Source organism: Rattus norvegicus, chromosome 8, assembly GCF_021556685.1.
Source record: "Rattus norvegicus strain SHRSP/BbbUtx chromosome 8, alternate assembly SHRSP_T2T, whole genome shotgun sequence".
NCBI classification, from domain to species: Eukaryota; Metazoa; Chordata; class Mammalia; order Rodentia; family Muridae; genus Rattus; species Rattus norvegicus.
Genome location: NC_141541.1, coordinates 37,339,486 through 37,627,843, shown reverse-complemented (window position 1 = coordinate 37,627,843; position 288,358 = coordinate 37,339,486). Strand labels below are relative to the sequence as shown.

The following is a 288,358-nucleotide window of genomic DNA, read 5'->3' as shown; positions in this document are numbered from 1 at the left end:
AAATGTAAATAAGAAATACTCAAGTTAATAAAAAAAAATTTTTTTAAAAAAGATCATAGGTGTATCATAAATTTTTTTTCTCTTACTTTTTCTTGGATCCAGTCCATTTGAGAGAAGCCGTCCTCCATGTATTGGGGCTGCCTTGTGGACAGTGTGAGAAAAAGACTGCCAGCAGTCACTATACAATTTTGGAATTGAATCCTCCCTAAGTCGAGACTTAAAGGGATGGTAATCACAGCTCCCACTTTGAGCAGAGCCTTTGACAGTCCCTACCTCTGCATGTCTAACCTGTTGAAACCCATAGAAAAGTGGTATGTGTTGTTTTCCTCAATAAAGTTGGGAGTAATTTGACACACAGTTGTCCACAAGTAATATGTCATGCCAGTGATATTTTTTTTTGAAAACCCATATTCTAGACCTTGGAAAATTGTCAATACTTGTTATATGATATGTCCCTTCAAATTGCAATATTCCCATGAAATGAAAACATTTTACACAGGACCTGGGGAGGCCTAGTGGGTCTCAGATAATACACAGGGGTAAACAGATGTCACATATCCAGGAAAAAAAAACCTTGGGAGATGCTTGAGGGTCCCTATGAGTAGTATAGAGGGAGTGTCCAGTTTCTGAGGACAGAGACTGCCCAGGCAGACTGCAAAAGAAACATGTTGGACTGGAGAGCCACATGCATGCTTCCTAGGAATCTCCAGCGTTGCAGGTTTAGGGACTCATCGCCCATATTTGTGCTGCTTTCTGGTGATGCAGTTGCTTTTAAGTTACTCCTGCTTCTTGGAAGTAACCTCTCATCCACTTGTATGTTAGTAACCCCAAATTAAAAGAGAGCCCAATGGGTCACCAAAATTCTGTTCTAGTCCAATACTAACTTTGATGTATCCTGGGCCGCCTTTCTGTGGTCAGTAGTTGTGTGTGTTCTGTCTCCCCAGAAAAGTTCACCACATGACAATAATAAAAAATGTAGGAAAAGGCGGGCCTCGGGAAATTTACAAAACCGGATAACGATAAGTACAGATGTATCCATCTAGAAACATACTTACAATCATTCGATTGTAATTCATCAATGAGTGAGCTGTCAGGGCCCCTCCTGTTAATCACGTGGCTGAGAGAAACCAAATTAAGAACACCTCGCCTCCTAGGATGTATGGTTACAAACTCCCTCAAAGGATCAACTGCCTCAAAGGGTTACCCAGGAGGTCATCTGAGGCTCTGGCTCAATCTCTCTTCATTTTATTTCCACTTTTAAACTTGCATGAATACTTCTGATGATAATTACCAAATGTTGATATGTATGGAAAATCAGCGTTCTACAAATAACCGACTTGGACAGCTTTCATACACGTGTGGCTCTTTGAAATTCAGCACATTCTGTTAGAATCACATGTTTGCTTAGAAAAATATTAGCAAAAAAATGTGTGCCGTGAACACATACACAAATACACACAGAAGTACAGATGTAGAAAAGATGAACTCTTGAGTTGAACATGTGAGAACTAAAAATGCAAGGTTGGACCTTAAGTTGTCCATCTCTGCTACTCTCTGGCCATGGCGCTCTATTGGTCACTCATTGTACAATGCCTGTGTATGGTCCTATATTAATGGGATAACGATACAGTCATCAATTTCAGTGCTCTCACTACCTACATTTTTTAGATATTGTATGGAAAATACATATTTACTTGTCAGAATGCCATTTTGCCTACTGTAAAGTAATCATATTTAACTCCCAATAGCTGCCTTCTTGAGACTATGTGGTATCCTCTCCTGCCGTGAAGAATAGAAGCCTGCCGTTTTCATAATCATTACAATGTCTTGTGTGAGGGGGTTCCTGGGAGAAGAGAAAGAGCTGACATTGAGTTGTAAAGGGAGTAAATATATTTGATGATGATGATGATGATGGTGGTGGTGGTGGTGGTGGTGGTGATGGTGATGATGATGATGATGATGATGATGATGATGATGATGGTGATGATGATATGAAAGGCAATTCATCTCCCAGCAAGGACAAGGAGACACCTTGTAGTTGGTATTATTCTTATATCAGTCAAGGCAGAGCAGATGCAAGTACTTTGTTCCCTCTAGCTTGATGCCTGGCTTGGTGGCCAAAGCTGGTTTAAGCCTAGAACACATAAATCCAATCCCAGCAGCATGATGCAAGCGGAGGAAGACAGACAGAAGCCTGTGGACCACCATGCCACAGACCTGTCCTGTTCACAGCACAGGTGGACCATAGACACCAAGCTTGCTGAGGAAGGCCACCCAGGGGCCCCACTAGCTATGTGGCCATCCTGCAACAGGAGCCACCACAATGTGTGACCATGTAGTGGATAGATGGTACAGAAAGAGAAGAGGAACCACTTGAGCATTGTGAAGAGGGAATGGCCAGCCCTGATACCCGGGGCCATGGTAGGGTCCCAGCCCTAGATGCCACTGAGGGCTATATCTGGGTCTGTGGCTACACAGTGGCATCTAGGGGTCAGTGTCTACGTTTGTGGCTCATATTACCACTTGAGAACATGGAGATATTCCTGGTTGGGGCAGCGGCCAGGGACCACGTGGATGTCCAGGGGCTGTGCAGAACTGGCCCTTCCCCTCACTGGCTGTGGCACTGGAGAGCTGGCCCCAACACAGTAACACTCAGGAGACTGATCCTTGCACTTCGCCTGGACAGCAGAGAGGACCTGGCCCTTGTGGCGATGGTGTGGGTGAGCTAGCCCTGGGGGTGTGAGTGTGGGCGGAAGAGCTGACCCTGCCACTCAGCTGCCATGGGAAGGCATGGGTTCAGAGGTGATGCACTCCCATATCCTCCCAGCCCTCTTCACAGGAATCCTGCCCCTCACCCAGGCAGCACAGTGGAGCTGGCCCTGGTGCAGGGATGTTGGTGGCCTGGACCAGAGGGCAGGAGTATGTTAGTATGGCACTGGTCTGCCACGGGGTGGCACTGGCTCAGAGATAATGCCCCAATCACCAGCTTCAGCAATCTAGAAAGCTGGCCCTAGTGAAAGGGTGTTGATGAGCTGACTCCAAGCGGGAAAGCATGGGAAAGTTGGTCCTCCCACTCATCAGACGTGAAGTGGTGTGTGTGTGTGTGTGTGTGTGTGTGTGTGTGTGTGTGTGTGTGTGTGTGTTGGTTGGGGGAATGCCCTCAAACCCATTGCTTCTCCCTTCCCTAGGTAGTCAAGAGAGCTGGCCCTACCTACCTCCTGCTGTGGATGACTTTGGATGGTCTACCTGGAGTGGTGCTGGAGAACTCACCCTGGAGATGTGCATATGGGAGAGTTAAGACAGGCTGACCAGCTCAGCTACCTCCTAGGCCCAGACACAAGGCTCGACACTGGCTCTATATCATCTGCAAATGGCTGGGATGCATGAAATGGCCAGTCCTGCTGATCCAAAGCTACAGCCTCTCCAAGACACAAGGCAACAACATGATAACTGGGTAGAGCCCCGATGAGGATCCAATATTGATGGTGTCACCGAAACCAGAAGTCTCAAGCCCGACCAATGACTCGCTGAAATGAACGTTTGCAAATGAAGACGCGTGGACAGAGGGATACAGTGTGGGACACACTGACATGAATACAGCTTCCATGATGATGTGTTTGTTTGTTTGTTTTTTTATTTGGGGGAAGGTTACAGGGTGAAAGGTGGGGTTATGAGGGGACAGGAGATGAGCAGAACTGGGGTGCATGATGGGAAACTCACAAAGAACCGATGACAACTTTTTTTAAAAAAGACAGAAAAGAAAGAAAAAAAACAATTCAGTTCCTTGCCATTTCAGCTCAATAATTTTGTCTCCTCCTCAACTAATGCCCTGCCCTGCCCTCACCTATGAGAGCCTCCTGTATATTGAACAAGGAAGGCATTTGCCACCAATACTGCAACCTGACATCTAGAGTCTTAAAGCCTCACAGGCTTTCTTCACACTTAAAACGATCTTCAAAACCACTGTTCAGGGTCTTCAATCGAACACAGCATGCACTTGTTTTTTGTTTGTTTGTTTGTTTGTTTGTTTGTTCTGTTTTTCTTGGGTCTGGAGACTGAGCATGGATCCTGAATATGTAAGACAGGCACTTTATACACTGCGCCATCTTCTGAGCCCAACACCCATGCCTTTGTTTTCCATGGTAGCAAAGGCAAAGAAACCGATACATTCTGGAAAATCTACCTTAGTGGATTAAATCATCGTTTGATGTTTACAGGCTCAGTGTGAGTATGTTAAGGGTGGTGGGAGCATTCCAGTCTGCCCACCAGGGGCTGCTAGACATCAGATAAGTTCTAAAGAGAATGATGTGAAAATGGTAAATGGGAGCTGAGAGAAAGGCAGTCAAAGAAGAGGCTGTTGCCCTGGAAAGGCAAGTAGCCCTTCAGCAAAAGAACTCATAATGAACCATTGTGAGCTTAGCTGCAGTGTTTGTGAATGGAATGCTTTCTGTTGAATGAATGGCTGCTGTTCTATAATTCACAAAGTCTGACTCAAAACAGGCCGGGAGGTACGAGCATGTCTTAAGTGTGCACTGCACACGTTTCCCGTCCTGTCACCCACAGTCGCTTGGGTTTACTCTGTAGCTCAGACGTTAGTAAGCCACAGCCAGGTTATAGGAGAAATCCAGCCATCTATAACCTAACCAGATAATTGTCTGCCACCTCTTTTCCACGCTGATAAACGTTCCAACTGGAGGACTGAGCTCTCCTGGCCAATGAAGATTCCTTCAATTAGAGCTTCCTTTCCATCGGGAAATCGCACGGCACTCAGTTTTAGAATCCTCACATTCAGAGACCTAGAAAAGTTCATTTAGTTTTTTCTTCTGTTTCCTTCGTGAAGAAGGCTCATCAAATTCATAGGGAAATACGATAAAACAACCAATGATTTCAACTTTCAAAGACAGACACACTGCTTTGTGCTTCTAGTCCTATGTGCCTGTGTCCCTTACATTTATGAAGTCTCATGCTGCCTTGCCACTGCACCCACAAGCCCCTCCTCTTAATCTGTCCTCTCCAAAAGCAGCAGTACGGCTGACCCTAATTCTGTGACGAGGTGCACAGTACACAGTGTTCCCTAACAGCGCGCATGCAGATTCTCTTCAGGGAATAGACTTTATGTAAACAGAGATATCCAGAAGTTACATTATAGCCTCATTCTTGAGATAAACTTCTGCTTAATCACTGATCCTTCCAGGAATAAGAAAAAAGATGCAAATAAATCGCTCTGCTATTCGTAAATTTAATATTTAATCTTCATTTTCTTCTCGTGCTGGGAAGTCTGTCACAAAAGAGAGAATGGAGAGCAGAGGAGGAACTAGGAACAAAACAAAGAAAAATACTTTGTGTCCCCGTTCCCCACAAGTCTCCTAAGCCTGGCTTTAGACTTGTCTTCCTAATCGAGACGCTAGAGGGAGTCAAACCCAGGAATCTGCAGACGATCCCCCAGCTGAACAGCAAGGGCTGCTGTTACACCTTTCTCTTTAAACAACTGCTCCTTAGCTTGCTTGGCCCAGAAAAACGCCCAATCTGGAGTGCCGTGCCTTTCTTACTCTGAGGTTACTATTTCTAAAAATAGTTTTCTGAAAAATCTCTCTAGTGGGCTGGGAAGCACGCAAGTAGAGTGTGGGGTCCGGAAGTGCACGGTTCTGCTTCAGCAGAACCCTGCAGGCTGGGGGTAGGACAAGAACTGTAGCCAAGAGCACCAAAAGGGGTCGTGCCCTAGATTGAGAGTGTGCCTTTGGGGTTCAAACAGGCTATTCTCACTGGCCCTTGAGGAAGCAAAATGTTGGCTGTGAGCTTGGAGCCCCGAGGTGAACGCCATGCAGCTCCTAGACCTGACTTCCCCACCACACACAAACCACACAGAGCACAATGGTGCTGCACAGGACCCCGGTGAGTGTCACCTCTAAATGATACAGTGGCACATGAAGGAGGTTTTTACGCACCTCTGCTGGTCTTCCAACCACTCAGTGTTTCGAGAGTGGCATGGGCGTTAGAGAGAATTCCAGATACGGTCCAAGATGGGAGGAGACAAAGCCAGGTTGGGGATTCCACCCATTTTCTCTCTTCTGGTTTTGTCTCTGGTCACATTTCCAATTCCTAGGAGAATAGTACCACTAAGTTTGGAGCCCTTTTGGTTTTGTTTGGATTTGCCCTAAAAATCCCCCAAAGGCCAAAAGTAGAGAACTCCTCTAGTGTTCTGGCCCTTTGGGGTGTGTATGGGGTGGGGAATACTTTGGGCATTCTTATTTTGGATGTCTCCAAACCGTACAAAGCAGAGACCCAGCCTTGCCTCCCGTTTTCTTCTGTTACCAGATTTGGCGGATGTTAAAGAGTTAAATTTAGCGTCCTTCAATGTCTTGAGGAGGCCTCTAGGAGCATGTGTGTGTCAGGCTTCAGCATTTAAGTCTTGGGTACACAGCGGTCACACAAAGCTGAAGGAGTTCAACTACCTGCCTGAAACAGACTCCAGGTCAGGCCCAGAGCTATTCCAGTCTCCAGCCATCCTCCCAAGAAAGACACTACAGGACAGGGCTGGTCTATTTCCCCGATGAATTCATGAGAGACTTTCTTTGGTCTGTAAAGGTTCTGGGAAAGTCCACTGTCTGAACTTTCAGAATTCTTGCTAAAGTGAATGCATCCCGACCGAGCCTTTCTGATAGGAATATCAGTCTTGACATTATAAAACTGCTGAGGTTCGATACCAGCTCAGTTCATATGTAACTGACTGCAAACCAAGGATCAAACTTCTCCAATCACAATCACCACCACCACCACCACCACCACCACCACCACCACCACCACCACCACCATCAAACAGGACTTTCGGGGGAAATAATCTGCTAGGTTTTTTTTTCTGGTTTAAAAGTTCCATGATTTCTGTCTCTTTCTAGAAAAAAAAATGTGAAATGTTCTATCTGCTGGCCTAAAAGTCAAAAGAGAGAAGCCTAAGTTATATGCAGACAAGCCTGGGGTGCCTAGCTGTACCGTGTAGGAGGAAGACACTTTAGAAGGAAACACATTTCATTTTTTCTGCCTGATATGGTTATCTCTAAGGCTGGCACCCATGCAAACAAGATGAGGGTGCAGAGGAAGGGGAGGGGGGGACACGTTTCCAAATGTCAAATGTTGAGCGAGGGCTTTGAGCTCTGACAATTGAGGCTTCCGGTAACTTTGGTCTCCACCTTTGTGGAGAGAGAGAGAGACAAGGAGGGGTAAGAAGGAGAAAGTTGAACATGTTCCTAACAATGAGACAATTATCATGTAGGTCTGAGGCAAAGATCAGGCCCATGATACCTGACTTACTTGCAAGTAATCTGGGACTCTCCCCTTACTATGTCTTTAAGAAAATCCCTGGTTAGAACTCTGAAGTGAACCTGAACTTTAGACCATGTGATTCTCCCGTGTGGCTCTTACATAAAGTTGGCACACCTAACGGGAATTCTGCCAACACAGGATGAGAGCATTTGGAAGCTTCTATCTTCAGGGACCGTATACCTGTTTGAAGGACGTAAGACACCTGAAGGAAATAACAATATGATTTGATTATTTAAAAAAAAAGATGTAGGGTAAATGGTTCATGCAGGCCATGGCAAAATTGTATGAAGGTCAATCAGATAGAAAATGCATCTGTAAACTATGGTGTAGGAAGGATCATCACTGGGGTAGAAATGAATGTTAAGTTCATGAGTTTACACACACACACACACACACACACACACACACACACACAATCTATGTACAAGTTTTGAAGAAGAAAATAAGTTTTTAAAAAAATCACAATTGCTTCTTACCTACCCTTTTTTTTCTACATGTGTCACTAAACAAGTACATAACACAGACTATCTGTCCTACATCTCCACAGTACAAACCAGTATAAGGCCCTCCAAGTTCTTTCCAGTATGAAGTCTAACCACTGAATACAGGAAATCAGCAAGATGGCAACTCCATTGTAAATGAGGGCTCCCTGCTTTGTGAGCCTGGGCATGTCAACTAGTACTTGAAGCAGACAAGTGAATGTAATTTTTCTGTTAAACCTAGCACCACATGTCCTTTGGCAGGGTCAAGAGCACCATGCCCAGAGAACTTTTAATCCTGCAGTCACAGCCTGAAGTTGTCTGGAACTTCTCCATCAAGTGAGCAAACTCAGAGGGTTGTGACTATGTCAGAGAAGAAAAGCCAGCACTCACAGGGGACAGGGATGTCACGAAGGCAGGGAAGCACATTGCACCACAGAAGAAAAGCTTGCTGGGAATTGAGCTACTGAAGGAATTTGGGGAGGAAGGGCTGCAGTTGAGAGCAGCACGGGCTGTTTATAAGTGTTTTGGTCTGTGACACCAGGATTCGAGGAAACTGACTCTGCCAAACTCTGAGAGGGAAAAAGAAGATTCCCAAGCATTTCCCTTGGAAATCACCTCTGAGTGAGCACCAGGCTCTTCTAGAATCTGCACTGCCACTCATGTACACTGCAGAGGTAAGAGGTGAAGTGTGGCTCTGATGGAAAATACAGAAGAGACCACCTATGACTATTCTTCAGCCTGCGCTAATCAGCCAACTGGACTACACCCAGTGTCCCATCCTGTACATTTACAAAGACATCCCCTTCCCCTAGACAGGAACAGAAACCACTAGTGAATGCTGGAAATGGGGCTTTCCTATGTACTTCACAGCCCCTAATATATGCCTCGAACAGGCAAGTGTAGAAACTACAGAAAAACCTACCTCTGCTCTGGCTGGGCTGCTGGTGGGGCATCAAATAATGACAGACACTTGGTTCTTCAGGTCTATCCTGTTCTCTGTCCTACCTTATAACCTCCCAACTCCAGACAAAAAGATAGACAGACAGACAGATGTCTGTGGCAAATGGAGAACAGATTTACTCTCTAGAGGGAGAATGTACCAAGATGGGGGTAGAGTGGGGGTTCTCCAGATCCTACAACTCTGTTCAGAGAGGTAGAATCACCTGGGGACCATGGCATCTTGGAACATCCAGAAATGAGTTCTCTAACTAAGGGGCAATAGAAGCCATTCCTGGGTACTCCATATGTCCTCCCCCAGGGGTGGGGGTGGGGCACATGCTAGTCACACTAAACTTATCTTGCTCCTTTGTCTCCTACCTCATGCCCACCCTGCCTGCCCCCAGCTGTCCTCGTCCTCAGGAGCCAGCTGCAGCGTGTAGGAGAACCAGGCCCTGTCACGGCTGTCTCTAGTGTGTTATTGTTAGTGTTACGTTACAAATCCTGTTTCCATGCCAGGGTCCCTCGGGGGTCATAACCAGAAGAGGCCGTGACCCTGTCAATAAACAGTACCCCAATCCTTAATGTAACCAGCTTGCTTTCACTGCATCTTTTCCACGGCTTTATGGTTGCTCTCCTAGGTTGAATCACTTCAGCAAGGGCTCTTGGAAGCATAAGAAAGTTTAGATGCTGATCATTGTGGCAGGAGGGAGTCAAAATGGGGGATGTCTTGTGTCTCTTCAAAGTTACCCACTGAACAGAACAGGGTTTCTTAGAACAATTAGTTCAGTCAGGTTGCTTTGTGTGCCTCCTGGCCAAGGTTCTAGTTTCCTTGGAAGATTACCCTCTACAGAGGTCTGAGCTGGTGTGTCAGACAGTGTGTGAGGTGTGTGTGTAGGAATGGAACAAATACGAAAAGGAGTGTGGTATACCATGGCCTAAACCACAGCTCTGGGATATGTGCTTTACTGCAGCCCACTCACAATCATTTTCTACAATTTTTCTTCTCAGAGCAGAGGCAGGTGATAGATAATGGGTGTGAAAAAGAACAGAGAAGACAGCCTGGTCTATCTTATGCCAGAAAAGCAGATCCTACTGACACACAGGTGCCAGAGAAGAGAAAGAACACAGGGCAGTCTGATTGGAACCATGCATGGAAGAACAGTTTTCTTTCCTCTGCCTTACATCTCTCAGCCATACACCTCAGAAGTCCCAACACCCATCTCTGGACCTCTGGTGCTGCCACTTGTCATACACAGATCTCTTGGCTAGACCTAAAAATCAAAACATTCTCAAGTATATACCATTGGGACCGTAGAACTGACAGATGGGAGAAATAGTTGTAGGCTCTTTGATACAGTTTCAGAGTTAGCCCCTCTGGACTTGGGTGTATGGTGGAGATGAGAGCATATGAGGCAACTGAGGTACATGGGCCATATTCTTTCCACAGAGTTCACTAGAGCAATTACAGAGCGGAAAGGAGACTTCCTGATGGAGACTTCAAGCTCTCTATGTAAGGAAATGAGGAGGTGGAGAGATGGCCATTGGTTAGGTGTTCTTGTAGCTCTTCCAGAGGATCCAAGTTCAGTTCTCAGCACCTACATTAGGTAACCCAGAACTGCTTTTAGGAATGTTGCATGAGCTCATGCATGCACACACACACAAACACACACACACACACACAGAGAGAGAGAGAGAAATGAATGAATGAATGAATGAATGAATGAATCTTTAAAATAAATAGTAAATAGGAAACAGACATGGATGAGAAAAGTGTTTGTCTACGGTCACAAACTCATCTCTTGGTCCTGTAAAAAAATGTGTCATAGACTAGAGAAAAGGGTCACCAACAGAAAGGACAACAGAGCTAAAAGAGGAGACAGGAAGCTTGGGGTTTGAGTTGGCCCAGTTCGTAAGAGCACTTGTTGCTCCCATAGTAGAGCCAGGTTGAATTCCTAGTACCCATCGACACCCATGGCTCACAACCATCTTTAACGCCAGTTCCATGGGACCCAAGACCCTCTTCTGACTTCTGCAGACACCAGGAAAACACGTGATCCATCCACGTAGGCAAAACTCCCCATGCACAGAAGATTAAATAAATAAATCTAAATCAAGGAAAAGTTTAACAGGAAAGAGAATGCCCAAAGGAGAATTTCCATCTCCATTCTGAGTCTTCCTAAAACACTTAGGATCATAGCAGAAGGAGCAACTTTGATTAAGTGAGATCCATGATCTTGGGCCTGCGGCTACCAGAAGGAAGACCTGGGACATGCACATGTGTTGCCTGACATATTCTCAGGATGCACATCACTACTTCCCTAGCATAATGACTCAATATCTCTTTATGGAGTAAGCAGAGAGGCCTGGCTGGTCTACCCTGGCCAAGGCCTAAGATGACAATGGAGTAAGGTGGGTGGAGTCTTTTTAAAAGGCCTCCAGCCCCAGTCACAGATTGTCCTGCTCATAAGGTTTGGCCTTACACAAATTGCATTTTATAGACTCCTTTGAAAGAAGAGACTTTTGCCCAAAGTCACTCCGTTCTTTGATAATGGAGCTGGGATCAAATTCCAGTCACCTCTGTCCTTGTCTACAGACACGACATTCTCAAGTCTCGTTCCCCAACACTTTGCTTGGGTCAGAACAACTAGCTCAAGTTTTGTGAAATAGTGGCACTTCTCACAACGTAAACCCTGTCCCAGGTTCATACCCTTTACGGGTATTATCACTGGTCTTACATCCAGTCAGTGAGGTAGTGCCGGCATTATGTCAGCTCACTGGTAACCACTGAGACAGAATGGAGAGGCAGCCTTTGTTTGTGCCTGTCACCTGTTATAGCTTTCCTCGGCCCCACTTCACAGCAATCTGAAGCTAGAAAGGTGTAGTTAGTAGGCCAGAGACTTCTAAGAATTCGCCTGGGCGCCCCAAAAAGGGAACGTGATCAGGGAGAAAACAAAGATCCACACAGAGCAAGAGGCTCCTGCTCCAGCCTCAAGAGTCAGGAGAGGCTGAGCTCAGCCTCAGATACAGCCTCTCCCTGTGCTTTGCCTTTCTGCAGGGGGAGAGAGAGGAGGGGTGCCTTTCTTGTCCCTGGGTGTGCAGAAGGCTTGCGTGTGTTTGTTTAGAGCAAAGCCTATACTTAACTGCTGCAAGTGAAACAAGATTTTATAAATAGATGTGAGCATGAATGGTTTTTATGATTAGCTTGTTTTCAGTCTCTATGCTTGACCGGTGTCTGTGTTCAGCTAAGTAAATATTTCTATGGTGATCGTGTACACAATACAATGGCCATTATTTAATGTTAATACAAGTACCATATGGGAGGTCTTATCGTGCTAGAGCCCCAAAGCATAATAAAAGCAGATAACACTTGATAGGCAAGGGTGGGCCTTGTTGTGCAGTTAGCTTGATAAGACATCTGCTCTTGCAAATGTTGGCTATGCAAGGATTGAGGCGGGCAGGGATGAGTCTCCTGGGGGAACTTTGTGACCAGATCAGATGGCCATTTTATTCACTTGGTGACCTTGGATAAGTCTCTAGACTGATTGTTTAAACATCTACGCATCCCTTTCCCAATCCCTGGGCTGCTGCATGCCTCTCAGGAGACTAATGGAGATTAATTAACACCTGGCAGCAGCTCCAAGCGCTATCTTTAGAACAAAGCATCAAGGAAGGGTGGGGCCGAAAAGCCTGCCTCGTGCATTGAAGCACGCCAGCAAACAGAAGGGAGGGAGTCCAGCACGATATTTCTTTTTCATTTGTAACTGGAAATTTGAGAAAATTGGAGGTTTCCTGAGATTAGTAAAAACAAACTTGTCAGAGAACAAAGGCTCTTAGGAATCCGTTAGGTTGCAAACCTGGCCAGCGTCTTTTCACTCAGGCGGTTGTGGGGGACAGCTGTGATTGTACACGGCCTGAAGCTGGAATCAGCCTTCTCTGCTGAGGAGCAGTTGAGGATGGCAGAGCTTTCGACACTGTGGACAGAGAGAGTTTCTCTTCTCCAACCCGCCTCAGTCCTCCACTTTGCCTTTGCATCTTAACCTAAAGACACTGCAGGACTCAGGGTGCTAAGCTGCCCACATTCTGTTTATCTATCGCCTGGCGTCGTGTTAAGATGAAAATGTCCCATTCTAGACCTTACTCCTTTGTGGTAAGGTGTTGTAATGAAAGACTATCGGCAACCAAAATCTTAGTAACTGCTTTACGTGTTCTGTAGATAAAATGTTTCCACACTCAGGATCCCCGTGGCCTCATTGACACGGTAGGAGGGGATTTCGGCATCTCCAGTTTAAGGATGAGCAGACAGTCGTGAAGAGGTTCTTGACCATGTGAGGAGATGGTGCGGAGCAAGAATCCAATCCCGTGTCTTGAAGCCCAGTGCTGATGGAGACTGTCTTTATTAAAGAAAAATGGAGACATAGCCCAGATCAAGGAACTTTTCTGGCTTGCTCCAATGAACTCTAGATTAAGTTAAAGTTCCTATGCATTGTTTCTTTTCCTTCTGGAAATGGTGTTATTCTAGGAGCCCCCCCACTTCATCTCCCTCACCCATCTGGCATTTATTGGCATGAAAACAGACTCTTACCTTGTCTCCTTTATAACTGGGGAGGAAGCTCAGCAGAGGAGAGAAAATCACAATGACTGGCAAAGGCTGATAAGGGAGATTTGAACTCCCAACTGTGTTATCCAACACAACAGGGTTATTTCCATGTTACTTACTAGTGTCACTGTCCATGCTGGGACAGTATGTTTTTTCAGGATATTTGGAATGGCCACTAGGCAACTATTGGTTAATGTGAGTTGAAAAGGGAATTACATGAATGGAGGTGGGTAGATGACTAAGTTGACCCATTGTTCTATCTCATAGTGTGGCTTTAAAGACCAAGTTTGCATGTTCCAGGCAATGTCACAGGCTAGTCTGTGCCCTAAAAGGCATCCCTCCTCATCCAGAGCCGAGAATCAGGGAAAGCACTTTGTCTGATGCAAGGGACCAGCTTTAACTGCCCCGGAGCATGGGGTGAGGGGTGGGAGCTCTAGGTGTAGTGAATACACATGTGTTTGTATGCTTGTGGTCTACTCTTTAGCCTCCAAGAGAGGATGAGGGGGGTGCTAAAGCAGGGTATTCACAGAACAGGCTGAATAGTGAGAACTCTGTTGCTGATTCCAGCTCAGTTCTTTTTCAGCCCAACTGCCATGCATGTTTCTTATTACTCTGTGGATTTGTGTTGTATCGATGGGTGGGAAAAGGCTGGTGGGGGAATAATCATGTAAGTGAAAGCAATGAGTCTCTGGTGTCCTCTACCAATTTCCCAGAGTCTTTGCTAATGCCTCAGGGCCTCCGGGGCTTAGAATTACAGCTTTCAGTAAATACTTCTGAAGTTATTCTCAGAGTGAAGCAGCCCCTAGTCCTTCACGGAGCCATATAGCCAAACAAGGCTCAGAATAAGGAATTAACTACAGTGGGAGATGTGTGTGCTGAACGAAGGCTAGCAGAGTTCCCATCAATTGCAAGCATTCACTGACTTCCAACTCATGGCTCTGCTAGGAGCCACTTTTGACAAAGAAGGAAACAGAACCTAGGCGACTCAGGAACTTCCAAGGTCACACAGTTCATCCAGAGGGGAGTTGGGACGAGACCTAGGCAGCAAGAGCTTCACCCAGCTAAGTGTTGCCTCTTTAGGAAGCCAGGAGTGGAAAGAGGGTTTTGACAGTGTCCAGGAATGTAACAGGAGCATGGAGATGATGGGAGTTGGTATGAGGATATTTGGGGACATATAAAAGCAGAGGGAAAGGTAGCCAGAGAGGCCAGTGGAGAGCCAGAAGCCACTGCTTGAAAAGGGTTTTGTATTTTGTTATTTTTACCAAGATATTTCAGTCCGTTTTTCTTAAAAATAATATATTCCTTTGAGGCTATTTTTCCTCTTTATGAGCTATAATGTTTACTTAAATCTTTAGGATGTAAATATGCCTTGGGGTGATACTGCTCTGACCTGATTCTAAACATTATGCAAAATGACTGTCATCGTGTTAACCAAGTTTAAAGATCTAATCAATTACTTCCTCTAAGTCGTCTTTCTTGTTTTTCATTAGTGACAGTTCTGAAATAACTAGGTAGATATCATTTCTTAAACTTCAGCCACATTTCATAGTAAACTAAAAGAAGAAAGAGGTTCATATACGTAGATAGACTGCGGATAGAGAATTCCATGAACTTTTCCAAGGGCAATATTAAGAGAATTCTAACAAGGATATGCAAGGAAAGTTCAAACATATGGAAAGAAGGAAGGAAAGAGAAGGGGAGGGAGGGAGGAAGACAGGGGGAAAGGAGGAGGAAGAAGAAGAAAGAAAGGACAGAAGGAAGGAAGGAAGGAAGGAAGGAAGGAAGGAAGGAAGGAAGGAAGGAAGGAAGGAAGGAAAGGAGGGAGGGAGGGAGGGAGGGAGGGAGGGAGGGAGGGAGGGAGGGAGGGAGGGAGGGAGGGAGGGAGGGAGGTAGACTGAAGAGATGGCTCAGCAGTTAAGAGGGCTTAAGGATTTTTCAGAGTCTTTCGGTTGGGTTCTCAGCACCAAATCAAACAGCTCACAACAGACTATAACTTGATGAACAGCACGCAACCGTGTACACAGACAATATATGCATATATATGTATAAGGCATACATATATAATCTTGCCATGAATAATATCAAATATTTAAATAACATACACAAATACTGGGCTACACTTCCACTGAATTACCAAGTTACAGAACAGCACCAGACAATGTGAGCTCATCCTTTAAAACAAGATAGATGTCTATGTGTGCAAGTAGTGTGTTCAATGACTAGTGAAGAAAATCACAGACCGACGGGCTGCGGAGAGAATGTGGGCTCCTGAAACACTACTTGACCAGATGGCTAAGATGCTTACTGTATCTTCACTTGCATATACTGTGTACATGTTTAAGAATAAAATAGGAAACCAGTCTTAAAGATTGATATTTCAGAGATTGGCATTGGGGTGTCTCCACAGTTGAATGGAAGTTGGGCCTGCTTTACCGTTACAACTGATTCTTCAGGTTCAATTCTCACTGGACTTCCTCCAATGCTCTTGCAGATCAGGACTTTTGAGAAGATCACTCTTGCTGGGCAACTTTAGTCTTTGTTTTCCTGTTTCTGTTCATAACTTAACCTTAGAAATCTATGCTATTATTGACATGTGTACTCGCCTTCCTTTTTGAAGGTGCTTCATGTTGTGGATTATCTTCCTGTTGCTCTGTGATATCAGTTCAATGCCGTGACTTAGAAAGGTACCTTTCCAGGGTGACTCACTCCAACAATTCTATCCTGACTATGAGCACCTCAGGAGGTGCTGTTAGGTCTACAGAAATCTAAAAGCTGGAGAGCAGGCAGTCCAGGTCACACTTCTGTCCCATACTGTTGCCAATTTCTTATAAAAAGCCTATTTGCTTTACTCTTAACAAAGTGTAACAAGCTAGGAGAGAGAGAGAGAGAGAGAGAGAGAGAGAGAGAGAGAGAGAGAGAGGCAGAAATGGTATTGGATATAGGTAGAATTATAACCTAGATCAATACCAGATATATGGAAAAAATGCTCAGAAAGCAGGGTGTGGCTGTGTTTGCACATAATCATAATTTCACAACTAAAAATCAACCCACATAAGTCTGTTAAAATCTATATGGAGCTGTGGATTTCCTGTTTTAGGAAGGAGTGAGTTCCAGATGCTCCAGGGATTGTTTTAAGTACAGGACGACTTCATTTCTCTCTCCTCTTCTCCTCTCTCTCTCTCTCTCTCTCTCTCTCTCTCTCTCTCTCTCTCTCTCTCTCTCTCTCTCTCATAGTCACATATAGGGTTGCAGACTTCATGTGGGATGGGACCTCCTGAACCCTTTCAGACAGGGCCGGCGCCACCTGCTGTGACAATTTTTGAGAAGACTAGAAAACCAGGTTAGTGTTTTCCACCAGTGTCTCTGTCTCTTACATACATGATGATGATCAGTATCTTGTTGCCCTAGAGACTGTCAGGCCTGGCATCTCTGTTTATCTGCAGAATGTTCTCAGTGGTTTCTAAAAACAGGTGTGGCCTGGTTAAACAGAGCACAGCCACAAAAAAAAAAAATTTTTTTTGAAGTTGATTTGACACTGGTGGCTTTTACCAACTTTCCAAATGTCACTCAATCTCCCTCAGGGTCTATTTGCCAAAGAGGCTGGTAAATGACTTACCTGGTTGTTTTGTTCTATGTTTTAAGAGATGCAATACTAGATAGACAAAAAGCTTTGTAAGCCCCAAACTGCAGGGCATGGTGATAAGTGACTTGTGTTGTATATTGACAACAAGTTCTGGTTCCCTCGCTGGTGGTGTGGCTTCTGAGGTAAACTACAGGAAGAAAACCAGGTCTCATTGGGTGGTAAGCTACAGAGCCAGCCAAGGGTGCTGATAGCATCAGGTGACTGGCAGACAAAGGTTTTCTGGCCCAAAATTCATGGGCCACGACAGCATCACAGGCCCCTTCACATTGGGGTAAATTAAGCAGCAAAAGTAAGACACACCCTATCATACTCCAAACATCTCCCCAAAATTCAGGGAAGACAAGTGCCCTCTGAAGAAAATCCTGAAAACCAGTGGATATGAAAGCCATAAAGAAACTGGTTATTTTGCTAAGGATGAACTAATTTAAAGCGGTCGAAGACCTGACTGCAAATGCTGAGAGAATGTGAATGAACAAGGAACTACAGTCGTCAGAGTTCCAGAGTGCAGATCCAGGTCAGCTAGATGGACTGGCAGCAAAGGATTTGGTACCTTGAAGGCAAGTCCTTTAGAGGGGAGCTGTAATTGCTTCATCCAGACCATTCAAATCCCAGAGCAGGAGCCCAAGCCAGAGCACTGCTTGTCAACCCTGCTGTGAAAGGGTTTCTGTACCAGGAGGGATACAGGGTATGAGATCTCTGAGGTCCCTCCCAAACGTAAGATGCTATCTGTCTAATTAATTGCCAGTCACACTCTGGTACTGTCATGGGCTCTCATCTAGACATCAATGAAATTGGGATTCCTTTCTCCCTGTTAGATCATTGAGACACTTTCCGTCTTGATGTCAGCAAAAACTGTGATGGTGGACAGAGAACTCCTGTATCTCCATTCTGATGAATTAGTGTCCCGGACAGATCCTTAGTTTAGGAGACAAGAGGCCTATTGGAATTGAATGTTACTTAATACCTTGTGAAATTGATCAGGTGCCCATTTATGCCTGTTTCCTTGAAAAAAAATAATTTTCATTTTTTTCCTGAGTAGTTGAATTTTTTGTTTGTTTGTTTTGGTGTGGGGAGTTGGTTTTATGTTTATCGTGAAATTTCAAATAGATCTTGGAAAACAAATTAACCCTTTCTAAAAAAAGATTTACTTTTATTTTAGGCGTATGTGTGAGTGTCTACATATACGTATGGACATCACATGTATCCCTTAGTGCCCTCAGAAGATGAAGAGGGGGTCAAATCCCTGGAAATACAAATGGTTGTGGCCTACCACATGGGGGCTGACAATAGAACCCAGGTCTTCTGCAAAAGAATAAGTGCTCTTAGCCACTGAACCATGTCATAGGTCCCTTGGTTAGCCAACATTCCTTGGGTCTGTCTTGTTCGTAAGAATTAAAACTATACCATTTGGTTTGAGAGCTCAATGGTAGGTGTTTGTCTATCATTGTAAGTAAGAAAATGTTCGTTCTCCACCCATTAGATGAGACTTTGCCTCAGGACCAGAATTCCTTGCTCTCCCAGCAGTGCTGCAGAAAGATCAATGGTGGAGGAGAAGGCCTTTTCGACTCTACACCTACAACTGAAGACAAAGCACAGGGAAAGCAGAGGAAAAACTCCCAGCTCAAGGTTGGCATAAGATGACCAACTACGCAAGCAGCGAGGGTAAGAACACAGGCATGGGTCAGAACATTCTCATGGTCATGCTCTCAAGTGCCACACTTGTATTATTTATGCTGATTAACTTTAATGACTTGGCTTTTCCCTAAAAAAAAAAAATGTTCATAGAGTCTCTCCAACACCAAGCAACACAAAGTGACTCCCCTAGAACAAGACACAGAAGTTTACAGACTGAGGAACAGTGGCGCTTCTAACACCTTTGTGACAAATAAAACTCATGACCACAGTACGCTTGATACTTCACTGTTAGGCTAGGGCATTTCTTCACAGTGTTTGAGGCTCTGTGTTCTGTTTTCCCTAAGCAGAATCAAAGAAGGTAGAGGCAGCCACAGAACTGCGCTCTATTTTCAAAGGTGCAGTGAAAATGTTACACTTCTAAACTGTGGCAACAAGACACACCCTGAAGAAAGAGAGCTTCGCTTCTTCACAAGAAAACAGAAACCGAGATAGCTTGTGATAATCTCCTACATATCAAGAAAAATGTGGCCCGACCTTTAAAAGCCATGCCGAGGTGAGCAGGACTGCTACTTAACACAGCATGGAGTTCTACTAAAGGGTCCTCCCACTGTCATCTGCCCTTGATACTTCCAGCTTCAAGAGAATTCTTGTGGCCATTGTCTTAAGACCCAGTTCTTTAGAAATTACAAGTCATTTGAGTCCATTACTGTTAACCCCAATGTTCAGGTCAAATATCAGCTTTGTGTGCAGGACGAGAGTCACTGGAGACCCAGCCTTTGTGGAAAGCAGTGTTTTCTTTCACTACAGAGGTTTCTCACACAGTGGCCGGGTGACATAGAGGAGTAGGAGCTGCTGACAAAATGCTGGGGAAGTCGCATCATGTGGGAAGCTGCCCGGGTCACCCATGTGTGGATGCAATATGGTAGGAAAATAGAACCCTTTACAATTTTGAGACTTCCTTACAGGGTGGTGCACTCATAGGGTGAGGGGAGAGCTGTCGTGCTGACACTGTCAAGCCTGTTTCTAGATTAGAGTAGAAATGGAAGGCTGCATGATCATGGCTCTGCAAAGCGATCTTGAGCAGGGTATCTGGACTTGCAATGACTTTAAACACCATTTCTCCACACACACAGGCTCCTCACCTCTCTTCTCCCCTCTACTCCTCTCCTCTCCCTTCCTCTCCTCTCCCCTCCCCTCTGCTCCTTCCCTTCTCTCCTGTCTTCACTCCTTCCCTTCTCTCCCCTCCCCACCTCTTTCCCCCCTTCCTCTCCTTTCCCTTCCTTTCTTCTCCTCTCCTATCTTCACCTCTTCCTTCTCCTTCTCGCCTCTCCCCTCTCCTCCCCTCCTCTCCTCTTTCCTCCTTTCCTCTCCTCTCCATCTTCACCTTTCCCCTCCTTTCCTCTCCTCTCCTGTTTCCTCCTCTTTCCTTCCTCCCCTCTTCCCGTTCTCTAGTCTTCCAGTCTTCCTTTTCTTTGCTTTTCTCTTTCCATCTCTCATTCTTATATTCTCTCTCCCCTTTCTTTCTTTCTTTCTTTCTTTCTTTCATTCATTCTTTCATTCTCCTCCTTCTGCTCCTCCTCCTTATCCTCCTCCTCCTGCTTCTCTTCCTCCTCCTCCTCCTTCTCCCCCCTTTCTCCTTCATATGAGCTAAATAGCAAAAGCACACAGCTTGGGGCCTTGCTGCCAAATCAAAGTCATTCTGGCGGGCATGGCATCTAACAGTTATCTATTTAGTACCATGCTTGCCAGTGTCTTTCTGTCAACATTCCTGTAGCAAGATACATACAGGACACTGTAAGGAAACCGTACAATTCTTGTGTATGGCACAGTGTTGGTCACACTGTAAATCGCACAGATTGCCACTTCTTTCCCCGCTGGCCTATCAACTCATGGATAAGAAAGACATACGTATTAAGTTCCTGTTGCTCTGCCCAGTGCTCTGCGGTATGCAGAAAACGTAGTGGTGACTAAGACAGATGCTCTGGTATGGTCAAGTGACAGCATCAAATAAGACAAATATCAAGAAATGAGTCATAGACACATCAGATATTTGGTATACACTGACAAACAGACTACCAGAGTGCACAATAACATCATGCAAGAAAGAAAGAAAGAAAGAAAGAAAGAAAGAAAGAAAGAAAGAAAGAAAGGAAGGAAGACAGACAGACAGACAGAAAGAAAGAAAGGAAGGAAGGAAGGAAGGAAGGAAGGAAGGAAGAAAGAAAGAAAGAAAGAAAGAAAGAAAGAAAGAAAGAAAGAAAGAAAGAGAGGTTAGAATTAGAATTTGGCTTCATACTGAAGCTCAACAGCACCAGTTACCAAGGGATAATTGATAAGGATTGAGAAAAAGCTCATATTCAGGGAATTCTCTATGTAACTGGGCAGACAGAGTGCTATACAGAAAACAACATGGCAGCAGCTAAACTAGTCATAAATACACCATGGCAGGAGCAAAGTGAGAAAGAGAAGAACTGTCTGGCATGGTGAAGGAGCAATGAGCCACTCTGTGAATGCCTTGGCTGGCATAGAAAGAGGCTTGGAGACACAGGTAGAAGAAACAAAGGAAGGTTTTGGGTTTTCAACCAAGAGATTTCATTGTCTAGGAAAGACTGCTGTTAGTCATCAAAAAATGGCTTTCATTTTGCAAATTGCATCAACACAGATGTTGACAAGTTTTGATCAAATGTACTATCTAGACGCGGGGGGGGGGCTTCAAACTTTAAGCCCCTGAAAGAATGTTTTATTCAGCACTTCCGGGGAACTGGGGGTGGAGGGTGCTTACAAGCACAGAATCACAATCAAGTGCCTGTGCATCAGATGGACAAATGGGGAAGTAAAGAGACTGGGGCTCTCGGCAAGGAGGTTTATGAAAGTGGTTAGACATGGGCCAGTTTAGACATGGGTGGCACCCCTGACAGTCAATACTAAATAATCCAAAGCCACCAGCCTTTGCTTTGCTTGCAAGCTAAAGAAAGGAAGGCGAGGTAGTGTGAGTTGTAGATTAGAGTCACATCTTATGCCTAAAGCCCTGCGCAGGGGATGAAGCTGGGGCCTTTTCTGACCAAAGGCTAAAACTGCTCTTCTGGGCTTGGCTTATGGACCTATGGAAGTATGGATGTCCTAGTAGTACAAGACCACTCTTGTATTCCCACCACCCCTCACGAATTTTTCAGATGGTCTATTTACTCTGCTACTCTTGTAGGATAAACACTCCCCATCTCCCCTCAGACAGCTGCCCCCAGAAGTACTGGAGGCCACAAAGCCTACAAACACTTACAAAGTGGCATGCCTTAGTCCCAAGGAAGTCTCCAAGTGGCTAATCACCTGCCTCTTTCCCCTTCCTTTACTTTGCCTCAACAGACCTGTCAGTAGCTTACTGCTGCCAAGAGGGCCTGGAAACAGTGCTCTCTGCTCTTTTTCCTTAAAACTTGAAATATTTTTGCCCTTCATCGTTATCAACTGGGGCTGTGTGTGTGTGTGTGTGTGTGTGTGTGTGTGTGTGTGTGTGTGTGTCTGTGTGTATGTGTGTGAAGTAAGTTATATGACACTGCTTCCAAAGAACCTGTGACATACTAGAGATGGGTCTAGAAATGGGAGAGAGGTGAAGTAAAGAAGCCAGAAGAATCTGGAGTCTTTTTGCCTCAGCTGTACCCTGGGCATTGGCCCCTGGGTTCTTTGGCAACTCTATACCACTTTCATCCAAGACACCAGCATGGCCCTTCACTACCCCAGAGCAATTCCCACCAAGGCATGAGGAAAGGAAGCACAAGTGAAGTGGAGGTTTGGCAGAGACTGTCTGTCTCAGCAATATCACCATAGTAGGTGTGAATATGGATGTGACCTCCCGCTTGCTGGGGCTGAAGCTCTCTTCTTCCCTTCCTCTTATCACTGGCCAAGGAGAGTCGATGTGTGCAACTCTGAGGGAGACTGTGTTGGGACACAACTGTCACATACTGCTGAGTGTAATCTCAAGCTGCAAAGCCTCTCCTCCAGAAGGGATGGACACGCTCTTCTCATCGTAGGCAGTGGCAGAAAACAATGGGAGAAGCACCCCAAATGATGGAAAGGGGAACAAACTGAGTCCTCCTGGGAACACAGAGGATATCCAAGGACATCCTATGGGAAAGGAGAGAGCTCAGGCAAACATTTGCTTAACCTCCCTGTCTCCAGAGGGACAGATGGATGGTTAACTGAATGACTGTTTAATGACTGTTTACAAGAAGATGATAGCAGAAAACAGCTCCTCAACCCTTGCCTCAGAACAAGCACTTCACTGCAGCCTTGGGACAACTGCACTTTCATGGGCACGCTATGGTTTGGCTCAGTCCAGGCTATCTAAGGAGGTCAGATGTCCCTCCCTTTGCTTAGATCTCATTGGTTCCCAGCATCTTCCATCAGGATGTTAGCTAATGGGGCTTTGTCTTGGCCTATCTCCTTTCAGGAATTCTTCCTACAAGTCTTAAGCACATTTAACTAAAATACATCTGTTTTCTTTGACTTAATCTTCCTCTCCCCCAGAAGGGTTCATGAGCCTCTACTTTCTGTGGGTATCTCTCTGCCCTGACTTCTTTTTAAGTAATCTGCTCTGGTTGGCCAGATCCAGTATTTGCATTCCCATCACTACATGGCCCTAAGGGATTCACTTCTAAGTCTTCCTTTGGGTATCCTGGGATGAACATTCCATGAGCTAGCTTGAGTTCTCACAAAAAGTAGGCAGCCTGGAATCATTGTGGTTAAAAGATAGTTGAACTAGAGACACATATGGTATCTATTCAACTTATAAAAATTAGCAAGAAGACAAGAAGAAGAAGAAGAAGAAGAAGAAGAAGAAGAAGAAGAAGAAGAAGAAGAAGAAGAAGAAGAAGAAGAAGAAGAAGAAGTTGTGAAAAATGTTCGTCTTTATTTACTACTATCTGGGTATGCTCTGAAGATGTGCTCAGCCACTTGCACTCAGTAGGAGCTATTTGCATAGTAGGGTTTAGAAAATGATGCCAACAAGATGACCAGTGATCAAGAAATGTGCTGTGGTAATTCCTGTGGCCCTCAGTCGAAGAACAATTGGGAAGTGAAAAAGCTAGGAAACACAACCATTGTTCCATAAACAAAAGGAACATATATCATCTCTTAGCAAAGACATTCACCATGGGCCACATGGGGTACCTCCCCATGCAGTAGGGGAGAAGAGCAGCAATCTAACAGGAAAAGGGCCAGCACCTGAGCCTTAGTGTCACACTGCCAAGGCTTGAGCCAAAACCCAGGCTTGCAGTGCCCTGATTTGAAGCAAGTCATTGGAGAGTTCTGTGTCTTAGCTGACTTCTTTACATAATAATAATATTAATGGTACTTGTGTCATGGGGTGGTTGTGAGGGTTATATAGGATGACATATTTAGAATAGAGTTGCACAATAGTTATAATTCAATAAATTTTGGCCATCATGCTTACATTAAGCTGACCAACAAGATTTCTTATTTAAGAGGAATTCTCTATAATGAAATCTACAGCTCAAGGACATTATTATCTGCTTTAACTTTAATCAAATTAAAACTTCAAAGGAAATCTTAATATAAAAGTCTTTTAACTCCCTGTCCTTTATTCTGCTAGGTTCTGAAGAAGGAACCTAGATAATTCCTTTCCAAGTTTCTCAGATTAGGTTAGATTAAATGTGACCTACACAGACACAAATTAAAAGCCCTGTGACTGAACAACTTCTAAAGAACCCTAAGCAGCTGATGAGTGGTTTTGAGGCAGGGGCACAGTGGAACCATTTGTCAGTGAGAGTACTGACTGATAACTGCCCCTTGTCCTCTATTCACTTTCAAACAGAATATAAGATGTTGTAACAAATAGAATGGAAGCCACAGAGCAGTATGGATTCTAAATAGTCAGGAGCAATATAAACCTAGGCAGCTAACTCTCCCCTCAACGTCTTCTGCGATGCTTTCTCCTGGTCCTTCTTTGTCTTGTTAGCATTTGTGTTTGCACACCACCTGGCTATACAAGTCTTCCAAGGGCCTCTTTTCTTAGGCCTTGACATGAGATGAACATTCAGTCCCTCCACTCGAGAGTCCCAAAGCCTAGATGGACCTGTATTTCTCATTATGAAGAATCTTTAGCCTGAGATCCTGGTATATACATCATGACTTTGAACTGAAATTTCCAAAACAAGACCACACTATCTCACCCATAACACTATATGATCTAAGCAAACCTTGCTGTCTCAGTGGGAAGATAATTATTTACCACACCTTTAATATCCTCTGTTCTCCTTCACCTCTCAATATTTTTTATTTAGCACTTATCACTATTTAATGTAGACACTATGAAATGTGTTTGCCTAGGTTATTGTCTGTCTCCCATAAAAGAATAATAGGTCCATGAAGGAAGACAAAAATGACTATTCTGTTCACAACTCAAAACAAAGTCTTACCGAACTACCTTCTGCCAAGTGTTAATGGAAAAACAAACAACCAATTTCAATAGATCCCCATTGATCTTAGGATAAAAAGCAAACTTGTGAGCATGGCTTACAAGTACCCATGGCTCCCATGCTAAATATCAACATGGTTTAGTGGAACCATGTCCACTCACACCAGACAGATACACTTAAATTCACTACATGGACCATCTGCAGATGAAACCTTCACACAAATAGAGAAGTTCTCTGCCTTACGGGACATTCTTCTACTGCCTCCTTCAATGTTGATGGGAAAACAGACACAGCACCTCAGACCTAACCAGGCTAATTTAATGCATTCATAATATATGATATGTCTTATGTGTTATATGTTATGTGTTGCATATTGTATATTGTGTTATGTGTTATGTGTTATATGTTATGTATCATGTATTATATATTATATACTATATATGCTGCTTATTCTCCTATGATGCTCATATGTCACTAAGAGGGATAGATCCCAAATAGTTATAAAATATACTGGCAAATCAAGATGTTATGGAGTCATAGAATACACAATTATATTGGACCTCATATGTGCACTCTCTCACCAACCACACTATCATTGCGCACCACATCACTGTGTATGTTTATCCTGCAAATATGTAATCAGTGCCCACCCTGTAGATACAAAGCCCCAGGAGCAAAGAAACTGTGAGGGCTTCACTCATCTTTGCACTCACAACCCTTAGCCCTTGGTTCGCCTAATATCTTAAAAGAAGAGATAACTTTATGCGGCCATTACCTTTTCTTACTTCAAGTCAACAGCACCCAAGACCATGATTTTCATAGAATTTTATCAATAGGAGGAGGAGTCTCTAACCAAGCTTCAGGGAGAAGTAAAATGGCAGCGATTTCTAAAACAAGAAATTATTTTTAGAAGTGGAGTTCCTGCCTTGACATCTATTTCACTTCCTAAGATTTTGATTTAGCCCTCCTCATAATTTACAAGTACACTGGTCAATGTGTCTGTCAACATTAGTGGTTCTCAACCTCCCTAAGGCTGCAACACTTTAATACAGCTCCTCACGCAGTGACCCTATAACCATGAAATTATTTTCCTCGCTACTTAATAACTTTAACTTAGCTACTATTAGGAATTTTAGTGTAAATATCATTAGAATTCGAGGTTTGCCAAAAGGGTCATGATCCACAGGTTGAGAAACACTGGTCTACATTCTCTCTCTCTCTCTCTCTCTCTCTCTCTCTCTCTCTCTCTCTCTCTCTCTCTCTGTAGTTTCATGGGGGAGAACATATGGGATTTTTGTTCACAACTTAAAATCACAGTGCTTAGAACAGCTCAGAGCAGTGGGAATTTAGTGGGCATTTGTTATTAAATAGGATCGCTAAACTCAGCCCTAGTAGGCACATCAAACTGAGATGAGATTATCTTTTGAGCAAAACCATATGAAAAATCAAGAACTTTTTCTGATGTTATTCGTTTTCTGAACCCGTAACTGGCCACATGCAGTTATTAAACACTAAACTGTGGCTAGCACAAAAATGTACACTACATACCAAATACACGCTGGGTTTCAAAGAATTAGAATAAAAAAGAATATACGATATTTTATGAAGATTTTATAGTGGTTTCATACTGAAATGATAATATTCTATATGTTCTAGGTTAGATATGATCAATTATTATAATTTATAATTAAATATTTCCTTCTTAATGAAACCTTTTCCTGAGACTACTAGGAACTTTTAAAAGTTCTATTCATAGCTTACATTTCTACTGGAGACAGTTCTGAAATATAATTTTCTAATGCTTCAAACCATTTCTTTAAGAAAATGTTAGGCTGCAGATCAAAACCCAAATACCTTTATGTTTAATCATCTTTGAAAGAATTCCTACTATTTGTATATAAGGATGAGATTTTTAAAAATAAATCTTCTTAGGCATAAAATAAATGTTGACGGAACACACGGAACCCTAAGCTCAGATGGTAATAAAAGACTTCATACTTCTTTATTCTGTAGCATAGAGGTTTGCTTGGATTTTCTCAATTTTGAACTCAGTGACTAGACTCACCTGGTTTTGTCTTCAGCTTGGCATTATTCTTTATGCTTAAAGTTATATCCCTCCCAAAATAATACATATAACCATGCTTTTGCCTTTTTTTATTCTTTTCCCATGGTATTAGAGATCAAGTCTAGGGCTTTGTGAATGGTAGATAAGCATTTTATCATTGAGACACCTTCCCAGCCATCTCGTAACATTTTGTTTGGAGATGAGGTCTCATTGTGTTGCTGAAGCAGGTGTTGGGTTCACTTTGTAGCCTAAGCAAGCCTTGCACTTGCTATCCTCCTGCTCCAGCCTCCAGATTGGCTAGAACAGCAGGCCTGTTCCACCAACTCTGGCTACCATGTGGCTTCTTTAGAGGAGCAATTTCCACTTTACAGTCTGAGAGTAAAAAATATTTTCTAATGGGTTTAATCACTTTTAAAATACGGATCAAATTAAAAAATTCCATCTGAACAAATGTATCCATGGCCTAGTGAGCACCCATGAATTTAGTTTGGAGGTATTATACATAACCCTTCAGTGGGATCTCAAGAAGATTGCATACTGAACCTTATCTTTGAGGAGAAGGCATGTAGCTGTTGATTTCAACATCATATGATAAGTTCAAATTATCTGATAAAGAGATGTAATGGGTGCAATTGATAAACCAAGGAAAGGAAGCAGATCTAGCTCTCTCGCTCTCTCTCTCTCTCTCTCTCTCTCTCTCTCTCTCTCTCTCTCTCTCTGTCTGCATGTGTGTGTGTGCGTGTGTGCATGCGTGTGTGTGTGTGCATTTGTGTGTGTGTGCGTGCGTGTTGCGTGAGCGTGTGTGCATGCGTGTGTGTGTATGTGTGTGTGTTTGTGTGTGTGTGTATTTGTGTGTGTGTGTGTGCACGCGCACGCACGCTTAGGTGAAGCAATGGGAGAGATAATCAGGAGGAACTGTTGTAGTATCTTTAAGGGCAGCGCTATTGGTTGCTTAATAATTAGATCTTTATGTCTCATCACCATCTACAACAGAAACACTGAGTTTGAAAGTGTTCACTTCTCCCTTATCTGGACTTTCACTATAACAGTCCCCACTCTGATCGTGCTAGTAAGGTATAATGACATCATAAAGATAAAAAACCATATTGAAGATTTTCTGTGTTCCTCTCCTTTCTAAAAAACCTGTCACTCAGAACTAAAAACATTAAAATTTAAAAAAAGCCCCTGAAGACCCTCTCCTTGACTAAAATGACATGACTGATCCTGTCAGGCAATGGTCTTTCTCTCTTCGTTGAATTACCAGAAGAGCTGAATGGTTTCCTGAGATGGTCTCCAGGCTCCCTGCAGCATTCTATTGGGATTCACCCTTACAGGAGATGGAAGGCCTTTTAGTAAAGCAAAAAGAGAGGCCAGGCTTTTTTAAATAACACGACAAACTTCCAATTTTATCATATATGTATTTGGTATTAAATGTTTGTAGAAATTTCTTCAACCAGGAAGCAGTTTCTGGGTTCTGCACAGATTAGAACCAAAAGTTAAAATTCACCTTCCTCTGTAAGGTGGAGATAAACGGGAGAAAGAATAACAGCTATGCTAACCTTGATGGTTTTTATCAAGCAGATGATTAGGAAGCAACCGTGTTAAGTGTGGAGCTTATATTCTTGGCTTGGATTCAGTACTTGATGTAGCAAAAACTAATAAATAAGGACTGATGAGTTGACTCAATGGATAAAGGCATCTGTCCCCATGCCTGACAAGCCATGTGGTGGGAAGATAGAACGGACTCCACGAGTTGTCCTTTGATCTCCACATGTGCACCTGGGTATGCCCGCACATGTGTGCACACACACCATTGAAATAAAATGCAGTAAAATATTTTAAAATGTAACTGTTGCATATTTGAATAAATTTACATGATATTAAAATATCGTTTCATGTTTACAAACATTATTGAATAACTCATTCGATCTTAAAATTACCTCCTTGACTAAAGAATAAATTCATAAAATTCATTTATAACTTGGAATAGCAAAAGAGATAAGAAGACAAGTTCTTAATCTGATGAATGAACTGTAGATAACCCCTCAGATTCCTGTAATTACCTTGACTGCTCAGAAACCCAGGCAATGCGAATGCTCAAGCTAACTTCACCAACGTCTGCGCCTGTGTCTTAGAGGTGTGTTCTACAGATTTCAGAGAATTTTCCTACTGGCTGCTTATTGAGAATGCTTCTAGCCTATTGACAATTCTAAGGTACCAAACAAGAAACTCTTGTATTCATTTTGCCCAACTTTTCCTAAATGTAGGCATCCACAGAACCTACCTCTGCCTGATAACTTTTATCCCAGAGCACATGAAGTCAAAACATGAGTAACGCTCAGTTATGGTTGGTTTCTTTCTTCTCCTTGTCAAGGTTATTTTTGCTTTTCTTCTTTATATATCTACTTATGATGCATAAATTACAACACAAACAACAAACTGCATATAAGTCTGTGGGGGTGTGTGTGTGTATGTGTGTGTGTATGTGTGTGTGTGTGTGTGTGTGTGTGTGTGTGTGTGTGTGTGTGTGTGCGTGCGCGCGTGTCTCCACACACAGAGGGGATCGGAGAGAGAAGGGGTCAGTTTTTCCTCTGCAGCTCTTTTCTTGTCCCAGTGGCTATCTTTGTGTATTGTTCTGTGTGCATATTTGTTAAAAGTCGGGTCACCGTTTCAGTTAGCCTGCCCCACTATGGGTCCCCAGTTGTTCCTGGCAGAACTGTACATGAGCAAGAGCCTTCTAGGGAAAACCCAAAGTCTTTCAGGAAGTGGTCTGTGATGGCGAGCTATAGTAACTGATGAGTTTCCCTCTGAGTCAGGGATACCACAAGGGGGTCCCCAGGAGTTGACATCTCTCAGAGAAGATAAAAAGAGCTTCTGAGACTGAGGTCATGACTGCCTCTCCTGTAGCTAGGGAACCTGAAGATTAATAGAATACCAACCTCATTCGAGTCCTGATCCTCTGCTCTCTGAACACCGACCGAGCAGCTCCTCACTGCTGCATGTGTCTGGAGCACCTTTGGTCTTGGTCTTTGGTTCCACTCCTTTAACATGAACAACAGGCCCTCAGATGGCATCTCCTTATCATGGAGGTACTCCTTGGACACATTTTATATCCTGTGAAAATACTGAGCTAAAAATATTTTGCAGAGCATCATCTGCCTGGAGCAACAGTAGCCAACCCTTCTCCCATATCAGAAGACCCTTAGTTTCCTCTTCCACTGTCTTCAGGCATACACTCCTCTAAGATACCCGTGATGCCTTACAGGAAATTAATATGGCTGTGTTGAGGCTAGACCTCATGATTTCTGTCAAACTCATGAACAAAATAATTATAAAATGAAATAGGTGTGCTTATGCCTGGCATTTCTCCTATAAGTGGTGTATATCTAAAGTAAGAATCTAGTGACGGCCATGTCCATCTTCATGGTCTAGTAAAGCCTAGGAAATGTGTGGTCCTTAATAAAAAAAATGAGTTAAGTTAATAACGAAGTAAAATTCACAGCAGCCTCTTGAGAAACTACGGAGATTGGTGTGTTACTTGGGCAAGAAAAAAAAATCCAGGACGTTAACTAATTGGGTCACCCACTGCCACCCAAAGAAATGCTTCCTCAAGAGAAATACACATCTTGCCCAGAAAAGCCAAAGTGTGAATCTTCTGACCTGCACTAACGGCAGTACACAGTAGAGACCACCTGAATGAGCAGGTCCTAGGGTCTGGAACTCTAAAGGGACTTGCTAAGTGACATAAGCCATATCCCAAAGGACAAATATTGTAATAATCTACCTAGATAAGGTACTCAGATGAGTAATTCAATGTGTACAGGAAGAGAAGAGAATGGCTGTTAGTTACCAAGCACTGTGTAGATGGGTAGACTTGGGAGTTGGTATTTCATGAACACAGAGTTGTTTTAGTGTGGGGATGTGAATAGTTCCGCAGATGATGATGTTGGTGGCTGCACACTATCATGCATTAGTGCCACTGACTAAGATCCTGTAAAAGGGTAAGGTAGTAAATTTAATTTCATGTGTAATTTAAAACTTACAGAAAGAGGACTGCAAAGAAGGCCTTAGAGAGTGCATGATGCTGCACAATACTGAGTACCAGCATTTAATCCCTGACAAGAAGGTGACAAACAAAGGTCCCAGCATTAACCCCAAAGGTTCTGACACTCTCATCTGACATCTGAATGTGCATGCATATGCACCCACATCCACCGGTGCACAGGCACTCACACCAATACTAATAAATGACTAAATGTCCTTTTAAAATTTGAGATAAATAGTTAAGGGTCAAGTTTAAATACCATATTCTAAATCTAGTATTTGCAATTTCTTTACAAATATAAATTTATTTCCCCCTAATAGCAGGATTTAACACAGCACACACACACACACACACACACACACACACACACACACACACATACACACACACACCAGAGAGACAGAGACAGACATACAGACACACAGAGAGAACAAGAAAAACACATTCCTGGATTTCACACTAAACTTTTGGGATCTGGGACACTGGCAAGTGACCAAGATGCCACATTTTAAGATATGTAAAATTTAAGAACTACTAGGTTTAAATCATGCCTAATGATTGGTTATTTTTAATTACTGTCTTCCTGTTTTGACAAATGGTTGAATAAAGGCTAAGTAAAAATTCTCAGAACCATCTTTTAATGCAGAATCTGCCTGATCACCATGCCCGCTCTGATCAGATTTCTGATCCCAACATGGGCCACTAGCATTGTATCTAACTCCAGAATGAATGGTGTTGAGGTAACCATTTTTCCTAACTCTCACCTCTACTCCCATCCCCTTGCACCTCTCTGTTGTGTAAAAAGGCTCTAACCCTTGGAAATTGAGTGCACTGACTGGGTCATGACCAGGCTTATTTTTCTCTCTTTCTCTGTCACTTCCAGTGACCCCTCTAGCAAGGGTCACAGCCAGATTTGAAACTAAATACAAGAACAAGAAGCAGGAAAGGGTGACAAGGGCATCAGGCTATAAACCCTTCTTGTCCCAATGCTACACACAATAAAAAGAAAGGGCAGGCCTGCATCCCACATCATGGAAGCCTAGGGACTTGGCGGTCAGCAAGCCTTGATCACCTGGGAGCCCAAAGCACTTTGGCTCCCATGCTTCCATTCTCCGTTTGCAAAGTGTGATAAATGGAAGAGAAGCATTCTTAGGGCTTCCCTGCCCTTGGCAGTCTGCAATCCCACAGGGTAAAGCCATCATCCCACCCCAAAATGATCTCTGTAGTCAGCATCATCTGAATTATAGTTCCGTTAGCAAAAGATTTGAAAATAAAGGATCTGGCAAAAGGTTGACTCAAGCAATGTTTCTGCAATCAAGAGAGGTCATCAACTCTTCCAAACCTCCAAGACAAAGGGATGTTGAGTGGGAAAAGGCATCAGTGTATATGAGAGCCTGCCAAGGGACATGTGTTGAGCATTCTGCAGTGTGTATACAAATGTTCTGTCCCCTGTCATGTAAGGTACATTAAGGAAAAGGAAATTATGCTAAAGTTAGGTATTCAGAGAAGATACCCGAGAGCATGATTGTGGCCCCGGGGTCTCTTCTCCCTTTTTCTCCTGAACAGTAATTATTCACACGTGGGTCAAGAAAAATGTTCCACTAGAAAACATGAATCAGTTGGTCCAATCTCTATTTTAAAACTCAAGGCCACAGAGTTTGGGGGTGGGGAGCAAACATTCATGCTGCTCAAACCTGGAAGAATGAACAATGAATAAGTCTTGAAAGTATTCATCCAACAGTGTTAATGAGGTCCAGCACAGAATCAGCATCTTTAACTGAACAAGAAAAATGGCCAACTGAGAGCTAACCCATAGAGGTCAAGGGAGCACACAGGAAACGAAAGCAGTGGAAACGTTTCAGGGTGAGGGATTCCTTTTTGCCAGGATGCTCTTTGGAATGGACCCCTAGAGTTAGTGGTATCCTTAAAGTTCAAGTTCCCACTGCCTGGAAGCCATGAGCCAACTCAGATGTTGCTAGTCCTCCTGCTGCCTTACTCCCCTTTTGGAATTGGATGATCACTCTGCTAGTTTTGTGGAAACTAAATGTCATATCCATTTCTGTGATGACTGCTGGATTTGTCTGTAATGTCAGTGAGGGCCAGGGAGTATTTAAACAGCTAATCACAGGGTACTCTCAGGTATACCATATTTCTCTCATTCTAAGAACCAAAGTCATTTTTAAAAGCTCATATAGAAGCAACTACCTGTGGCTAAAAATAGAAAGGCCAAGGCTGGTGAGAGATTGGTAGCTGGAGGATGTGAGTCCTTAGCACTTTCTGAGAAAGCAATGGCTATGACCTCCCAGTCTGAGCAGGCTCTGAGAGGAGAGAGTTCAACTCACAGTCTGAGAACATGGACAACAAAAACCCTGAGGTGGGAAATGAGCTTTAGAATTACCCAGCAAACACCTCTGAACTTTGCTTTTCAGATAAGATGAGGCAGCGTGGACCAATACATCACAGCTGGCCACCATCCCACACCAGCTCTGCTCCTTTGCTGCCCAGTGAATCTGGGAAAGCAACTTAAAGCCTTCAGTTCTCCATCTAAAATATGAAACTTAGCAATAACTCCTTAACCTAGTTAAAAGAACTAGTTGGGATGACGCAAGTATTCCATAAAACCATTTCTATATACCTTCTTCTGCTTGCCTATGACAATTTCTGTTTCTCAATATCTTTCTGTAAACAAAATGAACAGCTTCTGGGTATGAATAGATGTCTTTCAGAGAGTTCAAGAAAAAATAACAACCCCCCCCCCATCATGGCACCTTTCTTTCTCATGGTCACATTGTTGACTTTGGTGAGTGTCCTTGATCCAAGTAATTTTCTCTTTCTCAACTCTATTTCATACTTTGTTGAAGAACTTCTCAGATCATCTGAGATTCTAGAAAGGGGTCCATAAACCTGTGGCATTGACTGTTGATTGGGTGTGTCAGTTGAATTTACTGACTATTATTCTGGTGATGAAGATTAGACTCAGATAATCCCTGCACACAAATCAGTTACTAAATCCTCCCATCAATGGTTGCTTGCTTTCTTTGAGTCACAAGGAATCATTGGGTGATGAACAGATAGTGGAAAAGCCTATCAGACATACTGTCCCACTACCTGGGCTGTTAGTTTGGAAGGTAACCTTGTATGACCCTGCTCCAATGAACTGAGGCGCAATGATGGCACAATTGTCAGAGCAGAGAAATGACCAGAGAATATATGGGTCAGAGCCTTGGAACAAAAAAATTGGGTGTGAATTCTCATTCTTATAAAGTTAGGACTGGGGAATCATCAGGTTACAGGGTACAGTGGTAAGATTCTGGAAAGCAAGATTTTCTAGGTCTGTGTCTATTTCTGAAAACTCAACAGGACCACTCCCCATTCAGGTCAGCCCTCCTTGGAAGTAGGGTATAGGAAAGGATGGCAGCTCCAGTGAACCCCTGTAGCAGAAGGATGTCAAGATAGTCTTCTGCCCAGCACCAGAGCGGAGTATGTCAGACCACTTGCAGCTCTACTGTTTGATCTTATCACGCTGCTGCAGAGGTGAAGTGTGGATGGAAGGAGTTCGTGTCTGTTCATCGTTGTGGTTGCCCCCAAGCGGAGCCAACAAAGTAACACTTGAAGCCATTTTTGCAGAGAACTGCAAAAACAAGCAGAGGCTTGGAGCTAGTCAGTGGTTCCACTGCAGTTCAAGAAAACACCCACAGAGCGGTAGAGGCAGCTGCAGAATCACCACAGAACTAAGCAACACACCAAAGGCAAAAGCACACACCCCCACAACAGCTTAAACAAACGGGCTGGAGCAAGGGCTCCCATGTCAGAAAAAAGGCAGCAAATTCTTTCATTGTGTGAACATGAATTCCTTTAAGAGGTTTGCCTTCTACAAAGAATCATCAGTTATCTGCCACCTAACAGAAGATCGAAGGCCAATAGGGATGTTGCAGGTGGAACAACTCTCTACTTCTTTGAGGAGGGCACTTTTGAAATGAGAAAAGGGAAAAAAATTCTAGCGCTCAGAGCTTGAAACTGAGAGTTTCTACTTCAGAGAAGTACAAATGATTTCTCTCTAAAGAGGCAACAGAAGTCCGAATTGGGGTTCTGTTGGAGTCCATAGACACTTTTAAATAGGCAAGAATTGTTAGTAGTCAGGATCATTTTTGTGTGCAAGCAAAACATTTCTCTTCCCCTTCAAGGTGGGATGGCAAGTCTTGGGTTGATCACACAAACATTCAAACACCTAAACAGAGGTATGTCACAGTCTCTCGGTGCAGCCAGCTATTGGACAGGAGCTCATGGGTGCAAATACATTGCTCCTAGGCTTTAATACTAAGCACAGGGAATCAACATTAAAGAAATGGTCACTGAAAGATGAACTATGACTGGTGTTCAGAAGAGACAGTGTATGGTGAGCCAGGCGTCCAGCCAGATTTCTAGTCAGCAGAACATGTCTATCTCACCTATACAATTTAATCGTTTCAGTAAACACCTTGCCTGAAATATTGTAGAACTGTGTACATCCAGTTGAAATATGATTCTTTTTAGAGGGTAAAACTTTTAAAGGAGCTTAAGGCTGTTAACACGTCCATCGTAAGTAGAAGTAAAAGATTTATCAGGAGATTATTTTAATAGCTACATTCTCTTTTCTAAAATAGAATATTAATAGGCTTCATGCTGTCTACTTTCTTCTGTGAGATCCCCTATCATTAAGCCTGGAGACACAAAAACTCTTACCATTCATTGGATGGGACACATCCAGCTACAGCAGACGCCTCCAATGTCATTGTCCAGAAATCAAGTGAAAATTTTGCTATAGCAAACTCTGTTCACAGGGATCTGCAGCAGGACCTGAGGTCTGTCTCCTCTAAAGCTTTTCTACACAAGGAAGATGGTGGAAATCTTCGGAGCACATCGTGAGTAGCTAAGTCTTGAGGAAGCAATCAAGCTGCACATGTTTCATTCAGTCAGTACTCTTACATTCAACATAAATATTGTCACTGTCATATTGCCTTCCCTTATGACTTAATACTCCCTTTATTAAAAAAAAATGAGAAAGTAGCTTGAGAAACAAACAGTTCAGTGGTTAAGACCACTTGGTGCCTTTACTGAAGCCTAGAGTTTGTTCCCGGCACTCAGGTCAGGTGGCTTACAATTGACTCAAGTTCTGGGCAATCTGATACTCTCCTCCAGCACTCAGACAACACACACACACACACACACACACACACACACACACACACACACACACACACACACACACACTTTCATCTTTGAAAAAGTTTACATGTTGAAGATGCACAGCTTATCAGGTGACAATAAGAATCTTGAACCCCACACTGGCCTTGTCAGTGGTTTCATTGTGTTAGATGACTTATGCATACATTAACATAAGTCACAGGACAAAGAACTTTTCAACATTCTGAGGTGGTCAAGAACATTCCTAGACCAAGGTACCATTCTCTTTTCTCTTCCAACATATTGTTGTTTCCCTCAATATCCTTGCCAGGCAGCTCCTGGGCATTTTGAGCCTGTCGTTGGCTCTTCTCATATGACATTCATCACCAAAATGAAATCCAACACCAGAATTATCATTCTAGCAAGAAGATAATGAAGTCTATTTAACCTTTGCACTCTTGGCTGATAATTCCCTCTACTCCTCATAAAGTCTGTGGCTTCCCCTGAAGGGTAGACTCGTATAATACCAGTCATGCTGGGGTAATAGCTAGGCTGTCCTTTTCACTGTATGAGTTTGTTTCTAGCCTATATTCATGAACCTTTTATACAAATTGAATGTCCAAAAGTGAGTTTGAAGATAGTACCTAGACTCCCTCCATGTCAGAACATAAGGAGAATCAAAGGCAGGAATGAATGAGGCAAGAAGAATTCTGACCTCAGATACAGACCTGTATCCACTCTCAGGGCATAACTGATGTCTCCCCAGGTCAGCAAAAGGTTCATGCCATTAACACTTCGTTTTCTTTTTTATCCTGCTTGGAATTAAGTCTGTCACTTTACCTAATTCTCTCATGGTAAGAAGCTTTCAGTGCCAGCGATGTGTGATTGGCGGCCTGATTACTGGCATGTGGGAGCAGCTGCAATCCTCACTGTCCCCTGAGTGGAGTGGGGACTTCCTGAGGACATAGGCAAAAGGAGGTTGACACATAAAGAAACAGAAGCAGTAGTTCTTCATGACATCACTCCTTGACCTGACTCAGACACAAACCTTATGACTAAGAGACTAAGTCCAATGGCAGACACAGTTGTCCAGTCAGGATGTAAGTATTTTATGAGCATTTTTCTATACTCACTAAGCCATTCCACATTTCAGGAGAAAGTACTCAAAAAAAGATGAGGCTCAGTCAAGAGAGCATGTAGGAGACCTAGAATTCAAAGGGAGAGTTAGCTAAAGTCCAGATGCCTTAACGGAAGACAGTCAGGCTCTACCTGCTTCTACCCCCAGCAGGCTGTGGGGACTTGCACTCGTTTGAATTGGTTCCCAGTTTCCTGATTAGAACCTAAAAGAAATGAGTTCTTGGTGAAGCTATGATTTTAGTAATTTTGTGTGATGAAAAGCTTCCCATCTTCTGAGGAAACTGCATTTCTTCCAGTCCTTTACTTCCAGGCCATTGCTGGTTTGATAATCTCTCAACATGACACTTTTTGGAGAATGTGACATTAACTTCTCCAAAAATGCATTACGTCATTAGCAAATGCATTCTGTCTCCTTATGGGACCCAATTATGCACGTTTTACAAAATTTGGAACTAGCATGGTAACCAAGATATGGGGCGACTTTGTCTTCTCCAATTCATTTCACTCAGTATCAACTTGTCTGCTTACAGCAAACTAGCTTAAGAAACATATCATAATTAGACAGTGTGTCATTTTATTCTTACTTTAACGTGTGTGTGTGTGTGTGTGTGTGTGTGTGTGTGTGTGTGTGTGTGTACATTGTTTTTTGGGTTTTTTTGCCATTTGATTTGAGACAGGATGCCTTTGATGAGCTTGGCACTTACCAATTTGGCTAGACGTATCTGCCAGTGAGCCCAACAGATGCTTCTGACTCTGCACACACACGCCCAGACCGCTGCTGGGATTCCTGCGGTGTATGTACCCTGTGTTCTGCTTTCTTACATGGGTTCTGGTGGACGGAACTCAGGTCCTTATTTTGCACAGCAAGCACTTTACCAACTAAGTCATCTCCCCAGCCTTCATTTTTAGTTTCTAACAGCAGAGCTGTTTAATGTTTTGTCTACTCTAAATCATTGAATTTTCATAACAATACAATAATAGAAATCAGTTTCTCCAAATTACGAATAAAGAAGATAAACTGGAACTCTTTAAACTACTTTCCAAACACTGTGTTTCTCCTCTAGTGGAGGCAGTATTTGAATCCAGATGTGACTCTTAGTGTTCAGTCCTAGATATCTGCCAGGGCTTGTGTATGGAAATGTATCAATGATATCTAAATACTAGCTTCAAGAAAAGTTATGTGGAGCTTATAAAATGTTAATCTTTCAGCCTGGAGAGCAATAAACAAACATTATTGACTTCCTACAGAGAAGAATGTTCAGATCGACACCATGGGATTGAGAGATAAATGCTACAGAATGGAAACAAAGAACAGTGATGAAGTATTTGGGTGAACCCAGGCAAGACATTTCTGCAATTAAGTTATCAAAGCCAAATTCCTGTTATTCCTTTTGGAACCTGCTTATGAAGCAGATATGGACTGGAAGGCAGACTGGTCCCTATTGTTGTTCTGCCGGCTTGCTTGTGTTGGGTCAGCATGTTAGTTCCCCCTACCTCTGCAAAGGCTAAGAACCACTTTTGGAATCAGGACAGGAAGTACACCCCCATCTTAAACCCTTTACTTTCTGGAGAAGTCATGGGTGGTGAAGATGCTTCCTGCCACTCTCTCAGAAGTAAGAGTCACTTAAGCATTGTTTCATAATCAGTGGAGTAGTTGTCCTGTGAACCTCTGCCCCTTACAAGTGAAAGAGCTGTTTGAGACAGAGCTCACTAGCCTCATGCCGTCACAGTCTCAAGCAAGCAAATCTGTCACCTTCCTGTATTATCTACAAATGGTGTTTGTTTCCTTTGACGTATATTCTTACACTTGGGGAGGGAGGCATTTCTCGAAAAACAATATTGTTGAATATACCAATTCCCTGCCCCCAGTCACCCTTTCTGTTTCCTTTTCAAGGCTCCAGGAATTGCTAAATGGCATATCCTGGACAACCAACACTCTTCAGCTAAAAATACCAGAGGGTGAGCTTATCTCGAACAATGCTTCCTCTCCAGGGGGCTCATAGACATTATCTCATTTATCCTTAAAAACACCTTATGAGGTAGGACATGGTCAAAGAACTGGATCCCAGAAATGTAAGGAAGCTTTAAGACAAAAGGTCGTTGGTGGAGCTGACAGAAAGCTCAGATGCATAACTTCCAACCTGTAGAATCCATTCAGCAATGACTTGACTCTAGGAACCCAGAGACCCCTTATAAAACACATATAAAACAAGACTTCTGGCATATAGAAGAAGGTCAATCAGCGGGAATTGGAAACCCAAAGCTATTTCTTCAGGTTAAGAATGGTTCAGTTTGTATCTATAACAAACTGGAGAGCCTTGATCATCTCCTCAAATCGCCCGATCCCCCTCCTAACTTCATCTGCTAACATGGCTTCCTGTCTCACCTCTATAAACTGATATTTGACAACTGACTATTTGTCTCAGCAGAACTGAATATATATATCACTCCTGTCATATGTGTTGGTGATATATACTTCAAAAACAGATTCTGTAACCAAAAGAATGGATTATTTTTGCCATTCTGTACATTGTGCTATATTCCTTTTCTTATGACTTGGTCCCGTGCCCAAACCTGGGAGGGCTTCCTGGCCCTCTTAGATACATATGCAAATTATGTCACTGACTTAAATGTCTCCTGAGTGTGCTTCATTTTCTTCCCACCCATACTCATGCTCAAGGAGATGAAACTTGGAAGCATGAACTGATGAGCTCCCTCCTCACTGGCTGCCAGATGTTTTAGCAGGAGGTTAAGAGGAGAGAAGAGAGTATGTTGTGAGCTTTACCTTATTTCTTCCCTGTAGGGTATTTATGACTGAGTCCTGGCCATAACTCGAGTTCCACCAAACATTCCTTCAAACATGGCTCTGTCTGGGTTTTTAGTAAGCATCACTTCCTGATGGCCACCAGCCTGGAAGTTTTAAAGAATCCTGCTGCTACTGTTGCCAATTCTTCTGTAGTCCCTACTACATGTATTAAAGCCACAACACACTCTGTAAATAGTTCCTACGTTAAACTTGATGCAGCACCTAGATAGAATGGATTCCATTGGTCCTAGTTCGCTTTTCTGATCCTGCAATAAAACCATGATCGGATGCACCTCAGGGAAGAAAAGAAAGTTTATTTCATCTTACAAGTTACAGCCTGTCGTTGAGGGAAGCTCAAAGCAAGAACCTGGAAACACAAACAGGATCAGAAGCCATGGAGGAATGCTGCTTACTAGCTTGTTCTCTCGCTCTAGCTCAGCAACCTTTCTAATAGAGCCCAGAACTACCTGTCTAGGAAGGGGACTTCCCACAGTGGTGTGGGTTCTCCTACATCAACAACAATCAAGAAAATCTTACACAGATATGCCCATAGGCCAAATGGACAGAGACAAGTCTTCAATTTGGATTCCCTCTTCCCTACTGCGGCACGTTGACAAAATTAGTCTTTACACTTTGTCTGTCTACTAAGGGTGCTCAAACTAATAGAGTTCCTGATTGCTGTTGCTTTCTTGCCTTTCAGAGATTTCTTTCCTTGCATTATATGTGTACAGTTGTTTGCATATGTGTATATACGTGCACCATGTATATGCTTGGGGCCTATGGAGGTCAGAAGAAGGCTTCAGATCCTTGGGAACTAGAATTGCAGCTGTTTGTAAACCACCACATGGGTGCTGGGAACTGAACATGGATTCCCTGTAAGAGCAGCAAGTGCTCTTAACACTTAACCGTCTTCCTCCAGTTCAGATAACATTTGTATTTTAAACCCTCAGTATATGTGACCTTGATTACTAAGTTACTTCCAAATATCTCCCCCTGTAGTCACCTAGTCATTGTATACATTGTCCACATGCCCTGTCTAAAATAGAAGTGTATCAATCTTGGACAAATGCCTTCAGGTCCCCAGAGATAATGAACATATCCTTGATTGGTATGCCTTTGTCTGTCAGTCTTTTTGGATTAATCTTCCATCTCTGCTTCCAGGATATCCTCAATAAATATTTACTATATGAATGAGTATTGAATGGGACTTTTGATTTTTAAGTGAACACAACTATTTACTTACACGACTTTCCTTTTGGTTAAAGTATAGTTTGGGTTACCCTGAAAGAACTCTCCTGAAGAAACCATAGGGATGCAAACAGTTCAGTGTAGGGCGATTTAACTTGGGCACACTTGTTGTCTTCAGTCACAGTGAAAACTGAGCTCGAAAGCAGAGCCTTGCACAAATCTCAGGTTCAGTCCCTGATTTCTCAACTAGTCCCGTGACTGTGACTCTTGGGAAACTTGCTTCAGATTCTGTGTCTCAGGGTACCAATTAATAAAGTGTAGACAATAAAAATCCAAGTTATGAGTTCACTGCAAGGATTAAAAGATTTAGAACATAGAAAATACAGCTACTGATATATGACCTATGAGAGGGGATGGAGAGAGGCAGGCAGTATTTCTTAACCAAACCTAGGTTCACAGCATCCAACAAGGCTGCCTTTTTATAGTTTTCATAGTTTTATCTTTTGATCATAGGTGTCTCTCTGCAAATCTTCTAGTATCAAAAACATGACAATGTGGATCATTTGAGCCTCTGGGTCCTCACATGAAGGTTTCAATGCCTATACCCAATACCATGAAGGAACTTTATGCATTATCTTCTTTTCCCTTTAATGGTTTTTCAGAAGCCAGGATATAATAGATAGATAATAGAAAATAGAGCCATATAGATAGATGGATAGGCTATAGGTAGGTAGGTAGATAGGTAGATAGATAGATAGATAGATAGATAGATAGATAGATAGATAGATAGATAGATAGATAGCTGGGAGATTCCCATGCCTTCATGTTATCATACTTCAAATTGTTGAGTGTTTTTAGACAACTTCACTGTGCTTTTAAAAAACTTGTAAGATATAATTGTACCCCCAGATCTTTGATTTTTTTTTAAGACTCATATTTTTATTCTGAGGGAATAATAGAGAGATCTAAATTTGAAATTTCAACTTTATACTTACCAAGGTTTTAATGACCAAATTGGTTATTAAATATAGATTCTCTTAAAATTCTTGAAAAAGAAAGTCTTCTCATTTTAGAATTTAAAGAATTCTATCAAGAAAAACTACCTTTGCAAAATTAGTGAAAATTCTAATCTTTTACATTGTTTTCAATCTTTTTAAATGAACATGTATATTTACAGTTGAGAAGATATACATCCAGTTTTATGTTTTGATTTCCCATATTTTCAAAGAACAGCCACTGATACAAATTATACATTACATACATATATATGTATGTAATACTTTAAATGTATACATATAGATTATTTGTATATGTATACATATAATGCATAATTTGTAATGAAATACTTTAAAACAGTATGTGGTAGATGGTACATACAACATTCAATCTGATAGTGTACAATAACTTACACAATATATATTCACATATAACCTATGTTTTGTGATTAAAATTATTCTACTTTGTAAATACCTAGAAGGATTAAACATTGTATTTGATTTCAGTGTGATCACATATGCTCCAGGAACAAATATAAGCATATGCTTGCTTCCTTAACCCAGCTAGCATGTCGAGATAAAACATGAATATCCAATATTCCACAGACATGGGCTGCCTGGACAAAGAATAAAAAGGAAGTAGGGTCTTTTGTGGAATCTCACTGTTCCTAGAAGCTTAAGATTCCATCAGTACCTATGTGTTGAGTAGAAACTGAGTCTAAAAGATCGAGGTAGTCTATTCGTAGGAAGAATAGGGACTACATAAATATTGTAGGTTCTTTATAAAGCTGTACAAATACCTACTTGCTCATCCGCTTAACCAACATGGGATTTTACGCTGGAGAAGCAGTCAATCATCCCACCTTGATTTGTTGCCTCTTCTGTACTCTTCACAGTCTCAGCTTACTTATAAGAATACATTTATGACTTAATAATGTAGCTCCCAATAGGCAAATAAGAATGACCTCTCTTTCTGTTCGTATACATCCATTCACTAAATGGATCCAGGGAGATGACACTGGACCCTTAGCCTGATTTCTGCAGATCCTCTGTCTTGCCTTCACTGGGGTTCCAAGACAAAGAATATGGCCAAATAGCCCTTTCCCCCATGGCATGGACTAGCTTCCTCTAAGCCAGCGACATAGAGACCGTTGACACGTAGAAACCAGGGAGAGGCTCTTGAAGGAACAATAGCCCATACAGTAAACTATTTACACACCCCACCATCTTCTGTTGTGGCTACTGAGTCACATGGCAACTTGTATTGTTTAATTTGCAACCTCCCACCTCCCTCAGCTACCCTCACAGCTCCCTGCTCAGTTCTTGTCACTGATAGAATCATTCAGGTCCACTCTGCCCCCCACGCCCGCTGCCTGCCTTCATCATTTCCCCTATTGTTTGCCGGCTGGCCCTGACCCCTGTATTTATGAAGGCCACTTCCTGCTGCATCATTGTGTGCTCTGTAGCTGTCAGCTCCCCACATTTCCTGACAATGGGGTGTAGGGGGGGTTAACAACTCCAATCCAGCTCCCAACTTCCTCCATGTCCTGTTTACCACACTCTGCAAGCATCTCTCCAGCCGCTCCTCAAGCTGAATCCATCAGCTCTGATTCATTCCAGCAAGCGCTTTGGTGAGAGCCAGCAGGGTCCAGTCTAAAGGTCTGACTGCATTCAAACATCCCTGAGAACAAAGGGCCCCCATGTGATCAGTGTGTGCCTAGATTGACTGTGGATTCTATGTTAAAGCCAAAGATACTGGCTTTGAGAGTCAGAGCCCATCCTTTCTTTGGTTCTCAGTATGCAGAAAGTCTAATAATTGCAATTTCCACATCTCCCCATAGATTCACAGAGGTTGGCAAGCTGGAAGTGGGTAATGTGAGAACAACCATAAGTAAAATAAAAGCTTGCCCTAGTGGGTAAATATCTAGAAGGGCAAGCATAGCCTTCACAGAACCATAGCATTTGTGTGTCTCCTAAGAGGTCTTTCCTTTCCATCTCTGACTTGCTCTCCGTAAAAGATCACCTTCTGTGGGAGCACCGTGCCTCACTCCTGTGGGAGCACAGTACCTCAGCTCTCACACATTAGTGAACAGAGAGAAGAGTAGCTTTGTGCATCTGCTTCTGACATCTCTCATTGCTTTCAAACTTAACTTCACAGACACCCCCTTGCACATCCACATTCGAGAGGATAAGGTGAAGCTCAGGGCGATAGAAAAATTTGTTGGCAGTGGGATCCTGCTCCTAACAACGCTGGAGCTTTTAGGCTTATCATGTCTGCCTCCTTTAGCTACCAAGGTCTTTTATTCTCTCAGTCAGTACTATAATTTGCCTTGTTTCCTCATCTCTTTTCACCCATCATTCATTTTCTTAGGAACCTACTGGACTACAACTATCAAAATCATGCACCCCATTTGGAAGGAAGAGTGTATTATTAATTCCTCAAGACACACATCGGGTATGGACTCTTGGAAGGTTCAGTCTACCTGGATATGATCCCTGTGAAGTCAGGTACTAGCCCAGGGCACTGTCTGTGAGGTTCAGTTGTCTCACTACAGAATTCTAGCTGTTCTGCACTGTTTGTTATTGTGGTCAGTACTCTGTTCTGAGTGGAGAACAAAAGCAGAAGGCGGCTAGAATCACTAGCACATCTGTCAGCACTGCCCTCATGCCTTAATTTTGCTTTGGCAAACCCATACTTTCCTCTAGCATCTGGATATCAATGGCCAGGCACCTTGGCCACTCTCTCTGTCCCTGTCCTTGGGCTCAAAGACTGAGTACACTATGTGTTTGGCCTGAGTTACATGTTCCTCCCAGTGCGACAGTCCCCACCCTTGCCCTCTCACCCAGCAAGCATCCTGTTTCATTCTGTTGCTGCTCCAGACTGCAGAGTTCCCAGCAGGTGATGGGCCAGACTCAGGACCAGTGACAGGGTGAGTAATGCACAGGGCAGTCAGTAGGTCAAAGGGCAGCTGTTCCTAGGATTGCATCTCTTTAGATGAGGAGGCCCAGGAACTGTGATCACCCTGTGGAATTAGTCCCCAGAGCTGATGGGCAAGATAAAGCACATTAGCAAGACGTGCCCTCTTTGATTTTATGCTACGGGGCAAAAGCTTGCCCAGAGGACCTAAATTCTCTCTCTTAAGGCTGCCCCATGCGAAACAATCAGCCTTATCAGCATCACAGTCATCAAGTAACTCTAGAATGTACCTAAGGGGGACCAGGAAAACTTTCCTTTTATGAATGAGCAAACAGTGACACATCTTCCATTATCTACCACAGTGGTTGGCATTTAAAATGCCTTCGCATATGTTCCTAATAGAGATAGAATTGTAATAATGAAAAAACTTGAAGGGTGTATGCTAAGAATTGAGCAGATATTATAGACAGAGGTAATAACCTGTCAAAGGGCCAAGAAGAAGACAATCTTACATGTGCATAAGACTGTATGCTAGGCAGCACACAAGAAACATATTTTTGGGTAAAATCTAGATCAATGTGGGCTGGAGAGTTATGCTACAGAGCAAAGCCCTCATCCAGATGATACTGAATCTGTTAAAGGGTCCATAAAAACTGATAAAGGCACTAATGAGGTGACACAATAAAGAAGTACTCTGGATCCCAGTGAGAAGAGAATTGAAGGGAGACGAAGATGGCAATGGAAGTTTGAAGCCTCCTATGCTTTCATTGATTGATGCTTCCTTCCATCATTGTGCGTCCAACAGGCATCAGAAACTGAATCTGGCACCGTGTCCACCTGCAGTTATGGCTATTACTATATTATTATTGTTATATTATGGCTGCAGATGAGTAGCTGCTGGTCTCGGCCATTCTTCTATTCCACAGTCACAGTGGTCTACAAGGCTGCCACAGGTCCCAGCAATTCAATGGGTATTATTCCTACAGAGTAAGACAAATGGTAAAATGCATCAGACAATTTCATGGACTGATAAACAATACTACAGGCTATTTCCCGACATTGATTAACCAGGATTCCATGGAAAGTAAAGGAAGGACCCAAGACTTGATTTCAGAACTGCATCCTCAGCATGGTGCAGTCTCCATGCACTTTAGGGTAGAACCGAGCCTGAACTGAGATATCTCAGTAAAGAAGTGTTGAAGAAAACAGAAGACTGGATTCAAGAGAATCGTGATGTTAGAATCTACAAAACATGTTTAATATTCTATCACTGCTGTGGACCATAAGCTGTAGATGCATAAGAAGACGATGACTCTTACAGACATCTTAGGGGCTTTGAGACTTGAATTCCCTGTTATGTATGCATCTATTGCCCTCTCGACTTACATCCCCTAAGTATTCACTTTGCCTTGCGTAGGCAGTACATTTTCCTGAATGAAAATAAACACATAGCTCCTACATTTAGTTTAGTCACAGAAAAGTGAAGAGATAAACAAACAAAAGAAAAACTAAAGTGTCCCTTTTGAGTGTCTACCTACGTCAGCCGTGTACTTCAGTGCAATGTGACAGCAAATAGCAAATACCACAATGTTCCCATTTGCAGCTAGATTTGGCAGAGAATGACAACAGCATGTGTGAGTCTGAAGAGGCTTCAGATTATGTTGAGACACAAGAATGAGAAGGCCTATGAGACCTGGGGGCTGCAGACATTTATACTCTATAAAAACACATGTCGGAGTGGGGTGGGTGGTGTAAGCCTTTAAACCCAGCAGAAGCAGAGGCAAGGGGAGCTCTGTCACTTTGACCCATTTAAGGCCATCCAATGATACATGGTGAACCCCTGATTTAAACAAAAAAAAAATGCCAGAGGTTTTATATTACTTATGAAAAATGCTCGGGGCCAAAGTTACTATTTGCTTGTATATAGTGAGATACCTGGGGCTACAATGTCATATAATTATGTACACATAGCCCAGATGAAATTGTATTCAGAATTCTAGTGTACTTGCTTGTTTTTCTATTTATGTGGGGACCCTGAGGATTGAACTTGAGGCCATGAATATGCTAAGCATACACTCTACCACAAACCCGGATACCCAGCCCTCAGAGCACTTATGTGTTGATAGGAACCTACTACAGGAGATCATACGCAGATTTTTGTGTCTGTGGCATCTTAGAGAGACAAAGAGTTTTTTTAATTTTGGAGCCTTACTCATTCATGGGTTTTGGATGCCATGTGTAACTGTACCTGAAATTCAAATGTCGTTCTTGGGTAAAGAGAAAGGCAATTGATCTTACTGATCTGATTTTCTGCTTTTTAGGGGGAAAAAAAACAGCTAAGTATAGGATTCATCAGGAGAGCTCACAAGCTAATCATTAGAATTGTCCTTAAAGTAGATTGTCCCCACCCTTCTTAGTGGAGGTGAATTTTTATTCTTTCAGGAATGCATTTAACTCTGGGAGACAGCCTAAACCTCAGAAAAAGCCAAAGAGCACGCTCAATGGATAACGGTCATGGAAATTTTCTTATGGATAGGTATTGAACAAAATGACTTTTCTTCTTTAAAAGTTATATATGGCAAAATATTTTTGTTACTGCTTTCTCATGGGGAGGTGAAATTCTGAGAGGTAAGGGGATTTTTCCACTACGTCATATGAAGATTCTGAAATAAAGCTTAGAACAGAATCTAGGATCTTTTCTCAACCACTTTATAGTTCTCTTCCTTTCCAAGACTGTAAAATGCAGTTCGTACTTCAAACCAGTGGCAGTGCCTTTTTTAAATTCTTCTCATGGTATAGATACCCTATATGGTTCACAGAAAAACTTTGCAAATTCTTAGTCACTGAGAATAAGCAAAGGCATTTAACTTCACTAATCATTAGGAGACATAATACTAAAACACAGTGAAATACCATCTCCCTTTAAAATGGCTAATATAATAGACACCAGAGACGTAAGGCATGACAAGTATTGCTGAGGATACACAGAAGTCTGTACACAGCTGGAGGGAATGCAGTCTGGTGTAGACACTGTAAAAGACAATATGAACTTTTCCTTAAAGATTAAATAAAGAACTGTGTGCTACCCATTAATCTCATCTCTGGGTACACATCTAAAGGAAACCAAGTCTGAATCTCAAGGAGACATCTGCATGCCTATGTTCACTTCATAATGTTCATAATAACAAGAAAGATAAACAACCCAATTGCCTAAGAAAATTTAGAAACACTTGATTGGATAAATACATAATCTTATGTACTTGGGTACTTATATGAACACTGTGCTTTCAAAAGCATTTGGTCTCAGATAACAAATTATGGTCCTAGCTAACTTGAGGGACTAATGCAGGAGGACCACTTGAGCCCAGGAAATCAAGACTAGACTAGAGAACATAGCAAGACTCAACTTTAAGAACAAAATTGTTATGTACACACACAAACACACACACACACACACACACACACACACACACACACACACACTGCACAGTAGTAGGAATGACAGTCAAATTTAGCCATGTATAAAAGAAAACCTCTCATCATCAACAACCCGAGAAACAAGGGTGTCATGGTTAGAGACAGAGAAATGCTGTATGATTTCACTTACTTGTAAAATAGAACTTTATAATTCAGTATATGGAATTCTAAATTCCTAAATTCCTAGCGAATGTATTTGATGAGTCTTTTAGGCCTTGGCTGTGTTGCCTGCAACCAGGCCCAACTCTTTCCTTTAGCTAGTTGGTTAATATAAAACCACCCAACTTCAAAACCAGTCCGAGTCTACCTACAATATTGAATTATTCATGGTGGGCCCAGGCAGTATATACAACTCACATTTCCTTTTGAAGACTTCTACATTTTATCCCCATATGGATTTTTGGAAGCATGTGAACCCTTATCAAGAATTCATTTATTTTGCTTTTGAAAACAAAGAGATTGTCCCCCGCCAGAGCACTGGGAAGAATGTGAGATGGGAAATCAACTGCTGGAAAGAAACAAAACTCCAGACAGGGGAGAAAATGGCGGAAGTGGGAAGGGCCACCAGCTAAATTCTGCTCCCTTTCAGCCTGAGACTGCCTCCCTACTCCAAGGCTATATGTCCTCCAGCAGGGATCAATGGGCACATTTCCATATCAAAGACGCGAACTGCAGAGGTTCCCAGGGAGAGATCTAAGCAACCAAAGTCCAGAGCCTTGGCACATGTTTAGCAAAAAAATCTTTAAGATCTTCTGGCAGGCTAGACCTCATTTTTCTCATCCCCAGTCATCTACCGGCCTGCTCACTAACCACTCCTGTAGTGTATTTCATTCTTTCCCTGTAAGAGGCTTGCCCATCCCTGTGCATGCTCAGGGCATGGGTGGTAGGACATGGACATGGTGATCATACACGGTGGTAGTTTTGTAAGCTCACAGTACAAATGTGCGCATGTGAAAAGCACCAGGGAAGGCATTTTTGTTCCATCCTTCAGATCCCCCAAAGAAACCCCCTGAACTTATGACCCTTCCAAAAGCTTTCCTTCTTCCAACCTCATCCAGGCATCACAAAAGCTGGAGGGCCCGGCAGGAACCCCAGCATGTGACAAGCAAAGCAGAGATGTTCTGAGGGTTCAGGTGTGAGCTGAGTGAGGCTTGGCCCAACAAATGGCTTAGCCTTGTGGAAGACATAACAATGCACTTTTCAATCAAGTTGCCTGGGTGGAGCACACCACCAGCTTCAGGAAGTCCCCTGTCCAGAGCTATTCATTAGCTGGAGCTGTGCAAATAATTTGCTTTCCATGTGCCCCATAACCTCTCTAGGCTGAGAGCCCAGCCAGGGGCTGCAGGAGGGACCTTCAGAGGCACTGTGGCAGTTCAGACATTGCCATAGCAACTGAAGGCTTTATTTATTGTACTGAGAAGAACAAATCAACAACCAGCTGTCCTTTAGACAATAGGGTCACGTCACTGGAAGCCTCTGTGCCTCAGGTGACAAACCCATTCCTGGTTCTTTTCAGCTTCCCCACACAGCCTTTTGGAGAAGGTGGCCCTGCAGGTTGTCCAGGTCAGGCCTTGTGAGTGACAATGCAGGGCTGCAGCTGTCTCTGCAGATGTTTCCTGGACTGAGCCCAGCAAGGCTGGAGACACAAGGTTTGACAGTAGGAGGCCCAGAGGAACAATAAGCAGCCTGAATTCAGCTTTCGTGGCCCTCTCATAGAATGAGAGCCAGGCACACTGAAAAAGGTGCCTTGGAACACAAGTTCCTAAGATGGCTGTTATTTTGGTTTGAGAAAGAACATGGAGATTAGAAAGGACGGCGGGCATTGGAAAGCATCGTGGTGATGACTGAGGAGAAACAGAAAAACAAAACAGGACATTTTCTTCTCCGATTTACCATTCAGGACCCAAACTGCTGACCTGATGTCTTACCTTCCCAGGCTTTTCCCAGTCACTCCTGTTTATGCAAGACTCTCCTCCTTACAGTAATGTGTTACAGCCAAATCAGTGGGGTTACAAATGCTCACAGGGTCTCTACCCTAGGTCAGGCAGCATCCCAGCCATTTTATATATTAACGTAGTCACTTGGCAAAACAACTCCAAGAAGGACTTGTACAGTCTTTATTTCATGGGCAATGACAGGATATTAAGTGGCACAAGGCCTATGTTTAAACCCCCAATGTTTGGACCAGGGAGTTACTTATTATCTTATTACACTTTATCTTTCACTAATTGATTAAATGATTGATTAATTAATTAATCTTTTTTCTTAAATTGACAAACTAATCTGTTAAGTACTCGAGATATAAGAAAAATTCAAAGCCGCCTTAAGTATAGACTCTAGGTCTTTACAAGCTCCAAATGCATAAAAATGTGCCCTGTGAGGAAAACAAAGGTTTGCACTGTAACTAATGGAGGCTCTAGGAGCTCTGTCATGGACTCTGTGAGGAACTTGACACTTCACTTAGAGTTTAGGGGGAGTAAAATCAGCATAACATTGTAAACATATGCATGCTTCAACATAGCCGAACTTATTTACAGAGAGAGATTACCCAGATGGATGATTGTGACATGGGTATTCATGGAACACTAGAACATGTGAACAGAAGTGACACAGGCCAGAAAATGAAGATTATTTGGTTTGGGGTGAATCTGTAGATAAAAGGGACTTGTGAGAAGTATTCTAATAGAAGAACAATACCAGAAATCCATTTTCAATGCATGCTATGTTTACCAGGGAAGGAAGAGAAGAAATGGGGTCTGCAGGTGACAATCACAGAGCAGGTAAGAAATGTCAAGTTCAACTAGACTTCGATGTCACTGGGGTAGGGCACTCATGCAGACACACAGCAGTGCTGACACACAAAAAATTTGGACATTCTGTATGAACCCATGGAGGAAGTGGGTCAGCCAAAGGCTGGAGAGAGCAAAGACATGGTATGAAACTAGCTGGGAGAATGGAAGGTAGACTTACACAGGTAGTTCTGAGTCCGAGCCTGAGATACATGTATCTGTGTAAAAGCAGGGCCCTGAAAACCTTAGGCTAGAGCATGGGGGGTGGGTTCAAATGTCACCCAGGAGACTGAAAGCTCATCTGTCCAATGGTGGCCTTTAGAATGGGATAAGGAGGCAGAAGAGACATAAAACAAAGTGCAGTGTAGTTTTATTATAAAAGAAAAAGAGTGTGGATACAGACTTCCCTGAAGGTATCCAGTGTCTCTGACCTGCCTACAATGCCTGAGACCTCAGCCTGGTCCAGAATAGGAATATGGTAAACACTTATGGAAAGAATAAAGCCCTGTATATTCAGGGGACATTAGGAAAGTGGTGGCTTGCACAGTTGACTAAACTCTAAATCCTGCCCTTGTACAATCTATAAGGGATAAACAGTACAAATATGTTTTTCTCTCAAGAAGCATAGGAGGTACGCTAAAGTAGAATCTGAATTCCCCCACATATCATGGCACCTTTGAAATTCCTAACCATGGAAACTTCTTCCAGTCCTGGCAGAGACAGAACTGAATATTGAATGACTTCATGTATGTTTTTCTTCCCCTGGCGACTCTCAGCTCTGAAAAAGTCAACAAAAGTCCCTTGAGAAAACTCCATGGATAAGGTGCTTGCCACCCAACCATGCTACCTATGTTTACTCCCCAAACTCCTATAGCATAGGGACAGAGATGACTCCTGCAAGCTGACCTCTGAGTTGCACCTGCAGATGATTACTTACCCATTCACCCTTTCACATACATAAACTTCCATAGTAAATCATAAACACACACGTGATTTCAGTAAGCTTAAAGCAGAAATATTGACCTCTTCGTCCTGCCCACATCTTATTTATAAATTGGGACAGAAGTGTCATCTCCAACCTTTCAAGAAAACATTAAAAAAAAAAAGGCTCTCACTAGTTAGCCTTAGATGGCCTGAAACTTATAATATAGAACAAGAGTCACAAAGATCTGCTTGCCTCTGACTCCTGAGGGCTAACATAAATTTATAAAGCACACACCTCTGTGCCTGGTTCCCAGAAACATCTTTTGAGATTCTGTGGCCAGATAATATTAGATGCTGTGCTAAATGACATAATTATAAGGATAAATGCTTTATACTTTAAATTAAAATTAAACCTTTTTTAAATCTCAAGAATCATGTCGGAGAATTGCTTAGATTAACTGCAGGTTAGAGGAGGGAGGGAGTTCCCCAAGTTCTGTTCCAACTTCCCCAAGTCACTGCGACTAAGTAGGAATTCGGTGCATAGACATCTGACACAGGCTAAAATTCAGCCCTAGCCAAAAGAAGGCACTGGGCAGTGGACTAATTTCCTTTTAAGTTTTCATGTCAGTTCTGTAAGATCTATGTGGGCCAACGTGCTGAGGGTGCAGTGGTTTTGCGCTCGTGGTTCTGTGTAGATTGAAGGACGGCTGAAGAGATAAACAGAGAGACCAAGAGGGCGTCACCACAAATACCTGCATTTGCTTCTTCTCCTCGAAATTCTGCACCTCGTAGTGGCTCTTCTGATCTCTCGCTGGTCCCTTTCAAAGACTTAGACTTGCACCTTTACCCAATTCTCAAACCGGGATGCTGAAAATCCATGCCCCGCCCCCCAAAAAACAATTCATTTTGCTATTTGATTTCATCTTTGTTATCGTTTTCTGATACTGTCTTTGTGTTTCCCATTCTCCTGCTTAGTCTGTGATGAAATTGTCTCACCTCAGGCTTAGCTAATAGGGGAAATGTTGAAATGTACTGTTTTCTGGGGAATGTAGTGCTCAGATATAGATTAGCTTCTTTGGTTTTAGTTTTCAGACCCAAAGTGAGATCAAATGTCTTGAATAGGATCATGCCGCAGCTAAGGATCTGCAACAGGAAGTGTAATCTCTGACCACCACATGCTAGGATGGACTATGGGGGAAAAAGTTACCTCCTTATTCTCTTCAGCTTGGATAAGATACCGAGTCACAGGGTAAGAGGTGGCAAAGAGAAGTTTCCGAATAGGAATTAGTGTTATTTTTTGCAAATGCAGACAAGAAGGGGAAGAAGAGAATTCAGAAATGTACTCTCCAGTCCACACATCTGTTTCATGAATGGTAATCACAGGGCCTCACGTCTACTCTTCTGCACACCCTTTTTTTTTTACACTAGATGCACTAAACTCCCCAAACCAGTAATGTAGACTAATCCTGAAATCGTTTGGCCCTGGTTATTAGTCTTCACATCTAATCAATTTCATCAAAAGATTCATAATCAGCTCTAAGTCTGCTCCAGAAATCAAGCATAAACATCTCTCATATGAAAATGAGTAACACCAGATGGAAACCCTGACCCTGATGATTTTAGATATGTAATCTGTGAATACAATGGCATGATCAAAATAAGTAATCATATATTACAGCTGAAGAATCATTTTTTGTAAAGCTACCCAGCTCTATGAGTAAAGAAAGTAAAATCTGTTCTTCCAGGAGGAGACTAGAAAGTATTTTCATTTGCACCCTTGTTGGAGTCTTAGGTTCAAGCCAGACCTTAAAGTGAAGATCTCTGACCTCGCCATCACTAGCACGCTGACTGTAATCTAAGTGGCATTCACAGTTCCTCTTTATGTAAGCATCTCTTTCACACTTTCAATGACATTTTGTCAAAGGCAAGGCACCAAATGTATGGAGAACTGAGCTGCAGTGTATTTCCTGAGTGCTCCTTTCTTGCCTGGCACATGTGCTCTTCTCTGAGGTACACAGCAATGCTGTGGGTTCTAAATGAGAAGAAGACACATCCATTCCAACCTACCATTGATTATACAAGAACCTAGAGAAAATAACGTGATTTAACACACTTCTGTGATTAAAATGATGGTTGTAGTCCAGCATCTCATATGCTAACATCAGATTCATTAGTCAAAAGTGTTTTCGTGTGTGTGTGTGTGTGTGTGTGTGTGTGTGTGTGTGTGTGTGTGTGTTGTACTTTTTTTCAGGCAGGGTCTCACTATGTAACCCAAACTGATTCGTTTGTGCTTCCAATCGACTACCTTAGCTTCCCAGATGCTGGTGGCATCACAGGGATGTGCCACAAAGCCTGCCGATTCTGTTCTTTTAACTAATGGATGCCTTTCTAGACTATTCTCTCAAAACACTTACTTTGATATTCACTGGAACCCTACTGAGATTCAAGCTCAGTCAACAAACTGGGACAGAAAGTTAAGACCTGATGCTATGCTCTGGTTTTCTCAAATGCTGCCAACTAAAATCGTCATGTACTACGTGATTTTTCTTGACATTCATCTTCAAATACCTACAATAATCTTTTCCCACAGGCATTTCCACAGGGCATAAATAAATAAATAAATAAATAAATAAATAAATAAATAAATAAATAAATAAATAAATATGGTTCCACTAAGTCATGTGCATGAAGTCACATATCTAATGACCAGAGTGAAATTCAAATAGGATATTTCAGCTTGAAAAGTCCACAGGGGACAGGGAGATGCTATGAGTCTATGAGAACAACCTTGGATCCAGGTCACATCAAATATTTCAACTTCCAGAGAGAGTGACCCTGAATAATTAGCCTGAATTTGTAACACCCGGAAAAGCCTGAGAGGGTAGCATTGGGAAAGCAAACACATTCAGAAATAACTTCATCAAACACTTTGATGAGTAAGATGCCCGGCTTAGAAAATCCTATCACAGCCCTGCAGAAAGGGATGGCTATCCAGCAGGCGATGATTGGTGCTCTTTCATAAATGCACCACGCAACCTACTACCCCACCGAACTTCCCAGCAAAGTGAAACTAGCCAGTGAGTTATGGGAGAGTTCTGTGCATGAGGCTGTTATTTTCCTAACCATACTTTTCAATACAATTCAGTTTTGCTGAAGGAAGAAATAAACCCTCAGAAACACAATAGTAATACAACAAAATGCATTGGACAGTCCAAGCTTGCCTAAGGGTAGAGCCACTCCAGAACAAGTTCTCCTGTGAAGGAGAGCAGGCTCCTGTCTACTCCAGTGACCTTCTATACCAGACCTAGCCTCCAAGTTGCCAGAGCAAAGAAAGAGTGTCAAGTGAGATCTCTGTAGAACTTCAGCCTAGAAGGATATATATATCCTAGAGGATATCCTCTGTCTCCCATCAGTAAACACACATCCTCCTCAATACATGAGGCTGTAGAACTCACCAGTATCTGAAAACATAGAAGTATCTTTTTCTACACTTCTTTCTAAAGGACAATCATCTCATCATCAATACATCCTTAAAGCAAATATATGATTTTCCTTTCAGGGTCATTCTTTACCTACCAACCTAAAATATGTATTTTTGAATCCTACTCAGGAGAAGTACATGGCTCTATAGCCATACCACAGGATCACCTAAGACAGTCAACTATCACAGTATTTAAGGCCAAGAATGAGGACTGCCTCTCTCTTGCACGGCAGCTGCTTATTAATTATCAGATCCGATATGGACTACAATCCTGCCCTTTCCATAAAACATTTCCAATGCCGCCAGTTCAACTCTTGCATTTAACGGATATAACCCTAATTAGCATTTCCTTTATAATGCCTAATAATAGACTTATTTGTGTCTGCTTCTCTCTATTAGATTTAAAAGAAACCTCCAGACAAGAATTACAATTTATGTATCTGCAGATCTCCTTTGATACCTGCGCTGAATGAGTCAATGTCTACAGCACCGGGAATCATCAGTTCTTCTTGTAATCAGGAAATAGCCTCATCGTGGGGACTTAGAGAAACATGAAGACTATGATTCCATAGAAATCTAAAAGAGGGGAAGAGAAAAGTGTTTTAAAAGACCATTCTTGAAGACACAAGTGTGCATGGCTGAGAACAAATAACAAGCTCTTTCCATTTACAGAAAGAAGGCAGCACGAGCCCAAACGAAATAGCATGTACCAAATGTCAGAACTCACACATGAACATGAAGGAGTTTTCTGAGCCGGAATTAGTCAGTTAAATACTAGTAGGTGGCTTTGTGGGATGCCTCAACATCCTTTAGTATATATCGCTTAAAAATATCCTCCGTCCCACAATTAACAGCACTAATTTCTGTAATTTAATAACCAGATTTCCTGTGCTTTGTGATATGTCTTCAGATTTCATTCCTCCAGATCTCAGAGTGAACTTGCAGTTTAAGTACAGCTCTGTATTGATCAAAAGTGACCAGAAAGGCCACAGAGTAAGTACGTAGCAGTGCTACTGTCAAAGAGAAAAACAGAGAGAGGGGGGCAGAGGGAAGTAGTCAATTGCCAGTATGTGAAAACCCAAACTGGAAAGCACATTGGCCTACTGGGGGAGGGGATTCTTGAACTAGAATTAGGCAGCAAGGTAATAACTGCTATGAGGAACTGTGAGCCCATATCCAGCCTTAAATGTCCTGACCCCAAAGGGCAGGATGAGTGGGGAGAGACAGGAGTAGAGAGGGCCTCTATAGTCTCTCAAAACCCGTTCTAGTCACTGTATCACAGGAAACACAGCAATGTTTTCTTTGCAGGTCTTTTTCTCTTTGTCAAACATGTGACTCTGGCATGTGAAAACAATTGGCCATAGCCGTATTCTAGCAAATCTTAGTTTGAGAGAAAGTAGGTCTCCATTTAGCCTGCATGCTGAAGTGTGCTCTGGGAAATTCCAAGTTCTGCAAAAGAACTAGGTTTTTCTATGCCATTGGCTTTTCTTTTCTTTTCTTTCTTTTTTTTTTTTTCTTTTTCTCGGAGCTGGGAACCGAACCCAGGGCCTCGCGCTTGCTAGGCAAGCGCTCTACCACTGAGCTAAATCCCCAACCCTCATTGGCTTTTCATCGCTATGTACTATGAGAAATCTGGTGGATGGATATAGCAGAAAGCTTCAGGAGACCTGAGCTAGCTGAGAAGGGTAAAGGCCCCTCACACCTCAACCCGTTGGTCTCAGGATGGCATGCCCTGAAGGCTGACTCCTCCCCATGCTGGTCAGGTTAAGTTTGCTAACATCCACCAAAGACCCAGAGCCTTGGAGTTGAAATCGTTAAATGGAAATGGTGAGAACAAAATTTCTTTTAAAGATACCTCATTTTGCAGATGAGGAAACAGGGCCCCAGAAGAAAGAAACTTAGAATCAGGCAACTACCTAGTGCTGCGTGTCAGCTTAAACGCGTTGGTAATTTGTTTTATTATGCTCTCTTACAGTGACTGCAGTTTGGCTCTTCCTCTCCTGAGAAGCTGCTCTCCAGAGTGCCACAGCAGTGAGGCGAAGTGGATGGGACACCCTGCAACCTGGGCACAACAGGTTATCCGGACTTTTAAATCCCTAGTAGAACAGTAGAGCCAGTGTAACAATGTGACAATCGAAAGGCTTAAATCCTTGGGTTTGTTGTTGTTGTTTGTTTGTTGTTTCCTTGCCTTTGCTTAGCTTCTCATAAACATATCACCCAGCATGCATAAAACACAAACCATTCTGTTTAAGTGCACGATGGAGTACATAGGTCTTCAGAGGCTTTTATTTTCCGATTTGAAGCTTACGCTCTGTGTTTCATCCGTGATTTGAGCTACTCCACACCTTTCCTTAACTGCCGGTAAACGTAGGAAACAGAGACGAGAGAGCACAATCTCACCTCATTTCAGAAAGGATTCACTGGAGCACAGCGTTTCATATGGAGCGTTCCCATCTGCAGAAGATGGCGGGACATAGAAGCTAGACCGCACTTTCCACTTCTGGGTTAGTGTTTTGGATTTCTCAAACCAATGAACCTCCACGGGTGTGGAGGAGGCCAGACTGGAGAGTTGCCCTCCGCATGTGGGCATGAGAGAACATACTGCGGCCTGTGGGATCTTAAGAGCAATAGGAACGTGATGGAAACAGGCTGTGTTCTATTATCACCACTGCACAGGCAACTGTAGTCAATGCTGGTGATAAAATACACCTTCTGGTGGAGTCTTCTTGCCCTGACCTCTCCCACTCATGCGTACACCACTAGACCTCAGATAGATGGAGATGCTTTTTCTTTACTATTTTAGGTTAAAGTTCCACCTATTAATATTATATGCATGGAAAAAAAATCATATAATATAAACTATTCCAAATTGTTTTCCCTGTTACAATGTATTTATAGAGAGAGAAATTTCATTATTCCTTGCTTCCCATATCTTATGGGTATTCCTTAAAGCCTTTAGAGATATTTACTTGAGCAATCAACAGATACCGAAATAAAGACAGACTTAAATATATTAAACAGCAAACATTGCTAAATTCCTTTACTAGTAGGAACAGGATTGCCAGATATTCAGAAGTTCCCTAAACAGGACAACTGTCATGTCTCTTGAGATTTTATATCTACACACAGACTACAATCGAAATAGAATATGAGGGGCTGGAGAGATGGCTCAGCGGTTAAGAGCACTGATTGCTCTTCCAGAGGTCCTGAGTTCAATTCCCAGCACCCACATGGTGGCTCACAACCATCTGTAATGGGATCTGATGCCCTCTGCTGGTGTGTCTGAAGACAGCTGCAGTGTACTTAAACATAATAAATAAATAATTAAAAAAAAGAAATAGAATATGATAATATATTGGATTAACTTCTCAACTTTAAAGCTGAACTAATGAAGAAGGATTGTTTATACTCAACAGGTAGGATTAAACCAAAAGGGAACTAAACTAGCTCTGGTGGGGCAGGGCTCTCTTTCCATCTACTCAAGAAACTGAGGCAGGAGCCTCACAAACTCAAAAGCTACTAAAATTTATTAACAATGTTCCATTTCCTTGGTCTGAGAAGTCATCCTTAATTACAATTATATATTAAGTTATGATTTTAAAATGGCAGTGTTTTAAAAAGAAGAAGAAGAAAATAAAATTCCCTTCAAAGGTCATTGCAAAGGTAATAAATGTAAAGAAAACATACAATATGTTTGCTACTGGTATTAAATCAAGAGTAGTGGCTAACATCAGCCAACTCTGGGATCTATTTCAGATACAAAGCTGGACTCCATCGATGCCCCTCATCAGCTCTAGGGTCCCTACTACATGAATGAAATTGCAGACAATGAAGAACCTGGACATATAACATTTTACAGGTAAGTATCTATTTGTTATCCACAAGAAGGGATTAAAAACAATGAGTGATAATGAAGTCACACACGCATATTAATGTACTGCAACAAAAGTTATTTTAAAAATAAGAACTGTATTTTCCATTAAATGTTTTCAAGTCATGATTGATGATGGGTAACTGGAAACCCTAGACAATAAAAACTCAGACGGGGGAGCCTTTGCATGTGACCGTGAACGAGGAAGGAGGTTTCCTATTATGAGGAGACATGGACTATAAACCCTTCTCCCACTCAGTCTGCAGCTACAGTACTTCTGCTTAGTTGACATCTGAGCGACACTTATTTGGCACAGGTATCATTTTTTTCTTCATCCATAGCTCATATTTATTCCATGATTGACTTATTTGGTGTAGAAGTCATTCTAGGGACTTGATCACCTGATGACACTTCCTGTTCCCCTCATTTTTCTCAAGGGGTTTGGAGAAGTCATTCAGATCACATCCTGAGTCATGAAAAGCTAGAACAAAACATAATTTGAACCAATCTGTGGAGAGAGGTGGAAAGAAAATGTCAGGAGAAATCAGGCAGGCATTGACCTTTCTTTCCAGGCCACCCTCTTCTCTGAACTGTCACATTAAGACTTCAGTCACTGATGAATCCAGAGTAATTCTGCTACCCAATACTTTTCTACCTATATTGAATGGAGGCCAAGAAATGTTACCTTCATTCATCCAATTATATGTTGTGTTCCTAGCCCAAGGCCGCAGTTCCATTCCTTCATTTCAGCTGTTTGCTGATTCTCTTGTCTATTGATCTCCATGCCCCTCTGATAACTGCACTCCAAACCCAGCCTTATCTCCTGGCTCTGTAAGCAGATGGGGTTTATCACTTGAATTGGTCAACAACAGCCCTGTGGGCAGAGCCTAAAACTCTACCTAAGCCTATCCAGCAGAAACAGGAGGGTTATCTGAAGAGCACACAAGGTCTCTATCCATCCAAAGATTCACCCAGTCTTCCCTTCGCCCAGAAAACCAAAGTTGCAGGCCAGTTAGCTAGTTCAAAGCCCTCTCCTCAAGAACGTGTTTAATCTAGGAAGCCATGAAGCAGCCAGCTATCTGTAGCGGCAGGAATCTAGGAACATCTGGGTTGCATCCCAAGCTGCCAATCTTTCTAACTTATTAATAACAGAAAGGGCTGACCAAAAAACTGCATAAAAGGTTATCAGCTGCTCTTCTCTCCTCCCGAGCATCTTTGCAATGGCCCTGATTGATGCCAGATTGCCTGGCAAGGAACACAATGACTATTTTTAGTTTGCCTTCTATCTGAAGGACTTTTATTTCTGCTTGTGAACCTTTATAAATATTTAAAAGAGAAAAAAAGGCATGAATGGAAGAACATGTGGCCTCGTGGATACTTATCAAAGATGTCTGCAGAAATTATCAGTGTGTGTGTGTGTGCGTGTGTGTGTGTGTGTGTGTGTGTGTGTGTGTGTGTGTGTGTAGCTGGGGTGTTATCTAGAGTTACAGGGATGCATGTGCATGAATAGAGAAAACATGCAAAGCCTTGGAAAGAACTTCAAAGCCTAAGAGAAACCAAGGCTAATAAGGTACAAACTCAAACTCTATCCAAGTTCCTCACCACATTCAGCTTTTTTTTTCCCTCCACACATAGACCAGACATGCTTACCTTCTCCCTCCTGAAAAGTGGAAATATTAAGTGGAGAAGTCTTAGGTCTTCAAATGATTGATAACTCCCTTTAATCAGAATCAAGAAGGCATTGCCTCCTCTTAGAATGCCATGCATACAGCGAAGGAAGGACTAACGCCCAAAGCTACATGTGCTCTTGGGTAGACTCATTCTGAAATTCTTATGATCTTCACCCAAAGTTCTTCCTTTATTTCAGAAGAATCTGGCATGTCTTCTCTTTTGTTTTCTCATAAAGCACATTAAAAAGTCAATTCAGCAAGTGTTTCCTGAGTGTCTGCTACGCTAAATACCAATCCTGGCCCATGGGGAAGAAAGGAGATCTAGAGAGAAACAGATTCTGTGGTACACACATGGAAAATATTCTCTCTCTCTCTCTCTCTCTCTCTCTCTCTCTCTCTCTCTCTCTCTCTCTGTCTCTTGCCACTACTTCAAAAGGCTGAAGTTCCTTCCAGAGAGGAGCCTTAATGGATTTGGGTTTTAATTGAGATTTCATCCAATTTACCTGTATCCACAAAACTGCTAATTATGTGCATCTCACACAGCCAGAAAGGAAGGGGCCATCCGCAAATCTCTGTAATAATTCCCTAAATGCTATTTCTTGAGCAACCGCTAAGCTAGGTCTTGAGAATAATTCAAAAGAACCCCAGCACCCCAGCCAGGGTGCCAGCTGTTGCAGAATTTACAGTCCAGCTAGGAACTACAGGCAAAGAAAAAAATATTTGTCAACCTAATAGGCATGCCAGGGTGTGAGAGCCTGGAAGTACGAAAGAGAAATTGGAGCAAGCCAACGACTGTGTTCCCTTTCACTGATCTCAGCGTGCCTCTGCGGGAGGCTACAAATAAGACTTCTATAGGTGCCTCAAGTAGATGACAGCATCCTTAAAACATTCTCCTACCCACCATCCCCTACTACGTTCCTGTCAATCATCCTGGAGGATGTGTAGACCCAGCTTCAAATCTCAGATCCCTTTCTTCATTGCCCCAAGTCTGTAGCACGTTCCTCTAGGACACCCATTGGACAGGCATGTTCAGCTGAGGGTGCTGGTGGAACCTCATGTCCCCTGATGAATCTCACTTTCTGTCTAGACCCCCAGCCTCTCCCTCTCGGTTCTTGGCCCTTGCAAAGAAAGTCACATGAGTGATGAGTTGTGGATGTCAGCTAGACCCCAGGGGTACAAGTGGAATATGGTTTCAATGCTTCAAAGGAATCCATGTACATTGCCCTGGCTTTTGAATAAACTTCTGCTCATGTGGGCAGAATGCTACTCATTCTCTGTGAGCACTGAAGGAACACTGAAAGAGGCCTAAGTATTTGATTGTTTCCAACTCTCCCCTGAAATATATTAAACATCCTGTACCCCAGGGTATCTGTCCTGCCTTTTCTTTTTCCTCCCCCACACATAAAGCTTTCAATAAAGCTTTGAGGTTCTTCAAATTATCCTACTTCCTTATCACCCCAAATTCCAATATTTCTAACCAAATTTTCTCTTATAACACATCTTTGGGGGTTCTTCTCTAATAACCACATACCATAACAACAGATTATTGCCTAGCAAGTTTCCTCCTAGAGTGCCTGAACTTTGAGTAGCACGAATTCATTCTTTAAACAGATATTGCTGAGCACCTACCTTACTGCTGGGTCCTGAGATGGGATCTTCTCAGACCTATCCCCCAACTCATGGGAACAGTTTGATAGAAGCCATGTCTTTTGTGTTAGAAGACTGAGAACTTACCTAGTCTACCAGGTATATTTTGATACCATGCTATGAAATCATCATCATCACCACCACCACTGCCACCACCACCACCACCACCACCACCACCACCACCACCACCACTGTCATCATCATCATCATCACCACCACTGTCGTCATAGTCATCGTCGTCATAGTCATCGTCGTCGTCGTCATCATCATCATCATCAGTCATCATCATCAGTCACCATCGTCATCATCAGTCACCATCATCATCATCACCACCACCATTTTCAGTTTATTTTTTGCTTTTTGATATGAGGTCATGCACTGTAAGCTGGTCTTGAGCTCTGGATCTCCCTGCTTCTACTTTGCAAGTGTTAAAGTCATGGGCATGTGTCGCCATATTTGGCTTTGAATTACTTTAGAAACGCCTGATGGACCTAAGCTGACAGGGAGAAGACCTGAATGTAGAGAATTGGATTCTGTGAAAAGGATAGAGGTAACTTTAATTAAATGGGTCCCTTGCAGTGTTATAATTCCTTTCTAGAGTGGAAAGCTTTAGTCCTAAGGTTGAGAACAAACTCTGATGTCTAAGTTTCCCTTAGGGAGCCCAGATAAGGATGTAATCTATTCTGTGGGCCTTGCCCTCTCTCCCCCTTTGGCCCGTGATTCTTAGCATTGCAGAAATATTACTCCCTGAAATAGACTGACCTTTAAAAAAGTAACCAAAATCACACATTCCAGCTGAGGACAATGAACTCGATGTTTTTAAAAAAGTGTAAGTTTCTGTGCCAACATAATGAACTTGTTGGCTACTCCCCTGTTCTCTCAGTTTTCAGATAAACAAAAACATGACTTTCAAACATTGCTTGAATTAAAAACACTTTGTGGGGCTTTTTCTTTTCCTTTCTACCTTAGTCAAATATTAGTGAAGGTTTATGAAGTATACAGATAAGGATCACCCAAATTTCATTTTTTTTTACCTTAGAATCATGACAATGTCACCAAAGATGGTAAGTACCCTTGGTAAAACGTAACGTCTATGGGGATAAATGCAGAAATAAAAAACACAAAGTCCTTTGCTGTGAGTTAGAGTCACCAATTTCTTACAAATACCAACAGTGCCTCACTATTTACTGAATACGGTGGTTATTTTATATTAGCAGCTCAGGAAAATGGGGTGGGTATTAGTTATTATCGTTCCACTGTCTATACCACATAAATACATAATAAGAATCAGAAAAATAATAGAGTCTGAGTTACCAAAGGACAAAGATTCAGGAGAGCTACATGATCTCGCAGACACTCTCCTGGCCACCATCAGAACTTGTTTTAGTAAGCAGGCAAGCCAAGATTTAAACCATACCAGCCCTTAAAACAAAATTCAGCCAGTACACTCCAGTCATGGGTCAATATTCTAAAATCTTGGCAGGGCTAACATTATTTACTCTGCATGGGAGTCTATGATGTAAGCTCCGTCAGAGGTAAACAACCAAAGAGCATGATACACAAACATGAGAAAATTGCCTGGAATCTTAGGATAACTGAACAAAGTCCCGAGTAATTTGACACCAGAGTTTATGTTCCTACATACCGGAAGACATTTTCTCCACCCTGTTAGCTTCCGTCTCTCATCTCAACAGTCTCCTGTGGAAGACAGGTACGTGTCTACTTCACTGACTTCTTTAGAAAGTTAGAAGCAACAGCTATCTAGTTCCTAGTAAAATGTATGGTGCACAGATATGCTCCAAAATTGCTAATGTTACCAGCATGTGTGACCCCCAGGATGTGCCAGTGCAGGATCTCTTATGGACACACACGAAGGGGACAATGTGTTAGCTTCATAAAATTAGCTATCCCCTAATATAACATGCAAAGATTTCCCTGTCTCCCTGCATACATGTGAGTGTGCAGTTGTCATCTGGAACTCTTAAAAATGTTCATGTTCTTCCAATGCATCACTATTAGATCATCTTGAAAAATAATTACATGCTTTCGGAATTACTGCCAATCATAATTGCCAAAATAATCCGATTGAGAAGCAAATAGGAGGTTAGTAAAACAGGAGTCTAGGTATGTCTGTGAGGATGTTTTCAGAGACTGGATCATGAGTACTCTGGTTGAATGGATGCTTTAATCCACATATAGACTTTGGATCTAAATAGCCTGTTTCCTAATTAAGTTCACACTGGCCAACAGCGGGATCGCATAAGCCACTTTGTGCCTGGCTACATTGGACAGTCTTTTGGGATACTTTGAATCCTGGTGTCACTTGCCTTGTCTGAGTCCAGAGCTGATGCCAGGACAGTTCGCAGGAGATGGGAGGTGGGTCATAGAGGATGCTGCCGCCTCACAGAACAAGGACACAGCAAGATGGGGCTACACCTGGTACTCGAAGCGTCACACCATCGGAAGACAGCATAGGCATCTGATGTCAATTTGCACGAGGTTTGCAAGAAGTGCGGACTAGCCCAGTGCTGTTTTAAGTGAGGAGGTGGGGGTTAGGACTCAAACGGTCTTGGTGAGGAGATCTCCTAGTCGCCCAGCTGAACAGTAAACAATGATATATAAACAGCGTGAAGCTGCGTGAAGCTGTGTTCGCGGCCACCTCTGCACCTGCGTTCTCACCTTGCCTCGTCTATTTCTGCTTCTCTGCCACCTCTTCTGTCACTCCTTCAGAAAAGCAGCTGAGTTTAATACATTTGGTGAAAATAATGAGATGTCCTGACCAAAGGAAGCTAAGACATCTCCTTGAATGAAGGCTCAGTGGCCCTCAGAAGGTTGTAAGGAAGCTTTTATTCTTTTTCTTTCTCTGTCTTTTATTTCTTTCTGACTGTCTTTTATTTTTACTTTTTTTACTAGCTAATTATTTTATTTATTTACACCCCAAATGTTGCCCTTCCAGCCCCCAGCAGAGTTCTTATCCTCATGCCTCCTCCCCTTCTCCTCTGAGAGGATAGAGCCCTCTGGCATTCCCTGACCCTGAGTTCATACGCTTAGGCTCATCCTCTCCCACTGAGGCCAGACAAGGTAGTTCTCTGCTACACGTGTGCCGGGGTGCTTCAGACCAGCCCATGCATGCCTTTGGTTGGTGGCTCAGTTTCTGGGAGCTCCAAGGTGTCCCAGTTAGTGGGCACTGTTGGTCTTCTTATGGGGTTGCCATCCCCTTCAGCTCCTTCAATCCTTCCCCTAACTCTTCCATAGGGGTCCCTGACCTCTATCCAATGCTTGGCTATGATATTTGTATCTCTTTCAGTCAGCTGCTGATAAAGCCTCTCAGAGGACAGCCATGCTAGGCTCCTCTCTGCAAGAACAACATAGCATCAGCAATTGTTCCAGGGATTGGTGCTCAGCCATGGGATGGATCTTGCAAGGAAGCTCTAGAGAAATGTGCCCCTAAACTGTACTGCCATTGCACAGTTCACTCGAGCCTTTCCACTCCCATACTTAAATGGAAAATTCTGAGTGAATACATTTACGTAACTCTGTCTGCCGTGATCTCCTGGGTTATTGAAATCATCTGTAAACTCTCCAGGGAAGGACCCAGTGTTATGATTGTATTCTTAGATGGCATATAGGTTTTAATGTTTTGGGCCTCTGCTCTTACTACCTTTCTTTCTTAAGAATTTTTTTATTCATTTTATGCATGTGAGCACACTGTAGCTGTCTTCAGACACACCAAAAGAGGGCATCAGATCCCATTACAGATGGTTGTGAGCCACCATGTGGTTGCTGGGAATTGAACTCAGGACCTCTGGAAGAGCAGTCAGTGCTCTTAACCACTGAGCCATCTCTCCAGTCCCATATCTTATTATCTAATCAAGAATCTCATATATGTTCTTTACATATGATTTTCCAATTTGTTTTTTTTAATCTTATCGCAATAGATCTATCAACCTCAGTGGTAGAATTCAGAAAGACATTTGCATTCAAGTGTGTCAGGTTCACTGGCCATCTCTACCCCCAAACCATCACTTTCTCTTTCTTTCCACTCCACCAGTCCTCTTCTTCAAGATATTCCACCCTACTTTAATGTCATAGGTACACAAGTAATTTCATTTTTACATTACATATAACATATAATATAGGCTCTACATATAAAAGAAAACCTCTGATATTTGTCTTTCTGAGCCTGGCTACTTGTTTAATATGATCTCCAGTTCTAGCCATCTTCCTGTAGATAGCACAATTCCATTCTTCTTTATGGCTGCATGAAACTCTATTATGCATAATATATATGCACACATATATATGTATATGTTCTGATACACACACACACACACACACACACACACAATACACAAATGTATTGAAAGGAGCAATCAGAGCTCCTTTCAAAAACTCCTTGCCTGTGCCTCTATCTCAAAATATATTTTATATATACATTTGTGTATTGGTAGACACCTAGGCTAATTCCATAACTGAGTACTGTGAGAAATGCTACTAGAAATATTGTATGTAGGCATCTCTATAGTATACTGACTTAGATTCCTTTAGCTACAGACCTAGGTATGGTATATATGCATCTCACCGTAGTGTATATTTTTTTTGTTTTTGTTTGTTTGTTTGTTTTTGTCTGGTTTTTTTTGTTTGTTTGTTTTGTTTTGTTTTTTGAGGAACTTTTGTGGTCGTTTCCGTAGAGCTGTAGGAGAGCACATCCCCACCACAGTGAACAGGGTTCCTCTCTGCTGATAGCTTTGCCAGCATTTGCTCTCACCGCGTTTTCCTGGTTGGCAGACCTTATGACTGTGATTTGATGGACTGCTAATGCAGTTTGAGCTCACATTTCCTTGATGGCTAAGGACGGTGAATATTTTTTTTATTTTTATTGGCCATCTGTACTTCATATTGTGGGGAATTGCTGTTCGTCTCATTAGCTCATTTACTGTTTGGATGGTTGGTGGGGGTGTTGTTTGTTTAATTCTTTGTATATTCTAGATGTTACTCTTGTAGAAGATCTGTACCTAACAAATACATTTCTCACCCCCCATCCCAGGCAGTCTTCACCTGGCTGACTATTTCCTTTCCTCTGTAGAAGCTTTCATTCACTTTCTGAAATTTTATTTGTCAGCCTTCTCATTGTTTCCTGAGCAATCAGAGCTCCTTTCAAAAAGTCCTTGCCTGTGCCTCTATCTCAAAATGTTTCCCTGTGGTTTTTTTCCCAATGCTTTCAGTTTCATGTCTAACATTAAAGTATTTTGCCCATTTTTAATAGTCTTTGTTGGAAAGAGAGCTGGGGGGCCAAGTTTGAGTCTCTGACATGTGGGGCTGGAAAGATGGCTCAGCCTTTAAAGGCTAGGCTCACAACCAAATACGTAAGAGTCTCTGACATGTGACTCTCCATTTTCCCCAGCATCACTGACTGAGGTTTTCACTCCTCTGTTATATATTTTAGGCCCCTTTGCCACCTGTAGCTGTAAGGGTTCCTTTTTGGGGTCTGTTTTTCTAGGTCACTCATCCATAGGCCAGTACCCTGCTATTTTGGTAGTATTCAGTATATTTGTAAGTATAATTTAGACTTCAGCCTTGTGATACTGCCACCATTTTTACCTGTCTCCCCAGGATTTCATTGTCTAATTAGAGTCTTTTGTGCTCCTATGTGAATTTTTGGACGTTTTGTGTGAAACATTTCAATGAAGTGGGGTGTTTGCATGGTAGTTTGGTATCGGTCAGGTAGCTGAAAATTTCACAAATTTAATTCAGTCTCTTCATGAATAAGGAGAGTTTTTCTATCTTCTAGTGTTTTCCTCGGTTTTTTTTTCCTTGTGTATTTTCAGTTGTTCACGGTAGATTTCTTTTAATTCTTAGGTTAGGTTTATTCGTGTGTATTTCCTTCCTGGTGGAAGTGAGATTGTTCTCAGTTGACTTGTTATTAGTATGTAGAAAAGCTGCTGGTTCTATATCAGCTGTGTATCTTGCTGTTTTACTGAGAGGATCCATCAGGTCTGGGGATTTCTGCTTCTTGTGGATCTCTCGGCTACAAGGTCATATCACCTGTAAATCTTTTACTGATGAGTCTTACACCTCTAGCTAAGGCGTCAAGCGCCATATTCAATACGTAGAATGTTTTCAGAAGAAATGCTCTGAGTTCTCTCCATTCGCTGTGGTAGCTATAACTTTGCCATGTGTAGCCCTCAGTAAACTGTGGCATGTTCTTTCTACCCTTAGTTTCATCAGAGGTTTTATGACAAAGGGATTTTGGTCTTTACCAAAGGCCATTTCTGCATCTATTGAGATAATTATACTATGTTACATTTATTGATTTCTATGTGTTGGATAACAATCCAAACTTTAATAGTGGTGTTGAGTATTAGGGAATTGCCAGGGGAGTCAGCTAGAAAACAAGTTTGATTTTAGTATAAAACTTCACAGAAGGCTGAGGAGAGATGTTAAGTAAAAATTCCAAGCATTTCAAAGGAACGCCTACCTACTCTCTCACAGTTGTGCTGTGACCTGGCACTCAAGATGCCTAGAAAGAGTCATGGTACCTATGTCTCTAAGGGGTTAGTCCTACTGATTATCATTCCCAAAGTCTCTGCATCAAGGCTATCTTGTGACCTATTTCTCTAAAATCTCTACAGTGACAAGTTTTCTTCTCTTGAAATCCTAACTCCAAGGATCTTGCCATATCTTTCATTGTATTCTTCTGTGTTATTTATATCAGTACTGTTTTGGTCATGTTACCTTCTGCTCTTGGTCATCACAGGTGACTAAAGATATCTTCTGTCTCATTGAACCTGCCACTTGATACTTCTAATCCCTAACCCTTAGCCTGGATATTGAGAGCAACGATTTATCAAATTGAAGTCCTGCTAACTATACATCCATTACACTGCCGAGTTCAAATGTCACCTCCACCAATTACCAGAATCCTTGCATGAAGACTAAATGAGCATCTTGAAAGACCTATCTCAAGAGAAAACTGAACAAGAAATGAAGGCTTTGGGAGTAAAAAGACTGAGAATATCAAAGTTTAATGCAATGCTAACCTCTTGAATGTCCCTACAAACCAGGCACAACATGGTCTTGTGTGAGACCTCTGTGAACATAGTGAGTCTTTCACAGTGCTAAAATGAAGAAGGCTTAATAAAGAGGTCTAGATATTGGCATAGTTATCAGGATGCATCCCTGGCTATATATATATATATATATATATATATATATATATATATTTGTATTTGTGTGTGTGTATATGTATGGACCATGGTGAGTGGGAAGACAGATTGGGAAAGATCCAATTATTATCATAAAAATTATCCATGGATGAAAACCATCAGAGTAAAATGTGGTAAGACAAGATCCAGGCCCAAGCAAAAGGCATTAAAAATTATTCTCCAAACCCAGGCTTTGAACAAGAGCCTCAAAAATAAGCTTGTCCCCTCTTCACTCAACAGCCTACAAATCTCACAAAAGCTCCCCTCATCACATCCTCACGTAACTTCTATCCCCTGGTAAATCATGAATAAGATGTAGAAGCAGCTACTGTAGAGTGCAGAAAAAACTTATGCACACTGACAAACTCTCCTTTCAAGGCAACACGGTCCAGACAATAAAGATTGCTTCGCTATAACTACCTTCCCTTATCTGCCTCACTTGTTTTCTTCTTCCTCTTTCCTTCACTTTGCACCATGATTTCCCAAATTCCATTTTCATACCCTATAGCTTTATCAAAAAGCAAACTGCTAGGTACACAACCTCATACTATTTTTGGTGACTTGCAAACTCTAGCAAAACTTTTAACATAATGAAGATACATAAATGCTACAATGAGATCGTGCTCTGAATATCATGAAAGAAGTAATCGGTGTAAAGTTAAGAAATGATTTGAAGAAGCTTAGCAGAACGCCCATAATTCCAGAACGTGGGAGGATGAGACAGGGTGATTCCCATGAGTATGAGGCAAGGTTGGGTTGCGCGCTGAGTTACTGGCTAGTTAGAAAGTGAGACCCAGTTTGACCTCATGTTGACTTCTGTGCAGTCGGTATGGGCAGAATAGCTCACAATGCATTTAACATAGTATAAATGCTGGCACCATAGCAGATATATGCACAGTGTGACTTCTGATCACGACTCCAGAATGTGTGGGAACCATGAAGTTCTAAGCACCTTGGACAGTTCCTTTGCATGCCTTTCTACCCCAGGACTCTGCCCTTTGGGATACATCTCTGGAACTCCTGCCACACAGGTCTTAAGTTTCGTGTATCAGAAAATACCTCAGTTGTCACCTAGCAAAACAACTTTCTGGGTAGGTCAAAGTCTGACATCCGGGGTGAGCAACCATCCCAGACCACTTTCTACTTCAGGATAAAAATACTCAGGTCTCCTAGAGCTAGTTACGAAGATTGATGAAACTACTCTTAATAATTATTTTTAAGAGTTTGCTCCTCAGGACATAAAACAAAGTAAGAGACTTTACACACATGCATTTGCCAAGGCTATTTTCCTGTATCTCTCTTTTCACAAACATAAGCAAGAACTGTAAATGGGACACATTCCCAGTGTTCAGGTTGGGTTATAGTTATTTGTCTCTTCTTTTGTTGTTTTTCTCACACCAGGATGACAATTGTTGGTATGCAAAGATGTCAGAGAACCAATGGCTCCAACAGCAACCCCGTGTTCCAGGGGAACAAAGGAGACCACAGTTACAGTCCCCTAAAACATTAGCCTGGCAGACTCTTAGGCTAAGTCAGAGAAAATTCTGCCAACAAGCTTGTGCTTAACTTTAGGTCTTTGTGAAGAAATGGCAAATAACTCAGCTGCGATATCTTTAAAGTTTCTGTCCTTTGAACTAAAATTATTTTCGTTGACAAACATTTTTATAAAGTCAAACTCTTCGGCTAGCAGGTTCTTACTTAAACATTTTAAGGTGGTTCACAAAACACAACAGTTTAACAATTGTAAGTTGTCCCAACTCTATTCCAGTCTGGCAGGAAATATAAATACATTCCACTACAAGCGGATGGACAAGGCCCAGGGTTTGATCCTCAGGACAGAAAACAAAATAAAAATAAATACAGGATGAAAGTTTCTTCAAAAGAATCCTACCACGTGGATGACTCCAAGGAGTCCAGTGTATCTTCCAGACACAACAGAACTATGCACATATTAACTCACAGACACTGTGACGGTACTCACAAAATCTATACATAAGTTCAAGCTAGGAAAATCTCCCAAATGGAGGAGGGAAAGTGGGCACAAGGCCCATCCCTAACTGAAAAGCTATTTGCAATAGGTATCTGCGCAGAGGGGGACACTAGGTTTTTCTTCAATGGCACTGTACTGGGTTTGTCAGCTCTACTCTAGGGCAAGCATCATGCTCAGAGTAGTTGAGCAACACAAAAAGGACTCACTCTCTCTCTCTCTCTCTCTCTCTCTCTCTCTCTCTCTCTCTCTCATTATTACTTTTGTTTCGAGAAAGAGAACAAACATGAAATTGAGTGGATAGGGAATTGAGAGGATTTGGGAGAGAAAATAATATGTTGAAAATATATTTGATGAATGTTAAAATAAATTAATTTTAAATGTAATTAATAAAATAATCTCACCAAAGGTTGGCACGTTTCAAGCTTCCCGGAGTTTGGGAATAAACAGTTTCTGTTTTAGCTCCTGGTCTCCAGTGAGCGGTTGTTCTTGGTTTCTATTCCACACCAGTTCTTCTCTGCTTCAGTGGATTTTTATGACCTTTCTCCTTACAGATTCTCTTTTGTGGTGATTGTAAGTTTCTAAATTTCTAAAAGCTTAAATGTGTTAAACCATTAATCATGTAAAACTAATAGAAAATTTCCAATTGATCCTACCTAATTCCACTGAAAAGAACTTACTTAAGTAAATTTCAGAGGGCATTTAGATCAACTTATGTGAAACTGAAACATTTGCAACATTCAGTTGATGGCACAGAGCACAGATAGCCCTCCATATTTATTGCTCTTCTTATATGTAGAATCAAGTTCATTGTTTCAGCTAAACCTATTTTTAAAATTATAAATTTTGTAAGATTCTTATCAATTGGTATAGTGTGTTTGTTCAAATGAAAAAATAAATAATGAATTTGTCACCTGAGTTCCATATACATTTCTAATCTACTCATGTCTATTTATTGGGAGTTGCTTATACCATGATATATAACTGCTCATTTATATAATTATTTCAAAACATTTAATTTCGTCTCATGTGTAGAACACTTTTAACTACTTACATTATTCAAAATAAAATGAAAAAACTTCATTTCGTTTTCCACGAATGGGCTTTCAAAGCTGTACTTGATTCTGTGAATGGAGGGAAAAACTAAACATTTTTAGTGCTATTTTCATGGAATTTCCATTTAAAACATCTGAATAAGCCTCTTTCAACCAGAGTCCTCTAAAGAGAATTTAGTTCTAACACTCAAAGCCATCCATTGTATGCATTTGCGACAGATAAACTGTCTCCTCTACATCAAGAAAGGTGTTAACTGGTTGCTGTCTGTGCTAGGATTGAGAATTCTCTCTCTCTCTCTCTCTCTCTCTCTCTCTCTCTCTCTCTCTCTCTCTCTCTCTCTCTCTCTGTGTGTGTGTGTGTGTGTGTGTGTCTGTCTGTCTGTCTGTCTGTCTGTCAGTCTGTCTGTCTGTCTGTCAAGCCTTAGTGTACCAATACAAAATTAGCATGTTTTTGCGGTGAATGAATATTTTTTTCTCTAAAAGGACAGAACAAAAGCAGGCATTGTTTCAGTTCTTATTTTAAGTCCAGAAGAAAACTTGAAATGAAAAAAAATCACCCCAAAGAACAATCATTCTTAATGTCCTCAGAAAGTCATGCACCTCACAGATCCTGACTCATTGCCCTCAGGAACAAGCTCCTTCAAGTAACTGTTATTTTTCCCTGCGCTTGCTGCTGCTTCTTCGGCAGACTTGTGGGGGTTTCTATGTGACCACATGGGAGCACTGCAGTCTCCAGGGCATGTGGTCACTGTGAACAAACATTTCACTTAGGACACACACATCACCAGCTTGCTACTTAGATTTTTATTCAAGGCACTTGGACTCACTTTGAACTTATTTCTTCCAAGAGGAATTATTGCCACTCTTGAAACAATAAATAATGTCTGTGGACCTAGACTCCATAGCTAGTAACAAAATCATCAGAACATAGCATTTATAACCTCCCACTTCTTTCTCCAGCCAGGAAGATTTATCTGTTTCCCACACATCTAACAGAGCACTTTTGACACTGGTACTGCTGATTTAAGACCTGGCAGCTTGATGCATCTCTCTGGACGTGGCATGGACAAATCATGACTGATTGGTGACTCAAGTGCTTTGAAGGGCAGCAAGTCCAATGTCTTTCTAGTTCCACCTAAGACTCCAAAGGATTAATTCTTATGCTTCATATACATGAACATGCTTCTGGTCAGTGAGCATCTACCAATCTTCTCTGGGGAAGGAGTCGTTTCTTAATGAGTTTCATTTGGAAAGAGTGACTTGGGGTTGGGGATTTAGCTCAGTGGTAGAGTGCTTGCCTAGCAAGTGCAAGGCCCTGGGTTCAGTCCCCAGCCCCGAAAAAAAAAAAAGAAAAAAAAAAGAGTGACTTATCTATACATCGAGATGAAACCTCTGTTGACTACAGTTAAGACTCACATTAGAGGAGATCCCAGCAATGTCTTGTCTAGCAAACTCAATCTGACAGATAAGACTAATGGTTTAATGCAACTGTTACTATTAGAGAATGAAAATTCTGGAGCAAATACAGAGGAAGATGTACTCTATGTAATAGACAAAGTAACACTGCAATAGAACACTGCAGCATGCAAACGAGACACAATGAATAACCCACTCTAAAGCAAACATTTTGCCATACTCTTGTGTAGGACAACCCCAGACACACACACAAACTGAGGCTCACGGAACATTGTAGATAGAGGCAGAAAGACTGTAAGAGCTGGAGGATAGGGAAGAACATGAAAGGCGGTCTTCTGGGATTCATATAACTACTATAGTCACTATGGTGGTTATGGTGCAAGACCTGCACAAGATCGAGCCAGTCAAAGCTCCAATGTGAATGGAAGGGCTTATGGTGTTCCACCAATAAAGTGGGAGTATTTATTGGAGCTGATTGCTACTGAGGAGGAAGAATTATTATTCTATAAGGTTGGGGCCACTGGTAGGTTGCATATGCCTCCATGGATAGTCCCTTACTCATGCCCACATGGACAGTACTAATTGAGTTTGGTGGGGAATTGTATCTTTAAAAGAAGAAGATAACATGAAGTTTGAAGAGAGATGTGTTGTGGGGATCTTGAGGTAGTTGAGGAAGGGAGTTGATAGATATGATCATATTTCAGTATATACATGTATAAAATTCACAGAGAGGGAAGATTTTATGTGTTTAGGTTTTTACATTACGATGTTCCATAAAGACGATGGGTTTATTTACACTATCAGAAAATCTGCATCAGTAATCCTTACGTTCTGCTCCCGTCCACGATTCAGAAGTCATCACGTTGAAGCTGGGAAGTAATATGAATTTTTGGAAGAACAATAAACGTAAAACAGTAGGACTATCTACACATTTCAGAAGAAGGCTCAGGGCAGGGAGGACGGAGAGTGGTGGAAATGACAGGAAGCGCTCTGCTTTAAGTCTGTGCCTAGAATCTTAGAAAATGGATTTTTTTCCTGGAAATATTCTCAAGATGCGGATGCATGCAGAAACTGAAAGAGGAATCCAGAGGTTCATAGAGGATACCAGTAATTTGTTTGGCACTTCACAAAGTGAGAAACAGAATTGAAAACTGAATGGGACTGATTAGAGGAGAGAAGAAAGAAAAGCAAGAACAGATTCTCTGAGGAGAGCGGGCCTTGCCCTGAGGTGTACCAGTCACGCACTTAAAACTTTTTAACATCCAAACCCTGTTTAACACATGCTAACGCTCCAGCTGGATATGATTTTCAACCCTTCTCTTAATTTTTCTCAGGTGCCGAACTTGGTAGGACTCAGCTACATGAAGCACAGATTATGGTGGAGGCTGTCCCACTCCATGCTTTATGGCAACAGCGAGCTAGATAAGAAATGATCTTATTTTAATTTGGGATGGCAGGCCACATGGAGGGTTGCTGATCTTGGAGCTAAGATTCCTGACAGTCCTTTTACAAGCTGACTGTGGCAACAGAGGGATCCCTGCCCTTAGATGAAAGGGAAGCTTGGGGCAATTAAACTTGGAGGTGAAATATCTGTTTTATTTTCCTTAAACTAGAACAAGGCCAAAATCAGCAGACAGTTTCTATTTCAATACCTGTTTCCCTAGATAGCTCTCATGGAAGGAAAAAGAAGGCAGAGTCCTGGGAGTCTTTGATTAATGTGGAAGGCACTAAAACACCTATAGATGCAGGATGGGGAAGGACTGGACTCAGGAAGGGAGAGTCTGCCTGGGAACTGTGGAAAAGGAATTGTGTTTAAAAGATTTATTTTTGCTTCTTGCTGAGGTCTATGTGACTGAAACTCAGTCTTGATTCTTTTAAAAAATCCTCCTGCTGTTTTTCTGCTTGTTCAGAGCTGGGTGTTTGAGAGATATTTAGACTCTGCAAACAAAAATAAACAGAAGGGTAAAGTTTCATGTCTGGATTTTCTTTTTAAAGAAATATTTTTGGAAGTTATATATCCGAGTGACTTCAAAGCACATGGTAATCCCTCTGTTGGTATTTCATTGGGTTTTGCAATTCTGACTTAATCTAAATGAACTCCAGTTTGCTGTGTTTATGTATCTAGTTCGGTATGCTGGGAGTGAAGCATCCTCATCTGAATGAGCAGAGGAAATGCATTTCCACGGATGTCTTTCAGGATTGAGGGAAGACGGGAGGGGCTCCTCTTGCCCTGGATGTTAGTGGTTTGCTTCTTGCTAACCAGACACAACAGTGGCAGTTAATCTGTTAGTGGACAAGTTTGCTTTGATTAGAACTGAGTAACCATAAGGAGGCCTAGCCCTGCTAAAAATGAGGAGGCTGAAAGGTCAAGGGGGTGGGATTAACTAAAAGTCATACAGACAGGTGGTAACAGCACACTGCTTAGCCTAAGGAAGGTAGGTTTAGGAGTAATTACTCCCTACCTTTCCCCTTAAAGGTCCTCTCTGTAAAGCTTCTCTTTCGTTCCTATGAAGGTCAGAACGTTGAACGACATCCTTTTGTCAGCAGAATCCAGGTAGCATGCAAAAGACCACTGCCCCATTAATTCTACAACGGTCTTTTATCAACCATTTCAAACTCCAAAATGCTCTGAAGCTCAAAGACCTTTTTAATGGATAACCGAACTTCTTGACGCAGACCAATGCAAGTTTACTTAGGAGGCTTCGGTCTTCATCGCTGTTCGTTATGCGTATTAATCAAATATTGATACGTTTATCTAAAGCATATGTCTCTGGGTCCCACCAGGGCATAATATGATGCCATAAAACATACACAGTATTTTCAGATTCGCAATATTCCAAGTTACAAAAGACATCTGCCAATTTTGGATTTCGAATAAGAAAATTATGGACACATATATTAAATCAGGTGCTTTCAGAACCTTGGAAAAATTCAAAACATGGTTTGTAGTATGAAAGTACCATATCCAACTATAATTTGAGTCCTTCAGCAAGGTGGAAAGTCCACTTTGAACGGCAGTGTCTTCTATTCGTGCAGATCATGTGTTCTATGCCCTAAGAACAGCAACAGCAACAACAACAAAAACAGAGTGTTTTCTGAGGAATCTTCAGGGTCATTCTTTCCAAGAGCTGAAAAGGCCCCTGTCCTAGATCCAGAAGGAATTACTGTGCTGCCCCCACCCACGAAAACTCAAGAACAAATGGAACCCAGCAAAGACACAAAGCTAAGAATCATCCTAGTGTAAAACATCCACAGAAATCTACAAAAGGATGGGTAGCTGAGATGGGCCCGAAAATGATTGCCAAATTCTCGTATACTCTTCCCTGTTCTGGGATGGCTACCATGTTCACTGGCCTAGGAAATGTTTTGGAAAATCCTCCACAAACAGCACCAAAGGTAACAGTTTTGCTCATTTGACCATAACAACTGTTCTTTCCAGAAGCCCCTTATAACATCTTCATATTCCTTTCCATTTCCACCTAACAAGGACATTGTTTGCTAACAGGGACCAGGGCTGGCCACTCTGGGTTCTTTGTATTCTCAAGTTGGATGACAGAGAAGAAAGATCATTGAGGAAACTGGATCATGGAAGAAAGATGGCAGACAATTGAGGAAGAATGGTGTTTGGGGGCTGGAAGGAGGCAGTTTTAGGGGTTATGAGGAGGCAGTATTTGAGGCTTTCTGATGCAGTCACTTAGGAGTCTCTTCAAATGCTTAATCTGGTATCCTAAGCCATTATAGCTTGTGCTCTCTCATTGTTGTATAACTGTCACCAGTATACAGACGCAGAATATGTATCCTCCTAAGCTGACCCTCTGGTCCCTTTACACAACTCCTCCTTCTGCCCCCTTTTTGGCCTGGGAAACTACTGTTCCATTTTCCTTCTCTAGGAATCTGACTACTCCAATGGAATCGTACGGTGCTTGCTCACTAGGGACTGTCAGAGTTCACTTGACATACTGCCCTCAAAATGCATCCACAGTCTACCATGGGTCAATTTCCTTCTTTCTTAAGTTGAGTGATATTTGATTGTGTGTGAACCACATCTTACTTATTCACTCATAGTTTGATGATGGACTTCTGGGTTGCCTCCTCCACCTTTCAGCTACCCTGCGTATTGCTGTGGTTAATATGGGTGTAAATACTAGCCCTACTTTTCATTCTTCAGACCTCATACTTCAGAGCAGAGAGCTGCATGACCTAACCATTTTGTCTTTTGTTTTTTGAGTAACCACCATTTAGCCCCAGTTGTACTTTGCTACCAATAGACCGTAAGGGTTTCTACTTCTCTAAATTCACACTAACACTTGTTGCGAGTCTTTGTGTGTGTGTGTGTGTGTGTGTGTGTGTGTGTGTGTGTGTGTGTGTGTGTGTGTGGTGCATTTGTTAAAATTCTACAGAGAAATATCCATGAAAGTCTTTGCCTTGTTTTGTATTCAAACTGTCTGATTTTTGATGTTCTTGCGTTGTAAGATATAACAAATTAAGACAATTTTTTTTTCTTCCTAACTGCTCAAATGTTCCAAGTTTTCTAAGACCTAACACCCATTGAAGATCCTTATTTGCCTCTGGACCATCTGTAAAACCACTGTGCAAGCTTAAAATTAACTAGTTAATTAATTAACTAATTGATGTTTATCATCTAGCTAGGTGCATTTATTGACACACTTGGGCCTCCCCTAACTGGATTTTCAACCATTTTTTTTCAACAAATACTTATTTGGCACTGACTATGTATCTTAGTGATCTTGAGTATTAAGAGGTACATCATAATGAGCAAAGCTTTCTTTGGAATTGAGATGTGTGGAGAGATAGAAAAGGAGGGAGAAGTTGTTATTTTAGAATCACAGGGTTCTGTGAGGAAAGAATATCAGGAAGTGTTAATAGGAAGCAAAAAGACCTGAGGCAAGAGACTGCTTTGCCTCTTTGATAAGCAGAAAAGACTAGTGTGGCTGGGATCCTGCTATGGGCATTACCTGAGTAGGTGGAAACAGAGAGATAGGTATAATTTTTGTTGTTGTTGTTGTTGTTGTCGTCGTCGTTGTTGCCGTTCCAAAGAAAGAATATTAACTGTAGACAACAGAAGCATAGTCAGATTTATGTTTCTACTCAGTAGATAGGATTCCTAGTCTGGCAAAAAGTATTTAGTAGTACGCTTTCAACTACCAAATAAACATGTGACTTTTCCTGACTTTTCAAGCAGACTCTAAATTCCTTGAAATCTAAATCTACTTACCAGTCCCAAATTTCTACCACTGAGTACTGAAATGGATTTAAATACATTGAATAGATAATTAGGCTTTGCAATTTCGTGGTATGTGTAAGGTGTCATTATTTGAAAGGTGAGAAGTCTGACTAACAAGTGAGGATGTATTTATTCCACACTAACCCAGGTCTTGGTTGACACTGAGAACCGTGTCCTGAACACAGTGTTCTTGTGGATCCTGGTTTCACCACATCACTCAACAAGGTCTTGATGGGTTCTTTCCCGGTGCCAGGTGCTGGGTGAAACTCAGCCCCCACTGTGCTGTGAGTAAAACCAACAATGATTCCTCTGCTATACAACCTCATAGCTTCTGCTCTTTACCGTGTTACAATGTAACACTTTCTCTAACACCAAGTAGCTATAGTCTAGTCAGCATAAAGAGGAAGAATGTAAAGTATCTTCTCAAATGGAAGCAGATATAGCAAGCAAAATCAATGTGCTTCCTAGGAGCATATGCTCTCCTGTTTCCTGAGTCTGCCCTCTACACGTGCATGGTGCTCAGAAAGATACAATCCCAGAGAATGAGACACACCCAGAGGTCAAGGGCCTGGTGGACATCTCCAGTACAATGCTCACTATCCTTTTAATCTCTCACCCTTGAAACCTTCCTGCTAGCTTCAGGGAATTTTGCATTCCCAACCTTGAGCGCTCTTTCTTTCCTTTGGGATCCCGCCCATCTAGCAGTTCATTCTGACTACTCTGACAGAAAAACCACAGGCTGTGCTTAAACCACTAACATTCATTTTCTCATGGTTCTGAAGAATAGACCATGAACAATATGCCAGTAATGCAGTTGAAGTAGGAGCTGCCTTCACCATTGGGTAAAAGGCTAGTTTCTTTCTCATTAGTCCTCCATGACTGGAGGAAGGGAGAAAGCTATCTTGGTGTCTTTTCTCGTAAGGATGCTACTCTGGTTTGATGAATCTCTACCTTCAGGATATCAATTAGTCATAATGACTTCCTTAGGGGCCTTATCTTCAATAGTTAGTCCACCAGACTTAGGGCTTCAATATCATTACATCACATCACAACATGCCACGTCATGCCACATCACATGATCTCACATCACATCACACCACTTCACACTTTCTTGGCAAAACTGGAATTAGTCTGAAACCCCTCTAGTGAGTAAGTCTTTTTCCAGGCTCAACGATAGAGTTGTTTTCATAGCCTATGAATCTATTATGTATGAGATCTGCTTGCCAACTAAAATCAGCAGTCTGAAAGAGGGAATCAGATCTTAGATTTTTTTCATTAGAAGCGACTATGACCTGGTAGTGTGATGGACAGATGAACGCAAAACTCAGGGTCATCCAAGGAATGAAGGAATAAACTGTCACTGTCTCTCCAGCCTTCCTCCAGGGTGATACTCTATACGATAGCCTATATCCCTATGGAGTCTATAGGAAAGAACGAGAACACCTTCCTGTGAAGAAATACTCTCTAACACTATGACAGTGCAAAGCCCTCCATCCAGTACTCGTGACTGCTTTTCTGTCCTTCTGAAGAAAACATCAAAGCGAGGCAAGCCAACTGAGCACACAGGAGTCAGCTTCTCACACCCCCCTGGTGCCTCAGACAGCAAACGCCAGACTGAATCTCCCTTCTGAGCCATGCGGGTAATGTGGCCATTTATAGATAGAAGCAGGAGATTACGACTGTTGAAAGGGGAGGGTTTTACGCTCTTCGTTTGATCCCTGCCTGGCACTCTCCAGAACTGCCATGTGCCCCACACCTGATAAATACTCGTTTAGAAATGGCAAAGAAAAGAATTGAAACTCATAAATTTACCCCCCCCCAGCCTTTTTATGGATCCAAAGGATAATTAAAACCATGCTCTTGCTTTGCAAATGAAGCCTCCTCTTTCTGGCAGTCCCATTTCCAATGAACTTGAGGGCAGTGTCAGTGCAAAGGGCGGCTTGGGTTGATGTTATCCAGACTGTGAAGGAGCAGCCTCAGGCCTCAAGGATCTTGGGGTGTATGTGCACCACCCAGGGCTGCTGTCATGAACTGGGACCTCTACAGAGTTCTGCCACGTGCTTTGAACTTGGTTAATGCACCGTGCTAATGAGGCACTGGACAAGATTTAGTTCTTTCCAGAGGAAAACCCCACAACTTTTATTATGTGTCTATAATTTGTTGCCCCAAACTTAAGCAACCGCTTTTCAGTTATTCACAGAGTGATCCTGAAAAGTATATGAGTGCCGGAAATAAAGGTCCCAAATATTTTATAGCCCTTTAAATGAACAGCCATAAAGGCTGTACACTATCAGGGAGAATGCGTGAAACATAACTGTATGTGGAAAATTCATGCTGCAAAACGTGGCCACATCAGGACGACAGAAGGTAAATATGAATCATGTTTGCAGTGTCTTTCTAACTAGCAAGTGGTTTGTGTGCACGTGGTTGAGATAAGGAATAATGAAAACGCATTGAGATGAATATCCCCACCCCCTGCCCATCAAACCTCAGTCCCTGCCCTTCCCCAAAGCAAACACACTCTTTGGGGGTATTTATCAAGACATACTATGCTTTGTACTATAGCACATAATTTGTTCCTTTTATGCATTACATTTTAAAATTCTCTGTATGATGGATTAAGACTTAGGCCATATAACCTCATCCTAAACCCAGCGTCGTGGTACTAGAAACTAGGTCCTTTATTCTTAACATTTTAATAATTATGTGCTATGATTATTATTATATTTCATAGATATTGATTTTTTTCCATCAACTAAAGACAGTGCTTTTGATTCCTCAGTTGTCTATCCTGCAAGGTCAGCATAGCACCATACAGGTTTCCCTCCCCCTACCTTCTACATCCCAGCGCGGTACATAGACACTTCCACACTGTCAAAATTGATGGCAGTTACAGCTCATCCAATAATGAGCTTCTATATTTAACCTGAGTCTAGAAATTGAAAGACAACCAAGGATATCTATTATTGTACACAATGGAATTCGCCAGAATTTTCATATTATAACACTTTATATATTACCAAAATTCTTGGAAGTCATACTTTACTTTGTTTATAATGATGTGAATGATAATTTAAATAACACTACACTACTTTGATACTGTTTCAGAGTGGAAAAAGAGAAAATTTTCAGGTAACAAAAACCCTCCCCTATGTAAAACATTTAATCACTTTTTTTCCTAATTAGATCAAAACTACATATATAATCAGGGACCAGTCATATCTGGCTGCTATATACTGGTCTATGAAATTAAAAAGAAAGGCTAACTTTCACAACCACTGTTCCTAAGAATATCATATGTTAGATTCACTTTCAATGCACAAATGGCTCCTGCTACTTTAATTCATATATCCATGGTAGACGGAGTGGGACCATCTGAGGTATTTGAAACTGGAGTTAGGGAACTTGCTGTGCTCTCTCACAGCTCATGTTTCTTTGAACCAACACACCATCCTTCCTCATCAACTAATATTACCCTGCCTTGGTCTCTGCTCTCCATAGTTGGACTTTACCTCCATTTACAGCTATCTACACGTATGCATATATATGTCCTAGACTAGGATCTGGATATAAGGAGAGACAAGCGGCATTTTTCTTATATAACATTGATTTTCTCCATTTCATTCTTCTTTTTTTTTTTTTTTAGTTCTTTTTTTTTTTTCGGAGCTGGGGACCGAACCCAGGGCCTTTCGCTTTCTAGGCAAGCGCTCTACCACTAAGCCAAATCCCCAACCCCATTTCATTCTTCTTATTATAATATAAAATTTGTGCCTTAACTTGCCTTCTTTGAATTCTTATCTAGGTTTCTCCCAGACAGCCTCTCTGTCCAGCTCCGTGAGGGCTGTCCCCCCAGCAACTGTGTAGTGTCCCTTTGGGCCTCTCTCCTTTCCAGGATTGGTACCCACATGCCTCACCTGCTTTGCTACAGTGCATCTTCCCCTGTCTCTGTCACAAAGCTCTACACTTGCTGTAGCATTCAACCCATCTGCTGGTCAAGTCATAATGGTAAAGCTGTCTTTTCTGTTACTGCTAACTGGTTGAAGAAGGGGTGTATTGTCTACTCTAGACCATGAGGCATATGGGAATTTTTCCTAAAGGCTCTCTAGTGAAATCTTTAAAAAAAGAACTCATGAGAGAGATGTTCTTCACTCTTCTGATCATTATTATTATTTCTGTAGGTGACAATTTCATACAGAAGCAACTAAATAATGTAAAAATGTTAATACAAGAACCATGCATCCCACCAACCACTGACAACTTAAAACAGAGGTGATCTACCTGAGTTAACTTTACAGTTCTCCAAATCTAGATCTGTTGCTACCTGAGATAATGAGTTGAGTAAGAAGTTTCTGCATCATGTTAGAAGACATTCTATCCAATGTCTTTTAAACAGGTATTTCTTCAAGACCCTCAAATGAGTGGGAATAAAAGAAATTTTCCAAGTTCCTAAAAGTAAGGGTGGGGTTAGGGAGATTGATCAGTAGGTAAAGTACTTGCCAAACATGCATGGGGTGGGGTTAACACTGCTCATGACAGTCCTACAATCTCAGAACTCAGGAGGAGGACACAGGGGATTGCTAAAACAAGCTGGGGAGCCAGACTAGGCAAATGATTGAGTTCAGGATTTAGCCAGAGACCCGACCTCAATAAATGAACTGGAGAGAAATCAAGAAATACAGTAAATGCTACATCAGGTTTTTACATGCACCCACATGTAGCCCCCCACATATATGTGTGACACTCATGTGAAGACATATGCACAAAATAAATTTTAAAAAAAAGTCCTTTACCAAAACAATCCAGTGATAGTTCAGTTGGGTATAGAACTGCTTTAATGGTTTCTATGTTCTTTTTCATAGAGCAACTCAATCTTTCTTTCTCTCTCTCTTAAAATATGTTCCTTCCAATTAAATTTTATAGGATCTTTTTTACCATGTACTTAAGCATAACTTTTATTCCTTTATGATGCTAGAGAGTATTTCAAATGGGATCTATTATATGCTTCAGATAACTATTAATTCAATTGCTGTTTTAGTGCTTGTTGAGCATCAACAATGTACCAGGTTCCAGGCAGTCTGCTAGGAAATAGACAAATAATACACAAAATGTAAGGTCTGCTCTAAAGATCTCTTCCTAGTGAGGAATCAAGGGGGAGGGAATCCCAGCCGTAAAGTATACTATAAAGAAGAGAGTCTCAGGATAAAACTTTCAGATTTTACTCCCAGGTCTTCTTAACTACTGATTAACTCATAGTAATGTAATTTAAGCCCCATGAGTCTCAATTTTCTCAAAATTAGAGCAAAGATAAAGAATAGTGATATCTTCCTTAAAATATCACTATGGGTGTTTAATAAGACAGTTCACTCCAAAAATAAAGAAGTGAAAGGCTAATGGAAGCCGGGCTCTGTGAAGGAAGCTGAAATGGGAAAATCACTTCACCCTAAGCATCAAGACCAAACTGGACAATATAATGAGACCTCGCCTCAATCAGTAAATAATTTCTGAAGTTCTGGGCACAGTGTTACACTCTGTAGTCCCTGAATTGGGAGGCTAAAGGAGGAGGACCTTGTGTTTGAGCCCAGTTATATAGTAAGCTATATAGAAAGACTTTGTCTCAAGATTAAAATAAAGCATCCTAGTTGAACATGGGTTTTAGCAATGGTGAGACTTTCTTTCAAGGAATCCTTGCTGTAGCTAGTATTTGACTTTACTTATTTGGGTATTTATCCTTATTCTAAAGACTTAGCTTCAAAGTACAATTTCAGGTATTTATTTACTTTGGATCTTTTTCATGGACTTTACATAACTCATTGAACCTCTTTTGTATCCCACGCATGCCTGTTTTAGGAAGATCTTGGAAGTTCTGGCATCATTTATATTGCTAGACTTTCTTTTGAAATTAACTATCTATTAAATCTATTTGCCGTTTCTCTCAAATATAGAGATGTAAGCACTATTTTTTGTTCTATTGTTATTGATATATACACTGGCACACTGAAACACATATGAAAATACCCTTTTGCTAAATATCTATATGACTTCGAATATATCTACCTAGATCTTAAAACTATCTACCTACATTAACTGCCTCTATTCCAAATAATATAAGCTTTGTAAGCTAGATATGTATGGTATGTGAGTGTGTGCGTGCGTGCGTGTGTGTGTATATCAGTCTGCTGTCTGTTGTGTGGTGGGAGGGTGGTACATGGGTACAGGGGGAATGTTGTATATACAACTTACAAATTCTGACCCTCTTCTGAGTCATTCTTAACACAAATATTAGTAAGATATATTATAAATCATGTCTTCTAATATTCATATGTGGATGTCCTAACATTAGTACACCATAATGTTTGAAGATAAGATCTTTAAACAATCAATTAAATTAAAATGAAGCCACTGAGGTGGAGTCTAATCCAGTATCTTAAGAGAAGGAAATGTGAACACATGGATGGCAGATATGTGTGCAGAACAACCTTCTGAGGACAAGGCAATGAAAACACAGCCATCAAAGGCCAAGGGGACCCACCTAGATGTTCTTCCCCCACTGTCCAGGTTGGAAACCAATCTTGCAAGTATAGTGACCTTTGACTTCTATACTCTAGACATGTAAGAAAAAAATGTCTACTGTTTAGCCCACCTAATTTTGTTATTGTAACCTAGAATATAAAAATGCCAACGCATGCACACACACACACACACACACACACACACATTTACACACAAAATTGTATTCACTCTCATTCACTTTTTTTTAATTTCCCATAGGAGGGTTAGGATTTTGATAGCAAGAAAAAAAAAGTAAAAGAGAGAAAAAGAATTGGAATTCTGTGTTTGATATTCAGAAAGAAAATGGTGAGTCTTTTTAGAACAACAAACCTGAAAGCTGGGTAGGCTTTAAGAGGGTAGAAGTGGGGGTTGGGGATTTAGCTCAGTGGTAGAGCGCTTGCCTAGCAAGCTCAAGACCCTGGGTTAGGTCCTCAGCTCCAGAAAACAAAACAAAACAAAACAAAAAAGAGGGGAGAAGTGCTTCTCATCTAAAAGGTCCTGTTGGTACATCGGTGCTTGAACAACACAAATGAAGTAGAACATATACAAATTGTGTTCTAAAAAAGGTATTTAGGAAAGAAAAGAAGGCAGAAACAAAAACTAAACAATTTTAAAGCAAACAAACATAAACCAAAAACAAAAGGCAGACGTCTCACCCCCTTTCTGTTTTTAGAAAAGAAAGGGAAGGAAGATAAATCAGTTGCAATTGATCTTGGAGAGACAGATGGCTCAGCAGTTAAGAGGACTTAACTCTCTTAACACTCTTACAGTGGACCCAAGTTCAATTCCAGCACCCACCATCAGAAGGTTTATAACCATATCATTTCCAGAGATATGATGCCCTCTTCTGGCCTCCACAGGCACCTGCACTTATGTGCACATATCCCTACATAGACACACAGATACATATGCACATAATTTCAAGAAATAAAAATAATCTTAAAAGAAAAGTCAGTCCTTATTTTCAGTCATAACCTCTGAAATTGAACTTTGAACAGGACATGAGTGGCCTGGATGAAACACCTGGGTAGACAGGACAGACTCCAAAATCACAGAAGCTGCTGACCTACTTCCTATTTTCTGAGAGACTGGCAAGTTTCCCAACAAGGCTAGGCTGACAAAGATTTGCCACCACATCCAGTTCATATGTCTTCAGGCTTCCAGGCTACTCAACCTACCTCTTCACCTCCTTTGCTTCTCACTGTGTGGACCCACGAGTCCAGCACCAATGGATCTGCTGTAGGCTTGAGCCATTCTCTCCATAATATGGTACTACTCAGTAGTTAAGAAGACCTGGGAGTAAAATCTGAAAGTTTCATCCTGAGACTCTCTTCTTTATAGTGTTCTTTACGGCTGGGATTCCCTCCCCCTTAATTCCTCACTAGGAAGAGATCTTTAGAGCAGACCTTACATTTGGTGTATTGTTTGTCTATTTCCTAGTAGACTGCCTGGAACCAGGTACATTGTTGATGCTCAACAAGCACTAAAACAGCAATTGAATTAATAGTTATGTGAAGGATATAATAGATCCCATTTGTAATACTCTCTAGCATCATAAAGGAATAAAAGTTATGCTTAAGTACATGGTAAAAAAGATCCTATAAAATTTAATTGGAAGGGACATATTTTAAGAGAGAGAGAAAGAAAGATTGAGTTGCTCTATGAAAAAGAACACAGAAAACATTAAAGCAGTTCTATACCCAACTGAACTATCATTGGATTGTTTTGGTAAAGGACTTTTTTAAAATTTATTTTGTGTATATGTGTGGGACATATGTGTATGTGTTTTCACACGAGTGTCACATATATATGTGGAGGGGACTACATGTGGGTGAATGTGCATGTAAAGGCCTGAGGTTGACATTTACTGCTCCATGGTACTTACTCTGAGAAAATGAGTCTCCTTGAAAGTAGCCCAACCCTGGTGTGATGATTTGAATATGCTTGGCCCAGTTGATGGCACTGTTAGGAGGTGTGGCCTTGTTGGAATAGGTGTAGCCTTGTTGGAGAAGGTATGCCACCACTGGGGTGGGCAATGAGTCCCTCCTCCTAACAACATGAGAGCCAGTCTTCCTCTAGCAGTCTCCAGATGAAGATGTAGAACTCTCAGCTCCTTCTCCACCATGCCTGCCTGGACACTGCCATGCTCCCACCTTGGTGATACTGGTCTGATCCTTTGAACCTGTAAGCCAGACCCTATTAAATGGTGTCCTTTTAAGAGTTGCCTTGGTCATGGTGTGTCTGTTCCCAACAATAAAACCCTAAGACACCTGGTCATGGCCTCATTGTACTCTGAGTTCTGTTTCTTTGTCTAATTTCAGCCTTAATTCTAGTTTAGGACAAAGTTCAATTATAGAGGGAAGTGCAGTGTTTGATGCAATTACGTTCCTTATGCCCAATGCACAGGTATCTGCATTCCCTTCTCTCTTCTTCTTTTTTAAAGATTTTTTTTTATTTTATGTGTATGAGTGCTTGCGTATATATATGTGTGTGTGTGTGTGTGTGTGTGTGTGTGTGTGTGTGTGCGCATGCATCATGTGTGCATCTTGTGCCTGAAGAGACTAGAAGAGGGGGTAGACCCCTTGAAATTGAAATTACAGATTGTTGTGAGCTGGCATGGGTAGAATATGTCATTTCCTTACTTCTTTGTAGTTGCCTTCGAATGAAGATATTCTCCAGAAGAGCAGAGTCCAGGAACACACAGTAAACCACATATATATCCATACACATACATACATAAATTATTCTTTCCCATAGTCAGGATGTGCATACACCATAATACACAATAATACATGTACCTGGCACATAATGAACAGGAAAGTTCGTGATATAAACAAACACAGCTACAGTCTCATGAGATAATAGGTATAGTCTGGTGTTGATAATATACTATACCTCACATGGACAAATTCTCCACAGACTTTCACAAATACTAGAGCAGTCATAATAATACTGAAACCTGTCTGACCCTGTCTGCCACACTGACAGTCACACTGACTGCCACCCTGACTGTCACACTGTCTGTCACCCTGATTGCCACCCTGACTGCCATACTGACTGCCACCCTGACTGCCACACTGACTGCCACCCTGACTGCCACACTGACTGCCACGCTGACTGCCCTGCTGGCCCAGCTGCATTTGTGAACATCAGTCAGACACATATTTCCTTTCCCACTGCTCCCCCATCCCGTTTTATAGCCTTGTTTGGATTTGAGTTCTGGTGTGAATATCAGAACTGTTTAGCTTCTCCGTGAACCAGAGACCTATCTCAGTGACCCCTACTGCTTACCTGCAGTCATACCCTGCCCTTCTTATCTACAGCACTGTGTTTTTGATCTCTGTGATACTGGCCATATTTTCCCATAGGTCCCTGAATGAGAAAAACAGCTCAAACAGTGAAAAGTGATCCGAGTTCAGCACACTCTCCCTGACAGGCCCTGCTGGCTACAGCAGACAGCATGTGTGTCCACAAGCTGGATACTTTCCCTCTTTAAAGCCCTAGCCTTCATGCCTGCCTTGCCTGGCTTATGTGTCACAAACACACTCCATCCCCATTCACATCTCCCATTCACCCTTCTCTCCTACAGTGCATTAATTCATACAAAATACATATTAACCATCTGTGAGACTGGATGCTGAGGACAGAAAGGCACACACTAACAATCCTTTCATTGTTGCTGCCTGCCCAGACTGAACGCCATCCCCTCCGCACAGCCTCAAGTGTCTGTAGCAGGCACCCTTTGCTTCCCGCCTTCCGTGGCTGTATTCCTCTGTTTCATGGTTTAGCTCGTAATCATCTCCTGCACAATGTGCGTAAGGTGCGCATTACTTCTAAAATGAAAGACCGCATCCTTTATTTCTGAAATACTTCCTTAATACCCCTAATATAACCACAGAGGAGTCCCGAACCTATTCACTCAGTACTTCTTTGTCGTGAATTTTATTGTTGTTTTTCGATACAGACTTCTGGCTGGCCTTGGAGCTCACCATGCAGACCAAGACATCTGCTTCCTGTGTCTAAAGGTGAGCATCTGTATGCATTCACAGCATCTTTCTTTTCCTGTTGTTGTTGTTTAATATGAGTTATTTGGGATGAAGGTTGTTTCGGTCTCAAATAAAAGCTCTTCAGGAAAGAAGAGGAAGAAAACTGTACTCTATCTCTTTTGCTATAAACAATCCAAATTGTCCCATCAACTCCGACCCAAATGGTTGGAAGCTTGGAGAGCAGAGTTGACCATAGGGAAAATAGCAGCTGACAGTGTCCACGTCAGGAAGCTTCTTCTCTGGGCTCTGCCAATTTGAAGAGCTAATGCATCTAGCAGGTTAAGTTCTTTTACTACGCATGCGCACTAACATTCCAAGACCCGGAGGTCAGGATAAGCACACGTGAGGGGTCAACTGTCACTTGAGAATGACAAGAGCAAATCAGGCTGGTGGAAGCTGGGCAGGGGCAGGACCAGGGTATTCGGGATCTGGTCAAGCTTCAGAGAGGCCTGGAGGGGGGGTGGGCAAAAGAAAGGAGGTCTCTCTCTTCCCTGACCCAGAGTGGGAACGAGGTGAAAGGAGAGAACCCTGGGCCAAGGCAGTGACCCAGAAGACCCGAGCAGAAGTAAAAACAGATGCGAAACAGAAGCTGTCAATATCCGGGGGGACATGGGGTCTGCCCTGAAGGAGATGACCCCAAGTACGATGCACTGTTGTTGATGTGTCTTGACTGGGACTGGCACTCAACAATTAAAGCTGGACAGCCACAGGCGTGGAGAGCTGCCCAGAGCACACAAAACACTTTGTCCCTTTAAATGAACAGGGAAAAGGAGCGCACCCTGTCGAGCCTGGAGGAGTGACCCTTCCCATAACTCATCCACTTGACACACAGATACCACACTCATTACCCATGCCAAGTCTCAGAAGCTTGAGTTATGTAAGACACACTCTTTGTCCTCAGGTTGCACACTAATCAGCCACCCCAGTGCTGATCCAAGAACTCAGTCACAGGCTCCTTTATGCAGATGACAGTAAATGCTGGAGCAGGGGCCTGGTGGCTCTGCTAAGGGAACTAAAGCAACCTGACCTCAGACCCAGATGATCCCAACACTTAAATAGCATGCTCACAGGCCACTGACTCTGGGCAGTAGGAAGGCATTGGCTGACTGCTAAGAGCCAGGAGGATACCTCTGAAGCACCAGCAGCACTTCATTTTCAAATTCTCTTTCTTATACCAACCCACACCGCCATTCCTGGGCTGGCCTACTCTCAACTCAGTGTTCCTCTTTTATTTTTTCCTTAACCCAGATGTGACTATTGATTCTCAGGGTCCCCAGGAGACACCCCAACTCCCATGCCAAAAACAGCAGAGTATTCCTTGGCTGGGATTTAGAGGGATCTGAATGGGGCGCCTTATTTAAAATACGTATTTCCAAAGCACTGGCTCATAATTACTATGTTATGTCCCCCATTATAAAGAAGAGGAAATTGAGGTTAACAGAGATTAAGTAACTAAACGATCCAAAGTCACTAAACAATCAACTAACAAAGCTAATTATCAAGTGGAGGTTAGCTCTCAGGCCTCCACCTGTGGGCACACTCCATTCCCCTTAGGACTGCTTTGCTCCCTGTGGCAATCCGATACAGATAAGGTGAAATACCCACGGAAAATCACCTCTGTGGAACCTTCGTGAACTTCTTTTGCTCCGAGGAGCTATTCTTTACTGCCGAGAACCTTCCTTGTTTGTTAGACTATACTGGCGAAGTGTCTCTGAACACACCGTGTTGTCTTTTTTGTGTGACTATCCATTTCCCCATTCTAAGGTTTTTGTAAATTTTTGTCTGTATTTTTTTCTACCTTGGGATCTAGTCCCAAGTCATATACACTACAAAGGCTTAATAAATGTTTCTGGAATCCAGATTTCTTTCGCTCCAAATCTCAGGTACTTTCCACTCCAGTAGATTTCCTTCCTATTCTCTACAACTCCCCAAAATTTGAGCTAGATCAAGTAGAAAACCTTATCTATAGGACATGTATGTTGAAATCGCTACCACTCTGGGTGGTACCAAAGTCCGTATTTTCTAGCACCTCCATATTGAAAAAGTTCAATTTATAAATTGAGCATACTAACAATAATAACTAATAATAAAATAAGACAATAATATCAGTAGACTGATAGGAGTTATATAAAATATATGAACTCATTGTTTACTTCTGGAAATTTTCCATTTAATAGTTGTGGACCTTGCTTAATATAAGTAACAAAAATCAAAAAATCAAGTGTGGATAAGGAATGACTCCTGAATTGATTTTTACAGACTTCACTCATGAGACCAAAGTTACACATTCTCTCCAGAATCTCCATTAACACATGGGCCCTTAAGTAAAAATGTAATGTCATACACTGTACATCGAATATGTTCTGTATTATTTGCTTTGATGACTAGCTTTAAGGTCCAAAATGACACAAAATTCTCAGCCTCCCATGAATCCTGCAGCAGAGCAAAGAGGGGTGAGGAGAAAGTGCCTCACTTCTCCCTACTGCTACGCTGATCCTAAGTTCCGGCTCCATCTACCAGCCTACAATGTAAAGAGCAGTCCCTTGGTCATGCTTGAAGCCTATGAGCTGTATATGATTAACATCCCCCACCCCAAGGCACACACCCTAGAAAGATGCCCGGGGAAACCCTAGAAATGCACCGCTGCTCATTTGGCCAAGGAAATCCGGGATCACAAGTACCCAAAGTGCCACTTAGAAAATGTGACTGGCCTGAGTTCCCGGAAGTTCCCGGAAGTTAATCAGACCTGGTTCTGGAAAACAACACCCCGTTGCCAACGCTGGGGTGGCGCTCATTTCCCCTTCCTTTTAGTTCAAACAAAAGCCAACTTGATTTGGAAATGACCACCAGAGTATGGCTTCCATTCTTCCTTCATTTATGATGAAGCTGAATTCTTTCAACTGCCCAGTTCCTGTCGCCAAAGATGAGGCAACGCACAATCCAGCCCGCTTGTCGTGAGGGCTAAGTGAGGAGAAAGCTGGTTAGTGGTCTCTCTCCATCCTTGTTGCTGAGATAGTAGATACGAGGAGGGAGAGAGTTTCAGGTGCCAACAGCCTGGGCCAGCAGTCTGGTTTTCCACTGTTTTCCCTGATAAAAGAAAGGTGGGTGGGTGCAATGGGGAAAACCATATGTTTTTATCCTTGCCAGAGAGTTTCCATTTGATTTGGGGGCAAGAGGCAAAGAAAACACTAGGAACCTAGTCGTCCACATGGTAAAAAGCAGTTTGTGCAGGGCTCTGGGTATTCTTTGATGCTGCCTCCAAGTTTAAAAAGAAAGACCCCCCCTCTCTGACAAATTATATAAAGTTCGAGAGAGTGCTTCTTGACATAGGCTGCAAACAAGGCCAGCAGTGACAGGAGACAGCAGACACGGGGCTGGGTGTGGGCTCTGCCTCACTCTGCCTGGACTCTTGTCTAGAGCAAACAAGCCAGGTCATGGGAGAGATACATCCAAAACAAATAGGAATGAAAGCCATGAGCTGTGTGCTCCCAGAAAGCACTTGTCCCCTGAACACTCTCTCTAAACCTCAAACACACCAGGCTCCCAGTTGTGATCCCATTGTGATTCCCATTGTGTTACATTATTAGATTCACTGGTTTTTAATGTAGTTGGAGGCTTTCAGTAGTCAAACTCCTAAGGCCTTACATCTGGGAGCCACTTGGGTCAGATAGTGACTACTGGGATCTCAGAGGTTGTTTCCCTTCTCTCGTACACAGCAGCAAATAAAGGATATTTGCGGAGTGTTCCCTGTGGTCTCGGTCATATGCAAACATTCTAAGTCAGCACATAAATGTGAGAAGATTAAAACAGAAACATGAAGGATTTCATAAGATGATTGCATGGCTGTTCGGTTGTGCCTTTCTTTCCTGTGGTGGGTCCTTTGGTTCAGCATTGTTCTGGTGCGTAGTGAGTACCATTCCCATTGCTATAGCTCTCTCAGACAGAGGACATTGGCACCCACATGATAACAGCCAAGGTTCGTCATGTCCTCCTTTAACAACTGTGTGTGTGTCTTCATCTGTCTCATGGATATGTGAAGTATTAATTACACATGCTCCTGTTTCTCAGAACATGGGATTCTTTTTCCTCTAGCGGTGGACCTGATTTTCAGGAAAACTGGTCAGCGGCAGCCTTCCATTTCTGCTGAAGTTCTTGCTCTCTGGTCTTGACACAAACAGAATCTGGAGAAGATGGGAACTGGAAGAATTGATTGAAAAGTAATGGTGTCTTGGTCCCTAGACCAGGCCAGTTTGGAGTTTGGTGGCATATTTCTTAGATAAATTTTCTTCAAAACAATTTAAAATGTTAATTTCATTTACTGAGTCCTAAACTATCTTGTATCTTGTGTCTATGACATATCACAGAGAGGCGGGATCGTTCATAGTAAAGAAACTGAGATTTCGCTTTAGTCTGGAAAATATGAATTATATTTCTCCATTAGATAATAAAACTATATCCAGGAGAAATAGCTTAACCCAGAAACAGAGAGGCAGCAACATCTAATCTGTATTAAGAGGGAAAATAATTAGCTTTGTTTTTGGCCAAGCCATAGCCTATAAGAAAATATAGATATTTTTGCTCATTACGCAACCCCCCCCAACCTAACCTAAAATATTTAAAAATTGTGTTTTCTATCTCTTGTCCTTGTTTTCTGTTCCTCCTTCCAAAATGTCTTATTATGTGTGCACATGCATGTGTGTGCGTGCGTGCACACACAGACACACACACACACACCACAAACACACACACACACACAGACACTACTTGGTGGTATTTACTAGCCCTGTGTATAATGTTCTTTCGCTGTATTAAGAGATAAGTTTCCTGAGGAGAGAGGTCAGCAAGCATCTCTGATCCAACTATAAACTGCAGTCTCGGGCAGCTTCAAGCACAAGCATAAACTTAATAAATATTTGGTCTGTGGAGGGAATGAGATCAGTGGGTGGGATGTGGCATTGTATATGTAAACCTTTCCCTTGGGCATCTTAGACTTTTACTCACAACTTTATCCCCAAATATACAGAAAACATGGGAAGATGCGATGACTCCTTGTCTAAATTCAAGGGCATAGGAAGAAAAATAAGAAACATGGAGTGTCTACTGAGTACTTACAGTTTCTTTACATGCATTTCATCTTATTTACCTTCTCAGGTAAATTAGTAAAGATACTGAGCTATATTTTATTTGCCTGAAGTAGATAAGTACCGCACACTCATCAAGAAAACCTAGGTTCAGAAAGGTGTGGTTGCTTCATGAGACACACAGCTGCCATGGCTGCAGCACCTTTGCTGGCTCAGGCTCAGACCTTGCCTCTGATGTGTCCGAAGAATCTGAGTCATCTTTCATTGTACTAAAATGAAATTCCAAAAGTTCTCAGTGAAAATGAAAGGTTTGTAACTCCATTCACAAGAACAGAGAGAGAGAGAGAGAGAGAGAGAGAGAGAGAGAGAGAGAGAGAGGAGAGAGAGAAAACTTCCTCTGACCAATGGAAAAATAATCTTAAGCTCTGCTTGCTGGCAAAGGGCCCACTAGTGTGGGCCAGGCTGTGAAAGAGAAGGAGACAGATTCTCATGGAAAGCAACCTCTCCACCCACTCATATTTGTATTTCTCTGAGGTTAACCCAGGGCCCCGCCACTGCCGCCTGCACATCACTCTGGTGACTGTTCCCACCACTAGCACACAGATAGGGGAGGGCGGAGGCATTAGAATCTTATCACCCCTATTAAAAGATAAAGCCCCCAAGTCAACCCGTATCAATAGAAGCTTCATGCACACCCGTCGGAGCTTACAAGGGAAGCAGACAGCATGTTTCTGATCATGGTTCAAGTGGGATCCAGGCAGCGTTTGCCTAGCCAGCATGGCCTTGAGAGAGGTAATTAAAACCAGAGCACTCTGCTTTGTTTTGATATTAGCCAGACCTTCTTTTGAGGAAATATATGGTAATAAAATGGATGAAATGGTGGGGTAAAAAAAATGAAATTAACATCCTTTTTCAAAGTGAACCAAGCGCTTTGTGGAAATCGTTGTTTCTTCTTCATAGATGGTTTACAGCCAATTTGTGATCACAGTCCATTGTTGCTTGTCTCTCGTTCATTCACTCATTCATTCATTCACTCACTCATTCTGTGAGCAGTTTAGAATGCCTGCCAAAAATCATCCTGCATTAAACACTTAAATATAAACCCAAATTAAACACAGCCTTTTTTCCTGAGGACAGGAGAGGACAAAGGCAGCAAGGGAGAACCATTCTGGACAGAGAATAGCCAACCCCTCAAGCTTCAGCGCATACCACAGGGATCCTTTTCTGCGCGTGTGCATTTAGTTCTACAATCACCTTCTCGGCTCAGCCTTTTCTCTTGCCAACAAGTTGTATCTTCGTTTTCTGCTTCTGATAGAAGCCTCCTATTCTGCCTTCTCCTCCCATCTAGCTCTTACCCATCCTTTGAGACTCCCTGGCATCCATTAACTCAAAAGCCAACAATCATATCTTCCCCCTCTATGACTCATCTGCTACCCCATCCCAGTGATTCTCACAGTTCCAAAGATTTTATATGATGTAGCAATTTTCTGTACACTTTTCCTTCTCTTCTGCTACATCAAGAAAGCTAAGGAGGGAATGGAATGTGTTACAATTGTTTTGAAGCCTAGCACAGTACATAACCTAGTGAGTACTCAATGAATGTGAGGGAAAGGGCCTGTTTTTGTGTAAGGTATAATAGATACAGTTGAGGAGGAGGAGGAGGTCTGCTCAGAAAAAGAGGAATGGAAAAAGCTAGAGAAGCCCTCAAAGAATAGACTACTGATCTGAATCTTGAAGAATTAGCATTAAAAATTCAGTTTTCTCCAACAGAGTCTCATTGGAGAAACAAACTACTCTTAAGGGTAGGCCCTATGCCCAGAAGATGGCCAATGCAAAACAAATCCAACAGAATCTTTACGGGTATTTTTTCTCAAATATAGTGCCAAGACTTCTTTTTCCAACCTTACAGATTCTTTGAGTGTATATCAAGGTTTCCATTTTTGTATTTCCATGGGGTTCCTATGTGTGTGAACGAGTGTGTCTCTGTGTTTATGTTTCTCATGGTCTTTCTTTGGCTCCCTTTCTTCTTTTAGTTTGTTTAGTTCTAATCTGACTTGTTTGTTTTTGTTTTATCTTATTTTATTATTATTCCTTAGATGCCTGTTTGTTTTCTAAAGAGAGACAGAAAGGGTGTGGATCCAGAGGCAAGACAGGGTGGGAAAGAACTGTGGATGAGTTGGGCGATGGGCAACCATAAGCAGAATATATTGTATGGGGAATAAATCTGTTTTCAATAAAAGAAAAATAGATTGAAAAAAGTAAATTAAAAGAAGTCAGAAAGTGTTTGGATGACATTTCTGGCCATGTTCTGAGGTTAATGCTGCTATCAACCTTTATCAGAGATGCTCTGTTTCACAGGGAGCGGTGATTAATACAGAGACTCAACAATTCACAAAGCATGGAGAATCAATGGTTGTGCAACTCTTTCTCTAAATAGAGCACCTCTCTCTCCCTCTCCCACCACAAGGCTTAGAGATCAGTGTAGAAGAGGCAATCGAAAGGCTGGGAGAACCAGTGGTTAGGGAGAATTGCTACTAAACTGTCTTCAGGGCATTATACCATGGCACTCATGAACACGCTGCAACTACAGTTACCTGGAAAAGACTTGCACGTAGTTCTAGCAGTGACCATCTCACCATACATGGAGGAGGAACTTATGAGGGACCCATCAATCACTGAAGAACTTACTAAGCCACACCCCTCATTGAAGAACTTAATAGGCCCCACTCCTCATTGGAGAGTTTACTAGGCCCCACCCCTCACTCAAGAGCTATGAGTTTAAAAGAAAAGGAGAGAGCTAAATAATAGAGGGATAGTTGAGGGAAAAGGTTGCCACAGGAGAGGCAGGGAGAGAGATGGTAACTAATAAGAGCGTAAAAATGCCCCAAACTCAGTATGCACATAGATGAAATTTTCAAAGGAAAAATAAAAATGTAATACACACTATTAAATTATTTATAAGTAGTGACTTTGTATATGGCACAAATTGAAGAAGAAGGAATTTTCAGACAAAGGAACCAGCAGAGGCGATGACAAAAAGAAGATATGAGCACTCAGAGGATAGTCAGGCTAATCACATAGCTGATCTGATGTGTCAAGTTGTCTGGGTTATTTCTGGATATGCCTGTGTTATTATTTCTGTGTATGAGAGTGCTTCTGGGAAAGACTGACATATGATTCAGTAGACTGAAGAATATCCACCCTCACCAATGATCCAGGAATCATCTCACTGGGGGATTCCATAGAATGAAAGGGCAAAGGAAAGACCAATCACTCTTTCCTTTGCCACTGAAGTATTCAATTCCTCCTGTGCATGGAAATCAGAATCCCAGATGCTCCGGCCTTTGGACCTTGAGACCTGGCTAGGGACTCCTACTCTCATTTCCACCCAAAACCTCGGGACTTCAGAGTCAGATAAGTTTCACAGGTCTCTAGTTTGCACAAGGCAGATGATAGTGTGCCCACTGATCTCCACATTTCCCATTGCTTTTCTTTCTTGGGAGATGTCTGAGTCAAAGATACAAGTCATCAAACGGTTAAACATCCAAAAATGAGGATGAAGCAGACACAGGAGTTGACCAGTTGTTTTTGCTGATATATTATTTATTCAAAATGGTCTATTTCAAAGCCTTGCGAAGTGACACATCTTTCTCAGGCTTGCCTCTTGTTCTCAAACACAATCCCTTTGATAGAGGAAAAGGCCACATGAAACATACACCAAGGTCACAATCAGTAAATGTCATGAAAAATGGATATCCTTTCAAGAGAGATGTGGGTCTCTCTGCCCTGTTAGTGAAGAACCATTAGACAAACAAATCCTTGGGGAAAGGGTGGAGGTGTCTGACTAGGCACTGTCCCTTAATGTGGTGACCACTGATGGACAGCAGCCAGCTGCGAGCAGAAGCTCAGGTCTAGAGAGAACAAATGCTTACACTCAATTTGAACTCTGCAGGGACATGCAGCTCCCTGTATTGTCATAGACTCTGCTAGTCACATTTTTTCTTTTCTTTTTTTCTCCAATGGCTGGACTTTCGCTATGGGCTTTCTTTGTTCATTTCTCACTCAGTCTTCTGGTAATGAGTGCTCAACGTAATGGTGGCATTCTAGCATCTTGAAAACTAATGAGGATAAATAATCATATGTTTATAAGAGATTAGTTTCAGGAATAATCATGGAAATGGATGTAAACAAGACCATAGTGAGATACTATTTCCCTCCCACTCAGATACTGGAAAAAGAAATTTAGATACTGTGTTTTGGTGAGGGGGTAGAGAAACTGTAGCCATCATTCATCATTAATGGGAATACAAACTGGGGTAAATAATTTGGGAAAGTCTACATGTTCCTCAAAAGTGTTAGTATATTTGTAAAACAATCCAGCAATTCCACTCATAGATAAATCCCTAAGAGAAGTAAAAATCTAGAGAAGAAATTCAGAAGCCTAGTAAAGTTAAGGAGCTTACACTAAGCCTAGAGATATATAGGAAAAACTTTGGGTAATAGCAAACACACACATATATGCATGTAGGTGTGTGTTCATGTACATACACACACATATGCAGCTGAATGCACTTATACATGCACACACACATACACTCATGCAGGTGCATGCTCATGCACACGCATGCAAGTGAATGCATATGCACATGCGTGTGTGCCCACATACACACACACACACACATGCTCCTGTATATGCACACACACAAACAAAACCTACTCTCATTTCTCAGATATTTTGTTTACATTATACTACATCGATGTCATAATAAGTAGTTTTCTAGAGCCTGCATAAGGATCTGCAGTATGACAAACCACCATACAAACTATCACCAAAGCCTTAGAGTAGATATTAAAGTTGTGAGTAGCATAAGAAATTTCATTCAAAACTTTCAAATTGTTTTCTTCCAAAAGCACTATTAAAGAAATAGCTGTGTTTACCTCAGAAAAGATGGGAACTTTAAGAAATGTTTTATATGATTATCTGTGTGGCTTCAAACAATTCTGGTCTAAGTTCTATAGACGGGGAAGATAAAAATCGTTCAGCAGTCAGTGCTGATTACACTCAAATCTTGCCTCGGCACATGGACCACTGAATGAAGCACATACCTAAATTTGATTGGTTGACTCCAAATGATGTCATTTCTATGAATCAAAGCTAAGAATCCCTGAATGAACCCAGGTACAATGACACATGCCATTAATTCCAACACTAGAAAGGCAGAAGCAGGTGAATCTCCATGAGTTCAAGGCCGTCCCGGTCTACATGGTGAGTTCCAAACCAGCTAAGGATATAGAATGAGAACCTGTCTCAAAGCAAACAAGCAAACAAACAAAAAAGGATTACAAAAGACTCCAGGCAGCAAGTTCAAAGCCAGTCAAAAGAGCACTTTGAAGAACTGACTCCCTGGTATCCTAAGATCCCAGACAGCTCCCAGAGCAGCCTGCTTCCCTTAGGATGACATGTGTCTTAGATTTTCCATTGGACCTATTTATACATATTCCTGAAGAATATTTATTGTAGTGTCCTGTCTTCTAGTCAGAAGGTTTCTGCTTTGAACAGTGAGTTATAAAATGGTTATCCTAACCACATGGACTATGTCTCACATTTAGCATTGAAGACACAATGAGCAATTTTCACACATAGCCTGTGCTCAATTTTTAACAGAGAGTGTTAGGCAAACCCAGTTCCATTCTAGAAAAGGCATTGTCATCCAAGCACCAAAAATCTGGGTTACTCCAAGCTTCAGTCCAATGCAGACCCTGGATGATATTAGAAAAAATATTTAGCTTCTTTACACTATATACATATACACACTAACCAAGCAATGGAAATATTTGTTTGGGCCTCACAAGGTAATAAATAATAATCCATTAAGCCATTAGGTCAGGGTATTGAGTAGGAACTGAGTAAATAATTAAGGACTAGTAGGATGATAACAGATAAGTTGCCTCTAATTTTCACCTATTTCTCATCGTGTTTGAACTGATTCAAATGAATTGGAACTGCATGCTATACGTGTTTGTGTGTGTGTGTGTGTGTGTGTGTGTGTGTGTGTGTGTGTGTGTGTGTGTGTTTCAATGCACAAAGACTGGTTCTAATAGCACAGACCAAAGAAAAATGATTTTGTACATTGCAGCTACCACTGAGTCCATGTAAAATGCCACCATAAAAATTTACATTTAGCATAATGTATATACTTGGCTAATGTTTTATGTATACACACACAAAACACACAAATACATACATACACTTCACTGGCTATTAGGTTTTTGGTTTTGGATGTCATCGGTTGCATAACCAAATCTAGACTCAATTAACCTTTATCATATATTGTGTATATCTCAGCGTCTGGGCTGGATAAATGATTATGTCATTAAATCTTCATTACAATCCGGTGTACTGAATATTCTTATTGTCTTCATGCAGGTGAACTAATTAAATTTAGGAATAAGACAAATTACCCAATGACACAGAAATCCTAAAAAATAAAAACTCAGTCAATCAAACTCAGTCAATCTTGAACTCCAAGCCAACATTACAACATTACAAGTTCACTGTTTAACAAGCTATGCCAGCCACGCGGCTGCTGAGAACAGCAACTACAGCGATGAGCTAGCCACCAGATGGACCATGCGTCCTTTTCATATTGAAATAGTTAAACCTCTTGTAAGAATGGCCTGTAATAAAAAGATGCTTTCTTCTCCGTGTACCATTCTATTGCAGAGCTTCAGAAGTCTGAGTCTATTTTTAATTCTTTATGTTTTTCTGGTGGGTGGATTCCTGCATAATTAAAAGAAGAAAACCAGGGGGGAAAAGAAGGGAAATATTCCCTGGAATTTCTTTCATGCTCTGTTCCCAGCCCGTGTGTGTATTTCTTGGTGTTTTTAAAAGGTTGCATTGACTCAGCATCAGGCCAGCCAACTCCGTGACAGCTCATCTCTGGTTTCTATTAACTGTGATTAATGCCAGGGATTGTGTTTATGCTCTGAGTCTACACACCAGTTAGGGGCTCAGGGAATTCGGTTCCGGCTTGTATAAAAAAAGTATGGGGGTGGGATGTGTGGACCAGAAGGAGCCAAGCAGGAGAAGCCAGAGCTTTGGAACTTGTACTAGCTGTGATGGGAAGGGGGATGAGCAGCGGGAGGAGGGATACCTCAAGCCTGGATTCCCAGTGGAAACTGTATCCTTCCCTGCTCTTGATGCCTGCCAGACTCTATCCTGGACACTCTTAAAAATTGATAGAAGTATGAGCTGAAAGCTGTGCCCTTGCCAGATCAGCAGGAGGTCACCACAATCATTCAATTAATGAATAAATCCATCTGCAATCTAAGGGGTCCTTAGAATCAACACTCAGAGTGGGGGGATAGGGTGTTAGGGGATAAATGAATTGTCAAGAGACTGCTTGGAAGGCCATCAAGACTGTGATTGTTTTCTGGGGACTGGCCCAGTCCATGATTTATTTAATAATTAAATCTCGAGGTTGGCATAGACATTGAAGGTCACCTAGTCAAGCTTCCACTCCATGTTCGAGTGTGTTGTATCACATCTCACCAAAAATCATGTCTGGTTAATTACAGGCATGAAGGTCTCATTACTTCCTAAGGTATCCCAGTGAATTTTTAAAGCAGCTCTATTTGACAAACCATTACTCATGCCTTCAGTAAGTGATTATTAAAAGCTAAGTGCCCAAGCTCTGTTCTAGACCCTAAAAAAAAAAAAAAAAACCAATAAGCAGACAACAAACTCCCCTGTTCTTTAGGTGTTTCCACTCGTCACATTAAGTCCAGAATAGCTCTCACTCTCATTTATCCCCATTGAGTTGCTTATGACCTTCTGGGTTCTCTCAGTGGCTTCCTGATGCCATTCTGCTCATTATTGTATGTCTGTAATTGTGATCATTATTGTCTCATGTAAGTATCAAAGGCCATGAATGACAGGACCTTTTCTGTGCTGTCTTTTCATCTCCTCCAATCTTCCTTAGCTACCTGGTTTTGAGGTTCTTGTCTACATTGGCGTGTGTGTGTGTGTGTGTGTGTGTGTGTGTGTGTGTGTGTGTGTGTGTAAGCATACAGTCGTTTGTTGATGATGATCTTTTAATGAGACACTCAGAAACTAGTAAGATCTTCCACATGAGTTCTGCCCATCACAGAACACAGCGTAAGTTTCAGTGCCTGCTCCAATTCTCAGGTGTCCAATAGTGCAATCCCCGTTTACCGTATCATTCTGACACTGCCCATTACTATTGCCATAGGGGGCTCTCTACTTGTTTTTCAAAACCAGTAATGCTAAAATACACATACAAATCAGAAAGATTAGCTGACCATAGGCAAACCATGGTTGAGAGGGTCTTGGAAGGAAAGATTGGCAGTCACTTGAAGAGGTGAACGTTCTACCATCCTGAAGAGCACAATTGTGCGCAGAGCCCAGCAGTGTTATCCAATGAGCAAAAGGTCAAGGGTCCTCATGAAGATGTGAAGTTTGAGCTTCAGCCAATGGGTTTGGAGAAAATGAGGCAAAGGCAACTGTACCTGCCACAGAGTCTGTGATAATTAAGCTTACTGCATCTTGAGTGTCATTTGCAATCAGCCCCTCTATATCCATGGCTTCCATCTCCACTAATGGGGACGGAAAATACATCAATATGTCCATAAAAGCCTAGTTTGTACTGAACGTGTGTGGATGTTTTTATTTTCATCCTTTTTTAAACCATATCCCATAACAACTATTTACATAGCACTTATATTAGATATTTCAAGGAATCTTTAAGTGGGACAAAGCATGCAAGACAAGAGAATTGTGTAAAGCACATGCAGATACTATTGCGTTTTCCATAAGGGAATTGAGCATCCATGTATTTTGCTACCAACTGAAGACCCTGAACTAAATCTCCAGACACATCAAGGGACAACTGCACAGAACTTTATTTAATCTTCATCACCATTTGAAGGTTCTGGAATAACTTAATTTTGTGGGGTGAACAGATATAATACAAGGAGTAATGTCTTGATGTTCAGACGTATTTACAGTTAAAATAATACAGTTTTATGCAATCGAAAGCCAATGTACCTGACCACAATCATCATCTGATTTCCCATCTTCCTTAGTAAAAGCTAGTAATGTTCTTTGAGAGAAAGAGACACATATCTACACAAACAATTACTCCTCCCAAATGCTCTTGGGAAAGTTCATGGCTGAGCAAGCTTTAAAATAAGCCAAAAAGAAGGAGGGTTGCTCAAAATGTCCATTTATTCTGGAGCCACCCATCCTTCAGGTTCTGGGGAATAGCTCTGCTTTCTAGGATCCTGACATGAAAGGTCCTTCTGATTCCAATCTGTAGAATGATGATCAGATCAACCTCAGAATCAATGGAAGCTAGAAAGATGGCTCCGTGGGTGAGGGCATATGCTGTGTGTATGAGCACAAGGACCTGAGTTAGAATCCCAGCACCCATGTAAATATCTGGGTGTGGTCCACTTGCCTTAGCACTGCAACCCCAGCACTGTAGAGGGCAGACATGGCAGGAGCACTGGGGCATCGGGCCACCAGCCTAACTCCATGGGGAGATCCTATCCCAGAGGAATATGATGGAGCATGGTAGAATGGGTGTGATAGTTGGCTTTAATGTGAATGTGGAGAATGACCTGAGTAAGGAGATGTGTCTAAAGGATGCCCTAAATGGCTTTCATTGATGTGGGAGAATCCAGCATGGGTATGGATGGTGTTTTTTGGTGGGTGTGGCAAAAGAAAGGAGACTCCTCTTCTGCTCAGTCTGCTTTCCCTTCCTGCAGAGTTGACTTGCAGTGTCGCTGCCGCTACTGCTGATTCCTTTATTAATACCAGGACTAACATCTCCAGGCGTCCATCATTGGCCAAGAACAAGCAGCTCCCCTGAAACCTTTCAGGGTTTGGTACCGGATTGGAAATGTCTGTGGCTATCAGTTCGTTGCTCTCCAGTATGAGGCAGTCACTGTGGAAATACTCCACACGCTGTGGCACCCAACCCCAGGGACCAAGTATTGATGGGGTTCTCAGCATCTCAAGCATGAGACAACTTGTTACTATCTTAATGTATGATAAATTAATAAATTATATCTTATTGTTTTGTTCTTTTAAGAAACCTTGACTAATATAGCTGGACATCCAATGTCTCCCCTGACCTGTATCCTCCATGTATGTACACAGGAATGGACAACTATACACCATACTCATACATAAGCATACAGAACCCATGAATACACACAGAAACACACAAAGTCAAATGGGGTTGAGCTTGACAATGAATACTATTCTTCTGACTTCTTTTCTATTACTCACACAGCAGTTCATTGAATTCTGTCAATTGTCTGACTCTGTGACATGTTTTCTATAGTTTGTACACATGAAGAATATGGGCTACTGCCTGGGAGGCTTCTCATCCAGCTTATTCTTCATTTAGGCTCCCCAGCTTCCTTTGAGATCTCAGGGTGTTCTGTATAAGACCACATGAAAGGACTGTTCCCTGCCCAGTCACAGGAAGTCCTAAGTTGTTACCTTTGACCTTATAGAGCCCGTCACTGAAGCCTGCACACTGTGAGTCAGTACTTAAGGAAAATGAAGTTTCCCAATCTTGCACTGTAAATTGTAAATACAAAAAAACATCATCCTTCTTGCTTTCTGTGTATGGAGGGATGTTTCTTTCTCTTTCTTTATCTCGTTATTCATGAAAATTCATTTTCCCTTCATTTTTATCATATTGTTTCTGTCTCTATCCCTCCTTCCTATACTCACCGTGAATTTACATGGAAATAATTAGACCGTATAACATAAATCAGAATTATTCATTTTCTGGAAGCTATGTATGTGGTTTACCAAAATGTCCTATGACCAATTCACTGGGTGTCCCTGTATATTTTGGCTGGATATATAACACTAGGTTTTTCTAGCACTTCTAATTTTGGATCAATTTTCCACCTTTTCTCCTTTATATCTAGTTAAGTGTAACATTCAAGGACTTTTCTTAATGTGTATCCATTGAAATATATCGCCTTCAGAAAGCTAGAGTATTAAAGGGAATGTGGCTCTGAATTAAAAACATGCACCCAAAGACTTGGTACCATAGATACTGACATGTCTAGTAGTTTTATATTTGGGGGCAAAACATGAAATGGAGAATAGATCTTAAGGTGTTGATCTGTCATTGTCAAAGTTCCAAAACATAATAATAAGGTGGATTAAATACAACTCCTATAGAAGTCTGTATCCACTAACTCATAAATTTACTCATAGAATCAATGTGTCTTTCCACTTGAAATTCCTCCAACTTAGGTTTTGATTAGATGTCATAACTATCTTGAAGATAACAACTCTTGAAACCCTTGTTTTACTCCAAGAGGCAGCCCCTCACAGAGGATGAGATAGGCAAGCGGAACACACAGCAGAGCCCCAAATCTGATGATTCCTGGGAGGATCTCTCAGTCATGGCAGACCTGCGGATGATCTTAGGGCAGAAGATGGGCATCTTCCCGGTTTCATCAGAGCTCAGAATGTCTGGGAAGTACAGCCCATGGTGACAGCAGGGAAGGACAGTAATTAAATAAGTCACAGAGGTCATTACCCTGACTTTCTCCAGAACCACACCTGTGATCTACAGGACTCCAGTTTACTACAAGGGGGGAAATGGGAAGACCAAGAAGATATACTATGCTATATGAGAGATGGACAAAGGACAAGAAAATGGACTTTCAAAGCCACTTCTGGATAGATGTGACAGAGAAAGGGGGGTCTTAAAAGATCAGTGGATTTTAGAACTGTGCATAATGGAGGAGGTCAATTCATGCAGGAAGGGACTAAAGAACATGCAGTGTCTGAAGGGTTAAGGCACATGCAGAGGATTTAGAAGATGAGATGACCAAGTAAACATCATTTCATATACCACATTAACGTTTTTTAATTTTATTCAGTATGCATTTTTTAAGTACACTAATTTCATTGGCTTTCATTCTATTACTTTCTTTGTATGTGTAGGGTGTTTTGCCTGCATGCATTTCTGTGCACTACATATGTGTGTGGTGCTTTCAGAAACACAAAGAGGTGGTCAGAGTTACAGACAGCTCTGAGGCACCATTTGCATGCTGGGAATTGAACCCAGGTCCTCTGCAGGACCATACAGTGCTTTTAACTGCTTAGCCATCTCTCCGGCCCCAAAGGTATGAATTTTTAATAATCTTCCTATAAAGGAAATATACAGACTTGGAAATGTAAGTCTTATTCTTCCTTTTAGGTTGCTAGGATGGTGAGACTATGCTTCATGGTTCCATGTCTTCAGAACATCAAGGACAGAGTCTGATTTATGGAAAACCAGCAGTAAAATCCAGCAACCATGGGTCTCAGCAACTTGGAGAGAATAAAAAGGAGCGTCCAGCCTTGACAACTAGTGTGGAAGAGGCAGATACAGAGGCAAAAACAGACGTGGGGCTGGGGAGATGGTTCAGCAGTTAAGAATGCTTCAGTGTGAGAACCTGAGTGGGTCCCCAGGACCCACAAAAATGCCAAGTGAATATGTCCATCTCTCTGTAATTTCAGTCTTGGAAAGTTGAGACAGGAACCCTGGAGTAGGCTAGTTAGAGAGACTAGACATACTGAAGAACTCTGTGGAGACTCTGCCTCAATGAATACTGTGGAAAAGCTTTCAGGCATGATTCTGGAAATCAGCCTTGTGACCTATGAATGCATACAAACACTCAAACATATGGAAGCCTGTATGCATACACTGCACACCACAAAGGCACTGGACATGCGCACACACACACACACACACACACACACACAGAGAGAGAGAGAGAGAGAGAGAGAGAGAGAGAGAGAGAGAGAGAGAGAGAGAGAGAGAAGAGTTCAATGTCATTAATAAAACGATAGCATTACTCACTGGATGCTTGGAAGCATGGAGGGGCACTAAATATTTATGCTCAATAAATAGTTGTGGTCTAAGTGTGTGGGAGTGTTTGGGGCTCCAAAGCTGGCATGAGACACATAAATAAGGAGTGTGATATTGAAGAGACCACCTAGACTCACTGCATTTATGAGAGCCCTTGACCCTGCTGATGTTTAGCTGCATGATTCTAAGCTAGTAAAACTTCTCACAATGTTTTGTTTTGTTTTGTTTTACAACGTTGGGAGTTAAATGACCATACTTTCTAAGTTTAAATTTTGATGAACTTGAAGCCGAGCACTTAGTTCTTCCTCTGTTCTGTTCTTTTCCTATTGTGTCCTGGAATGTAGGGAGGGTCCTAAAAACTTCTCAGCCCTGAGTCCCTCTTTCACTGAACAGAAAGGTGAACTCAGACTGGTCACCTGCCACAGCCTCATCATCATACTCTAGCTATACAGAGACTCTGCCCTCCGGGGCGGGGGCTTCTCAAAAAGCTTGCCTAGACAGCTAAGCCACATCTCCACTCCTCCTGTTTTATAAGAGAAAGAGACTTCTGTGCTATGTCTCCTGTTATCTGGTCCGTTTTAAAAATGAGTCTAGAATAGCCAAAACCTCCCTCCAGGGGAAGCCCTCATGCACTATTTTAATTGTGTGATGGATGGAGCCCTGCTGAACTGCCCTCATAAATCAACCGAGAGTGTTTCATATTTCAGGGTAGAAGACAAATTCAGAGACAGGAGAAACATCACCTTAAAGGACAGAAAGGGAAAGGGGGAGATCAGAATGAAGAGTCAGAAAAAGAGGCTTAAGGTTTGAACTGGGAAAGAGAGAGAAAGAGAGAGAGAAAGAGAGAGAGAGAGAGAGAGAGAGAGAGAGAGAGAGAGAGAAAGAGAGAGAGAAAGAGAGAGAGAGAGAGAGAGAGAGAGAGAGAGAGAGAGAGAGAGAGAGAAGACAGACATAGAAACTTCTCTTTTTCAGAGCCTGGTTATTGTTGGCAAGCCTAGAGTTTCTGCTGGGAGGACCTCCCATGATGTCCAGCAGAAAAAAAAAAAATAAAAAGGATGAGAATATGCTGGTGTTTTCTTTTTAATTAGGGTTATTTATAGGGTTGAGATTGCTATGTTTGTGTGTGTGCTTTTTACTTCCCAGTGGTCACTGTCAGCTCTTTTGGTCTCCTCCTCACAGAAACAGAAACACAACCTCCTCACTTCTGGTGAGAGCATCCCCAGAGAAGTCAGCAGCTCCTGCTGAGTCAGGTGGACATTGAGCTGAGTCTTAAGAAGCAAAATCCTGGGACCCTTCCCACCCACCCCACTTATGACTCAGGCGAGAGTGAATTGCTGACCTGTCTTGGATGCCCCTGTGAAGGAAGTCTCTGGAGAAGGTCTGTACCGTGATCCAGGAATCTCAAGAGACGGGGCAAAGACTGCAAATGAGTCTCCCAGAGAAGCAGCAGAGTCTGGGAGCCAACGGAAACACCTGTGAGCAAAGCTACCCACAGCTGTCTCCTCTCAGGTCCTCCAGATTTAGAGGAAGGAAAGAGGAAGCCCTGGGGGTTGCAGTTGACTACCAGGAACTTAGAAGCACAGGCTGTGTCCCAACTCTGTTGTAGGGAAGGCCTAGGCAAGTTGCTGTTTTTCACCCTGCAGGCTGGTCTCTTTAGTGGTAAGATAAAGTAGCATGGACCCGTGACCATCAGGAGAACTCAGCATTCTGTGACTTGGGGAGATCTGTAAGGAGGGCACTGCCTCTAATGCTATTTCTTCCAACCATCCTCAACCCAGGCTATACATTTCCCAGAAGTCTTCTGTCCTGCAGCCTTGGGAGTGGTGCGTGCTTCTAAGCACAGGGAGAGTGGAGGTAATGGTGCATTGTGCTTCTGCTCTGCTCACAGAAACACCAAGCTGGAGGACATTGCAGAAAAGGATATGCTCTGGAACAGATACCCTGAGACACCTCTGTCCATTGGCTAACAAGTAATACTTTCTCTTGCATCAAAGAATAAGGAAAGTGAAGAAAAACCAAAACGAAACTCAAATTGTTACAATAATTGGCAGATTTTGAGGGTATGATAGACAAGGCTTAATGTTTAATGGCTTCTTCCAAATGAGAAGATTTGGTTGTTGGTCACTCCCCAGTCTCTGGCAAAATACTTTGCCACCAAACTATTAGGATAAGAATCATAAAGAAAGGAATGAGAAGGTGTGTGATTCCCACTCATGCAAGAGTCCTGGGGTCCAGATATCATAATAGCTTCTTATCCACACCACAGTCTCAATCACCTGCCCACTTAACAGCCTCTAAATGCCAAGGGGCCGTAGTGGAAAAGTAAAACCAATGGCGGATGGTCAGAGGGGAAAGGATCTTCAGAAATTCTTGAGAGGTGGAGAAAGGGGAGGGATGAAAGGAAATTCCCACAGGAAAAAATGCTCCACTTGGAATGGATGGGCCAAGTAATCTCGTGCCCTGTGGAGACCCTCACACCAAGTGACCCTTGTCACTTCCCCCTTTGCGATTCCCACCATGCCTTTCTTGTGTGGCTCTGCAGTACCTCTTAGCTTGTATACCCTCCATTCTGTTTCTGAGCAATAACTTTATAAAGCAGACTGTATATATAGTCTGTGTACTGTTCTCACTACTGTGCCAACTACGGGCAGAACTTCACTCTGTTTCCTTTGAGCTCTTCAGAAGAAAAAGGATATAATAGTGGCAGACTATGTATCCAGAGATCATGCACCAGCAGCTGAATGTTCTGGTGTGAAACGAGGCTGAGAAGAAGTTGTGGAAGGCTGAGAAGAAGCTTAGTCTGGTCATATGAACTATATGTATATCCTGTGTGAGGTAAGGATAAGCCCCTAGATTCCCCATGTTATTCCCTGGAACTTGGTCTGTGCCTATCTGCTTGCTTCGGGATCTCGATAACCTGGTTGTCATTCCCATATGCTGAGAAAGCCATTCGGGAAGTTGTTGTCCATTTCCCAGCTCGTGCAATCATCAATTTGCAAAACCAAAGCCCATCCTACCCTGCCCCACCAGATTTTATCTGACCCCAAACAATTAAGGGACCCACACTGGTCATTTGCATGGCATTTTGGATTCCCCCAAAGTAAGATGGAAATAAAATCCTTCATCTTTGAAAGATTAGCTCAAATAACCTCACAGTGATTTTTCAGCCCTGTTAGTCCATAGAATGCTTACAAATCCCTTCACTAGACACTAGACAAGGCCATTAATGATATAGCTGACAAGAAATTATTCAAAGGAATTCGGTACTAAAACTCTGGAATTTGACCCAAATTTGAACAGTGGACAGCCTGATTTCATCTAAGTCCGGCCTCATGTTTTTCTGATTCTCCTTCAGTTAGCCTGATAGGAGATATTTTTGTTTAGAGCAATGGATGGAAGAGAGTTGCTTTATTCCACAAAGCCAAGCAAGTCACTTATACATTTAGAGACCCCCGTTTCAGGAGCCCTATGACCATGGGCGTCTACATACAACACTAACAGTCCAAGCAGAGATCTAGCAGACATAGGTACAGGGACCAGATGTCTCCTTTGCCTTCCCCTATCTATGAAGAGTTCTAGAGTGTGCCCTGAGACATTTCATCCCTAAGACCCCTGTTTATATTTTCTACAGTTGACTCCACAGAAACTGGGTGTTCCAGCCACAGCTCCCTATTTCTGACGCAGACTTCTAGTAATGTACATTCTTCCTTTTTCTCTTTGCCCAGGATTTCCTATATTTCTAAATCAGCAGCTGTCCACATCTGGCATCACCAAGATTTTCTTGATTTGTCACCGCCTAGTCTTCTAGAAGATGACGGATTCTGCCAATTCTAATGATGCCCCTCATTTTTTCTATCTTCGCTTTAGAAAAAAAATGACAAATGGCTTTTGTTAACTCTACTTTAGCCAGAAAATCCATTGCACGAATTAATGTCATTCCACTGTGTCTCCATAATGCTCCAGTCTGATTTCACGTCACCAAGATGTCACTCTTTGGTCCTTAGCTTCTTTCCTTCAGAGCTACCATCTCTGTTTGATCGGTCACCTTCTGTCCATGGTTGCTTTCAGACTCCACAGAGGGGTGAGGCAAAGAATTAAATGAGTTTCCCATTAGCTTCCCATTCTCTAAACTGTCTAACTTTACCTCGCTCCCAAGAGAGACTTAAACCAAACAACCGGGCTGTGATTCAGCCTCTAACCTCATGTTTTGTGACATTATGACTGCCCGAGACACTGTACACTCATTTTTTTCTATTCTTAACATAAATACTAAACTGTTGCTTAGATCTGGGCCCGCATCCAACCATTGATAGATAAAGAAGTTACTTGAAAGATATGTGAGTCAACCTCTAGTAGAAGATGATAACATTATTTCTCAGCATGTAAGTCATATCCCCTTCCCACCAGCTACAATTATATTAATAATCTCTGGTAAGTGAGATAACTTATAACGCTCAGCTTACTTCAAGAAAAAAAAATAGTAGATATGCCTACAGTAAAATAATATGTTTTGGAGTAGCAATACCTTTGAAATTATAATGGAACATTGTCCATGGAAAGCTACAGTCATGTGAGTGAATTTCTTTAATCTTTACTTACATTTATTCCCCCTTTATGTCACCACTTGATCCCTAGGGCCACCTCACAGTGACCTACTATCACTTACAAAACCAGATATGATCTGGTATCTGTCTATATCTGCAACATCGTCTGCTGTTCTTCAGCTCTTGGTCATATTTTTAACATGGTGACTTGACCTAAAATATAAAATGCCCTTCCCTACCACAATCCCTAACAACCTTCACACATGGTCTTGCTTTCACCCAGAGGACTCTACATCCTCCTGAAATTTTAAGATATCGTTGACTCAATAAGATGCCTTATTTCTTCAAAGAAGCTCCTCTCGGACCACAGGTGGACTCACAGGTTAACGCACATCTCTAGCCTTGTCTCCCTGTACTGAACTGATTATTTCTTAAGAGACTTACCCCATCTTTTCCAGAGAAGTATCCACCCACTTTTAGATTTCATGTCTTATTTAGGTGGGGCTCTATGTGATACAGTTATTGGCATAGAGATGCTTTCATGACTCAATCATACCTTGTTTGTGAATGCTGGAATGAAGATTTCACAGTCTTTTCTTTCCACCTTAGAGATGAGACCTAAAATCTGGGTCTATCAAGTCTCCTGAAGCTTTCTGAAAATAGTGAATACCCCATAGTACAGAGCAATGATGTGGAGAAAGAGAACCCATAGCCAGACAACAGTGTGGTTCACTGCCACTGCCTGATGAGGCCAAGGACATCAACTTGTTATGGATGTAAGCGAGCAAAGGTCTCCTTTTTTAAAATTTAACTTAATGCAGTTTGGTTTTCTTCCCACTGCACAAGTCCGTGTGAGGGTCTGTATTTTCTTGCATTTGGCAAGTACCCTGGGGTAAGCATTTGTTCAATTTATGTCTTGTGCTCCAGAATGTCTCACTGACTCTCCCATTTCTAGGGCAGTGTAAACACATTGTAAAGTGTCACTGAACACTTCTGAGTAAAGGCAAGGTGAAGGGATGGGTTACTCTGAGATTCCAATAGCCAACAAATGTTTCCATTCCAACGGCCTGGCTAAGTATGAGTCTTGTTCTGCAACTTGTGGTGGATGTGATGCTCTGTCTTTGGAAGGGTTGACATTTTCAATTTTGCTGCACTCGCTCACCTCAAGATGTGTAACATATCTGGGTTTGCCTTGTTGTTGGTCCAACTCAGTCGGTTCTAAGCTAAGGCAGCTTAGAAAAAACAGGAGTACTATTGAGATCTCCCTCTGAACTGGTCTTTTCAAGGAATAAGTAAGAATTTAAATTAAGAACATTAAAAGCAACCTATAGCTGATCAGTCTTGGTGGGGTCTCAGTTGTAGGCTTAAGGCTGCAAAATTCAGCAACTCTAAATATTATAGGGTTTTGACCTTAAACTGGGGCCTGTTTTCCTATAGTTCTACGGTTGGCTTTTAACTAGCACAGGCAGCAAAAGCAGAAGGCCTTAGAGGAAAACCATATGGAGTTTTGACCTTTGTGGGCCACTGTAGTTTATGGGAGTTTTGTTCACAGGTGAATAGCTTTTCCTAGCACTCACAAACCTCAACACAATGACAGATAAAACAGGATGTGGGGTTGACTTGTTAAACATATGTGATCTGTGTTCAGTCTGACAAGGATTTGATCAAAGGAAAAAGCCAATAGTGGGCTGTAGGCACCATGGCTGTAAGGGAAGAGAAGGGGCATACAGAACAATTATTCACTGGTCCAACTGAGTTTCTAAGTGGAGAACGTAAATATAGATGTTAAACTTCAAATGTCCTTACTGACTGTGTGTGCCACAGAACATACTGTCTAGTGCCTACTTTTAGACTAGAAGTCACAGACAATCTTACATCAAACATACATAATTCTGTCCATTGTTGCTACTGTTTTGAAGGAATTTTACATCCAAGAGAAGGAAATGTGGCTGGAATAATGTTGAATTAATGTTACCTACGGATGCTAGAGTCACCAAGTCACCTTCATTAATGATGAAGTTTAGAAAAATAATTTCAGACTTTGGAGTCATAAGCTGTGCTCATGCCCTGCCCCTTTCACCCAAAAAAAGAATAGCATTTCAGGAAACAAAGAAGAAGAAAAGAACATTGAATATTAGAATGACAGAGATGAAAAAGACATGAAATTAGTGTTAAACTGGCTGCTAGAAGAGGACTTAAAATATTTGTATTACAAAATGCTTGCAGGCACCTAGAGAATGCAAGGTCAGGGAAGAGCTGACCAGTTGGTATCCCAAACTACACGGTCATCTATGAAAACATACATATAAATAACATCATTCAGACTAAGCTGGTTTCACCTAGGAATATGTGTATATATACATATATGTCATCATATACTTACACATATCCATACATATTATACATTATATATAAATTCTATGCATGCACATTTCATACATATATATTGTATACGCATACATTATGTACACATATATCATATATACACACATAACATACATCTACATATGCATTATATATTACATATATATTATGCATACTATATATACATATGCACATTCATAAAAAAGAGTTCATGCATGTGAAGGACAAGGAGAGATATATGAGAGTTCCTGGAGGGAAGAAGAGGAAGGGAGAAATGTAGTAATTATATTATAATGTCAAAAATAAAAAAGACGTTTGCTGTCTAGTAATGAAGTCTGTGTGTAAAGTCCAAGAGGACTTCAGAGAAGGGAAACATGATGTGCTTGGATCAAATAAACAGGAAAGAGCAAGGAAGTACTTCTTAATTTTTGTAAAGAGGGGAAAAAGACAAAAATGGGGTGACATTTCCTGTCACTATCATAGGAGAACATTCTTGAGAGACTCTTCCAAGGAGTCTCCAGTTTTCTTGGAGAATTCAACTTGCCTTTCACAACGCCATTAGCATGGGGACATCAGGCTGAGTTGGGTAGTTTGATCCAGTAAAAAAGATAATCCCCAAGGCAATAGCTTTGTTGTGCTGGAGGCAAAGGGTAATTCATTGTCTATTCTAATTGTTCTTTAATGCCTTGAATACATCTGGCTCCTCAAACAAGTCCCCTTTGAGCTGCTTCACCATGTAGCATGGACCTTCAATAATGAAATAACATAGATTCAAAAGGGCATCTCTGTGTATGTGAGTGGGAACCGTGCTCAAGTTCTGGAAGTTATTCCTTTATAGTTTTGGAGGTCCCATGGAGGTGCAGCATAGCTCAGCCTTACAGATTGCATAAGATGCATAAGAATGCATCTGATGGATTGTTTAAGGTCAGGAATGTATTCTCTGGGTTTCCAGAATGATTCCGAAATGTCATCTACACGTGTTATATATAAACTTCACCTGTCCTGACTTTTTTTTCCCAATTAGTTTTTTTTTTCCTTTTATTAATCCAGTGGGCCAGCTTTGGTTCTGGGTGTGCTCTGTGTATGGGGAACTGGCATTGTTATCCAATCACTTGTTGATCTCTACAGTGAAAATGCAATGGAGAACCCGATCTGTTAATTTTTGCTTTTCCCTTTATCCACAAATAAATGTGTGTTTCCTGCAGAGAGAGTCAAATCTATGAGATCTGGGTACAGTGAATAGCTGTGGACTTATTTGAATTCAGGCTAATGTTCAAGAACCAAAGTTGTATAAGTTAAAAATAAATAAAAACAAACAAGTATATGAGCTTTTTCCTTTCAACTCTTGCAGTATATTTTTAAAAATCAATAAAAATGGGACATGATTAATGGTACACTATCCAACCAAAAATACATGGGATTATGTCATTTTCAGCAACACAGATGTAACTGGACATTATGTTAAGTATTTGGGCCAGATATAAAGACAGATACACCAAGTTCTTACTTATACATGGAAGTTTAATATTTGACCTCCAAGAGAAGAATAGAATAATGCTTACCAGAGTCTTTGATTGAGAGGGACAGAGAGTAACTTTACAAGTACAGGAGTACAAGTGGATATGAGAAATAATCTTTAGTATTGTCTACACTATAAAAATAGCTGTGGCTAATTATAATTCTTTAACACAGCTAGTAGAGAGGAGTTTTGAATGTTCATGATAAATTTCTGAGCTGATGGGCCAGTTACCCTAAACTGGTTCTTATACATTTGTCTACATGTTCTGAACCATTTTATCATATTTCATAAATTGAATATTTTCACACATACATAAAATAGGTAGAGTCTTTTAAAATAAAGAAGTTTCACCGAATTGCTTTACATAAATCAAATAGTTCACAAAACTTGGAGTATTTTTCTAGGAAATTAAGACCAGAATAAATATACTCATAAGTGAATAAAGCATCCTATTTGTCAAAACTGACAGCTTGGAAGTCTGTCCACATTAAAGTTCAAGTTTACATAATTAAAGTGAATATTTAAGTAGGTCAATTTAGTCATTTTGCTTGAAGATTACCTATAAAATTCCCCTAATCGTAATAATATCAAGTATAATTCAAAGACATATCTTATTTCCACGAGACCTTAGCACTACCTGAAATTATTCTAATAGCTCACTTACTTCCAAATTAGCTAACGTTACTCCCATGGAATCACTAATCATAAAAATTATTAAATGTGGATTTGGTTAAATGCATAGGTACATTTTTAATATATTTATAATGTTTCAGGTTTTGAAACTGCCAGGATCCATACTTGACTCTGTGTGTGTGTGTGTGTGTGTGTGTGTGTGTGTGTGTGTGTGTGTGTGTGTGTGTGTATAGTGTGTGTGTATAGTGTGTGTGTGTGTGTGTGTAGTGTGTGGTGTGTAGTGTGGTGTGTGTGTTTATGTGTGTGTGTATGTGTGTGTGTGTGTGTGTAGGTGAACTTTAGTTTCATGTTAGTTTCATGTTTTTGCATGTCATGAAGTAATAATATTTCCAAGTCAGGTGAATGAACATGTTTTTTCCTATTTTCTAAGGATATAAAAGGGTCTGTGCTGTCCAATTTTATCTGACCTTGAACCAAGCTGGAGTCATCTGGGAAGGGGGAACCTCAGCTGAGAAAATACCCCTTCCTACCAGATTGGCCTGCGAACAAGCCTGTAGTACACTGTCTTGACTGATGGTTGATAGAGGAGGGCCCAGCATGGTGCTGCCCCCTGGGCTGGTGACCTTGGGTTCTCTAAGAAACCAAGTTGAGTAGGCTATGAGACCCAAGCCAATAAGCAGCATAGTCCCCCACAGACTCTGCATCAACTCCCTCCTCCAAGATCCTGTCCTTTCCTCAGTGACGCTCTGGTACCTGGGAGTATAAGATTAAATAAATGATTTTCTCCACAAGTTGCTTTATCACAGTAATAAAAACCCTCACTGAGATAATGTTGCATTCAGTTCTAGCAGGTACTGTGGTATGTGTCTCGTCCTTACAAGTCTACTGAAACACGCACTATGCATGCACAATTATCAATTAGGTCCGTTAGCCCTATGAATATCAAAGGTGGTTAATTTACTTGTAAGTTGTAGCTGCTATTGCTGATCAATACTATGCTGGCACGCACAGTGACTACTTTCTGAAGTAGACTGTGTTTATTTCAGTGTTTCACTGTCAGTGTAAATAATATACAGTTAAGCTATATGAGTGTGTAAGAGTCGTCCAAATATCAACAGGAAATGGTCTGTACAAAGAGATATTTGTTTTCTGTTTGTATTCATCATACAACATCAGAATGGACTGACTAAATAACTCTGCCGTTAAGAGTCCTTGCTCTGTCATGAAACTCAAGAGGGATGACCAAAATGCGAATGCTTCACTCCTTCTTTAAAAGGGGAACAAGAATACCCTTGGCAGGGAATAGGGAGGCACAGTTTAGAACAGAGGCAGAAGGAACACCCATTCAGAGCCTGCCCCACATGTGGCCCATACATATACAGCCATCCAATTAGACAAGATGGATGAAGCAAAGAAGGGCAGGCTGACAGGAACCGGATGTAGATCTCTCCTGAGAGACACAGCCAGAATACAGCACATACAGAGGCGAATGCCAGCAGCAAACCACTGAACTGAGATCGGGACCCCTGTTGAAGGAATCAGAGAAAGAACTAGAAGAGCTTGAAGGGGCTCAAGACCCCATATGAACAATAATGCCAACCAACCAGAGCTTCCAGGACTAAGCCACTACCCAAAGACTATACATGGACTGACCCTGGGCTCCAACCTCATAGGTAGTAATGAATAGCCTAGTAAGAGCACCAGTGGAAGGGGAAGCCCTTGGTCCTGCCAAGACTGAACCCCCAGTGAATGTGATTGTTGGGGGGAGGGCGGTAATGGGGGGAGGATGGGGAGGGGAACACTAATATAGAAGGGGAAGGGGCGGGGTTAGGGTGATGTTGGCCTGGAAACCGGGCAAGGGAATAACACTCGAAATGTAAATAAGAAAATGTAAATAAAAAAATTTAAAAAAAACATAATTTCTGGGGTCGGAATCAGAATTGTTTGGAACAACAGAATCATGGAAGCACTTTTAATAATCTCTGTTATTTCTGTTGAAGACAGAGCCTAAGCAGTACAATTGGAGCGGGATATCATCTGAAATGATAAGAAATGAAAGAAAGTGAATAACAATCGAAATGTAAATAAGAAATACTCAAGTTAATAAAGATAACAAAAAAAAGGAGTCCTTGCTCTGTAAATGTGAGGACCTGAGGTTAAATCCCCAGAACCCACATAAAAAATCTGGATGTATAGTGTGAGCATCAGAATCTTGCCTCTCCCATGGAGAGACAGAAGATAGAGACAGAAGAGTTCCTGAAAGCTTGAAGGCCTGCTAGCCCATCAGATAGATAAAAAGGATCTTTCTCTATCAATAGTAAGGACTGAATCCACAAGTTCCACAAGTAGGTCACTGCATGCAGCATGGATTCCCACACTCAAGTACATGAATGCCCATGCAAGCACATATGTGCATACACATTAGCAAAATTCATGACAATAGAACTGAGCTAAACTGAGCTCACTGGCTTTTCCAGAACATGACAGAAGCGAGTGGAAGCAAATCTCAGGTGTATAACAGGAACTGATATACTGACAACATTGTAGGATTGTGACAAATTAATTTTATGTCTTGTTTTAAATTATTATAAATTTTAATCTGAGAAAAGAATAAAATATTTTAAAACCTTAATGAAGTTTGACACTTTGCTACACAGTATGTTCATAAAGTAATTGTTATAAGAGAAAGGTATCAAATATTGGGTCCCATAAAAACTCGAATCTGGCTTTCATTGTTAAATTGTGATTGATCTTGAAGTACCTAGTTGACTCTTAGCATTGGTTAGCAAATGTTGTTAGTTAGTTAGTTAGTTAGTTAGTTAGTTAGTTAGTTAGTTAGTTAGTTAGTTAGCGTTTAACAACCTAAGCAATCTCCTCACAGAGCAGCCACTCACTTTATCAAAGCAAAATTGTTCTATGCTTTGATGTGCTGAATGTTTTCTTCCTTTTCTTTTTGACTGATAAAAATAGACAAGATAATTCGTAGACTGGTTTCTTCTGTGATTACTAATAGCTTTGCCATGATGCCAAATGATAGGCAGGCAGAATAAGGAGCACCAGAGTAGGTATACACGGAACACTTCTCGTTCCACAAGTCTCCATGTGGTCCTAGAGGTTACAGTCTCCATTCTGTAGGCTTAGCAGGCGGAGACTTGGGGGGAAACTCAGTCTTTCTCCTCAGACTTACACTGAAGGGATATGACCTTGGCTCACTGTTGTGAGCAATCTGATTTATTATTTATAAGCAGTCCTCATCCAAAAAAATACCCTCAGAGAAATGTCCAGGATTAAGCTTGACCAAATATCCAGTCAGCAGGAGCCAGACAAATTGATCTACACAGTCAGCCACTCGCTAATGTTTTCAGGCTTCAGGGGACTTGTTCTCCTCTGATGCCTTTGAATTTGTTTTCCAACATCATACGCCAAATTTGACACGAGAAAAAAAAAGTTGTACCAAAACTATCTAAGGAAATTTCCCAAAAAGTTCTATCCAATTTTGAATGTTTTTCTTTTGTGTTATTTAAAAAATATATACTGGAAGTTAATAGGTGTGTTTGTTATGGGCTGTGCTTAATTAGTCAGTGGCATTTCTAGAGCCGCGTGTGAGGTGATATGGGATAGAATGGTAATTATACATAGGACAGTGTTATCAAAATAAGTGTCAAGCTAGACATGGCAGTCCAGGTCTAAAATCCCAGCAGAGGGGAGCTTAGACAAGAGGACAAGGAGCTTAAAGCCACCTTGGCATACATAAACCAAGAAATACCCAACCAGAAACTCTTCCTTTTATGGAAGACATTCCTGGAAGTTCCCAGGTGAGCGGGACATTCTTGCCCTCAGCAGAAATTCTAACCAGACCTTCAGAGAATTGTTGCCTATTATCCCCAACAGAGACTTTTATCTCCTGTTTGATGTCACTGTTAATTCTAACAAATTAGTCACACAATCCATAGCTCATTTGATCTCATCTACAAATGTGTTCCTCTTTCCAGTGATAACTTACTAGAGGGCTGGGTTTCTTTCTTGTCCTTAACCAAGGAGAGTGACTATTTTTATGAAAGAACTGAAGCAGAGTTTATAAGTGTTGATGTGTTAAGAAGTCGACCCTCACAAACACTGGCTTCAGAGCATAGCACTCACAAAATTTAGTTGTGAGCCTACCGTGGGCCTGGGTGGAGATTTTCAGAAATTGCCTTTGTTCCAAAGCAGATGATTTCATGAGCACAGACCTTTTATCTAACAGCACGGGAAGTGATTACCTGGACAGAATGAACTGATATGAGAGATTTCCCTGTAGCTGTTTATATCATATACGACTTACCTTTTAATATTTAATATTTTGCTAGAAGTAAAAGGATCTTTTTTTTTCTCTTTGTGGGATACCTGAAAAAATTTCAGTTTAGTAAATTATGTCTCTGCAAGCTAAACTTAAACATACAAATGGCAGGAGAGTCTCAATGAGGATTCAGAAATGTCTCTAAAACGTTGAAGGCCACTTGGTCTCTGTCACAGCTTGGCCAGCTCTGATTAATGAACACACAGACTGAGTACCTCCAAGTTCAAAACAACAAAATCATAAATTCTTTGAAATCCACAATTTGAGAGAGGCTCTGACAACACCATAAATAGAAAACTGCAGGCTTTTAAATGTTGTTGAATGCACTAAGTCATTCTAAATATTGTATAAAATTATCTTGTAGTAAGTACATATGGTGTGTGTGTAGAATATAATTAATTTTGTGTTTATATTTGGTGCTCATCCCCATGACATTTAACTAAGCATATAAAAATATTCTAAATCTGAAAATTATGACATACAAAATATTTTCAATATATTAGATAGCACACTTCAAACCCGTGGCTAAGTAAATATAATAATGAGTAGTATATCAAAATGTGAAAATAAGTATAGATCATATGTCAGTGGATAACCATGGTTGTGTTTCAATAAAACTTTATTTACAAAAAGGAAGTGACAAGTCCGATTTGACCTGGTTATCCAGTTTGTCAACAACTGACCTAAATCATCCTGAAGTTTCTCTATCAATTGTCCTAGAATCTTAATTATTCCAGAAGCAAACTTGTTTCTAATTTATTCCAGGCATTCACTTTTTAAAAGTGATTTTTAAAGGCTCTTTCACAGGGTGAAACATTTCTTTTTCCTGTCTAATTGGATGTTTTATCTCCAGCAAAGACCAGCCACCCTCCATGCAAGTTAGAATTAATTAGCAGAGAAACATAGGAGTCAGACAGGTGGGATCAAAATGCCAGCGTTATTACAGATAGAATCATCTGTGGCGAGTGCAGCTGTTTGCAGTCAAGTGGGCTTGCAAATACTTCATCGTGAATTAGGCAGACCTGCTCATCCAGTCACACCCACATCTGGACACAGGCTTCACCATGTGGAGCCGTGTCTACGAAAGAAAGACAGAACGCAAAGAACAAGAATACGTTCTGCAGGACTGTCTCAGGAAAGGCGGAAGGAGGGGGATGAGTCATGGACAGCATGGCTTATTTCCCAAGTTATCAATCAGAGGAAAAGCATTCCCCTTTCCTTCGGGAGGTTTGGGTTAAGAAACGGAGAGTGTTTCTGTGTTCAAGATTTGTCCATCATGGAATAGAAACCAGGAAAAACATGAAAGGCTTATCTTCAACCTCCACAGAATTTGGTCCTACAACCTTCTGATCAAAATAGTTAGTGGTCCTTCATCCCTTTAAAGCCCCATTCTGATGTCTCAGCCTGGCATGAAGGATGCCCTATTGTCAGAATCTAGCCTGTTCCTCCCTCTGCTGATTCCTTCTCCTGGCTAAGGGAGTCATTCAGTCAGATGCTCCTCAGGTCACCACCTCCTTGTTGCTCCATGTCCCTGCTGTTACGTCCACCTGGAAGGTACCCCTCAGTTTTCTTCTTTAATTTATATCTACCATTTTGGGCTTGGCCCCATGGTGAAATCTCTAATCCCTCTGTTTCTCAAGGTCTTTGGTCTTAAACACTCAAGACATTTAGGCTCTGACCTTCTCACCAGGCGTTTAGAGTTTATGTTGCTAATAAATTTGTACAACTGTTCACTTTTAACACATTCTTATTTATTTATGTTTTATGTACATTAGTTTTTTGACTGCATGTGTGTCTGTGTGATGGTGTCCGATCCTCTGGAACAAGAATTACAGACAGTTGTGAGCTGCTATGCGGGTGCTGGGAATTGAACCCTGGTCCTCAGCCTGTGCTTTTAACAGATGAGTCATCTCTCTAGTCTGCACAATTATATCCTATCCAGAGGTTTATATTTATATCAATTTATATATAAAATATATATTATATGCTAATTTATATATTTGTTAATTCTTTGTAGTTCAGAAATATTTAATGTTATTCTCAAAGCAACTAGCACTAGGATTAATAACAGAAGTGCTCAAACATTTGCTCTCCCATAATGTTTCAAAATAAGCTATTAATTACAACACTAAGGATTTCTCAGAATCCTGCAGATCAGTGAAAGTTAACAAGAGCAGGCTCCATTCACAATCATCATCCCGGAAACTCCACGAAATCAGCTTTTGGGTGGGTTGTCCCTATCCTGTTGAATTGCAGATGTGCTGGCTTCCCCATCACATCTTCTCTGTGACAATCTCTGACCCCCAGGTTACTGACCTGCAGAAATAGTGCTGGGCTACTCAGGGGCTCTGCTTCCCATCCACGAATCTACAGAGTCTTTGGTAATAATGCCAAAGCTGTTTGGAACTTGGCAGAGAGCACAGATGACGTCAAATTGTGTGATTCCATACAATGCCACTATCAGCCACTCAGGAACACTATTATTTTTATTCTTCCTTCAGGAGTTCAGTGCAGATGTGAAGCCTCCCTGACGAAAGGCCTTTGTGAGTCTGAGAAGAACTCTGTACGGTCACATGAAGCTGGGTCTACGTTCATTTTCCTAATGGTCAAGAATGTTGAGTGCCCTACAATGCATAGGACCATTCTGGACACTGAAACATTACCTTCCTCAGCAAGTGGTTGTGCATGTTGGCCCAGACATTCCTGTGGATGGAAACTGAAATTATTTGAGCCCCATACTTAATTCCATTTACATAAAAAAACACCCAGGACATGATTTTTGTATGTTGTACAGCTTGGTGCAGTTGGAATTTTCTGTAAGTATGACTGCTGTGTAAATCGTGGGAAAGATATAATTTGTCCTGTATGGAATTTTCTAAACTGCATTAATCATTTTGAAAAATCATCCTGTCAGTGGCTACCATTTCCATACCCACTATGACACACCCATCGGCTGTGGACTTGCGACCTCAAGCATTTCTTCTGAGAAGCATGTTCAAGGAACTTCTTGAAGTGGCTTGAAGTGACTCTTCCCCCTGTACTCTGTGCAATCCTAGTCACACATCTCAGCTTCATCTACAATTTTCATTCACACACCCATGCCCCCACTTTTAAAGTGTGAACAACTTCTGAACTAGGATTATGACTTTGCCAGTTATATCTTAAGAATCTTGGGAGTCTTTTGGACAACCCTCATCAACAACTCAAAAGAGGGTTTCTTATGCCCAGTGTTGAGGTTTTTGTTAGATAGTCTATGGCTCTTGGGGGAAGCATTATGAGCCCAGATGGGAAAATGTCATGTAAATTTTAAGTTCATAAGCTTTTAACTCTACACAAAGAACTACAGGCAACTAAGGAAGGTTGAGAGTGGACGAAAAGTCTTCCCCAGAGAAGAGCACATCAACTAGCTATCCAATAACCAATGATCAGGCCTGAAAACATACATTCATGTAACCCATGGTTTTGTCAGGGGGAAAAAAAAGAGAAAAAGTTGGAGCCTTCATCTGAAAGAATGTTTTAAGCCAAGAAGGCTTAGGGTTACCAAACTCTCCCCAGGTGGTTATAATGTGCAACCAAACCAGACTGAAACTCTGTAGTCAGACAGAAGGAAAACCAAGGAAACCATTTTGCTATTGACCCCATCATAGACACTCATAGCTGAATTAGTTTGCCTGTGCATAGTGGGTAACGCAAAAATGTATGAATGGAGTGGTTGAGTGAATTCATGAAAAAAGGAGTGAATTAGTGAAAGAATGGATAAAGTATACCTCCTGTAAAGATTTAGGGTCTATGGAGAAAGCACCTGCTTTCTGATGACAGTTCTGTCACTCACTAGAGGGGTGACTGACCACATTATGTCATTGTCTCAGTGAGCCCTAGGCTCTTCATCTGCAAAGAGGAGACAACAGCACAGTCCCAGCCATGTTCTAGTAGAAAAACTGTTGTGGTAACCACCCTGGACACTTAGTGTCAGGCTGGGCAACTGAAAAGCACTCGGTCAATATCCAATGCCAGTCTCAGAGTGGGCACTGTAAGATATCCTGTACTGAGTTCTCCTTCTCCTCATTATCCCAGAAGCAAGCTCCATCCTAATCCCAGCCCTGCTCTGTGGCCAGCCCTGTGCTCATGTGGTAGCGATTAAGCCAAAGCCCAAACTGGGACCAGATATCGTTCAATCTTTCTTGGCTTGCCATCGATCCTCCTCAGGTCTGCCTGATGCTGTCATCTGGCTTCAGCTCATCTGGGGGAGGACTGGGAGAGGCCAGACAGCAGTGAATCTTGCTGTCTGCTCGCACATGTTCACAGTCTAGAGGAGATCAGGAAGAGCCCCTGTGGGGGTGGAGAATGTAGAGCTTGGTAGCAAGCAGAGTCTGATGTGCTTACACTGTCTCTCAGCAGAGAGCAAAGCCTAGGCTTGTCCAGCAGAATCCTGTGAAACTTTTAGGTAAAACCACAAATGAAACAGAGGGTGTTGGATCCTAGGACAGGGCTGCATGGGTCCTTCTAGAGAGCAAGGGAGAGCTCAGTTCTCAAGAGAGAAGTGAACTTGTAGTGTAATTGGGGGTTAGGGGCAGGGAATGCCCATTAAATTAAATAACGTATTTTAAGAATGCCTATAAAGAAGACAGACTAGAACCAATCCAGAGCAGAGACACAGCTTGTTCTTGAATGGTGAAATAAGAGCGTCATGTGGGTCAGGAGATCTCCCCGTGTTCCAAATGAATCAGTGAATTGCTTTGTGTGCTACCCTTCGATTCTGGAGAACCAACCCCAATATCTCTACTTAGAAACAGTACATACTGTATGTCCCTAAAAATGCTGCCTCAAAAGCTAGACTTGCCCTTTCCTTTAGGCAGCCTTCCTCTGGTATAAGAGATGAGTTGAATGTTAAGAAAATCACTTAGGGGTTGGGGATTTAGTCCATGGTAGAGCACTTGCCTAGCAAGCAGAAGGCCCTGGGTTCAGTCCCCAGCTCCGAAAAAAAAGAAAAAGAAAAAAAAAGAAAAAGAAAAGAAAATCACTTAGTAGGGCAGACTCAGCCATTTAGTTCAAGTTTGTCATCTGTGCAATGAAGAAGAAGGCAGGTCAGTCCTTATCGGGGTCATATTCAAAGACTAAACGTTGAGTCCCTAAAACCACAGACAGAGCTGAACCCTGTATGCAAGCCCTGTTGTACTGCCAGGGTCTGATAACCATGATGACTGTCCAGTAACGGGATGGCAGCCTATACAGCATGGATACATTGGGCAAAGGAAAAATTCATGACCCAGGGCAGGAGCTAAATCAGCAGGGGGATCCTACTTAGCACTTGATTAGCATTTAAATGTGTTTATTTCTAGAACTTTCCACCTTCTATTTCTGAATCATGGATAACTGAAACTGGGGAAGAAATAGAGGCATAAAAAGAAGGGACAAGGAATGAAATGATGAGAAAAAGGGGAAGCTGAATGATAAAAAGAACCCTGCGGGCATTTGAACTCACCTTCGTGTAATTAGCATATCAGGTCTCTGACTGAAGCCAGTAGTGGTTATGTAAGCAGCCTGCTCATCTCCCCTACCCGCAGCTGTGTGATTTGGGGCAGGCTCCCCTCTGAGAGTTTCTCATCCGTCACTGGGCAGCAATGCATGCCTTACACAGCTGGCATGCAGGTAGACACCCATCCAGAAATCATACCACACAAGCCCAAGAACAAGCGTGAGCTCCACATCCAATTCTTCCCAGGAGCCAATCAGATGCAATCTCAAGCCATTCTGTGTAAGTCAGAAGCTCCTCCCTATCCCGCAGACAAGCTCACCTGCTCTCCCTGGCCTCATCTGCACTTTGCGCCATCGTCCTCATGTGCTGGGACTTGCACAGGTACTCTTCGTCTGCCCTCAGAGGCGACACCCCAGAGGGACAGGTGGGTCAGGTGTGTTCTCTTTGCTCTGTTCACACCTGGCAAGCATCAGGCAACCCAGAGACTTGGACATGAATAAATAAAACAACAACTGGATTCTTTAATTAGTGCTCCAAAGGAAACATGGTTCTAAGGAAAGGCAAATAAATGGATGTTATAGTTAATGTGCAGAAGGAAGGTCAAAGACTGGTCTCCGTGGATCTCTCGCTGATATAACATCAGTTAATGATTTTCCCTCTGAGCTGGCTTTTCTGTGTCTAAGTGGAAAGAATATACCCTCTACCAAGTTTCCCTAAAATGCCTATTTGATGGACAGGTTTTAACCATGGAAACATATTTGCTTCCAGCGTAATAAATCACCACATAAAGAGGAAATGTTGGCATCGCTTTTTTAAATAACAGCACTTTATTACCTGCATGACACCGTGATAGGAAAAATGTCTCCTTGGTGTGGAAGAAAGCAGAACACTCTCCTGAGATCCACAGCCAAGTTCAAACTGGCTGGTTTGTCCTGCCCCTGCCCAGCAGGCCCTTTCCACTAGATTAGCACAATTCTCAGAGCTACCCAGGATACCATACGGTGTGGCTCTAACTTGCCAGTCCACCCTCTCAAGCAGGATGTCCTGGCATAACCAGCCTGGACCCAGCCCAGACCGAGTGATGAGATACAGAGCCTGTCGCCGCCGGGTGAAGCGGGTGAAGCGGCATTTGCGTCAGGAGTTGTCACTTTCTGGCAGTTGCCTGGTGACCCTCATGGAAAATGAGATGTGGCAGGCCACACCACAGAAACCACTCCCTCGGCTGGCCAGCTTGTTGGAAAGCCAAGTGCCATGGGAGAGAGGGATGCCCCAGAAGAGCTGTCCCCGAGGCACTTTTTTGTGTGGAGGTGGGTACAGAGATGGGAAGAAAGGTTTGGGGAAACGAGGGCTGCTCACGAAGGCAGGGTAGGCCCAGCTCCATAGTTAATAATTATCCCCCACTTCAATGTTAGGAAACACATGCCCACATTCCACCAGCGGATGGTAACCCACAGCTCCCAAAACACATAAAGATGTGTTCAAAGTTGTTTGAATTGCTGTCCCAGGCTGCTTCCAGTGATGGCAGTTATCACAGAAGGGAAAGGCTAGGCACACAGGGGTGAAACCATGGCCCAGTGGAAGGAGGCATTCCTGAGACAGGAAGGTTTGTGTGTGTGTGTGGGGGGGGGCAATGTGGCTGTAGAAAAGATTCCAGAAGGGGAGTGAGATGGTGATTGATTGGGAAAATAGATAGTAAGTCTTGTCAGTGGAAAAACAAGGCATGTACTTCAAAGAAACAGGGCAGTAGGCACAAGCTAAAATGTTAGATGATCAGAAGTGTGCAGAGGCCCTGTGAGCGAGACAAGCTGTTACACCTCTCCCTCCTGTCCCATTTAATCCATAGAGTGCTATAACAGTGTCTGAAGGTGTCAGTGCGCTTGATTCAGAGACAAAGACATCCATGCTCAGAGAGACTAAAGAACTTGTCTTGAGACTACACAGCGACACAAAGCCAAGACCAAATCCTAGTCCTGCGATTTCAAGTCTAAGGGCCCTTCTACTCACGTTCTTGCAGGAAGACTTGCCCACCACCATCCACACCATCTTTGGTAGTCTACTCTTTCCCTATACCACTCATGGACTTATATGGAACTGTTCAACAAAAGATGCTCCAAATGCCTACCCTTCCAGAGTCTCCATCACGGCTCCTGCCAGACTTAGAAGAAGCACAGCCTTCGTGCCATTCCTTTCTGCTCCATTCAAATGCTTGAGTATATGTCAGTAATCTCTTCAATCCCATCAATGGCTAGTGCTTGTCCAACTCAACTATGAAGTTATGAAAATTAATGATGTAACCATATGAAAATCATGTATTTGCATGAAAAACTTGGTTTTAAATATTTCAGTGGGGTTATGATCAGCACTTACATAATGACCCACGACTACCGAAGAAGGTGGAGATCACAGCCCAAGTGGATCTCATTCAGAAGAGGAGTGGGGAGCCCCTCCCAGAGCCCAGCCCTCCCCATATGCCTCCAGGACTTAGATTTGGAGCAGTCCTTGGGTTTCTGGGTGCTTCATTTCACTTGTCCTTGGCTGAAGGCAGCTTCCTGTTTCTAAGGAAAGATGGGTTGGATGTCTCAGGAGGTCCTTTGGACAGCAGATCCTGCTGGCCTCAGACCTGTCAAGAGAAGCCTGGAGTGGGGGAAGGGTAACTAGCCATCTGGGGAGGATTTGTCCTCATTAACCCTCTCCAACCCAAAGAGTTCCTGGGGCTCCCACTGCTAAGTGATTACAAATATTTGTGAGATCGGATGAAAAATGATGTTTACATCTGGACCAAATAGGCACAAGCTATTTGGAGAACATCTGGATTTGTTAAGCCTAAATAAAAGTCAGATAGGACAAGGGTCACAGAAAGGGACCCCCTGAACACTGCACAGAGACTCAGCTAGGGTTCTATGCACAGCTCTGCCTTCCTGCTTCCAGCCCTGATTCTCACCAATCATTTTTCCAGTGGTATCATGGGCTATTGCCATGGAGACAGCTGTTGTGGCAAACAGAAGTGTCCCATCTTTGCCCTATGGCTTGCAAACTGTGGCAGAATGTGGACAGAAGGCATGGCATGGCCACAGCCCTCAGAGAAACACTCTGAGGACACACTCAATGGAAATGGAAAACCCCAGAGGAGAACCGATCGGGCACTGACTTCTGAAGCAGCCAGCTCCAGCCAGCTCTCCAAGCCTAAGGCAAGGAATGGCTCCTGCCCCCCACACCCCATCCCTGCACCTTGGAAACCAGCCTCCAGCAGTGGTGGAGTCCTCTGTAGCCCTGCTCGCTGGTAAGCCACAATTACCAGCATCATTCCTTGCAGTGGTTTACAAAGGCTTTGGGTGGAAAGAAGACTGAAGTTCTATGAGCTGAGCACCAGCTTTGGAATCTCAGCTACTTGGGTTCAAATCCTAGTTCCACAGTTCATGGCATTCTGATTTTGCACCAAAGCTATGCAGACTGTAAAATACCAGTGAACTCATTAAAAACTCCCCATTAGATCACTTGTTTCATCCTCTGTAGATAGGACCTCATTTATACTCTTACCTAACTCAATATTTCTCTGCCAGTGGCCAAAGGGCTGCTTTAAGAGTAGAATTCTATCACTGCTTCTTGGTTGAAAACACCCAGTGGGTTTCTACTGGGAATAAAATCTACCCACATCATCTCTTGGCCCTAGCACCCATGGTCCACTCACAACCCCCCACCCCAACCCCACCAAGGCCCTTGTGGCCTTAGCTTTGACTCCACTTTGTCATCTCTTACAGGGGGCATTCCTTCTATGTCACAAAAGTCACCTTCTCAGAAGAGAGACACCCGTCTGAAACTTCTACCTTTCCCTCCCAATGTTCAATTCTATCCTGTACAAGATTTTCTCTGTAGTATTTACTAATTCCTAAAGTTATCTTCATTGTTTTCATATTTTTTGGCCTCTCCAGGAAGAGAGTTCCATGTTTGTTTATGGAGTTTCTCTAGCAGTCCCTAACAGATAATAGGCACTACATGACTGTGTGATATGGATGTCTGTATGTTTCTTAAGGTATTTAATTCAGTGCCTGTTAAGTAAGCATTCATTGTTATATTATTAAGTAACAGTGCACTGCATCTTTGACCATAATCATGCTCATCATCTACATTTGATTAGTCCAGTGCAATTCATGGAGCATCCTGACATGCGTCACATGAGACTTGAGTAGCTGGTGTTCAAAATGATGAGCACTGATTTGGGGGGTTGCTATTGTTGCTGTTATTCTTGTTTTGTTTGTGTGTATATGTGTGCTCGCACCCATGCTTGTATGTATGCACATTGAAGAGGGACTTATGTAGGGCCAGAGGACTATGTTGTAAGTCTTCCTCAATCCTTTTCCACCACCAATTCTGTGTTGTTTTGTTTTGTTTTTTGTTTTGTTTTTGTTTTTGTTTTATTTTGTTTTGTTTTTTTGGTTTTTTTTTTGATACAGTGTCTCTCATTAACCTGAAGTTTAGCATTTGCCAGGATGACCGGCCAGCAAGATCCATCAACCTGCCTGTCTCTGCCTCCCCAGTGCTGGAATTGCAGTGCCCAGATTTGGCATTCATAATTTTGATTAGCAGATGAGGGAATTGGCAACTTGAACTATAAACCAGGTCTTTGAAAAAGACCAAGACTCCGTATGACTCTACACTGGGGTACATGGAGTTTCTAAGCAGAAAACAGACATTCCTGTGTACTTTAGGAGTCCCTTGGAGAGTGTGGCAAGCAAGGTCCTACCCAAGTTTTGTGGCCCACAGAGGAAGCAAAGCCACTAGGTTCCTTCAGGCCTGAACTGCCTGGAGCTTTGTGCAGCACTGTTTCAGATTCCTGCCATCTCCACTGAGGTATCTTCCAGTGGGAGGCAGAGTCCCTCCACTAAGCTGCTTCCCCTCATGTATATAAGTCCCTGTCCCCTAGCCAAAATTTTGTTGGAAGTTATAGAGAAGATACGTCAATAATACCTTCCCCTAAAATTCAGAGCTTGCTACGGTGAGAGGTTTTAGAACACACCAACATGATCATTTTCCTCTCTTTCTTCCTAAGAGTCAACAAGGACTCTTCCTGCAAGTGCTAAGTGTAGCACGTGGTCCAGAAGGGCCACTTCTACAGCCCTCAGGCACACTGGGAGAAGGGATCTTTCCCTGTCCAGAGTCCACACTTTGAATGCAATGAAGATTATCAGGTCCCTGCACATGGGTAGTCCCTTAGGAGGTATTTTGTAGGGGTCTCAGGATATGGAGACAGGGTCTCAGTCCATCTAGTTGAGCTGTGTGGTTCTAGGATATCCTCTTCAGTTGCCTTGGAGAATTTACATGTCCTCAGTCATGTGTACTTTGGTCTCTCCATCACACATGTACAAGTGAGTGGACCAGTGGAAGAGATTGAGTTACCCGTAATCTCCTCTCTCTCTCTGTCTTGGATTTACTCAGAGGTCACATTCTGGGAGTCTTGGGAATATTCATACTCTTTTACACATTTCTGTTGGGCAACAGTATCCAGATCCACCCTTTCCCTTTCTCACCCACATCCAGCCACAGATGTGGGATTCACGTAGTTTTGCCAGCAGCTATTCTTGGGATGATGGAAGAAAGTTACAAAGCACCCAGCTTCTGGAGAACTCCCCACGTGGGACTCTAAGCACCGATTGTGTTTCCTAGTTCCAGTAGCTAGGAGTTACCAAATGTTACTTCAAGGAGGCTGGGAGCTCTGTTAACTTATGTCCTAAGATGTCTCTAGAGAAGCAGGAAGCACATGGGATGAGGACAACTTAGTCAGTCAGTCTAGATATTAGTAAACTCAGCCACTTATTAGTGGTGTGGATTTGAGCACGTTGTTTACCTGGCTCCTTTGCCTACATGTAAAGTGGGGAATGATTTTAAAAAAGCACACCACTCTTCAGTCTCTTAAGGAATAAATGGCTCCGTTTATGACAGACAATCAGGACAGTGCGTAGCACACAGCAAGATCTTCACGTAGGTTAGATGTCATTACTGCTGTTCTTTTCACTGTTCTCACTCAGTTGATTGTACAACACAGTTGAATTCAACAGGTTGTGTGTGCATCTCTGTCAAGTCTGTGGTCAATATCATCCCCAAATTCAGTCTGCTTTAGCTCTCTGGTATGACTCATTCTAAAGAAAACCACGGGCAGGTATAATAAGTTGTCCCAATAACAAAGTTTTATTCTACAAAAAGCTTTGGGAACAATTTCTAGACCTTTCATAATTTGAATTGATTCCTTTTTGATGGCAATCCTCAGCTTTATCCATAGCAGGGATGGAGGCTGCCTGTTCCAGTCAGCGTGGACACACAGCTCTTTATATCTCTTCAGACTCTACCATCAGACGCTGCCCATGTGTGTCCAGTGTATTCCCATAGTAGTTGCACAAACAAATTTATTCTTTATGTTACATAGAAGTTTGAGTGGACTGGAGACATGGTTCAGGAGGTAAAATCATTTAACACCAAACCTGATGACTGGAGTTTGATGCCCAGAATCTACGTGGTAGAAGGAGAGAAAAGACTGCTACAAATTATCCTCTAACTTCTACCCATGTCCCCTGACATCACACACACACACACACACACACACACACACGCACGCACGCACGCACGCACGCATGCACGCACGCACGCATGCACGCATGCATGCACACAGAGACACACAGACACACACACACTCTCTCCACACACACACACACACACACACACTTTTTAATGGAAGTTTTAGAATAAATATAAAAAGGAGAATGCCCTACCTCAGTATCCAGAGCACATGTCGAGAAGACTCTTGTAGAATGAGAAGCTGGAGTCCTTATTTGTCAGAACCGGTTTCCATTTCAAATAATCTGCTAGTCTCATAAACCCTCACCGTTTTCTGGAAACTACATTTCCCAGGATGTTGGGCAGGACACAGAAACCCTTTTCATATCATGTGAGTCTTCAATTTGCTCTGTTAAATTGGGTCAATGCACTAATGGAAATATCCCTAGACTGAAAATGGGTTCTATGCTCACACAAGGATTTAAAAGGGCCAAGAAACACAGGAGAGCAGAAACACTACTCAAAGCCAAGCCCCACACCTTAAAGGCCCACCCCCAAAGATCCCACACCTTCCAAAAGAACCAGCACAGCCTCAAGTACCAGTAAAAGAAACTCTTCTAAAAATGATCAAGTTCATAACAGAGAGCTGTTATTTCCCCTAACAACTATCATGATAAACCCCATCTAGTCCTAGCACAGGGTCTATCGAGTTATAAAATCTGAACCAAGAGCTGAGTGCTAAGCGAGCTATGAAAAGCTTGGCACCTGGGAGCTCAGGCACTCTCCCATCTTAACAGATTCCTCTGTAATTTTCTTGTCCTATGGAACCGTACCTCCTACTCTGGCAGTCCCTGAATGCAGGACACCAAAGTAACATGGTTAAATAGGGAGCAACTTAAAAACATCATTATCGAGAAATTCAATTTTACCACCAACCCCACCAAAGCCATCTAGAAGATGGCATTTCCTAACACTTAATTTTTGTGCTCTCATGGCCTCCCTTGCCTAGCACAGCTCCAGGGTGGCCACACTGCCAAGTCATTTGGGCGTCTGCTTCCAGATCCTGTTTACTTTCATGTGAGGTCCGTGGGTGGCAAATCCAGAGTGGGAGACTTGGGCCTGATCTGGGCCTTACAGACTTTCTCATGGATGGAGAACAGCCTTGTGTTTAGTGGGACTAGGCAGTGTATGAGGAAATCTGCCAGGCTCGGCCACTTGTCTCTCTGACTTTATCAGGAGCCAGGAGGAAGGCTCTTAGCCAGCACCTTGGCAAAGACAGACACTGCACATAGGCACTCACACACTCACTTATGCATGCTCTCATACTCCCCACCCCCTGGCTCTCCACGCATTACACAGAGATACCCCAAGCCAGGGTTTCTTTTTCAGCCCTCACTAGCCTCCGCTAGACTTGGCTTTTCCAGTGAAAAATGAGCCCTAAAGCCCTAGAGCCTTCTCAGTGATTTACCGAGAACGTTGCTTCCACATGTTTTCCCTGCTGCAGCCAACCCCAAGAGTCAGAGGGAGGAAGAAGAAGAAAATCATAAATGGATAGTCAGATGGGAAACAGATGTCCTGAGCCTCCCCTGGAAGGAAACTCTGGCCCTGAGATTAGAAGTCTGGGGCCCCAAGGAACAGTTCCTGGCTCGACCTGCATTTCCCCACCCCCAACTCTCATTCCACCTGTGTCATCCTGGCCCCCGGCCAAGTAGGTATCTACCTGCCTGGCTCTTTTGTCTCTGATTTTACCAAAACCAGTGAATGATGGGCAATCTCATGCAGGCACATGCTAGATACAGCTACTTCGGTCACGTTGCTGGGATGGTGGAGGGAAGTAAGATGTAGTGTCAAGAGGACACGTCTGTTGAAGGACTGAAGTCTGGTACCGTACACGCTTTGACCTACACCTACCCATAATGTCAGGAGCACATAGTGGAATGATGCCTTTTTCCATAACCAGGGCCAAAAGAGAGAGGAAGAGACCAGGGATGCATGATGCCTTTGATGTCACCCCTGTAATGGCCTGAGCGCCTCCTGTTAGCCCAGCTTCTGAAGATTACACCACCTCCCTGTCGTGTATACTTGGTGCTTGATCCTTTGGGACAATCCAGATGTGAACTATACCAATGCGTCTTCTAAAAAAGCATTAAAAGCCAGGATTGGTGGCTCACCATGTGGTCCCGGGACTCAAGCTGAGAGGAGAGTCACTGAAAGTCTAAGGCCAGCGTAGGGTACAATGGGGAGTAAAACCCATCTCCAAAAGGTTTTAAAAATAATTAAACATGTAGTTTGCACTTAGTAAATAATTAAACATGTAGTTTGCACTTAGTATGTATTCGGCAAAATATAAAACTCCGTGATTACTCAACAAACTAGTCTGCTTTTTTCTTTTGTTTTTTTTTTTTTTAATCAAAATTTAGAACTGCTTGTGGCTGGCAAGTAATCACAAATGTGGTGTCTTGGGTGTTAAAGCAGACACTTCGTCTTTTCCAGACACTCAAACTGGACTCTGGGAGCCCACACAGGCCCTCCAACCTCCCTTATGCCCTATCTCCGCACCAACCACTACATCCTCCAAGTTCTTCTGCTCTTGGATCTAGTGGGTCTCTCTTCTTGTCCCTCATCCAGTCACTTCTGACATAGACTCTTTACAGCCCATGTCAGGCCTCCAACCTTTTCCCACACCCCAAAGTTCGCCTTGTCATTAATGGGTACATTGTTTGTTCAGCACTCAATTCTTTTGAAAGTTTCAACTCACTGTACCGTGGAAAACTAAAATTCCTTAACATCACAGAGCTGTCTGTGCTCTGACTCTTATTTTCCCACCCAATCCCCACCGTGGGTCTTCTCGGTCCAGAGGAGACACATTCTTCTAAGGAAATCTCATACTACAACTGTAGTAGCCCTGTGCTTCATGTTAGGAGCTCCTGTTTGCTGCCTACAGCACACTTCTACTTCTTCAATAGCAGAGAGAGAGAGAGAGAGAGAGAGAGAGAGAGAGAGAGAGAGAGAAAGTGTTTCTGTCTCTCTGTGTTCTCTCTCTGTCTCTCTGTCTCTCTCCCTCCTCTGTGTTTCTCTCTCTGTCTCTCTGTCTCTCTGTCTCTCTGTCTCTCTCTCTCTCTCTCTCTCTCTCTGTGTGTGTGTGTGTGTGTGTGTGTGTGTGTGTGTGTGTGTGTGTGTGAGCTGTTTTACTTTTCAGAGACCCATGTATCCCTTGCTGGTCTCAAACTCCTCACCATATACTTGAGATTGACCCTCATCTTCAGGTCCTCTCGTTGCTACCTCCTAAGTGCTAGGATTCTAGCTGTATGTCACCATGCTTACTTGGTGTGTTGATGAGGACCAAAATCAGGGTTTTGTATTTCCTAGGTGTGCACTCTATCAAACGAGCTACACCAGCTGAGCCTCTACTAAGGGACCTCCCATCACCTCTGCTGTGACTTACAGACTCTCCTCATTCTACCCTTTTCAGTCATTTGTACCCTTCCCCTATCACCATGGATAACAGGGAAAAGTTTCCAGGGACCAGACCTTCCCCGGCTTCAGTTTTTATCTTGGCCTCTTAAAAGAAAACCAAAAATTAAAGCAGATGTGGAAACCAAAATATTAACCTTAATCTAATAAGAATGTATTTATTTGATCGGGGAAGCAGACAAGAGAACTTTCCTCATGATGACACAGAATTTAGCTAACATACTTCCCAGGAAGACTTGGGTAGATTGCATCATATTCCTCCTGGGAGTTCTACACTAGTATGCAAATAGGGGCATGGATTAACAGAAAGGATCATGAATCCATTCAGTAGGACTCATCTTCTGATGTAAAACTCCTTAATGTTCCTCCTTGGAGGGTAGCCAAAGATGGGCAGAGAGGGGCTGGGTTGTTCCAATGATGATTCCTTCTTCCTTAAACAACAAGAGGAAAGAAGGTCTTGTCTTTCTCCTATGAACATGTCTGTATTATCACTTCTGGTACTGTGACAGGACCTTCTCCTTGACACCAACAAGAATAAAGGCAACTTAAATGCAAAAATTACGCTTTTATTACCTAACACAACTATAGTCAAATAATTTCAATACAACACAAAGTAGGTGGTCAAGATCTTCGCTCAGTGAGGAAGAGTAAAGTACCAAGTTCTGTTTGCTTGACAAGGAGCTAATAGATCAGAAATAGAAGAAAAGAGCAGCTCTCTGCTCCCAGACCCTGTGAGAGAGAGACCCAACCGCCTGGTCAGGTGGGCACTCCTGAGGCTGCAGAGCGGAAGAGACCACCAACACTGCTCACCCCTGCCCACATCCCTGGCCCAAGAGGAAACCATATAAGGCCTCTGGGCTCCCGTGGGGGAGGGCCCAGGAGCGGCAGGACCCCTGCCTGAGACACCGCCGGAACCTGAAAGAAACAGACCGGATAAACAGTTCTCTGCACCCAAATCCCGTGGGAGGGAGAGCTAAACCTTCAGAGAGGCAGACAAGCCTGGGAAACCAGAAGAGACTGCTCTCTGCACACACATCTCAGACTCCAGAGGAAAAAGCCAAAGACCATCTGGAACCCTGGTGCACTGAAGCTCCCGGAAGGGGCGGCACAGGTCTTCCTGGTTGCTGCCGCTGCAGAGAGCCCGTGGGCAGCACCCCACGAGCGAACTTGAGCCTCGGGACCACAGGTAAGACCAACTTTTCTGCTGCAAGAAAGCTGCCTGGTGAACTCAAGACACAGGCCCACAGGAACAGCTGAAGACCTGTAGAGAGGAAAAACTACACGCCCGAAAGCAGAACACTCTGTTCCCATAACTGGGTGAAAGAAAACAGGAAAACAGGTCTACAGCACTCCTTTCACACAGGCTTATAGGACAGTCTAGCCACTGTCAGAAATAGCAGAACAAAGTAACACTAGAGATAATCTGATGGCGAGAGGCAAGCGCAGGAACACAAGCAACAGAAACCAAGACTACTTGGCATCATCGGAGCCCAATTCTCCCACCAAAACAAACATGGAATATCCAAACAGACCAGAAAAGCAAGATCTAGTTTCAAAATCATATTTGATCATGATGCTGGAGGACTTCAAGAAAGATGTGAAGAACTCCCTTAGGGAAACACAGGAAAATATTAATAAACAAGTAGAAGCCTACAGAGAGGAATCGCAAAAATCCCTGAAAGAATTCCAGGAAAACACAATCAAACAGTTGAAGGAATTAAAAATGGAAATAGAAGCAATCAAGAAAGAACACATGAAAACAACCCTGGATATAGAAAACCAAAAGAAGAGACAAGGAGCTGTAGATACAAGCTTCACCAACAGAATACAAGAGATGGAAGAGAGAATCTCAGGAGCAGAAGATTCCATAGAAATCATTGACTCAACTGTCAAAGATAATGTAAAGCGGAAAAAGCTACTGGTCCAAAACATACAGGAAATCCAGGACTCAATGAGAAGATCAAACCTAAGGATAATAGGTATAGAAGAGAGTGAAGACTCCCAGCTCAAAGGACCAGTAAATATCTTCAACAAAATCATAGAAGAAAACTTCCCTAATCTAAAAAAAGAGATACCCATAGGCATACAAGAAGCCTACAGAACTCCAAATAGATTGGACCAGAAAAGAAACACCTCCCGTCACATAATAGTCAAAACACCAAACGCACAAAATAAAGAAAGAATATTAAAAGCAGTAAGGGAAAAAGGTCAAGTAACATATAAAGGCAGACCTATCAGAATCACACCAGACTTCTCGCCAGAAACTATGAAGGCCAGAAGATCCTGGACTGATGTCATACAGACCCTAAGAGAACACAAATGCCAGCCCAGGTTACTGTATCCTGCAAAACTCTCAATTAACATAGATGGAGAAACCAAGATATTCCATGACAAAACCAAATTTACACAATATCTTTCTACAAATCCAGCACTACAAAGGATAATAAATGGTAAAGCCCAACATAAGGAGGCAAGCTATAACCTAGAAGAAGCAAGAAACTAATCGTCTTGGCAACAAAACAAAGAGAATGAAAGCACACAAACATAACCTCACATCCAAATATGAATATAAAGGGAAACAATAATCACTATTCCTTAATATCTCTCAATATCAATGGCCTCAACTCCCCAATAAAAAGACATAGATTAACAAACTGGATACGCAATGAGGACCCTGCATTCTGCTGCCTACAGGAAACACACCTCAGAGACAAAGACAGACATTACCTCAGAGTGAAAGGCTGGAAAACAATTTTCCAAGCAAATGGTCAGAAGAAGCAAGCTGGAGTAGCCATTCTAATATCAAATAAAATCAATTTTCAATTAAAAGTCATCAAAAAAGATAAGGAAGGACACTTCATATTCATCAAAGGAAAAATCCACCAAGATGAACTCTCAATCCTAAATATCTATGCCCCAAATACAAGGGCACCTACATACATAAAAGAAACCTGGGGCTGGGGATTTAGCTCAGTGGTAGAGCGCTTACCTAGGAAGCCCAAGGCCCTGGGTTCGGTCCCCAGCTCCGAAAAAAAGAACCAAAAAAAAAAAAAAAAGAAAAGAAACCTTACTAAAGCTCAAAACACACATTGCACCTCACACAATAATAGTGGGAGATTTCAACACCCCACTCTCATCAATGGACAGATCATGGAAACAGAAATTGAACAGAGATGTAGACAGACTAAGAGAAGTCATGAGCCAAATGGACTTAACGGATATTTATAGAACATTCTATCTTAAAGCAAAAGGATATACCTTCTTCTCAGCTCCTCATGGTACTTTCTCCAAAATTGACCATATAATTGGTCAAAAAACGGGCCTCAACAGGTACAGAAAGATAGAAATAATCCCATGCGTGCTATCGGACCACCACGGCCTAAAACTGGTCTTCAATAACAATCAAGGAAGAATGCCCACATACACTTGGAAATTGAACAATGCTCTACTCAATGATAACCTGGTCAAGGAAGAAATAAAGAAAGAAATTAAAAACTTTTTAGAATTTAATGAAAATGAAGGTACAACATACCCAAACTTATGGGACACAATGAAAGCTGTGCTAAGAGGAAAACTCATAGCGCTGAGTGCCTGCAGAAAGAAACAGGAAAGAGCATATGTCAGCAGCTTGGCAGCACACCTAAAAGCTCTAGAACAAAAAGAAGCACATACACCCAGGAGGAGTAGAAGGCAGGAAATAATCAAACTCAGAGCTGAAATCAACCAAGTAGAAACAAAAAGGACCATAGAACGAATCAACAGAACCAAAAGTTGGTTCTTTGAGAAAATCAACAAGATAGATAAACCCTTAGCCAGACTAACGAGAGGACACAGAGAGTGCGTCCAAATTAACAAAATCAGAAATGAAAAGGGAGACATAACAACAGATTCAGAGGAAATTCAAAAAATCATCAGATCTTACTATAAAAACCTATATACAACAAAACTTGAAAATCTTCAGGAAATGGATAATTTCCTAGACAGATACCAGGTACCGAAGTTAAATCAGGAACAGATAAACCAGTTGAACAACCCCATAACTCCTAAGGAAATAGAAGCAGTCATTAAAGGTCTCCCAACCAAAAAGAGCCCAGGTCCAGACGGGTTTAGTGCAGAATTCTACCAAACCTTCATAGAAGACCTCATACCAATATTATCCAAACTATTCCACAAAATTGAAACAGATGGATCACTACCGAATACCTTCTACGAAGCCACAATTACTCTTATACCTAAACCACACAAAGACACAACAAAGAAAGAGAACTTCAGACCAATTTCCCTTATGAATATCGATGCAAAAATACTCAACAAAATTCTGGCAAACCGAATCCAAGAGCACATCAAAACAATCATCCACCATGACCAAGTAGGCTTCATCCCAGGCATGCAGGGATGGTTTAATATACGGAAAACCATCAACGTGATCAATTATATAAACAAACTGAAAGAACAAAACCACATGATCATTTCATTAGACGCTGAGAAAGCATTTGACAAAATTCAACACCCCTTCATGATAAAAGTCCTGGAGAGAATAGGAATTCAAGGCCCATACCTGAACATAGTAAAAGCCATATACAGCAAACCAGTTGCTAACATTAAACTAAATGGAGAGAAACTCGAAGCAATCCCACTAAAATCAGGGACTAGACAAGGCTGCCCACTCTCTCCCTACTTATTCAATATAGTTCTTGAAGTTCTAGCCAGAGCAATCAGACAACAAAAGGAGGTCAAGGGGATACAGATCGGAAAAGAAGAAGTCAAAATATCATTGTTTGCAGATGATATGATAGTGTATTTAAGTGATCCCAAAAGTTCCACCAGAGAACTACTAAAGCTGATGAACAACTTCAGCAAAGTGGCTGGGTATAAAATTAACTCAAATAAATCAGTAGCCTTCCTCTACACAAAAGAGAAACAAGCCGAGAAAGAAATTAGGGAAACGACACCCTTCATAATAGACCCAAATAATATAAAGTACCTCGGTGTGACTTTAACCAAGCAAGTAAAAGATCTGTACAATAAGAACTACAAGACACTGAAGAAGGAAATTGAAGAAGACCTCAGAAGATGGAAAGATCTCCCATGCTCATGGATTGGCAGGATTAATATAGTAAAAATGGCCATTTTACCAAAAGCAATCTACAGATTCAATGCAATCCCCATCAAAATACCAATCCAATTCTTCAAAGAGTTAGACAGAACAATTTGCAAATTCATCTGGAATAACAAAAAACCCAGGATAGCTAAAGCTATCCTCAACAATAAAAGGACTTCAGGGGGAATCACTATCCCTGAACTCAAGCAGTATTACAGAGCAATAGTGATAAAAACTGCATGGTATTGGTACAGAGACAGACAGATTGACCAATGGAATAGAATTGAAGACCCAGAAATGAACCCACACACCTATGGTCACTTGATTTTTGACAAAGGAGCCAAAACCATCAAATGGAAAAAAGATAGCATTTTCAGCAAATGGTGCTGGTTCAACTGGAGGTCAACATGTAGAAGAATGCAGATCGATCCATGCTTATCACCCTGTACAAAGCTTAAGTCCAAGTGGATCAAGGACCTCCACATCAAACCAGACACACTCAAACTAATAGAAGAAAAACTAGGGAAGCATCTGGAACACATGGGCACTGGAAAAAATTTCCTAAACAAAACACCAATGGCTTACGCTCTAAGATCAAGAATCGACAAATGGGATCTCATAAAACTACAAAGCTTCTGTAAGGAAAAAGGACACGGTGGTTAGGACAAAACGGCAACCAACAGATTGGGAAAAGATCTTTACCAATCCTACAACAGATAGAGGCCTTATATCCAAAATATACAAAGAACTCAAGAAGTTAGACCGCAGGGAAACAAATAACCCTATTAAAAAATGGGGTTCAGAGCTAAACAAAGAATTCACAGCTGAGGAATGCCGAATGGCTGAGAAACACCTAAAGAAATGTTCAACATCTTTAGTCATAAGGGAAATGCAAATCAAAACAACCCTGAGATTTCACCTCACACCAGTGAGAATGGCTAAGATCAAAAACTCAGGGGACAACAGATGCTGGCGAGGATGTGGAGGAAGAGGAACACTCCTCCATTGTTGGTGGGATTGCAAACTGGTACAACCATTCTGGAAATCAGTCTGGAGAATCCTCAGAAAATTGGACATTGAACTGCCTGAGGATCCAGCTATACCTCTCTTGGGCATATACCCAAAAGATGCCCCAACATATAAAAAAGACACGTGCTCCACTATGTTCATTGCAGCCTTATTTATAATAGCCAGAAGCTGGAAAGAACCCAGATGCCCTTCAACAGAGGAATGGATACAGAAAATGTGGTACATCTACACAATGGAATATTACTCAGCTATCAAAAACAACGACTTTATGAAATTCGTAGGCAAATGGTTGGAACTGGAAAACATCATCCTGAGTGAGCTAACCCAATCACAGAAAGACATACATGGTATGCACTCATTGATAGGTGGCTATTAGCCCAAATGCTTGAATTACCCTAGATGCCTAGAGCAAATGAAACTCAAGACGGATGATCAAAATGTGAATGCTTCACTCCTTCTTTAAAAGGGGAACAAGAATACCCTTGGCAGTGAAGAGAGAGGCAAAGATTAAAACAGAGACTGAAGGAACACCCATTCAGAGTCTGCCCCACATGTGGCCCATACATATATAGCCACCCAATTAGACAAGATGGATGAAGCAAAGAAGTGCAGACCGACAGGAGCCGGATGTAGATCGCTCCTAAGAGACACAGCCAGAATACAGCAAATACAGAGGCGAATGCCAGCAGCAAACCACTGAACTGAGAATAGGTCCCCCGTTGAAGGAATCAGAGAAAGAACTGGAAGAGCTTGAAGGGGCTCGAGACTCCATATGTACAACAATGCCAAGCAACCAGAGCTTCCAGGGACTAAGCCCCTACCCAAAGACTATACATGGACTGACCCTGGACTCTGACCTCATAGGTAGCAATGCATATCCTAGTAAGAGCACCAGTGGAAGGGGAAGCCCTGGGTCCTGCTAAGACTGAACCCCCAGTGAACTAGACTGGTGGGGGGAGGGCGGCAATGGGGGGAGGGTTGGGAGGGGAACACCCATAAGGAAGGGGAGGGGGGAGGGGTATGTTTGCCCGGATACCGGGAAAGGGAATAACACTTGAAATGTATATAAGAAATACTCAAGTTAATAAAAAAAAAAAAAAAGAAAGAAAGAAATAGAAGAAAAGTAAAGACCCAGGGAAGGAGATGCATAAGAAAGTATGCTTGGGCAAGGTGTTGGCAAAGGAGCAAATTCTTACCACACAGAGAGAAGTGAGCTCAGGCTACACCATCCTTGCACACAAAGGAGACACTTTCTATAGTCTAGGCCAATGGTGGCTGCAGTTTCAGAGACCTGGAAGCATGCGACTGTGTAGCAAGTGACTAGGTAAAGGGACTTCTTCATGAAAGGAGTTCACAATGTGAGGGAAGAGGCAGATTGACCCTGGTGTTTTTGTTTTTGTAGTTGTTATTGCTATTGTTGGGTTTTGGGGGGTTCTTGCTTGTTTTGGTTTTTTGGGTTTTTTGAGGAGTTTGTTGTTTGCTTTTATTTATTTTTTTTGACTGAGAACAGTTCACTAAGACCACCAGAAAGCCAACCAGCCAGAAGAGTGACTTTACTTGAGCTTAAATTTTTCCTTGAGTTTACTTTGTTAATGCAGTAGAAATGATATTTCAAGCTAACAGGAAACCTCTCGAGGCCTGTGCACTGACTCGTCATGGCCCCAAAATCGTGCCCAGTAAGAGCATTCAGACTCATATCAGGAGAGACACTTGCTGTTGCTGTCACTAAGGCAACAAGGAGCTAGAGGCTGTAAGTCTGAACATCATGGGGAATCCCTGGTTGCCTGCTTGGGTGATGAAGACTTTATGTCTGGGACAGCAGCACAAATTTCCACTCAGAGGGAAGTCAAGAAGGTGGAGCACTTCCTTTCTCATCTGTTATATTTTCATTTTTACCTTTTTTTCCACAATAGTGTAAAATGAAATTTACAACACAAAATGAAACCTTATTTACTCCCCTCCCTGGGGGCATCTGTTAACTCTCAAGTTCACCAAAATAGTGCTAAATATAACCAAATACTGAGTCCTGATACCATTTGCATTTCTTTCTATGATGGTTGAGTTTTGTACATTGTGTCATAGTCACATCCAGAATTTTTCTCCTAAAGCCTCCTTTTGGGGGAACAAAGAGGAGCCCATAGATAGTCATAGTCCACATTTCTGCTGTGGTCATTCCTATGTTTTCCTAAGAAGGTATCTGTCCCACCAAATCCATTTGCAATTGGAGATAGAATATTAGTGGAGTAAATATGAAATCAGAACTTGAGTGAAGAGCCCCCATTGTTGTCATCATCTGGAAGAAATAACGGAAATGGACAGAGAGCAAAGTGGGGAAAAGGATGCCATGTGCATTGATGAAAACCCACAGGAGACTAGACAGAGCAAGGGAGGGAAAGCAGGAGCCATGTTTACGTCTCAACATCTGTGTCACTATTATCGCAAGACTTATGCTTCTGGGCCTCGAGAATTCATAGCCCATAGAGGAAAACTTACTACTGCTACATTTTCCTGAAGCAATGCCACTTCTGTGTTCTGAATCCTTGCAACCACAGAAATTTTAGATCTCAAAAAAGTTTCCTTTCTGCAATAGATGGAGACTATTAGAGAGTCATAACTGTTCAAAACAACAGTGATGACGGGGTGCTGAAATCCAGTTGTTACTGCTGCCACCCAATTCCTACATCAAAGTTCAGATGTCCTGACAGAAGTGGGAGTGGGCAGAAAGACGGTGATAGCCAGAGGACAAGTATGCTTGTTTCAAGGTATACTTGCAGATATGACGGAGAAGTCACACCCATGAAGTCTCACCATTCTGTTTGCCTAAACAAGATCTACATAATAACAATACAAGCTGACATGCAAGCATGGATAGCCATAGAAATTGGACAAGGTCCATGGCTAAAGAGCTGCAGACTAGCAATGGCTACTGAGAGCAGAAGGTGTTTTCTCTGAGCATGATCTCCTTACCAGGTTATCCATTCCCGAGTGCTTAGCCCCAAATACATACATACAAGCAACACTAAAGAGACTCAGTAGTGTGTGCATGTGTACATGTGTGTGTGAGTGTGTGCCCATGCACATCTGTGCATTAAAATAGTAATTTTAAAGTAAGTCATGAGTATGAAAGGGACATGTTAGGGGACTGGACACATTGGAGTGGAGAAGGGATAATATGATATAAATAGAGGACACAGCATGAGATGCTAACAAAAAAGATTCACGTTAATGACTTAGTAAGTGTTTCTATTGCTGTGAGAAAACAACAGGGCCAAAAGCAAGTTGGGGAGTAAAGGATTTATTTCTACCTCATAGCCTGAGGCTATGAGGGAACTCGAAGCAGGAACCTGGGGCAAAAACTGGAGCAGCAATCATGGAGGAATGCTGTCATGACTTCTTCCTCATGGCTTGCTCTTCCTGATTTCTTATACAACTTAGGATCACCTATCTAGGGTTGGAACCACCCATATCAATCACCCACTACTCGCTACCCAGTGAGTTTCGCCCATCCACACTAACCATCAATCAAGAAAATATACTTCTTACCCAAGCCTGGGAGGGGAATTCTCTTAATTGAGGTTCTGTTTTCCAGAACGACTCTAGCTTAGGTCAAGTTGGCATAAACCTAGCCAGCCCAGTTGCTGACATACAAAAAAGCTAGGACAAAAATGCCAAATGCTTATGAAATATGTGTTCTCCTCTTGAAAGGTGGTGCCAGCTATTACACTCTGAGACCACCCAAACTTAGAACAAAGCAGTCATGCCTGTAAAAAGGGGGGCAGGACAGGGGTAGAGTTTAAAAATGTGGTGTTCAACTTTAGGAAGTAAAAGACATAATATTAATCCACCTCCAAAATTTTATTTATCTAAATATTCCTGTAGAAAGACTTGGATCATGTAACGGGTTAGAAGAAAGAAATTAACTTAGTAACATCTGCTCGCATACACCCTGGGTAGAAATGGAGAACATTTGAGGATAAAATACCGCAATGAGCATGAAGATTGTCGGGTACATGACCTTTGACCCAGTAGAGTAGTCAGTGCAGGAAATAACCTCTGCTCTGAACAGTGCCTTCCCACTTAGAGGAGAAGCCTGCCGTTCTGGGGGGTAGATGTCTTTTCCCAGACACAGACGTACGGTTGGGGTTGAGCACTAAGACCTTTCCTTGGGACTTTTAAACTGTCACCAAGAGAGGGAGAGTCATGCTCTTGCTATGCAGCTGTACCCATGATGCATGAACTGTGACTGCCCTGAGGCCACGTGGCCTGTCATTTGTAACAAGAACGACATTGGAAGTGAGCCTGCAGGGAGAAGAAAGAGCGGGACAGAATCTCAAAAGCAGAAACAAAAAGTAGAAAGGAAGGCTCCGTGGCTTTCCAGTCCCGAGGTTTGGAGCTTCCACAGGCCAGCTGCCTTCTTACACAATACAGGGGTGGGCTCCTCGGCTCTGAATCCTCCAAGTTACTCCTTTACTCTAGAAGAACACTAGCTATTTCTTACTACTTACTTACTTTTATGATTTAGCCTCAGGTGGATACAGACATTCAAATTTATGTCTGTAAAGTATGTATGTTTGTATGTATGTATGTATGTATTTATGTATGTGTGAGTGTATGAGTGTACAAACAAAGTATCTATGTAAAGAAAATATACAACATGGAGTTGGAATGTGGCTGCCAACCATCAGGTACCTGACACTGTGGATTCACTAAATCCTAACAGCACCAACAGGTTATTACTACTGCTAGTACATTTTTACTTAATATTTAGTTTGCACTGAAAGGTCTCATGCTTTGCTCACCGCACCTCAACATAACCCTCATGGAGCCCACACTAAGGGTGTTTTATTTTAAGATGATCGTGTAAGGGTTGGTGCTTTTCAAGTAGCAGAAATAAAAAGAAAAATCTAACTCTCACTCTTTTGATTTTTACCAGCAGAGCCAAGTCTTATACATGGAAATGTTCAAGAGAGTCACCCAGCAAGTGTAGCTTGAGACATGTAATGTAAGCCGAATGCTCAGAGATCCTTTTCTCACTGCTGAATTTGACAGAAAGCATCAGATAGGAAACACCTAGGTCAAGTTTAGGTCAAGTTATTTATGACATGAAAACGAAAGGAAACATGATTTTCAACAAATTCTACATAAGTTATTAGCCCAGACTGGATGCAGCTTGACTACAGGCACAAAGATGTGGTTTAGCTCTCTGTAAATAACAGCATATAGCCAAGATGATTTTGGTTGTTACAAAGTTTCCCTTCTTGGTTAAAGGGAAGCTTGGTGACTAACTTGGACCCCTTTCTTCCCCTGCCCTGGGCTGCTTCCCCGCCCATGGGGATCATTGCCACCCAACTTAAGACCATTTCCTTGACTAAGCCCTTACTACTTGTGAAAGGTTTGAGGCAAGGACCCAAAAGCAAGGCAGATTTTTCATTCTCATAAGCTTGTGTGCAAATCTGAGCAAATGCTGGCATGGTAACAGTTCTCCCAGAACTAAGAACACAGCCCGTGACTGTATTGACTTTGGGAATGCCAAAACTCAGAGCTAGAAGCGTTCAGTTCTTAGAATTTTCTAACTGCATGAAAGCATAAGATCTTCCTCATTGCCCTAAAATTGCTACTCAGTATATAGTTGCCATTATTTATTATAAAGGTCATTCTATCAGCTGAGGCTAGATTTATAAACCATCATACTTATTGATTTTCCAAAACTCTTTGTTTGTTGCTGTTATTTTTGCACTCGAGTGGCTGATACAAATACCATACAAATAAGATGATATCACATTACAGGCTGTACACCTCACTACTCTAAGAAAAATAAATGTAATAGTTTACTATCATCACATTAAATGAGTGTATTTCCTTTCATTGCTAGGTACCAGCCTAGTGCCACTGTTTTTTGATGGTATATCGAATAAGACAAGCTCATCACCAAGAGTCTACCATAGTTTGGATTGTACAGGCCATATCTGAAAATTATCAATAGCTTTATTTACTGTAATAAAAGAAAAAAGGGAAATGGAAGGAACGAGTGCCAGTTATTATGTGCATATTGTGTGTTTATGATAAGAATCTTGGAGAATATTTCTAGAACTGAGATGGCTGTAGGGTACCGACTCATCATCTAAAACTGACTTTATGCTTATATCCTACTTGTGAATAAAAAGCAATATATTCCAAAGTTCTATGTATAGTGCTACCACAAAACATAAAGAATATAATCATAAGCAAAATGCCCAGGAATTCACACTGAAAAGAGTAAAATATTCCTCTGAAAACTTCAAAGAGAAGAATAGATGGTAAGGTAAGCCATGTTTGCGGGTGACAAGAACAAATATTGCAAAGATAGTGATTCCAGACCAATCGGTAGATCTACTGCTCTGCTCAACCAAATCCCACTGTGGAGATTTCTACACAATCTAAAATTAGTGTGAAGGAAAAGGAACAAAGCCATGCTCACTTTCAAAGGAAACCATGCACAGAAAGGTCAGGCTTACCCTGTCTACTCGTGGACTAGGGTAAACAATGTGGTTTGGAGATGGTGGCAAGTCCTTGAGAGGATCATGTAGGTGAATGGACTCGAATAAAATTCAGGGCTCAGAAATAGACCCATATTTTTCCAAATGTACTTTGATGAGTATTCCAAAGCAATAAGATGGGAAATTCATTTCAACAAATAATAGGTCAACTATCAAACATAACTGCAAAAAGTTAAGTTTGGCCAGCATCCGGTGGCAGGACAGAACTCAAATGAATCCCAGACCTGAATGGAAAACAGAACACTACCAAATTTATTTTTACTAAACAAAGGGCAAGTTTGGGGTTAGAGAAAATTTCTGACACAACACCAAAAATCTAAGCCATAGAAGGGGGGAAAGTAGTTACTCCCCACCCCCAAATCTATTCCTCAAAAGACACCATTGTGAAAATGAGAGGTAGGCTGACACAGGATACTCTGACACTGGGCTGCGTGTCTGCGGTTCTCATTTGTTGCAGGTTGAGACAAGAGTATTATGATTTTAAGGCCACCCTGGGCAACAATTATCAGACTGGTGTGTGTGTGTGTGTGTGTGTGTGTGTGTGTATGTGTGTGTGTGTGTGTGGTGTGTGTGTGCGCGCGCGAGGGGGAGGAGAGGGAGAGGGGGAGAGAGAGAGGGAGAGGGAGAAGGAATTCAGTTCAGAACATATTCAACCTCTTATATTTGATCAAAATGAACAAACAAAATCTGTAATAACAACATAAGTCTAATTCAAAAATGCCTCAAGGACTTCAAAACTTAGAGGATGACAAACACGATCAAATCAAAAATGGTAGAAGACTTAGGAACTGTATTAGTCAGCTGTGTGTTGCTACAACGAAATTCCTAATGCACTTCATTGTGAAGAGAAACGATTTGTTTAATTCACCATTCTGCAAGTCCAAGATTAGGCAACCCCACGGCTTTTGTCATCTGGTGACGCAGTGAGTGCATCCTAGCAGGAGCCTGGGACGGAGCAGCTTCGAGTCAGGGAACAACAGTAAGAATGGGAACTGGGAAGACACGGCACCTTTCAGAGACATCTCACAGGCCTCGCCTCCCTAAACCAACCTGCTACCAAGCCTTCAATATGGGGACCTATTGAGAACACTCATCCAAACCATAGCAGACAGAAGAATACTTGCAAATCTCCCACCAGTTTCTAAAGAAATGTCAACTAGCATTAGTCATTGGGGAGATGGAACTTAAAACCACAAAGTTTTCCCATCATTTTCATTAGGGTGCCTAAATGAAAGCAGGTCTTATCAGTGTTAGCAAGGCAAAGAGACAAGTGGAGCTCTCAAACATTGCTGGTCACAATGTAGCTTAGACCATCCATAGAAAAGGGCTTAAAGCTTCTTAAAAGACAACTGTACAGTCCTGCTCGTGAATGGCACAACTTGTTTATAACAACAACAACAAAAAAGACAAATCCCAACACAGAAATATCCTATAAGTTAGCCCCTCAAAATAGTCATTGTCATCAAAAACAAGAAAACCAGCTCGTTTAGCAGGCAAAAGTGCTTGCAGCCAAGCCTGACATCTTAAGTTCGATTCCCCAAGATTCACAAGGTGGAAAAAGAGAACCATCTACTCCATGTTGTCCTACTCACCTGCTGTGCCACACATGTGCCCTCTCAGTCACATGAATAAATTGTTAAGAATTTAAACTGGAGAATCCTAAGCAATTAGCACCACTATGAGAAGGTAGGGGAACAGGCAATGAGGTGATCTAGCTAGGAACCTGGGACAAAAAAGAACATTAAGTGAAAACTGAGGATAGAACATCTCAGGTATCAATAATGTATCAGCATTGGTTCATTAATTATTGATTCATAAGAGGGTAAATAACTGGTTATAAAAGAAAAAGATGTGTGGGCTATTAGTACTATCATTCATCTTTCATATAAGATTTAAAATTATTCCAAAAAATGAAAAATCAATGTAATAACATAAGCTGAAATTTCTGCACATACCTGCACATACACATGCACATAAGCTACACACATACTTACACAGTATTAGCAAATAAGTAAACATATAAGTAGTTGCTGTATAGCCACCCAAATGATGAAAAGAGCAAACTGTGGGTAGGATAGTATTAGCTGTTCTAATGCAAGTGCATCTCACATCATCACACTAAGGGAAAGCAGAAGACTGAATGGTGCAAAATTAACTTATACAAATTCCTTGATCATTCAAAGCCCTCCCCTTTCAGAAGCCAGATGATGAGTTGCTGAATACAGGTGAGGAGGAGAATCTGGAGAATGGGAGTGGGGGGTGGCTAATTGCATCGGGCTCACACAAACTCTGGGATCGTGGGTGTCCTTAGCTTTAGTATAGTAGAGTGAAGGCTGCAGAGTTTACACTGAGCCAGACCCTACCGAAGGGCAATTATAATTTGTACGTTTTGTTGCATGTTAAATATACTTCAATGTAGTGCCTTGGTTTTTACTTTAAAGGAAGCAAAAAAGAAAAAAGCTGTTTAGATGCAAAGCAATGATGGAAAGGTGCCCGTGCTTGCTTTCGTGACAGCGACTTTGACCCTTACTCTTTGTATGTCATTCTAAGTCTAGAGCAGTGGAAGACAAAGTAAAATTCAGAATTAAGTAGGATCATTTAGAACCATTCTTAAACAAGGGAGGGGGAAATCCGTGCTCTCCATTGTAAACAGAGGATCGTCTGAGATCCACGGTCTGTAAACAATTTACTTTGAGAAATTACTTTTTTCCTTGTAGTGGTTATGAGTTTCCTGGCCATTCACGTTCTAATCCCATGACCTCAAAAGTCAGGAAAATAAGAGCATATTTTGTTGCTACTGGGAATAGAGAAGTTTGTGGCCCCGGGATGACTCAGGCTTGTGGTCCTGATTTTGTTAGCACAGGACATGAAGCAGTTTAGCTCATTGGCCAGTGGAAACATTACAAAGGAACTGGACTGAGGCAAAACTATGGTAAATCTCAGCTGTGCATGTGTGTGAAATGTATAACTAACCCAGCTTTCATGAATGTGAAAGCTAGCCCACCACCACTGTCGATATAAACATTTAATCAACTCCAAAGGCTTGACTTTTGTCATCTTTAACTCCTCCATGGTCTTTTTGCATTTCATCATCATCATCATCATCATCATCATCATCATCATCATCATCATCATCATCATCGTGTTGTGGATGGGAGAAGTGGAAGGGACCCTTGCCATGACATGGGTCCTGTGGAGGACAGAGGCCAACTCTGTGATGTCATTTCTCTCCTTCTGTCTTTAGATGGGTTCAGGGTTGCCAGGTTGGTGATTTTACCCACAAGGCCATTTTGCTGTTGAGTTTTATTTTTCAGCAATCCAATATCACCCACTTTGTTTTGAGGAGGTGGACCCCTTTGTGTCCAATATGGCCCTGTATATACCTGGCTCTTCAATGTCTTCTATTTACTCCATGTTACTTTTCCCCATCTGTCTGGTTGTGGTTCTGTTTCAATCGGTTTTCACTAACATCATCGTGCTGAACAGTTCACGCGTACTGTCAAACCCTAATTAGAGCCCACCCTGTGCTTGATGCTGGAACTCTGTGCTCCTGTTTCTATACATGTTACTTCCGCCTGTGTAATAAGCCTAAACTGCCTGCTCTCCTGTTTGCTTTAAACAACCTGTTGTCTTTTAAAGGGATTTAAGTACGAAGAAAATGTTTACTTAAATAATCGCTGTTTCCAAGGCTCTTATTCCTCATGTATATCCTCACTCCCATCTGCTGTCAATCTTTGCCTGAAGGACAGCCTTTACAGTTTCCTACTGTGCCTGCCTGCCAATGCTGAAGTCTTTCAACAATCACCACCCGAATCAGCCTTCCTTTTAGTTTTTGAGAGATATTTTCACAAGATACAGAATTCCAAATTGATATCTTCTCACTGTTATTGTTGTACACTCTTTCCTTGCTGACTTGTTTCTGCTGAGAAATTATTCTCCTAGCCTCTGTATATGACGTACCTTTTTCTATAGCTAAGCATGTACTTGTGCATGTGTGCCACAGAGCCCTTGTGGAGTTCAGAGTTTTGCTCTGTGAGGTTGGTTCACCTTTATGTGAGTCCTGAGGATCAAACTTAGGCTGTTAGGCCTATACAGCAAGTACCTTCACCCTCTGAGCCCCTATGTGATACTTTTGTTTTTTGTTTTACTTTTGATTTTACATTTATTTATTCTAGAGATTGGGAGATAGCATACATGTGCTTGAGAGCACATGCAGATGTCAGAGAACAACTTGGAGCCACTCTTTCTTTTTTTCTGTCAGTCTTGGAAAACAAACTCCGGTCACTTGGCTTGAGACCAAGCACCCTTGTCCACTGAGCCATCTTCCTGCCCCCCCCCTTTTGATTCATTGGTTGGTTGGTTGGTTGGTTGGTTAGTTGACTGGTTGGTTGGTTGATTGGTTGGTTGGTTGGTTGGTTGGTTGGCTGGTTGGTTGGTTGGTTGGTTGACTGGTTGGTTGGTTGGTTGACTGGTTGGTTGGTTGACTGGTTGGTTGGTTGATTGGTTGGGTTTTTGTTTGTTTGCTTTTGCTTTTGTTATGTTTTCAAGAGAGGTTTCTCTGTATAACCCTGGATACTCTGGAACATTTGCTGTAAACCAGGATAGTCTACAAGTCAGAGAGCCACCTGCCTCTGCCTCCAAGTACTGGGATTAAAACTGTGCATCACCCCTACACAGCTTCTTAAACACACAGAGTTACTGAAATCTTTTGATGACTTTATTGCTAACACTTCATTTGTGGCATTTCTCAGAAGTTTTTAGGTATGTCATGCAATGTGGACTTTCTGGATATTTTTCATTCCTAAAAATATTCCTGAGTTTACATGGACACAGTGTGGCTTCTTTGGATCTTGTTTTGAAGATAATAGAACCAGAATGGAATGACACTGGTTGGGAGCTAATTTCACTCCACTACTGATGCAGAACCTTTCCACACTTTCTCCAGTGAGGTGTGACTTGTGCAGTCCGTGAGCAGGCCAAATAGCCTTTGAGAACAGCACTCACTCACTGTCAGACTGTAGGAGGTAGATCTGGGGACTTGTGGAGTGTCCCTTATACCAACATACTTATCAAAACACATCAAGCTGGTGGACTTGTTGCTTTTAGGTCCTTTTGATGGTAGAGAGATCACATCATAGAAGGCAAAATAAAAAGTCACTCACTCACCTTCTGGTTGACAAAGAAAACAGAACAACAGGATAAAACCAGGAACCCCAAATCTCTCAGGGTGGTCCATTTCCAATGTCCTAAAACTCGCTACCGGAGGTTATACCACCTCCCAGTTGTAGATATGAAGCCACTGAAATGTGACCTTTAGAAAACATTTATGACTCAAATTGTACTATTTGTCTTCTTAATTGCATATATTTAATGAAACTACTTTATTTTATTTAATGAATCTACCTTATAGAGTGGATGTAAGAGAGAAAGCTAATATGTAATGAGCATTTGCTATTAAATTTTAAAGTTTGCTTTATTACATTATCTTATTTGGGCAACATATCGACTCTGTAAATTTAAGTACCACCTCCTTGTCTGCAAGAGGAAAATGGTAGGAAAATGGTAGGTTCTGTGTATCAAGCTAGCCCAGTTTGCTCTTAGGGCGGAGACACTGGCATTACTATGTTATTGGTAACTAAGGCTTCATTCTTTAAATAGGCAGAGTCCTAATGCCTGTGCCATGGGCTACAAGGATTTCATCTGAGCCTGAAGGAAGACTGATACAAAAAGAGAGACTCAGACAAAATGGGAAAGAGTGAGGCTCCTGCAGGCCAAGTGTAGTAAGTGAGGAATGTGCGGCTACTTGCGTATACCCTGGAGGCAGGTTGTAAAAACAAGGGTTACTTTGTCCTCAGATATGGGAACAATGTGGGAGACCAGGGTCAAGGATGTCAGGTTACAGAATGGAGTGAACATCTTGCCTTTATCAGCCCCTCTAGTTCGGGCAAGTCTGGCTCACAGGTCGGTCACTTTTCTGGCAAAGACTGTGGGTCTTTGGGAGGGGGGTTCACCCACAGAGCACCGAGCAGAACTGCCTCCCGGGAGGGCCTTCAGATCATATCCTCCAGCTGCAGCAGCTCAAAGTCACCTTTGCTCAAGGCTGCTTCTGTGTGAACGAATCGTCTCTAACATCCACAATGCTGGGGATGTTCCTAGTGCAGTAGAAGGCTAACTTACCTCTTTCCCCTCGCCCAGGGTACAGCTGAAAGGGGAGGGTGTCACTAGGGTTAAGACTTGCCTGTAAAATTCTGTTTAAAGTGAAAGATTCCGTGAGCAACTTTCCACCCTACCCTGCCCAACCCCTCTGTGTAAACTGGCCTTCTCAGTTAGTGTATGACTTTTACCAGAGAAGACAAATCCCTATCTGAGCAACAATGTGGACAAGATGTGTTTGGGATGAAGGCTGTGGTTTTTGCACTTGGATGGTATCATCATCCTCAATTTCTATCACTGTGCGTGGACTGAAGTCAAGAAAAAGAATTAAAAGAAATAAAATCTATTCTCACCTCACTCCAACCTCAAATGCATGGTGACCTTTTCTTTATTTTTAAGAAAAAAGGGAATAAGGAAGGAAAGGGGGAGAAGAAGGAAAGGGGAAGAGAAGAAGAGCAGAGGGGAGGGAGAGGAAAGGAAGGTTTTTTTGAGCTGGACTCTGGACTAAAACCAGAGTATAACAACTTATTGCAAACATGTTAGGAAGTCTCCAAGAAGCGCTCTCTCTCTCTCTCTCTCTCTCTCTCTCTCTCTCTCTCTCTCTCTCTCACACACACACACACACACACACACACACACACATACACACACACACACACACACACACAAAGGCATGCCTCCTCTCATCATAGGACCAAGCACAGTGTATCAATGGCATTTCACAGCCTAAGAGCCACAGCTGGATTTTGGAGAAATAGCAATCCCATCTCTAGCACATGACCTCTCCCAGAATCTCAGCAGAAGCCTCTGATCCTCTTTGATAGACATGTGAGTTTTGGTGCCCTTGTCCTTTTGGGGAAACTGAAGCTTATGGAAATCCTCTCAAAAACCACATTTTAAACTGAGTATGTAGAGTCTATTTGAGTAGTAGAGTCAGAATTGATTTCTGATCTCTCAATGGTTGCACGTGTTGAGCTGTTCCCAACACAACCAGAAATCTTCAGGGTCTCTAAGAAGTAGACAAATATGTCAAATATTTTTTCACATTAGTAATTGCTTTCCATTGCTATGACAAAATAATTTTGGCAAAACAGTACATGCAAAGTAAGTTATATTTTGGCTCATGGTTTCTGAGTTTTCAGCCCATCAGAGTGGGAGACTATGGCAGAACAGAACAGTTCACAGTAACTAGGGGACAGAGGGTGGAGGGAGAAGACAAGAGAAGAGGTGGAAGGGGGAATATGTACCTGTGTTCTAATCTTTCTCAACTACCCTCTTTTATTCTACCAGGTTCCCAGCCTATGGGATGGTACCAGCCACACTGAAAGCAATGTGACCGCCTCCCATCCCCTTATCACAGACATAGCAAGACCTCTGCTTACTTATCTTCTGGTCACCTGCCCATCCAATCGGGTTATCAATCAAGATTGATTAACACAACAGTCAACAGTGATCTCTGACTGTCTCTGACAATATTTTCCCTTTGGTAAGTCTCTTTATGAGCCATCTTCAATGCACATACAAAATTATTTATTTATTTATTTATTTATTTATTTATTTATTTATTTATAACTTACACATGCCAATCATTGTCAGATAGCATTCTCAACACATACTCTAGAGCATGTCATCAATAATGACAATGGATATTGTGGTAACGTGAACAAAAATTGTCCCCATGGGCTCATATATTTGAATGCTTAGTTATCAAGGAGTGGCACTACTTAAGAGGGATTAGGAGGTGTGGACTTGTGAGAAGAAATGTGTTGCTTTTGGTGGGCTTTGAAGTTCCAAAAGCCCAAGCCAGTCCCAGTGTCTTGCCCTTCCTGACGCCCTTAGATTCAGATGTAGAACTAATAACTACTTCTCTATAACTATGTGTGCGTGTAAGCTACCGTGCTGTCTGTTGGGATGACAGTGGACTATACCTGTGAAACTGTAAGCCAATTAATTCTTTCCTTTGTAAGAGTTGCCCTGGTCATGGAGCCTCTTCACGGCTATAAAACACTGACTAAAACAGATATGAATCACATGTAGGAAAGTTCTGATAATTTGGAAAGGGTTTGGGCTAAATCTTGTCAATGTAGTTAAGTCGTTGTCAATTTTACTTTCAATACATTGACGACAATTTGTTTCAGGGACAGAAAAGAAGACTCTAGAGTTTTTCCTCATATTCTTGTGTTTGAATTGTGCATGGTGTCTATACTCTATGCTTTCATTGCTGAAGACATGCAAGCGATGTGCCCATTTCCTGAAGATTATCTGGGTAAAGTTACCTCATCTGGTTTGTAAATCTACTCATTGTATCTATAGAAACCTAAGAACATTGTAATATACTGAAAAGAGAAACAAGGGCACCAGTGTAGGCCCCCACCCACACATTCATGATTCCCACTTTCCCTCAGGATACTTTGAATATGCAAATGACCCAGACAGACAGAGTAAGGGAGAAGTGATATGTGTTTTCAGTATGAGTAAAGGAAGGGTCTTTTCTAGTGTTACATTAGAAGTGAACTTAAATAGAAGTTCTACTGGTTTTCTCCATGATGGTTGGATTGAACACCTCCTCTTTTGGTGCTATTCCTGAAGGAGACCCTACTTAGACACAGGGCACCTAGGTAAGATAAGGAGAGCAAGCCAGTGAAGGCTTGGAGTGACAGAGGGAAAGAGATGAGAACAGAAAGGCACCTCCTCAAGAGGACCACTGTGTGCTCTGAGTCCTGGGAGAGAAGCAAGATTTGAAGGATCCACACCACACTATGCAGAGAATGGGTGGTCCCCATACAGAGATTACAGATCCCCAGCCTTGGTCTTGGGCTTCAATCCTCTTGAGCCCCGGTGCTTCTGAAGCCATCCTCCTAAATTCTTGAGTACCAGGATAAATGAAAACACTCCCTGGAGCACAATGAGCCCTTACGGTTTGTTTTCCAAGATGTAAAAGAAAGGCATTTCAGCCCTTCCGCAGATAAAAATAACTTGCCGTTGATTTTGAAACCCCTTTCATTTGTCTCCCACAGCCCAGTGCCATACAATGGCACTTTGTGTACGAGCCTTTGGAGTGGGCCAACTACCCCCTTTCCCTCTGCCTGCCAACAGCAGGAGGCCAGCAGAGGCCTTGGAGCCCTGTGCCATAGTGGGAGAAGACTTTGGGCTGCCCAACGTTGCTGTTGGCCATCATTCAGAAGGCCTGGCTGGGCGGGAGGAGCCTAGGGAAGAAAACAAATAGAGCCAGCAGTAGTGGAAAGTGCTGAGTCCCAGAGTTGGCAGGCACACTGCTGGGAGCTGCTCTGCCCACCTGCAGCTGCGGTGACCCGCTGAAGGCCTGGGTGCCTGTGGCCATGCCCAAGGCCTATGAGGAGGAGTCAGACCCTCATCTCTCTACAGAAAGGCCTTCTGGAGTTCACATGCCATAAATAAGGGAAAACATTGCTGTCCAAAGGAAGAGAAGGCTTCTGAAGCATACCTTCTTATACATTGACCAATGTAAAAGTACCTTGGGGGTAGCTCTCATTCCACATCCAGAGCCAACATGGACCAGATGGCAACCACCAAATCACCCCTGTGAGGTCATTATAATTTGTCCTATTTCAGAAATGAAGAAAGTAGGGTACAGAGAACATAAGCAGCGTGTCTGGTCACACAGCTCACAAAGAAAAGGAAAAGATGAGCTGGATTTAAAACCTCTGTGGAGCAGCTTCAGAGTGCCTACCCTCCAATGCAAAGCCTCCTTGCTTTCACTTCTCAATATTCGTCTCTAGAAATGCAAGGGGTAAGACACAAAAAGAAGAAAGGCAAGATGGAGAATAAACAGAATGGATTTAAAAAGAAGAAGAGAAATCACCAAGGACTAGAATAGGCCAGTCTCTAAAAGCAGTAGGCTCCTACTGAGAAGGAGCACTTCGAGGTTAAGTGCAGATATGGGAGAGCCTCTGTTTTGGAGGGAAGAGACAACAGTGCTGGACAGAGACTCCTCCTCTTCCTTATGTCCCCAGTAGGATTCTGGGAAGGTGCTTGTGTTCACTTGCCCAACATGGCTGGGCAGCTCTCTGTATGACTGGAGGAGCAGAAACTTAAGCTAAGATGTGAATGCTAACCTTCTACTCTTCCAATTACAGCCTTGGTAGAGAAGGCACTGAGGCTGATGAGGGGTAGTGGTTCCCTTACAATGAGGAGAAACAGCCAATTCTGAGTTGATTCTTTGTCGGGTACACTTAAAGGGTCAAGTTTTTAACCTTTGTTAGACTTATAGAATGATCTTAAAGTCAACTCTTTGGCCAGTCACCATCAAGCAATGTGACTGAAATCTCCTTAACTCTTAGGATGTGATCATAGGGCTGGGCCTTACCTGTTTTTTCCAGATCTAAAATCCTTATCCTGGTGAAACTGGGACCCAAGGAGAAGGGTGATGCTGGCATCTTTAGGTGTTTACAGTCCACCTTGTATGGATAGAGTCCTACAAGAGTGCCTACCACCTCCATAGTAGCCCATTACCAGAGCATGCATCCCACAACCTCAGTGGCTTTCTGGTTGTGCCCATCTCTCTTCAGATGAGCCAACTAGGTTTCCAGCCCACCTCCTTCCTCCAGGTTGTCCCCTCTGATCTGCTATTTAGAGTCAGAGTGACTTTTCTAAGCACAAGGCAGGACCTGTGGCTAAGCCAGCAGCACAAGTCCCAAGAGTCTACCTTGTGCTTCACAGGCCCACCCCACAGGATTATCTCCTGCCCATCTCTTTGTGACCCCAATTCTGCTTCTGCAGCTTCTCCACTGTCCTTCTGAGTTCTGGTTTCTCTCACAGGTTGTATGTTTTCTCTGTACCTCACCTTCTTCTATTCCCGCCTGCCTGGCTTCATCTTCACCCACAGACGGACCTCTTCAGGTTCTTGTTCTTGCTAACAAGCCGCTGTGTCAGTCTCATTGGAGAGAGATTCCCATTCATTCCTTAGGTGACCTCAGCTTTTAGCAGAGTATTGAATCCATCACAGCTAATACAAACAATAATGAGGACCAACACCAAATCCTTTAGGGAGGAGCTTAAGCCAGGATGCATCACCTGGAAATTGGATGAGAGTAATCCAAGTAGAGAAGAGGGACATGCGAAGACATGGAGAAAATAGGGTTTGCATTCTTGTACCAGTTCTGTCACCAATAGAATGATTGTCGAGGAACACACGTCATATATTCCCCCTGCACTGTCAAATGATGAGTGCCTGGTTGAAATGGTTGTATAATGTCAACTTAAGGCAATATGGATTCAAAAACTGTAGAATCTTAGACTTCCAGCATTTTGTTCCTCCACCATCATTCTTCTAGGAGTGTCTAACCTACAGTCCACAGTCCAAATGTACCATAAAATAGTTATGAATGTGTCACCAAAAATTTTAAGTTTAAAACATTGTAAGATTGGGGGACGAATTTTTGTAATTTGATTTTTATTGTTTTTATAATGTGATTGACCGTGACCTTTGTGGACAAAATGGTTGTGATGAAATTGGAGATTGGACACCCCTGAATGGCTTAGCCATGGTTGTGTTTCCCAAAGAGACCTTCCAACACACTAATGAAGGAGAAAGGAGCTGCCAGAAAGAGCTAGCCAGGATGATTAGAGGACACTAGGATGCTCCCAGATTCCCTCGGTCTTGTGGTTCCCCTTTGGTTTTAATCCTGTCTTTATTGTCTTGGCTCCAGAATTTGGATTATCACATACAGCAGCAAAGGGAAGACTACTGGAATTTGTAGTCGGAGTTCTAATATGGAATTTCAAGGAGGCTAAACGTACAGGTTCCTACACATGTGCCGCCAGTATCATGTGAGTGGCACACTCACACTCTCCTCTAGTGCTCTGTGATCGGGCATAAAAGAGGGATTGAATTCCTGGGGCACCAAGGCACTGGTATGATTCACTGTTGTGAAGATTTGTCTTTGGAGAAAGCAGGTACCTGCATAAATGTCCGCTACTACAAACACCAGCCATTGTCTATCATATCTATTTAAGATGCAAATATACTAGTGTACAAAATACATACAGAAGTGTCTACACGTCTCCAATTAAAAGACCACATTTTGGGCGTATTGTGCACGTTATTTGTGAAATTTCTATTAACAGGGAAGTCAGAAATTTTGAAACAAGGCTGACCTAAAATGTAGCATGAGAGAGAGAGACAGGCTCTCAATTCAGTCATTGTTAGGGACTGGCTTGGGGTTGGACTGTGTTGTTTCCTTCCTTCCTCCTTCCCTCATTTTGCATCATCGAGACATTGTGTACGGTAGATAAGTGCTCAGTCATCGTTGAGTAACATCCCCAGCTCTGTTATTAGGTCTTGAACTTTCTGTCTCAGAGATCTGTGAGGCCAGCTACCATTCTTATGAACACTGCACCATTCCCAAAGTCCACTGAAAGTGCCTATTGCCTGCCATCTCCCCACCAGAGTTTGCAGGAGTCTTGCATCAACAAGGCAATCTCAGACCAAGCTAATTGTTAACCACTGGTGTAGATGTCTGAAGACTGGTGCCATTTCTTCAAATATCAACGCTCTCTTGTTACTTCCAGGTACACCTTGGGAACGGCTCTTGAAGAATCAGTTGTAGTCTCACCTTTGCCTACACAAACGTTACAGTTGCCTGCTCCTGCTGTACAGTGGCTCACATGCAGTGGCTTGAACTGATAGTGTGTCAGGCAGAGGGCACAGAGGAGACACTGGCCATCTCTTGACCTTAGTAATTACCACAAGTGGCTGCTGAAATTTTCCTGGACTCTTTATGTCTTATCACAGGGAGTGACCAGAGACAACCCAACATCAAAGCTCCAGGCAGTGTGGTGATTAGGCATATCAGGGTCTGAATGACAGAGAGGAGAGATTAGACAGACCTGTAAACTCCCTGCAGGCTTTGGGAACTGGGAGCATGTCACAAGACCTGGCCATTATAGATTTCCTCTTGTTGCTGTGAGCAGATGCTCACTGTTGTCATGACTTTGGACGTCAGCACATAGAGATATGCAGGCCATTGAAGAGTGGCTTTCCCAGGACAGACATATTTATCAGGAAAATGGAAACAAAGGAGGGGACCAGGACATAAAGTAAAACAGGAAACAGCATTGATCCAAAGGCAGAGGACAGGTCCGTTTCATCCCCTGACCTGGGTTCTGAGCTCCCAATTAAAGCGTGTGACCCCAATTTAGCCCTGAGATTTTTCTCCAGTTGATCAGCAACTGCTATAATTAGACCTCTGGAATGACTGCCTTATTAACAGCAGGCACCAAGAAAGTGTTTTGTTTTGTTTCTTCTTGTTTTTCATTGCTTTTAGAACCGGGTGGGTTTTTATAACATGGAGGGATCCCTTCGGGTGGTTCGCAACCAACAGTAAGCTCAGCCAATGTGGGACAGGCCCCAAGTGGCTAGGGTTGGTTCTAGAGCCAGCTCCCAGGTGAGTCAAGGATCCTCCCAATATGAAACAGAGAAGAGCCTCTGTATAAGCAGACCACATTACCAACCACCTCCAGGGGTGGACTCTACCAAAAAAAAGGAGAGGCCAGAGAGGATTTTGAAGTTTGAAAAGCAACCTTGCTAAAAAGGAGACTTTGTCCCCTTCCATGTTTAGCGGATGAAGTGTACCTCTTAGTACCAGGATTGTGGCTCCCACAGATGGTGAGCCACCACCCTGTGACCTCAAAGGAAGTCTTTTAAGTTCTACAGCAAGCACAGGGCATAATGGAAAAACAAGGGATTAGCAGTCCGATGGCTCTCTGATGAGCCTGATGACCTTTGGTATTCTCTTCCACTAGAGTTTCGTGAATTCAGTAAGCTTCATGTTAAGTAAACATGAACTGAGAATGGATGTCAATGTAAGAACCATAGACTCACATTCTACAAGAAACAGGCATGCATGCAAATGAATGGGGCCAGCCTACTGGGGATGAATTAGGAGATTCTTATTCATCCAGGAAAGTGAACCTATTCAGTGGCATGGCATATGTCAACAGGCTGCCCATTTGGGCCCTGTAAGTGGGTTCCAAATGACCCACCTCAGAGATGGGATCACCAGCTTACTGTTCTCTCCCTTATTTCACCCCAAACTCAGACCGCAATCTCTTTTTAGGTTAAAATAGTTACAATTCACTATGTTTGAAAGCTTTGGTGTGGTATGGATAGGATTTTAATCTCTCATCCAAAGATTGGCGGGCTAGAAGTTTGATCCCTCATGTAGTAGTGGAGCCTTTTAGAGATGGGGTCTGGTGGAGAGTGGTTAGGTCAGGGGGACATGGCCTCCAAGGGGATTCATGCTGGTTTTGAAAACTGACTAGGTTCTCTTGAGAGTTCTTATAAAAATATTAAGCCAGGTTCCCGAATCCCTGTGGCTTCCTATCTCATCAGGTAGGGTCTCTGTCTACACCCACCCAACACAATGCTACCACCATCAGGTCCTCACCAGAGGTCAGATACAGAGGGCCACTAATTTTGGACTCCAAAATTCTGAGCTAAAGAAAATGCTTTTCTCTGTTACTTTCCTTGGTTGTGTTCTTATAGCTACAGAAAACTGATCCACACGCATCAGCTTATCGCAGGAAGGAAGCATGGTCAGTGCTCCGTTTGGGGAATTGGCTATAATTAATTTTATGGCAAAAAGGATTCAAAACACTTGGCGCATCTTATTTGCTACCTTCTGAAAGCATGTGAAATCTCTGTAGCCACGTCTTCTTCTAAATAACTCTTTTCTCTGGTTCCTTACCTCACCCATCCTTCCCAATTCCTGCAATGGTGACTATATTACTGCCATTTCCCTCCATGATGGCTTCCATCCAGAGGCTCATTGGTGTCATTTAGAGAGCACCAAAGCCCAATGGCCTGAAAATTCCCCCATTGGATATGTGGCTTCTAGTTGCAGAGAGAAAGGACTAAGCTGACTTCCTTCACAGGTGCTGTTTACTGTGGCCTGCATGCAGTCAGATACCCTGAGAGAGAGCATCAACTTGGGAGCATTTTTTTGTCCAAAGCTTTGACTAAAGCTGGAACCCATTCTCTGAATGGTTTATTCAGGGACAGAAGATCTCAGTTGTGGCTTCAGGTTGGCGAGGGAGTAGGGGCTCACCTCCTCAAAAAAAAAAAAAATCTGTCCATGAGTAGTCACAGCTTCACCAGATTCCCAAGACCAAAGCTATTCTCCTGGCCAGCTGGGCTCTCTGACCACTAGACCACACAGTCCGTGTTTAAAGTGTGCTCAGCAAACCTCAAGTTCCAGGACTGAAGAAGCAGATTTTCCAAAAACAGAGTTCTCTTTGTGAACAATTCAGCAAAAATTCTCTTTCCAGCTGTGAGTTGGGATTCATGTTGCAAATGTTGGTGTTAATTAAAAACATCCACCTTCCACAGTTTCAACAAGAAAGAGCGGCATACAGAATGCAGCCCTAAGCATTCCTCTCCCCAAACACTTGGAAGTATGTGTTCTACTCATGACACAGGTTGGAGGGGTTCTAACAGATATTACCCTTTCCCATTCCTACCTCCAGTGGAAAAATTGGGGTCAAAGAGACAGATAAGAGGAGTTCTAATTTCCAAAGAGCACAGCTTTCTTCAGAAGAAACCAAACATCACAGTCTGTCTATATAAATATCGAGAACTGTATCTAGCTGGACTCCAATCAATGGCTACCCATTGAGTCATCAATATTTTTCTTCACGTGGATCTTGGTCCTTCAAGTATGAACATTGAGGTTTGACAAGACAGGGGCCATCAGCAAAGGCTGAGTCAAGCAATACAATTAATCAACAGGACACCAATCCCATGTCCCTATATCCCTAAGCAATCTTTATTAGACAATCTATTAGACTACAGTATATAAATGATCTAAATGACACCAAGCTGGAGGATCTGAAGAACTAAACTGTATTTCTTTTGTGCTTTTTCTCTGATTGATTAATTTCTCGTAATTTCCCCCATGATATAGACAGGAAAGAATCAAGCCAGAGGCACCTCGTTATGAATGAATTTCTTTGTCTCTTTAATTTCACACAGTTTAAAATACAATATGAAATCAGGCTACAGTATATAAAAAACTTTCCAGCAAAATGATGTGCCAGCATCAGCTACTAAAAGAAACAAACAAAAAACTCCCCCATAAGAATTTTTTTGCATTTGTTTTTTTTTTTAAAAAACAAAACATTTAAGACACTTACATGGCTACATCTCTAAGCTACCTCAGTTCTGATTCTTTTTTTTAAAAAAAAAGCACCTGCTTTTCCTTTTTAAATCTCGCTTTTAAATTTTCAGCATTTAAAAAATATAAATTATGTGAAAATACAAGCTGGAAAATAGTCAAACACAATATAACATCTTTTACACCCCAATAATTCTCCGCTTAAAAAAAAGTATCCTTAAAAAAAATTCAATTAACTGAGGCAGTATTCCTGATAGAGATAATTTCATTTTAACATATATACTTCATATATGTATTTGTATACATATACTTGTGGTTCCTTGAAACTTCTTTGGAATGTACGTAAGAGTTCAACAAATTTATAGAGACCCCCCGACAGAGAAAGCGGCATGCACAGCATGGCTAGAAGAGAGAAGGTGTGATTTCACCATGAAGGTTAATGCTTTAAAACCCAGAGTGTTGATCTCCAAAGTGAGGAAGAGTGTCTCTGATCTAGAGTGCTTCCACTGGTTTCCATGGCCGCAACGGTCAGAGCTCTATGCAGGGAGCATCCTTATTCCCCTGAGGCTCTGAGCCAAAAGCCAACCGCACAGGTTAAAGCATCTCTCTGGGAAAACAATGGAGCCACCCAGCTGGATCAGATGTGCTCATCCTTCCTCTGAAGTGAACGTGTTTTTGTAGAGCATCAATGCAGCAATGCCGCTACATTTCCAGTGTATAAACCACCCGCCACTCTTCCTGGGATGGTCTCTGGCCTTTGGACAGCATGGGAAAGAGCGTCTGGCCAGATGGACCACCAAGCTGACTAATATCCTATCTACAAATCCTGAAAGTGGTGGACCTGGGGAGAAGCAAGTCAGCAAGCTGAGCCGTGTGGGAGGCACTTTCTTACGTCTTATCTGCTACTGGCTGCAGGCGGTAGGCTCTCGAGAGGGGCGTTTTCAGCATGAACTGAATAGGGGCAAGGACGACGACTTGGGGAAGTGATTTTTTTTTTTATTTAAGCCCTGTTGCAAAGAGCGAGAAATGACATCAGCCCTGGCTGTATGTACTCTTTCGCCGTTATGGAAATGTGGACAGACTTAAGTAGAAAAGTCAGTACTATTTCAGCTGCAGGCTTATACAAATGTACACACACACACACACACACACACACACACACACACACACACACACTGCCAGTGCCCAACAAAGATCACATAATATAAGAGAAAAACAACATAATCCAAATGATCCCACCTAACACTCCCTGAGCAGCTCCTAAATACTTTGAGAGCTTCATTAAGGCACCTGCATTTGTTAAGATCAAAACATAGAGCTGGGATGTTTTGCCTTTGCTTCCCGGTGGGGATGCTCCAATCGGTCAGTACAGAACACCCATGGACAAGTTATGTTCGCAGGAATTCAGAGTCTTCAAGGGAATCTGGGAGTCAGCCATCAACTCTCATGAAGATGATACCAGGTAGTTACAATCCCCGAAGGGTGAGCCTGGAGAGGTCCACCTCAACCAACTGCCTCTTTTCTCTCATGGAAGTCCACTGTCGCTGTCTCAACTAGGCGTGGTAAACAGTGGGAGGGATTCTAATGATACCAGGCATGTTTCCTTACTTTGTTTTTACCCACAATGCCTTACTTTCCAGTCTCCTCTCTCAACTGGCAGGAAGATGGCTGCCTCGATTAAGTCTTTGAATTTAAACTTTGAGGAAAGTAAAACTATACCTCACTGTCACGGGCCACCTTATTCTCCGTACTTAGCTCCTGCCGTTGTATTCCCTCCATCAAGTTTTCCTCTCATCCGCAGCTGACTTTCGCTTAACCTCTGCCGAGGTAGCAACAGGTCAAGCTCGAAGTCCCAGTGCTCTCTACCACTTCATCTGCAAACAGCCTCACCTGAAATCCTACCTGACAAGCTCCAATTCTTCAAAGGAAAGCCTCTTCCCAAAGGAGGCCATGTCCCATGCTCCTGAAATAGCCTCCTCGTTTCCATGCTCTCTGAACCCTAGAAAGTCTGTACTCTTTGATTTGTGCTGTGATGTCTGAAATTACACTTTCATTCACCTATCAGGAAACATTACATTCCACTCTACTGATTAGTAAGGTGGGGAGGGGCAGCAATGTGGTGAACTGGGGAAATAAGCCATAGAGGAGAAATTGTACAATGTTAGTTTGGAACGGCATGCATTTAGGCCTTAAGATCCGAGGGGTAATGCCCATGCAAACAGCATTTAGTTTGAGTCTTCTATGTTTCGGGTAGCGATTTAACCAAAAACCAGGTTCAACTTCCTCCTTCGATTTCTTTTCCAAGACTTAAACAGTGCACCTATGCTAACAACAGTTCCAAAGCAGAGCTGCAAAAATACATTCAGTGCAAAGACTTAATGCCCCTTAACTAACACTAAGCCCGCAGCCTGACAGTAAGTAAAAGGACTGGAAATGTTGTTTTACAAACCGCAGGTGGAATTCACACAGTTCCCTGGTCCCCAAATCAGCATTCACGTCCTTTAGCTGTAAGAGTTCGGGGGTCTCTGTTCTCAGTACAGACTTGGATTTTTCCATGGGGTCTATATAAACAGCTGCCTTTCATTGTGGGAGACTCCTCAGCCAGCAAATTACAACGAACTCACAATACTGCAATACTGAGACCACCTTAGAGCTTAAGACGATTTTTTTTAAGAAAAAAAATACTGGCACAGAATTTAATAAAATAAACTTCAACAATAAAAACAGTTTTGGATCCCTTCCATTAAAGTCCATCTTTGTTTCAAAAAAAGTAGAAAGGTTAATAAATTCTTGCGTTTAGTCATCCCCTGAAGAAACTGTTTTCCTCCCACCCACCAACGCTGACTGACTTTCATCTTAACGTGACAATTCCTCCTGCTAGTCGATCCACAACTCAAGATGAACTCTTTCCTTTGATTGCAAACAGAATACTGGACACATAAACCTTTTCCTCTGTAAGTCAAGTCCGCTCGGCTTCTGAGAAGACCCTCTCGCTCCTGAAAAATCTCCTCAGGAACTTCTTGCCCCACCCACCCCACAGGTCCTGACTTTCCCTTTCCGGCCTTGCCAATGGCCAATGGAATGTGGCTGCAACTCCCTTAGCTCCCACCCCTGAATGTGAAAAATGAGTTCTGGAAAATAAAACATAGAATAACAATTAAAAATTAAGAGTCCAACCAACACGGGTTGTTCTTTGAAAGGTCTCAGCGGGGTCCCCCCCAGCCCCTTCCGTGTCCGTTACTCATCAGCATCCGGCTTCACATCCAGCATGGCATGCAGCTCCTCGGGGGTGTATCCCAGCAGGCTCTGTAGGTCGCAGACAAAGCGGTACACGTAGCGCTTGCCCGCCGTCTTGTGGATGATATTTTTGTCGTAATAGTAGCGAAGGCCGCGGCTCAGTTTCTCATAATTCATCTTAGGCTTGTTTTTCCTCTTTCCCCATCTCCTGGCCACCTGTCATAAAGAATAAAATTAAATACAAGTGGGTAAACGCCTGGAGGATTCTATCAGAACACATGTCAATACATATCTTCACATTCATCACGAGGGTCAAACAGGATGCTCAGAAACTCTGTGTGTGTGTGTGTGTGTGTGTGTGTGTGTGTGCGTTTCTGACTTCTTCCCTCTGATTTTCATTTTCGAATTGTTTATAACTTTACATTGAATGTACACTTAGGCGCCACGGGCATTCAGAGATTATTTCAAAAGATGTAGACAGTGCAATGCAACATTGTCATACAGTTATGCATTGTGTAATGATCGGGCCAGGCTAACTGGCAGGTCTTCAATCACAGACATTTACCATTATGTTCTGGGGACCATGCAAAATAACTCACATTAGCAATTCTGAAATATCCGATTAATGTTCTGTAGCCACCCTACAGTGCCCCAGAAATCCCAGAGTTGTCTCTTCCTGTAACTGCATTCTGGGGTTCATTAACCAGTGTCCCTCCATCCCTTGACCCTCCTCCTGGCCATGCTTTGAAGAGTCACTACTTCATCTTCTTTGTCTGTGGAACCAGCAATTCAGTCTCTATATATAGGTGAGAACACGTGTGTCTTTTGGAGCCCAGAGTACTCCTCTCAATAGAACAATGTCCCTATCCCAGACACATTATTGCAGTAGAACTTCTACGTTCTAGTTTCCAGGGGTCGGACTCGGTTTAATTGTCCAAACTGATGAAAACATGGTGATTCTGAACTCCCCCGGGGACACCGTTAAAATGCTTGGTTTTGATGGAAAACCAAGAGCCGCAGGACAGACATCCCTCTGGCCCACATTCTAAGCAGGTATCCTGCATTTGAAAGTCCAGAACTGGATAGGAAGGCGAAGCCGTGAGGAGAGCACTGGAACCTCTGCACCCACCAGTGGAAAGCATCGTTTCTGGACCAGGATGGAGACACATTCTCATATCTGCCGGAAGAGTGATCCCCTCTCTCATATATGAAAGGATGGAAAAAATCAGAGTGAATGCATCTTTCTCGGATGGACAGAGCGGGGACTAGACAGAGGGTAAGTCACAGGTGAGGCCCCTACTGAGGAAGGACCCACTATGTACCAGGAACTTATATACACATCAGCGTACACACTTTCCGGTCTGCCCGTGATGGAACAGAAGCTCAGGCCGGCTGCATCCCTTGTTCTAGGCCACACAAGCAGCAAAAGCAGCAGAGCTGAGCTACAAATCCGGACCCACAGCATCACAATCCCAGCATTTTCTCTCACCCTTTCTCAACCCAGGACTCCCAGGTCCCTCATTCCTTACCTCATCTGGGTCGGAAAGCTTGAATTCCCAGCCGTCTCCTGTCCAGCTGATAAAAGACTGACAAGACTTATCAGTGAGTAATTCCAGAAGAAACTGCCACAGCTGGATCGGCCCACTTCCTGGAAGCACAAGGCACAAGGCTCATTAACAAAACACACTGGAGGCTCACAGCAGCTCATCCCACTATGTGGCAGCCCTCATTCCCCCCTCCCAGCCTGTCTAGACGGGAGAAAACTCAGGCAAGCACAAATGCTGGAGTCAGTACTCTGAGCTCAGAGAAAGTAAAGATTTTCCTTCCAAAAAAAAAAAAAAAAAAAAAAAAAAAAAGTCACACGGGATAATATACCATTTTTCTGTTTTTATTAATTTCCAGGCCAGTCTCCTTTAATTGCTGTGTTCTTTTAATTCCAGAGTTTTCTGGAAAGAAAACACAGAGTCCATCTTCACACGTGTTCTAATTTTGTTTGTCTCTTTGTTCTGAGAGAAGGATTCACTACGCAGCCCTGGCTGGCCCAGAACTTGTAGATCAGGTTGACCTGACACTCAGAGATCCACCTGCTCATGTCTCCCTGGCGCCCAAGGAGTTTAGTCTCTTCTTAGCACATACGAGCTTTGTGCAGTAAAGGAGCCAGCACTTCCTCACCACCCTGAGGATGTACCTGAAGTTCTGTGAAGCCACGTTGGCAAGATACAGAGTGAAAAATAAAAGCACTCGTCAAATGCTTTCTAAGCAAATGAATTATTTGAAGAAATGACCCAGAGGGCTGTAACGCTCTACCCATCTGTGGAAATCCACTTAGTGCTCAACTCAAATACATGTTCAGATTTCTCCAGAGTCGAGCTACTTCTGCCTGTCTGAGCACAGGAAGCTAACGTTGGCAAAGGAGAGACCCACTGAGAAGCCATTCGTGGTGACCTAGGAGCTAAGAAAGCAAACCGCTCTTGAGAAATGGACTGCAACAGCTCCAATATCAAGTATAAGTTTCCTGATGGTGCACAGAAGTCTCACCCATCCCTGATGGACACAGAAAAGAAGGCACGAGTTCTATGCTCGCTCTGTCTGTATTACCACTACGGACTTCAAAGATGAGAGAACTCCTAACACAAAACCAATAGGGAGCCACTATTCACTGTGGCCTTAGCTAAACACCAACGCTCTATTCTCTGCTTGTGTCTTCTCGGCGACTCAATGGATAGAGCTGTTCTTAGTCTGTCAGTTTCTACCACTCTTCAGCAGAAAAACAACAACAACAAAAGCGCAATGTACAGCACAGCTATCTAACTTGGGTAAAGCCATTCAGATGAGAGACAATAGCTGGGTTGGGACCTCAGATTCTTCAGTACTGCTGCCCAAACCAAAAGGCATGGACCTAATTAAATTGCCGCCTGGTTGCAGTGGCTCAAGTGCTAAATGGATCTGGCTTTCAGGAGCCATGTCCCTTGCTTCTCACAGTAGTGACAGATTCTTGAGGAACACAACCTCAACCTACCCCAACAAGTCAGAAGGCCCCCTGCAGTGGCTAGCTTTATGCTATTAGAACCTCTCTCATGCTGTCTTAAAACTTTTCTCTCGGGGCTGGGATTTAGCTCAGTGGTAGAGCGCTTACCTAGGAAGCGCAAGGCCCTGGGTTCGGTCCCCAGCTCCGAAAAAAAGAACCACAAAAAAAAAAAAAAAAAAACTTTTCTCTCAGAGATAGGCTAATCTATTAAGCTGAGGAGAGGGATGGAAAGATGAAACAAGGAGGCAGGTCCTAGTTATTGACAGGCAGGTAGCAACCATGTTTGTAGCTTCCTTGAGAAGATGCGGGAGTACAGCACAGGCTGGGACAGAAAAAAATAAGTGGGCTTCAAAATCATACTTCCAGCACGAGCTCGGGGGATGGAAGCAATTTTCCTGCAGTGTTACCTAAACTTCAATGCCAAAGAATGCACCATAGCCTATGCACATCTGCCCACTGACGTCTGAATATGGCTGGGGAGAAGGGGACCCTAACCTGAAAAGCTTTTTTTCCTTCATGTTATTTTTCCTGTGTTCAGAGGAAATAAAAAATAAATGTTAATCTGGAAACTGCTAATCCACCTCCTAGGATCAACTATTCTTGCCATCTTTTATTCTAGATAAACCAGAGAGAAGAAGGGAAGAAACAGGGAGAGAAGGTACCTAAGGCAAGCAGAGGGGCTTGAAAGTTAAGATGTGTCCCTGGTTCGCTGAGCGGTAATATCAGCTCAGGTCTCCTTCCTGGGACTCTCGCAGGGTAGCTGGCCTGTGTGTCCCTGACAGCCCACGGTGCTAACATACATCTGCATGTGGTCCCAGCATTCAAGAGGCCGAGAAGTCAAGGCCATGCTGGTCTATACAGTGAGACTCCTCCCCTACCCAACCCAAAGAGGGGATAAGAACCTACACACTGTTGTACCCAAGGAGACATTTCCATGGTTGGTCCTGACCTTTACACACCACCCTTCTGTTGGACAGAGCAGCAGAAGGAGGAAGGGTATGGAACTGTGGCTTCTGGGTTATCTCTTTCCTGGATGGTATCACAAGGACCCTGTTCCTACAGCAACATGTCAGCCTGACTTCACTTCTGGAAAGCCACGGCCACAGTGAGACACAAGCATTGAAGGCAGCTCTGGGGTTGCCATGCTTACTGGCTTTGCATATCTGCCAGCCACATCCATGTCCACGCCCCAGACTCATGAATGAGACTTGCAGTCCCAGTTACTGGTCTCCTGAGGCCATTTCTCAACTGCTTAGCATAGACCTGGTTCACACCCCCGGGGCTCCAGACTCCTTCCTTTGCCCTTGCTCCAACATGCTCTGAAATTTCAAAGCTTCTTCAATTCTCCATCCTTGGTCCTGCCCCCATCCACCTACCCAAATGGATTGTGGTTCCAGTGAACCTCTGTCGCCCAGAGCAGAAGCTGGTACTAAGAATAGCGCCAGTCATGGGAAAGGGGAGCTCACATGTTAAATGTGACTCACAATGGCAGGCCTGTCTGGGGCCCCAAGGCAGTCAACGGTGCCCTTCACCATGCTGCCCCTCGGTGTCACACATCAGGAATCCAGTCGCATCATTGGGAAACTATGTTGCTCCAGTGGAGCTCAGAGCCACAACAACAGAAGGGTCCCTGTTAGAAGGAGGTCTTCCAAGGCGGGGCATGAAGGAGCATAGGACACACACCCACAAGCCCAGCTCCCATCTTGCTCCCATCTCCTGAGTAAACTTCATACCCTTCTGTTCTTCTCAGCCACCCCAGCGAGGGAATTTCCTGACAGCTTTTCCTTCTCAACCTCAAGATGAGAGGAAAATTCTTATACAGTGCTGGCAGTCCTAGCTTGCAAAGCACAACCCAGACTTGAAAGAAGTGCATGGAGCAGCCTGGGCCAAGAGACAACACCAAAACCACTGCCCTCCAGGGGACCCTAGAGAGGCCACAAATCAGAGGCAGCCTCACATAAATCCCTGCTCATCCGGGTCATATTTTATGTTCCTTGTCTTTACCTAGAAATTGCAAGACTTCACGTCTATGTCAATGACTGAATATTGGCATCTCCTGTGTTCTGGTCACCGACTCTGAGGCTAAAAGTTGAAGTAAGCTAGGAATAAACCTTATTAAAGTGTGTGTGGGCACGTGCATGAATGTCTGTCTTGATTGGTTATGGCTTTCTGGTTGTTTTTGGTTGTTGGTGTTTACAGAATTGAGTAGGCAAGTTTTCTAAGACCGAGCCATGCCCTCAACTATGAATTACCTATTCACATAAGCATGCATGTATTTTGAGACAGACTCTCAGTACAGTTGCCCAGGTTGGCCTTGAACTTGTAAATCTCCTGCCTCAACACCCTGAGTAGTTGAGATTAGAGGCTTGTGCTAGCAAGACCAACTATGGCAACCCAACAGTGTCACCATCATCGTGTGTGTGTGTGTGTGTGTGTGTGTGTGTGTGTGTGTTTTCCAGACTTGCAGAATACCTGCCCATGTCTGTGATCTCAAAGCTGGCATGCAGCAGAGTATTAAACATCATGCTCTTCTACCCCATCTGCATTTACACTTCAAACACAGTTTACATCTTTCACCCAGGCCCTGGTAAGAGGCTAACACAAGACATGAGTTCATACAGATGGAGTCATCATTAGACAGCTGTTGTCCTGGCAGACTGTTCATATTTTCACTATGGCTCCTTTTTAAACTACCCCTCTAGAAACCTCTCTGGGGGTGTGGGGGGTGTGGAGGGGGTAGCATATGCAGAGGAAAGGAGATGACCTCAGGTGTCTGAGAGAAGCCACCCACCTGTGCACTGGCTGGCCAGAGAGCTCCAGGAGTCTTCCCGTCCTTTCCCTCCCAGGACTGAGTTTTCAGAAGTTCACCAACATGCCATGCTTTTTAGGTAGGTGCAGAGATCTGAGGACCAAACTCCATTCCCCATATTTGGGACGCAAGCACATTGCCAGCTGAGCCATCTGCCCATTCCCCCAGCCACGTTCACTGTGGTTCCTAGCACCAAGACTTGATGGTTTGCTCAAGGCCCATCAGTCTCATGATTGGAATATATGCTTCCCCCGGGAAAGTCTCTGTTCTCATTCCTGAAGCCTAGACAACACCTGATCGGCACACATCTCCCGGCTAACAATTCTAACACTGTGTGTTTTATCAAATGCCTTATCATATCTGTGGTGCCAGGCACGATACCTCAACATTTAATGGATGCGTTTGCCAAAACCATTATCCTCCAGGGCAGGTCGGGGGAGGAAGCATACAGGTTTGAAAGGTGCCAAAAGGCCTCTCTCTATTAAATTATCTTTGGGACCAAAATATGGATGACACCCAGGCTATGCTTCACCAACATGCTCCTCAAATAAAGCAGCCACACCTCTTGTCCTTAGGGGGTTCATGCTGCTCTAAGAAACTGAAGTCCTACAGTTCTACTCTCAAATTCAAATTGAATACCTCAGTGTGGATAGGATGGCGTATATATTTTAACCTATGAAACTCTCATGGTTGGTCACCCTTGCAACGGGGCTGACTCTGCCCTGAGACACATCTGGCAGGTGGCCCTGAAACAGCGAATAAGCCTGGCTTGCCCCTCCCTTCTAGCCAGGTGTCTCTGCCCACAGCCAACGGTGACAGCAAAAACAGAACACCGGAGTCCGGAAATGACCCGTCTGCTCAGCATAGCCTGCCATTTTATACCCGGGGGAGCACCTGTCTCTGAGATGGGGTGGGTGATTCCCGAGTCTTAGTTCACCCTTCTAAGTCATTTACAAACAACCCCAGAACCTTACTGTTTCCATGAAGTCATGGCGTTGAGGGATAATTAAACAGAAATCACCCAACAGTTTCTGGCTGTGTATCAGACTCAGCCCGAAGCTGCAGCAGGGCCTGTTCGAGGATGATACTGCTCTGTAGCTTGACCCTTAAGGCCTGGAAAGAACTTAGAAAAGAAAGAGCAAAGACCGTCTGATATTCACCTCAGTTCTATGCCTAGAGCTGTCACGTCCTGCTTCTTCTGAGTTAGGGCTTTCTGGTGCCACTATGGTATCCCACCTCACCACTAACATGGCCCAAATATGGTGCGCTCTACAGCCTTCCCACAATGCCTTGGCTTAGTAAGTCCCTGCTACCCTATACTCTATGAATATGGTCCTGTGTGGAAGACTCCAAATCAAGCGTAGTGAATGAAATATAAGCTCTACTAATGAAACTATTAAAGCTATACTTGCTAACCACAGTGGTGGAAAATAATATAGAAACCTACAAAGTCACACACACACACACACACACACACACACACGAATGCATGCACACATATATACACATAAAGCCTGCATGCATAGATGGTGACCCCTACAGAACTTTGATTTTTAATTTTTTCCTGGTTCAAATTGAAATACAATGCAAGTCAAACTCCCTGGGCTTTGTTTTCCTATTCCTAAAATGGAATAATAATTCTACTTCTCTTTAATTTACAGATATGTCCTAGAGAAACACGGCAGACATAAGCAAGAGCAAGGGAACGTGAAGAATGAATGTCAGAGCCGTGCAGACTGGGAAAAACACTGGAGTCATGCAGAAGAGGCGTTTGTCAAAACAGAATTCTCAAAGAAATGCCTGCGAATTCCCTAGATAAAATTTAGTAACGCTTCCAAGAATGAAATTGACCTTTCATGTGGCAACCTTCAGAAAAGTATAAAGTTGGAGATTTTTAAAAAAAAATTCAATGACATCTATGATAATTTTTAAAATATCTTAACAGAATAACCACTGACGATTCTGTTAAAGTTCAGAATGAGAATGAAACCCATCCTCTAATTAAGAGTGGGTACGCACCGTAAGAGGTAGCAAAGTGAACGACTTTGCAAGTGAACACATTAGGAACCCTCCTGGCTTAGGGAAAATTGGGTCACAGACAGACTTAGATCCTCTTTCCCACATGGTAGGTTTTCTCTAATCATTAATGTTCTGGCCAAGCCCTCCCCACAACCCCGCTACCGTCCCCGGTGTTTGCACAATCGTGGCTCTACATGGTCTATGAGTACTGAGAAGTGGGGTGCTTTGCGCTAGCCACCAGGCAAGCTGGCCACTAGGTCAAGTGAGCAGCAAGTGGCCACCCGGGGTGCCCCACCTGGCACTGTGTTTACTGAGACTCGGTGGGCTAGTGTGGCTTGGATTGGAGACGACAGTTACACAGTTTTCATGTGTGAGCAAAGACCTTTGTTTCTGCCGAGGCTCTGCACACCTGCGTGCATTCAAGTGTCCACAAGTGGGGGTGGGTAGCCCCAGGCAGAAGAAGACCGCCCCATTCTCTTAAAGGGGCTGCCTCCATTTATAATGTAAAGTTTAGATGAAGCCTCTTTCCTCTCAGCCCACCATAGATGTGCAGTTCAGCTTAACATGCACAAGAGTTTGCGCTGATGAGTGAGCCTCGAGTCAGGAAGTGGGTTTCTTTACAGCCTTTTCCTCCTGGTGTTTTCTAGGGAACAAACCTTTTAAGAAGTCACCAGAGATAGCTCAGCCGAGGTCAGGGTTAAGGAGTACGAACTGTGTTATAAACCAATGTCCTCTTGTTTTTCCCCAACCTATGTAGATACCTTAAAGGAAACACATTGCTCTGACAGCCAGGCAAGCAGGAGAGAGGATGAGTTGACTGATTAGTAAGAGTATGGACCCAAGACTCCAGACGCTATAAGTAACTCTGGCAGTCCAGCTCTGGGGGGAGTTAGTTTTGGGGGAGAGGGTCCTCTGCATTTTAGGGATGAAAAGCATTGCCGGTCCGGAGGACATATCGCGCGCATCAGTCTGTACTGACTCTGACAGGCACGCAGCCAGCAACTAGTTTATGAGCATCTTTCATGTCGGGGATTATAACTAGATTGGGGTGGAACATGAATATTAGCAACAGCATGGGGCTATAGGAAAAAAAAAAAAAAAAACCTTCTTGGTTCACCGTGATGCAAAAAGCTGAAAGTGTCCTGCCTACGCCTTTGAGGAACTGGGGCCAGAGGAGGAGGCTGGAGAGGCCTTCACAAGAAACTGCTCCACTCTGTCTGAATGTCAAACTCCTCCACAGAGCTGTGTCCTGCCACCTCTTAAATACCTCGGGTACAACCCTCCTCTCGGTCTAAACTTTCGAATTCAGTCATCCTAGGAGAACTTTCACTCTCTTTATCACCAGGGAGATGTGAGTCACACCGTTGGGTTCATTACACCCAACATTATGCACAGAACCCCCGAAGGCCTATGGTGGGCCACTGGGACCATGGACACACATGATCCTGAGTAGTGTCTTCCACTGGGCAGGCAGGGAAGCCATGCTAGTTTAAGATGCCACTTTTGTGTGCCGGGTCCAATGTGGCTGTCACACTAACTGCTGCTCAGGTGTCCTGCTACAGGGGACATTAAAGGCCTCCTCCGCCATGTCCCTATCAAGGCCGGGACTGCTGGGGACTTACAGTCGGGGACAGAGCTGTAATACAGTCCTGCTTCCACTAGGCAACTGTGGCCCAGCTTGGCTGAACTATTTCAGAGGCTGAGACGCAGACAGAACAGAGGAACGTCCTACCCAAACCTCCTTGGGTCCAGGCTCACAGCATGTCGTGGAGGCTTCTCTGCCTCCCCCTATTCCTTCCATGTCTTTGGAGATACTCCCACACACATTGTTTGCATAGCAGGCCATTCCTTTTTATCTGCTGCTCACCATGTTGGATGTTTTCCTAATTGTTAGCTAGACAACGTGCAAAACCTTGGGAAGCCTCTTATGCGCCCTGTGGCTTTAGTCTAGACATTTCCCTCCCCCTCAAAATCAACCCCACACTTATAAAAATGAGAAAAGCAGAAGCTTCCGCATATGGCTTTGGTGGGAAATTAACAATATTACTATCTGAAAGGGTCCAGGACACAGTAGGTGCTGGTAAACATGGAGCACACTGGGCTGCATGTTGGATGGGGCCTAACTAACATTAAAGATCTTGCTTTGCCCCCATAGATTCTGTAAGTGAAACATATCTCCTGACCTGGAAGAACTAGAATCATACTGCAAAGAACGAAAAAGTTGGAATTAATATGGGGCAGGAATGACCATACTTCCTAGGTGCCCAGCACCATTCTGCATGGCTCTACGAATTCACTTATCCGCACGTGCTTATGAGATGGGATCCATTTGTTACCTCAATTTTCAGACAAGGAAAACGGGGCACAGGGTTGTGAAATTTCCCAATATAACACAGCTTGGTGGTTGCAGAAGCCAAGTCTGTGCCCATGCCCTCTACAGGTTATAGCCTCATGGTAGAGCACCTCAGAGCAGCCAGCCCCTCGAGTGGCTAAATTGACTTCACTGTGAAGTCATGCTTGAATGGCAGATGTCACTGAAGCCATGGTGGCATCAAGTGAATCTCACTTTGGACCTGTGCACGGGAAGAGGGGTGCTCTTCTGGAATTGGGCCTCTGTGCTGAGCGGTGGTTTCTCCACAGCAGAGACAGAAGAGTGAAAAAGAGACCCCACTGGGCAGAGCTGGAGAATCTGGGGCGTGTCAGAGGCAAGAGGGCCTTTCTAAGCCCACCGCTTAAGGACAGCCAGGCTTGGGCTGATGTCTCACAAGCACACTGGCTACACTTGGCTCAATGGAAACTTCCTGCTTCAAAGGCGGAAAAGGTGGAGCTGCACACTGGAGTCAGAGTGGCATTCCCAAGCAGACACCACCCAATCCCCTCATGCATAACGAGAGTTGGTTAAAGGAACAGCGACCCCCAAATTGTGAGACTCCGAGACTTCTCTAAATCAGACAGGGGAGCTCTTCCCAGAACAGAGAGCCAACCTGTTAATCCAAACTACAGGCAGGTCTCAGAGAGGTGCGAATACCCCAGGGGTATTTCTCCACAGACTGGAAAGCAAGTGCAAAGACAGTGTGTGCAGTACTAGCTCAAGGCTCCGAGGAAACGCCACCAACCCTGGCCTTCAAAACTATGAGGATAAATAGGGAACCGCTCTTCCCATAAAATGTTAAGCCAGTCAGAAACAAAAAGTTAACAACCCTGTGTGGCCAAAGCCTCCAACCATAGGAATTCCTCTGCTGGTGGAGAATGATTAACTGTTGCACCACACCAACCAGTTAAGAGACAGGAGCTACGAAATGGTTCTTCAGGCTGCAGAGAGCCGCTCTCCTCCCACCTTCGTCCATTTTCCTCCCTGATACTCCAAAGCGATTCTCCATTGACCTACTGCTAACCAACCCAGGGCTCTACTAAGACACTCAAAGTCACCCTCAGAAGCCCCTGGGACCTGCCGTAGACTGCATAGTGGCGAGAATCAGTCCCTCAGGCCTCAGGGCTACTGTTGGGCAGGAAGATTCCATCCACTTTCCTGCAGCCACCTCGGCTCAAGAAGGAAAATGGTCTGCATCCTTCTTGTTCTTAGTTTCCTTCTTCCCTATGGAGACAATGCCCAGGGACACTCTACACTCACACCACACTGCCCCCGGCAAGACTAGGAGTTAGCTCCAACCTTGCCAGGCCAAAGGAGCTCAGGTAAGTCGTTACGTAGCATCCCCGGCTTCTAGAAATAAGGCTCAGTGCTCAGTGTTTGCAGCCAGGGTCTCCCCCTATCCTGACAGGTTGGCCTATCTCAATGCTGGCCTCCTCTCATTGTCGTATGCCAGCAGGGTTTGCTTGGAGAGATTACATCAAGAGCCCAACTCAGGGTAACATGGTAGAGAGCTCCACCTTTCCTAACCTATGTTTGGAATATCTGAAATCTATACAGATGCGTGCTACATTACAAACTTAGCAACCCATCTCCCTTTTCCTCATTGCTAGCTAGGGCCCATCGAGAGCTCCCCAACACTGTCACCATCTTCTGCCCTAGTACACGCAGATTAGTTCGCAACTCAGTTTTCTTCAGAAGACTGTGGGTGTAGGTGCTATTCCAAAATCACAGGCCATGTCCTGAACTGAGTGGCTCGGCAGACCTTCCTTTTGTCACCAACTTGTTTATTTTCTCAAATGTGTCTTAACAGTAGCTTTAGGTTCCTGAACCCTAAAACTCAACTACAATAAGACCTCGGGGTTGTGATTTTGACCTGGGGATTTGTGGGATTTTAGACTGACCTTCCTCTCATCTGTGAAATGGACAGAATAGCATTCATTCTGACAGAAGGCAATTTATGAGAACCCACAGGGGGATGTCTTGAGGCTGCTATTCCTCTTAGTATGATTCCTGTTAGTGTGGATTTCTCTCTCTCTCTCTCTCTCTCTCTCTCTCTCTCTCTCTCTCTCTCTCTCTCTCTCTCTCTTTCACACACACACACACACACACACACACACACACGTACACACAAAACTCAGTGAGAGAGGGGGAGGTCGAGAGAGAATATCAAACATTCTTTTAAAACGATCATTGATGAGTGACTTAAGGTATAGAGTCTTTCCAGGCTCTGGGTGAAAAGAAGACTTTCTTCCTTCATAGTTACAGCTTAGTGGGTGACAATATACCCAGACATGAATTACCAGTAGGTCACCTGCAGTAGAATGGGCCTTTATTGGTAACCGTGACTAGGAAGATGGAAAAAAGTTCATTGATGGTGATTCACAGGCCAAGAACTCTGGACTGAAGTCAAAAGCAGCTCTTGCCCTTCCCCCTTCCCCTCAGTCACATGTATGGAGTGTTAATTAGTGACAAGAGGCCACTGGGTCATAATCCCTCTGCGTAGGACATGGAGATACTCAAGGAGTGTCCTCATTCCTTAACATGAAGAGCAGATGGTGCATTCAAGCAAGGCATACAGCACTTAAAATTCATTGAGGAACTACCTCCTTGCAGAACAAAACTACCTGACCTCGGATGAAGCGTGTTCTTTATGCTTAGTTTTACCATCTCTAAAATGGGGCCAGATGGACAGGGAGGAAAGGAGACTACTATTTCATAATCCAGTATAGTATTTCATCCCTACACCCAAATATATTAATTGAACAAGTGAATGTCACACATTGTGCTCGACACAGGGGGAAAGGACCCATAGTCATAACAAATTGACTATCTCAGCATGTGAGCACACACTGAGTGCTTAGCGTTTTTCTAAGGTCTAAAGGGAATACAGGAAACAGTGGGCCGGCGGCTCTCTGTGTTGTAATTTGAAGGATTGAGAATGCATCTATGAACAAGAGAAAGCAGAGCTTTGCGATTGTACGGTCTGATAACCGGAAACAGTAAGGTAAGGAGGTACATTCTGGAGGAAGCCAACATTGCACTTGATGTATTCTTCACTCAGCGAACAGGCAGGCTTTCAAGACATGTTATCTGCCCCCACATCTCGACCTAATTTAACAAGTTGCCATGGGAGCCCTGCTAAGGTTGATGCAATTTTCTTATCTTTGAAGGAAGAATGTAACTGTGCGAGAGAATGTGAAAATTCCGTTTCTAGCTAACTGATTTCCACACTTACAGTGCAGTAACTAAGCTATCACAGGAAGGAGGAGAGTGTATTCCTGTGGAGGCAGTAAGGACAGAAACCTCAGCCCCTCATCTAGAGATGTAGAAGATGCCTCCTCTTCCTCAGCTAGGTACATCTAAATACACGAATGCAGTCCAGGCCAGGCAGTCATGGTAAGCACATGCATGCAATCCAGGCCAGGCAATCATGGTAAGCACATGTATGCAGTCCAGACCAGGCAGCCATGGTAAGCACATGTATGCAGTCCAGGCCAGGCAGCCATGGTAAGCACATGTATGTAGGTAGTCCAGACCAGGCAGTCATGGTAAGCATGTGCATGCAGTCCAGGCCAGGCAGTTATGGTAAGTACATGTAGGTAGGTAGTCCAGGCCAGGCAGCCCTGGTGCAGAAGTCTGAGTGCCCGTAGTATAGGTCACACACAAGCTACAGCAATTGAATTTGGGGACATAAAAGGGATCAGAACCAGAGACAGAAAGCTAGTGCACTGTTTATACACAAACAATGTTTACGTCAAAAGCACTGCCAACAGTTACAGAGTGATCTCCACTTTTCAAAGTGCTTTTCAAATGTCAGCTCATCCTAACACGCTTGCATAATGCTAGACATGCATTTGCAGACACTCTAGCTGTCCCCTCAGGTAAGAGGCAGGACAGATGCGTTCCTTCTCTTGTTCATCTGTTTCTGAGAAGGGGCCACCAAGCCACAGGCTCAGAGAACCTGGAGTGGAGGCAGGAAGTGTTCCCCGAGGACAAGAGCTCATGGGAAAAACCGCCAAAATTCGGTGTGCTATCTATGACATGCATAACAAATCCCTACTTTCATTTGGACCACAGCAACAAGAGATTGTAATTCAAATCTAAGGACATTCAGAATAAACTGGGTAAGATGGCCTGGGGGGGGGGGGTGCGTCTTATTCTTACCCAGTTAGTGCTCATTTGCTGACATAATCAATTTATTACAAGTAGGAGTTTCTTCTCACCATGTCTAGCACAATGTCTAGCACTCATTTAATTAATCGATTTGGTTCAACTGCATTTCACACATCTCCCACTGTCAGGATAAGGGTGAACAGTTCTACTTCACTAAAGTAGAAAAAGGTACAAGGTAAATTTGCCTAAAATCACACAGTGTGTTAGAGCTGGGAGGGAGCTCAGAGAACTTCTGGTTTCTGGTCTATTGTTCTCACCACTATTTGAGTCTGAAAAAGTTAAGCCCATAATTGTAAAGAGACGGAATCTAAATGTGGACATGTCTTCATTTTTCTTATTCCAATTGGAATAGCTCAGTCTTTGAGAAAGTAAAGTGATGATCCCTTTCCCATCTCCTCTCCTCTCCTCTCCTCCCTGGCTGTTTTAATCCCTTATCCCATGGGGAGAAGGAGGGAGAGAAGACTGGAAGGTAGGAGAGAGGCAGGCAGGGAGAGAGGGACAGAACCTATCAAACGACTTTCATACCAGAATACCGTCAGTCATCTGCGCATTACCCCTGCCTTCCTCTTCCCCTCAGAGCAGTCCTCTCCCCTCCCTCCGCTCTCTCATTGCATCCAGGTGGAGGAGTCGAGTCTCAATGTCAAAGTCTCCCACTCTTCTACACTTTGAAAGACTTCTTGTACTGTTTCTCATCTTCAAGGAAAATGAGTAATCTCCCAATAATCTGCTCTCCAGAGAGAGGAAAAGATCCTCTTGAAATGTACCAAGTCCCTCCTACTAATATCCTCAAAATAAAAGACATTTAGATACTTCAAAAAAAAGAAAGAAAGAAAGAAAAAGAAGGGTCTTCAAGTTTGTCTTTTCCTCATGAGTCTACATATGGTCCTTGCTGTCACTCCCAGTCACAGATGTATTTCCTGGGCACTCTTTGATACAGTGACTCCTCTAGCTAGGGTCTTTGTGGAATGCGACCCAGAGAATATATTCTTGATCTAGGAAGGAGGGGTAATTTCTCTACATGTATAAATTTCGCTCTTAAAGATCAGTTAATTTTCAGAAAGATACCAAGACTACCCTAGCCCACTTGGGGAAAAAAATCAGTTATGGCAGCAGAAACACCACGTCTGCTGCCCATCTTCCGTCACACAGAGCCCTCGCTGTCCAGCTGAAGACATCTTAAGAGGACGGCAGTTTAACATCTGGCTAAGGAAAGTTAACCTAGGCTCTTGACAACACTGCAGTCTTGCAGAGAGGATCTGACGCTTAGCATGCTTATTATTCAGTGTTTTTGATTTTTTCTCAAACTATTCCCAGTCTCCTGGGCTAAATGCACAGGAGCTGCTCCTCATCGGAGCAGGGAACGGCCTGGCTCTACTCTCAGCTCCTCTGTCGAGGCCCCAGCTTGGTGAACTTCGTCCATCCTCTGGGTTCCTTCTGAAATCACTACTACTCTAATTAAAGCTTTCACGCCTGGAAGAAAACCAATCATAAAGTGTAGCAGTGGTGGTGGTGGTGGTTTTGTTGTTGTTACTGCTATTGTAGCTGTTGTTGTTGTTGTTGTTGAGTGTTTTGCTATGGAAGCCCAGAATGGATCCGGATAGGGCTTAGAACACAGTTCCTAAATTCAAACAGCAACCATACTATGAAACTCGCCAGCATGCAGGCCATTCAACTCCGCCTTTGAGAAAGCCAGCTTCTGGTTTTATATTTGAAAGGGTCTCCCCAGAGCAGGCAAGCAAAAGTCCCTCCATTCTACCCACAAGGCAGTTTCCAGAAACTCCCAGTCATCACAGGTCCCTTCCCCAGATATGAAAGAAATTCGAAAGTTAAATTCCCTATCACTTTTAAAAATGAGCCCTTGAGACAGAATGATACTATTGGCTTCCAAAAATCAGTGGCTTGAGACTAAAGACCCTTGAGAAACATCTACTCTTCACAAAAACAAGAAGGGGTGCCCTTGGGTCTCTGTGCCTTACACTTGACCCAGCCCACAGAAACATGCAATTAGCCACCTAGACAGGGGCTGGGTGCCTACCTGTGTAGCCAGCCAGGGCAGCAGCAGGAATGACAGGCTTGTCCTTGTTGAGGTCAGCACGGTCACGCACATAGTCCTTGAAGGTGCCCTTGGGCTTGTGGTTGGGCAGGGCAGCGGGATAGTCCTCGGAGTCGAAGCTGTCATAGGAGGGGACACGCTGCAGGCTGTTGAAAGATGACTGGCTGCTCCAGGACTGGGTGAGACGGTCACAACTATCGTAGCTCTCTATGCTCTCAAAAGAGTCCTGGCCCCCGAGTTTACCTGGAGGTAAAGGAGGAGGTAGGAAGAGGGCAGGGAAGAGGGGTTGGGAAAAAACAACTGTGAAATCCCTCTTATGGAGGACAGATTGCTAATCAGATCTGGAGAGGATGAAGGGGGAGAGGGCCCAGGGATACAGGAGTCCCGGAAGTCCTGAGTCTACACTGTGGGAAAGAATGTTGACCTGGCCATAACGTCAGAGCTGCTGCCACTGCCTGGCTTCTAGTTCCTAGCATGGTGACCAAAGTAAGGTTCTATTCCTCAGATCTGTCATGAGGACAGAACCTCAAGAACTCTAAAGCCAGAAATTTAGAAGCTTCGAGTGCTACTTGTCGTGAGATTTCTGGTTAATACATTAGATTTAATAAGTTAACAAGAAAAAAAAATAGAACACTGTCAGATTGATTTTTTTTTTCAATTCCAGTCAATGAAATGATTTCAGAAGGCCCAATTTGGCAAAATACTTTGATCATAAGAAAAAAATATTCTATTAAACTAAGGGTAGATTGTCCTTCCTTGACCTTGGAATTAAAGCATTACCTTTTAGGTACTTTCTCTCCAAGTACTAACCCATTCCTTTATGACCTCTCAAATGGAGAAAAAAGTTATGGGGTGCCTTCAAGAACAGTAAAACAAAACCCAGCAAGGTTCAGTCGTTCTTGTCGGCAGTAAACCATATCAGTTACCCTCTGCAGTAGAGTTAAGAACCTGGAATTCATACTCCAGGGGCAGGAGCAGCAGAAGGGATGGCTGAGGAGTGGAAGCCCAGAGCAGGGTCAGAAACCCTTCACTGGGTGAGTTGCTTAAGGCATTCTGAACCGACCACAGGATCATGCAAGCTCCCTCTTTTCCCAAACCAGGTTATGAACAGCTGCTGTGGTTGTGTGAGCACTCCTGGAGAAATCTCCATTGGCAAAAACACCATTGAAAGAGGGGGCTAACAAGGAGACGTCAAGAGGAAAATAAATACGTTGAAGATCCATGAAGGAACATTTGTTTTTATGTCCAGTGATCAGCTATTTCTCGGGCAGCTAGAGGAAGACCTCAGGAGATGGGATGGCCACTCCTACCCAACATGAGCCAAGAGATGGAAAGGTGTGAGAAAGGCGGCTGCAGAAATACCTTCAGATCAGTTCTCAATTGTGAGAAGCTGGCTAAACCCTCAAAGTCAGGTGTCTTATCCAACCACATATCAGTGTGCTTCTGGCTGTGGATTGGTTAAGAAAGTAATATTGACACGTAAGCAGCTGCCCAAACACAAGGGAAAGATATTGTTCTCGAAATTAAAAAAAAGAAAACCCAGATAAACAAGTACTTCTGCTCTGGACATTCTGCCCCGCTGCTCCCTCCTGTACTGCTAAAGACAGAAATGTCGTATCTCACTCTACCCTCTGCTCATTTGCTCAAAAGAAGGCAGCGCTCAGAAAGCAAGCCAGAGCCTGAGGAGTGAGTGACCCAGCCTGCACCACATTAGTGTCTTTCCATTACTAGTCACATTAAATGTCTCAAGAAAGCAGCCCCCACACGGAATGCCACAGCCTTCTAAGCAGAGCAGAAACTTCCCTAGTATCTCATGAAAGGTGTGTTCTCGTGCTAGCTATGAACTCTACCTGTCATTCCATTTCACTCTAGCACAAATACACCAAAAGCCTAAGAAAGAAAACCCATGTTTCCACGAAGGAAGGCCTGCCCTCAGAGTCACCCATATGTAGGTATTCTCTATGTCTCCGTCTCTTGCTATTTTTCTATCTCTTCAGCCATTTTCATATAGAGGGCTGGGAGCTGAAAGGGCTTCATTTATCCTAAGTGCTAAAGTAGGCGTCACTACTCTCTTGCAGCCTCACCAGATGCCACTCGGTTCAGACTGTGGTTTAGAGCAGAGTGAAGCTTTCGTTTTAGTTCTTATTTCACAACCCTGGAGCTGGAAGCCTTCATGGACGGGTATTTTTTTCCAAAACATTGACTTGAATCCAAAAGGATTAGACACTTGGTTCTGCTTCCCTGTTCAATCCGGGAGGCACGCATCCATTCCCCAAGACTAGCACTGACCATCTTTTCCAAGGAAGGCCTCTGCAACGTTCTTCCAAAGCTAACTGAGTCCACGGAACAGCACTCTGAACAGAAGGGTAGCCCCACAGCCACCCACAGAAAAGACTTACACAAAGACGGGCCTCAGAGCTCAAACAAGTGGGACAGAGAAGTACTTTGTATACTATAACACAGAATCTGAATACTGCGATTATTAATAGTCAGCTAACAGTAATGTCTTCAGTCTAGACCAATCACAACAGTCAGAGTCAATGGCCCTTTGGCCGGACGTGTTACAGCACATTCTACCATGCAGCAAGCAGGCTTGCACAAGCTGCTCTTCCCCTTAAGTCTGTGACCTGAGCTTGGAGGAGGTGAACCACAGTAGAGCCACAAAGAAACACCTGACGTCCTTCGGTAAGGATCAGTTTGGGTTTATAATCATTAGTTAGGGTTTGGAGGGGGGGTGAGGACCCAAGAACCAAGAAGAGACAAGGGAAAGAAAAGGCATTTCCACAAATGCAAAACCGGCCACAACTGTAAAACAATATGATTACAGATCTACACAGATTTACAACATAGCTGAACCCCAAACCCACAACTCGGTCTCCGTAAATTTACAGAAAGACAGCCCCACGAGGAAGAAAACAGTGCTAAGGTTTCAACCTGCTTAAGAAGAAGTGCACAGATGCATACGCTTGAGGGTATGTATTTAAATAGACACGTACCCAAAAATAAAGGACGGGCAGAAAGGGGAAGACAGACCCGGTCCCACCCATTCCCTTTGGTTTGAAACACAAACAACCTAGGAACGTAAGCGGGACAACCTGCGTTCTGGTGTTGCAGGGGCTTTCCCTGTACAAGGCTAGAGAGCCACCCTAAGGCTTGCTGGGAGCGAGCCTGAGCCTGAACAGTTGATGAGCAGAACAGTAGGGATGGCTCACGGTGGCCATGGGGTAACTCTCGCCCTTTTAGAGAGCACTGAGCAGGTAGCACAGGGACCCACCCACTCTGTGAGCAAGAATCACTACCCGTATCTCTTCCTGTCGTAATACTTTCCCACCAGGAAAGTCATGTCTAGGCTTTTCAGAAACTCGTGGGCTTTTCCTGGATGAAGAAGCTCTCCTTCTAACAGACTACACAGGCAATCAGAACACGCTGCTTCTGGTCGTGAAATGTTCATGGCCTTGTCTTAAACATCAGGTGCTTTCTACCTTTGGGGCATCAGGTCAGCGAGACCTATTTTGAAACACTGACTTCACTGCCAGCCGCTGTTTTATCACTATTATAATAGCCTTGTCAACAAGAGTACCTTCTTTGGGAAGCCTTCTGGTCACCTTTTCCCCTGGCCTCCTAGCTAAATACATACTTTCACCACCCTGTTGATGAACAGTTCCAAATAAACCATTGGTTAACCATCTTGTATCTTCCCAGACCAAAGAAGTCCCAAGTGGCTACACGTTCCCAGGATGAGCAGCAAGGGTCATCTCAGGTACCTCTGTAAGAAACACACCAGGGCCTACAGTATGACCCAGGTGAACCCTGAAGGGAACGTCAAAGCACATGCCAAATTTCAAGAGGATTACGATCTCAGGCAAAAACTGTCTTTAAAAACCTGCGGCCTACCTTTCCAAAGCTACCTAGACGTAATCTGAAGGCAAGCCATTTTATCCTGATAATACGTTTGATGATAACTCCGCCATACCGAGTTCCATCATGGACCCCCGGTTCTTTGTCATCGGGTTGGGTAATTCTGAACTCCCATGGCAGACAGATCTTCATGTCTATACACTGTTTAAAACGAAAGGCTGAGGCTGATGGATGTGGGAGTAATAAGTAAGCAAAATGGGACCTGAACCATGAAGGAAATGAGGTACTTCTTGTACACCCAAGGAATCTGAAGGTAAATTGGACCTACCACGACTGGCTCTCCCCATGCACATGTTGTCTGGAGTTAACACTTCTTGCTTGATGGCAAAGTAGTCTGTCTGCAAGGTGTCTGTCTGGAGAGGGTCCCGGAGAATGACGGAAGGGTAGTCGTTCTCATACTTGAGGGACAGGAGTTCTTCCGAGCTGATGGGATGCAGCGTCTGATAGGACTCTGTGATGAAGCTGGGCTCTGAGAACTCTGAGGGAGGGACACACTGAGCATGCTCGATACCATAGCCTAGAGAAGGAGAGTGTTTACAATTGGAGACACTGGTGCCTTAAAGAAGTAAGTCCTACTACCTATCAAGGCCCCACCATGTGATGTGAGCTGACTCCCTTAAAAGAGAAGCGTGAATCCGGAGGACTTGGCTTCAACCTTGATGGCACAACTTGCTATCTGCAGCCCCTGATAAGGCACCTTCCCTTTGGGCCTTAATTTACTGGTCTATAAAATAAGGCTGATGAAGTTTCCCTCAGAGCACTGTGATGAAGAATAAATGAGGCTGTGTGTGTATATATGCACAGTGTCTGCAACATTTCAATAAACTCCAGATATGTAGCGAATGTAACTGTCGCCATTGGAGTAAAAACTATAATAAACCAGAAGATTAAAAAGAAAAAAAATCACACCTTTTTAACACTACCTTTGAAGTCAGGGTCATCAGAGAAGCCCAATGATCCTCTTTTTCTCTGGACACCTCTACAGGGTGCTAAGCTGTCACGCACTTTTAAAAAGTGCTTTCTACCATAGAATGTGACACTGCATGGAGCATGTGTGGGATCCAGAAGGATTCCATAGCAAATCCTATCCTCGTCAATAATAGGTAAAGAAAGCATATAAGTCAAAATCAAATCTGTAACCCAACCCTCTCCCAGTCACTAGAACACTGGGATTAAATAAGATCATAATCTGGCCAGGGTGTATTCCCTCCCAGTTGCAGGAACTCTGTAGACTGATAAGCACTCATACGAGCTTAATGCTTGTGCTTGGTGAAAAGTCATAAAATAAGTAACAAAAAGCAGAACATAATTAAGAAAATATTACTTTCTATGGGGTTATTAATAAAGCATCTGAGATCAACTAAGCCAGGGAGCCTTTCCAAGTTCTCGAACCATAAAGAGCCAAGAGACAGAGGAGAGTGGAAGACAGCACTTACTAATGAAGTAATCCGAGGTGTAACGGGATTCTGGGTAGGTAGGGTTGACTCCATTAACCTGATACGGTTTCACATCCTCTGTAAGAAACACACCAGAGAATAAAATAAAGATAGCATGCACGTGACAACTGACCTACGCGGATCTTACCCACAAGGACCCTGATAATCTCAACATTTTCTTTTATACGGAGTCTGCAAGCCCACAGCGGGAGTTGGTGTCTTGGTTGCCTGAACACAGCTTTATCTCAGGATGACATCAGAAAAGTATGGCTGAGTTTAGCATTTCAATAGCTGTGAAATGGGACTAGTCCACTTATCTTGGGAGGAAACCCATTGGGCAATCACTGAGGGTTGAGAAAAACCAGCAGCCCTCAGCCATGGTATCTCGGTGTTTCCCTTCAGGGAACTGAATCTTCAGGCTCCAGTCTGGGGATGCCTCAAGGACCATGATCAGAACCTAGCATTTAAACCGATCAACTGAAAACCATTTCAGAACACATTGCAGTCTTTGGGCAAGTAGGTATTTGTATCTTCCACTTTTTCAGATATTTGGATTTTTTTTTTAATCTGCTTTTCTCTTTGTTCTTGGAATTCAAGTTCAGGCCCAGACAAGAAGCAGGACACTGGTAAGGTGACTCCGCTCAGTGAACCGTGAGAAGCAACACAGCCAAACTGCCTCGATGCCAACTTCCTTGCGACTCAGAAAGAAATAAAGAGAAAGTGTAGCGGGGAGCAGAACTGTCATGGTGGGCTCAGGGTACTCTGGCTACCCTAGAATCAAATGCCTGAGCTGCTGACTGCATTGCTTTGCAAAGATCAATTGTAAAGGGAGACTGCTGATACAGTTTTTCCTCAGGTATCTGCTAGCCTGCCGAGAGCAAAGGCTGATGGGAAAACAAGTTTATGCCTGTACTCAAAAAGAGGAAAAAAAAAGTTCCCAGTTGAGATAAAATGATTAAACTCTGCTTGAGTGGCTTATCAGATTAAAACATCCCCTGCACCTTTGGCCTACAGCTCCACCCCGAGCAGCTATGTTCTCTGGCTGCCATGCTGCTCAAGTGAGATCACAGAAAGGACGCTGTTCTGCCTACAAGCATCCTGATCATCCACTCAGAAAGGTGAATCCCCAGAAAGACAGTCTTACTGCCTCAAGCGATGGGACACCGGCTGGGGTGACAGAATTGCCTCCTCACACGGACTCAATTACACTGTACTGCACTTCAGTTCCCTGACGGTACTCCCCTGCATAGAAGCAGTCCACAGTCTAATCCTGTCTTAGTAGCAGTTCCCTGTGAACGCACATTAGCACAGCAAGAACACTGGGTGGGAAGTGAAATTAAAACAGACTTAGAAGTAAAGTTTAACGTGTTGATCACTAATTGAGGGTAATTCCGAGAAAGAAAATCTATTTGGCAGCCCTTCAGAATCAAGGATATGAATGGACCATGGCCAGTGACAGACTGAGAGTACCCCCAGCTCCTGGTACACCCACTGTGGGAATTCATTCTGAGTTCAGAGAAGCATTGTATTGACAGACTATGTTTGGTTTCATGGTCTGGTGCAACCTGCTGTTGTGTTCAGAAGGCAGCACCAAGCCAGCGCTTTGAGGAGTCTACCACATCTTTCTTTTCCTCTTACGAGCAGGTCACTCAAGTCAGTGCCTAGTGGGGTCAGCACCAGTACAGTTCCTAGAGCTGTTGTCCTGTCCTGAGTAGCAGCACCCAGAGAGACCCACCAAGTCCTTAAATGTGTTCATCCGCTGATCATTTTCAATGAGAAGCTGAGGCAAAGGAACGCACATCACATTCACGTGCCCAGAGGAATGGGACCTGGGTCTCTCCTCAGTCCTGAGACTGAGGCATACTCTTAAACAAAGGAAGGTCTTACGAGGAATGAGCTCTGTGCCCTACCCCCAGTGACTGTGCCTAGAGCTTGAGGCTGGTGACCACAGGGAAAGGGTGGGCCTGGTTACAGAGGGCAGCAGGCTTCTAGGCTTACAGTCAGCTGTAGGGCACTGCTGACTGCTGGTAACTGCAATTTATTTTAAGAAGAAATTTAGACAAATAAGCACAGAAACACCCAAGTTTGCCACCCGCTGCTGTTGCTATACTCAGCCGGTGCTACGGGACATGAGTCACTTGGTCCAAAAAGGTTAGAAGAGGCCAGTAGAGGAGGCTGTGTCATTAAAAGGTTGCAACACCACGTCCTGATATAACCCTAGCTTTGGCTCGGAGTGTAAAAGGTGTTCTACACCGCCATAATGCCAAACCAGCAACTGGCAGAGACATTTGTCGTGCTAATGAGCATGGAAAAGCTGTATTCTCCTGTTACCAGAGGATACGTCATAGATCAAGGGAGTATATGTTAAAGTTTCTGGAGTAGATAAAAACACCTGTTTCTTAAATCCAGATTTATTTAAGTCCAGGCACTGTTTATTCAAATAATGTATGGGTCTACAAAAATAACATGGAGTGTATACAGGAATCTAAAGTACAGTCTTGCTTAAAAATTAAAATATGAACTCCTAAGGCATAGAGGAGCCAGCATGTACTGAGCTCTTGCTTTGCACCAAACACATCCCCACAGACCATCTATGCCATGGCTGAACACCTACAGGCAAAAGCAAGAACATCCCACCATCCGGCCAGCTCTTCTCCTACTTTTAGAGAAATGCCCCCCTCCACTTCCCTACCCCATTGTTTCCACACATTTTACCTTTCTGCAGGATCTCTAGATGCTCCCACAGGATATCCCCCACAAAGTCTGGAGCCAGCTCGAGGAAGCATTCTTTACCCAGGGCACACAGTGCTGCTCCATTCATACAGAACTTCTGGAAGTCCACACCCTTCAGGCTGAACTCATTCACAGCCCACATCACCCAATCCCGGACATGGGTTTCTGTCCACTGCCGGGGGTCTGAGAAGAGAGAGGCCAAGTGAGGATACAGTGGGTCAGGCTGAGGGAAGGCAGGAAGAGATGGGACAGGGCTGAGGACGCTAGTGACTCTCACACCCAGGGAGCAGCATCTTGTCCAGGACCTCTCAGATTCCTTTCCCCATATCTAGCACCCCACTTGCCCTATTTTGTCAGATAGGAGGAGCTAAAGTCAGCCAAGAGTAATTCCCTGCTTTTTTTTTTAAGACCAAGATTTCCACTGATCTCCTCTCTCACCCTTATCCCATTAAAAAAAAAAATTTAAAGCCCCCAGATAAGGGAATATGCCTTCTTTAAGGGCAATAATAACAGTGTAAAGTGTTTTCCACAAATTCTGCATGCCCCCGTCTGCTCTCAGCTCTGCGACACACTTGAGGATTTTATACTCGATTATTCTTATCTTAGCCACTTAGGTTTTACAATAATCCCAGCAATTAGTAATGACAAGCCATTCGAGTGTCATTATTTGTGACCACAGGCCCAGCTTTGAGTAGCAGTGATATCATGAAATCCTCATACCTGGCCTAAGGTTTGACAGAGCTGTATCTGTCAATGACACCAAAACGGTGCACGTAAGTGATGCCTGGACCAAAAGTAACTGCACAAGGTGCTGGAACACCCAGGGCTCAGAAGTCATTTTGCTCGCCTTCTGGTCCACAAAGGATGCTTGGGGTTGTGGTCCACTCAGGTTTGGAGTAGAGTTGTAAACAGAAGAAGAAGAAAAAATGCAAAGATGTATTCTAAGAATGTAACCAGCTCTTCGGTCTGGCCATGCTGGAAGTCTTTCATTTCCAGTTAGATGAGGTGTTATTTATAGACAGCCTTCCTTCAACTTTCTTAACAACAACATCAACGCAAAATGAAAAGCAAAATAAGGACAAGACACAGCTTGCCTACTCATGACTGCCCAGCAAATGTTCCTAGGGAAAGCTGACAATTCATAGTTCACTTTTTTATGATAACTCCAGACTCCATGGACTCAGTAAACCCTTTTAGATAGGAACGCCCAAAGTGCAAGCACACTTTGCCAAAGCACATGGAAGAGAACAGAGTCTAAATATAAAGCAGCCCAGCTCCCTGGGTTCATCCATGGTCACCCATACTGACTCTAAAGTCAGGTTCTCCAGACTTGCCTACGACCTGGAATTGTTAGAGGAGTTTACAAAATAAAGCTGTCAGTGACCGTTAGGATGACTTGAATTGGTCTGGGGCTTACTCCAGAAGCTCTCAAAGATCCAGAGATGCTGGTGTACAGACAGGTCGGGAGACACTGTCCTAGGACCACTGGCGATGACAAAGGAGTGGAGCATCTGTCCCCATGTCTCGTGGATTTCTGCAACTGCCCATCACAGATTCCACTGTGACTGATCTTACCCAGCCTAGCTACGGGGAGAGCAAATGAAGCTTCCCTAAGCATCCGTCTCGGCGTTCCTTTTTCCTACCATGTAAAGTATACCTTTGGGGATTCCCAGTCGCTGCTGCTCTTTTGTGAAACCACTGAAGGTAGCTTTCAGTGCCTGGGACATCATTTCTTTGCTGCTCGGAGTTAACAGTGGGACATCTGCGCATTCCATATCTGTCAGGGAAAACAAAGCAGCGTATGAAAAACAAAACTCGCACAAAGAAGGGAAGAGTGTGAACAGAGTGTGAAGAGAATGCAAACTGAGAAAGAACTGTGCTCACGTCTTCATCATCATCGCAGCAGGTAAAACTGAAGGGGGTTTCCACAGTACACTAAGCCCCTTTGGAAACAAAAACCAAAAAAGAAAAAAAACAAAAAAACAAAAAAACAAAAAAAAAACAAACAAACAAACAAAAACAACCCTGTGTCTTGCTTACAACACTCTGCATCCTGGTGAGCAAAAATCCTTATTCTTCCTTCTGATTTCCACTACCCTCACCCTTCCCCCACATATCCAACTTATTCACTGAAACCATTTGAGCTATTACTACATAGTCTCGGTTACCTATAAAAAGAAGGACCAATATTCTTCACGCAACCCAGAATTACTTAGTGCCTGTAATGTGAAGCGAGGGGAACAGAACAGAAATAGAAAAGACGGTGGATTGTGAACCTTGCGTTCAGTCATTCAAAATCTACAGGCGCAAATGCAATACCAATGGGGCTTCAAAAGAGAAGACGCCAAGAACAGGAACTGCTCTGCAGGAGAGGAAAGCCTTGTCTCTGGGAGAAGGATGGTGAGATCTGATGGACACTCAGAAATTAAGGAAGAAAACTACACTCCATCCTAGCTGTTCCCAGAGTGGCCTGCCCCAAGCCCCACCTGGAAATGATCAGATACAAATTTTCAATTTTCCTGGATGCCTATTGGAACAGAGTGCACGAGCCTGCTTTTCCACACAGAATCCAGTGGTGAGCCCCCAACTTAAGGAACACAATTTCTTGCACAGCATAAATAAATGTCATGAGATCGGAGGTATGGGAAAGATGAATAGAGAGGATTTTCACCTCCTTGGTTAGGGTTACACCAAGAGTGTTTGTTTGTTTGTTTGTTTGTTTGTTTGTTTGTTTGTTTCGCTTCTGTTTGTTTGATTTGCTTCTGGTTTTTTTTGGTTTTTTTGGTTTTTTTTTGTTTTTTTTTTTTTTTGGTTCTTTTTTTCGGAGCTGGGGACCGAACCCAGGGCCTTGCGCTTCCTAGGTAAGCGCTCTACCACTGAGCTAAATCCCCAGCCCCTTGTTTTGTTTTTTTGTTTGTTTGGTTTTTTTGTTTTGTTTTTGGGCTATTGTGAATGGAATTATTCCCCTGATTTCCTCCTCAGTGCCTTTGTCACTGATATATGAAAAGGCCACCGACTTTTTTGTGTAAGTTAATTTTGTATCCTACCACTTGGCAGAAACTAGCCGGTTGGGAATTTTCTGTTAGCGCACACTGTCGAGAGCCTGTAAACAGGGATACTTTGATTTCTTTTTCCTATTCTCTAGCAGAAGAGTCACTGTTACCACACACCTTCGTTGAGTGATAAAGAGAAATCCAGCTGAAACTGAGCTAGAAGCTCCCCTCCAGCTAATCTACACAGTCTTAAAACGTGCTATGGAGACTTCTGGAGAAAAAGGCAAGAGTGCTCTTACACAGCTGTGACCCCTACAAGCTCCAAGAGTTCAGCCAGCAGATGTGCCGGCTTGCGCAATACTGGCACTTCCGTGGCACGGTAGCCAACTGCTCTCTGCTTCTAAGGCCCATTCCACAGGACAGGATCCATGCCTGGTACATTAAGGCCTCTCAAAAACTCGGGGGTAACTGAATGCTATTGTTTAGCTGAACCGGCGGAGCACCCAACTGCCTTCTAAATATTTATGTTTATATTCGTCAACAAACGCTAATCCCATCTTTAATCAGAGAAGCGTCTTCTGCAGCCATGGTGGAAAAGGAGACTCGTAGCTAGCTGTACAAGGTGCTGAGGATACTCGGCCGAGGAGTGCTCAGCCCCAAACAAGCATCCCCTTAGAGGGGTTTACACTATCCCCTCTAAGGTGCAGGGAACAAAGCAGGGGAGGAACCAGAAATACAGTAAGAGCTAGAACAGGATACACAGAGAAGTGTTATAAAAGGCCCAGCCATTGCAATCCCAAACACACAGCAGCTATGGATGCCTGTACAGTTCTTCAGGAGAGTTAGCTCCCCTACAGCCCAGTGTGGACAAGAGAGGCTTAGGGAGCCCTGCCCTTCACTGTGAGTTACTCACTAACTTACAGATTCAGGGAGATGGGGTGTCACTGTTTTAACCGTGTACTCAGTGCTGACCCCTCCCCCCCCAGGCTCCAATGGATATTTCTAAACCAAAAGTCACACAGATGGCCCTGATAAAACTAATTGAGTCACCAAGTCAAAAACAAAAGTCACATCTAGGGAAGAAAATGGGGCAAGAGGTGACAAGAACAGTAAGAAGATAAGAGGAGGAACAATCAAAATACACACACACACACACACACACACACACACACACTCACACTCAGATACATATACATACATGAAGTTTTCATAGAACGAACTTAATTTCTAAAATTACAGAAAAGGGAAGAAATAAAACCTTGTAACATGTAAAAGAAAAAAGTAAAAGATGGACAGCTGCTGAATCGGAGTGATCGGGAGGGTAGCTCTTTGACGTGAGGTTCAAGAGTAAGTGGGAACATTAAGTAGGCCACCTTCTCCTGAGGAAAACAGAAAGCTGTTCTAGTTTAATCAGAGGGATGGCCTCCCTGCATTGTGCTCCAGGAGCCTGCCTTGGCTGGTTTATAAAGAGGGGTGTCGGTGAATATGAGTAGCTGTCGGGGCACGTTTAAGAAAGTGACAGCATTTGTTCACCCAGAGATGACAGTGGCTTTGACTACAAAAGTGGCAATGCTGAAAACATAGGCAGGCGAGCCTGAAGTGTGCACAGGAAGTCACAGTTTATGATTTACATGCGTGGGAAAGGACAGTGAGGCACTGAATCCTGAAGACCTGCCACTATCACCATTTGTCAGACCCCACTCAGTTATACCCTCCCACACTTACAGGCCCTGTTCCCAATATGAGTACATACACAGGGCCAACATCGACCATCTTCTGAACTCATCTTGGGTCAATCTCTACCCAGAGCTAATCCCACCTAGCTTTTCTGTGACTTTTTGAAGTGACTGCCTTCACTGCCCTAAATTTTAGAAGCCTGGACTGTCAATGTACCACATGCAGAAACTGATGTAAGATGACTAAGTTCCAGAAGAGAATACTACGTAAGTTCCTCTGCTAGCTTATTCCAAGCCTTGGCTACTTGAAAGGATGGAAAGAAGGAAGGGAGGGAGGAAGAAGGGGAGGGAGGGATGGGGGAGGGAGGAAAAAAGGGAAGAAGAAAGGAAGGAAAAAAAATCCCTGACCATATATAAGGGAAATAATGAAAATTAGTGACATCTGAGAAAAGGAGCCAATATATTCCCACTGAATGTCAAAATGAACAGAAGCGACACTGCACGGCAGAGAAAACTCCCAGCCATGCTGCCAGGGAGCAGCCCAGGGTCTGGGCCAGCCTAAGAAGATGGTTCACTGTGGCTGCTCTCCCAGTCCCTGCCAATGACAAGAAATCTCAAGTCCCCGAGTGTTTGGATTGCCCTGGGACATTCCAAACAAGTTCTAATGGAAGAATCATCAACATGCCCTCCAGGAAGGCTGACAAAATGATGGAAAATCCCAGATTTGGGAGTAAAAAAAATAAAATAAAACTAAGCTTGAGGAAGGGATGATTGTTGATTACATAACCTTCAAACAATGGCGTGATCATCAAATAGGTCACTAAGAAACACATCAGTGCTCTCCACTTGCCTTTATTTCAGCAAACTAAGAGTGGCTAAGTGATCTAGAATGTCGCTCCTTCAGAGCACATGTCAGTATTACTCTGGAGAATGAAGCCCCTTGGCTAAGTAGGGAGCGTGCCTTAGGAGCTCCCATCCAGATATCAATTCGGGAACTTGAACTGCAGGGGTTCTCCTTTGTGTCTTTGTCCCCCTCCATTAGATGAAAAACTCTATGAAAAGAACTTTCCTGGTAGTGGAAACTGGCTGGGGCCACGTGTGGAAAATGTAGGCCAACCCTAATGGAGTGTCGGTAGGGCTACTATAAACTGAGCCTGTGATGGAATTGGTGGGGCAGCCCAACGTCGCCTTCTTCTACACATGCAAGCTGGGGCCAAGTGAAGGCCTCGTGAGATGATAGCCAAGCAAGGACAGCGACAGGGAGCCTGGAAAGGAGGCTTCCCTGGGGCTGACTTCCGTCAACTCTAGAGCTCTCTGGTGTCTTGTCGGGCCAGCAGTGCTAAGGCAGATACTTTTCCGTGCTGATTTCTGCTTCCTGTCAGGGCAGCAAGCATCTCTAGAGTCCCACGAGCTCCCGCATGGAGGCATCTGGAACTACTTTGACTTGGCCACCTCTATGCCACCCCTAAAGTCCAGTCCACATGCAGCCACCTGCCTGGGTCTCTACTGCAGTGAGCACTGTGTGCTGGGTCTCCTGGGAAGATCCCCCAAGTCAGCTAGAGGAAACTGTTCCCACGTGTGAGACACTTGGGTTGGGCTGTGAGCTCTAGCAGATGACACTGTCACTGTCCTTGGAACCAAAGGGTGTGGAAAAGGAAAAGTCAGAAGTTTTCTGAATTGGTAAAGCTCGAGATTTAAACTTTTAAACTTTACATACGAGAACAGTTGGCTGGGCTTGTCTTTTCAGTGGAACAGACACATCATTTAAAAATGACCAATAGCCATGCTCTGAAGTGGATATATCAAGCTTATACTTCAAAGTCCAATACAGAAAGGCCCCTCAGTATTATCTGGGACTGGGTAAGTTCTGGTAATTATTCACACCAATGACGACGGTGATGGTGATGATGATGATGAAATCATTAAGCAGAAGGAGAACCTGGCACGGTTTAGGCAAGCAGACATCACTGTGGTTCCTGTTTGCCTTACTACTTACTATAATACTTTGCATTACTACAGATAGCTTCTAATCTTAAGAGCAGCATCTGGACATGAATCAGGACCTCTGGGAGCATTAACTAACCTGCATTTCTTAGAAACCTACTGAGATTACCTCTGTGGTGATAATTACAATATCTTAAATTCAAATAGCATGGTGTCTCAAACTACAGAGAATCTAACTTAAGATACAGTATGCCAATCCGGAGACCCTCAACATAGTGCATGGAGTCATATACTAGACTTCTGTCTACTGATTTTTTTTTCTTGAGGACCCTACCTCTGCAATAACATTTATAGGACTTAACCTAGATATCTGAAAACACAGTGGTACAGAAGCCACTGAGGGGGAAAAAAAAGCAAGCAAACAAACAAAAACCATTCCAAGATGCACAGTGTAGAAGCAGGCAAGCCAGTTCTCCTGAAATCCACAGGTTTACTGAGCCAGCAGCATTCCGAAGGCAGAAAAACACCTGCCTGTGTTTCAGTGAGACCCAACCCCTAACAACCCCAAACCATTTCAAGTGAAATGTAAAAACAAGTGTTTCTATTCTATTTGTGTGTCAGTCAAAGTTAAGGGCTGTTAGGTTTCCAAGAACCCTTCAAAGGTGTCTTATGTGTCTTTCCTACCAGTCTTTGGAGTTCTCTGAAACAGAATTGCTCAGATCCACAGTGTTACAAAGAACTTGAATGTGGTAGCTTTTGCTTGAGAGGATGTTCAAGGCTTAGAGCCTTTCAAGTCCTTTCTCCTGTTGTTCTCGACAAATGATGTAGAAAAGACCACAGCACCTGGGACACACTGCTAAGACAGTGAGGAAAAAGGCTGGAGATAAGCGATCCCAGATGATCACCCAGTGTCCTGTGGATGCTACTCTGGGATAAAGTGTGTACTTGAGAATACTGCCAGTCCTGTGTTGAGTACTGTTATAAAGAGAGCAGTAGGAGGGGAGAAGGAAAACTGATGTATGGTTCACCAAAACCTTGTTCAAATACCTTTCCGCCCTATCCCTGGGGGACTGGAAAAGTGCTTCACAGGTCCCGTTTTACTAATAGAGAAAGCAGGACTCCAGAAGGGCTTAGCATACAGTCACAGAGTAAGAGGGAGTAACTAGGGCCAGAAGATAGCCTTCCACTTCTGAGATTCCAGCGTCTTCCTACTCAATTCCAGTACCAATGGGAACAGGCTGTATAAATCGAATTAAGAGAAGTAAAATTTCAGAGCTGAGAGGGACAAGATTTTTTTTTATGTTTCTGTTTGAAAAATACATAAATCTGAGCTATTTAAACACTTTAAAATTATTCCAAGACTGTGCATTTCATATAGATAACCCCCAGAGGTAGGATCCGGAAACTGTTTACAGAATCTACTGCATCTCTGTTCCCTTCCTGGGATTAAGGTAAGGCTTCCTCCTTCCACACCAACGGAGCACAGGGGTTAACCAGCAGCCTGGCTCCTCCCGTCTGTGCTCACTCCTGACTCACCCGAATGGGTCAGTGTACATATAATAAGGCTAATTATGTACACAAAGATTTGCTGGCTTTTCCTCAGAGTAAACAGACACCAAGAAGAACCCTAATGGCTCAGAGAGAGAAGAAAAGAAGTACAGAGGTGGCGTTCTGAAGACAAGAAGGGGAGGAGACACGCATGTGGCCAGGCTGCCTTCTTTATCCAAATCTGGGGACTTTGCTATCACGTTCCACATTCGATAACTCAAGCTGGATACGTCACCTACTCAACTCATCTCTGGAAAATCCTGTCAAGAGGCAGCCACTCTCTCACCGGGTTTTACTATTTCTGGTAATTTTCACTCATAAGAGTGTAATGGACTCTTATTTCACCTGTTTCTCTCCCTCTCCCTCCTCTCTGAATCACACACACACACACACACACACACACACACACAGAGAGAGAGAGAGAGAGAGAGAGAGAGAGAGACTATAAAGCTAATCCAAGCAACATGTTGTTTCACCTACTAAAATTGTATTGTCTTGAGGATTTTAGATAAATGTATGTTGTAGTATCAAAGCCTAAGAGATGGGCATACCGGATGCCAAAGAAAATGGGTCTTAAAATGATCTTGCCTGGCATTTACATCAAGGTCTACATCTCATTGATTGGCCCACTCGAACAACAAAACTCTGTCAAGGCAACAGACCTAGAAAATTGGCCCAGGGGAGCAGAGAAAAATGGCTTCAGATTAGAAGGAGAGAAAGTCAACCCGAGACTTCCATGCCCTACATGGGGAAGGCTGAGGTCATCCCTCTGCTTCCTAATGGCTCATGGCCTTGTGAACTCTCACCTGCAACCAAGAGCACACAAGGAAAGGCTACCATTCTGACAAACACCACGAGAGCACTTTCAAAGGAGGGGCCATGTTCAAGTTGCCTAGGACAAGCCCCAGTATGGGAGAAGAACACAAGGAGAAAACTGGCTGCAGTTGAAGAGCTGAAAACCCTGGCTGCCGGAAGTTGCCGCTGGCTTCTAAAAGCACATCCCCCCAAAAAGTGGTCAACCATGCAAAAAGAATGGGAATCTCAAAAAAAGTGAGTACTGCCCTGTCTCACTCATGGACAGCAGAACAGGACAGAGTTAGGTGGAACGATACCTTCTGTTTCGCTCTTAAGCCCACTAACAGGCTCTAGGACCCTGGCAGACATAACTTCCATCCCAGAGGCAGGTGAATGCAGAGACAGACAGGAGGAGAGAGTTCTTCTGCAGAGCTGGCTCAGGTTTCAATAAAGAAGTGATGTGACAAAGCAATAAACAATAAACAGGCATCCACCTGGGGGCCACGCCGGGCCCACCCATTCCAACCACGCAGTGCAACATTGTTTCAAACAATGGAACAGCATGAGACGTGGAATGGACTCTGACCAAGTAGACAAACAGGCAGCCGAGAGTGAGTCCTTCTCCTCTTTTCAAACCTCTAGCTGGCAGCAGCCAGTAAAAACCAATCCAAAGAAGGTAGAAAGAAGCAGTACAGAAAATCCCCAATTCACCCTCCAGTGACCTGGCTGCCCAAAACATGTAAGCCAGTCTCAGATTACAGCATCTCTCTGTGCCAATGCACACAACCACCAGGGAACACACACAACGTGCCAACTCAAAGGTAGTTGCCTCTTCTCAGAGGGAAGCTGCCCTAGGACAAAAGAGGGGGTCTCCTAAAGGATAGAGAGTGTTCTAAGCTGCTCTGAGCCAGAGGAAGCAGTGTGCTGGGTCTGCCAGGCACATAGAACATCTGTAGGAAGTGACCTCAGACTTCCCCCTCCTTCCTTTCGCCCGTCCCCTGCTCCATCCCCCAAAAAGTTTTAACACATTATTACCACTGAGGTCCTGAGGATTTGGTGAGTCACCAGGCTCACACATGGTTCCAATGAGCCCTTGACCATTACATGGTAGGGAAGCAGGAAAAACAACTGAAAGCAGTTGTAATTCGGCAGCGCCAGAGTTCAGACCTGCCAGACAAAAGGGATTGCGGGCATGTTCCCAAATGTGTTCAGGCACCTGACATGCAAAAGCTATTTTTAATCACTGGATTTATTTCTTTCCGAGCCCCTCCACCATCCTCCACCTCAGCATATGTATAGGAAGGCACAGCAGGACCCAAATCAATTCCAGGTGTTCAGGGAAACCCAGAAAGACTCTTCCGTTCCAGGCTAGAGGCCAGAAGGCAGAACTGGCCCCTGGGCTCTGCAGCTCAATGCTCTTACTCGGTTCCCATGGACAGTTCAAGTCTCCCACCCAACACACCCAAGGAGGAAACGTGTGGATGAAGATGCCCTCCCTGCTAGACAGTCTTTGGAGTGTGCACCTTCTTTAGCAGACCCAGCAAGTGAAGGCCCAAGACATGGTCTGGAGGCAGAGATCCAACATCAGACACTTCGCTTTCCCCATTTTTGCAACTGTGTGCACTTGGGAGGCTGTCAGCTTCCTTCCCCCTGCTGTCCATGTAAGCATTGTAAATGGAACCCTACGTATTGTTTGTTGTGGCCCCAGTCCGATTAAGACACCACAGTCTATTGAGTATCTACCATGTCCATTAGACACGGGCGTTTTCAAATGCCTGTTCCATACTCTTCACTTCAGAGCACACCCCAGAGGGAAAGCAAGCTCGGAAAGTTGTTCTCACCTGAATCTCTCTCTCGACACCCACTGAAGGAACAGAGCAACTTCTTACTTATCTGCATCTTGTAGTCCAACCTGCTAGGGGAAAATCTTTTTGGTAGCTGTCATCTAAAATATGTTGGCCATGACAACACTTCACAGCTACACGGTATCCTGTAGATGTTTTTAGTTTTTTTTTTTTTAAAGCTTCCTATAAGCGCCACCTTAGAACCAATACGGAGCAAAGAAAAGCTGGAGTTTTGTATTCAAAACTCTTTCCTATATAGTGAGACTTTCTTAAACCCGAAATAGACTATACTAGTCACTTATGGGCCTTTAATGCAATGATTCTCCCACAGTTTAAAGGGCTTTTTGGAAGGCAAAGGGTACGGTTTAATGGCAGAAGGCATATATATATATATATATATATATATATATATATATATATATTTACATATATATATTTACATATATATATTTACATATATATATTCATATATTCATTCTGGGTTCTAGCCCCACCACCCTGTGGCAGAGTTCTGCACAAAGACCACCTGGAGGGAATATGGAAGTCCTTAGATGAGTGCTTTCACCTACTTACAAGGTGCTTCACATACTTCAGAGCACTTCCAGCTAACCCATGACTATCTTCAGCTCTCATCACACCACTTTGCCTGCATGTGTCCAAAACGTCCCAGGACAGTGTGATCCCTTTGTCCTGATAAACACAGTACCAGGCCCTGGTCTCCATGGAAGCCCTAAGGAGATAAGCCCAGATCTGCTCCTAGCCATTCTGCACTGCTGATTCTTTCTCTGCCTTATACCTCCTGGCTCTCTCTGCAGGGATAGGACTGGAATCCAGGCATTGGGCAAACCAGTCAAGTGTCCTACTACCAAGCCCTACCCCCACCCTTATACCTTTGATATTGCTGATCTCGCCTTCAACTAAAACAAATGTTCCTGATGGGGTTAGAAGGCGCTTAGTAATAGCCTGACAGAATAATCCCAATCACAATGATGGAAACTGTCTGACCCTCTACATCTTGTTATTATCCCAGCAAGGTATGATGCTACTCCCAGTTTATTGCTTATGGCTTCCTGATGAGTCCTTACAACCTCACCAGCTGCCATCCCGAGAGGGTTATTAAAATAATCAACTTATTTTAATTTCATCGGCTTCCCACCTATAATTACCATCATAGCTTGTTAAGCAGAGTTTTACATTTCAGAAAGCATTTTCTCAAAAGTTTTAGTATTATTTCCTCCTCCACTCTTCAGGTGGGGCTCACAGAGGCTACCTTGGTTATTTCACCACCTTGCCTGCTTGGAAGCGATGTAACCAAACACTCAAGTCCAGGTCTTTAGACACAAACGATAGGGTATTCCCTCTCTGTGTCTGTTTGTAAACCTGCAAGCCTGAGAGGCAGAAAAGGCAGGCTGGCCACAAGGACGTAGGATGTTTCTCTCCAATTGTATACGAAGTTCTTTCTGGAGAAGGGTAGACCTCAGATTCAGGGATAGCACAAGGCAGATGCAACATGTGGTTCCAGGGGCCCCTGCGTCACTGCTCCACCACCACACAGCCTTCCCAAAAGTGACCTGCTCCCACTATTGGCTCAGAGCCTACCACAAGCATGAAGAAGGGAGGGGACTGAGGATCCCCACCCCCAGGAAAGAAAAGCCAGGAGAGGTAAAAGATGAAACATTTTCTCCACGGGCAAAGGAAAAATCTGGGCAAACAAACGGAGCAAGGCCGGTTTATTTAGGCTGGAAGAGGTAAAGTTTTCCTGCACTTTTGAACTGTTTTCTCAAGGCCTGCCTCTCCCTCCCACGCAGGAAACAAACACAGAGCCAGGCCTCTTCCAATGAGTGTTCAGTGGCTCAAAGCTAGCTGAGGAAGACGGTCTGAGAGAGCTGAGGTGGGGCCTGTCGGGGAAGAGAGAGCAGCAGAATAGGCAGAGGAGACAGCAAGGAGGACAGAGCCAGAACAGAGGCGGGAGGCCAAGTGGAAGGGACTAAGGAGACGCAACGATTCACTCCCAGAAAGGAATCTTTTCCATGAAGTTTGAAAGGAAATTGTCTCCCCGATTTCTTATTTATTTAAAAAATATATATAAATACATGTAAACCCCCTCAAAAAGGACAATTTTCCAGTGTGTGTTGGGGGGGTGGGGGGTGTTTGAGATGAAAGCCAGTCTTCAAAATCCCTCAGAGGAAGCCGAAACCCGGCGGTGTCTTAGTGCTACAGAAAGAAAAACAAAGTAGACATTCTTCCTGTGTTCTGAAGCTTTTTTATGCAGATGTGTTTTTCTTCTAATAAATAAATCTGGGCAGAGAAGGAAAATGCATATTCACACACATCCACACAGCACAACTGTCTGTATCCAAACCAGAAAAAAAAACGTGACACAGAATGAATAAGACCACGTTCCCAGTAGAGGATATGGAGGCACGTACCATAGCACCGCATGCAACAGACCGTTCACATATTTGGGACCTGAGCTTCTCGGACTGACAAAGGAGTGAAGAGCAAAGGAGAGGCAGAAAATCGCCATTCTTCTCTCAGCACGCTCCGGCTTGAGACACCCAGCTGTGCCCTTCTTTGTGAGCCTTTCATTTCACTCATAAGCCTTGATGGCTATGAGAAGAACTGGACACATGTTGTCAGAAGATGGCTGCTTAGAACCTAGCTCTATAGGTCAAAGCCCTGCACTGCAAATCCTTCAGCTAGCCGTTTTTCACCTTTTATCCTCCATGCTTGATAACCCCTCTGACCGGCTCTTAAAACTCCCCGTCTAATGCAATCAGTCACGGCGGCCTCTTGTTCCACCCAGAAGCAATCTTGCATGGCTGTACCCACAAAGGAGCATCATAGCCCTCCATGGGGAACGTCCAAGGAACAGGGTAAACCTTCTCCAGACAAACTCATGCGGAGCCAGTCCCACACCTACAGCCTGGCCTTTATTGGTTTATCTAGAGCAAATGTCACTGTTCTGAACCATAATTCCCCATGTAAAAATCTTTTTTCTTAATCCATCCTACTAGCTATCCATCTCAACCTTCCCGCCCTCGGCAACTTACTACCATGCTTTCTGCATCTTTCTCTACTGTGAGCCCCTCATGATAAAAAACACTAAAGAGGCAATGGCCAAGTACTGAGCCCCATGCTGTAACACCTCAGACCATGCATTACTCTGACACAGGCACATTAATCATGCCCCTGTGGGGACAGTTGTTCGACTCCTTACAAATCCTCCTGATTCTACTATCAACACATCCACCTATCTTTGTCTGGGCCACAAATATATCAAGGAAAGACTCAGACAAAAGCATTGCTGGCATCAAAATAGGAGGCTTATAACTCCCCTGATCCACACTGTAGGGCGATTCTCTCCTCTGATCTCTCCAAGCACCAGACAAGTGCAAATGAAAATAGCCAGGCCGAAATTCAGACTTCTGCACAGTTAAGAGAGATGGGGGGGCAGGAGCGATGGCAGGGGAGGGGGGGTGGGGTGGGGGAGGTTAGGAGGGAGGCTTCAGCACCAGAAACAATGGGCAGCCAGAGAACAATGGTTACAGACAAAGTCTTGGTCTATTTATATCTGCCCCTGTGAGTCCCAGACAGGAGGAACTGGAAGTCTGCCCTGTATGCATAGCTCCAACTGGACCAGAGCTGGGAGGAAGATGAGGTCACCACAAAGGCTGCCTGCTGAGGAATGAACTATTCTTTTGCTCATACTGTTCCTTCTCAGTCGAATAGGTCTCTCTAGCCAAGGGCAGAACTTGCTTGCCCTCCATAGTCCCCTCTGAGGTTGGTAGACCTGAGAGGTAATGAAGGCCTCTTTCGGGGATGCCAAGGATAAATCAACCAAAGATAAGAGATCAATGCCATGGCTCCTAAGACAACAGACTTATCGGGTCTGTTCACTACACATGGCTAGTGGCACTACAACAGAGCTCCTTCTGGTTAAGTTCCTTAGCTCACCCCTTGGAATTGAATGAAGGGACTACCACACAGGGCTGGGGGCGCATCTCGAGCTGAAAACACTTGTCCAGCAAGCGTTCTATCTGGGTTCAATCCAGCACCACTGTCGAGGAGAAAAGAGAGGCCAAGTGCTGACCATGCATGGACACAAAGAAAGATCCTTCCTTCCCTTTCATTGCTTCGTCTCCCCCTTTGGAATTTCGTCTTTTCTCCTAACACGACTTCGTACTGTGATAATCAATTTCTTCCTTCCCTATTAGGTTTTTTATATTCTTACTCTTCCCTCGGGCTTAGTAAGACGGAAGCAGGAGGTCAGATTAGTCTGTGATAGACCACAACCTGCTGGTGCCAGAAGCAGGAGGTCAGATTAGTCTGTGATAGACCACAACCTGCTGGTGCCAGAAGCAGGAGGTCAGATTAGTCTGTGATAGACCACAACCTACTGGTGCCAGAAGGAAGCCATAGGAAAAGAGACCCAGCGGTGGGTCCCTGTAGACTGTCACCCTGCTACCTGTCCACCTCATACGTGTGCCACCTGTCTCTTTGAAGACATCCAGGCAACCGATAGTCAGCAATGTCATGCACTGGGTTCAACCCTACAAGTCCTAAGCACAGACCCAGATTCGTCCCCCAAAATAACAATATTTGAGACATGATACAAAGATCCCCGTGGGGAAACATCAGCTTTCTACTCCTGCCTCTGAATCTCCACTAGTGACTTCCTTCCCTGCTCCTGGAAAACCAACACTTAAATAAGCAAAAGGAAGCAGAAGTGAGGTAACGCTCCTGTCTCTCGTTTAAATAGGTGAGACTATGGAAGACGGACACATTCCCTCCCACGTTGAGAGGGAACTGGTGGCAAGCACTTAAATGTTTGATCATTTTAGAACTCAGGCAGGACATTGCTGGGGCCAACGGACCCTGTGAACGACAGTTAGTTACAGGTTACACTGCCTTCTTCCCCAGCCTCAGCCTCACTCATTTACAAGTGCATGAGGTAAAAATGCTTGCCCCCAGTTCAGAGTACCTGAAGGCACACTAATAAACCTGAACTGCCAAGACGGCTGAGACATCACGTGCCAGGCCGCACTAGCAAACGATGGAGTCGCTCAGTACAGAGGGTGAAGACCACCTTAAAACACATCAGACAGTGGATGTTGGGAGTGGGAGCATGGAGCACCTGATCTGATCCAGTCTTTACTCAAACCCTGCTTCTTTAGTTTCTCTCCACCCATTTTTCCCTACGGGCAAAATAGCCCCTTCTTTCCAAAGGCTCTGCTGACTCATCCTAGTGCAATCCAAGAGAGCCACACGGGAGTCACATGGTAGGAGCACATTCACAGCGTTCAGACCCAAGGCAAGGCTGAGTGACATCAGAGAAGATGTGAAAATTCCCACCTGTGGCTTGTTTGGCAAGTCCAGGACACAACCCTCCCCTCCCCTATCAGCCTTCAAACTTCGCCGCACACCAGCAAACAGCAGCCTTGCCTCAAACTGGAACGTCTGGAGTTTATAGCCTCAGACTTTATACGTTTGATGACTCATAGAATAAAGGCTCTACTCAGTCCTTTAGGCCCAATACGTATCTCTTAGGAGATAGACACCACCCACCCCAGGACCTGAGTTAGGCATTTAAGTAATAATTAAGAGTGGGTCCCTGCTAAAGTCTCCTGGGTTGCTAAGGATTTACTTAAGACCTAGAGAGAGAGACACTTGGAAGAGTTCGTGATTACTCTCCCTGTGGCATTAGGTTCCCCGCTAACCCTGCCATCTGCCCTTCTCCACAGTTGGTGCGGGGCTACCCGATCTATAACGTGAGTCCCTGTATCTCTTCAGCTTTGGCTGAGAAGAGTGAGCCATCACTCCATGCATTCTGCCCTCAGTCTTTATTTACCCTTCTCTTGCCTTCCTCCTCTATACACCCTCACTCTGGCTATGGAAAGCCTCATCTGCAGCCAAGAAGCAGAGAAGAATTCACAGAATTTGCTATAAAACCTTAACAACTCCTTGGAGGGAGGCTCTCCCGCCTGGCAGCCAGACGTAATTATAGGATGAATGAACGGGAAGCTGCCAGTGGAGGAGGAGTCCCGGAGCTGTGTCACTGGCCAAGGGTCCCACACTAATCCTGCAAGAGTTAGAAGTGCCGTTAGATGTCATCTACTTCCAACTTGACTTTTCCTAATGGGGAAAGGAAGCCCAGGAGGGGACCCACCTTTGCCTCACTAACTCAGGACCCTTTGACCCCCTGCCCAGGATTTTCCTCATCTATACCATGAGCTGGGAGCAAGAGGGTCCCCTCCATGTCTTTACTACAACCAAGCCCTGCAGCATCATTCTGGATCAACATTCCTTCCCCCTAGTTCTCCAGAAACCCCAGGGGACAGCTACCCATAAAAGCCAACACATATGTAAATAGTATGACATATTATGGCTCCCTCTTCTACCTGTTTCCACTGTAGTTTACAAGAGCTGAGTGAAAACCACCAAAGTGTACACATCCCCCCCCTCACCCCTAAGAGGGAGGTCCCTGTTGTGTGTCGGTGATCATTAAACAAGCAGAATTTGATGGCGTGACACTGCAATGCACACCAGCTCTGAAAACAGAGGGTGCCATTCTTATCAAACCAGGGCCAGGGAGGACATCAGTTAATGTCTGATCTACAGATCTGTATCTTAAAAACCACTGGGAGGAGAAGCGAGAGTCACTATGCCATTTGAAGCCTCTCCAACGTTATCATTTCAGTTCTGTGGTGCCCAAACAGAATGACCAAGGTACAATGAACGTCACAGAGACACGACACTATCTAGGACATAAAGTCCGAACTTGCGAAGCAAGCCGCCATCTGATGAATGAAGCTGTCTGTTTCATCCACGAAGGGCCTGAAGTCTTAGAGCAATTCAAGTACCTCTCATCCTAAAAGCAAACACATTTGGAGTGCTGAATCTACAGCTTTAAGAAGTCCTAGCTCTCTCCTAGTTGACATCTTTTAGCCTCACAGGTTTCTTCCTTCTGGGCCTCTCATAAGAACCCCATGCACCCAGACTTCAGTGTACTGGCAACCACACAGCTGCCTCAAAGTCTTGTCCATGCAGGCCCAGAGCATACAGCTCTGGGCACCTCTAACAACAAAGCCAGGAGGTTGACCCAGCGGCCAGGCAGACCCAATCTGCAGATCAATGGGCTAGACAGACAGATAAAGAGCAGAGAGAAAGTGATCAATGCTAAGGGGGCAGCAGCTGAAGCAGCTCTCTCCATCTGCCTGGCTGGGTCAGGTGGGGAAGAGAAGCCCGGATGCACAGTCCTCATCCGATGTTAATAACTGGCTCTGCCTCATCAGGAAGCCATTAGGAACTTGCAGCCACCCCAGCCCAAGCTCCTTGGGCCGAACTGTCTGCATGCAGCTGGTGAGAGCGCTCATTACCTCCACCCAGCAAGAGTGGGGGGTTACTCCACTGAGAAGCTTAAGCAAGCCAGCCTGCAGAGTAGAGCGGAGAGCTTGAGTGCTGAGGAGAGGCAAGTAGAAAGTCGGCCCCTAGAGATGGGAAGATGGAGAACCCAAATCGGATGTGTGTGCTTTGCACACTCCTTAGGACCTTGTCCTTACTGGACAGCACGCCTTTGTTCAACCGACACCAACTATAGGCTGTGGGTGTGCACAGAGCTTCTTTGGGGGACACTGAAAACATTTTGAAATGAGGCGTCTGTGATGATCACACAACTCTATCAATGCATTAAAAGCCACTGAACTCCTACAGCATGAACTCTAGAGAGATAAGCCAGCTACTAACTCACAGAGCAATGGGAAGACCTTGGTGACTGACAGCCAGAGACCCTCCATTTGGTAGGGGCTCCCACTCTAGTGGGACAAACCTGTACTGTTAAATATACAAAAAGTAATACATGCTCCCAACTCCAGAGCGGCCAAGACTTTGCAGTGAGACCGATGTGGCTGCATTCCAGACTCTACGGGAAGGGGAATAGGAAGGAGACTGCAGACAGATGTCCTGGGATGGGAGGGGACCAAGGTGATGAATATGAAACCAATTACTGAGAAGGAAAGACAGAGGGAGGCTGGGGCCTCCAACACCCACCTCTGACACACGGAAATGCTTTGGGTGGCAGCTGGACTGTGTGCGCCTCCCTGAGACACTGTGGGAGAAGCTGGGCAAGGTCCATGTTCAGAACAGACACCTGGTGTCACTGGCTTCTGGGAACACTTATGTAGAGGCCCCAGATCCCTCTAATTTCCTAGGTCCTAACCACACCCAGAAGAGGCTTCCCAAGGCCCTCACTTAAAGACCCTCAGAGAGAAGTGTACCTTATACTCTGGCCCCTGCCCACTGGCTAAATGTTTTTCTCCTAACCCCTAGGATGTAATGAAAGAGGGATAAATACAACAGGATCTTGGGAAGACAGATGCTAACAGAACTCATCATCACAGACTGGGAACTGAGGCAGGCCCCGTCACAACACACTGACAACAGGGTCATTTGGGGAGATTTTTCAGAAAGGGGTAATGAGTTCTGTCCCCTGGAATGTCCCAACCCAACACTGATGGATTCCCTAGCCCTTACTCAGATGGCACAGGGCCCCCACCCTGGATAAGTGAATAAAGCATTGTAGAGAGCAGGAGAGGAAAGAGGAGTGGAGATCTGAGGGACAGGAATCTAGTGAGCTCCGGTTCTGGGGAACATACGAGATGAAATGTGGAGGAGAGAGAGGACAGAGGGAACATGCTAAAGAGGTAATTCTCTGAGCCCTACACACCCTCCAGTTGGGATGAGCCCTGTCTTGGCAGCAGGCTCATTGCTGCTTTATGGTATACTGAGTTAGTCACTGGATTAGCAAGCACATTTACACACACGGGCTTAGCCGTTTAAAGACACACGATCCCTTTTCCTAGTTGCTAGATCCTGGTTGTAAAATCCTCTGCTGCAATCAACTGCTGAAGGCCAGAGGTCCATGGGTTTTCAGGGAAAATCTGGCTGAGCCGGGGACAGTCCAACAGGCACCTGTTTGGGAACGGGAGGAAGAACCCTGGAGAAGGGTAGCAGGCTGCTTCGTGTCAGGTGGGTTCTCTTCCCAACCTTCACTCCCACACCTCTGGTGTTGCCTGTCTCAGCAGGTGACAAGGACATTTACTCGCCCCACTGAGGTTTCTAGTAGTAGTATTCCTCTTTAAGCCACATGGCTTAGGTCACCTCCCCAAAGAGAAGAGTTCCAGATCAAAATGAGTGCCTGGGTGGGGGGGGGCATTCTAAGAAGCCTCCTTGCTGCAGTTGGAAGGACGGTGTCTGAAAATAAGGCTCTGGAGTTAAGAAACTCTGCCAACGCCTGAAGTCAGATAAGGTAAGTGTCTGAGGAGAGGGACTGGAAAATAATATAGCCAGCCACAGGGCCGTTCTACAGCACTTGGTTAAAGGGGTGTCAAGTGGAAAATTTTCTGTAACCAGGTTAACAGCAACCACAGTTTTAACAACCGCTGAAGTAGGAACGGTGTCAGCAGCAAAGTAAGATTGGTAAAGAATTCGGTGGGTCGAGACAATGGTGACACCATTTCCTGAGACCCTGTGGTGTGGTCTACAGAGAGGGGGGAGGGGGAGAGAGAGAGAGAGAGAGAGAGAGAGAGAGAGAGAGAGAGAGAGAGAGAGAGAAAACGTATTTTAGAGGAATGATCTCTAATTCTTGCCACAGCCCTGGGTGTGCTTTCTTAAAGTCTTCGTGTAAAATCAGAAAAGCAGGGCTTGGGGAAGCTAAATCATTTGCCTTAGGACGGATGGACTAGTGAGTAACAAAGCAGTACTGAGTCCAGGGCTATCTCGCCTGCCTCTTCTGAGGAGTACGCTTCACCCACAGGCAGAGATCACTTGGTACTGGAAACCCTACACATGAACCCTTCTCTTTGATTAGTTCTCATCTGCCAAATGGGAAGGGAGAATGGCTATGTAACCTAAGATCGTGATAGGCAACCAATGGCGTAACTAAATCCACCCGAAAACTTAAGAAGCCGGCACTAGTGACTAAAGGAGATGAATCACATTTAGACTCTGTTGGGGCAGGAACTGAGGGGCACTCCACTGTGAGTAGCCTGTGTGGGAGGAGACAAGTGCATATCCTGCACCGGCCTCTGCTAACCCACGTACTACTTCACTAGAACTGGGCTGAGTCGGAAACACACTGGAACTATTTCCCTACGGAGCAAGGGCAGTGTAGAGCAGAGCCTGGCTTCATCTTTACTCACTGCTCACTCACTGAGGAGTGAGGCAAGCCAGCAAGCTGTGACTGCTGACCAGAGCTCCCTGAAGCCACAACAACTCACCAGGGCCCAATCTCGCTGAGGCTCTGCCTCCGTTTTGTTCATTAAGCACCCAAAATCCGTCGGAGGCTCTGAATCTTCTACATCATTTCATCAGGCCATCCAATGCAGAAGATCCTGCTTAAGGACAGAACAGTCACCAGGATCCCCTCAGAGAGGCCCTAATAAAGTATCACTTTTTAAAAAGAAGGAGGGAGAAGGACTCCAGCTCTGACTCCTCCCACTGCCCCTCCTGCTGAAGGAGGTTAACTGCGGGTCCAGCGTGTAGATGTTGATTCATTCCGTGTGTGTTTATTTTTCTACAGACATTCCTGCTGCATCAAGTGGCCTCGAAGCCTAAACTTCTGTCCCCTCCCTGGAAAATTCTCAGGCATGGTTGAGCTCTCTCTTCATTCCTCGGTTTCCCAGTCCACAACAAGGTGTGTGGAGGGGGGACGGGGAGCACCAATTCTGTATGCATGTTTAGCTAGTGTGCTTTCATTCATCCATCTTGAACTTGAAAAATACATGCTAGGAATTACCCAAACCCATGGTATAGATTTATATACAACTGAATGTTTTTTTTTCTTCCTAACATTAATATTAATGAGGATCTTAGAAGAAAATACGACAGGACACGGAGAATAGCATCCCAAGAATCAAGGTTTCTCCTAAGAGTGTGGCCAGGGTTTCTCTCCAAATGGGTGTTCTGTGTAGGCTGGGCTTTGTGACAATGCTCAAAATAAAGATTTGGGACTTTGCACCTCTATGGCCCTAAGCAAATTATTTGAAATTTTCTGAGATTCTGTTTCTTATATGAGAAAAAGAAAATGGGGATGAAACATTAACCTCACAGAGCTAGCCAACCAACGGATGTGAGTGCTTCTGTAAAGGTCCTTGTGAATTACCTGGTACATCCCCAGTAATCTGCAAACGCTACTTTATCTCATCCTTTGTGCCGCAGGTTACTGCTATGTCTATAACACAGGAGGAACACCCAACCATTTTGCAGAGTGTTTTATTTCTGTCAGGAGACACGGGGTGTGTGGTGGAACTCTTGGTCTACATGAAGTCAAGGATATGTTTCCTGGTCACATATCTGTGACTCACCTTGGAGAGTTCGTCGTATTGAGCATGAGGACTCTGCATCCGATCTCCCACTAATTAAACAACTCTCCCTGCATCAGCAGTGACTTGTCTCGAGCACTTTCTAAACATGAACTCATTAACTCTCCTACTCTCTCTCCCAAGGAATGACCGCTGACTCAGAGCAAACTCCTTCAAGAAGAATACAGAGACTATGAAAAGGTAACAAGGATCTGGAGGCCTGGAGTCAGAACAGACTAGGTATCCCAAATCGAATCTCGCATCGGGCCGCAGAAGGACACAAGATGACAACCTCTGTCAGCCAGCTCAGTGCACAGCAAAGGAACTGTTCAAGCCAGGGCAAGATAAGATCAAGGACTGACCCTTTAGGCCTGCCTTGAGCTACTTGTAAGTGGGAGGTTCTAAATCAGACAATGACCCTAGTTTGAAGACGAGAGTCCCCTTCTGGATGCAGTAGGATTTATTTTATATGTGTTCTAAAATTTTCCTGACAAGAACTGAGTGCCCAGACCCGCCCCCCCCCCCGAAAAAAAAATCCAAGCTTAAAACTCTTCTTGTGCTATAACCTGTTGTAGCACCCCCTGCTTCCCATCCTCACCGCCCCCTGCTCAGTCATCCAGGGAAACCCAGGGCACTGGTGGTCACTTAGGATTTGTATGCATTTGCAGGGAGACAGCAGCAGGCCCAAGGGAATACTCAGGCCAACAGTTTGTCATCTGGCTTGCTTCCAGCAAGAACAAAACAAGGAGAGGCAAGGGTGTTGATTTTTCTTAGGAAGAATAATTAGGGATCCGGTCCAATCTAACTAGTTCTGAGTGAACACACACACACACACACACACACACACACACACACACACACCCCTATACCTGGTACCCCAATTTAAATGGTACGACTCTTTTACATGGAAAGAACACATCACGCAACTAGGCTGTCATTAGTTCTTGCATGCCTCTCGGGCACAGTTCTTTTATATACAATGTACTGTGATATTCCAATTTTTCTCCTGTTTTGTTTTTTAGAAGCCACCTCCAGCTGTCTGACTTTCCCTCTGCTCATCAAAATGGATCTCGCTTGACATAAACTGAGGCACAGAGGACTCAAGCAAAGCCCATTTCAGTTTAATATAGGAAAGCAGGCTGGGAGGAATTCTCTTAGGAATAAAAAGACAAAATAAAAAATCACACACAGAGAAACAACAACAACAACAGACCTTAAGGTCCAAAGCCAACCTCTCTCAGAAGAAAAGTGCCCAGTGCCCAGTGCCCAGTGCCCACTGCCCAGTGCCCAGTGCCCAGTGCCCTAGGGAACAAGCCACTTTTCTTTTTGCTCCTGGTATCTTGGGCATCTCTGCCACTTTCCTAGATCCGACATGGAAAGGTCTGAGCAACCTGTTCAAAGCTCTCCAGTTAGCAATTATGCAGGATCACTGACGATGGATATGGGAACATGTAGAGGAAGGGGACTTGCAGCAACCAAAAGGGGGTGGCCGCCTCGTTGACGTTTCACTCTCATGCTGGTGGTTATGTATGGCTCTTGTGGAGCCGCCCATCACACGAGAGAAATATTTAAGCTGGAGTGTCTAAACGGAGCGAGCCATCAGGACATCTGCCACACTCCAGCTGCGTGCCGTTCTAGCATCTCTTTGCTTGTAGCACTGAGAGAACAACTTGGCATCCCTTCTGTATACTCCCCTTGCCCACAAAAATACAGGCAACTCACGAGATCAGTGGGATCTCTGGTGGGCAAAGCCTCGTGCCCAACTAACACATTACCAGATTATGAGGCAGTGTTTAGGCAGACTGCTTAATACGCACAGCGGACCTCAGCGTCCCTCCAAATCCAACATCTAAGCACTTCAAAGACTGGGAGATATATATATACACATATGTACATGTATACACACACACACACACACACACACAGAGAGAGAGAGAGAGAGAGAGAGAGAGAGAGGGGGGGGGGGGGGGGGGGGGGGGAGACAAACCATGGCACCAACATATAAAGATAGGTAGGAATTAGATCAGCCCTCTGGTAGGAACCCAATGGCAGTCTTCCTTGCTTCCTTACGAATCAACATGCTGCTGCACCTAGGCCCTTGTTCCCAAAGAAGGGGTAACTGTGACAGATCTTTCTCAAAACGCAGAAATAACATCAATAAAATGAGATCACGGATAACAAGTGTGCGTGGGTGACGCCACAGCCAGCCACAAAGGCAGCCTTTGGGAAGCGAGAGGGTCGCTGTTGACACACCAGCGCACAGTTAGAGCTTCCGGGATAGCTGGGAAGCCAAAGCAGGTGGCATCTTGTCTGCTCCCCTAACTCCACCAGGCAGGCCATTCCCACAGAGGGGTCAGCCTGTTGCTGCCCAGGAAGCATCTGTGAACAGCCCCACAAGCAGGCATGGGCCCTTCCCTCTGTGCAAACAGGCAGTGAGGACCTTGACTCACCAGGCTTGTCAGGAAGAGGTACTGAGGTGCCTCACAGCGCAGTACATTCCTGCTGCAGGAGGGGACTGTTTCTCAACAGAACAGAGCGACAAGAAGGAGCAGCTTCCATGAAATAAGTCATCACTCAGACCACATGGGCAGCTGTGAGGGCACAGCTGGGTTAGTTGCCCTGCCTACCAGCCTCCTAACCTACAGATCTCTTCCTCCAATTCGGACCCCTCCCTGGAGCTGCCTTCAGCTGGCCCTGTGGCCAACACTTATGCAGAAAAGGAAGTTGTTGTATACTGGAAGGCATGACTCCTGGCCCAACATTACCCTGAGACGACATATGCAGCAGTGATCACAGACAAGTGCGTGTTGCGGGCCAGGCACTTGCTAACAGTGGAGCCTATTACATGTGATCCCTGTGACCACTTTGCACAATTCCCAATACCTTTCTGTAAGCTGCCCTTTGCAGAGGGACCTAAAATTTCCCAGTGACTGAGTCAAATTATGGTTCTGTCCCCTTCTTAAATAGCAGTCTATGTTCTTTACCAGCCTTTACTGTTGCCCGAAGTCACAAAGCATCAGTGTTAACAGACGCCTTAGGTCATCATTTCTAGGTAAGTTATTTGACCAATTAAGAGAGTGAGATTCGAAATAAATGAATTATTTTTCCCAAAGTCATACAAGCAGGTACACTGATATGGCTAGAATCCTCCTGACAGTCAGAAAGTTGTCTCTGTCTCTGTCTCTCTGTCTCTGTCTCTGTCTCTCTCTCTCTGTCTCTCTCTGTCTCTGTCTCTCTCTCTCTCTGTCTCTCTCTGTCTCTGTCTCTCTCTCTCTCTCTCTCTCTCTCTCTCTCTCTCTCTCTGTTTCTCTCTCTCCCTACCCGCCCCTGTCTTTCTCTCTGTGTGTGTGTGTGTGTGTGTGTGTGTGTGTGTGTGTGTGTGTGTGTCCCTCCCCAAGCCCTCTCTGGTATTAAGCCTACAAAGTAAACCTTATATTTCATACATAATACTTAATTCTACTCTTATGATAGGTCCCTCTAGTCAGTCCTGATCATTCTCTATGAAATTCTGTGCATTAGTAGTATCTGGATGGTGTATGTAATACAACCTATGCACAATGTAGAGAATTAATATAAAGGTTGGGCAAAAATATCAAGAAAAGTAGGACTCAGTATACAAATCAGTCACACAGGAGGTTTCTGCACTGTAAACTCTCTGTAACAAATTTTGAAGAGTATAATTTAAAATCAGATCCATCATACATTTTTTTATTTTGAGTATGAATGCCAATGAATTATCTTAGGAAAGCGTGAGTTCCACTGACACACGTAAATCATTACTTTAGAAACAGGTACAAGGCCCCGGCACATAGAGGGAGCCCCTAAAGCCTTAAAAAAATTCATTCGTGGGATCGCCAGCAACCAGGGAGCATATATAGGGGCTAAACCAAGCCCCCTGCACATTTGTAGTAAATGTGCAGCTTGGTCTCCCCATGGGTCCCCCAACAAGCAAAACATAGGCTGTCTCTGACTCTTCTCCGTCGTGTTAGAGCCCCTTCCCCTGCCTGGTTGCCTGGCTGGGCCTCAGTGGGAGAAGATGTGCCTAGTCTTGTTGAGATGAGATGTCCCAGGGTTGGGGGGGTGCCCAAGGTGGAGGGGGGGAAGGAAGGGAGGAAGGATTTGTAAGGAGGGGGGAAGGCTGTGATCAGAATGCAAAGAGAATGAAAGCAAATAAATAATCGAGAAAAAAATCATCTACAAACTTAAGTGCCTGAGTAAGTTATTTTCCACTTCTTACCTTAAAAAATATGCACCTGATTGATTCTGTCATGTTCTTTGAGGTTTAACGCCTATTCTGATAAACTGATACAGAGGTTTTAGCAACTAACAGTTATGAGTGGGAGGGAAAGTAATGCAAGAAGAAAAAAAAAAAGCTCAGCCGTCCCAGACGCCTGCTCAGTGACATTGTTCTGTCCTTGAAACCACCATGCTCTTATTTTTTTTTTAAGTTTCGAAGTTTTATTATTTTAAATTATGTGTTTGTGATGAGAGTGTCCATGGGACTGGAGGATTCTACTGAGGCCAGAGGTACTGGGTCCTCCTAGAGACAGAGGTGCAGTCAGCTGTGAGCCACAGATATGGGTGCTGGGTACCTGGAATTCAGGTCCCTACAAGAGCAGTATGTGGTCAGAACACTGCCCATCTCTCCAGCCCCACCTCCCTAGTCTGAAACACAAAGGTCTTCCTGAGACTCCCTGTGTCTCTTAAATCCTGGCATCTAACAATTCTCTTCACTCTCTGTGAACGATACTTTTTCCTTCAACTCTTTTCTTTATTCCAAACTTGTAGAGTTCTCGTGTTGTTCTATATTAAAAGTAAATCCACTCCCCCTCCTCTTATGGCTCCTTCAAATGCCTCTAAGTGGCCTGTGATCTTCAGAAGGCTGGCCCAGAAAAGCATTCTATCCAAAACTACTGAAAAAGAACACTCATCAGGCACAGAAAACACTGAAAGCCTGGAACCATGCACAGCCTCATATCTGGCATGGGAAAAACAACATCTGGGTTCTCCTGACCAACCACAGATGCGTGAGGAGTTTACCGTGTTTGAAAATGGCATCACAAAGAGCAAGAACAGGCCCCAAGACTACCAGGCCACCTGAGACGAGAAGTCCTGGTCCAGTACAATGCTTGGTCCAGAGGAGGATGTTTTTAAATGCCTACAAAATACCACTTAAGTTCCTTTTAATCTTTCATTCTTTTATTACTTCTTTTGTATTCTTCCTGTCCTCCTTCCTTTTTATTTTTTTTTATTTTGTAGCCAAAGGGGTGTTGCAATTGAACCTACCATTCCTCCTTCCTGCACAGATGAGGGCTGGTGCAGTACTGTTTTCTTTTCATCCACTTTAACAACACCACACACACACACACACACACACACACACACACACACACACACACACACACACACACATGATTTTCTTTTGCATTTTTTAAAATCTCAACATTATAAAAAACTCATCTTTGATTAAACACTAAAACAAAACAAAGTTCTATCTTGACTACTGTAATAATACTCCCTGCCCCCAGCTCAAAAGTTCATTGTTCTCACTCACATAATACTCCCCCTGCTCTTTTCTCTCTCTCTCTACATGCAAAATGTATACAGTTCCCCTGCAGAAGAACTCTGCAGAACATACTTCATGGCTTACCAGAGCTACCTGTGGCTACTAGGAAGTTTCAAGCACTCAATGTGTATTAGGTGGTGTCTTGAGTGCTAAGAAACATTAAGCTTTGTGTTGAAGACAAAATTAAAAGAATTACTTTTCACAATAGAGGGAAAACAGGAGACTCTTAATCTGCTGTTTCCTTATTGGATAATCAAACCCTTTAAATGGGCATTTGGCAGAGAACATTCTGGAGAACATTCTGGTCTACACTTGGCACCGGATTTCAGAGACCTTCTTCTGCTAGGAGAGTCCTACTTTAAGTTTTATTATTCTTGTATGATTATTACTAATACACACACCTCTGAGAGAGTCCTGTTTGGGTGGTTAAGTCCTGTCTATACTGTTCCACAATCTCAAATCCAACTGCCTAAAGATTACCTGTGACAACATTGTGTAGGCCAATTATTTTACACCTCCATGAAACAGAACAGAAAGGTCAAGAAAAGAGACACTGTGGGAATAGTATATGAACAGTTAAAAGGGGGGAACCAAGCACACCCAGGGTACAAGTGGCAGGACTGAGCACAGGCAGGAGCGACCGGAAAGAACCTTGATCCAGATGATCAAGATGGTCACAACAAATACCTTAGGCTCGGACTGCATTATGGTGACTGTGTCATAGGTCTCTGCACTTGAAATCAGGTCTTCTACAACCCTGTACTAGATACCGATTCCTTCTCCCTACAGAAGGACCACAGGCGAGTCAGTTGCAAGAAGAGCTAACCCAGACTTCCACCGTGTGGTCAAGTTAAAACAGTTTATTGGTGCAATCTGGGAAATACTGAAGTTTTATAAAGGGATATCCTCAACCCTTAAGAGATAAAAGGTAGCTACAGGATATGAGGAGTGGGGATGAGAGATCTGGGGACAGCGCTGACCTTTCTAACCCTGAGGGAAGCACAGTTTAACAGCTACAAACAGAAGGCAGATCTAAAACTCTGCAAACGCTGAGGCAAATGCTACCCCGGCTTCCACCCGAGCAGAGAAATGGACATAGTGCATCATTATGGAGCTAATAAATACAGCAGGCATCTGTCTGTTCATACACAAGTTCCTCTTTATGATGGCTGTAAGGATGCTAAGGACCTACAGAAACACCCCCATGATGTAATGGTAAAAGAATCGATACTGACCGTGGATAAGGGAGCAGAGTCTGTTTCTCCATTAGCCATGTGTTGAGGCTCATATCCTACTTTCCCTATAACTGTTCTACATGCCCTCACTCAGTAACTGCAATCAAAATAAATAAATTTTAGGGGCAAAGATAGAAGTTAGTGTGTGTGTGTGTGTGTGTGTGTGTGTGTGTGTGTGTGTGTGTGTGTGTGTGTGTCACAAAGGAAGTTATCCAGAGCCTTCTTATATAGCAGAAAATTAAGCCTTTGGTTTGCCAGTTGATATCTTTTATCATCCAAGCTTGAAACTGTGGATCCATGGCAGCCCCAGTGCCAATGGAGATAGCGTGGGTAGAAGCTCGAGGCTCTGGGTCTTGACGGTCCCACCAGAGACCAAGCCTAGAACCCCTGAAAGTCAGAGAAGCACAAGAACCCTGGTTCATCCTTCACCATCTGAGGTTGGGCTGACCGGAACCTTTAAGCTTCCTCTAAAGAATACACATCCGGACGGCCACGCCTGGGGACAACCTTTCGCCAAGCTATTCAGGGTGCTTGGATGACAGTTCAGCTCAGAGTATGGCACAGAGAAGCCCTGTATTCCCTGAACTTCCTAAGTGCCGGGCAGGCAGCATAGCCTTCTTCTGCAGACTGTGGTTTAGTTTCCAGAGTGGCTGAAAATAATGCAACACTTTTACTTCAGGTACCACACGCCTGCCTCGCCTCGCCGGCATCTTAAGTTGCTAAAGCGTGGACTTAGAAGAGGTGCGTGCTCTTATGACTATCCCGTTCTCCATCCAAAAAAAAAGTGAGGGAAAATGGAATGAATGATATTTCCTACAGAGTGAGAAAATCAAGTGTGCGCCAGTATGAGAGCATCGTAGACATACAAAGCAAACTCGATAGACACTTCAGAAACTCCCTACGACAGTTAGGTAACAGGAGTCCACCACGGACAAGCCCCTGGGACGCCACTGTCACAGCGACAGTTCTCATTCTGTCTGTAATTAAGTTGTCGCCTTTGCCAATGGAATTAGCCACTGTGCTGTGAAACAGGGATGTTCTTTCCTGGAAAATCCTGGCTGCTGCTAGCCGGGCTCTTGCTTTTGCAGAAACTGTGGTAGGGCCCAGAGCGAGCTAGCCTTGGGGAGGTTGACCACGGCTGCTTTGTCTCCTAGAGAGAGAAGATGTTCCTACAGGGTGGTCTGGCCTCTTTAAGAGGGGGTGGGGGGGGGGACTAGCAACACAAACCAACCAAAAATGCCAGGAATGTAAGCTCTGCCAACCAAATAAATAAATAAAATGTAAAAAACTTCATAGTGACTGGACAAGACACATTTCTCAAGCCAGCAAGAAAGCCTCTACTTTTCCTTTAGTTAGGCAAATGTTCCCATTGTCCTTGGACTTGGTATATTCCCTACTCTTGAGGTATCAATGACAGGTTCTATCACCCAAAGGATTACACCAGCCTCTAGACCTTGCAGAGTGACAGTCAGACGTCCAGACACTCTGCGAGTAAACTGCTCCCCGGATTTGTTATCTAGAGCTAAGAATAAAGCCCCCCCGCCCCGGTGTGGGATTTCGGGACGGGTCTTTTTCTCCCTTGTTCTTTCCTTCCCAAGTAGTAGACTTGGGGGACATCTATAAACCAGCCATCAGATTCCCTACCACCCTTCCAAGGTCCCCTAAAGGTTCTATGCTGTTCAAGGTTTCTGCCGACTTGTTTCTTCGTTAACTGCTCAACAGACCCCTCATTACCGGGTCCAGCAATGAGTTAAGATTTTCCACATCTTCCGGTTTCACCTCTATCCCTTCACACATGCAGGAGCTGGAGCACAGGGTGATTATGGAGTCTGCCCAAAGTCACACAGCCACTGACTACAGATTCACACCCACACAAGCTGGCTCCACAGACCCTGTCTAAACCACTGGGCTATTTAGTCACTAACAGAGTGTGGTAACAAGGGATCTAGAAACACAGTCATAGGCAAAGGGGCAGCCAACAGCCCTCCCCTCTTCCTTCTTGACTGTATCGACACAAAGACCGTCTAAACTAAGAAAGGACAAAGCTTCTTCCCATTTCTATGGACAATCATGGTCTCTAGGGGATGGACACTCTCTATAAAGTAAGATGGGGGCCAGGGCTGGTCCTTTTAGTCTTATAAACGGGCAAAGAGTCAGGATGAAAACTCCCATTCTCCCATGGCCAATGTCTTCTCCTCACCGTAAAGGAAAGGAGAATGGGAAGGAAAGTAATGAAGAAGTGGCATTTGCTTGCGCACTCTGCCTTCGTAGCCTCAGCTCCTACTCAGAAGCCTCCATACCAGGAAGGAACCAGGAAGAAGTCAAGGCTGCCCTTGGTTTAAATCTTTATGAGACCCAAGAGAAGTGTGCAGTGGAGCGGTGTGCCCTACCTCGCACCTGCAAGGGAAACTGAATGCCCATGTCATCCTAGAGTGTATATTAATTTGCACTTGATGTTGTCAAAAAGGTCAGACTGCAAAATAAAAACCAGAGTGAGTAATGGTTCTTGGTCAAGTCCTAGCTACAGAGAGGCCAACAAATATTCCAGGTGTCCTGTCTCCAGTTTGGACCCTCAGACTTCCCACTTCATTTCTTTGATTCTAGGAATCTGGGGAGGGAACAGAAAGGAAGTTCTGGTTTAACCTCTGAGGTAACATCACCACACGACACAAGTTGTCTCCACTCGTGAGAAATGGAGCACTACAAAGAAAAGCCATGATGATAAACACTTCAGGTCCCAGTTGTGCACACGACCCCATGCTGCGAACAGTCAACCTTTGACACAGATGTCCTATATAACCTGATGGGCCAGGTAAAGGTCTACTTGACATCTACTTAATAGCCTTCTTTCTGTTAGCAAAAGATACCAGTCCTGGCTAGGGTTTCCTCCATCTCTGCACGGAAAAAAATTCTAAGTCTCCATGGAAGTTTCCTTGCTGAGCCGACAAAGGTAACTTGCAGTATCACTCACTGCATGTCCCTGACGAGTCAGAAACGGATTCATCTTCCTGCAGCCACTGGCTCCTTGCAAAATTTTGCCTAAGTGTCTTTAACTTTTCCGTGTGCCTCTAGCATATCATCTGGGGTATGGGTGCAATATTTGCATCAATGCAACTACAGTCCAGGAAAAAAATGCTTTAAAAAAGTTATAATAATAAATCGTTGCTGTTTATTTTGTCTAAGAAAGTATCAGATATATATAGATGATATATATTATATATAGATTAATACTATATTATATATATATATGTGTGTGTGTGTGTGTGTGTGTGTGTGTGTGTGTGTGTCATCCTGAATGGCAGAAGACAATTTCTTGGACCAAATGAAATTTTGTTGCTTTGTTGCCATGAAGTTCGGTGGCTTGGAAACTTTCCTCCTTTTAATTTTGAGAATGGATTTCACTATATCTTGAATACACTACGTAGCCCCCAGGTTCACTTCCAACTTGCATTCCTTGAACACCTTTTTGACTTTTTTTTTTTTAAAGCCACTGTAAAGTCACTTCAAATAGTGAAAATGGACTGCAGCAGAGGCCTGCCTAGCTCTATCTTACTGGTGGAGCAGCTCAATGAAGTTCCTCAGACACAGTTCGTTTTTTTTTTTTTTTTTCATCAATAACTGAAGTAATGGAATCAAATGCTTTCAAATCCCACATACTTGATATTAAATTACCAAAACACACGCTTCGGCTATTTGGTGTGATCTAAAACACGTGCGGCCAGGGGCTCGCTCTCACTCGCTGCCAGCCTGAAAGGTCCACTGTAGGTATGTGAACTGACAGAATACACATGATGTTTCCCAGATCCCAAATCTGTCTCTTCCCCATAAACATGCACAGCGCGTATAAACAAGCCATTCTTACGGAAAGGGCCTATTAGCTGAGTTCATATCCCTTCCCTGTGAGCTAGCCCTTCCCTTCTGCTGTATGTGGTTTCAATCCATCGTAACACAGAGAACTCCTGGCTCCCTCGAACACCCCAAAACAACCTTCGCGGCACCATTTCTATCTGTAGCCCTGGGTGCCTGAGACATCTGCACAGCTCTAGGAGAGACCCCCAGCTCAGCCTGGCTCTGACTGCCACCACACTGTGACAAGCCCAGTTTTTGTACAGAGCAATCCTGCCCTTGAATATCAGGAGAGTCTCTGGAAGGGATGGGACCCAAATGCCTCTATTAACACTTTGAAGTACATCAGAATGTCAACACCTCATCTTGGCTTGTATGTAAAGTATAAAGAACAGGTTAAATATGCAGTTCTTCCTGGCAGAGGCAAGGATCAGGGACAGCAGCAACCCTTACGGCTAATCAGACCCAACAGAGGTCTGTGTCTTTGACAGCTGATTATTTTCCAAAACGTATCCCCTTCTCCCTGTATCTCTCTACATCCTTTCACCTCCCAAGTCACCTTTCCTTGAGACCAGTTTCCTTTCTAAAAGTAGGCACACTCCCTGACGCCCTGCTAGCTTCAGGAATCCTGAAGAGTTGACTCCATCTGTGGAACACTAAAATTCCCTTCTAAGACAAAATTCGATGTCTTTTCTCTCCCTCTCCTCTTCAAATCCTTTAAGCCTGCTAAATGAAACCATGAACCAAAGACACTAAGTCACATCTGGTTGGTGGATGCTTTTCTTCTTCGAGGACCTTTGGTATGGGAAGCCAAACTGAACGGGGAAGGAATCAGACTTTCCCAAAGTTTAAACAGATTCATTTTATTTCTCCTCCCACTACCTCCTCCTCAACCTAGAAAAGAGGGGTGAGACTCTAAGGGACTTATGACAGGGGAGCTCAGGATACAAGTGCTGGAAGGCCAGGCAGCTAGCCAAATACCCTTTCAGCACTCCACAGGACCCTCCCATCAAGCTCCAGTACTGGGGAGACACAGTTGGGAGGGGCATGGGGGTGACCTGAGAGGCAGTGTCAGGCCCCCTTGCTAACATTAAGGAATACTACCAGAAGGTTCTCGCTTATGTGGGAAAATTGAAACACCGGAATTGGGGCACTGGAAATTCTATAAGCTTTTTCCCATTAGTCACAAAAAACGCAGCTGTAAAAATAAATAGACCACCACCACCACCCCCAAAAAACCCAAGGGTCTCAGGCCACCAACAGTCTCCTGGTCTAGACATCCCGGGCTCCTGAGAGAGCAGCGCAGGCCAGAGGGGACACGGAGCTGGGGTGGGGGCCTCACTGTCGCCACTCACCCGGGGATGGGAAAAGCTCCAAATCCACTTTTTCTGTCTTGATGATGGTGAGAGTCGGCTTGAGATCGACGGCCGCCTTCATGGTGCCGGAGTTGAGGGGGCCGGCGGGATGAGAGCAAGTTTGCTGTAACTGTTGTTTTGCTTTTTAATAGGGATTTTGAACTCAGGGGAAGGGGACAGAGCGCAGCCCTAAAATCTCAAATTCCCGCTGATCGCCCGGCAGAAAGGTGCGCGCCCAGCCAGTCCGCGCGAAGTTGGCACTTGGCGGAGCAGAGAGCGCGCTTGGGTCCCAGCCTCGCCCGCGCCTCGCCCGCTCGCTCCTCTGTCCCGGGCGCTCGCTCACTCTCTCGGCTGGCCGGCGCTGGCGCAGTGAGGCTCGCCTCCGCTTTAGGGCGTTCCTCACCGAGCCCAGGCCCAGGATCCCAGCGCCTGCCCTGCCCACTCGACCGGGCGGCGGGGATGGGGCGGCGGGGCGGGGCCTAGCGCCTGCAGCCAATCATCACCCGCGTTCCAAAAGCGAAAGGAAGGGCGGGCGAGCCTGGCGGGGCGGCGCCGCTCCAGCTACTCTGCGCGCGCCGGGCCAGAGCCTCGGCCCACCGCTCCGGAGAATGGCTGGCGAGCGGGTCGCTGGCGTGCAGAGTCTCGGGAAAGTCCGTCTGATTCTGCACGCATTCTTAGAGGCTTGGTCACCCGCTGCGGCCCCGCTCCAGTAGCAGCATAGTTTTCCAAGTGCGTGTACATCATTCATTCACAAAGCTTGACACACAGGACATGAGGCGTGGGTGCGCAACGAGGGGCGCGTGCGGGGGGGGCTTCCACAGCGGGGGGGTCCTGCGAGGATTCCAGCCTAGACGTGACTCAGAATCCCACCCGTGGAATGGATGGGCAAGGCAAGGACAGCATTGCTGAACAGAAACCTCAATCGGCTTCACTAGCTCAGAACCATGCCTATTGAAGATCCCAAAGACTCAAAGTTCCAAAGCTCCTGGATTAGCCAAGGGAATCCAGAACTTGTAACTGTGTTTTAATTATTCTGTTTATATATATATATATATATATATATATATATATATATATATATATATATATCAAGATGAGTGAGAATAACCGATAGATAATTTGCCGCTGATAGCCATTATACATCGAGATAGTTGGTATAAATGAACAAATCTTCCAAGGCATGGTACCGTAAGTGTAGCTGAAGCCAGCAAGGTATTGACATCTACCTTTGAATAAAAGACAACGTAATAAATCGTCCTGAGAGACCTCAGGGAAAGCTATTCTTAGTACTGTTTCCTGATTTCTAAGCATGTGTTGAACTGCTACCACTTGCCTGCAACTGTAACTTCTGCTCCAGTAAACTTATTCACACCTGCTGACTTTTAGCTAAGCATGTTTTGCCCCTTGGAGCCTTAGCAGTGTACGGGATTCCCAAAACAAATCAGGCGGGTGGGGTGGGGACAGCAATAGAGTGTCAATCTCTGGGTCTTGGTCACATCTCCCATCTCCACCCTTCTTGGGTGACCAGAGGAAAATATGTGTATGTGATAATCCTTGTTTTGTTTTGGTTTGGTTTTTTGAAAGAACAGACTGTTGCTGTCCAGCTGTGTTTCTGCAAGGTATGAGAAAACAATGCTGACCTCCAAATGACAAGAACAGACACTTCAGAGCCTGGGAAAAGCTTAAGGAACCAGCTGATGAATGAACTGTACGTTCACACGCCCAAATAAGCAGCAAGGAAAAGAATTTTGGACTGATCCCGCCTTATTATCATGTCTGTAGAATTGGACAAACTAAACAGTCTCTTTGGGGAATTTTCATTTTGATGTTGTAGTCTCATGAAAACGCTGGAGAGTTTTCAACTGTTTGCAAAAGCGGTTTCCTCAGATTTCCTCCTCCCTCACCCCCCTCCCCTCGGCCTCTTTCTCCACTAAACTAGTGCTTAGTTCCACGACCATTGACATGCAAGCATGTGGGACACTAAAAGAAGCCCACCACAATCCAGCATTTTCTACCCTGGCAGCAATGAGTGAACGTGTTCATTGTCATGCTTCCACGATGACCATCAAATGTTGGTCTTCCTGTTCCTAACCGTGTCCTGGAGTGCAGAAGCTCAAAATGTTCTAATGTCCAAATCAGAGGATGTGATTGGGACAATTCTGATGGCAAATATTCGAAACACCTGAGGTCCCATGTGTGCAGCAGGATCTGGTTGAAACTCCCCGTAGGATGAGAAGCACTAAGAGAGATCCGATTAAGATATGTATACATTTTGAGGACACCAATCCTCCGATCAGGACTGTCTGTCGCTCACTTAGTTAATGTTTGACAAGTAGAATTTGCATTCTCTTTATAACACAAGTGGACTTCCCCCAGGCATTCTTGCAGAGTTTAAAAACCGTTACTACGTTTTTTACCTATACATTTGACAAGTGGATTTTGCATTCACTTTAAAAACACAAGTGGATTTCCCCAGACATTCTTGCAGAGTTTAAAAACGTTACTATGTTTTTTTAACCTATCAAAAAAGATTATATGCTTTGCCCCAAGCACAGGGCATTCCAGACGTGCAATAACTATTTGTTGAGTGAAGCACTATCAGCTTACTGGTTGCTCTGGGCTTCTACTGGTATATAGCCTGTAAGGGACAGTGACCTAAGAGGTGTCAGTAACTCTGCAGTGAGAGCCGCCCTTTGTGTATCTGTGGTCCCCTTTGTTCCTTATGGTAAACTAGAACTCCTGTCCCCACCACTTCCTTTCATAGATGGTTCACCACCTTACCTACCAGCCAGAAAGTTTTGCCTTTCATATACCTGAGCACACCATTTCAAGATTGACAGTTTTTAAGGCGCTTGGCAGTGGGGGCGGGGAGGGAGAGAGTTTGCTTTCAACTGGGAGAAAACAGATTTGTATCTTTTTAGTAGTCCTTAGGCTCTAGTTAATTATATCTGATCATGGGTTGGGAGACCTTGCAGAACACGGATCTCGAGTCCCGAAAGGCACGAATGGCATCAGGACAAGAACCACCTTCATACAGGGATTTCCTTCACCACCAGGAACACATTACAAAAAATAATAATCTCCCTTTGTTCTTCCCTCAGTCCTGCTCGGAACTCATCAAGTGTATAAAACTACACATAATTTCAGAGGATCATGGAAGACCCAAGCGTCCTCTTCAGAAATTCTAGAATTCTCTGCATTTCAAACCTTTAAAAATAGGCCTTATCGACGGTAGGCACAAAAACACTCAGACCACTAACGACTGATGCCAAGCAAGCTCGTGACTCACAGATGTTAACTTACTGGTACAAATGTAAGATCAAAAAAAAAAAAAAAAAACGAAAAGCTCTCAAGCTCTCAGTTAACAACCTGTTTAAGCTGCACTTGTGGTCCCCTTTCGGTGTGAGAAAAAAACCTACAGTCCCTATCATACTCTGAAAAACACTTCAAAACCTGAACTCTATACCAAGAAGTTTCTATCTGTTAAGTTTAGTGCAAAAGCACAGGGGTAAGAAAAATACCCAGGGCCTCAGTATCTATCTATCGGCACCGAGCAGAAATAAAATTGAAAATCGGAGATAGGAGGGAAATTAAAATAACTATTACTTAAACTGTAATTCCAAACGGCCTTAGGGTCAGTTTAGAAGCTGAGCCAGAAAGCCAGGCGCTCAGAAGGTGGTGTTGATGACTGAAGGCTGGCTCTGTGACCACCCCAAAGCCATTTAACCTTTTTGGTGTCACAACCTCATCTCTGCTCCAGGGAATAAAGCCACCCCCTGGATCTTCCTAGCATGTAATAGACTCATTAGCTATTGTTCGAAGAGAACAATACACAATGGGCCGTAAGAGAGCTGAAGTTGGGGAGAAAGGGAGGAGGGTGGGAGGACTTGAAGGTCTATTTGGCCCAGAAAGCTCTGTAATAATGGAGACAGTGAGGAGTATGGGTTCAGAAGTAAGAATTGAATTTTTTACTTAACCAACTTAATCTGCTAAATTATGACTGGTAAATCACTTAATCCTGAAACCGGGTTCCCCGTGTTTGAAGCAGGCAAAACCCATGTTTCAAGATGATCAGCATGGTTAAGTGAGGCAACGCATACACAGTTTTAGCAGAATGTCTAGTGTAGGAATGTGTCCAATTAACAGCTAAGGATTATGATTGTCTTTAGGATCCAGAATTCAAGAGAATATGGGAGAGATCACTTTAAGGCTTTCTTTCTGGACATCTCTGTGGAGTAGATTAGATCCTCAGTTAATGGGATTGTCACCTGGGAGAGTAAGACAGCTATCGCACTGAATTTTAAAACCCAGCACCCTTCCATGTGTCTTGAATAGAGAATTACCCCAGCCATAGCCTTGCTCGAGAAATTCCAGCACGGGCTGAGGAATAAAAACTGTGGGTTTGTATTCGTCCTGCAAGTGAGAGAGAGGGTATTGTTCTAGAACCTACTGGAGCCAAAACCTCAGACCCTCATCACAACATGGTTCACAGAGATGGGGGTCTGGTAGCGATGTCCACGTACAGCCCTCCTAGTCACCAAAGGAGATAATCGAGTTTATCTTTGCCACACACACACAGAGCCCAATCCCACCTGCATCAGAACAGGTAGGTGACCAGGCAGCTTCGAAAAACCCAGCAAGGTTCTGTTCTGTGCCGTCCTGGGCAAGTACACTGCAGACTAACCACCCTCGTTCCCTGTGGGAGACAGCTTGGCATGGGCTGTAAGGAGAAAGGGGGTCTGGCTTGACTCCACTGCTGTCTGCAGTTTCTTAGGCTATAATTATGAGCCATTCAACTGCATCTGCAGCCCCAACAATGTGGGATGGATTGGCCTAATCCACAGACCAAGCGACATTAAAAAAAAAAAATCCATCAGTTTAGACATCACGTATTCTTCTCACAGCAAATCAGACTTGGCACAGACAGAGAAAGAAGAGGAGCTGCCGATCAAAACGGCAGCTCTCCGGAGCCTTCTTCACACCCAGGGTCAGCACGTTTCCTTGATCTCACTGAACATCTTTTCAGGACTACCATCGTTTTCTGGGACGGGAGAATGTAGATTATAGACTGCCCTGCAAGTGAGAGATCTTATTGTGTGGATCTCAATTTAAGTTCTTCTATGCTGGGTTCGTGGATGGAGGGATGAGCGCACTGGCACAGATGGCAGGAGAACTGGGTTCTTGAACAACAAGGCAGAAGCCCCTCACAACAGGCTTTTACCCTAGGGCAGCAGGATTCCATCCTAAACCTAGGGCTTCGGGGGGTTTCATCCCAGCAGATCTTAGCCCTGATCTTACCCAGATTTTTCTTTTAGGTAATAAAGACAATGCCGAACTTCAGAACAGATTTTCCAGTAGGTATGGCTTGAATTTTACCCTCAAATAATTTCATCGTGCTGTCTCCCCCCCACCCCACCCCCAACCTCCACCCACTTTAATTTTTAAATGCCAAGTCAGCACTCAAAAGACTTACATGGAGATGAAGAGGCAGGGATGTAGTGAGGGATTTTATATATTCATTCCTTTTGGGGAGTTGGAGGTCAAGCAAAAAAGCAGATAGTTGTAGAAGGAACAGCCCTGGCAGAAGGTGGGAGGTGCTAAAGGAATAGAAGGGGTCTTCTCTGGCAACAATGGAGAGGTTGAGCGGAGTCCAAGGGGTAGCAGTGTCACTGTGGGCTTATCTCCTAGATTTTCTGAGTTTTCTTGAGTTCCCAAGAACCCAGGATGAAATTAGCACCTGCTAATGAATCCAGGACTTCCACGAAGCCAACAACCACGGACCTAAGTAAGGGAGCTATGAGAGAAAGCCTCATACTGAAAGAGCCACAGAGGATTCGGGGTAGAATCTTAGGGGTCAGGGTAGTCCTTAGGCTGTCGCAGAAGATGACAGGGCATGTCGCACTCAAATGTACAGGGTATTTCTCGGGGTTTCTTTCCTCACATGGACATTTGCTGCAGGAAGGAATTTCCTCCTTAGAAACTTTATCTCCCCCCTACAGGACAACTCTTTTCTGTCCGGCACCTCAGGTGCCTACGAGGTATGTGCTGAAATACGCATGTCTTTCTCCTCCATTTTCATAACACCCTTTGTCATGGAGCTCAATAAATAATTATATGTCATCAATAAGCAGGCAACTTCCTGACATCTCAAATATGAACCCTTACAGAAAAAAAAATAAAACTAATTTGCTAGTTTTCTTTTGCCTAAAACTCAGACAAGGTTGTCCAAAATTTATATTAAAGAGCTAAGCAACTCTTTTTAACCAAAATGAACCTTATCGAATTTTGTTCAAATTAATTCTACTTATTCTGCGCATCCTCCCATCCCCGGAATATTTAAAATGCTGGCAAGGTCACTATATTCTCTTGATCTCTTTTCATCCCCGTTGTCATGCCTGTGGTTGACTGTGGAGAATGGACTTTGGCTCACCGCAGGGCAAGCTAAGTGTTTTCTTGTCAGTCTGGACTTTCTACACAGTGTGCTGCTTAGGTCTCAGACCCGCTCAGAAGCTACCTTGGGACTCTCTCAAACCGACTCTCCATTTCACACACCACTGTAAAGAGCAGAAGTATAGCAGATATATACATACATACATACATACATACATACATACATACATACATACATACGTACGTACGTACATATATGCATACTACTTGCAAGATGAAGAAAATGCATGCAATAGTTTCAAGTTTGCGAGTCTTTAGGAAAAAAAGGGGAAGCGCTGTTCACGCAGAGGTCTGCATCAAACGTTATCCATCTGCTATAAAGGTATCCCCAACATGGAGGAATGAAGGTATGGATGGGACATTAATAGGGATGTGAAGCAGGGTGGGAAGGGGAAAGACAGGTAAAGTCACTGAGCTACCAATGCCTAAAAGCAAGCAGAGGCATGGAGATGTGGCTACCCTCTTATGGAGAGGGAATCATAGTCACTGCATCTATTTGTCTCTCTGTGAGTAGATAATCAAGATGGACGGACAGAAAATTTGGCTAATCCTCAGCCATGGAAACCAAGAAATCCACGGCTCTTGATGGGAATCATGGATGAACACACGTTAGTTTTCATTTCTCTTTCCAGTACAGAAAAACTGAAAAATGATTCATACTGGGAACTTGGTACTAACCAGTAAACACATTTTGAGTACATTCCTGCAATCATCCACAGATATCTTGCTTACATTAAGCGCCTTTCCCTGAGTCCCAGGACAGTTTCATAATGAATTAATAGGAATACCAGTGTTATCGTAATTAACACTGATAACAGAGGAACTGGAACACACGTGCCACTTCAAATCTAGATGGTGTGTGTGTGTGTGTGTGTGTGTGTGTGTGTGTGTGTAGAATCTTACTTCCATGAATATGCAGAGAAATCAATCTGAAAAAATAGCTTCAGTGTGTCTGGTGTATCAGTATATCAGAATAACTACTCATATTGCTTTTTTAAAATATCCCGAGTACCTTCAAATATGGCACCCCTGTAAAACTGACAAATGGGAACCAGCCTCACTTTGCTAAGATCGCACTTCATGATGGCTACTCTGTCATGAAAGCTCAGAGTTGCAAAGTCCAGCTTAAGGGAAATGCAGGCAACCACTGGCTTCCTCCACACCAAGCCTCCGTTTCAGCATGGAATCAGAATGAGGTGGAAAGCAGTCATTGATATACAGCTCTGCTCAACTCTGGGGATTGGCTCCCACACACTCAAACTCCTTTTTCCTTGGAGACAGTAAAGAGAAGAGAAGCAAAGCCCATGTGTATGTCATGCAAGGATGTCCTGCATGTCAAGCTTATGAGGTCACATGTGTTCAAGAGCTTTGGGCTTAGAGTGATAAGGAGAAGAGAGGTAGAAAGAAAGAAGAAACCATCAAGAAGCTCATTCCTAGTGGAAATGCTTTTCATCAGGGATCTGAAACACATGTTCTCCCAGATTGGGAAACCAGCCTGAAAGAGTTCTTCACAAAGGGGCCTTGGGTGGGAAGCACCCCAAGGGACCCATTGGGAGAGGGAGGAGCTGGGTGGGGAGCAGGCAGCTGACTGGTAGGAAAGAACAAAAGGCAGCCAGCTCTAATGTGGCAGGTTCCCAGGAGAGAATCCTTTCCAGGAATTCTAAATAATGTTGAATATGTGTGTGTGTGTGTGTGTGTGTGTATATGTGTATGTGTATGTATATGTATATATGTGTGTGTATATATGTGTGTATGTGTATGTATATGTGTGTATATTATATGTATATATGTGTGTATGCATATGTATATATATGTGTGTGTATATGTATATATGTATGTATGTATATGTATATATGTGTGTATGTATATGTATATATGTGTGTGTATGTATATGTATATATTGTGTATGTATATGTATATATGTGTGTATGTATATGTATATATGTGTGTATGTATATGTATATGTGTGTATGTATATGTATATATATATGTATATGGAGAGAGAGAGAGAGAGAGAGAGAGAGAGAGAGAGAGAAAGACTATAGACTGTAGACACATTTCTTTCAGGAAGTCCACAATACTGAGAGAGACCAAATGGCTGGCAACAGCTATTCCTCATTCAGAAAGGACCCAGCACTCATGTAGATGCCTATGTTTTAGAGTTAATAATGCTTTCTTCCTCGGAGAACTCTTTTAAGTTGAACTGAACTCGGTTGTAGAGGTAAGGACACACTTCCAAAAGATGGCCCAGGTTTCACACACTCAGAACACTCAAGCTTTTTGCCAAGCATAACTTCGGTGTCCTCACGGTGTGGAACAAACTATTAGCCTCCAAGGCACCCAGCAGACAAAGAGGCGGAGTAGTAAGTGACAAGCAAGAGCATGGCTGTGACCTCTGTCACTTCTGGCCACTTATCTTCTGGCCTCAAGAAGCTTCAATTTCTTACCCCGTCAATGGAGAGGAGGAAAGCACTGAGTTCAGAGTTAAGTATGATACAATTTGTGTCCAGTGCACTATTCATATTGTGTCTGACAGGATGAGTAGCCAATAGCTCTCAGCTGTTGTTACCACCTTTACAACTTGGAATTGGTGCTAGAGTAGTAGCATAAACCTGCAGTCCTAGCACATGAGTGATGGAGCTTGGAGGACTGGGGCTGCGGTGTGGGGCTCAAAACCATCTTTAGTGTGAAGGTTAATGTTAATTGTCAATTTGACAGAATCTGGAATGGCCTGGAAAATAGACCTCTGGGTATGCCTCTAAGATATTATCTTGATTTCATTAATCGGGGTAGGGAAGATCTACCCACTGCGGGTGTTGCCATTCCCTGACTTGGTTCATGGACTGTGTGGGTGGAGGAAGGGAGCTGAGCAAAGGGGGCTTAGCGGCCAGGAGCAATCTTCACTCCCTGCATGTGCAGTGATGGGCTGATTCAACATCCAGTTGCCTTGACTTGCCCATCATGATAGACTGCACCTTGAACTCTGAGCAAAAGCAAACCCCTTTCAGCCTTAAGTTGCCTTTTACACACAAACAGGAAAAGAAACTAAGACAGTTGGTTACTTGGCAAAGTTTGAGGATTGCTTGGGCTATAGGAGACCCTGTCTTGCCCCATTCAGCTCCACCCATACCAGAATTGTGACTTTTGATTTAGTGAGCACAAATTTTTCAAAAACGTTAATCCAAATCATCACATCACAAACAGATCAGACCCTGGCATTCCTCTTGGTCTGTGCCTCTTACCATCAGACACAGGAGCAAAGACAATGTTAAGCAAATAAATCGGTCAAATCCTTGATACCGTTCCCTTGTAGATGTAAGACGTGGCTGAGAACTAGCTCACATACTCACAGCTGTACTACCAATTAACAGCAAGGACATGTTCATACCCTCAGGGCTCCTTACAAAACCAGGTCTTCTTGTCTTCAGTGGAAGATGTGATAGCCATGTGATAATTTTGTACAACTTGGAGAAAATCATATCTTCTTAAAGGAGCTGGCCTCAGCATTTATTCTACTTCCTGTTAATGTGGGAATGTATCAAAACTCATTTATAGCCCAGGACAGTGACAGAATTATAGATCTATGTAGCACCCCTGAAAGCCTGGTTTTGCCATCTGGATATACGATGACATTTTACTTGTTGGGGATGGCCACCTGTGTGGGCTAGTTGCCACCAAGGATCCTAGCAAAGGCTACTATACTCTACTCTTTAGGCTGCTATTGTGAACTGCCACTACCCCAAGTCACCCCCACCCCGCCCCAGGCAGCAACACAGATTTTCTATTTAGGGGGCTTCAGCTACATGATTTGCATTCTGGCATTACCATTGCCTGGTGCCCTGCCAACAAGGCTGGCGGTATGGGGCTCAACAACATCACCTCATTTGCCTACTCTAGCTTGGCAAGACCAGGGTCTTATTGTTGGGAAAGCAGAGTTAATTGGTATTTCTAAGGGTGTTTGGTTAACTCACACCACCTTAGCTCCCAGTTGGTAAAAGTGTAGCTTTGCCCTTTCCAAAGCCACAGCAAATGAATGATGGAGAAACACTCCAAAAGGCCACATGGCTGGGTCCTCTGGCTCGCCTTTTCTTTCTCTTCTTTTTCTTTCCAGTGACTTTGGGGAGGTTTGGGCACTGATCCTGCACACACAATACACTTCTTGTTCTGCTTTTCACTGCAGGGCAGCCGTGAATAGCTCTGTCTAAAATTATAAGTAGGGGCAGCCCCAGGCTGCAAGAGATCAGAGCTCTCATGCTGGGCTTCAACAAAGACCCTGCTCTTTCCCAACAATTAGCTGAGCAAAAAAGGACATCTATCTCCCTCTATTAAACCCACCACGTGCCTTCAAGTCAGCCCATTGTAAAGCTAATTAAATAACACGCCTCTCTCCCCATGCAGGTCTCCTGATTAGCTTCTCTCAGCCAGAAACTTCTGCAGGGAACCTAGAGATAGACAATCCAATCTTCTAATTCTCTGAAGCCCCACCCCCACATCACCAATTAGCCACAGCCCTTGAAAAGCCACCCTTATCAATACCAAGGAATCCATTCATGTCCCCATTTCCCTCATAGCTCACCCTCGTCACTCCCAGCTTGACAGCATAGACCAAACTGACATTCTTTCAAAAATAACTTATTCAGGAAGGCAGATGTTTCTAGTACAGTATGGTCTTTGGGGAGCCTCAACCTACATCTCAGTCAATGGAGTGAAGCATTTGGTGAAAAACGTTGACAGCCAAAGGCAGACGCAATCAAGGAATCTTGGGTAGCTGTCCCTTTCTACAGGGTGGCCTTGGACCTATGTAAAAGACAAGCGCAGCCTTCTGGGAAAGGCAGTCCTTACTCAGGAGAGCTGGGATACAAAGAAATATTGCCACCAGCTCTTGTTAAGCATATGTAGAAACAAATGCAGCACTCTAAGATTCTCTACTGCCAGAAAGCTAAGATCCAAGTGAAGGCTCAAATGTGGTCCCATTTTCCTTTCAATCTCATTTCTCCCTCCTTCTCACAGAGGGCCCTTGCTCTCTAGCTACCAACTCTGAACTTTTTGGAATCTAGGATTATATGCTTTTATGTACTTTTAGAAGTTTTAGTCTAGCTTCCCCACTGTGCTAACTAGATTGAGCAGCAAACATTTCCTTCCGGATTTGATTTCTAAGTCTTCCTTACTGAAATCAGTTGCTTCCTATGCTGGGCTCTGAAGACAAGCAGCCTCCAAGTGTGTACATGCAGGTTTCTGATGGAGTAATTGTTAGATTATTGAAGATAATCCAATAGATGAATGGATGCATGGATGCATGGACGGATTGATGGATGGATGGATGGATGGATGGATGGATGGATGGATGGATGGATGGATGGACAGATGGATGGATGGATGGATGGATGGATGGATGGATGGATAGACTAATGAGTGGGTGTGTAGGTGGGTGAGTAGGTGGGTGAATAGATAGATGGGTAGATGGATGATGGAACTATTTTTTTTTGCATATGGTCTGAGGTGGTTAGTCTACTATTAATTCAACATTACAACAGTTGGTCTTTATGCTTAGAAAGAGGACTAATATTTTACACCATGGTATCCCTACTTGAAATTGTCAGAACTCATTCATTCATTCATTCATTCATTCATTCTCTCTCTTTCTGTGTGTGTGTGTGTGTGTGTGTGTGTGTGTGTGTGTGTGTCCTCCCTCTCTGCTCCCCTCTCTTGGAAGGAGACTAGGATAGTCATGTAGCCCTAGAACTGAATTGTTTCATGCCAGTTTCTGGACTTAAATCTTCCTTCTTGCTTTCTTAGACTCAGAAGAGGGAAAAAAAAAACTTTCCTTCCAACAGTTGGGAGACTGAGGTAAGTAAGGATTGTCAAGAGGTTAATGACAGTGTCAGTGAGATGGCTTAATCACTAAAGGTACTTGCTGCCAAGCCATATGACCTGAGTTTGATTTCCAGGTCCCACACAGTTAAAGGACAGAACCAACTCCCACAAGCTGTCCTCAACCTTCTCACTGTGGCACATATGTACCCTCCCCACGCATAGGCACTAAATAAGGCAAGAGACAAGAGACAGAAATAGCAAGGCCAGTGTAATCTATGGTGTAAGACAATGTCTCAAAATGGAAGGAGAAGGGGGAAGAGACAGAGGAGTGGGACAAGGAGGAGGGGGAGAGAAGAGGAAGGGAGAAAGGGGAGGGAAGGAAGACTACCTGTCAATCTTCTTAGATGTTCCACACAAGTGAGCAGGTGACTGTTTTATAAAGCTATATGCTGTATGTCTCTCAAGAAATAGTTATGGGGTTCAAACTCAGTAGCAGACAAGACATAAGGTAGATTTCTGAACTGTCAAATCCCCAAAATTCAAAAGCAGCCTCAGTAATTAAAGTAGTCTCACCTATAACACATAAGCTTTGCAGCAGAAGTCACTGTCTGGGAGGTCCTTGTATGCCTCTGGGACCATACATAACGGCATGCATGGCCCTTTTCTTTGCTTTCTCCCTAGCATCAGAGCTTCTAAAACTAAATGCTTTCTAACATGTTCCATAGAGTTCTATACATTCTATATAGACAACCATAAGCACTTGGAGAGTAAATAATGATATAATGGTGATGATGATGATGATGATGATGATGATGATGATGATGATGATAATAAATAAGCTTATAACATTGGACCCTAGACTAAGGGGGAAAACACCACCATTTGCTCTGCAATCCTTTATCCTGGCAAGCTTCCCTGGGTACTAAACGGAGTGCCTACTTTGTAATGATCACAATGGATTGGAAGCTTGAGATCAGTGTCTGTCTGGCAATGGGATCTTTTATTACTGCCCTCTATCTTCCCCTCTCAAAGGGTGCCTTAAGGAAAACTAATCCAAGACCTCTTAAACACGTTGAAAACAGGACCATGAATAAGACAAAGACATCTACATCTGCCTATAGATTTGTCTCCTGGAGTTAGGCATGAAAACAGCCACTGGGTATTGAGCCTGGGAAAATCAAACCTCCTAATGTATCAGAGATGTATCAAGTAGTCTGCGAGATACAAACTGTTGACAGCAAAGATAAACAGAAAGCATGGTTGAAAAAGAAGAATTATAAATGAGTGTACATGTACCATTGTATTAATGAAAACAAAATAATATGTGCCTATAATCAATGAAATTTAGTCAAACGGTTTAGAAGTTCAGAAGGAATATATACGTCAAGTCTGTACTATCAGAGTCATTGGATACAGGAACCAAATACATCGGATAACTGTGGTGTCGGCATTTAATTATGTGCATTAGAAATAACTGTTTTCTGAAAATAGCTGAAGTTTTCAGCAATGGTAAAGGGCATATCAGACAAGGCAAGACCTACAAGGGCCAGAGAGATGGCTCAGTGGTTAAGAACACTGACTGCCCTTCCAGAGGTCTTGAGTTCAAATCCCAGCAACCACATGGCGGCTCATAAATCATCTGTAATGAGATCTGATGCCTTCTTCTGCTGTGTCTGAAGACAGACACAGTGTTCTTATATAGAATAAATAAATAAATCTTAAGAAAAGAAGGCTCTCCTTAGGAGGAAGAAGTGCTCAGAATTTGCTAGAAGAGGTAGTGTGCTGACAGTTCTTGTCAATATATTTTAGTTATCAGGTTATTTAAGCAATGCTTCAGATGAAGCTAGCCATATAATTCTCTAAACAGGAGCCCTAACCAGGAAATACTCATTTCATGCTATCTTCAACTCTGATCACTCTAAAGACTTTATGGATCAAACCTTAGTACTAAATAGAAATAGGCATCTCTCCTTTCCTTTGATTGAAGTCACAGGGACTGTGCCTGCTCTAGCATGGATTTTCCAGCATGGCATTTCCGAGATAGCCAAGAGGAGAAGCATCTCAGCCTCTCCATATGTACTATTTCACACCACAAGTCAAGTGAGTCATCATTTTCCCACCAATAAAAAGTAAATAGGGGAGAAAAGAAGGCTCAGGGTGGCAAACAATGAGATTGGTAATCCACAGTCCCTACCCATCCTCCCTTAGAAATAAACGGAGTTGTCCTTGAGAGGTGGGTACAGTGACGTTCCACAGGATATGTCTGCCGGGGCTCAAGAGTGAACCAAGGGAGGCAAGAGCTCCCAGCTTCAGATTAAGAGAAGCAGAGGGAGGACTCAGATGTCTCCCCATAGGAACTAGGGGTGAGTGGACGCAGACATGAAATAAGTGTGCATCAGAGCTTTGGGGTCTGCTGTGTGACGCTGTGGCGGGAAAACGCTGGAAGAGGAGCAGCCAAAAAAAAAAAAAAAAAAAAAAGCCCTGTTCCTAATTGTTTCGTTCTTGTTTTACAGGCATTTAGAGATTCAGTAGTTAGTGTGCTCCAAGAGAAATTTGATAATGACAGAAAGGAGCTGCAAACACACCAATACTACATTCTGGGGGATGTCCCACCGCTGCTCTAAAGCTGTGCATCCCAATTCTTCCACCAAATCCGTCTGCAAGAAAGAAACTATTTTTTAAAAAAGGAACAACACAGAGAAGGGATTTAGGGGGCAAGTTCACATCCACTACTCATGGACAACTTCATTCTAGGAGACACTTCGACTTTCCTTAGACTCTTTATTCCTTCTCAATGCCCAGATTAAATATATTAGTCATATTAAACCTCTTGCCTGTGACAAACTTTGTAGGTCCAGGATGTTTGTCAGTGACTTCCTTTAAAATTCATCAATGAGCAAACAAGGAAATTGAAGAAGTGCCGATGTGTTTGTATGAAATACCTAAGATTGCCTCCAATAAGATTTACTGGCTGAATCATGAAAAAAGCAACCAGAGGTATTATACTTCAAAAGTATTCTGGCTTCATTGACTCCAAATATACTGGGGGGGGGGGGTGAAATGATATATTGTTTGCTTGGGTTTCACAGGAGGTGAGCCAAGAGCACCAATGGTCCTGTTTAGAGATGTGGAAATAGATGATCATATACAAAGCTAGAGCTGTACACTGTGCCTTCTTCACAAGTCCCTCTCGCCACCAACTTCCTGCTGCCTTGCCCTGTTTACTATGATACTCCATTCCTCAATACTAGGCTATGGATTCAGGCTGGCCTGAGACCTGCTGGAGAACCTGACGAATTACTTTAGCTATATAAAGATCAACTTACTCAGCTGTAAAGTGAAATTAAAAATAACTCCCAGGATTCAGTGTAAAATTCAAATAGGGTGATATATGTAAAATGTTAATGTTAACTATATCTGGCTGGATGTAAATAACATAAATGGTACCTTTTTTTTCAGGCTACATCCCCACAAACATACCTATCCACACAGTTTTGAACTCAAGCATCCTCGAATCCTAAAAATATTTATTGATCAGAAAGAGCGGTCTGCAGGTCATTCAAGACAAATAATAATTCACGTCCTAAATCAAAAGAGCAGTTCATAGACGTAGGTGGGCTATGTATTTAAAAGCTCTGTGCACACATGAATAGCCAGGCAAAGGGGAAATGATAGTGTGAGATGAACAGATTAAGTGTGTGCCTAAAAGATAAAATCTCTCATTTTCACATGGCCCACAGAAATCAATTCAAAACAATCGGAGACTTAAAGGGAGGAACTAAACTAGCACAGATCTGCAGGGAAAAATTGAAATAAGCAAATGTCCATAACGGTATAACTTTCACAGCACACACAAACAGATAAGTTGGGTTACATCAAAAACAAGATCCTTTTTTGTTGTGTGCCACAGGTTGCAACATCAGGAAAGACAGAGCCTGGCTGACATTGTGGGAAGAGACACTTGTAAATTATGTTGCTGGTGAGATATTTGCCTCAAGGCTACTCTACACAGAACTCCTAAAATTCAGTAGTCCAAAAGACAACCCAGTGGAAAAGTGGGTCAAGGATTTGAATAGATCAAGTCCCCACAGAAATTGTACAAGCGTCCAACGGGCACGTTTAAATATGCTCCGTGTTATTCATCTTAAGGAAATGCCAACCAAACCCACAAGGAAGTACTGCTTCCCATTCACCGTGAGGGCTCTAAGCCAAAAGACAGAAATGAGTATTGTTGAGGATACGGGGAAGGTGGAATCCTCCTGTATACCCGATGGTATAAAAGTGGGCAGCCAATATAACTGATCGTCTGGCTATCCCCTAAATGGTTAAACAGAGATGACTGAGAAATTCTACCCCAGGTCTATACCCAAGAGAAATGAAAACATGTTCATGCAAAAATGTGCATATGAACGTTCACAGTAGTATTATTTATAGTAGCCACAAAGTGGAAACTACCCAAATGTCCATCAAAGGTTGGGCAAAAAAAAATTAAAATAAAAAAAAATAGTGTGGCACAGCCATCTAGTAGAAATGTGAATGAGTAGAAAGGAATAAAATATACTCTATAACATGGATAAGCCTCGAGGACATCATGTTAAGGGAAAGAAGCCAGTCACAAAGGGCCACGTAGTGCAGTCCTCCATTTATAGATTGTAGTTAGATTCACAAAAACGGTCATGAAAGCAGCAATGACTGGCCAAGACTCGAAAAGATGAGGAACATGGGATGTTAACCCCTTCAGATGTCTTTTTAAAAGCACTAAGTGTTCTAAACTTCAATCCTGATGTCGGTTACACTCAACTATAGCTGTACTAAAAAATATTCTTAAAACATGTATTTTGCATATAACAAAGCCTCATGGGAAAGTATGGTGGCCTATAGGCAACATGTGTCTTGGGGCTGTCCCAGCTGGGAAATTCCAGGGAATAGTCCAGAACAAAGTCTATCCCTTGGTTAGTATTTAATATTTCATAAAGTTTGCTTTAGGTTTGCCCTCCCCACAAAAAAAAACATGCATTTTAAAGGAGGCATTTGTTATATAACAACGTATATGTAAATAAGCTTACTGCGCACGCACGTGCGTGTGTGCGTGCATGCATGCAAGCTTGTCTTAATTGATTACTTAGAGAAAACCAAAACAACTTCAGTTTTCCAGAGGGGAAGACAAGAGAAATAAAAAGAGAATGGATTTCTCATCATCTAGAAAAATCTTCCCAGTGGGGTCTATGAACATCATCTTAAGACCATTTACTTAACCAAAGTTCAGTGGAAAAAAAAAGTCTAACATTTCCGTGACCTTCTAAACTTCCTAAGTGGCCTAGAGAGAGGCTGCCTGGGGAACTCCAAATGGAACCTAAAAATATTATCTTCTGGCTTTATAAACACCAGGAACACTAATGAAGTGAGGAGCAGCAGACCCGGGAGTGGACTATCTCATTCAGGTTGGGAGGCAGGAGGTGGGGGGTTGGGAGACCGAGCACATCCCTGAAGGTAGGCCAGAGGGCCAAGGGGGCCAGGGAGGTGAAAATTAACACTGGGTAGGGAGAAAAGAATAACAATGATCTAGGATACATAAAGCAGAGCCTCGGTGACCACTATTCTAAACACCAGTAAAACAAGCCCTTTGTGAGTCAGACTGTCCAAGTTTGGAGAGGTGGCTGCACCACAGTCAGTCTGGCTGGACCCCCACTCCCACTTCACTTGGAGGCCACCTGAAGAGTTACACCATGCGCTGGTCTCCCTTCTGTAGCATAAACATTCCCTCCTCCCTAGTGCTCATGTGACATTACCCAGCATGCCCATGTTCTCTATCAGGTCATGTCAAGACCTTGAGGTCTTCCAAGAGAGTCACTTTGCTCTCTAGCCCCAGCACCTCAGGGCAAATCCATGTAAATACATGGGAGAAGAAGGCATTCTCCCACCTCCTTCTTCTACTGGACTGCCCCTGAAGAAGTCAATAAATTCCTTCTGAAGCTACTTTGAGCCAGTTTTCTACACAAAAGAAACAAACAAACAAACAAAAAAAAGCCACACCTGATGAACAGATTTAGATAGGATGGAGTCATTAAAGTGCCAATTTTCTAACCTGGTAATGATGCGCTCACCAAGCGAAACTAGCAGATTGAAAATTAGGCCACAGAAACAGGGAACATACTGTAAGATTAGCTGTCACCCAGGGGTCCATGTGTCACCCAGGTTCTCACAGAAAAACTCAGGGAAACACGTCCATGTGTCAAAGCTCATAAGATTTGACTGGATCGACTTTCTTACTCTTCTTTGATTTGTAAATCATCTTCAAAGAGGTACACTGTATTCACAAGTGGCTATTTTAAAAAGTAAAGCACACAGGCTACATGTGGATGGGAAATCTAATAGGCCAGGCAGAGAACATGGATTGGGTTAGAAACAACCAACCAGAACAGGTTCTCCCGACTCTCTCCTTCAAAACTTCTACTTGAGTTAAAGAGACAGCAAAGGTGGCATTTTCCATCTGCCCACTCTTCCATGGACACTGGGTTTCCCCGCTTGGAAGGCATTAAAGGAATGAATGACCAATGATGGGAAAGATGCGGAAGTTCGTTGCACACCCTTTTTGCCCTACACTCTTAAAACCAACACAACCAGCCTGTGTTTCCTTTTCACCTTGGAAGCAACTGAAGAACAGTAATAAGTGACTTTCCTTGTTGCTTGACAAGTAGTAAGTGATCAGTGATAAGTAATAAGTGACTTTCCTTTGTGTTTGATCTGCTCTTTGTGCCTCAGTTTCCCAAAACCCCCCATCAAGGTTTTAAAATTCACATCTTACAAAATAGAACCAGATAGATAATAGTAAAAACTTATTTCAACTCCTTCTGGAAAACAGTAATTTTTTTTAGTATAGAATAGAGTTTATACAGGGCATGGCAAGGGGAGTTGAGGGGATAGTAGAGACAGAGAAAGTCAGAGGAAGAGAGAGAGAGAGAGAGAGAGAGAGAGAGAGAGAGAGAGAGAGAGAGAGAAGAAGAAGAAGAAGGAGGAGGAGGAGGAGGAGGAGGAGGAGGAGTAGAGACAGCCATGAACATATGGAGAGAGAGGAGGAAGGGAATGGGGAGAGAAGGGACAGAGAGGGAAGAGAGGAAGGGAGCAAGAAGAGTAAGAGCAAAAGGAAAAACAAAAATCTTAAAAGGTATTTGAGAGGAAGAAGCTCACAAACCCCTTTAATAATTTCAAAGTCTGCTATCTTCCTAACATTTAAATTTTTCCCTCCATTTAACATCATCTTTTCCTGATGCTGTTTTTAAGGAGAGTTAATTTTATGCTCATCTTCAAATTTAATTGATATTATTTAGTTCCAGTTTATTGAATACTTGAGCTCAATTTTTGTAAAAAAAAATAAAGTTTTATAAAAAAAATTTTAGGTAAAAGTTACACAAGGGAAGATCTGTAAATATTTAACATCTTATTCTGTATTGTTCTGTAACGAAATACCCCCAAAAGCTAAGTAGTAAAGGAAAGAAAGAGGCTTATTGAGTACCCAGTTCAAAAGCAGGCAGGGCAATCACCAGTATCTACTCTGGTCTGGTGAGGTCCTCACAGGGAATGATGAAACAGCTGGGAGGAGTCTCATGTGACAAGACAGAAAAAGGAATCCAGGGAGCTGTTCTCCATTCAGAGGGACTTTTCAGGAGTTCCAGCACTCCCCTGAGAACAGCACAATTCCTGGTAAAGATCTAATGACTTCACTCTAGAGCCCTCTATAAGCCTCTATAAGTCTCAGCGTCCCAGAAGGGGCCCAGGTTCTAGTCCGTGGAACTTCGTGAACACTCAGAAATCCCATCCAAGGCACAGCAGTGGGTACAGCTTAGACGGCTCCAGACACTAAGGCTGAACATGCCCTCATTGTAGAATGCATACTAGATGCTAAAAACCTAAGAATGGCCTTTCTCCTTACCCGTGTATTTTATTTAAAAAAAAGGGGGGGGGGACTCCTTTAGGTAAGAAAAAATAGAGAGCAAAACAAAAATTTTCCATCTTAAAACCTGTAAGTCAGAAAGGAGTTATGAAAGAGCAGATGGGAAAGCAATTGTTTACTGAGTGGGAAAAAAAACGGAATTCCCCTCCTCCATCACCGCCCCTGTAAGACTGAGAGCTGTAGGCAGCCCTGGGGAATGAGGGGAGTGTGCAAGCCGGAGCCCAGCCCTTCTCTCTGCCTTCCCCCAGCTCTGCTCTCAGACTATCAATTCTATTCTTCAGCTCACTCCAGCTCCCAGCTCCAGAGCCGCAGCCCTCCATCACATTGAGTTTAAAATAAAGAAATGCTTTTCCTAAAGAATTCACACACAAATAATCTCATTAGCCCAGTGTTTGCATTTATACAGCAGACATCTTCTGCCAGGAGGAGAGGCAGAAAAAAAAATCACTACGCTCACTCACGGGGAACAGCTGCAAGGAGAGAAATGGTATTTAATTCATTGTGAAATATTCAACAATGGCTACACTGCACTTTTAAAAGCCTTTTGATAGTAAAACCCACAGGGAACGGCCCATCCTGTGTGCTGAAAAGCAGCTTCCCCACAATTAGGCTCTTTATTCAGGTCTGAACATTCTGTGTAAACTTCAGCACGTGCTACGGACACTGTGGATGGCTTCAAGGGTATAACCTTTCAGAAACTTTGTATACTTTAGTCTTCTTCCAGGACTCTGCTCAGAAAGCTGTGCTGGGGCTAGCCGGGCTGAGGGAGAGTCCAGGGAGAGAGAAGCAAATGGAACTGGGTACTTAGGTGAAAAGGAAGAAAATCCTCTTGACCCCAGCAGAGTCGCAGCAAAGGGAAACCCATTCTCCACACAAGCCTTGCAAATTGCTGGGTTTATCCATGCCCTCAAGTAACCAATGTTGGGGAAGAAGAAAACCCAAGTGGAGATCCAGAAATAATCGGGGACAGTGGCTCATTTCGCTGCTCCATCTCTGAGGTTTTCGTGTGTCTCTGGTTTGTAGGAAAGCAAGCTTGCATTGTTTTATCTTGGCAGGATAGGGACACAAGTCACCGAGAAGGAGGTGACAGTGAAGAGTGAATGTAGAAACTATCAGGGCACATAAAATTTATACAGTGATTGAGAGAATGGACCGTAGAGTAAGCAAATTCAGCTTAACCTCTCTCTCTCTCTCTCTCTCTCTCTCTCTCTCTCTCTCTCTCTCTCTCTCTTTCTCCCCCTCCCTCCTCCTCCTTCCTCTCTCTCTCTCTTTCTCTCTCTCTCTCTCTCTCTCTCTCTCCCTTCCTACAGTTTCTTCTTCCCTCCTTCTCTTCTTCTTCCCATCTTAGAACTACAGTTCAAGTTTTCATCCATGTTCAACTGGAATAATATCTTCCTAGGAGCCCGGCAAAGCAAACGCCATATGTGCCTGAACCTCAAGACCCTGGAGGTATAAAGACCAGCAACTCCCTCTCACACAGCTCTGGCAAAGGCCCAGCAACTCCCTCTCACACAGCTCTGGCAAAGGCATTCTCTGGAGTGATATTATTCCGACTCATTTTACCAGAGAAGAGGAAGGGATTGGCATATCTGATAGGTTTAATCAAGAAGCAAATAAGTCCAGGAATCTGCCAGGACAATCTGAAACCGTGTCAAAAGTCATGGGTCGAACAGACTCTAGTGGTTTTATTGTTCAGGAAAACTTAAAAGTCTGCATTTTCTGTTAAAGGGGCGAGGGGATGATGAAAGGCCTACATTCACCAGGTCCATTTGAAGTAATGAAGCATCCTTTTTGCTCTCCTTACTCTCCCTTGGGCTCTCCAGAACAGTCGACAGGCATATCTGATTCCAGATGCAGCCGCCCACTTTCATTATCAAAGTCTAATATTTGGCCTAGGATCATCAACCAGTCGTAAGTCTTGTTCCACTAGGAACATCTATCTAACATATCAATGAAAGTTGCGAACCCTAAAACAAGAATTAAGAGGTTGAAGTAGTAGGGTCCCGGTAGAGTAATCTAGACTCCATGTAGGGTAATCTCTCTCTAGAGTGGAGAGGTCTGCAAACTACCAGTTGTCTAAGTGAACTTGTAGCAAGAGCCCCTGGTCAGCGCCTTCAAGAAAAGCCAGAGATCAGACATGAGGGCTAGGACTCCAGGAGATGGTGTCTAGGCAGAGGCAGTGGACTGGGATTGTGTCACACCCAACAGATCTCCTGACACTGTTGCTGCTATATATTCTGACAGAGTGGGGAGAATGATCTAGACATTACTGCCACTGCACTTTCTCCCACTGTATAAGGGGAAGGTGGTGAGCTCAATCTATGACCCACTAGAGAGTAGAGAAGCTGACTCAAGATATATCCTGTGTAGCACAAAATAAAGCAGAAAGATGTGTCTGGACACTGGGCATGGCCATGATTCTTATCTCCAAGACAATGGGATGGAAACAGCTTCCAGATTTAAATGCAATCTCTGGGGATCGGCCAGAGAGCAGTGGAAGGGATTTGGAGGAAGGAAGTTGACAGCAGCAAATTCAGTGCTGTAAAACAAGATATACCTATCTGCTTCTGTGGGGCACAATGGAACCTCTTCCCCTTACTTTAAAAGATCCTAACTCCTCTGCAGGTCCAGGCCGTGCTGAGAAGCAGGAGAACGCGAAATTCTTGCGTGTAATAAAACTCATTTCTGACCCCCCCCCCAAAAAAAAAAAAACCTGTGAAAGCAGGTCTAAGACTTGGTAGAAGGTCTTCAGGGTTGCAGGAGATCCAGTAAAAGACCTGGGAAGTTAGGACCTGGTTCTATAGCTGTTTAAATCATGGATGTTTCTGTTTCCCAAGCACCATCTGACAAGGTCTTCAAGGAAGGGGTCCCGACTTGCAAAGCCAGTTGTCTGCTTTGGAGGCTGAGGTTTAAATCCCACCTGAAAGGATGAGTGGAGGTTGTGGAAATTTGTCTTATTTAGAGGCAAGAGTCCACAAAGGCCACATGTAAGTCTTAATACGATTTTTTTCAGGAATAGGAAGGCCAATCCCTATAAAAACACGCAGTGATGCAGAGAAGAGAGAGCCAGCCCTCCAGACAGTGAGATAGGGCAGGGTCTGAACTGAAAGGCAGAGGCCATGCACAGGGGCAAGTTCTGGGGGCCGAAGGCTGCCCACACATCAGGGAGAGGTGCTCTCTCCCATAGTGCAATTAGGCCTCCTGTTTGACCCCTGACTTCTGCCCCATGGGGTATTTACAGTCTCTGGACAAGCAGCTAGGGACCAAATGAAAGAAGATAGACTCTGAAGTAGGGAAAAGACTAGAACCAGAGAACTGAAAGGGAGAGAAATGGAGAGAAGGTAGGAGAGGGGAGAAAAGGAGGGATGGAGGGAGGGAGGCAGGCAAAGGAGCAGCTTTCCTAACAGCAAGGACTCTGCCGGCAGGGAGTGGTGCCCTCGCTTAACCCCCAACCTCCACCCCCAGCCTCTTACAATCCAAATCTAAGTTCAGAATCTCATCTGTTCCAACCGTCTATTTCTTAAGCAGATGTGCCACCACAAACCAAGGGGACAGCAGGCAGGTTAGGCAGGCCAGGCCTCTCCCCTCCCAGAGTCAGCAGTTGCAAGCCCCACTTGGGGCAGGCGGCTGGGGCACTGCCTGGCTGGCAGTGCCGGGGTTAACCCGGCAGCCCTGCGGAGCAAAGATTTCTGTTTTATTTCAGCGGGGGAAGTGTGTGCTGCCCGATTAGCTGGATGGTTTCCTCTTTTCCCATAACCTCCAGACCCCCACGGCCCAAGTGTTTACTCTCTGAAATAAAAAATCTGCTGGTGTTTTTCTTTTTGTGTGCTCGTGTATTTTGGGAGGATTGCAGAGGAGGAAGGCGGGGTCGGGGTGAGGGACCAGCCTGGGGGAAGGGAGGGCGCAGCCTCCAGCTGCAGAAGCTGCAGCTCAAGAAAGCAACTTCTTAACGAGGGAGCTGGTCTCTTACTCTGGCGGCTATAAACACACTGAACATCTGGAGGCCAAGAGTCTCTCCCGGCCAGACGTGAGCACCACAGGCTGTCCCTGCCCCGCCGTCCCCACCCCCTCGGCTCTCACACCCCCTCTCAACTCAGCTCAGCTCCAGCCCTCTCACATCATCCACCCACCCGACCATTTCCATTCACAGAGATCCGCAGCGCCGGCTAACAGCCGGCCCGCGGGAGCCCAGAGGAGCCGAGCAGGCGACGCCAGCCAACTGTGGCCACCCCGCCCCCGCCCCTGTTCCAGAAGAGGGGGTCAAACTTCTAGAATCCAATAAGAACTTGGTGCCCCCGGGGACCTTTTCCCAACTCGGACTAAATATTTGCGGTTTGAAGAAGAGAACTCTCCCCTCCCCGCCCCCGCCCCTGCCCCCAACTCTCCAGAGCCTCCTGGGAGTTGCAGTGCAATGCTGTTACTTCCTTGACTTTTTGAGAAACAAGGAATTTATCTATCAGGTGGTTGGGTCTGCAGAAGGCTTGCGTGCTGATTGTCACTGTACTTGTCCTGCTGAGATGAGGCGGGCTCTTTCTGCACCTGGGTCTCCTTCCAGCACCTGAAGGGATTCATTCTCTCTCACACAGTCAAACCAAGGTCCTCCACCTTCCCTTGCAGCTCTCCAGTGAGTCCCAACCCCAAACCGCCTTGAGCTCTTCTTCCCAGGTGCCCCTCTCATTTTACAGGTGAAATGAGTTATAGTGCGCGTAATGTTGGCAAGTGTGAGAAACGTGTTAGATGTGATAGGGAGAGGGGAGAGGGAGGGGGAGGAAAAAGAGAGCGGGAGAGCAGGATGTGCCTTCGGCAATGAGAAAGTCGTCAAGAGTCATTAGATCAGAGTCAGGCAGCTTCTTTCTCTGGCTCCTTTAAATCCATCCTTGGACTGCGCTGTTTGGGAAAGGTGGCATTTATTTGCTATAGGACATGACCTTTTATGTCTTATACTATGGAACCAACGTAAGAACTCAAAAATAAGGGTAGGGACCTGCCTGTTAAAGACCGGAAACCCAAGAAACTTGTTAAAAAACGCCAGGGCATGATGCTGTGTTCTTGTGCCCCCCCCCCGCCTCTCTCTCTGACACAGTTCTATTTAGAGTCAAACCCTTACACAAAAGGTTCAAGGAATCTGAATGTTAAATAGCGCACACTCAAAAGTTTCAAGGAGGCAGGAGACTAACAGAAGAGGTGTAGAACCCTGGTCTATAGGCAGCAGCCACCCACAGCTGGCCAGAGGGGCCACCTTCCCTTGCAGAGAAAGGCTCAGGTACACAGATACCTTGATATCCAAAAAACACAGGGTAAATGCAAACATTGAATCGACTGTGGTAAGTGGATTTGGGCTTACCTATGCCCTCTTATTCCAGTATGTACTTAAAGGCCCTCAGAGATGTAATGGGGTAGGTGTGTGAAAAGATTGTTCAGCCTCAAGTGTCCTGGAAACCTTCCTCTAGGGACCTCCCAGGGGCAGTTAGGCCTGGTCTTCTGTGAAAGATGAACGTTGAGACAGGACTGTAGTAGATAGCGTTTTCTGAGATAGCATAGCTGCCAAACCAGAGTCAGAGGAACCCAAGCTGCCCATCTCCCTTAGTGGTCAGACCCTATACAGAAAAGACAATTCTCTAGAATTAGGCTACATAGCCTGTTCCAGGCCAGCCAGGACTACATATAGACTGTTTCAAAAATAAGTAAATACTATAATAATAATAATAATAATAATAATAATAACAACAACAACAGATTAGTTATAAGGAACTGCCTTTTCAAAGTTTAGACTGTACCACATTGAGTTGGGAAAGCAAGAACATTCAATAAGATGTTGAGAATGGGGGCCCCTGAGAGGCTCCTCATTCAACTCACTGTAGACTACCGTAAGTCTTCTCTGACAGAAAGAGCCAAGCATTCTGTCTGGAACAGATTAGTCCAATATTGTAATATCCAACGTTATAACATCCAGGATACTCACAGGTTCACAGGCTTAGGATTGTTTTGAAGAACAAAGAACCTTTTTGCAAAAAAAAAAAAAAAAAGTGTTCTCAGAAAAGAAAAACGTGTCCTGAAGAAAGACGTGCAGCAGATGAGTTTGAAACTCGGGTTTTTAAGCCCTATGGCCATCCGACACAGTCAGCTGTAAGAACAAACCTGCTGTGAGCATAAACATTTCCAGGCAAGGTGAGTCTCCATTGAAGCCTTGCTGGCCTGTCTTCAACACTCTCAACACTTGAAAGCCAAACTGGAGGCTCTTGCTTTCCCGCTGACACATCCCACCTGGCTGTCCATGGCCCTTTCCAAACACTGCCCAGGTTTGATCCCTCCCAGCCGCTGGGCCAGATGACAAAGCCCTAGGAGAGACCATGAACCTGGCCTCTCAACATGTCTCCCACATGAACTTCTAAAGTTTATTTGGGAAAGACATTCTTCAATTCCACCATTCTATTAGTAAATTTGCTTTAGAAACTTTAAGTAGTGAAATCGAAGTCACCCCCTAATATTGCCAAGCCTGTGTCATACATAAGTGCAGTATTTCATATGGAAACCATTTGCTCTATCACAAAAAGTGTACACTCCCCTCTCACACAAATTTCTTTTTTTAAAAAGTTGCACGCAGGCAAGGACTGTGTCTTCTCTTTCCCCATCTGTCTTTAGGGCCCACCGTGTGCCACTACGGGGGTCAAATGAGTTCAACCAATCAGTGGGTCACTTTCTGACTCAACCCTTAGACATTTTTGGATTTCCAAAACGTACTTCACAGAGCAATGAGTCAAAAGGCACTTGAGGGCAATGATTTACAACAGCAAGCATGCACATCATGTTTACTGTATGCGGACATGCCTCAAGCTTCACAGATATGAACTGAGTGGCTCTCAGAGTGTGATTTCTGGACTTCTAGCAGCAGTAACAGGGGCAGCTCCTGGAAATGTATTAGGGAAAAAAAAAAGAAACAAGAAAATATTCCTCAACCCTAACTCTGGAGCAGAGTCTTAAAGCCTGTGCTTTAGCGAATTCTGGGGTTTCTAGTCCAATGAATCCAGACCAAGAGTTAAATTTTTCCTCCTCCTCCCCTCCTCCTCTTCCTCCGCCTCCTCCTTTTCCTCCTCCTCCTCTTCTTCCTCCTCTTTTTCCTTCTCCTCCTCTTTCTCTTCCTCCTCCTCCTTCTCTTCTTCCTCTTCCTCCTCCTTTCCCTCCTCCTTCTCCTCCTCCCCCACCTCCTCCTTGGGCTACTGCTGCTACCGCCACTCCGGCCACTTCCTGGGGAACAAGCTTTGAAAATCTCTCTGGTATATGAAGAAACTGAAGAATTGTGATCAACTTGCCCAAGGATCTACTACAAACCCAAATAATCCCCTTTAAGATACTGGGTTCCTCACTCTTGACCATCTCTACATTCTTTTCCAAACCATTGGGAAGTGGCAGGATTCTGTGTATGGAGTAAATAAAGGTTCTACCACACTCAGACACCAAAATATACCAAACTGCACCGCACAAGGAGAAAAGCAACGCCTGGTAGGTCAAACGAAGGAGCGCAGCAATGAGAGTGAAATTCTTTCTCCCCTATGCTCCGAGGCTTTGCTCTGCCTCCCAGCTTAAGCCGTTATTTGACATGGTTGTGTATTGATCAAAATGCCACTGTTAAAAATCAAGATGACTCAACCAATCCATCCCGGCACTTGAAAAATACCACCTGAAATGAAGACCAAGAGAAAAAAAAAAAAGATGCCCTTCTGGAAGGAGACCAGAGCACTGTGTTTTCTGATACAGGCTTTGATCATCAGTCACGATGACCCTAAGCAGGAGGCTGAGATCACATGTGGACGCTGGCAGCTATGGCTAAACTGTGGTCATGTTGTCTCCATGTGGAGTGGGGCCTCTGGTTTCTGACTTCTGATTCCCAGTAGAAGACAAGCTTTGCCTGACTCTAGGCAGGAGCGGGTTCCATTTCCAGACTTCCTGTTTTATCTGAGAATGGCTTGTATCAGCCCTGTCGCTTCTCTACAGGGCGGGCAGGAACTAGCTCTAACGCCTCACGACAGCAACATTTTAGAGACAGGGAGCAGAAACCTGACATGCACAATCATTCTTGTTATGGTGACGATGGAGAGGTGCTGAAGTTGAGGGACAGAGGAGAGGAAAGGAACAGAAAAGAGGCAGGGTCAGTGGGCTACACTCCAGGCAGACTATAAACAGTAACAGACATTACAGCCCTGGCTTGTGTAAGGCGCTCCATTGATTCACAAGATTCCCTGACAGAAGGATGACGAGAAGCTGAAACAGAAAGGGCCCATTCATTCATGCAGAACACCAGCCCTCGGCCCCTATTGGCTCTCCATAATGGCTCTGGGCTGATAGCAAGGAGGGGGCCATCGGGAGGGAGGAGGAGGTAAAAATGAAAGAAAATGATGACTGCAAGATCGCTGTGGAGCAATGTACAGCTGCACAGGCAATTGCATGCAAATGTGACTTCCCTTTTTAGCTGTAGTGAACGTCCTCAGAATGGCGTGTTTTTCTCTTTCACGCCATTTCTCCTCTCTTCCGGCCCTTGTCATTTTCCGGGCTCCCTGCTTCTTTGTCCCATTGTCACTCATCCTTCATCGTCTTTTCCCAACACCATCTCTACCTCTACAAGCACCCATCTCCATTTTCTGTCAGTTCTACACATCTCAACGTTCCTCCTCTGTTCCTCTTAGCTTTCCTAGTTCCTGAGTCTCCCTTCCCCTGTTGGCTGGGCTTTCACTATTTAAGCCTTAGCTTTATTTTCTTGGCCTCCCTTCTTCCATTCCTGTTCTCCTCCTCAGTCTCTCCCTCCGTAAATGAATGGGAACAATACTCTGATGAAGGCCACTATGGGGGGAGCGTGGCGTTCATGGTTGGCCCCTCCTGTCAGTATTCCAGTCACTGGCAGATGTGTAATCCTTGGAAAAGAAGTCCATTCATCCTTTCTGAGAGCACAGACGTGAGGCAGAGCAGGGGTGGGAAGTAGCCCTGAGTCGGAGGAGGGGAAGGAAACTGAAGTTATAAATAGGATGAAAGAAGATGGGACAGGGAAAAAAAAACAAAACTGGAGTATTTTTTTCTCCCTTTCTTTAATTCAGCATATTTCCACAAAAAAATGTGCCACAGCTGGAGAAATCATTCATTCATCTACATCTTCATCTTCCTCCTTAAAAAACCTACAATAGCCTTCCAAAGGGCGACCCATCACTGAGGAGAACTGGACCACAGCCCAGAAAGAGTTCCTGCAGCTCCTACATCTGGACAGCTCACAAGGCAAAGGACAGACAGGGGAGAGGCTCAAGGTTCTTGCCAGATCTTTCCATCAGAGGGAGCCTGGGGAAGCGGGAGCTGTTCCTTCTATTTGCAAACAGATTCCCACCAACTGGTAGGGAGCCAGACCCCAGGGAAGCAGCCTATCATTCGAACTGCAGTGGCTGGCATATCAGGCCATTCTAAGGATAGTTATTATTCCTACCCCAAAGCCACAAGTCTAGGCAACCCGAGCTTCTGTCTTGGAACCATAAGCTATGGGAAAGGGTACTCCATCAAATGGCTTACAGTGGATCTTTACATCCTAAAGCTAAGAACATCGTGAGTTGTTTTGTGGTTCATGTATTTCACAGCAACTCTCCCTGGCTCTGAAGTCAAAACATTTTAACTTTTCAGAGTTTTGGCAAGAAGAACAATAAGATTATCACCCCTGCTTGCAATGATGGACCCTTCAGTTACGAAAGAGAAAGGCTTTTACCCATGGAAAGTTGGGCCACTCAGTGGTTGGCCATTCCCTCAGTTTTTGCTCCATGTTTGTCCCTGCACTACTTGTGGGTTGAAGGTTTGGGGGTGGGTTGGTACTTCAGTATCTATATTCCCCACTACTAGAAGTCACAAATAGTCACCCCCATAGACTCCCTGGGACCTCCCCCATCCCAGCTCTATGGTACAACCTAGAGATCTGCTCTCCCCACCCCTCACCTCAGAGGTGAAGGGAAGGTGGGAATGGAGGGAGGGCATATGTGAGGGGGGAACCGGGAGGAGGGAAGGCTATGATCAGGATGTAAAGTGAACAAATAAATTAACTGATGTAAAGAATCAAAAATAAATTTAAGAAAGAAAGGCTATGTCTGTTAGGAAGAAAAACATTCTCACCTTGGGTTTATGGGCAAGTATGAGGAGACATTCGAATACAAATGAGATTCAACTTGTAACAAGAGGAGGTGTCATCAGAGTTGCACCCTAAGGCTTGTGGCACTGATGGTATTCCAGAATGGCACAAACCTAGGCATGACTACACGGGTCCTCTGCTTATATAGATGGGATCTCGTTTGTTCACAGTTTTAATGGCTCGATCGTTTCATATCCTCACATCTCCAGTCTTGAAGTCTAACCACTGTAGAGACACATCACCCTCCCAAACCCATCACCCTCTGAGTGCGATGGACACGCAGCTGAAATGTGCGTGATTATGCTTCGGACTGTTTTTAACCCTTGAAGGGACGAAGGTACCACAAAGGAGACGATGGCATAGATGTTACTTCCTCGGCAGATGATTGATGCCAGGCTGTCCCAGGACCTGCGAAGAACCTCTTACCCTGCCCTACCCACTAGAGCACACCCATGCAGGAAGAAGCAGTGTGCTTTGTATCTGCTGTGGGGTGAAGCGTGGGCTACAAAGTACATGTTTGTTTGATTTTCCCCCGCTATTTCACAGGCCACTTGCCATAAGTCAGAAGGACACTGAACGATCACAACAAAGCATTCCACTTAGTTCCCAGAAATTACCCCCAAGTCCATTCGGTTTCTCCTGTGTAATTCTTGTGAATGGCACATTCCGATATGTCGGAGCAATGGCATTTCTCATGCTAAGAATTTGACCGGGCAGAAAATTTGGACAGGTTTGGAGTAGTTTTGCTTATTGTCATCTGTATGTCACATATTTACAGACGCATCACATACATTACATTTTATATACGTCATTATAGCATGGTGTCAAGGACAACTGAATTTCACAGTAGTCCCAAACCCAAGTGTTACGTTTAGTATTTTCTTCAAACACTACTAAGTAAACAAAACCTAATGGGATTCAACCGAAATGGAAGTGAGTCCCTAAGACAGAACAACAGAACTCAGGTAACTGGGGGCTCTGGTTGGTCCTCAGGCAGACACTCAGGGCCCCTGGGGAGTCTCATCCCAGCTCAGGAGAGGGTGGCCTTGTAGCCAGCTAGTCAGGAAGGAGGAAGAGTGGGGGCTGGCACGGGGATGGGGAAGGGGTGTAGGAGAGAGCACAGATGACAGTGGAGAATGAAAGGAGATCCAGGACAAAGGAAAGAAGTTCCATTCGGGAGGGTGGCTAATGCACAGGCCTCTGTTTCCCCAGTTCTCAACGATGATGAGAAACCAACCGTTGACACCACTGAGACCGGAGGCAGCCCTTCTTGGGCCCACTGGGAGAGCCTCACCTTCCTGCTGGACATTATAGTAGCACAAAGTTACTGAGGCACAGACACGGGGCTTTCCATGAGGGAACAATGGCGTATTGCGGGGGTGCACCCCATGGGGGTGCTATTTCAGAGAACATGGCTCTCAGCAGATTTCCCTTGCCCTTCAACTCTCTCCTCATCCACAATATTTGTTTCTCTTCCTACCTGAACCGCAGTGTTCAAGGCCCGTAGGGACTTCCTGAGTGGCTGTCTCATCCCAGAGTGGGTAAAGAGGTCTTTGCTGATGATAACTGGACTGGAAACCGCAGGTCATCCGAGGATCCTCAAAACTGTTGATAGGCCCCTGCCTCTGTGGCCAGTGAAGAGAAAGGGGCACGGATTAAGAGAAAAACCTCTACATTTCAACCCTGTTGTAAGTATGACGTCACACCACCTAATCCCAGCTATGCAGGAACGGTCTACCAGCCAGAACCTACCGTCCATCCCCACACACTTTGCCCTCCAACTTTTCAGGGAATGAGAGGAACTTATCTAGACTATGACTTCATTTATTTCTATCCATACCTTCACATATTTGGGAAGCAGCTTTTATGACCTTCAAAAATATTCACAGTGAACAGCTGGGCAGAAATTTGACCATCTCAGACTTAACACAGTCTGGGCTTTTTCTACCAGCATTGTCTCCCTCTATAAAAACATCATAAAAGAATATTTTTACAGGACAGCCCAATGTCATAGAATAGGTGGTTACTGCCATTGGTAAAGGGCGGGGAATGGGATGGACCTATACCATAAAATCCATTTCGTTTGTCGTTAATTGGTAGGGGTGAGTTTTGATGACATAAGTTGCTGAGTAAGAACTATTTCCTGTACTGTTTGGAGATTTGTGCCACCTCCTTATTAGCTTTATTAGAGTCACAAAATATACAGTGTGAGAAAACCAAAAATTGCTATGTGGAAAACCACATTTCACAGATTTAAAAGTCTTATTCCTTGAAGGCAAATGGATTCAAACTGAAACCCGGGCTCTGCCACTTACTCATATGGGAATTCAGGTCTTCTCCTTAATATAAACATTAGCTTATCCTTTAATAAAATGGAAAGAATAAACCAAACTCATAATGTAGGAGAGCTGAGCGACTAGAGGGATTGCTGTGTGGCTAAGAGCACTTGTTGCTCTTCCAAAGAACCTGAGTTCAAGTTCCAGCCCCACCCCCAGAACCCCGCATAACCATCTGTAATTCCAGTGTCAGGGGATCCAATGCCCCTTCCTTCTGGCCTTCTTGGGTACTAGGCACTCACATGGTGCATAGAAATGCATTCAATCAAAACACCCATGCGCATAAAATAAAAATGAAAATTTAAAGTTGTGTAAGAAAATTACATATAAAGCAAAATTAAATGTAAAACATCGTGAATAAAATCATGCACTGATAAAAATGTATGTCACAAGTACTCTGTGCAAAACTCTGTCATTAGTACAAGGTAGATACTATATTAACATACGAAACAGCTGGGCATGGTGCACAGGCCGATAGCACCAGCCATTCAGGAGGCCGGAGGAGGAGAACATGGAGTTCAAGGTCTGTATGAGCTCTAGTAGGCTGGGGTAGAGGCATGGCTGCCTGGCTTGCAGCAAGTTCAAATAACTAAAGAGATCGTGCCTCGAAATAAAAATTTGAAGTTAAAATGAGTTGTTTGTCAAAAAAGATAATCCCTTTCCACTCTTAAAAAGGAACTGTGAGCTTCCCAAGGATGACGCCAATGGGCATGGCAAACGTGACGAGGGAAGGTCCACGAGGCAAAGAAACTAAGAACTAAGGAAAGCTGGGAGCAGGAGAGGTGGTATTCCCCAGGGAAGAGCACACAAATTAGCCATCTAGTGCTTGAAAACATGTCCACAAGTAACATTATATGTGCTGAATAGGTTATATTTAGGAATACATAAACATATATATACAGATATATACATATACATATGCATATACATACATATGCATACATGCATATACACATACATATATACATACATACATACAGGCATTTATGCAAGAACAACTAATGAGCAAAGGGACCATGAACCTGAAGGAGAGCAACAAGGGGTGTGTGGGCATATGAGAGGGTTTGGGGGAAGGAAAGTGAAGGGAGAAATGTTGTAATGATAGTATGATATCAAAAAATATTAAAAATTAACAAAAACAGAAAAAAGAAAGAGGGAGAGAGAGAGTACGTGAGCTAAAGGTGGTTCACTGAATGAAGGCGCTTGCCAACCAAGCCTGAGAACTTGAGTTCAATCCCCAGGACCTCGGGAGTAGGCAGAATCAACTCCAGAATGCTCGCTTCTGACTTCCACATGCCTGCCTTGGCATGAGTATATGGGCACCCACTACGCACACACATGCAATAATTAATTAATTAATTAATTAATTAATTAAAATATATAGATAAATGTTAGAAGAAGGAAGTGAAGGAGAGGAGGAGGAAGAAGAGGAGGAAGAGGAGAAAGAAGAGACAACTGTGGGGCTTAGGAGACAGTTCTGCGATAAACGACTTGCTGACACATGAGACAGCGGGAGTTTGGGTCCCCAGCACCCACATAAAAATCTGGACAGGCCACCTGTGGTCCCAGATCTCTGAAGACAGAGACGGAGGATCCTCCTGCAAGTTGGGTAGCCAAACCAGGCAACTTAACAAGCTCTGGTGGAGAAAGAGACATGGACTCAGTGGAGAGTGATGGAGGAAGCTGTCCAACGCCAGTCTCTGGCTTCCACACGCATACATTCATCAACACTCGAGAGAACATGCATACACGCACACGCACCACACATACATACACACACAACCAAAAAAAAAAAGAAGAGAAGAAACTGCCTTTCAGACATGTTCTCTTTGCCCCTGCCCTCAGTCAGGCTAGAAGACCGTTTTTTTAATAGTGAGACACGGTAGGTTTGCCCTTAACCACAAACATCTTCACTGGCGGGTGCTTCTGAGAAGCCCTTCACAGTTCTGTCATCCAAACACCTGCCCGTTTATTAGACATTTCACGAACCTACTCCATTGCCATTTCGTAGAGTATAAGAATGGCCTTATTACTCAACAGAACCACATCAACAGCTCCCATTCATTGTGAAACTGCCCCAGTTGAGGAGAAAGAAGCAGGTTACTAGCAGGTCAGAAATCTAGGTGGTACAGCCCCCGCCTCATTGTTTAAAGGGAACCACCTAAAATAAGCTGCCCCACAGTAGGGCTCATCACCTGCACCTTCCTTTCTTGACTGCCATGGAGATGCGTCAGTGAAATGTTTGAGCAGCACTGCCACAGTTGGAAGAAAAGCATCTGCCGGTTTCTCACTTGCTTATCCCCAAGTGATTGCTGAAAGAAACTGGCATGCACCACACATCTGCCCCATCCCAGCTGGGACGCTAGGTACCCTGTAAGTATGGCCATTTTGAATCCCCACCACCATCCTCTAAAGCTAGCAGAAGAGCAAGCTGACGCTTGTAGAAGGAAAATACATTGCCACAGGCCACCCTGCTCATAGAAAAATGGAGGCAGAAAACTAACCCAGTTCCGTTTGATTTCCAGCTGGCGCTTCTTCTGCTTGTACAACGTGAGGCTATACAGCTCAAAAACAGCTTGCTCAAAACTGGCTGTTAGAAATCAGGCATATGGGGTTGGGGATTTAGCTCAGTGGTAGAGCGCTTGCCTAGGAAGCGCAAGGCCCTGGGTTTGGTCCCCAGCTCCGGAAAAAAAAGAACCAAAAAAAAAAAAAAAAAGAAATCAGGCATAGTAGCACTTACTTGTAACCCCAACACTTGGGAAGCTGAGGTAGAATGACTAGTTTGAGACTACACTGTATTACAGAGCAAGACTCGGTAAAAACTAATTCTATAATATGTATGTGTTTGGTGAATTGTGTCAATGTGAAGTCACAGAACAAATGGATAGTACACTTAGTCTATGCCAGGTATTATATGGGATACTAAGAATATAGCAGGAGCAAGAAATGAACCACACCCTTAGGAGCTGCGTAACAGCTTCTTCCTAAATTGAAACACTCCATCCTGCTGGGAAGCTCCTAAAGCAGAAAGGTAAAATATTCAAAATAGGTTCAGGAAGTCCCTGAAGCTGACTAGATTCACTAAACCCCTTCCTGCCAGAGAGTCCTCTCAGAGGACCGTAACAGAGCAGCAAAGAAGAATCTGAGACCATAATAGCTGCTTAGAAGAAGCAGAAACCAGGCAAACTGCCTAAAAGAGGTTTAGTCACTTGGAAGGGATATTCTCCAACCTGTTGAGCTGCCTGCAGGTTTTGTAGTATGCTCCAGGTTCCCAGCTTTTGTGAGCTGTCACCCATGCTGAAGTACGCTTTGGTGATACAGATGTCTTAGAGTCATTTTTGCTCCTGTAAGTAACCCCTCATCCATATTTCTGTTAGTAAATTCAATAAAGCTCATTATTTGATCAAGTTGGACTTTGGGGATATCCATATTTTTGTCTACCATGGGATGACTATCTAGGCTAATTAGATGTGTGCTTTGTCTCCCCAGGAAAAAAAAGTCACACAATGGGAGCTTACAGAAAAGTAAATAGGAGTTACATTGAGAAGGTGTGACAGTATTAATTAAGCACCAGAGAAGAGGAAAACTTTTAGTGACATTTTTGAGTCATTTAAATCCCAGGTATATGGATGCAGGGCTGATTCAGACATCTGCAGCAGCTGACTATGATTTGCCTCATGCTCTAGCAAAAGCATGGTTTTGCCACCTGCAGATAGTTTATGCGATTGTGTGATGTTTGAAATTCTAGGAATTTTTCAGAGGACACTAAGAGGCCGGGTCAGTGGCTGTTGGTCATTCAGCAGAGTTGGTTGGGGTTTGTTAGTAGTAATTCTCAAAGAAAAAAAAAACAAAAATAAAGAAATTAGATTTGGTCTCTCTCTCTCTCTCTCTCTCTCTCTCTCTCTCTCTCTCCCCCTCCCTCCCTCCCTTTCCCCCTCTCCCTCTTCCTCTCCCTCTATCTTTTTTCTCTTCTATCTAGTGATAGAAGTTGAAAGCAGATAGATAAAGGGTAGGAAAAAAGAAAAAACCCACTGAGTAGCAAAGACCAACTACAGAAAGTAGCAGGGAAGTCTCTCTAGAGAGGGCAGACTAAGAAGAGAGCTATAGATGGATTGATATTGGGCATTGGTGAATGGCCAAGAAATCAAAAGGTAAAGAAGATGCTGGGCCCAAAGTTCAACACAGACACAACTACAGAGGGAGGAATGAACAAGGTTCAGGCAAGTCAGAGAAAGTGGGGACTTTCTCTGGTGGGGACAAACCTTGGAGAAAAGCATTATCTTGGGTGCCCTGCAATGAGTGTGATAAGTACAAATAATCAGACATTCTAGACAGAACCACTTCATGGTTCTAAGAAGGGTACGCTGGGTAGTAGAAGAAGGTGAAGAAGAGGGACAGTCAGTAGGAGTCCTCTGAATCTACATGGAGCCGAAGCAAGACCATAAATCTATACTGATCCAGGTGTCACTTTTACTTTCTAATTATTTAAATTTATTTCCATAATGATTTTCAACTGAGTTACGGGTTTTTTAAATTGTGGTAAGATAGACTTCGGATTAATTGTGGGCCTTGGGTACCTACCTCACACGAAGCCTCATTAATCTTGCCTAATCCAGCTGTGAAGTAAGACTTAGATTTGTGTCATTGCCAGGGATGAAGATAGAAAGGGAGGTGCAGCATTCTAGCGGAGGAATCGATATCCTTTCTTAAATGAGGCCAAGAAAGGAAAGATAAAAAGAAATCCACGATATGCAGAGTGAAACGCTGAGCGTTAGGGAATGTGTAAGGAAAGTGGGAAACAGTGTTTATTTGGGCTGTGTTTAGACAGAGGGGTGGCAGAGCAACTCAGTAGATAGAAGAGTCTCTCAGACAGGAAAGAGTGGCATTAGAGCTGCTTAGGTAAAGAGTCTAGTTTGAGCACAGATTCAAGGAAACTGGCAGGTAAAGCAAAAGGGGAAAAACTGTAAAATAGGGCTCTTTGAGCTCTTGTTTTCCTTGTCTTTCTACTATAAGGAAATGCCCAACAGAAACAACTCCAGGGTAGAAAATTGTATTTAACCTCGAAGTTTCACAGGGCCCCAGTCCACCACGTCAGGGAAAGCAAAGTCAAGCAGCTTAGTCTGGAGCATAGTAGTGCATCACGGTGACCATAGCAGCTGACCAAGAAGAACATAGGGTGGAATAGGGATGTTCTAGGACTATTCTTAGTCATTTCTTGTGCCGTCCAGGCCCCACCTCCTGAAGGCTTCATGGCTTTCAAAATCATAACCCAAGCTGGGGAACCAAGGCTCTAAAACATGAGCCTGTGGGAGATGGTTCAGATTCACAGGTCTGCAATGATGTGAGAAATAAGTATATAAAGCAAAGATACTATAGAAGAAAACAAAACAAGTGACTGCATACAGTGGTGGTAGCCAACAGCAGTGACTGCATACAGTTGTGGTGGCCAATGGCAGAGCTTAAACCTGAGAAGTGGTTTCTCAGTGTCCACTAAGAAAGAATGGGAACCATGTAGCTAGCCAAAGAATAATAGCCCACGAAGTATCTGCCATGTTCTATCACCCTTACTGTGAAGAACAACTCATTAAACATCTTTGCAGAGATGCATTATGGGAGAGCATCTAGGAGCCTGCTACCTAAAAGTCCCGCCTACATAACTCTGGAATCCAGTAGACCAAAGACACAACTTTATCACTACTGCAGTCTGAGGTCAGGTTACATGTACTGGCCATCTTCTCAGGGGACCAATCCACTCTTCTTACAGTGAAAGGCCCCCTGTCTCTACCCCCTCTCTGCTCCATGCACCAGAGTCAGGTTCAGCTACTGTTTCTTCTCCCCTGCAGACAGCTGTGTCTCCAGAGCCACCATTTCCCCTCCCCTCCTAGTCTTGCTACATCCCAAAGCCATTCTATGTGTTCATAGTCCCCAGAGTTCCCCAAAATTGAAAAGAAAGAATAGGGGAATATTTTCATAATAGCAAATCACAAATGTATGTTCACAGTGTCTCTGTGAACATGTGTGAGCTGTTCTTCTAGTACATCTCCAGCTTCAGCCCAACAGCCTTCAGGTTGCAGGTGTTCCCTCATTAACTCCCTCCTCCAACTCCCTCCTCCCTCTCCTTTCCCTGTGTCCATGTAGACATACTGCCTTTCCCTTGACTACTGAAGCCCAGGGTTTAGCCTCAAGTCATAAACATAGACGGCACAATAAACACTTCAAGATGTTTTTCGATCCACAATTCCAGTAGAGTCAGCACTGGGCAGGATGGACATTGTGATTTGTCATCTACGATAACTGCATTATGTTCTGGGAATGTCAGACACTCATAGGCTCTAGCACGAACACAGAGGCCTATAAAGCAGGAAGCTTGTGTATAAGTCCTGTTCCACCACCACAGAGCTGTATAACCTCTGGCCTGTCACTTGACCTCACTAAGCTTTTGCTTCCGGAGGAGGATAACTTGATGATCTGCAAGTTCCTTGCCAACTCAAACTCTCCATTTTGCTGACCTGAACACATTCCTTCTCCTGACCTTGTAACTGGCAATCTTCAGATCAACTGCCTTGGGACAGAAAAGCAAGTCCATGGGGCCAAATGTTGTCAGAGTCATAAAGTGTGTCCATGGCAGTGTCCCCGTCACAGATTAAGCCTTCACACTGTGTCCTTATGATTTCCAAAGCCATGCTCAAACAGTGTTTTCCTCCCATATAACCCACTATTCAGAAGGAAAAAAAGTGGGGCTTAGGCAGTTCCTGAGGTTGAGCAATTACTGGGCTCTCCTGTGGTGAAGATTATAAAATACTGCAATGCGTAAGATATCCCACAGGCTTCTAATAGATCCGGAAGTCTCTGGGTCTTACAAGATGCTGTGTAAGTCATCTTCCTTCTTCCTTTCTCTGACTGCCAAGCACGTCAGATAGAATTCTTTGGGCAGTGCTAAGGAAGAATTCTTATCAGGCTGTGCTCGGCTTTAGAAGGGTACAGGGGCATAGAGCTGATCCGTGGGCACGCTTGTCCTGCTCTGTAGGGAAGGGAAGCACAGCCAGTGTCCTCTGAGCTCTCCTGAGGGTGCCTGTGAAGGAGGGGGGCGCACGAAGGGGTGGTAATAGCCATCAGGAGAGGCAGGAACATACAAAATAGCCTAGTCCCAGAGGGCAGTTTAATTTTAGACTCAAGGCCAGGAAATTCTTTTTGAAACAATGAGCTGTGACAGGGCTTGGGCCTTGGTGAAAGGGTAAGCTTGACCCTCTGAAGGCTTCTGGGAAACAAAAAGAAACAAGACAGAGGGCTGAGGGAGAGGAGTGGTATTCTTCAGTGGAGCTGCTTTGGGTTTCCCTGCAGACGCTGGGAAGAACATCACTTCACTCACATCCGACATCCACTGAGACCCAGTCCAACAGCATGAGCATGGTGGAGTTTTAAAACGTCCCTGAAGGTCTGAAGAAATTACTGTCTTGTTGAGAAGTCCTAGGTGAGATGGATGTCCTTTGTCAGCTTTGAATCCCAAGAGTCTCTATGTCCACGCTCACTCAGCCAGAAGCCCTTAAACTTGTGCAGGTACCATGGTGGGATGGCAGTTTCAGGGACCCCATGGTGTGAGGTGCACGGTAATGCTAACTTGGAGCCTTGGGGTAGAATCCAGTCAGGAGAACTTAGCAGCCAGGATAAATGACAGCCAATTTTGCAGTTTGCTCAGTGGTCTCTATTCTGGCTCTTTTCCGCGTCAGGGAAAGCCAAGTTTTCATAAATAAGGGGCATGAATAAAAGTCGGTTCTGAGTTTTTGTATGTCACCAAATAGTCTTTTGAAAAATGAATAGGGCACACACCTTAAATCCTAGTACTTGGGAGGCAGAGACAGGCCAATCTTTTATGAGTTTGAGGCCAGTCTGGTCTACAAAGTGAATACCAGACTCTACTTCAAACTAATAAACAAACAAACAAAGAAATAAATAAATAAGAATACTATAGTAAGGACTTTGTATGATTGTATGTTCCCTAGTCTTTTGTTGTTGTTGTTTTTGATAGTGATGATGGTGTTGTTTCCAAGACACAGTTTCACGGTGTAGCCCTAGCTATCCTGGAACTCTATCTGTAGACCAGGCTGGCCTCGAACACACAGAGATCCACCTTCCACTGCCTCCTGAGTGTTGGAATTAAAAGCATGTGCCACCATTACCCCAAACCTATTTTTGAAATTTATTCACCAATATGATAACATTAAAAGGTAGGGCATCCATGAGGTGAGAAAGTCATTGGGGGGCACCTCACAGATGATATTAAGACCCTTTGACAGATAGCTTGAGTAGGTTCAGTCTTTCCCACCCTTCATTCTTGTAAGGACAGAACATTAATCTCCTCTAGAAGACACAGCAATGAGGTTCCATTCTGGAAGGAAAGAATGAGACCTCACAAGACCCAGAACCTATCAAGGCCTTGATCTTGAAATCTTCTTAGCTTCCAGGACTGTGGGGAATAACTTTATCTTTATAAGTTTCCTACTCTCATAAATTTAGTGAGAGCAATAAAAACAGATTTAAAAAGAGATTATGGTCACATTCTATGCTTTGCTGGTATTATGAAGTTGGGCAACTTATTTAACCATGTAGGGCTTTTGTGTCCAGATGTTGCAACATTCAACTTGTAGCCTGACTCTGAAATTATCTACTTTGTACTGGCTTACCCTAACAGCTCAGAAATATCAAGTTAAATAGATGGTAGAAAGACAGGCAGATGGGCAGATGGACAGGTGGACAGACACATAGGCAGATAGATGAGAGACAGAAACATAGATAAGTAATTACATATGTAATTATTATACTTCCATACTTTCCTAAGTGTAGAGCCACCATCATACCCAAGCAAGAAGAGAAAATCTTTTCTGATTTCTACTGAGAATCTGAATTTCTTTTGGGTGTTCCCCCTTTTCTAAGTAAAGCATTAATGACAATTCCACATGATTCCCACAGACCCTGGGTAGCATCTATTTTGGCTTCACAGTAACAAGCATGGTGGCCAAACACACAGCACAGGACCAGCACATGATCACTCCATGAACACACCCAGAAGCTGGAATCCTGAAGCATGAATGGTAGACACGAGAAAGCTATCATCAGCCAGAGCCAAGGCTTATAAGAGAATTGTTGTCCAAGGAGGCCCAATTAAACCAAACTACTCTAGATAAGAGAACCAGGTTTGGTTACACAATAGAGCTGTAAACCACCAGTCCATGACAAGAGAAATTTCGATCTGGTGGCAAGAGGGCTCTTTCTCACTCAAGGGAACATGAAGCAAGGAGATTTCCTAAGAAGAATGTCACCACCTGAACCTCATCTTATTCTGATCACACCCTTGTAGAGACAAGTGAAAATCTTCTCTTCCCCACCCACGCCCCCCAGCCCATACAACAAGTATCTTCTTAACACAATTTAAGAACCCAAATAGAAAGTAAAGACTGAGCTCATCTTCATGCAGGCGCTCAACAAAAGTGTCCAACAGAAGCAGCCCTATGACTTTCAGGGAAGGTGACAGGGAAGGTGACATTCGCCTGTTTTACAGGCAGGGATGCCATGGTCAAGGGCATTAATAGTTTGCTCACTTTGGGGGCTTAAGGAATAGCAGACCAGGGTTTTCTGTCTCCACCCCTCATGTGCTTTTCATAGTGGCCTTCTAAAAGTTGCTGTTATCATTCCAATTATCCTCTAAAACCCAAGTAAGAATTTACTCATTACAGTAAGCCACAGGGTGGAACCATCGATGCTGACGGACAGCAAAGGCTCAGCTGTCCTGTGCCAGTCAGTGCTGTTATTGCAAAGGCAGAATCCTGATGAGAAGAGCTGAGCTCAGGCCTCTTCCTAACCTCCCTCTCATGCTCGTCCACCCTCTTCACTCACTCTCTCACTCTACATCCTAAGACTGTGGATGTCATGTTATTGTGCACCATGTAAAGATTAGCCATGAATTTCTCAAATGCTGGTTTCTGGGTCCCCCGTATTTGATTGTAATCCTTATTTTGAGAAGCTCAATGTTGTGTAATTTCTCCCCCAATTATTCCCCGATTCGTCATAAAGAAGCTGACAAGCCAATGACTGAGCAAGGGAAGGAATATGGCTGGACTTCTCCCAGCCAGGGGAGGGAGAACAGAGAAAGAGAAAGTGGGGATTAGCTACTGAAAAAGGGTCTGGGAGACACACAAGAAAGCACTTGGAGCCCACAGAGCCAGATCAGTGCTAAAATGCAAATATCACTGGGATTCTGACTGGGTGGTAGCCCGATAATCTTGGAACATTAAAATATACTACTGTTGTGCCCTTAAAGCCTGTTAAATAACTATAATAATCCAGTCCCAGTTATTTGGGAGTGAGCTGGGTTAATAGGAAAACTGCAACAAACATTTATAAATTGCCACTGACATAAAATGACTCGATAATCTTTAGAATGCAATCCACTATATATAGCCCTATAGTTTTTGTCTTACCAGACTCTCACCTAAAAAGTGTAGGTTGTTGTTGTTGTTGTTGTTGTTGTTCCGTTTTGTTTATTTGTTTATAAATTACACAATCTCAAAGGTTTTGTTTTAGGAGAAAATAAATCTAATCCGGGTGCACCTCACAGCTACCTAGGAGCACAAGCCCTCATCTTAACACCTGCTGTAATAGGACAGGAGGAAGGTGACTTCTCCTTCTACTACCTAGAGTATATGAAGACATAAACAAATTAGAGAGAGAGAGAGAGAGAGAGAGAGAGAGAGAGAGAGAGAGAGAGATACAGATATATAGTCTGTTGGCCAATACAACATAATGGAAGGAAAAAATACAATACACAAAAGAGGTCAGGCCGGTGGCAGAGACATGTAATTCTATCTATTTAATAGGTTGAGGGTGGAGGGTCACAAGGTCACAAGACTAGTATGGAAGATTCAGGGTCCCTGTCTCAGGTTTTTAAGAAGGTACAAAGATGGCTGAAGTTCTGTTGCTCAGAAGTAGAACACTTGCCTAGCATGCTTGAGCCCTAGGTTCAATCATCAGCACTGTATGAAAGAATGAAAGTTGAAGGAGAGGGGAGAGGAGGGAAGAGAGGGAAGAGAGACGATACAAAAGGAGATTTGCTAGATCTTGGAGAGATCGACAGGATTCGGAGTTAAGTTCAACACTTCTGAGATAGGGGCTGGAGAGACGGACGGTTCAGCAGTTAAGAGCACATGCTGCTCCTGCAGAAGACGTAGTTTCAGTTCCCGTCACCCAAATCAAGTGACTCACATCTTCCCATGGCTTCACCTCTAGAGGATTCAGCGAGGCTACACGCAATCACACACGCGTACACACCATCTTTAAAACAAAGAAACAAAACTGAGAGAGAGAGAGAGAGAGAGAGAGAGAGAGAGAGAGAGAGAGAGAGAGAGAGAGAGCTTGTGTGGGACTTCTTTTGGAAATGAAAGTAGCTGAACCTGATGGCTGGGATGCTGCTCTTTGGTACCACCAATTTAACGTTCAGCCACTGGGGCAGGCACACAAGTCCAATGAACACGGTCTAATTGCCTGAGCCAGTCAGTGGCTGATGGCCTCTCTCAGGTCCGTCTCAAGCCGACATGCAGTATGTACTCAGGCACATTCCATCTCCCGGATCCCTCAGTGATCACCTGTATGAAGTAGCCCTGATTCCGTATTGCTGTACTCAGCATAACACAATAGCCTTCAGACAAAGCCAAGACTTGTTTTCAAAAATCTTAGAAATTGTTTAAAGTAGGCGTGATGCGTGTGGCAGCCTGTATGGAGTCGGAGGACAACTTTATGGACCCAGATTTTCTTCCACCTTTAGGTGGGATCCAAAAACCTAACCCAGATCATCAGGCTTTGGCAGCAAGTACCCACTGAGCCATCTCCTGGAGAGAGAACATCTTGTGTATTGTTTGGATGCAACGCCTGTCAGTTAAAAAACCTATGGCCTGTAGGAAAGGGTAGAGTAGAAGTTGGAACATCCACCAGGTAGAAAGGATTCTGGAACAGAGCCAGGTGCGTGAGGGATTGCCAGGGAGGTTGCGAGAGGGATAGACACAAGATACCTAAGCAGAAGTAACCAACCGCGTGGCAGAATGTAAATTCCTATAAATGAGTTAAAGCTATTAGTAAGTTAGGGAACAAGTCTAGTTATGAGGCCTGGATATTTGTAAATGTATTTTAAATCTGAATTGTTATTCTGGAGAACTCAGGGCCAGGAGGAAAACAGACTGTTACAATCTCGCCAGCCTAGACTTCTTTTATAATGTACACTCCCGGATTTGTTTGTTCCTAAAGCTTTGTAGGACAGCTTCTGAATTTTTCCATTTGGAAAACATAGGCACCACATTTATAAAAGGAGTATGTTTGAACTGTGGTGAAAGAATGGGGACTGTTGGGCTGGAGAGATGGCTCAGTGGTTTAGAGCACTGACTGCTCTTCCAGAGGTCCTGAGTGCAATTCCCAGCAACCACATGGTAACTTGTAACCATCTGTAATGGGATCCGATGCCCTCTTCTGGTGTGTCTGAAGACAGTGACAGTGTACTCATATAAATAAAATAAATAAATCTTAAAAACAAAAAAGAATGGGGGCTCATCAATGTGATCACCCCACTCTCCAACAGGGATGTCCCCTAAAAAGCCTTATCGAAAGGCATTTTGAATGTGGTTTTCATTCAGTCTCTTGGGTATCAGTACATTCCTTGTGGAACAGCATCCTGGGGAGCCCACCCTTTGGTTCTGGTTATACTGCTATGTGTCCCAAAGCCTGCAGATCTGAGAAGACGTGAGGGGGCAATTATTACCCCCCACCTTCTGTACAGCTCAAGGTGCTTCCTAGCATCCTGTCCACATGGGCATCCTCCAGACTTCCTCCTCGTCAGGAGGAACCCTGACATAACCCTGACCTTAAACATAGCCCAACCTAGGTTATATTTAGTCTAGCCCTCCCGTGGCTGTCCTCCTCCAGGTAGGCCAGCAGTGTGATGTGCAAAGGAGGAGAGGGCCAATGAGCCAGTGCTGGAGGGACTTCCAGAGCCCACAAGGGCTAGCCAGAATAGCATAACAGGAAAGAACACTTCCTTGGTCATGTGAAAGGGTCCCACACATCACCCACGAAAGTACCTGGAAGCTAAACCCCTCCCCCACAAAAGCCAGACAGCTTCCAAATGTGTTGTTTCTTTACCTCCTGCCTATGACATCACATCCTTCATTACTGTCTCTAGAGGAGCTGAGCTTACAAGCCAGAAGACTCCATGCCCTGCTTAGGACAGATTGGCCCTGAAGCAGAGAACATGAGTTCTCCATCAGTGGGCCATCACTTGAGAACTGCAGAGCTTTAACAACTGTGGATGATGGGGTTTCGTGGATGCCTCTAGTACAAGTGACCAGAGGATGCTAATGGGACTTCTAGTTCAAAATCTGGGACCCGGCTACCTGGTAATCTTGCAGCACCAGAAAATACTTGATTTTGAAAGATGCCTATTAAAATAATATGCTAAATGGAACCCCCTTGGGATGGAAACACTGTCTCACTTTTTAAAGGGGTGGTTTACAAGTCAAGCCAGCTTAGACCAATCCCGGCATGGCGTATGAGTTGACATCAAATGTGAGGCTGCATTTTTGACTGGAGGATAACCAACTCTAAAACCTGTGAATCATCGCTCTGGAGCTGTTGGGGTAGTGTAGGAACTTAGCTATCTACCGGGCCTCTTCCGACTAAGGGACAGAAGCACTTCCCCAAATTTGACAGCCAATTATGTCTCTAGATATTATGAAATATCTTTCTAAAACAAAAAACCTTCAATAACTCCAGGATTCATAGATTTCTATTTTATATTCACATACAATGTAGATAATCTCATGATAGAACTCCTCTGAGATGTCCAGAGCTGAATTTCTGGCTTCCGTGTGTCTCCGGGGGCAAGAAGAAATGCATAGAGGCTGGATTGGGAAGGGAAGGAAGCAGGGAAGAGATCGTCACTCACCGCTATTGCAGGATGAGATGCAGAGTACGGGGAGGAGCCGCCCACCGTGGGATCCATATAATAGCTCATTCTGTTCACCACACCTGTGCAGGAGAAAACATTGGCTGAGTCTCTGGCTGCACATGGGGGTGGGGACAATAACCCCTGAAAGGCATCCAATCTTAGACCTAGGAATCTCTCCAGCAGCCATCCTGCTCATTTCTTTGTGAGGCAGAGAAGTGAACAGAATTCAGAAAGGTGGATGACCTATGCCAGCAACATGGTGAGATAGACCCTAGCCACAGTCAGCCCACATGGATTGCAGATCATGCCTGTGTGCTACAGACACTGCAGAAGGTGACAGGGTCTAAACCTTTTACAGGATTTCAGGAAGGGACTGAGTCTTGTGTGTCACCTTGAATAAGATGACATTCCGTGTTTTACCTCTCACCAACCCCACCCAGACCTGTCACACAACAAGAATTCCATATGGAGTGAATGGATTATTGATAAAAGAATATACAAAGACTGTCTTAGAGAAAGAAGAAAGGAAAACAATCTTCCATGAAGAGCCCCCCAACCCCAAGCACAGAGACAGACAGATACTCTCTAAATTCATCTCATAGCAAGAGAAGGGCCCAAAAAATAGTTCTTGTTGAGAGCTCTTATCTCTGTTGGGAGTCTGAATGGGAAGAATGTTCATGAAACATTCTGACTTAGAGGGATTTTCCAGCAAGCTACTGGTCACCAAGAAAATCGTTGATATATCAAACATTTCTGTTGAGTTGAGTGCTCTCCAGAGTGCAAAAGTTCACACACTTTCATAAATTCAATACTGCACATAAAAATATGCCTCTCTCAAGTGATTGAGAAGATTACATTCCTAGGCCTATCGTTCAGAGGCCACATTCCTATTGTTAGGAATTGACTTTTCATCCCCCCACCCCACCCCCCATTCATTCCTGTGTATACTTATATCAATCAACCCATTTCGAGAGAACATAGCAAGTACTGAGGTAGGCTTTATGTTCGTTCAGTCTGCAGTTCCAGTTCCCTCTGGTGACAGTGCCTGACAGCCAATGACATCACTACACTCACAGGGCTGTATTCACAGGGTAGGTTAAAAAGGCTGGGTAATGCACAATCCTACTCACTAAGGATTCAGGATCACCCCTGCGTCATCTAGCTGAACCGCAGCATCATCTGGGTGAGAAACTTGAGCTTTTGAGGCAGAACTTATCCTTGAGCTACAGGGTTTGCTTTGAAGCACTTTACCTTATTAAGATGCTTTTCCTCCTCAAAGTGCAATAGAGTCTAAATAGCATTAACAACAACAAAAAAAAATAGTTAAAAATCAGTTATCTAAGATTTCTAGGTAGCTAGGCCATGCTAGTTAGGATTTCATTCTTGTTCCTGCTGCAAAAAATGAAGCTAGGGGAGCTCCACAGTGGTAATACTGAATGTCTAAGAAAGATCAAGGATGGCCATCCAAGAACACTGCCACCAACTTTTGTCTGTCCAATGCTTTTGCTAAAATCACTGTGCTGCTCCATCACTCAGACTTTGAGCTGCACACAGAGCGTGGACTAGGAACTAGGTCTTCACAATGTGGACCAACATGGGCCGGTCCCCAGATGTTGTAGAGATGGTGTCCAGTTGCCCAATGGCCCCTTCATCACTGAAACGTTCGGTTTTGTTTTAATCTGAAAATTAAGTTCGAAGGTCTCAACAGATCACTCTCAAAATGTTCTGATCTATACAGGGATGAGACTTCAAAGCTGCGTTGAATACCGTCCACTGAAAATGGCTTACCATGATGAGATTGCCTGAGGGAAAGCCAGCAAGCCCTCCAGGGTCCTGCAGGATGGTTTGTACCTTCATACTGGAAGTGTCCAGGCACGAGGGAATGTTACTTCCTGGGAACCATTCGACCTTCTGGTTTCCCTCCAAAACCCATCAGGGATTCCCATGGTCCCTACAGGCCTGCTCTCTATCTCACAACCATATAGCAAGCTTTATTAGAAATCTATTTATTATTTCACTAATTACTCTTCTCCATCTATGGATGAAGTAATGTGCGAGACCCTCCTTGAGACTTACTAGTAAACAAAAGACAGATTCCTGACCTCCTGGCCCTTGGCTTCTAACAGACACAGGATAAGAAAGCTGAGAGAGACAGTGTATGGCTTCAGCAGTGGAGAAGAGAAATTCATTCACATGGAAATGCATCCTAATGTGGTCAGGGGTTTGACAAGAATATTGAAAACTCAAGCAGTGGTTGGTTCTATGGGGCACGGGGAATAGGAATTCATGGGAGATTGAAGAGAGAGCTTTAACCACACGGCCCTATGAATCCTTTGGACTCCCGCAGCAACAAAGGACTTCCATCCTTCCGCATGTGCAGTTCACATACACGTCTGTACGAGGAAGAACTCTGTGAATTGGCAGTATCATGCTGGAGCCCAGCTCAAAGACAACAAGAGTTTCTGTCTGCCAGCCAGACAACACTCCCCTTCATAGCAACACACTTGGAAAAAGGTCCAGTGGAAACATGTTTTCTCTTCCAGTTGATGGAGGGAGGGAGGAAACCTCTGGCCGAACATCTGGTGCATTCTGTGCTGGACCATAGCACTGCAGCATGAATGACACTTCCCTTGGGGAAGAGCCCTTTGCCCGGGGAGGAAACTGAAAAGAGGGAGTTGCCAGGGATCTCAAGGGCTCCCATCACAGGAAATAACTCTGGGACAGAAACGGATTGCTGCTTTACTATTTTTTTGGAGAAAGAAAAAAAGAACCTGCCCCCTTTCCAACTTGCAGATTGTGACAAAGAACAGCTGCTGGAGACCTAACCCTTTCTGAAGATGCGAAAGGGCGCGCGCGCGCGCGCGCGCGCGCGCGCGTGTGTGTGTGTGTGTGTGTGTGTGTGTGTGTGTGTGTGTGTGTGTGTGTGTGTGTTCTTTCTCCCCTTGGCTTTTTGGCCAACAAGAACTCCCTCCCGGACATCTTGTCTTGGCTTTGCACATGTGTGTTACCTAAATAGAAAACAACTGTCTGATTTTAAGCCTTCCTCTCTGTAGTTGAGAAGCAGCCCTGAGACCTGTCTCAGGGTAGGAACATGTGGGAACACTGAATCACTCCGAGCTAAATTCTCTTTTCCTCAATGGAACCAACAGTATCCAATTAGCAGAATGGGTGCTTCCAAAGCGAGGCCGCTAACCACAGATTCCCCACCTTCTATACTCCCTCAGTGTCCACAACCCACAGAGCCCCGCTATATCTACAACCTTCCACTCACCTTCTCCCTCCCGTGCCCTACTTTGGTTGAAATGATCCTGGGCGTGCCCTCTGCCCTTAGTTTTCTCAAGAACTGAGGCTTTGAGCGTACAGCAGACTCCCGTGCCCCCGCCCCTGGCTCAGACGCTCTTCACCCAAGCAGGGGCTAGCTACTCCTTTCCAAGTCTCCCACGCATTATCTGCCTATTGTTTGCACGTTATCACACCGTTCTATCAACATCTGTTTCTGTTTATCACTCCCGCTCCACCCTCCACTAGTTGAAGGCTAGGTGCTCTGCCTCTCTCACTTGGCACGACGGAAACTCGATGTTTTAAAATCTGTGGGTGGGTGGGCCGATAAACGATAAACGATGCTCATAAGACTGAGCATGGAAGAGATGGTCAGCTGGGAGTGCGTTTGTTTTTACAAAATCGGAGGCTCCGCATAGACTGCAGGTCTGGATAAGGACCACTTGAAATGGGCGTGCTCCAAGTCCATCTCTAAGCAGAAATTGCCTCGCCATGTCCGTGGCACTGCGTGTTTCATGTCGCCTTATCTATCAAACCTTTTCCCACTGCCCCATACAAGTAGGCACACCAGGTCATTTTTCCCTCTGGAGCTCTTCCTCACTAGAATCCAAGCTCCCCAGAGAAGGATTTAATCTATCCCTCCATCTCACATCTCTGGGTTCCCGCTGAGTCTTACCACGGGACTGATATGCAAAGACCCGGCTGAGGATTAGCATCTAAGTTAGCAAACCTGCACACAGGTTTTGGCTCCCATTAGTCCCTTTAAGGAGGAGGTCTGAGATGCTCTGTCAGCTGGCCCAGTTAGATCTGACCCTACGACTTCACTCTTTCTTTCCCTGTGCCTCTCTTCCTTCTTCATCCTGAACCTTAGGGGCCAAGTAACATAGCAATATCAGAGAAGGGGGGAGGGGAGGAGAGAGGGGAGGAGGGAGGAAGAGAGAGAGAGAGAGAGAGGGGGGGGGGGGGCAACAGTCTGGCCTATGAGAATGTCTCATATCCAATACACACCTCTTGAAAACTAGTTTTCCATTCACTTCTAGAAAGTGTTTGTCTTTGTAAAGTATACAGCAATGTCAAGTTCTATCTGGTCCAGGGTCTTGTAATTCTGCCTGGACCTGTAGGCCCACACCCTTCTCACTGCCCTCCTACTGTCCTACTGTCACTGTCTAGTGACAGTAATCACAAGCAACAGGGATGTGTGAGGTCAAAGCAACAGTAGAATAGGGACCCCGGGGAGAGAAGCCTTGCTCTGGGCTGAATCCTGTTCACACTGCTCTGTTCTGCCTGATCCTTGTCTGTAGATAATGAGACATCACTGGAGGGCTTTTCATTTTAAACGATTGGCTCATAGAGGAAATCTGTGCCCTTACCCAAACACCGCGCAGTAAACCACACTTGGTTTCCCCCAACCTTATTCCTCAAGCACTTAGAATTCTAGCACCAAAAAAAAAAAAAAAAAAAAAAAAAAGACTGAGGCAGAAACATAGTGATTTCATGGCCAGCCTTGGCTACAGAGTGAGCTCCTATTTCAAAGTAAATAAACAATCTCTCCAAATGCTTAACACGGTAGCATGCATTTATTACAAATGTTTTTAAAACCTTTATACTCTGAAGTTATTTTTCCCTTAAAAAAAAACCTAAATTTGAAATAGAAAGTTCTGAAATTGGTGACTTCTTTTGATTTAAAGATGGCTTTCTGAAAGCTAGCAAACAATTTGACTTTTGAAAACTGGACTTTAAAAGTAATTTGTAATTCTGCCAGGACCTGCAGGCCCACACCCTTCTCAAAGGGATGTGTGAGGATGTGTGAGGATGTGTCCCAGTCTTTTGTTGTCCCTCATTTATATTTAGACATCAACTGTTACTTTTATGTTTGCTTAATGAGATGGTTCTTTTGAACTGTTCTGTGTTATTTCATAGTTAGTCCTGTTATTTTCTTCATCAACTTATAAATACCTAGATGTGGGAGGAAATAATTCATAAAAGCCTCGGATGGTTGTAAAAAAAAAAAAAAAGTCCCCTGCAATCCTACTATCCACTGACAATCGTCTTCATACACAGTCTTAATGTACTGTTTTATTTATGTTTTCATTGATATTTGACATGAGGCAACGTGTATTTTTCTATGTCAGTGAGTATTGTTCTCTCTTAAGACTGTAAATACATACAAATATTCTGTGTTTCATAACATACATTTAACCAACATTATATTGTTACTTCCATATTTTGAGATGGGGGTCTTTTTTATATATAGCCTAGGCTGGCCGGGACTTCCCTATATACCCCAGGTTAGCTAATATTGACAAAGAAAAGAAGTCTGTACATGTTCAAAGTTGATGTAACTTTTTCCTGGTTGGATGGACATAGGGGTCTGACTATGCCATACACATGGGTGTTGAACTGCATGGCCATCCTGATTTTTTCCTTTTGTGAATGACACTGAAGTCCAACAAACTATACTACTCTGCTATCACCTACCTTTGAGCCTGAAAGAGAGACCATGTCTTTTTAAATGGTGCGTACCAATCGTGCAACCTGCATTTGTTGACTGGGCAAAGGGACGTGTCAGAGAATATCCGAAAGGATGAAGATCTCTAGGATAAATTTTCTCACCACCTAATGGGGAGGGTGTCCATTTAAATACAACAGAGAAGGGGTTGGTATTAATCTCTTTAACGTACCACACTATTTCTTCTGTCTTTCTTCACTATATTGTAACTCCCACACACTGTCCACGGTATTTCTCCACTCATTTTTGTAAATACCTTCTTGAACTGCTAGCACTGTAAAAGCTACCACAGCCCTTAAGAGAGCTCATATGAAATAATAGAACATCCTGGGGGTAGGGGGAGGCAGATGTCCTTAACCTGTGTGTCAGGATTAGGGATTGCCTGGACCATCGAAAAAACACAGGTCATAATGGTAGCAAAATTACAGTTACGAAGGAGCAGTTCAAATAGTTTACGGTTGGAGGTCACCACAACACGAGGAGCTGTATTCAAGGGTCTCAGTGTTAGGGTGTTGAGAACCATTGAGAGACAGACAGTGAGTGGTTAGAGCTGAGGTCTCTCTGCCTCGCTCCTAAGATTAAGTGACTCTCATTTTCTTCATTAAGGATGCAGGGTCACAGTAGTAACTACCCTTTCCTGCTTTAAACGGTGGCTTTGACCAACAATGTTCTGAATGCCGTGTGCTACCCTCTCCTTCTGCATCTTCAACAGTCACCCATTCTTTTACAAAGCTCGGAGACAGCAAATACTAACTGCAGTATAACCAGTGTGTCTTCTCTCTCTCCCCTGTTACTGCTACCCTAACCCTCTCTGAAACAAAGGGACTCACACCCATCTACTCTTCTGCCTCCGAATTTTCTAATCGAGCTTGGCATTGTCAAGACCTATACGAATGGCATATGCCTAATCTTTTTTATAATACTAAAATTATGCGTATATTCTTTTGTTCTTCAGAGAGACATAGCACACTAATGTCTTCTATAGAGGACTAAAGAGTGGTTTAAGGGGGCTAGAGAGATGGCTTGGTGGCTGAGTTGATAGACCTCTCACAGAGAACTTGAGTTCAGTTCTTAGCACCCATATCAGGTACCTTCCAACCTCCCCAACCTCCTATAAGTCATCCCTGAGGTATCTGACCCCTTTGCTGACCTCTGCAGATACTTGCCCCACCCCCAGCCACACATAAGCATATCATTTAAAAATAATTTCGTAATGGTGGTTTTACTCTAATACACTATGGAGCTAGGAAATAAGGAGTGCTTCATAGGTTGCTTTTGAATTTCATCCTGCATCGACACCCTGGAGCTGCCACGCTGTCATGATGAAAATTGACGACAGCAGACAGGAAGGGTCTGCTGAGCTCTGAGTGACCTCTAGGCCAGTGACAACTGTAGCTTCTGAAACACATCAGAAACTAGCAGTGTATTCCCCCCTAGTCACTCAGCTTGCATGTAGGAGCATGATACTGTTCTTCAATCCTGTGTGTAACCGTAAAAAGTAAGACATGAGTCCACTTGACCTTTGGATGCACTCCAGCACTGTGGCCAAGGTAGGTGACAACAATTGAATAAGGTTATTTTATACCTCAGACGTGAAAACAGAAAAGGAAGAGTCTGGAAGATGATGCTAAGTACTTCTTTCTTCTCCTCCATGGATGTATTAAAAGGTCAGGGTTAAACAGATCCTTGGCCAAGTCAACCCCAAAGAAGAATTGTAAGACAAAAATGTCAACTTTCACCCAGTGCTTGCTGCTAAAAGAAATTCTGCAAGAGCCTGGAGTCTTAAATAATTTCTTTTTAATCCGTGGTGTGGCCTACATTTACAATTTAGAATTTGAGTACTTGTTCCTCAGAAGTTCTCAACAAAAGAGAAAGGTCACAGAAAGACCGGGGGACTGGATCATTTTAAAACGTATGCCCCTAAAATGGAATTAAAAGACACCAGCCGACGCAAATCTCTCGAATCTGGCAAGCAACTTCTGGGACTATGTCTAATTGTGATTTTCATGGTGGGGTTTCATTTGTTTTATTGCCCAAATTCTAAGGCTCCAATTTCCCAATGTAATGCTAAACAGCTTGCTGGCATTCCACTACGAAAAGGGGTTTTGCAGAGTCAATGGATTTTCAACTCAGAAAAAATTAATCAAATCAGCTCATTTTTATTTCAATAAGCCAAGGCCAGAGAGCTGAGGTGCGAAGAAAAGCTTCAGAGTTGCAGATTGTGAGTGGACGAGGCTCACCTTCCTGAGTGTACCATCCGTTGTCTAGAATTTCTTAGTTTCACAGTCATAGTTTTCTTCAACCATACAACGAAGACAAGAGTACCAACCCTTTGAGGATTGCTGAGGGGGTATGTACAAAATATAAGTATTTAGCTGTTTTACCAACAGCACCTGACACTCACTGTTCGTGGTTTTAATATTATTATATTACCTTAGTACTAAATTTTACAGCTCAAGGTAGCAGAGGTCACCTATTTAAGAATGAGCTGTAGTGGTGCTTCTTGTCTTTAACCCCAGGATACAGAGACAGGAAGATCTCTGTGAATGCCAGGCAAGTACACAGTGAGACCTTGTCTGAGAGGGGGGGGGGGCCTGGGTCAAGACCTAAAACCTCATAGTCTAAATCTTCACCTCTTTTTCTAAAAACTGACATTTAAGTCATCAAAAAATCCCTTTCATAATCATAGGCTGAATGCCCTTGGTAGAGAATTTGCACAAGGCAATGTTTTCAGCGAATGCTAGGCATCCTGTACCATTGCTATGCACACACCCAAGAAGCAAGCACACTCTTACAGGTCCAACAGAACTACGAAGACTTCAGGTGCGGTCATATAAACCAGGAACTACTGCAGATTCCTGAATTGAATACATATACACATGCATATACATACTGGTACACACACACACATATACATGCACATGTACATATATTTATTATATATGTATACATGCCAGGCACATATATGTACATGTATATATGCCAGAATATGTGTATGTATTTATATATGTACATTTGTATGTATATATGTGTATACATATATACATACATACACATATATATCAGAATGATGTGTATGAGGGTGTATGTACATATATAGATATATATGTATAGTCACCTTTTGAGAATATCTAACACTCATAACTACTGGCTATAAATGCAGGCAGGTTAGTAGGCTGCTCCAGAAAACATTGAAAAGGTTGATATTTGTCTAAGATGTCCATCTGTGTCGCTGTTCTTGCCTTTGGTTTGAGGCAGTGCCACCCAATGAAGTGCACAGGAATCTGAATCCCACAGTTCTGGTTACAAAGCAGCTCCCATGTGAACACAAAGCCACAAGTCTAAGGACCACACCCAGGAGCATACTGGACTCCTGATTGCACTTAGGAAAACTTTTACTGAGATGGGAACTTAGGGAGCAGAGTCACCTGGGAAACAGAAGCAAACGCTTCTACCCAAAGCTGTGTACCTTAGGCCCAAGGCACACCTGGCCAAAAAGAAATATACAGCTCGAGAGAGACTCTGAGTCTTCCGTTCCAAAGCATGGCCAAGACTTCTGTCTTCCCCAAGAAACACGGCTTGTCCTTTATCCTTTTATAACCTTAAGAAACCGAAGCCCCCAGGGTCCCTCAAGGCCAGGAATTCCAGGGCAAGGAGGGTAGGGAGACCTCCCTACAGGGGAGGCAGAGACTGGCAGCTGCTCTTGCCCCATCCACAAGACTCATCTAAGGACCACCACCCAGAGGTGCCGAAAGATGACTTTGAAGGTTGGCTTGCCCCAATTTTTAAAAGACACTCAAAAGCCTTTAGAAACCCTTCGAAATATTTCTGCAAATGTCTGTGCTCCTAAAATTAATTTTAAATAAAAGCAAACAAAAATTAAAAAAACACCCTATTTTCCCCATGAATGATAGACTCCTGAAGTCAATACTCAAAGTCTGCTTTACTTAGATCAAGAAGTGCTGACCCGGCTCTCTCTGGAGTTTCAGGAACCACGCCTACACTATGGATATATCAAATTCATCATCTTCTGCTCTAAGGAGAAAAACATATTATCTCAAACATCCCCCCAGCGCCCGCTCAAGATACAGTTTTGTGTCACTTGAACTCAGAAAACATTCATAGAACGTATTAAAAGTGTTTTGTGTTTTCATTTTATTTTTTAGACTTTTCCCCCAGAATATTGTTTGCTAATGTAAATTATGTAAAATTTGAAGTGTATATGCATGCATTCTGTGCCCCTCACTAAACAAGACTGGAGACAGAGTAGAAGCTGGACTTAGTGACTGAGCAGGAAGGGTTTACTCACTTAGACGATCTGGACATGCAGTTTTCCTCCAGAGCCAGTATCTTCTTAAGCAATGAATAATTTACTCATTCTCTTTAGAACGTAGGCCCTCTCCACGTTATCCTCCCAGAAACCTAGCAAAATCCAGGCCGCTTCTGTGCATCTTCGAATTTGGGCTTCCCGTTACTGAAGTCAGGAGCCCAGTAATCACACTCTCTAGGTTCTGGTCAGCTCTCACCAAGAGCTCACCCTACTGATTTAAATAAAGTGACCCATGCTGAACACCTCCTAGGAACACACTGAGTGACTGCCCAGAAAATCACATTGCTCTCCTCTCTTAGGTGGGTGACGCTTTCCTAGGGGTTGACTGGGTTAAAAGAGGTTGGAAGGCTACACCCTCGGTAGAGTTAAGGGGACCGAGGGGGCTCTCCAGTCTAAGTTTTCCCAGGATTAAAGGAACAGGAGTCGCTGTAAATGCCATTAAATTGCTGCCTCATATATTAATGTCATTCAGATACTAAATGCTTTCAATTTCCCGTGAAGAAGAAAGAGGGGGAGAAGAAGGAAGGGAGGGAGGGAGACCCAACTTCTGACATATACTCATCTCTTCTGCTTTTTGATGTAACTGAGGACTTTGAATACATGATTAGAAAAGGGTCATTGTCAGGGGGCTGCATCTCTGTTTACCAATAAGTGAAATCACAAAGCCCACACATAGAGGACATGGAAGCACAGCGGCGGTAGTATTGAGAGGATTTATTCTCTCAACAAGAGAGAGGAAGAAAGCCAGAAGGACTACATTTCATCATAGAAATGTTCGAAACTGTCAACTAAAAAAACATCACCAGGTTCAGCAGAACTGGAGTTTGGGGTGAGAAATGTACCAACACTCTGAGGCTGTGTGGGATCATAGGCAGAAATCTCCATGCCCAATTCCTGTCCCCACTACACTGTTTGCCTTAGCCCAGCTCCTCCAGAGGAACCTGCACCCACATACCCAATTTCTTCTACTATTACTTCAGCCTACTCTGGCCCTGTTGGCTCTTTTCTTTCTCAAAGCTCCATACTACTTAATTATAGACTCCCCTCTTTGTAAACAAGGCGGGGCACAGAGAATCACCCATATTTTTTAAAAAATAAATAAATAAAGCACACCGTGTTCACTCAATAACATCTCCTCAGTCACAAAGACAGCCTCCCATAGAGTCCAAGCGCTCATTCACTTTCTTCTCTCCAAAATTCAGCTCTGACCCTCTTCGCTTTTGAACTTCATCATCCCTAGGAGTTTGAATGGGCAATTAGAGGCACAGGCTCTGCAGAGAATCCAAGGCCACAGACTTCAAGGTGCCGGGATTACCCCCACTTCAGCAGTCGAGGCTGTAGGTGTCCCAGTACCTCTGGTAACTAGCACCTGGGTATGAGGTGCCTACGAGGCAAAGAGCCCCTTCAGTAATCAGACTGTGTGCACCAAGTCCCCAGCAGTGGACCCAGGACGGAAGAAGGCTGGCAGGCTGATGCCTGCTGTTTGTCATTCCACTACTGATTGCGAAGTACAGAAGCTGTCGATTTACAATTAAAAGCAGTGTGCTTCAAATATTAATATTAATAACTACGATGCCCTAACACATGAAAAGACCGTTTCATCTTCAAAGCACTTCTCATGAATTAACCCCTTACAACTCTCTGGCCTGGGTTCCGGGATAGCAGGTAAATGGGAGACACAGAGGCCACCCAGCTGCCCCAACGAGAGCAGAGCCTGCCAAACCAAAGGATTTCTTGCTAGATAAAAAAGGCAGTGAAGCAATCCAGACCCCAGCTGATGAAAGAGTTAAAAGTGTCGGTAATTTTACAAATCAAACGAAGTGGCCAGAGGTACCTTTCGGGATCTGGATTTCCTGTTGTTTCCCACCCAGTTCCATGCAGCATACAAAGTAGGAAGGAAAACTGCTTTGGGATGGAAAAAAAAAAAAAAAACAGAAGGGAACCTTACAATGGAATGTCATGATCTCGCCACCCAGCATCTCTGCACAGTTCACTTGCAGATAAGTCAGCTTTGAAAAGTGATTGCAGACGTCCTTACAGAAACAAGAAGCCACTTCCCTCCCCTCCCCGGTAGCACTATACAGCTTGGGGAAAGAAAGCCGAACTTCTGACCTGGAGAAACCTCCACAAACAACGACCCACAGAGCCTTAGAAAGAACTGGTGGGACACAAGTCACATAGAAGAAATGACCCAATAGGCTGGCTTTTTAGAAGGTCTTGGCAATGTCCCCTCTGTGAAAGCAATTTATTAAATTGCTGGTAAGAGGTGGGGCAGGGCAGATAGTACACTTCCTAAGGGTGGAAAAAAATAAGGGAAAAGAAATTTCCTAAGCTAAACTACAATTTTATTTCTCTGAAAGGGTTTGCAAGGGGTATTCAGAATTGTGAAATGACATTTGGAAGGATCTACAATGTGTGCTTTGGGGGGAGGAAGGTGACAAGAGTCTTGATTTTTAAGCTTATCTAATGAGAGCAGGGAATAGTTTTGAAAAAAATTATTGTTAAACAATGAGATACATGAATAAGCAAAGATGAGAGAGAGAGAGAGAGAGAGAGAGAGAGAGAGAGAGAGAGAGAGAGAGAGAGAGAAACAGCTATATCCTGAAAGTTTCACAATTTACCCTTTAATTCATAAAATATGAGGGGAGGAAAAGTGGAAAGAAAGTTTCCAACAGAAACTCAGCCCTCACTTACTAATTTTCTGGAGAGACCGGTGAGGAATGGAGTGAGCTTCACTGAAGTTCTGTGGCTCTTTCCAGCTACTACCTGCGGGAATCCTGGGCTCCCCGGCTAAAGAGGATGCAGAGACCATAATACTCCTAATAGAGCTGCCGTCTGAAATGGGGGGTGTGGTCAAGCTAGGGAAGCAGAAGAGGCGGTATTCAGTCAGCCTCTGGCACCAAGGCAGCGGTCACCAGGGCAGGCACTGTGATCTAAAGTGGAGCTATCGTGGCAGCGCCAAATTACACCTGATTAGTTTTATCCTTCTAGTGGTTCTTCAACGTAATATAACTGAGCTGGGGCAAAGTGCATAAGGGTG

General features: G+C 43.6%; 1 protein-coding gene and 5 long non-coding RNA genes across 13 annotated transcripts; 5 read left to right on the top strand and 1 right to left on the bottom strand.

The window, feature by feature from the left end:
• Positions 1–56,930: 56,930 nt before the first annotated feature.
• LOC148004021 (uncharacterized) lies at positions 56,931–64,354 on the top strand. The gene is made up of 5 exons (XR_015627587.1): positions 56,931–57,021; positions 58,004–58,103; positions 58,439–58,532; positions 59,785–59,887; positions 63,181–64,354. It is a non-coding gene; the product is annotated as an uncharacterized LOC148004021 (long non-coding RNA).
• Positions 64,355–64,813: 459 nt separating this feature from the next.
• LOC102552355 (uncharacterized) lies at positions 64,814–128,382 on the top strand. Of its 2 annotated transcripts, XR_015627585.1 has the most exons (5): positions 64,814–64,927; positions 90,638–90,698; positions 109,894–110,189; positions 110,493–111,549; positions 112,440–116,825. It is a non-coding gene; the product is annotated as an uncharacterized LOC102552355 (long non-coding RNA). The 2 variants fall into 2 exon arrangements; XR_015627586.1 differs by lacking the exons at positions 109,894–110,189; positions 110,493–111,549; positions 112,440–116,825 and adding an exon at positions 124,612–128,382.
• A 38,014-nt stretch (positions 128,383–166,396) lies between these two features.
• On the bottom strand, positions 166,397–288,149 carry Ets1 (ETS proto-oncogene 1, transcription factor). Of its 7 annotated transcripts, none has more exons than XM_087560404.1 (10): positions 288,013–288,149; positions 275,198–275,280; positions 260,361–260,505; positions 196,011–196,130; positions 194,336–194,536; positions 191,621–191,698; positions 190,453–190,701; positions 186,249–186,509; positions 171,343–171,461; positions 166,397–170,029 (listed from the first exon to the last, which is right to left on the bottom strand). In XM_087560404.1, the coding sequence occupies exons 1-10, from the start codon at positions 288,128–288,130 to the stop codon at positions 169,814–169,816; spliced, it is 1,590 nt and encodes a 529-aa protein (XP_087416530.1). In that variant the 5' UTR covers positions 288,131–288,149; the 3' UTR covers positions 166,397–169,813.
• Positions 213,972–216,900, top strand: LOC102552230 (uncharacterized). Its single transcript, XR_015627582.1, has 3 exons — positions 213,972–214,180; positions 215,733–215,846; positions 216,658–216,900. It is a non-coding gene; the product is annotated as an uncharacterized LOC102552230 (long non-coding RNA).
• Positions 229,084–230,335, top strand: LOC148004020 (uncharacterized). Its single transcript, XR_015627583.1, has 2 exons — positions 229,084–229,244; positions 230,105–230,335. It is a non-coding gene; the product is annotated as an uncharacterized LOC148004020 (long non-coding RNA).
• Positions 263,261–278,235, top strand: LOC148004019 (uncharacterized). The gene is made up of 3 exons (XR_015627584.1): positions 263,261–263,589; positions 268,558–268,687; positions 276,939–278,235. It is a non-coding gene; the product is annotated as an uncharacterized LOC148004019 (long non-coding RNA).
• Positions 288,150–288,358: the final 209 nt, after the last annotated feature.

Coding starts and splice junctions, on each gene's coding strand:
- Ets1 (XM_087560404.1), bottom strand. CDS start 288,130: ATGGTCTCTGCATCCTCTTTAGCCGGGGAGCCCAGGATTCCCGCAGGT. Junction 275,281..288,012: donor CCGGTCTCTCCAGAAAATTA/GTAAGTGAGGGC, acceptor TCTCCTGCACAG/GTGTGGTGAACAGAATGAGC. Junction 171,462..186,248: donor TGCCCTGGCTGGCTACACAG/GTAGGCACCCAG, acceptor TTGTGCTTCCAG/GAAGTGGGCCGATCCAGCTG.